Genomic DNA, 288,358 nt, shown 5'->3' on the forward strand with positions numbered 1-288,358 from the left:
ACCAGACAGACAGAGAAGTAGTTGTAGAAAGGAGGAAGCAGAGAACATAAAGAATTCAAGAGAAATACATAAAAGTCAGAAAACTCTAGCAAGTGCTTGACTCGGCTTCCAGTTTGATAAAAATACACTGACATCAGCAATGCAGGATTCAGATGAAAAAGTGCAAACACAACGAAGTTTTACAAATGGAAATGACAAAATATTTGCAGTCTAACTTTCTTTTTCAGGTTCTAGTTTCTACTCTTGCTTTTATTTTGCATTTATAATTTCTTAAAAAAGTATCAGGTTATCTGTCCCAGATCCTACACAAGGGGAAGGATAAAGAGCCTAGTGCAAAGTACTATACACACAAGGGACAAAATAATGGATCCCGCTGAAAAAAATGAATATTTTCAAGGGTATTGGCTCTTACATCAATTGCTCATTACTGTGCAGTAACTCAGTAATGTGAATATGTTTGCCAGATGAATGGCTGTGGTTGACAAATGGGAAAGAGGAAGATTACATTAGGTGTGCAATTAACAGAATTAACAGAATTGGAAGGAAGAAGTCTGAGCTAGTTCCTATAAGACTCAACATATTATTTGTGAGAAAAGAATGACTTAATTTAATTTAAACTGTGATGAAAGTCTGTTAGTTTTATCTTCACTTTCTGTAAATGTTAGACTTTTGTAATAGATCATTTCACTAAAGCTTATCCTCTCTCCCATATTTCTACTTTCTACAAAAATCTGATAATTTCATGAGCACAGGGCTGTGATGCTGGAAAGTGTTTTTTTATTTTTTATTTGAATATATAATCAGGTTAGTTTCACGTTTTCAAACAAAACCTTGCGTAGAGACTTAAAGAATCTGAAAATCTGTGCTATTTTTAGCCTTTTAAAATCTGTATTCCTTTGCAGTCAAAGTAAACATAATTTAACCTTTGTGTTAAAGAAATAATGTGCAATAGCTGTGAGACATGAGAACTAGCAACTTTATTTTTGTGTTGAAATTGGTTGGCCTTGTTACTTGATGGATTTTGATTTTATACAGTACTCTGGATTTGCCTCACTAATGCAAAAAGGAAACTTTTACCAATGAGGACTGGTACGCTGCAATAAGAGTATATCTTCTCAGTATTGAAAGACTCTTTCCCACATCCATATTTTTCTACTTAGACCAGGATTGTACTGGTCATGCTGGGTTACACACTCTGGTTCCTGCAGCTGTAGCTTTCCCCAGCTGTCTCAGTTACAGAGGACATAACAAGCCAGAGCTTCAGGAGTGTATCTGATTTTTAGCTCCCTCTCACTTGCCTTAAGGATGGCCTTAATGACTATGGAGTGTGTATACAGTTTTCTTTTCAAGTGGTCCTTCGTAAGTCTATTCCCCTTTCAGAAGGTAATATGTATCTATGGAAGTGATATGATCTATTCGCTGTTGTATGTGAGTACTCAAAGCCTCTACAGTATTTACCCTCAGGCCTCTAACTATAATATAGGGAGTTATTATTATCCCTATAATCCTTATAATAGATTAGTGCCTTTATGTGAAGTGACTTGTTTAAAATTATAAAGATTGTCTTGACAGGACATGAAACTGAACCTTGTTCTTGTACCTCCTGGCTTAGAGCTCTATCCATTGAACCATGTGCCTTCTTTAAGGTCCACTAACATTACACAGTAAATAAGTTTTGGTCCAAATTAAGTTTTAAGAATGAAGGTTATGACAGTCTTACTCTGTCTAGATTCATTCCTGAGAGGAACAAGTGGAAGGATAAAGATGGTGGAGAGCTGAGGCATTTGGTGCCACATGATGACGAGCCTCTGGTAAATTCCTGTAAGCAGGGAGTGCAACTGATGTGATTCATCCAGTGAGACATCATGGAAGTATCAATCTGTGATGCTTTTAATGTAAAACACAAAATGTAAACCAAAATTTAAAACCCCAAACTGAAAAACTGAAATTTCCCCATAGAGATCTTCAGCTTTTCAGAGATTAGCATTTTTCATTGGAAAAATTTCCAGTAGAAAATTCTCACCATATGCCACTCTAATTCCCATTCTAAATATCCAATGTCCATTCCTCTGCATGGGCGAAAATGTTCTCTTATCCATGAATCAATAATTAGGTAAACTGCAGTGTGCTTAAAAGACAGAAAATCAATCTTAACTATTTAAATTTCCATAAAGTTCAGTTAAACGTGTCAAGCTATTGTGACTAGATTTGTCAAAACCTAGGTGAAAAGCTTTGCTGTGCAGCAGCAAATGTGTTTTTTTCACCAAATGCTAGAGAGGAACAACAGGATCCTAGCGCTTATGCTGCTTCTTGCTCACTGACTTTCTAGCTGTATCTCCATCCGACCCACACATCCAGAACTGAACAGTCGCTGAAAAGGGAGAGGCTGAGAAGAAAGCCGATGCAAGTGCTTCATGACTCAGAAGAAGGAAAACAGCATGAATTTTACAAGAAAAAATAATGGCATTCACACAGCAAAACTCTAGATCTGTTGCTGATAGTGCTGTACCACTGTTTTTCTTTCATTCACTTACTTTGGAAGTGGTGCTTTGAAGAGAACACAAATATATTTCTCCTGACTTCTTGTCTGTCCTTCTGGAAAAGTGCTAAGTACTCGTACTGTGTATCCTGATATGGCTTCTTTTTGAATACCTAGTTCAGAAAACACACCCCTACTGCAGCACAGTGCAGCCTATAGCAATGAAGAGGAATAATAACAAAATCCTTAAAGACAGATCAGGCATTCTAAGTGCTATACTTGAGCCCAACTTGAATTTCAAGTGTTTCGATGTATAATCAGAAAGGTATTTTCCCCCCCAGTCTCTCAATTCGTTCTAGGTTGTTACATAACACTAATAACTAAGTGGGAGTAAACTCAAATAGCTGAATTGGTTTTGCTTCTTAAAACTTTTTGTTGTTCTGAATAAATACAGTCACGTATTTATTAACAGTCTCCTCCTGTTAAAGCTTCATTAAAACCTCATCCTGACACTGGCTGCGTGTCCACTATTAAAAGTAGGTTCTTTGCGATCATAGTGAGAAGCAGTGATAAAGAAGGATCCCTAGCAGAGTTATACACTTCACTGAGGAAAGATCTGTTCTAAATAGTTGATTCAAAACCTGGTAACATTGCCCAGTTATTTGCACACATTTTATCTTCACTCAAACTATACTTCAAACACAGACTGTCTTTTACTCTCTGTAGCAAAATATTCAAAACTATGGAGACCCTGATCAGGGAACACAAATACCTTTCTGCTACATAGAGCAGAAATATATTGCCAGCACCCTAGCAAAACAATAGGTACTTATTTGACTTTTTAGCACAGTCAAAATTAATTTTTCTTCATTCACCAGTTGGACTTACACAGAAAAGAGGAGTAAGTCAAACGTAAACATATGACTTTTATAAAATGAAGAATTCTATAGAAGCAAAAATGAATGCCGTTAAAGGGTAACAGCCTTTGACAATTACCATGCCTGACCTCTCTTTACTCTTTACCAGAGATGCATGGAAGACAGAACAAGTTCTCTCAGTACCAAATATATCTCTCTTCATCTTTTAAATAGACCCACAATGGAGCCTGCTGTTAGTCATATTGATCTCTTTCACATTGTACATTAGCTATCATTTTTTTTCCAGGGCATCTTTCTGCTGTTTAAATGACAGCTTGATTGTTGGAGCCAATTTCCACCGGGGTAAATTTGTTTATCTGGTGGTGTGGGTGAGTGGGGTTGTTAGTCCTGAAGTTCTAGTACATGGCTGCTGGCTGGAGAAAAATGATTTTAAGTTGAATGGAGTCTGTTTCAATGTCCAATATCCAGATCTTTACCTGAGAAGTGTTTCTCTAAACCTACACACAAGAACAGAAAGCTTCCTCCCCCACTTCTTCTACTGGATTCTTCTGTTTGATGCTGGGTAATTCCTTGAAGTTTTGCAAACAACTTGCCTCTGTTTTTGATTTCCAGTAGAGATTTTTCACTTCAAATGTAAGATATAAAAGGATAGTTTGTACTTCAGTGTGGATAAAAAATCCATAACTCAAGGTATTGGTAGAATGCTCAGGAGCCAATATATAGAATGAATTAAACTATCTCAATAAAAACAAAAGAAGAATAGTCAGCACTTATTAATTAACACAGTTCTCTCTCCCAGCACTAAAGGATGAAAGACTGATTAGCATATCTGAAAGGAGTCAAAGAGAAAAGTCTATATTATTTAAAGACTTCTCCATCTAACCACTGAGCCGGGTAGGAGAGTGAAGGCTCAGCCACAGTTCTCTTTCAAAATCAGACAGAAACATAGCTGAGTCATATTAATTACTAAGGACAGACATGTGTCTAACATAAGCTCTCCTCTGTCTTCTGATCTGAAAGACAAGTATCAAAAGCACTAACCTATGTTTGGGTCAGAGATACCTCCTTTGCCCCTCCTTTTCCTTAACTGACTTGCTGAGTTTATTCCATGTTTTCAAATTCCTATGGATAAAATTGGAGAACAAAAGTGCAGCTGGAGGGTTGTACAAGTAGCAGTTTGAAGAGTACCTTCATTCTCTAAACAGCTTGACTCTTCCTGCCAGGGACACATGCCTGACAAGCTATGTGTTCCTCCTTCTGCTCAAATGCGACTGAAATGAGAAAAGAGCTGGTTTTCAAGCATGTGCAGTATTTAGCAAAGTTATATTCACAACAGTAATGTTGATATTAATGCAGTAGTATCCTCATTCTTCTCCCCCTGGATGGAAGAATTCAGTAAGTTGCCCAAACTCAGGTAGTGCATTAGTGATACAGTAGGAATTAGGCTGAACTTTCCTGAGTCACAACCCCACTGTTTAGCCCCAGTACTATGTAACTGGCTCTCATGGTCTGTTAGTAACGTCATGAGCCACTCAGTGCACCATGACATCAAGAATAAATCCAGCTGGCATCAAACACAGCCTTTACATAGGTACCAGAAGAAAATCAGCCTGGGGCAAAGAGAGGACCCATCCCTACAGCCAGGCACTGTGCAAATCATCCTCTCTCTCCTCTGGGACGCGGTGGAGGGTGTCCCTTGGAGTAGTACAAATACAGCCTCCAAATTAACTGCCTGTGATGTAGGCCAGATGCAGCAAGACGTGCAGGAGGCCTCTGAATAAACTGAAAGGCAAAAGGAATTAGCCATCATCTTTTGTTGTCTCCCACAAAAAGGCGGGAAGCCTTGTGTCTGTAGCTTCAGCAGAGACAGGGAGAATACACCTACTTAATTTTCTGCCCTGTCTTGAGCCTTTGATTCAGCAAAGATACATTCTTACATCCCTGAGTCACTTCAGTTGCCTTGTCCTGCCTTTTCTTCCAAACAGTCAAACCTGGAAACTAGAACTCCAGTATCCCAGGAGGGTATTGCTGATGTAATGCAGCATGACAACATAGAACTCCTCTCTGCTTCCTGCAGTTGTACTTTCAAATGCACTATAAAGAAAATAATCTTTTCCAAAACTGTGTTGTGCTGGGGACTCACTTTATTTGTTATTCATTAGGGCCAATAACCCCTTTTTCTTTTTCTATAGCTGAGCATTACTTTATATTTCTCTTGGTTATGAATCTTTCTAAGCTGTAAAGTTACATATTTACTTATGTTAAACCTCATCTTCTGAGTAATGCAAGTAGACTTGACCCCTTATATTTTTGAATTTTCTCATGACTTCTCATCTAAATATGGAGTTGGTCCATAAAAATGGAGGAAGGTCCATTAATTAACACCACTGATAACTCAGAACTCATTTTCTGGCGCTCTCTTTTGAAAGAGAGATTTGATTCGTTTGTTTGATTCTTCTTTATACTGTGCATTTTTGTCTGCCTAGGTTTTTATGCCATGCTCGTCACTGCAGAATGTCAGATAACTAGTACCTCCTTTTTAATTCACAGAACAGATACTGTCTAGGCAGCAGTATAATTGGCCTGAAGAGCAATACTTTAGGCCTAACATGTAATCTATAGATTTGTCCAATCTAATTAGTGCCACTTGCATTGGCTTTTATGATGTAGACATATATCTACTCAGAAAATTGTTACAGCTACAAAGTCAGCTGCCAGGCAGCCATTCCATCAATTCTTGGTCACTTTTGGCTTGGAATTGACTTGGAAGATGCTCTAGAGGTGGAAGGCTCTGAAACACGTTATCATTTCCTTAAACAATGTATTTTCCTATTGCTCATTCTATCTTAGTCAATCACTCTTTTATTAGATAAGGGTCCATTTTTGCTAAGTTTATCATATTTTCTTGTGTTCAGGTAAAATAGTGTTTTTGTCAAAGTCAGTGATAAAATCTCCACAGGAAAAAATACTGAAAAAAAAGTAAATGGATATATAAGTACCTTGAGATAACAGACTGAGAGACAAATAAATTTGACTGAGACAGATAAATTAATGTGTACTGAGTGCCGTGCAGCATGGCCAGACAATTTGCTATACTAAAACTAAGTCGTTTACAATTGCCTTTAATGTTTCTAACATGTGTGGTACTCCAGTGTAGATATACTCCAGGAACAGTTCTCCATGTGCATTCATTGGGCATCTTAGATATGGTTCTGACACTTTTCCTCCAATGAATTGTTCTATTAGTCTTAAAATCATTTTCATAAAATAGAATGTACCTGCTTACATTTTTGCATCTAAAATTCCTTCCAAAACATTGAAAATTGAATATGCACTGAAAAAAACACATTTTGAAATGATCAGTTTGGCTTTGGCTGATTGGGCCTGAATCTCCTCCTGCTAACACCAGTGTAAATCACAAACCTTGCACTGAGACCCCTGAAATTACACAAAGATAGCTGTCCCAAAAAAGAAGAAGATGAGTCAGGCTGTATATTTTCATTGGAGAAAGGAATTTAGAAATGTTATTTATTTCAGCCTAAACTCATCAGGCTTCTGTTCAATCTACCCATGTCTCTACTGCAAGAGGAAAATACATGGTGTTTGCATTGTTGCCATTTACAGGTTTATGATGAGAGAGGATAATTTCAGCCTCATAGCTGTGAATCCTCCAAGCGCAAGTTTTATCCACTACCACAGACCATTGGTTGTTCCCTTTTCAAACACCACAGCCTAATTCTGGGGATTTGTTGGCCTCACACCCCCACTGAGAACAAGGATGTGCTGTGTCTCGGTGGGAATTTTCACCATCAGCTGAATTCTGTGGTGACATAAACCGACCGAGTCTGGGAATATAAAAACAAACCTATCTTTCCAATATGTTAAAACTGTCATGATTTAGAGAACTGAATAAACATGGTAGGAGGAGCAGTGGATAGCCCACAGGGAGATGTGATGATTTTATGTTGGCCAGGGTTTCCTGTGAACTTAACAAGAAACAGCCCAACCTCCTTGTGCCGTCTATGTTGCATAAGCATTCTGTACATTGGAATGGGATTTAATTTGGTGCATTTAAAGCTGCATGCATTAGCATGTGATTGTGGGTCTTTTCCATCCATCTTCTGTGCGTGTCCTTCACTGCAAATGTGTATTGGCTGCAGCTCATTTTCAAAGAGAATTGAGAAAGAGAAAACTAAAAGCTACATGTTTTAGTATTGCTCTTTAATTTAATATTAGCTTACAAGGTGAAAATTAAAATGATTTTTCTGTCACTGTTATCTCTTTTCACTTGGCAAAGATCGATTTCCTTCTCCCCTACTGCTTACTAATAAGACATCTGAAAACTAAAATGGTTTTTATGTTTACTTCCTTGTTTAAATCAGCTTTCTCAACTAAGGACAGCTTTGGCTATATACTTGCTGTTTAACTTATGATTTCTGTGTTGGCTCAGTCTCCACCAGTGACAGAACATCAAGCATGGAGAGGCTATATATTTTTAATTACACAGGGATGCCCTTGTGTATAAGAACATGCAAATTAAATAAGTAGAATTCAAAAACTGCTCATAACAGATTGCACACGTTACACAATCAGTCACATTTTGGGCATACAAATGACAGTGCACTATTTTGCTTCTCATGATGACAAGTACCGGGTATCAGACATCACTTAGTACAGCATGATGCCATTGCTATTGCTATGTCTAACACTGCTAGGCTTGGTACCACTTTCTCGGGTGGTGACAAGTAAAGGAACATTGATGGCAATGCAAGGCAAACACTGAAGGCTCGAGTGTGGGAAGGGCTGAACAACCAGTCTGCATGGAATTACACCTGCCAGGGAAGGAAATACTACATGTCCAGGAAGTGGGTTAGAAATAATATGCCATTATAATGTCTCAAAGAATTTGATATATGCACATAACCATATGCCTCCAGAATCTAGCACTCCTTTGAAATGCTTTGGAGAAACTAGTGAGTGAAGTTGCTGTCTGGAATCCAAGCTGGATTTTACGAACTTGTTATTTGTACCTCGGTAGCACTACAGCTCTTGCCAAGATGTAATTACTTCAGAAGAAAAATGTTCAGTGAAGATCTCACAGTCTAAGGCAAATCATACCAAAAGGAAAAGAAAGGAAATATGGCCATCTGCATATTGCAGATGAGGAACTGAAATACAGAAAGACTAAATGACCGTGGCGTTAGTGGCACGGGCAGCATTGTGGGTATTCCTAAATAGCTGACTGCTTCTCCTGCATGAAAAAGCTGAGTTTTTTAAAAAAGTCAGGTAATGTGTTCTCCAGCATTTCTCTTGGGATATTCTCACACCCTTCAGACATTGCCCTGTGTCAGAAATCTCCTTATTTAAAAGCATAGCATTTCTCTTTCATATTTTCTTTCCATTGATATTTCTTAAATCCTCATGTTTAGTATTAATAGCAATTTTTCCTCTAGGGTGTTTACATTTTGAATATCTATTCAGCTTTACCTTACCTTCTTCCTCTCAAACTTGATTATCTTTCCTTTATCCAGTTTATATGTATTAAAGTTCTAGTCTTCCCTTCTCTTTCTTGAAAATGTTGCTCTTCTCCTCCTCAGAGAGATGACGTCTCAAAGTTTCTTTCTTGCTTGTCTTGCTTGTGAGTCTGTGGTTTTCTTCAAATTTTTTTGCAATTTTCCGACACAGTTGTGCCAGGAGCAGAAGCCCCCTCCTGCGAAGAGGCCCCTGGCTGTGTCCCCAGCACAGATCCAAGGAGGCAGCTCCTGGCGTTGCCCCAGCATCACCGTACGCTGCACGTGTGGCCTGCGTCCCCCCACCCAGCAGCGCGGGTGCCCGTGCTGGTCACCTGCACGGGGAACCGAGGCACCCGCACCCCTGACTCCCTCCCACGCAGCCCAGGGCTGGCCTTGGGGCCCTGCTCACTTGCCCGGGAGCCAGGCGGGCAACCCAGGCACGCGGCGGGTGGCAAGCGCCCAGCCCCGCCACACGCCGCCGGCTGCGCGGGCAGATCTGGCTTCGCAGAAACCTGGGGCGAGCTGGAGGCTGCATCAGAGCTGCTGTGCGGGAGACGGGCTTTCACCCGACCCCCGCTTGCTCCCCCGGTTTTGCCCCTGGTGCCTTCGGTGCCATTCCAGGGGCCGCAGCGGCAGGCAGAGGCTCTCGGGGGGCTGTGACCCGTGCCGGTACCGAAAGCCTTTCCTTTTATTTGGGACAAGGGGGCGCGGGAGGGGGGGGGTCCTCCGCCTTTAGGAAACGGGGCGAAGCCTGCGCCGTCCTCCAGCCCCGGCGCCCGGTCTCCAATGAAAAATAAGGATGGCGGAGACGTCAGGTGCGGGCGGAGGGGGGCACGGGGAGAGGAAATCCCGTTTCCTCGCACCGGCCCTGCAATTACAAGCACAACACACACCCCGGCGCGGGGAGGGGGCAGGAGGAGGAGGGAGACGGGGGCGAGCTGCGGCGAGGGGAGGGGAAAGGTCCGCTGGGCGGCATACTGATCAGCGCCGTCCCAGTCTGCGGCGGCCCCGCTGCAGGCACCGCTCGCCCGCGGCTCCCGCTGCCCCCCGGGGGCCGCCGAGGCGGCGGCGGAGGCGCCCGCCACGTCCCGCCGCAACTTCGCGCCCCCTTCCCCTCTACCTCCCCTCCCGCCCCGCCGCCGCGGGTCGCGCCGGCGGCAGCCGCCCGTGGATGGCCGTCGTCGGAGAGCTCCGCGGGAGCACCTGCCCTCCATGGGCCGCCCCCGCGTCTAAGTTCGCCCGGGCCGCCGCCGCCGCAGCCGCCTCGGGGCGGGCTTGAAGCCGCGGCGGGGCCGCGGCGCCCATGGCCGGGCGCCCCGCGGCGCTGAGGCGTCGGTGCGCGCCGCCCCGTCCCGCCCGCCCAGGAGCAGCCGCCGCCGCCGCCGCCCGAGCGCCGCAGCGGGGGGGGGCCCGCGGCGGGCGCTGAGCGAGGCAGCCCCGCCACGCGCCGCCGCCTCCGCGCGGGCGGCCGTTGCTCGGCGGCCGTTGCCCGCCGGCCGTTGGCGGCGGCGGCGGCGGCGGGGCGGCGGCGGGATCCGCGCGCGGCTCCCGAGTAGCGCCCGCTCCTGCGGCCCGCGGGGGACATGCAGTCCCTCATCTCCCCGGTGACCAAGGCTATTCTGGTGGCTCTGTTCATCTTCGCCATCCTGCTGATCCTCTACGTGATCCTGTGGTACATCTGCCGCGATGTGGATTGCGACCACGGCATCTGAGCGGCGGCGGCGCGGGGCGAGGGTCTAGGCGCCGGCTGCGCCCCGCCGCCTCCGCCGCCGCCGCCACCGCCACCGCCACTGGAGCCGGGACCGGGACCGGGACCGCAGCCGGGGCCGGGGCCGGGCGGCAAGCAGCGCCGCGGCGACAGCAGCCGGGGAAACGGAGAGAAGGGAGAAGGGCGACGAGGGACAGGCCGAGCCGGAGAGCCCAGAGCAGCGCCGCACGAACCCCAGCTCGACCTTCAGAGACCAGGGTGACCCGGTGAGTCCCCGCCGGCCGCGCCCGGGCCGCGGCGCCGGCTCCGGCTCCGCGCCCTCCCCGCCGCCCCCGGGGCGCACGCGGGCACACGCGGCCCGGGCGGCGCGCGCGCTCGCACGCGCACACTCGCGCTCGCGCTCACGCGCGGAGGTGCCGCTCAAGGAAAGCGGGACCCGTCCTGCCCGTGAGGGTAGATTGTGCGGACACCCCGGTCCCCTCCCTTTCCTCCGCGTTCCCCCCGCGCCGCCGCCTTCACAGCTCTAGCCGGGGACACCTACAAAAGGCGAGCGCGCCCTGCGGCGCGGCCGGCCCGGGGCCGCCGCCGGCGCGTGGGGAGGGGGCGGCCAGCCGCGCCGCGCCGTGCCATGCCGCGCCGCGCCGCCCCGTGCCGTGCCGTGCCGAGCCGTGCCGCCCGTGCGGCCCCGCATTGGCGTGCAGGAGGTGGCTGCGCGGCGAGGCAGACCGTAAAGGTGAGCCCGGGGGATGGGGAAGCCGCCGCCGTACACCTGCATCCAGGGGCGGGTCGGGCAGCGGTGGCAGATTGCGTGTGCATCCCTCACGTGCGTGGTGCTCGGCGGGCACCAGGAGGCCCGCCGGGAGCCGGGGAAGGGGGTGGGAGCGGGGTGGCTGCGCCCCACCGCGGAGCCGGTCGCGGCGCGCAGGAGAACGCGCCTCGGAAGTTGTGCACGGGCAGCGGTCGCTTGCCCGCTCTCACCAACGCTGCATTTAACCGTGGCGTGTTCTTCGCGCTACTCGGTGCAAGAGGGTCAGTAGTTAAGGGTTAAACTAATGCCCAAGCAATGTCAGAAAATGTTGATTAAAAAGTATGCAGCCGATGCGCATGAACATACCGAGTGCACCGGGACCATACGGAGAATGTGTGCTCCTCTGCTGTGTTCACACCTACAGAATTGTCATTGATTATTTTTGCTATTATTGTTTCATTTAATTTAATACAATATGCTAAGGCAGACAGACATGAACACATTGCCTTTAAAGTAAAAGACCTATTGAAAGGAAGATGAGACTAAACACTCAGGCTGCAAATGTTTCTGTCCTTGGCAGAATAGCACTAAGGAAACCGAATCAAGTCTAGCTATGTGTATTTTCCCTTGCGGGGATGTATTCTGACTCTGCAGGGTGTGAGCATGTGTACACACTGGGAAATAAGAGAGCATCAGAGTTGATTTTAAAGGAGGAAAAAAGCTATAACCAAGTGTGAAGTCTAATTGTGTGATTCGAGATGATTTGACATTGAGTGTTGGTGACTGAAAGCTCACCTTTGCAACAGGGGTCTGTATTTGAAAGGAATTTGTTTGGAAAGAGGTTCTTTTCCCATTTCGGGTTGTGCTTCTGTTCAGATTGCATTTTGAAGGTCTTTTGACCTGACTAGTTGATCAAACATGACATTACCATTAACGCACCCTACTAATGTGATTATAGCAGCAGTGACATCAGTGTTTACTTGCCCTGCAACTACAGTAGCAATGAATTTGTTTACTTCTCTTATGCACACTGAAATGTCTGTTACTCAACGGTTCTGAACAGCAAAGGAAGAAAGGAGGAGGAAGGGAAAGCTCTTAAAGGCATTTAAAGATTCACAGAGCTCTATTTTCCTCATACATTTGATTATCTGGGAAGAAAATAATCCCCAAGTCCTCTTTCTTGAAATTTTTACAGTTTCACTAGTCAGTAAACTTTTTTCTACCTAAGCAGCAAAAACCTCTTCACACTTTGATGTGTCAGGTTGTATCATATGTCCCCTTCCAAACAACAGCAATATACACCTTCTGCCTGTATCCCAGCTGACAGGAAATAACATGCAATAGAATTTCAGAGGCTTTACCATTTAGTGTTAATTATTTAACAGTAAACCAGTATTTATAATTGTTGGTTACAGAACTGGATGGAATGTGGAAAATTAAATGGTTTTCAAGAAACTATAAATATTGACAGGTTTGTATGTGTGTGTGATTAAGTGTCTTAAGTGTCAGTATGACTAAATATGTTTTATAGTACCTGTCATAGCTAGCATTAATCAGCTTAATATTTGTAGAGGCTGTGAAATAGTCTATTCGATTATTGTCTGACCATTAGTGTTTCCGGATGGCTATTATTATTTTTGAGAATACAGTTTCTAGGAGACAATATATATATATAAAATATTTTTTTCCAATGGTTTTTATTCTAATTAAGGTAATTATGTGTGTGTGTGTATAATGTGTATATATATGTGTGTGTGTATATATATATATATATATATAAGTATGTGTGTATTTGTATGAACACTAATGGGTATTTTCCAGCTTAGCACAACTGAAAAATTAGTAGAGCATTAATTAAGAATATCGTATTTGATTTGTAGTTACAAGTCGCAGATTCATTGGCTATGGAAGACAATATGCGTGTTCATCGTTGCCTATTAACAAATACAAATCCTAGAAATATAAAAAGCGTCTTTCCACTACTGTGATGTCTGGTATAAGAGGACAAAATCCTGGCCTTACTGAGGACCCTCGAGAGTTTTACAGTTGGTTTCAATAGAATCAGAAAAAATATGTACAGTTTTGTACGTGGATTTGAAGCAGTAAGAAGTTACTAAAGCTAAGAGAAATATTAAAAGAGTAAACAAAGGCAAATTTGTTACAGCATAATACCTAAAGGTGTTATTTATATGTTTATTTTCTTGCTTGCTCAGAAGCATAGTGACAACTTTATTTCTGCCCCAGTCCAGCAGTACTCAGCAGATTGCTCTCTTCTAGCATATTCCTAGTATTTTCAGAGGTAATATTTGAAATTTGATTTACTACTGAGATATAGAATATGATAGAATCGGGTAGATATAGATCACCTGAAAGTGTAATTTGGCATAGTATGGTCTGTAACATCATGAGTAGTGCTTAAAAACACCTTTGTTCAAGGCAAGGACAACTTGTTATCACGTTCCCACTTGAGTCAAGAAAAAACTTTACCATATTACAAAAATGAATAATGTCGTATGCTGAAATGGCAAAAACTGCAAAAGCAGTTTAGTAGGTAATTCAAGCATCATGTAAACTTAGATATTTAAGGGCTTTGTCTTTCCCATTTTCCTTTTCGTAAAAAAACGCTGAAAAAGCTACCACTGTCTCATCTACAGAAGTGTAATTTTTTTCTGAATGTTACAGGTTAATTATTATTGTGAGGCAGTATGTTATAATACAGTCCCAGAAATCAAAATACCCTGACCATGTCATCTGAGTTAATCAACTGATATATCTTTGACCTCCCATTTAGGTCTGGGTTCAACATCTTTTACTCAATCCTTATTCAAGCAAACTCCCTCAAAGCTTATGAAATATTTTCCAGAAGAGACACATAGAGACACTGGGCAGTGAACCTCTGCTTTTGTGTATTCTCTAATTCCTGTACCATAAAAAGGGTTAATAAGGGCCAGTTTCTTCAGTATATACCTTTTTACATTGTGTACCATTTCCCTAAAAAAGGCTTAAAATGTAAGTTGAAGATTATTCCAATATAAGAGGATCTCCTTAGAGACAAAAGGTTAGGCAAGGTCCTCAGAGGGACATAAAAACATTGCATAATTGAGATTTCTGTGTGTCATAGGAGTGCTCAGTTGTTCTTTTTTTCCCTCCAGATGAGTGTAGAGTAGAGGATCCTCCAGGCTGTTGTCACACAGGAGGCCTGGATCTGCCCTACACCAGCCCCATTTACTTAAAGGCTTGATTTAGGAACAATTTTCTGAAGTGCTGCTATCTATTTTATGCAAGAGGTCAGACAAGATGATTTCATAATGGTTCCTTGTGGCCTTAAAATCTGTGAACCTTCAAATATTTGTAGCATGGCAAGCCCTTGGCGTGATTGTATGTTTATAAACTGCCTAAAGGTGGGATTGTTGGGATTAATTATGTTACAACTGCAACACTTGAAACTCTAGTGTGGTCCTTTTAAATATCAAATTTTGAGTCAGTATTAGATAATATGGTGTCGTGAGAACGAGTGTATTAAATCTGAAGTATATGAATGCTATAGCTTTCCTTCTGTCTTTGATATAGTAATGATCTTGCATCGGTAATGTTAATAAAAATTCTGATGTTGTAACAGAACTCTAAAGTACGGAAATGTTTGCCCTTCACCTAAAGATCAGATTCTGTATACTGAAATCACACATCGGTTACAGACCACCAGACACTTGTCTGGCATGCTCCCTCCCTCCTGCATGATACTGCTTCAGGGACAGAATTTGGTATGAAAATACAAGGAAAAGTTACCCTACCATTTCTCAATGGATGACTTTTTTCCCAGTTTTTCTTTGATGCATGAGTGTTTTCTGCATTTTATTCTAAGCTATAATCTTCTGAACTGTGACTATTTAGTACATAGCACAGTTTGTAGACGAACTGCACAGATTGATTTTCCTGAAGCGGGCTGACAAAATGATGAGTGTATTGGAAAGCTACACACACTTGAATATTTGTTGTTCTACATTAAACTAGCTTTTTCAAGTAAAAATCCCTTAAAGTAGCCTTTTGTATTTTAGCATGCTGCTTTTAATATGCATGCTTAATACAGTTTGTATAGTTGCACAGCAGTAACTATTGTTGTTAGAGGTGGTCCAATAGCTTTCAAAATGTTACCCAAATGAAGACATTTGAGCTACAACTTGGAGGAATTCATAATAATGGCTGCTGTGGAGAATTGCATCCTAAATGTGAATGCTTTGATGCACTGCTTTTGAATATTAAAGATTCTTAATGGTGTTTTCACAAGTTACCGTTGAACTAAATTATGTGTAAAGGGGACATGTATCGGTAAGGTGACATTCAGAGTTTCTTTGTAGAGCATTTTATGAATCTGGATCATGGTTGAGAATAAGATTTGAAAAAAAAATTGGTTGTAACTGATTAAGAAATAGGAGGGAATGGGAAAATAAAGAGGGAAGAATATTACATCAAGATGGAAGAAAAGAGACTCCAGAGTATTTGAGTTTTAAAAAGTGCAACTAATGTGCAGTAGAATGTTGAACTCATGCCACTTTGGATTGGATTAGAAATCTGCATCTCTGAAACTAGCTGAGAATCTTTACATGGATGATTTTATTCCTTTAGGGTTGAAAATTGGCTCTATTATTATCCATATACATTTACTTTAAAACAAGATAGTGTTACAGATGCTTTCTAGAGGACTTTGGGATCAAACAAATATTATACACTTAAATTTTAAATGAATCATTCTCATAAAGAAATGCATTTTCCTTTGAAAAAAATAGGTCCGGTTTTCATGTACTAGAAGAAAAATACATCGGTAGCAAACAGATTTTATGTATCTTTTTTTTCCTCAAAGAGATAAAACCTTCTCATACTAGAGAAAGAAGCTATTAGATAATTAACCTATTATAATCAAGAAATATGTATGAGAAAAGAACATCTTTGAGAAAAAATAGCAGAGTTGTAACATTTTAGCTGAAAGCAGTAATAGCCAACACCTTCAAACAAAAGTACAAAATTTTCGTGTATTACTTCCTGCATTTTGTGTCTTTATGTACAAAGGAGGAAGTACATCTCCTGAGATTATGCGTGCTAAAACTTAGACACAATTAAGCCTGATACATGATTATGATACTTCTAGGGTATGATACTTTGTAAAGTCTACCTGAGAAAATGTTTAGTTTTGAGTGGAACATGAGAATATATGTACTAAGGGCAGGGGAAAAAAAGCCTTTTTGTTGAATAGCCTCCTTCACATTTATTGCATATTGAGGTAAACCTGGACTCATGAAAAAAATGTTATTTGCTTTTTAGTGTCAATTTCAGTGGCAGGTTTTATGTGCTGTGAACCCTATTACACACATATTCAACAAACTGATTATTTTGCTACAGCAATAATGAAGCAAGGTCTTCATTAAGTGTGGTCTTCAGGGAAAAGATACGTGACAGCTAACTTACAGGACATGTTATAAAGCTGTGTGAGTCGTTCAGTTAAGGTACTTCTGAAGATAACATATTATCATCATTACCCTTGTGAGATATGTGCATATAACTAGGATTAAAACTAAGTAAGTTTGCAATCAGTCTCCATTCTAATGACTTGTTTTTATTTCATGCTATAATACCATTCTGGAAAGTCTAATAGGGACTGTAACGAAGTGGAAGGTTAATGAAATCTTGGTATCAGTGAATATAAAAGAAAGACTGTGTAAGCCTACAGAAAGACACTCATTGCTATATGTTTCTAGTGACTGACATAGCATGAATGAACTATAATATGAATTAAGAACTAAGGAATATGCTTTTATTCATTGACATGGTGATGCAGAAAGATGGCACATTTCTACAACTATCAACCCCTGCCCTCAGGCCACGGCAGCCTCTGATTAGTTTGAGGATTTTGGTAAAAAAAGACAGTAGGATTGAAAGAGGCCAGGCATTTGCAATCTGTGAAGTGAGCCAAAGTAAAATTTGTGTGAAGCAAACTTACACAGACAAATCAGTGTATTCCCTGTAAACCCCTGGGAGTTCTCTAGCCACTTCTAGGGAACAGGCATGTGACCTTAGTGAAGCAAATGCTAATAATGATGATAGCAATTGTGATACCAAGATCTGAATAGAACTTTGCTTCCATGGCCCTTAGAATACTTTCCAAAGTATTCTGGGTCTTTCACTTGCATTTTACGTATGGAGAAAGAAAGGTATGGGAGGATCCAGAGACTCTTTTAAGACCACCCAGCAATCCAATGACAGCATATAAGATAGTCTTCAACACTTTCTTTTCCTCTTTCTCTCTCAACCCATTAAGAGGCAATGGTGTGCACACTTGCCAAGTTTGCAGTGACAGCAAATTGGGGTACCCAGTCAATATACTCAAGGGCAGAGCAGCCATTCAGGGAGACATAGAAAGGCTGGGGCAACGGCCCAACAGGAATCTAATGAAACTAAGCAAGGACACATGCCAAGTCCTGTCCTAGGGAAGGAAGAGCCCCTGCAGTGATACAGGCTGGGAATGGAGGGGTTGGGGAGTAGGTCTGCGGGAAAGGGCCTAGGTTGTGGTGAGCAGTGAGCTGAAGAAGAGCCAGTGATATGGCCTGGCAGCAAAAGGGCCAGCAGCACTTGGGCTGCATGGGCAAGAGTACAGCTTGTAGATCAAGGGAAGGGATGATTCCCTTCTATGCAGCACTCGTCAGACCATATCTAGAGTACTGCACCCAGTTTAGGCTCCCAGTGCCAGAAAGACATGGACAAATTGGAGTGAGCTCAGTGGAGGGTCCTCAAGGTGATTGGGGCTAAAGCACTTGCCCCATAAGGATAGGCTGGGGGGGCTGAGCTTGCTCAGCCTGGGGAAGGGATGGCTTTGGGGCCACCAAACAGCCCCCTAGTGCCTATGAGGAGTCACTGAGGAGATGGAACTGTGCTACTTACAGCCCAGTTTCATGGTTGGAAGACGAGGTACAAATGCAGGCATAAATGAAACAAGGGATATAAGGGAAAGCTTTTCCCCATGAGGACAATCAGGGAGGAGAGTAGGTTTCCCTGTGAGATGGTGCCATTTTTGTCCTTGGAGAAGATGTTTTCAAGACCTGTACTGGACACAGCCTTGAGCAGCCTGTGTGACTCCAGAGGTGGCCCTGCTTTGGTGGGAGTGCGGACCAGAGACATCCTGAGATCCCTTCCAACTTTAATTATCCTGTGATTTTATGACTCTATGAACCATGTACTCTTTACAGTCTTCCACTGGAATGAGCTGTGGCTTGCTTGTTCTAACGTGCTGGCAGGAACTGAAGTGGTACACAGCAGTGCATCACTACAGCAGAATGACTACGGTGTTGATATATGCCTGGGGAATGAAGCCATCAGGTGCAAGAGTAGCCCGAAGGTTGAAGACTAAAGTCACAATGCAGTTATAGTCCGTTTAATTCTTACAGCTCTGTGGGGATTCTAGCATATTTCTAGGAACTGGAAATTAATTCAGTTACATTGCTCTGAGTATAACAACGTAATTGTACTGGGCATACCCGCATGCAATATGCTGTTTTCCCTATGCTTGTCTAATTTCTGTCTTGCTTAGTGTTCTTCTTCAGCTGTACAAAGCATGTTATGTTAACTGTAATGTCCATACCAATAGACTGTGCATAGGATTTTCAGGCAGTTCCTAGCTTGAATATGAACAGTTTTGAAGAGAGAAACAGTCCCATGGGAACTGTCAGCTTCAAAATCAAACCTGCCATCTCATTCCTAGGCAGTTCACAATTTATATTTAGATATACAATTGAATACGAACGGGATAGAAAGATACTTAATGCAAAAGGCTGTTATATTTTATTCCCAGAAAAACATACTGCACAGTAATCTGAGTTTTTCTGTTATAGTGCCTGATGCACTTAATCCTGTGCCGATACCAGTGAGAATAGGAAAGTTTCATAAGATATTAGGGGATGAACTTCATCCTGACATTTCTAGGTACACCAATATTTATAATAAAATTACAAGACTAATTTATTAAGAGTAATTATTTTCAATGAAAATCCAAAGTAAAGGAGAGTGTCAGTATATCTACTGTCAGCAATTAAAACGTTGATTCTTTCACATGGCATTTTCCTTATTAAACTCATGGAAAGCAATATTTGTATATCTTAATCACTTTTTTTATTTGAAGGTATTTCAAATCATGATGGAAAATATTTTGTACCTGGGAGGAAAAAAGACTGTTACATATTTGGATGCATAAACCACTATTTTGGAGATTTCTGAACTGACTTTAATTTTTCCCTCATGTGGGCTTACAAGACTAGAGAGCTTTTAAATTAAAGGTGGGAGAGAAGAGAAAACTTCCTGTTTAGGTGGGTTTATTAAAGTTCTCTATCTTCTAAAGCTAAATTATGTATGAAGTGCCAAGTGGTATGGTACTACTGTGTCTTGTATTAAATTCACAGGCCACTTCCCTTTTTCTACATTATGCAGAGCGCTAAGGTGAATGAACTAGATACAGATAGTATATCTAATGCATTTATTCAAGAACTTCTATAAGCCTACTGTTTTTAGGAATTAAATATTTAATTGTTCCTGTGCCAGGAACAAGATGTTGACATCAAATTCATTTAACATGAATATGTTGGAGCTGATATTGATTCAAAGGAAAGAATGTGAAAGTGTTATCAAATAGCATGTTACACAACCAAGGATTTTTTTTTTTTAACTTCTGACTTTACTAATGAAGTCAGCTAGAAGGTAGAACACAACAGAGAAGGTGGGAATAGGCTCAGAAGACTTTGCAAATCCTATTGTGAGTCATTCTCTTTTAATCATATAGGCAAAATCCTATGGGAATGTGGAATGATGCATAAAAGAAGGGAAATTTTTGCTTGCAGTGGAGGAGATGTTCATTCGTTATAAACAGCTGACTTCAGTGGAGCAGTGCCAATTTATATTAGCAAAGGATTTTGTTCTGAGGATATATATGCATTAATAAATGGTCAAAGTCCTTCAGGCTGCAGACAAGAACACACAAATAAGTGATGCAGCTAGGAGGACATCCAGCCACCTTTGACTCTTCTGTCTACACAGCCAATCATTTGTTTATGACTGGCTTGACAAGGACTGATGTGACACATACATCTTAAAACTAACTGTTTTTTAATAATGTATAATGTGTGTACTATATAAAATGGCACTAAATTAAAAGGCAAACTGCTACCCTATAAGAAAAAAATCTTCATAATATATGGTTGAGAAGTATAACCATGTAATGTATGACTGTGGTTCAAAGATTTCAAAAAAGAAAGGTAAGCATGAGTAAAAGAATCAGCACTCCAAAGAACCTTTGTCCATATTAAGAAGGATAAGCCTAACGTTATGCTACCTGGATAAGCCTAATGCTATGCTACTGCAATTTTTATGAATGTCAGCTAGACAAACTGAAATTATTATTTACAGTTTGGTCTTGTAGATAATTAGAGAAACAAAGTGGTACTTGTGATAACTGTAAAAATAAAAACCCTCCTGGGAAAAGTAGAGGACTAATTCTGAAAGACAATATTCTGGGTGGGGAATACTGGTAACTGTGCTTTGGTGGCTAAGAAGAGTTTCAGAGGACACCTCAGTAATAACTGGAATGAGAGATCAGTGGTAGTATAGTGTATATGTGTATATACGTCTGTACACAGTATAGTCTAACTACATTTTTATGGATTTGTTTTATAACTCAGTTTCCAGTTCTCTAAACAATGACTTAAAACTTCCCTTTTGCTAGAGTGAAACATATCGTTTGGACTTTGACTTGCTTAAGTTAAATTTGCCTCAGGAATGTGGCAAATTCAGGATACTCTCCTCTGGAAAATGTAATTCCAAATAAGTAGGTGTCTTTGGCAAATCTTTTGAGAACTTGTAAACCTCAGATACACCAGGCCTTTGGATGCATTTCCAACAAGCAGGCAGCCTGAAGGTGCAAAGAAGAGTCTACCCTGGCAGGGGTTTTCCAATGTCTGCAAAGGACAAGAAGTGTAGAGCTAGACCATGACTTCATGACATACTGTATTGTGGCAAGCACCCTTTGGTGCAGGCTTGGAAACAAACTCAAAAGCACACTAATAAATTTGTAATGATGTGCCCTGGCAATCTAAATGTTGTGTAGGCATATACCAATGTATTTAATTAATATTTTACTAGATAACATCATCTGTTTTGATTGTGACATGAATTTCCTACTTTGCCATTTTAAGGTAGCTGCTGATTGACTTAAGCCTCTAAATATCCTGTCCCTTACATTCTTCTGATATCTGTACTGGTATAATAACTTTACCTCATTTCTTTCTGAGCAACAGTTTCATATATAGAACGTAAGTTTGAATTGTGAACTCCATTTATTTTTCTTTTTTATAGCCTAATTTATGTTTTTCTTTTAAGTGTATAAATGTTGTAAAATTATGGATTTGGCTCTTACAATCAGCTGGATGGTGTTGACTGCCTGATTTCAGTTTTGGCAAAGTACCTACGTATTTCTTAATTCTAATGTACAGCACAACAGCAACCTAATAGTCTAATCCAATTCACACTGGAAACCTGTACTTGATTTCCCCTTCAACACTTGGGTAATGATTTTTGTGCCTTGCTAGGGGACAGACTGAAAAATACAAAATTATTGTAACCTTTGAGCATAATGAAACATGAGAATAAGCTCTTTCAAAGTAAAATGTATTTTTCTATCTTTTGCTGTAATAGTAGAGCTAGCATTCGTAGCTTAGAATACTTTGTCCTCTGAATAATGGTATTTGCTAAGGAAAGCTTGCTTTTGTTTTTCCTTATGAAAAAGAATTGAAATATTTTCATTCAAAAGCAGACTCAGATCTTACTCTTTACCACCACTTTGCTGTTTGTTATCAGTCATGATTTTTCAATTTGTAAGATATTTCATGTGGTATCTATTACATTATCATTTACACCAGTAGGATTTGTCACCATGAGTTTAAAAGAGATGCTACACGTATGGCCATACACACTCATACACTCACGTATTTGTTATTAATAAGCATCTAATGCTGCTTGAAATAAAAATGCTGATTTCTCATTTGGCCATTTCCTGTAAATAGACCATCATTTCCTGATTTTGTGCTTAGTTTTATTTGACAGTTTGTTACATGGGCTAGATCAATGCGCCAGAAATGAAGAGTTAGATCATTTGATTCCTAGCTCCTGGTATGCTGAAATTTATAGAGCTTTCCTTGGCATTTATGGCAGCTTTCAGCAAGGGCAGTAGTAAGAATGGCAGTAACCTTTGTCACAAACTGAAGTTGCTTCTGAGCTAACTTTGTGGATGGGCTGTTTCTGTGGCCAAGATCATGGCCTCTGCTTGTGTGTTTGTGTCATTTCCTATTCAGCACCTTTAGGCAGAAGAGGGAGTGTGAGATTTTGCTCTTTCAAGAGAATCCTCAGCGTCCACTAATGGTCTAACATCCTTTTATCAGGCTGAAGCCCAGTGATGATGTAAAGACATCACGCTGCTCTACAGTGTAATTGGAGAATTGGCCTTATATTGGGCAATTATCAGATTTGGAAAGTGTCTTGATTTTCAGCTGATCTGGACAAGGTCAGCTCCTCAGCACTTACTTTTTTTAAATATGTATATATATAGTGATTAAATTTTATTATATAAATTTTATATAATATTTTATAATATTATATAATAAAATTTTAAATTATATAAATTTTAAATTTTAATACAAAATATAAAATATATAACTATAAATTTCTGTGCAAATATGTATATATTTATGTATAAAAGGAAGCATAAATCACAAAATGAGGAAATATTGAAGAAAGGAGAAACATTTAATTACTTTTGAGTTACTTTCTAGGTATATAGCATTGTTTTGTTATTTAGTTAGGAACAAAAAGGGGGAATACAAATAAATAATAAACCAAATTTCTTCCACTGGGAAAGTTTCTATTCTCTGTTTCACAGTACTGCAAGATCTATTTTTTTTTTTTTTTTTTTTTTGTGAAAGTGGCAGTGGCTTGTTCTTTTTTACACAGAACAAGACCTAGTGGAAGAGATATAGTCAGTTTATAGAGAAAATTATCGATTTTCCCATAAGTTTAAGTGCACTGGTGTGGAAATTCTGGTCTTAAACTTCTAATGCATTTTTCAAATGTAAATAGTGGTGGGCTTTGGCCAGCTTGCATTTGTGTTTGTTCAGAACCTAGCACCCTGGAGACAGAATATTGTTATAATAGGAATAGTATCACTGTAAAAATAGAACTAAAACTGTAAAAACAGGAATACTATCTAGCCACCATCCTGTAAATATTAACACCTACGTAGCAGCATGATATCAAAGTACTTAAAAAAAATCAATATTAGCACCCCTGTTTTACAGGAGAAGTAATCAAGGCAGAGGAGGTTGAGATAACTTAGCGGAGTCCACCAGCTAACCAGGCTTAGAAACAGGTTCTGTGAATCTCAGGCCAGTGAGCTATTCTGCAAACTGCATTGGAATAACATAATGATGGTGGTGATTGCTGGTTTTGATCTGAGAATGTAGTGGTAACAAGTTACATATCAGTACACTATCATTTTATATAATTTTACAAACATTTATAAATAATTCAAACTTCAGGTTGCATGTGGCACATCAAAGGTATCTAGATGTCACATTCCCTTGTCTCCTTACATTAAAGGATCACTAGAGGCAGTGCTGACATGTTATAGCCATTAAATAAAACACAACATTTTGAAGTGAATGACATCTGAGTACTATACTTTGACTTATAATGGGAAAGCAGGAGCATTGCTAATAAATGTGGTTAGAGCATTGGCATCCTGAGGACAGTTAGAGCAGTATACTGACACTGGAAACCCTTGTTATTAACAAAAAAAAAAAAAAAAAAAAAAAAGGCAATTGTTGACAAAATGAAGAAACATTATTGGGTAGAGAGGGTAAGGCTCTTCAGTATGACCATTCCTCTTAAATAATATGTCATTATTTTAATGACATACTATCCATGTCAGCATATGCTAAAAGTGAAAGGAAACAGCATCTCAGATTCAGATTGAAAACTAAAGCAAACCTAAACTGAAAATTTTATTTGATTAAAATGTGAAACTAGAGTTATTTGAAGATATCGTTGACATTCCAGATCTTTTCTTAAATATGAGAACAACAGATGGTGTTACTGAATGTTTGAAGTTGCATGAACGAACATATTAAGGGATGGACGTAGTGCAGATAAAGTCTAGTAACATTTCAGAAGAATTCAGAAGGCCAAACAGTTCAATAAATTAAGAAAACACACAATAAAAGGAATGACTGGTCATGGCATGTTGGCAAAAACAAGACAGTTTGTTATTAGTGACACAGTAAAAAGGAAACAAAACTGTGTGAGGACAACTGATTTCCCTTTTTAAAATTGGAGAGTTGTGTTACAGACAGAAATGCCAAATCCCCTGGGCTGTGTATGAAGGAAGTGATGTAAAGGAGACTAAACAATAGTAGCCTTTTAATGACTGAAAGTGCAGTACCTTCTGCTGCTATAAGAGATCTGGAAGGTAACAAAGCAATTTGAGGAGGTCTCAATCAATCAATTAAATAGCTTGCTAGGAAAAAATCCCCTTTTAAATGAAAGCTTATCGGATATTCAGTTTAAAATGTCTGGACATTATTAATACAGCATGATGACTTTTTAATATATTGTAATCATTTTTAGAACACAGAAATGTAGATAACAGATCTGCAGGGAAATTTAGAGACTGTTCTCAACACTCCACTGCCCTCTTTTGCTGTGTACTAGGAAGAGCAGCAATAAGCAGTGAGAGGTGCCATCACAGCATTGGGTACCTCTCTCTCAAAGGACATGTACCCTTTGAAATGGCTGTCAGACCAGTTACAGCCCAGCAATTGTCCTTTGGGAATCTTCTCTTTCCTATTATAAAAGGAAAACTACCTCAAATATTAAATCTTTTACATGAGTGAGAAACAAATATTCATAGTTCACTTCTGCAGATAGCCCACCAAATTCTTAAATAATAATTAGAATTTGATCCCAGGTGGACTTGTTCAGAAAGTATTGCTAAACAATATCTAATGGATATCCATAGGAAATGGAATTAAAAACTACATGAGGAGCTGCCCTCTGCATAGATTATATTGGGAAACAACACAGCCTTGCTAATGCTACCTCTGTGAGCTGTTTTGCAAAGGATAAAATCACCTAATTATTTACTTTCTTTCCACTTTATTTATCAGGAAAAAATCATATTTTGAAAATTCTGTGCTGGTCCTTCAAAATCCTCCTGTTAGTTAACTGGACACACTTGAATAATTATATTTAGGTTTATCTTTCTATTTTTCACAGTTGCTAAAGCCCTCTAGTAGCTTGAAAATGATTTTGCTTTACCTACTATTTTGACACTGAAATTTATGTAGAAAAAGAATAGCCTTTGGCCTGCAAAGTTATCTTACTATCTTGCCAAGATATTTTTTGCTTTTGCACTAGCATCATTGACAATGAAAACACAGTGGCTTGGAACAGCTTTTATCTGTCAGGATTCCTGCAAAGTCAGTAAAGAATAATAATACATCATGAACAAATTCATTCATCTCAAATCAGAATTTCCTCCTGGGTAAACTTGGCTCTGCTTATTTCTGTGAGTAGAACTTTTGGGTTTTGTTCTTCTATTTTGTGGAGAAATTAGCTTTTTATGCAGTAATTATTTGTACAAAAGTACGCATGGAAATATATTAAAACATACAATGTAAAAATATTAGTGCTTATATATTTTATGTATCCTATTACACCATTTTATTGACAATTAATAGATTATCTGTTACAAGCTGTAGACTTGTAACAACTAGCCAAGATTCTCTTTTTCTCTTTAAAGTGAAGAGGTATTAATCTGAGGATGTTTAACTTCTGTTATTGTCAATGGCAACAGATTTGTTGACATGTAAAGTAGTTGTTTTAAAATCTTTTCAATGGTTTTGAAAATTTTCACAGACTAGTGAATAACTGCCATTGAAAGGTTTATGCAGTACTATACACATTGCTATATTAAAGTCTGGGAGCAGAACAGTTGGAAGGAAGGGGATGAGATGACTACTGGGGTGGAAAAAGAGCATTATGCAGCCTGAGGGGAGGCCGTGACAAAGTCGGAGAGATTTAGGGTGGACCAAAAGAGCATGCAGGAAATTAGGATGTAAGGCAGTTAGACTGCTCAGCCCTATTCTTAATCCATGGGCTCTGATGGGATGCACTCACAAGTTCTGAGGGAGCTGACTGATGTCACCATGAGGCTACTCTTGACTATCTGGAGGGTTGTGGCTACTGGGAAAGGTTCTTGAGGACTGGAAGAAAGCAAGTATTGTTCCTGTCTTCAAGAAGGGTAAGAAGGAAGGGTTCAGGGAATTACAGGCCGGTCAGCCCCACCTTGATCCCTGGGAATGAGGAACAACTAATCCTGGCTACCATCTCCAAGCTCATAAAGAAAAAGAAGGTGATCAGGAGGAGACAACATAGATTCAAAAAGAGGAAATCATGCCCGATAGCATTCTATGATGGAGAGGAGAGAGCAGTGGATGTTGTCTGCCTTGATTTCAGTAAGGCTTTTGATGCTATCTCCCACAACATCTTCATAGACAAATTGATGAAGTATGGGCTAGATAAGCAAACAATGAGGTGGATTGAAAATTGGCTGAACTGCTGGGCTCAGAGGGTTGTGATTCTGCTGCTTCATGAAGTCCAGCAGAAGGTAGGGCACTAGTGGTTTCCCCGGAGGTTGATAATGGAGCTAATACTATCTATTTCATTAATAACCTGGATGTTGGGACCAAGTGCACCCTCAGCAGGTTTGCTGATGATACAAAACTAGGAGGAGTGATCAATACACCAGAGGGCTGCACTGCCATTCAGAGGGACCTCGATAGGCTGGAGAAATGGGCAGAGAGGAACCTCATGAAGTTCAGTAAAGAGAAGTGTGGGCTCCTGCAGCTGAGAAGGAATAACCCTTGCATCAGTACATGCTCAGTGCCGACCAGCTGGAGACCAGCTTTGCTGAGAAGGACCTGGGCATCCTGGTGGGGAGGTTAATCATGAGCCAGCAATGTGCCCTTGTAGCAGAGAAGGCCAATGTTATCTTGGACTACATTGCCGGCAGGTTGAGGCCCTTCCCCTTTCCTTTCCTTTCCTTTTCCCCTTCCCCTTCCCTTTTCCCTTTTCCCTTTTTCCTTTTCTCTTTTCCCTTTTCCCTTTTCCCTTTTCCCTTCCCTCCCCTCCCCTCAAATCCAGGTATCCACAGATGGTAGATATTGCACAGTCCTTCTAAAAATTGAAATTCTTCAGTTCAGTTTCAAAAGTTCTATTTTTTCTGCTTTTTTTTGTCTGTTACAGAAAAAGCATAAATATTCATTCAAGTCAGAAGTCCAAAAAGTTAAATTACACTTTTAATTTACTCAGAAAAGAAAAAAAAAGGTTTATCACTTTCAAGCAACAATTTTAACCTCCTTTTAATTTGCTGAGGATGGAATGTGTGAGGAACTGGAACAGCACAAAAGAGCATCAGGCTGGAAAACCTGTTGCAGAAGGACTAAGCTGCCACTGCATGGGATAAATTGAAAGCATCTGAAATAGTGTATTATTGGCTTGGATCTGGAGTGTGCTTTTGAAATGATGCTGCTGATTGTTGCCACTTGCTGCCCTTTGGTTCATATCTCAGAGCTGTCTCAGAGAGCATGAGCTGGGTTCTTTGGGATAATCTACACCACAGGATGCAATCCAGAAGCCCTCCTAATGTACTCCAACTGTCATATACTAGTGATACTGATTATACATAGCTGCCAGAAAAATAGGGCTTGCTTTCAGAAGTTCCTTTTTTTTCTTCAAGCTCTAACTAGCTTTGAACTGACTCCAAAGTGTTGCTTAGAACTAATTCCATAAAAGTGATCTTTTCCTTTGTTCTGTACAATTTTCTGCTATATGAATGTGACAGTGTACTTCCCTCCCCCACCTCCTAGCCTGACCTTCCACTCGTAACCCTGCTGAAGTGATAACCTCCAGTGACAGCCATGATGGCTGTGTCTGGTTATGATAGCTGCATCTGACTTTAATTGGACTCTAGAGAGACAGATAACACAATAGCCAAGAGCTACCTGAGCATGTCCAACCGAAATACAGCTGATGTGCAAATATGGCTATGAGTCAATCATCTTACCCCATAAATAGGGGACTGCCCAGAGCTGGGGTCTGAGGTTTCCTGCACAGCAGTGGGCTGCATACCAGAACCTCCCTTTGAGTAGGGACACCTCTTAAGATTACTCCTCAAGGTTAAAAGGTTCCTTACTCATGATGGATACTCAGTAAGTGACTAATAGCTTGCTGAAACTTTGCAAACTTTGCTAAGTTCCATCTCGGACTGCTCATGCACATAATCCTTTAGATATAAACTATTGACCACATCTGGAATTGAGATTGGATCCATCCACCACCCAGACTCCCCTGAGAAGGAATTTGGTATCCAAGAGGGTTCACTCTGAACCTCACGGGAGGGTGTCATTGATGATTTCTTATGACCCTGTCCTCTGAGTGTACCTTGCCACAGAATCTTGTTAAATCACTGTTTTATTTACCATTGAACTTTGTTAAATCACTGTCTTATATAAATAAAACATATTGCTGCTTCTCTGTTATGAGTGGAGTGCATCGCTCTTCACTCATCTGTGACAATGAAGCAATCATTAATGATTTCCAGAAACTTTACCTTTAAACTCTGTCCCATTAAGACATGCGGTCAACATGTCTACCCAGCTGAAGGCTGTTAACTACATGTATTTTATGAAATATTTGATGCTTATTCTTTATCTTGCAGCACACTACATCTGATAACATTTTTATAATGCTAAAGGTATAACTATAGAAGTTATTATAAATAATATCTAATTAAAATTAATACTGGAAAAATTCTAAAATATTAATATTTTGTATTCTTACAATTTGGGAATTTTTATTATTATAGATATAGATATTCTACAAATTCTTTTTTTTGTGAGGCTATAGCTACGGTCTGTACAAAGCAGTTGGATGTTTGCCATCAACCCACACTGGTCCAAGATTTCAGCCTGAATTTCTCCATTGAATGTTTTTTTTATTTTATATAATATTTTTCCATTTCAATGATCAAATATTATATTTCAGTAATCAAATTTTGCAACAAGTGTAACCTAATTTTAAAGCGAAGCAGAATTTCTTTGGATTTCTGTTGTATCACTATGTTTATATCACCATATAATTTTTTTTTTTTTTTTTATATTTCTATGAACTTAAAGTATGTTGTGAGTGTAACTTTAAAAAGATGCAAAGGGCAGTAGTCATGCGTGTTCCAGTGAATGTTAAAGGAAACTGGATGCCAAACAACCTCTGGATATTTTAGATATTCCAATATTTTGGGCAGTAAAAGAATAGTGACAGGCACCAAATTATTGAGAAGTCTAATATATTTATTGAGTCTAGCAAAAAGAGCAAAGAAGTATGACTGTGGCCATCTATTAACATAATCCATTAATAACAGACTCCACATAACAATTATAATGAATTATCTATTTATAAGTTTGAAAAAATGAAAATGATTATTATGTCCAAGTAGTCTACATGTCAGAATCACAGTCTACAGGATCGAATCAGTGAACTTTGAAAAGCTGAAACTAGTGGGAAAATAGCTGAGGGGAAACATCTGTATCGATAGCTAATTAGGTAATAAAACTGTACACAGTCAAGAGAAAGGTAGGGGATGAAGGATGCAATTACGAAAAAAATTGAAGGGATCTCACCTTTACCATTCAGTAAACTGTACTTTTAACTGTTGTGCATTACTGATACAAGTAGCTAAAAGGGATGTCTTTGAATATCTAAAAGAAAGAATGATGACCATTCATAGGAATTTCTAAAGGCAAAATCATATCAGATAATGTGGTCACATTTTATGAAAAAAAAATCAAAGAAGTAGGAGTTATCAGAGATGTACTGCATACAGAGTGTAATAAAACATTTGATACTGTGACAAAGCATTATCTTGAAAAAGAAAAGATTGGTGTCAGTGCAGTAAGCGCTTGTACTGGCATTGACCAACAGCTACTGGAGGACTGTATAAAGAGGTGAGAAGTATCAGGAATTAGAGAGGAACATTTTCAATGAAATATCTAAAGAGCAATTACAGGTCATACTTTATTTAGAATCTTGTGAGTGGTCTGCCTTGAATACAAATTCCTTTGGACAGGAACATCCTTGGTCTTGTGTTTTCCTGGTCCATGATAGAGTTCCCTTGGCTACTTTGTGGTAATAATAATTGATTAAAAAAATCCAAGATATATTTTACAAATTTGACTTTGCCCATTTGCAAGGCAAGTATTGCTGTGAAAGGCTTCATCTTCAATAATATTCCAATATGTCTGTCACATGGAATTCATAAAGAATTTTTAGGAAGATCAATCTCCCTTGACTCTTCTGTTGTGAGTAGAAAGAGGACAGGCCCACACTGAGTCTCTAATTTAGTTGCTTGGATTACTGTCTAGAAAGATCTGTCACTTTTCAACAGTTTAACAGGAAGCTTGTGGATCTTGCTATTTAGGCTAAAGTTAGCGTTTGTGGTTACTGCTCTTAGTTGCCCTGACTATTCTTTGTTTCATTGCCATTATCAAGGTTTCTGAGGGGAAAATACTGGCCTTCTCCATACAAAATTTTATTCTGATTAAAGTCATAAACAAGTCCTAATCCTGATGAAGACAATTAAATCTTCTCAAATAATATCTGGATGAAGTTTGGATTGGACAGATGTTTCTAACTTGGCAGAGCCTAAGTTCTAAGAAGAAATAGTCTGATTAATGTCAGAAGAAAGAATTTACCCCTATGTCTGGAGAAATCTATACATACACTGGCATTTTTTGTTTTACTTCCATTAGCAACGCTGATATAAATTAAGTAAATTTGCACTTTGTCAGCTCCTGAAATTCAAGCAGAGTAAAGATAACTGCTTCCAGGCAATTGATAGCTCAAGCTGGTATAATAGATTGGAGTCTGAAAAGTGAAACAGATAAACAGAATGAACAGGTAGTAGTTCACTGTACATGGGGATTTATATCTAAAACAGTTGCTACTACAATGTTGAAATGGAATAGAGGAAAAATTGAATGGAGGATGAAGACTGTGAAATCTTTTTAGAGTAGAAAATTCTTGGAATTTTCATGGAAAAATCTTAAGAATGCTAGTGGGGATTCCTCTGTAAGACTAAAACCAGCCACTTAAAATGGTCCTCTAAAGTACTCAGCAAAGCAGTCAGAGAGCCAGGTTCTTCACACAGACTAGTTCAGTTATCATCCTGTGGCACCAAAAAGACCAAGATAAAAGATGCAATGCCTGGACTGTGACTCTATGCATTGCAGTTGTGTATTATCAACAGTTCCTTGGTGATTAAATAAAAGTATATGCAAAGGAAAGCATAATCAGGTAGCTGATACCCTTCGCTCAGGATATGTTGATAACGGCATTTCCCTACAGATCGTAACTGATAAGGGCACAAAAGTAACTTGGGAACAGAAAATGGTAATAGCTTAACATCACAGGGTGACTTGACAACCAAAAAAACCGCCAAGGAACCCATTAGTTCAAAAGACTTCAGTATCATCCCCACAAAAGTCGTAACCATAAACACTACTTGCTGATAAGATGATCATCTGGCACCGAAAACATAAAGATACAGAGTATCAATTCATTCAAATTGATAAAGAACATAGAATAGAAAGACAAAAGTAATTATAATAATTACAGCTGCCATGGGACTCTGACCAAGACTTCAGTGATGTGGAAATTTGAAATCAGTGTCCAGAGTCTACAAAAGGCTTTTTTTTGGAAAATATTGACAGTTCTGTGACAATATTTTCACACTTACTTAAGGATCCAGCTGTCATAAAGATTTCTAGGCCAAGTATATCCCATTAGATTTGTATATGAAATAAGAAAATCATATGAAGGATTCAACAACATTAATTTAAATGCTAAGCTTGTGTAGTCTAACTAACTGACAAGAAAATTAAAATATACTAAACAGGTCATCTGCCTTGGAGGTACAGAGAACAGTGAGGGAAAAGGGTTAATTTCAGACTGTTTCCGGCTCAGAAGATTACATAAGGCAACTGAAAAAACACTACAATATCTGTAGTACTGGGAGCCGGGTATGCATCTATGACAAATTCTTTCTCCTTGTTTCTATTGCTGAAATAAAAACAACACACAAAGAAAGAATAACTATGCTTTAACTTGGGATATATTTAATAAGCCAACAGCTGAATAATTTCTCCTTTTCTCCTATTTCTGTGGTTCTTTAACGCACAGGATACTGGCATTTCAAATTACTTTGTTCTGTTGGAATAAAGATCTGTTTGTTTGTTTTTGTTAAAAAATATCATATCTAACTAATAAGATTTGCGATTGCTGATTCTAACAACTAAGTATTCAGTAATGCTGGAAGTATTATTTATGTTTTAGATATTTTCGAGGAAAAAAAATAAGATTGGTATTTTCCTGAAAAGGGAAAAATACAAAATCACTTTTATTGAATAATTAATTCATTATCTTATTTATTATTAATTAATATTAACTAATAATAAATAAATTAGATATAAACTTCTTTGAATGCTTACTGTATAAGCATACCAGAAAATAAAGCAAAATAAAATTAAATAAATGTAGCCTCTGGTAAAAGACTTAGGAGCTGAGATATATGTTTTTAAAGCATCTTATAAACAGTAATCAAGTCTCATAATTATATGTTTTTATGTATTTTTTTTATTTCTTTCACAGATAGTAATACCCACTCTTTAAAATTCTTTACTCCCCTTTTTTCCCGTGGAAGAACAATTAAGGACATATTTTGTTTTGAGAGACATAAAGGTCCCATTGACCTTAATGAGAGCTTAATATGTACCCTGTGATGAGAAATTTTAGTCTTAAGAATTGTCCAATTAAAAATTTTTACTCAAAAAAAAAAAAAAAAATTTCCTTTTTAAAGAAGCTTTTGTGTGAGTTACCAGTAGACTGAAGTGTTTTTTTTTTTTCATCTGGTTAGTAGTTTGTTATTCCCAGAGCCCCATGATTTCACTGTACGTAATGTTCATTAAAAAGCAACATGCTATTCAGAGGACACTTTACGTAACGTTTTCCTTTTTTTTATTACAACGATAACTGACATTTTAGGAAATGTCTAGAAATTTTTCACTTTGGATCTTTTATCATGCTAAATGCCTGAGTTTTCCAGGGTTTTCATTAAAAAATCAGTTGGTAGGTTTTTGCCCTTGTGATCAGAGACACCCTATGGCAGAAGTCAGTGGATCTCTGTGTGAGCTCAGGTTCTATCTTTTCAATTTCCCTTGTATTGTCCAATTCTAAGAACAGAATAATAAAATTGTGACATCAGAGCAATGTGAGAAATCTCTGCATGTATGGATCAAATTAAAAAGCTGTATCTAGAGAGAAAATGCAACAATGGCACAAAAATATAATTAAATTTAAAATGAACTGAGAACCTAGCTTATGTGTTGCTGAAAACATATGGAAAATTTAAAAGGGAAACTGCTCTAAGTACTACCACAGTGACTGACAACTGTCATGATGTGTTTGATGAGATTCTTTTTTTAAAAAAAATCCTCAACTTTGACATTCTAATTAAATCTAATTATATCAGCTTCCCAATACTTTTAGGATAAGTGCATGTCTAATGATCAAGATTTGTAGTAAAAAGAGGTATTCTACTGTACTGAAAGCTTCACAGAGCAGTAAGCAGATAAAAAAATCAAAATGTACCCACTTAAAAAAATACCATGATTTTTAGGCTGAGCATGCTATTTTGAGACATATACCTGCTAAAATGTGCTAAAAAATCACAATTCCGAAGTCTGATATGTAAATCATGATTTGGAGTGGAATCTTCCTACATTAGACATCTAACTCATATTTGAATCTTAGATATCTAGTGAAGCCATCCCCATGAGGTACATACCTGGGTGATAGAAAGAAGTAGGTGCCTGTGAAAGCCTCCAGAGGGAGATGCTGACCAGCAAACTATGTGTCTTCTCTTAGGGAAGCATAACTGATCCCTGGAGGCCTCCAGACCCACCTGCTTTTCTCCACTCATTGTAGAGAATGAAGCACTAATGTTAGATGGATGGCTTCACTGGACTCCTAAAAGTTAGGCACAGGTCAAGTGCTGCTTTAACACATGACCTTCAATGCTTGGATTTGGCAGTCCTGATTTGTTGGCATAAATACATGGTTATTTTTTCCCCTGTATTTGTATGTTTGTTGCTTCAAATTTTGTTTACAGGGAGGTTGACAATTTAATGATGTACTTGGAATCAGAAAGGCTCTGTATTCAAGCACTTACTATTACAGAAACCTGGTTTTAGTTGGCAGTTCTTTGAAGTAGATGAACATCTGGACAAGATTCTTAAGAAAGAAAAATTAATACATGGATGCCTCTACAAAAGAGAGGTGTCCACCACCTGAGCAGAATAAAAGAGATATGCTCCATTTTACTGCCTGGTGGTGGTGTCTTTAGAAGTCCCAATATTTTATTTGTTGGGATTGCATAGTGGGGAACATTTACAATAGGGCATACATCTATTACTTTTTAATGATACCTTAAACACAAACTATTTACTGCAATTCTGCTGGGAAGTAGGAATATCACTACATACTTGGTAGTTTGGCAAAATGATGAAAATTTCAACATCAGCAATCGGCTTTTCAGTGTGAGCATGTCCCTGTTTGCTATATTCATGCAGATGAGCTTGTCAAGCTAAGGAGACTGACATTTGCTCCTGTAGACAGCTGCCTTTATGTGGAAATTTATCAGATATTAGAATGATTCATCTACTGCTTCAAGGTAGCCATTCAGTTTTAGTTCAGCTGTTTTTGGTATGAAAGACAGGGAAGATAGGCAGAGAAAGAGAAAGGACACCTTAAAATTAAAATCAGACTTTATCTTATACCTTATTTTATTAAACTAGTGAAGAAAATAGTGTTTTTTATTTCTAAATATTTAGACACTCCAAGTAATATTCAGTCATAGCAACACAGCTTTGAATTAAGCAAGAGCTAGTATTGCAGTAGGAACCTTAGCTAAGTATTTTTAAATGTTCTTAATCTTAAATGGCAACATAATCTTTAAAAAAAATTTGGTACGTGTCTTAAAAAATTGACATAGGCATAGTCATAAAGTGTTGGCTGACCTGCAAGTATAGTGTTGCCTAGCAATCCCTCACCATCAGACAAAATGCGGAAGTGGGTTAGAATGATTTACACAAGCAAAGAGATAAATGCTAATTTTCTCCAGAAGATTCTAGTTTCTGTGGTTATTAGGAAAAGTATTAATTCAGAACCCCTACTTCTTTTTTTTCTTTCTTTTTAATAGTTGAAAAGCATTTTGAAACTGAAATAATCAGTTCACAGATGATGTGTCTGTGAGAACACAAGTGCTTATGCTTCTGAAACACTAATTTAAAAAATAGTTGCTGTAACTGATATATTTGGAGGGAAAGCATAATAAAACAAAGAGAATGTTATTTTAGCACTTCCACGAAATTTTTTATCGGTTTCCAATGTCCTGGCCCTACCACAAGCTCTTTGCAGGTGGGATGCTGAACCTGCTGAAAGTCTAACTGCTTTCAAAAAAAGTGGCAGTCCAGCCTGTTCTTGCTGCATGACTGAGGACTAAGTTATGAACAGCCTAGTCATTGTGAAACTCTTGTGCCAACCTATTGCAATGGAAAAGGAAGTATTCTGAATTTGTAAACTTCGTGGCAGAGGTTGAGAATTCAATGGAGATGAGAAGCTTCTTTCTGTCTCCTCATGTTTTGGTGTATGATCCACTTTTTCTCCGTATATAGCAGATAAGGAAAAGGGAGATATTTTGATTCATCCTACTTGCCATGTCTAGACAGATCTCTCACTGGGTGCAAAGAGTAAAGTAGAAGCTTTGTTTATCACATTTTATGATTGTGCTGTAGAAAATGCAGGATGGAATGATGCCTTCTGGGGTACTACGTAGCTCAGACATCTGCCTACTGTACAAAATAGAGGTGCTATCTCTAACTTTTCCTGGAGATTTTTCTTCTCTCTTAGGAATGAGAAGAAGAGTAGTCGTGGTTCCATCTCCTCCCAGTCCCCTTATGAACATTCGTAGCTAGGTATTTGTTTGCACTTCCAGACCATTAAGGACTGCAAATGCACCAAGCCTCTTTATGTAAAATGCATTTCCTCCGACTCTTAGATCTGCACAAAGCCCAAACAAAGACTGAGCTCTCACTTCCAATGACTTCTATGTGAAATTAATACTGCTAACAATGCTAACAAGTTTAGTTTGTAGCATCCTACAAATATATCTACCCAACTAAAAGGTACAGGGTATTTGCTGACAGAATTCATCAGCTGCTCAACACAAAGATCTTGAGAACTGAAGCATAGCATAGGGTAGAATAGGTCTGTAATAGGTATATTATGTTATTAATTTCCATAGAAGATACTACCAAATATAATAGTTGCCCTTTGAAAGTAAGCACAATAGCTTTCTACTTGTTGGGTATTTTAGTGCATGGTCAAAGTGTGAAAAGAATTAATACCTCTATCACTTAATCTGGAAATCTGACATTTCTAATGCTGATGACAAATGATTTTCAAGGCACATTTCTGAATTTGTTTAAACTGAGAGGTAGCTGTTATCTTACTGAAATGTCAGACTGCTTGTCTGAAGACTACAGATATTCCTTTCCTTTAAATAGCATTAGATATTTGAAAGCAGGACACATAGGGTCAAATAAAGACCCCTTTGTGCAATAAACAACTTTCAAGTCATAAATCACCACTTTATATAAGTATCCAAAAAGTTTTAAGCACAATTTTGTCTGACCTTTTAACAAAGGCAGTAGTACTTCTGCTTGCTAGGCAACTGGGCAACTGATTTTTGCTCATCTCTTGAAAGTTAAAGTGAAATAGCAGTGATTCTTTACTGCTGCTTTAGACGACTGCAGAAAGAAAAAAATACTTGATCAGAATGCATAGCTTCAGGAAATTACCAATGGCTGTTATGAAAATGAGTGAAAATATTTCAGAATTCCCCACTGTTATAAATGGGACTGCTTGCCAGTCTTTAGCTTTACCATTTTAATGATAATTTCAAGTGGAGACAAAGCTTGACAACATGTATCATGACAGGGAAAGCAGACCTGCATTCAGAGAGAGCAATTTCATACAGGAAACAGTGGGAGAATTTCACAGTTCCTTTCAGATAAGAAATTTAAGCCAAATACAAACGTGGAAAATAAAATGCCACGTAAAGACTCCTGTCAAAAGTTAGGTATTGAAAAAAAAATCCCCCTCAAAATGTACCTAAAACTTGCTGTGGAACGTGTGTTTTCCCTTTGTCATCATTGCAGCTTCCTGTGACTTTGAAAATAAAAAAAACCAAAACCAAATAGTATTAATGATTTAGTTCCACTGAGTGTAGTGACTGCATATGTTTTATGAATATTTGCATTTTGTCTTTATCTAGACAAATTTTGCTAAGCTGCCAAAATCACTGATTTCAATAACTGGAGGAGCAGGCTTCCATTTGACACCCAAATAACAGGGAGAAAATGTTTTTCCTTACATATAAGTAATAATACAAAATTTTAATCTGAAGTTAATGCAAAATCTGCTCATGTTCCCATCTTTTAGAGACTTAGCTTTTGCAGGATACTGTACGAGCTTCACAAATGAGCTATGCAAAACTATGCATCTGAATATCTGCCTAAGAGCAAACGTTCAATAAAGAACTATGAAGATCCTGACTATTTTTGTAAGGGCATCCTGTTAACTTTCACATGTTCTATGTGCCTTCAGTGCCCGATGCACAGATAAAGTGTTTCCTATTGCTCTTTCATGGAGAGCATGTCAGGCTAGCTCAAGCTGCAGAAGCAGTCTTCTAGCTCTAGAGGTCTGCATTGCAGTCTTTGGTGTGTTAATCAAGATGGCAGCTATCACACAAGGTCATTAGCTACTTGTTTTTCCCCATCCTGGAAAAGGGCCCTGCAGAGCAGAACTTGCATTTGAACTTAGTTTTGCAGACAGGCAACAAAGTGCAGAGTGTTTCTGGATTTACCTAAAACATTTTTCTTACTCAATAAACTGCACAACCTTCATGATGTGAGAGGAACGGAGAGGAACTGTGGAACAGGAAATCTGTAATCGTTTCTCTATATTTGTCAGATTGTGGCCAAAACTAAAGTAACTCTGCTAACATGTGAAAAATCATCTGATAATAGCCTACTGCCAAAGAATCACATATCGGAGGAGGAATAATCTCAATATGTTCTTTTTCTTGGTTTTGGTTCCAGAAGATGTCTCTGTCTCATGACTGTAATAATACTCAATCATCATGTTATAATTAAGAGCTTTCCACGTAATCATCTGTGTAACTGATTACTTTGGGCTATACCCTGCTCATGCTGAGCTTTCTGGCAAAGTTCCCACTGATACCAGCAGAAGAATTGGACCTTTTCTTAGCTATTTACCAATATTGTCTGACAGCACCATGCTTATGAGACAGTTCACAGTGTATATTTATTATTTAGACCCAATTCTTGGACTATTAAAATGACGCTTTAGAAATAACATGCTCTTTTTCAGAATCCTGAGTCATTGTTGCTTCTAAAGAATACAACACAGAAACAAGTTTAAAAGACATGAAAAATATTTTATTCAAGAGGCTGAAAATGTTAGACTTTCAAAGTAGGAAAACAGGAAGGAAGATGAAAGATTTTACGTTGTGGACAATACAGCAACATTTACTTGTTTTTATTTAATGGTAAAAAGTAACAACCAATTAAACAAGCAAACCCACAAAAACTTTAAAAGGAAATATATACACAGATTTATTCATTATGTAAAGAAAAAAAAAAAGAAAAGTACTTCAACTTTTTTGGCCAAGTTTTGCCATTATCTGTGATAAGACCAGGATGCCCAGGAGATTAGCAGGATGCCAAAAAGGATTGGACATTACAGGAATAGCAAGAATAGGCACAGCATGAACTTTATAAGGAAAGTAAGCACTTGTTTTTAAAGCTTAAGAGCTTGTTTTTCAAAATAATGAACAAATAAAATTTATTTTGGCTTGAGTGGGAGTTCAGGGTATGCAGTAGGTTTAGAGAACAGACCTTAATTTCCTGTCACAAGGGCAAAGTGTCTCTATAATTGACTGTTCTTATTTTTCATAATTTGTGCTGGATGAAGTAACACTTAAGGGATAGCATTATAGGCAGTGATCCCATCTTACTAGAAATAAAAGAGGCCTTCAACTCTAAAGCCAAGACAGTAACTGGAGATGATTATTGAAAAGAGAAGTGAAGGAAAATTTTCTATAGTTCCAGTCTTTAAGCACCAAATGCAGGTGTCTGAATTTCGTGGCTGATCTGTTGAAATTCTCTGCTTCATCAACAGGCAGTCAGGCTACTTGAGGTGATGGTGCACATGCCTGAATATTGCATAAAAGGAGTTCACATCTTTCTTTCTAGGGATTAAACAGGAGCTAGACAGATTAGGCTGCTAACATAGATGGGCAGCATGAACACACTTGCTGTGGAATTGCAGCTCACACTATTGGGCAACAGGTTCATCATTGCCAAACGTTATTTCTCTCTCCTTCCTGTGGAGCTTTTGTTGCTGTTCACTGTCAAAACAATGACAGCAGCATATTCTGTGTTGTAGGCTGAGTCTACAGTGAGCCAGATGTTGGTGAGTACATTCAAGAGATCTGGTCACCTAATCATCCGTCTGGGGCATCCCCTGTGAGTGCATCACAAAACACATCCTGCCCGAGTACCTGGCTTCCAGCCATATCGAAGCAGATGAGGGGATTACACATATGTGTCAGGGAGTGCAGGAGCACTTCTTTACCTTTAAACATCAATCTCATGGTTGTACATATGGTGCATCTATATTAACCTACAATGTGTTCTGCCATAAGGCTTCTGTGTTCCTTAGCCTATTAACCAAATTTTGTATATATTGTAATTCACAAATGCCTTCAGAAAGGCCTAATCTTAACTAATAATTGCAGGAATGTTCCAAATACATGTTGGTTGCATGTGAATTTTACGGCTATGTCTACACTAGCAATAGTGTTACGCAGCAGAAGCTGTAGATAAAACAGTTGGTACTGAGGACCCCCACACATACAGGTGCTCCAGAGTGTTTTACTTTGAACTAGGCCTCATACCACGGCCTCACTACTTGCCAATGGGTGAAGCACATTGGGGGTGCTCATAGGGTATCTCCTCTGGCTTCGCACTGTCCAGGAGGAATCCTCTATGCATACACTGAGACTGCGCTGTGCTGTGAAACTGGCTGGCTATTGGGGGGGACTTCAGGTTTGCGTCGGAAAAAGCAGTTCTTCTGAGCTGAAATGCCAGTGAAAGAGCACCCTTTATCTGTAGTCTCACATATAAGTAAGCTGAAAATCTAGTTTTATGCATATATGTCTGTTTTGCTGGGCTATCTGTTATGCTTTGTTAGCTGATGCACTGAGCCATTTTTCAAGAGTCAAGGCAGTCTAAAGGACAATGTAGGACCTAGGGCTACATTGTTTCTAATTCTGGCTCTCCACTTAAATGAGTATGTCTCTTTCTTCCTCATTTTATCTGTTTACTTGCCTCACTTGGATTTTATGGAGATTAAATATTCATTCTTTGTACAGTACTTCAGAGATGTACAGCTCTCTCTATGACTAGGTGCTGTAAGAAAAATCAAAATGCTACAATAAAGCTGCTTTGTAATCATACTACTATAAAGTAAGAGAGAAGGGAAGGAAGGAAGTGAAAAGAAAAGACAAACAACTGCTTATTCAGGGTACTGTCAAAGAGAAGAAGTGATGAGAGGCTTAAAAAGTGAGCTAGTAAAACAATAACAGATGAAAAAAATTACTGTCAGCAAATAATTATTTTCAAAATGCAAACATTTCCACAATGCTGAAGATCTCACTTCCACATCCTTGTTCTACATCAAAATACTCTGCTTTGTCAATTAGTGCTTAATTTTCATATCCCTTACCCTCACTTCATGTTGACTTTTTTTATCATACTCCAATACCAAATTAAATATTACAATATGTTCCTACCGGATGTTAAGGTTACTGATATATGTTGGACAGTGTTTTGTCAGTATCTGTATTTTTATCTTAAGAATCACAATTTCTGCAGAATTTTGCTCCAAGAGGAATTTATTTTTTTTTTAATTCTGATTCCTCATGAAAACAAATGTTAATTTCAACATTTAAAGTTTCCCTGAGAGTGGAAATTCTTGCCGGCTGTAATTATAATTATCTTAAGTAATTTAGTTTCTGAAGGCAAATAGACCAATGGCAGCTATAATATGCAAACCTAAATATTGTAGTCTGCTGATATTCACAACTGATGTTTTCCATTTGAGCAGTTTTCCTTAGTTTAATTTTTATTTTCTTCTTATATATTGCATTTTCACAAGTCGTATTTACTCTAAACTAGCTTTCAGTCATTTAAATCTTTTGCTCCATTTTTTTTATCAGACATTATCTTATTGTTGCTGTCTTAGCACACAAAATGTATTTGAAATATCTCTAGCTTATAAGTTAATATTTGTTTGACGTGTTCCTTTGTTGATTAGGTTATATGAATTAAGAAAAATTGACCTTTTACATTTAAAGAAAATTATTTATGGAAACTTAAAATTTCTCTAGTAAAAATATCTTCTCAAATTCTTTCTTATATAGAAGACTTCTATTTCTTTAGTATTTGCTCTCAGTGTATGAGTATATCTAGACATATTCACATCCCTAGGTAAGAGATGACAAGATTTAAGGTGAAAAACGTGACATATGGGATTTTTTTTCAGCTTATACATTTACAAAATGGTTTAGTTGTACTTGCCAGCTCAGTAACTCAGCTTGGGTATGGAAGTTTTTTTTGTTTTGTTTTGTTTTTTGTTTGTTTTTTTTTCCCACTAACTTCTCTTTCACTATATTTAAGATTCTGCAGGCAACTGCACTGACATTTAATAGTATTGTATAGTTAAGGATATCATTTGGCCTGCAGTTATATGGAATCACTTTTATTTTGTTTTCTAGAGTCACTTTTCAGAGCAAGACCACAATTTAACTACAGAGGAACTGTAACACTTAAAGACACATAATCACTAAAGAAATTTGAGAAATTAAGGCAATGTTTCAGAAATTTACTGATAGAACAATCCCAGTCTGGAGGAGAGTATCTTCTACAGCATTTACATTTTAATTATTGCTGTTTTTATTCTTGTAAAACCTGCCTCAAAACCAGGCTGGCTATTCAGAATTGAGAGAGTGCTGAAAAGCACAAGAATTTAGAATACAGAGGATCCATTCCAAAATCACTCAGATAAAGCCTTGGAGAGAAACAAGGCCTTTTTGTTACGATAAATATACAAAAATGTTTTTGTATTAGAGTGTAATTTTGGCTGCTGTTTTGTTTTCCCTTTTTCATTTATTGATACAGATTCAAAAGGATGTGGGGTATATCCAACCCACCATTTTCCCCTAACCTCTCTTCTTGAATATTCTTCACAACTCTGCTTTTCCTTTTCATTTTGCAGTAGGTGTCTTATCCAAAGTGGATGAAGCCTATGGAGTTTTTTTAATATACTTGCTTTGAATCTTGTCCTTAATGAGTTACTTGAGAAAATTCTCAGTTTAAGCAGTTTATGTACTTTTTATAAATATATTGCTGGTTCTGAGGTAGCTTTTGACAGAAGGATTGATTGCAGCCTGACAACAGCACCTGGGCATGCATTCATGGAAATGCTTTGTGGTGATGTCTGTGAGGCGGTGCAGTCCCTCTCTCCTTCTTCCTTGATCTGGACTGTATCTGCCACTGAGGTGTTGTCACGCTGTGACATACAAAATGACAAGTGAAGCTGAAACTTCATTTTCAGCCTTTAACTTCTTGTGTCACTTGACTATAGGGGAAGTGGTTTATGATACTGGCTTTGTCCTCTTTGCTCTGCCATGAGATGGAAAAATGCCTGATAGTTGGTGTCCATCTTCATTGCCATTATTTTGATTGGAATTGGTGAATGCTAAAGATGCAGAAGATAGTCATGGTGCCTTTCAGAATAAAGAGGTGAAGAAGTGTGCTTAAGGAACTGGCAGATTCTGAAAAAAAGTCTCAGAAAAAAAAATCTCTGTCAGGAAACTAATGTCTGTTTGCTGATTCTAATTAGTGCATAGCAATTTTATCATGTAACTTTTAGTGATCTTAATGGATATATGTATTTCTAGATGCACATAAGCACTTATTTCTTAATATTTGAGTATTTTAAATGAGCTTCTGTTATAAATGAAAAGGACACTGAAAAATAGGTAAAACCTGCAATTTTGCAGATCCAGTAGATATCACAAAATTACAATGTGATGATTTGTTCTGCTCTCTAGACTAATAGTGATATTGCCAGAGCTAGCTGGTAGTTCAGTGCTCTATATTGTGATAGTTACACTCCTTCCTTCCCCATCAGCTTCTTGAAGAATACCTATATGAAAATGTAATAACAAGAGTTCAGATTTCTCTCTAGAGGTTTTCACAGGCAGAAGCCTTACACTTGGAGTGGAAATAAAAGGCAAAGAAAAAAGATAAACAAAAGCTTTGAAGAGAGTGGATTGAAGTAAGAAAACAACATAATAAATGACTAGGTGGACTAGGTCCCATGCTTTTTTATGATTTTCAAACTTTGCCTAGCAGTAAAGAGAATGTTGGTATATAAAATCAGTCAATCAGTGGAGTGATTCATAGGCAGGAGCACATCATTTTAATGTGAAAGCGCTTGTGGAGGTCTGAAGTATGCAGCAAACTGGGGAGCTAATGAAAAGAGGCTGTGTGTGCTATTACTGACTTCTCTCTCTTTTTTAAGTGAAGTAAATGTTTATACCAAGCTTACAATAATTAATGATAATTTCTGGAACCTCTGAACAGAGGTCCACACTTTAGATGCCAGTGGCTTTTAGTCACTTATACTCTGGATTAGTTTTTGATCAGTGGCTACAAGTTATCAAGAAATGTATCTTTAGGACAGTGAAACCTATTCTCTCTCTTGTAATTTTGGAATATATTTCAAGTGAAGTCAGCAGTGTTCCGCTGATGCATAACAAGCTTAATTAAAGGTAAAATTGTTTCTATTTCAGACACAATTCTAATACTGAAAGAAAAGTAAAGTTCCCCTTTGTGCAAAAGGTCTGAAGGAAGCACAAAACTACCCCTTAGTTACTCAAATTGATATACTTACTGGTTCTCCATAAATGTGTGAATGAATGTCATTCAAAAGACACAAAACAACCATGTATAAAAATGCCCAGCTGGTTGGTTTTTCTACCAGAATCACTTTAGCATGTATAAATGGAAACTAGATGATCTGGAAGGAAAAAAAAAAAAAAAAAAAAAAAACAACAAAAAAGTATATTTACCATATTTACCAAGTAGGACCATTCTCCAGTGCAATGATCAGAGGTTATTAAGGAAAATGTGGTGATTGTACCTCAGTGGGAAAATAACAAAGAACCTGTTTTTCATAGTAGATGGAAAAATATTTTTATTGTGGAAAAAAAAAAGAAATATCTACACTCAACAGGTGTATTCAAGTTGACATATGATGTATTTTAAAGATTATGTAACAATGTGTACATCAAGCAACTGCTTCAGAAAATTGTAATGATTGATATTTTGTCTTTTTAGAAAGATCAGTGTGATACATAACATGAGCATACACAGTGACTCAGCAAAAATGAGAGAGAAGTAATCAACATGATTTCCCCCCCAGCAGGAATAAATCTTTTTAACTATAAATCAAAAACAAGTTATCACAGAGCTCAGACAGCTCTGAAAGATCCAAATAGCAGTGAAAGATAATTTAAAAGGAAAGGTCTGGGCTGAGACCAAGTCTTATATTTAAAGTGTTTCAGGAACTAATTACAAAACCTTATTTTCTTTCTTTTTCCTCTTCTCTCAAGTGGCAAAAAATACTGAAACAAGAAAGTACAGAAAAAATATTACTTACAAATTATCCTTAGCAAAGTAGTAGTCTCCCTGGTGAAGATGTTGCATGGTCCCATAGTGTGGCTGGAAAATTACACAGATTCAGAACTCCCTTCTTCTAATCAGCTAGTAGATGTTATCCAACTCACTTCACAGTATTAGATAAAATACTGGTTCATTTCCATCTGGAGTACTGATCTTATTACTCTCCACACACAGAAAGATTTCAGCCTCTAAAGCCATAGCTGGATGACTGTGCTAGAGACAGCCAGGAGAGCCTGGAAGCAGAGTGTTAGGAAAACATGTAACACAATGGTAACTATATTTTTGTCTAAGCTAGCAGTTAAAAATAAGAAAGAGAGTTGCACAGTATGACTAGCCAATTCTTTGCAAGCGTTAACAAGAGCATCACTTGTCCATGGTTCAGTTAATACTAATACTTTAATCTCTCCCTAGTTTACACTTGCATTTTAGCACTGCAAATGTATGAAATATCCTATATCACGGAATCGCAGAATCACAAAATGGTTGAGATTGGAAGCGACCTCTGGAAATCATCTAGTCCAGTTCCCTCCCCCCCCCCACCCCCGCTCAAGTAGTTTCACCTAGAGCGCATTGCACAGGATCGTGTCCAGGCGAGTTTTGAATATCTCCAGAGAAGGAGACTCCACAACCTCTGTGGGCAACCTGTTTCTCTGTGCTCTGTCACTCTGACAGGAAAGAAGTTTTTCCTTATATTCAGATGGAACTTCCTGTGTTTCGGTTTATGCCTGTTGCCTCTTGTCCTATCACTTGGCATCAGTGAAAAGAGTCTGTGCCCATCCTCTAGACACCCTCCCTTAAGGTATTTGTAGACATTAATATCTCCTCTCAGTCTTCTCTTTTTCAGGCTGAACAGGCAGCCTTTCCTCACAGGGCAGATGCTCCAGCCCTCTGATCAACTCTGTAGCCCTGCTCTGAACTCTCTCCAGTAGCTCCATGTCTCTCTTGTACCGGGGAGCCCAAAACTGGACACAGTACTCGAGATGAGGCCTCCCCAGGGCAGAGTAGAGGTGGAGAATCACCTCCCTCGACTTGCTGGCAACAGTCTTCCTAACGCACCCCAGGAGACTATTGGCCTTCTTCACCACAAGGGCACATTGCTGCCTCATGGTCAACTTGTCATCCACCAGCACTCCCAGGTCCTTCTCTGCAGAGCTGCTCTCCAGCAGGTCAGACCCCCCAGCTTGTACTGCTGCATAGGATTATTCCTCCCTAGGTGCAGGACCCTGCACTTGCCTTTGTTGAACCTCAGGAGGTTCCTCTCTGCCCAGTTCTCCAGCCTGTCCAGGTCTCTCTGAATGGCAGCACAGCCCTCTGGTGTATCAGCCACTCCTCCCAGCTTGGTATCATCAGCAAACTTGCTGAGGAGGCACTCTGTCCCCTCCAAGTCATTGAGGAATATATACCTATATGGATATATGCACACATACATAGACCTATACATATATATATATACACACCTATATACATACATACATATATGTATATACCAAGACTGAATATATACCAATTGCTATTTCTGTTTGTCTGTCTCATTTATGTTAATAGACACTCTGTAGTACACTTTGAACAGGAGGTATCTAATAGAAGTTAACAGTGCATTGTATTGCAAACTCTCTCTGAAGAGACATAAGAGATCTTTTACAGTAAACAGGAAATGAAGTAAAGAGACAAAAAGTATATAAAATAATAAATGGCTTAAAGACAGATGTATGGGAAAATGTGGAAGAATGTCGAGGAGATAGGTGATGGAAGCTAGCCAGATCGTTCCATGGGAAAAGGAGCATCAACAGGGCATGTTGACCCATAGCCAGCTGGCTGAGCCTCTGCCAGTGTGGTGCTACACCTGGGCTTTAGGTTGAGATTTGCAATGAGCTTACTGCATGTGTATAGTACATAAGAACCTTATATAGTGCCTCCACCGTGGTGTTCCTAACCATGGACCAATGGTCAGCAGTGCCTGGGATTCTCCTGCGCCTTTATTGCCTCGAGCTAGTGAAGCTCCACTCAGATGCAGAGGTAATGGTCAATATCGACCATAGTGTGCCTTGTGTTTGTGTATTTGTCCCTGCGGGGGGGTCCAGGCATTACCCCTGTCTTACCCTTACAACAGAGTGGGAATTTCGTTTTCCTGACTCATAATACAGAAATAAGGGACTATGGAATGAAATGAGAATGTGGTAAATTCTAAAATATGGTAAAGAAATATTTTGTCACACAGTGTATGTGTTTAGACCATGAAACCCAGTACAACTATTAAGAGACTTAATAAAATTAGAAAAAAAATAATTGGAATAGTTATCTAGACGTCAAATATATCTAGAGAGAAAGTTAATGGTAGAAAGACAAAATGGATATTTTAGTAGATATTCAGAATTTTAGTTCAACAATCATTATTAAAAATCAATGTAATAGGTAGAGATGGTAAAGACGATGGAGATTACCAAATAGGAGATTGTCTGCTGAGAATATTTTGCACTTCCCTCCAGTGTAGCTGATACTGGTCATTTTTACAGATACATACAAGTCTGGATGTATTTTACATTTCATCTAGTATGACTATGCCATATTTGTTCCCTTCTTTGACCTATACACACATATTCATTCATATGCATCTTTGAAGTTGAGTACAATTTTATTTCCTAACTTCATGATCTAAATTAACCTTTTTATTAGAACAGGAACTGTTAATAATATTTAAATAGAGTGAAAATTAAGTTTCTCTGTAAGAAATTAGCAATTTCTTTGGGACTGAATATAAGCAATTTTATGCCTTTTTGTTTATGTAAGCTCTATTTTGATTGAACACTCAAGTTCTCTTTCTGTTCTTACTCCTCCTATTCAATCAGCAATACCAAGAGAGACAGAATCAGATCCTTGTTTATTATTGATGGCATATTGTAAACAGTTTGTTACAAAAGAATGCAAAACAAGGGCATGGCTGATGTTGTGACAAACTAAAGGAAACTCAGATGCAGAATTTAGAAAGGGAGACCAGTTTTACCTTGGTTTCTCTTTGAGAAAAATACTTAAGCACAGTCAATCAGATGTTAATAATATTATTACTAGGAAGCAACAAAAAAACCCAAACACAGTAAAAAGACAAGCTGGCCATAGCAAGTGGGCGCAAGACCCAGCAAGCAATTTGAAGGAACTCCCCTTGTTTTGCAGTTGGAAGCCCAGCTAGCAAGGTTGTGAGCATAAAGCCACTCATCCCCTGTGTAATGTGTATTTTTTGGTAACTTTCTTTTCTTTAATCTAATAGAGGCTCCTCGGTTTATACTTCTGATAGATTAAAACCTGTTTGTTATGGTTTGCAATTTGAACGTGAGACTACCATGAGAATTTGCTTTCCACCTAGAAGTTCTGTGTAACAAGTGCATGTTATTGCCAATATAACTTTTTATTCAAAGTAGTAATAATGCTGTAATAGGATTTACATAGAAAAAAAATCCTTCCTCTTTTGAGGGGAGAGGTACCAGCATAAACCAACCTCTTTAAATGTTTCCATATTAAGTTCTGGAAGTAGGGTATACCACTATCCTTTATAGCTGCTTAATGAAGTTTCAAAATGTTAATTTATCTGCCTCTACACATAAGCATGTGTATACATTTACAATATATATGTATATTCTGTTTTTTTATTATAAGAAATTGTCTAACGTGACTATAGTTTACTAATGTAGACCTCAGATAAATTTGCTTTGAAGTTACATCAGAGGATAAAAGTTTCTAGAAAAAACACCCTAGTTTGAAGAACTAGCTTAAAAGATTGTAACTCTTTACTTAAGTTAGTGGTTGGTTTGGATTAAGGCATTTTACTATGTGAAAAATACCAGTTATAAAACAGGCTTAAATTTTAGTTTTAAAAGTTTCTAATGCATACAAGCTTCCTATGTAATTTTATAATGTCATGATGGCACTTAAAAACATACTACTATGTACACACAAAATCCCCCCAAATTAAAAATATGTCTAGCATATACACAAGCAGTGATACCTGAGTCTTTTCTGTTAGCTTTATCGTCATTAAATACTGAATGTAAACGGCTGATCTACATTCTCATTTACTGATCTGAGCAGTAGCAGATTTGAAAACGATATAGAGTCTAGACGAATATAGGATCTTAAATGCACCATTTCTAACCATCACGCCTCTTGGGAAGGGACATGCCAGCTCCTGAATATTATCTATCAGATTCTAGCAATCTTAGTTCTTGAGGCAACCAGCATACTGAGAAATAACTGCTTTATTACATATTAGTTGCCAGCAAAAGATTTTTAAAAAGGCCAGTCTTTCACTCCACTCTGTCAAAGCACAATGGGGTGTGATGATGATGTTGAATTAAACTACTATCTTAATAGACTTTGAAATTAAAGTGTGATAAAGGATGTATTGTGTATAGTTTGAATAGTTAAAAACCTTAGAAAAATAATATGGCTAGTATCATATGTGTAATTTGGAATCAGACATCTCTAGAGATTTCTGAAATTGTGTTCTTAATAACTGTCCTGGTCAGCCCTTGGCTTTCTCCAGTGCTTAAAAACTTGGTGAGTTTATGAATAGAATGAATTCTTTTTGATCATTTCTAGGGCATATATTTTAGGCAGGTAATTTTCTTGAAAATTCTTGAACAATTCATTGTTCATCACAGACAAATGTTAGAAAAGGAAGTGTGAGGTCTGAGCCTTGCTGAATCTTCTGTACTATTTTTCTTAGAGTAATTTAGCACTCCAGTCACACTGTGGTTTTCCTTTATACTAACAAAAATGATGAGAACAAGTAAAGCTCAGTGTTTACAGAGACTTGGATCTCCCCAAGGCCAACAAATAGGAAGCATCTTTTCAGGTGTCTCCTCTTACCTCATCTATGGCACATGTGATTTTGTTCTCAAGGATAGCAGGAGTTCTTTATTCCCTTGTTTAGCTATGGTTTTTCATATTAAATTTTTTAATCAACAGATTTTGACTCCATTTATTTCTTGGCCATGCTGGCTTTCAACACAGTTGCTTTGTGCTTAGTGAATTAATGCAATGCTATAGAACAGCCCAAATTCAAACCATTAGCTACACAATGCAAACATAAACAAGATATATAACACTGCAATAATTCATTTATTGAAGCAAGTGGAAAATTCGAGGCATATGTAATCTTTTTGGACAACTGACAGGCAGGTGTGATCAAGAGAATGGGGAATACAGTGATTGTACTCAGATAGAGACAGGTTTGTCAAGGTGATTAGAAAGTAAAGTAAAATGGAATTAGGAAGAATAAAGAGAGTGTTGATTATGCCAGAACAAGGAGAAATAACAATGCAGAGGCAACTGGGGATTCTAGATGAACATACTACAGCAATAACAAATGTGTATCTGGGGAGATTTGGGAAGCAGAGCCCAATGGCATAGAGGAATGTAAGGCAGCTGTGCTAGAAAAGTGATAAACAGAAGAAAATGTGTAGAGTGGGTTTAAAGAACTGCTGGACCCTCCCTGATTCTCAATCCCTCCCCGATATGTTTGACATAAGCAGGGAGACAGGTAACACTAGACTTTAAGCACATCTCAGTGCTCTCTGTTCTGTGGCAGGTCATCTCATGTGAGGGCAGAGCAGATTTTTAATTTAGTCTGCCCCCTGTTACCTGCAAGAAGCAGAGAGTGAGCATGCTGTTTTGCTTTAGGCACATCCTTCCTGTTCTTGACCCATCTCCAGTGGTCCCCATAAGCACCTAGCACAGCTGTTGGGGGTGATAGGAGTCACTGGCCCCAGCACCAGCTCTTGAACAGGAAGAGTGGTTTTATTGCACTAGGTCTTCTCAGCGCTGCTGCCTTTCAGACTTCCTTGCACCACAAGAACAAATCAGCTCACATGGACATCAGTGGTAGTGAAAATTGCCCTCTTCATTCCCACTGCATGAATTCATCTGGGTTAGGAGTGAGACAGTGCATTTTTCAGCAGTCTTTTCCTACCCAAAGCCAACGAATGTCTAGCCTTTCTCACAACTCCTGTTTTCTGTCATCTACATGTATGTTTCTGTACCTTCTTTTTCTCAGTATTTGCATTGTGTCTTGGCCTGATCTTCTTCCCTCCAGCTTGTTTTACACATCTATTTACTCATTATTGTATTTCCTCTCTCTGTGCAGCAGCCTAGAGAGAGGGAGTCTAAAACATCCCAATCAGGCTTTAATGACGGCAACAACAACAAAATTACTGTTCCCATGATCAAATCTCAGAGTTCTGTGGGCAGGATCTGCCCCTAAGTAGCCCAGAAAATTTGTACAGTAAGTACAAAAGCAATATGGGCCCTAAAGACAACACATATTAGCTCCAATCCAGGAAGTCAATTGGAAAAACAGGAATACATGAGGAAAAGCACCTCACACACAGGCATTAGGCACACAGAGACAGACTAAGGCACAAACACATGTCACTTCAAGTTGTATGGAAAGTTTAAAACAGTTAAGAATTGCTTTCTTTTGGCAGCAAGTGATGTCTTCCTTTACCATCTAAAACTTCTGAAACAGCCCTGCTCATGCATATATTTCTGTATGGCACAATCCTGGACTCTTTGGCTGTTTCTACAGACCAAGGTCTCTTCTCTTGGGAGACTTGACATCTGGAGTCCATCTCCCATCTTCCTCTACCTGACCATCGAGCCGTTAACAGTGTGAGGACTCCCTGTTTGTGACTTGAGGTTGTTGGCTTATCTGTAATTTGTAGGACGTAACACCCTGGAATGCCCAGGAACCGAGGCTTCCACATAGCTGGGGTTCAGTCCCACCAGGCCTCGAGGCTGGCTGGCAGCCTGTGTAAGAGGTAAACTAAGTCTTCAGGGCAGCATCAACAGATGACATCATAGATGAGACCCATGAACTCTGTTACTGAATCTTGACTACTAATAGTAGTAATATCATAGCAGTGTTCATCTAAGGTCAGAGGCAACGTTGTGTGTGCTTGAAAGCTCGTCTGTGATATTATCACCACTAACTTTGCCTTATTTAGAGTCATAGAATCAAGGAATCAGTAAGGCTGGAAGGGATCTCTGGAGATCATCTAGTCCAACCTCCCTGCTCAAGCAGGGTCACCTAGAGCATGTTAGACAGGGTTGCATCCAGGCGGGCCTTGAAGATCTCCAGAGAAGGAGACTCCACAGCCTCTCTGGGCAACCTGTGACAGTGCTCTGACACTCTCACAGTAAAGAAATTCCCCCTCACATTCAGGCGGAACTTCCTGTGGTTCAGTTTCTGCCCATTGCCTCTTGTCCTGTCACACGAGGCAACTGAAAAGAGGTTGTCCCCGTCCCCTTGACACCCATCAAATTTAGTATTGATATATGTGGTACTCAAGTAGTTTTGCAAGCAAATGGAACAAAAATACAAGTGCAGATCAAGTGATGAAATCCAATTCATGAGGATTCTGCTTTTTTATTTTCTTCACATTAGAATGTTGCAAATCAAGCTTTTGATTGAAGCCATGTTTCTCTTACAGTATTGCTAAGAAAGAAATCATAGAAAGATGGAGGAAATTATGTCCTGGAAAACTCTTGTTTTGGACTATAATAATCTTTTGGCTTTTTGCTGAACCTTAGTAAAATCCTTGTAGACATGGGTTGGGTAGTGTTGCACACAGCGTTCCATGGGTGTTTGCAAACATTGCTATGCAAACATTGAAATAACCACTATGTAGTTATTGATACTAGACTTTTTAAAACATAACTGCAGTAACTGTCAATGAAACTATTACTTCAATGGGCATAATTAATCTTTTTTTCTACAGCATTATTTTATCAGTGTTGGAATATTGCCAATCCACTTAGTTTGTTTAAATCTATTTGAAATTCTTCTGCTGCACTCCTACCTGTACTAGTGTAAATAACACTGTGTCATTTTGCTGCAACAACGTTTCCCTTATCCCATCCAATGCATTAAGAAATGTATTAACCATCATAGGACCTAGTAGGGAAACTTGATGCCCTGTTGTTATTTTGCTCTGATTTCATGACAAAAGTTGATCATTTAGTTTTGCTCTAGTTTTAATGCTTTTGCTTCTTTTGTTTTGTAAATATGTTAGTTCTTATCCCACAGTTATTTATCATCCTTACTGTACATGTGTGCAGGATCTTGTGAAAGGGCTTCTGAAACTTCACGTGTTAATTTATTGGTATTCTTTTATCTCCTACTTATGGACATTTTGAAAAAGAAAGAAAGAAAGAAAAAAAAGGGTTGAGGAATATATGAGAACTGATTTCCCACTGCTGAAATAATGCTGGTTAATCCTTGCCATATCTAGAATTTCCAGGTATTTAGCCAATTCACCAAGTAAAGTTGCTGGATAAAATTTGCAGTCTGCTAATACCCCAAATCAATTCTCAGGATGTTTACTATTTTTAGGTGTTTTATAACAGAGATTGCTCTTTAACAACAGTTTGTATATTTCTGATAGCAGCTCAGTTGCTTTCTACTCATGTTCCTGCAGAAATTTTTTATGCAAACACATGTGTTTGGGGATTTTACTTTGTTCCAAATTATCAGCTTTTTTTCAACATGTCTTCTTCTAACTCTTCAGTCTCTAGTATTGTCTGAACTGCAGGCAAGGACAGAGGGTGAGTTTAAACCTTATCTGATGTGAAGCGGAGGTACTGAGGTGATGCAGACTCAGTCCTGAGTGCTCATTTTCAGGTTTATCAGACCAGATATATCCTGAAAGTGCAATGTATGCTGAATACTCAGAATGCACAGATACAGTAATCATAGCAGGAATGGTACTTCAAAAAAACTGTGACAGTAGTGAGTACACTGTGCTTCTTGCATAACAGCTTAGTGGTTTGAGCATTTGGTTGAAAGGGGAAGTTATGTTCCCAGACTGTATTTATAGTTATTAGTCCATATTTTTGCCCTATTGTTCTCTAGTCTAAAAAAATGTAAGCTGTTCAGGGAGTAGACTCAAACTCTGTCCCCTCTTTCCCATGGCTACAAAACTCAGATTTCTTCTATTTACTCTACTCCTGTGTTTCACTTCTTTATCACTGTAGCTACCTGACAAGGGGTAGCTTTCCCAGTGAGATTATTTTCTCAAAAAGTGAAATATTTGAAAAAGGCTGAGAAGGGTCAGAACCCTCCCCCAACCTTCATGAGCAAATGCTGTCACCCTGATGCTGTTATACAACAGATAGGTCTTACACCCATTTACTGTCTTCTCCAGTGTTACTAAAGAAAAGAAATATTTATTTCATTAGATAATTGTCCACAATAGAAGAACCTGGTCTTTGTCTCAGGGATTTCCTATTTAGTAACTTCAGACAGCTCTCCCCTTGGCAAGCAAAGTTTATTTTCTCCTCAAAGTTACCTACCCTTCCCAAGCTAATAATGAGGGTGCCAAAGAGCTAACTGTAGTGCTTTGTATGATCCTGCTGTGCTCAAAGGTCTAATATTAGGCATGATGCTACTTAATTCAGGGGTACCTAAAGTGACTGTTTTTTGAATATAGGGGGGAAAAAAAGTGTGCAATCTGTCAAAATTGTATGCAGGTGCTCAAAACCCCACATGAATTCCAGACAGCAATCCCAATTATTTCCCAGCACTGCCTAATCTTGTGGGCACCTCCCTACTGAACCTGAAAGCTCCTCAGGCATTTAACTTTATTCACCCACACATGTTAAGCAGATCCTGTTTTGGAAGATAGGCATTTATCTCTTGCCTAAAATTCTGTTGCAATCCAGCTTTAGGAAGACAGGCATTTAAATCTCTTGGAGGAGCCTGAAAAATTAGAAGCAGTCAGAATTATGTCTTACTTCTTCCAGTATGGACCATCAGCTTTGACATAATGCGCCAAATACTTAAAGCACATAGCAAATCAAGCAACCAAGTGGAATTCTGAATTTACTGTTTGAGAGGGATTGATCTTACACTGTTTACATCTTAAGAGACTGCCTTAACTATTATGCCATGACTCAGGCAAAAAGCATTAGCAGCCTCTCCTACTGCACTTGAACCACTGTGTGGAGAAGAATACTAGAAGTCATTTGACTCTAGTTCTCATCTCAAAAGGAGCAAAACTAAGGGACCAAACTAATATTCCTGGAAGATATGTGTTGTACGGGACATTGTCATGGGATAAAAAATAAAAATAGGTTAGAACCTCATTTCGCTCCCCTTACCATCTGTGTAAGAGAGCATTTGACTTGCTAGGCTAACCTTGTCCCCGCCTGTCTGCTTTTATGCAACCCATGTTATTCCTGGTTGCACAGGTCCTCAACTGCATCAGCTATCATCTATGGTACCTTACAGTGGTTGATTATGCCATTCTGCTGGGAAGTTCGAGCTAAGGGTTTAATTAGAGCCTAGAAAGAACATCACCCACTTCCTTTCTTATGGCTTAATGCATCTATCTGCAAAAGGTGGGTGGAAACACTGTGATCACATACTGCTTCATTAGTGTCAGTCCTGCAGATAGGCTGGTGCATGTGTGGATGGTGCACTACTAGCATTTCTGACAACTTTCCAAGAGGATATCTGCATTCTAACTACAGCCTGGCTTTGCCCACTGGCAGCATGAGCTCACTTCACAGTCAGTGGAAAGAAGGAAGTGTTCTAAGCACCTCAGAGGAAGCAGTCATCTTCTGCAGGTGTTCAGAAGTGCCTCTTCCAATCCGCTGACTGTATAAGAAAGTTAAGGTGTAATTAGATTACACCTTTCCTCCCTACAAGGCTCAAATGTGTAAAATTTCACTGAATGTCTCAGGGAGGTACATAAAATAGATAGACAGGATTCCATCACAAATACTCAGAGCTTTGAAGAAAAGATGAAAACTATTAAAAGTCAAGAAAAATTTTGATTAAATGTAAGACAATTTTTGAAAAGCATTAAAGACTAAGATTTTTTTTAAAAATTCCTTTCTCCTCCATTTCACCTACCATCAACTTCTAGAAAAAGCGATTAACAATGGTATTAAAAAACAATCCCCATTCTTTCTGTGAAGCTCTACTCACGATCTGAGGAGGACTGAGAATAAGTTTTAACACCTTCAGAAAAAGTAGTGGGACTAATAAGATGATATCCTTAACCAAACAGTTGTTCAGCATTTAGTCTAGTTCTTTGTATAGAACTGCCAGAAAAAGGACAGAAACATTTATTTTTATAGCTTGAATGTGCATTGATTAATTTTACTAGTAGAAAACCTGACTGAAAACATGTTTGTTTGTAACATTAAACTGATACTTGCCTACAGTGTATTTACATGATGTGAATACAAAGGGCTTTCATTAACATTACAGTTCTGAGAAAAGGATGTAAAGCAACATAAAGGAGTCAAGATTTGATTTTTCCTGAGATAAGCTGAAAAAATAATACACCTTTACTAAATGTCACTGTTTCTTCTTTCATGTCTTTTTATGTGATGCTCTTTCTTACCACTTCGTGGCTGAGAACAATATACATTTAGAATGAATCCTTCACTGATATAAGCAACTTCATCACATTGTTTATCACTTGTGTGTCTAATTTCATGTGTTACTAAAAAAGAGAAGAAATTCATCAGAGATGCATGATATTAACTCTGTATTTTTGTCCTAGAGCAACCAATATGCAATTTTATGCATATTACTGAAAGCAGACCGATCTGATCATGCAAACTATATCATTAATTAAACTATATATCTGTAATTAAATCTTTTCTAGAATGTAAGTTTATTTTTAAAGAGTGATTACACTTCAGATGGATTTCTAGAACTTTGCATGGCTGCCCATGTCACCCCTAAAAACAAAATATTACTTGCATCAAATTGAATACATAGGTAAAACTCTTCTGAAACTATTGTTCATACTTCTTGCTTTGTATCGATGTTGTTACTCATCTGCATTTATGGAACGATACGAGCTCTATGAGTAAAAAACAATGCAAGCACTGCATTTCCTGTAGCCTAAACCAGAGATCTAACAAAGCAGTTGGTAAGTAGGATTTGCTATTGTCTCACCTGCTTGACATCTCAAAATTAGACTAAAGGTTTAAAATTAAAAACAAAGTTTCAAGATAAACTGTGTGATACACAATTGCAGTAAAGCATGCATTCAGGAGGCTGGGAGAAAATTCAAGCTCCTAACGTAGCAAAACTTGGTATCTAATCTTCTAAGGCTACATTTTACTGAAACTGCGTTCAAAATAATCAGAACCTTTCTGCAACTGCCAAAGCTGCAACAACGAGAAAAGTTAAGTTTCTGCCGCCCAAGATGACGTGAGTTTTGCCTAGAGTAAGCGCTGCCGACGGGACGAAGCCGGAGCCGCTCATCAGTGCCGCAGCGAAGCAGCCCCGCGACCACCCCGCCGACGTGTTCGGTCACGGCACTGCGCGGCGGCCCCGGCCCCGGCGAGGGCCTCGCGGCTGCTCACGTGCCGACGGCGGCCCCCGGTGCGGCGCGGCACTGCACGGCACGGCGCGGCTCCCGCGCCGGGGGAGCCTCGGCCTTCTGTCTGCCGCCCCGGGGTCCGCGCCGAGAGCACCGCAACCTCCGCTGCAGCCACGCCGCAGCTCCGCGAGGCAGCCGAGGCGCCGCGCCGGCCCTGCCCGCCCAGGGCAGCCGAGCCGAGCCGAGCCGAGCCGAGCCGAGCCGGGCCCGGCCGGGCCGGCCGCCGCCGCCACCCCCAGCGCGGCGCGGCCCGTCCCCCCGCACATGCCCAGAAGGGCGGGAGCCGAGGCGCGGCGGTGACAGCGGCGGCGCTTCCCTTCCGCCGGGTGGGGGCCGCGCCGCGCCCCCGCCCCGCCCGGCCCGGCCCGGCCCGGCCGCCCTCCCGCAGGCGGCGGAGAGCCGCGCACGCACACAGACAAGCGCGCTGCCCGCCTCGGCTCGGCTCCCCCCGCGCCGCGCCGCGCCGCGCCGCGCCGCCAGGGGCGGGAGGCGGCCATGTCGCTATTGTCTCTGCGAGCGGCGGTGCCCTTGCTCCGGGTCTACTGCATCGGCCTCGGCGTCATCCTGCACCAGCTGCGCCTCCGCCTCCGCCCGCGCCGCCGCCCGCCCCCAGGTGAGCAGCGCGCCCAGCGCGGCCCGCGGCGCGGACGGGGCGGGAGGGGGCTGCCGGCCGAGAAGGGAGAAGTTGGGCGCTGCCGGCCCGGGAGCCGCGGCGCCGGGCCCCGCCGCGGCCCCGAAGGCGGCCTGTCGGGCCGCAGCCCGGCCACCCCGGGGCTGGGGGCGCCGCCGCCGCCGCCGGGAGGCCACGGGGTCGCTGCCGCCGCCGCCTCCTCCTCTTTCTCCTCCTCCCCCTGCTGCGCGGGGCAGGGGGCCGTGGGCGGCCGCCGCGGCCGGCGGTGCGGCCCCCCCCCGCCCCCGCCGCCGGCCGGGCCCCGCCTCCCGGGCCAGGCCGGGCCCCGCCGCCGCCGCTCCGTCCGGCCCCCGGGGCCGCCGCCCCGGACGCGGGGCGGAGCGGGGAGTGGGGCCCGGTACGGCCCTGCCTCACGGCCGGCCTGACTGCGGCCTCGGGAGGCGGCGAGGGGCTCCGCGGGGGCGGGTGCCCTTCCTCTGCGCTTTCCTTCCGTGCTCCCGTCTTTTCCACTTTCGCTGGCCGCTGCGCCGCGGATCCTGGCTCGGAGACGCCGAGCGAGGCGGTGTTCCCGGGCTCAGGTAGGTGCTCGGGGCGGGCGGGCTGCCGGCGCCGGGGCGCCGCCGGCCCCGCAGGGTGCTGCGGCCCGGCCCGGCCCGGCCCGGCCCGGGCGGCCCTGTGGAGCAGCGTGTGTGCTCTCACCAGCCGAGCTGTAGCGCTCCTGTCACTGGTTGCTGGTGCCTACGCTGGCAAGTTAATGACGCTTGTATTTACTCCAACGGACTTCAGATTAGTTGTTTATGTGAGAAGTTAACGCTTTCGAATTTTTCTGATTTTCATCAACAGCTGATTTGATAATGACTCAGTTTTTCCCATATAACTTTTATGAAGGAAACTTTGAGTTTCTCAGAAAACAAAAATGTAAGTTTCCTCTTTCCTGATGTCATTCTCTTAAGCTTTTAAAACATTTCTGATTTCGTAAACTTAACAGTAAACTACAAGTCCATGTGGACATGTACAGTATCATCAGGACTCGGTGCAAAACTGCATACAAGTTGGTGCTTCTGACATTCTCTGCCTAGCTGCAAGTGTGCCTTTGTGGAACTGTTGGTGGTTTTAAAAGAGCAACAGTAAAAATTTTGAGAGCGTAGTGTTTCAGTGGGTAGACGAGGTATCTGTGTATAACTTAGGTTGCAGAAATAATTGTTTTAGAGAGTAGCTGAAGCACTGAGGAGCCGAGAGAACAAATAAATTACATGATAAATGCGTATCTGCACATTTCATCAAATGTCGCTCCATTCGGTAGTGGTTCATCTAGTTTTATTCATTCCTGATAATTCTGCAACAGATTTGGTTTCTACTTTCTCATTGTCAAAATGTAATGAAGAATATTTGTAAAAAACAGAAACAAACAAAAGAATCTTAACAACAAAAAAGGCAGATGTGCGTACAGTTTTAAGTCATCTGAGCATTTTTCTAGCATTAGTTTTTCTTGGCAGAGCAAAACTGGGTATTGTGCCTAGGGTGTGTTATGTTTTCCAAATCTTTTTAGAATTAAAGAGAAATAGCATGACAGCAGTGTGACCCAAGTATTTTGTTATATTACGTTCTTAAGTACTATTTAAAAAAAATACTGAATTTAGAAATGTCAGATTAGGACAATGAACACATAACCTGGGAAATGTCAACTGGGCTGAGTAAGATGAACATAGGTTTGACAGATCTGGAAAGTTTTCTTTCAGTTCTAACTCAAGCTGGTTCCAAGGACAAGGAGCTTTCTCCTGGGATAGTTGTTTGTGCGCAACTGCCTCTTGGCAGTTACCTGCTGCCTTACTTTAACTAGATTTGTCTAGCTGTTGCTTAAAAAAAGCAAGTCAGCTTGTCAGTAAGAACATTTTTTACTTAGATTAGCCTAGTTTTCATATAATAACTTCAAAATAACAACTGTAATGTGACAAAAAGTATTTCAAAAAGTGAAAGTGTCGATTAGAATATGCTTAATTAAAACTTGGATCAATAAACTTATTGTAAGAAAATACCAGGTTACTTTTCAAGACAGTAATCTAGAAAACTTTGAAACACATAAAGATTTTTGTATATCTTTCTAAATAGATATCCTCTGACGAATATGCATGTTTTATTGCGATAATAACTGTCATAATATCATCCATGAGAGAGAACCTGAAAGGGAGAAGTGGGACTGGGTGGTGAACTGATTCATGCCTCCAATCCAGTCTCCTTGGTCTCAGCTAGACTGTCAGAGTTCCCAGGCATAATGCAGCATTGGTGCAGCTCCGTTGTGGAAGTTTTAAAATAGGGACACATCTCATACTTGAACTGTGTGCTGATGGATAAAGGCAATGCAGAGGTCGAGTGTGAATGTAGCCCTTCTGTCCTGAATTGCGCTATTAATTTTCCAAGAAAAGCTTACTTTCTCACATGTGCCGGAATGATGTTCAGGATGTTCAAAAGTAAACCAAATTAGTTCTTTCTCGTTCCCAAAACTTGGTCAACGTTGTATGCTCTTGGCACATGTGCTTTAATGCTATGTTGTCACATCCTGCTAAGGTTCATCTAGTTTTTATAGATGGGATTAAAGATAGTTTATCTGGGAAGCAGGACAGTTTGAACTCTGAAGTCTAGATTCAGTGCAAAAACTTAATAATTGTTTTGAGCTATGAACTGAAAAGACAAAATTATTCAACATGAAGGTGCAACCCTATAGTATTGCAGAGTAGGAAAGGTGGGAAGTTTGTCAGAAATTCTAATCCTGAAAAACAGGGAGACGCAATTTTAAACCAGGAAGATAAAGGGGCTGCAATCGGTGATTATATCGTTAAGTAAAATCACTGTGCAGTAGTAAAAGGGAGGAGGCTACGTATGTTAAACATTTTTTCAAGTACTAATTGTATTAACAGTGAAATTACAGATATATATTGTAAGATGCATTACTGTTCTGTGGGCTAAGTGATTAATAATTTCATTAGATGTTACAGCTTAATTTTTTTATAATGTTTAGTCTTAATTAATTTGGGAAAAAAGCCCTGCATCTGTAAGCATCCTGATATGTCAGCTTTTGAAAAACAAAAACTTAATCAGTGAATTCATAAAAGATTAATAAATATTTATTATGATATCAGAATATATACACTGGAAATCTCATTATTGGAAATCATCTTATTGATGGCAAAAATGTTCTGTGTAGTGATAATATTTCTAGTATTTTAAAAATTTTCAATGAATTAATTTAGGGTTTTTTCTCTTGTATTTATCTTCTACTGTATACTTTGTTTTATTGAAATACATTACAGAAAGACTGACTGCTGCATGTTTTGTAATTTTGATGTTTTAGTAGTTATACTTGGACATATGATGTAAAGAAAAATGGTTTTGAACAGGGTAGTAGGGTGACTGAAGTTTAGAAGAGCTTAAACCAAGCCATAATCTTAAAAGTCTTTTGTTAAATGTATATTTTTAATTTGACCCAATTTCTAACTAGTTAATCAATATTTTAATTTGTACAAAATTTCTTTATAAAGGATCATGAAGTATTAATTTGAGAACATGTACCTCTTTAATTCATATATTGAGGGCTTTTATTTTATATGACTAAAGCATAGATTTAGCACTTCCTGCTTAAAGTAGTAAGGACTCCACATTATAAAAAATCTTGTTCCAGTGGTAGCTAAAGGAATGATCAAGTAGGAAAGATTGATGTTAGGCAAAAATTAAATTGCATCTGATAATTACTACTTTTCTCCTGCGCACACACAAAAGAGAGTTATTTAGGTAGTTTCAAAAGTTAGGAAATACCAGTTTTATTGTTGTCTCTGCAGAATGAGGCAAGGGTTCTGTGAAAATGATACTGATACCGTGTAATTAGAGTCTGTGTCATATGGTATATACACAAGGGGGCAGAACTAAGGTTGCACGATGGCTGTACATCTGACATTTCCTAACATTCACATGCTTGGTTTCACAATCTAAGTTACTCTAGTACAGTTTCTGAAAACTAGTAGTATTAGTATACTAGTTGTATACAAAATAGTATTTTCTTTGTTAGTGGGGAAGTCAAATTCTGTTTGCTATCCTCTGCAATGCGTGTCATCATTGGGGTTTAAACCTTTGACGTATGCTGGAGAAACATGTTTTTATGTTACGAGAGTGAGTGTGAGCTGGGAAGTGTACAGAGTAAGGCTGTGCCTGAGAGCATAGTAGGAAGCAGCCTGACCTGGCCCTGGCCCTCCTTGCTGGGAAGGAGAGCACCCATCCTTTGCCAGAAGCAGCCAGGAGAGTGGGCAGAGGTGAGAGGCCATGTGCTTCTAGGGACCAGAAACCTGGTCTCTTCCTCCTCCACTGTCTTCTCCTGCGATTGCTGATGTCAACTACAAGGCCAGCAAAGAAGAATTCCTGCAGGGGTATTGTCAATTCAGCTTTTAAAAAGCCTCAGCCCTGGTATTTATTTGGTGGTGGTTTTGGCCAGCTGTATGAACGAGATGAAAAAAGTAGCAACTTTTCAGAATTTGCACTCCATTTAAATATGGGTGGAAATTTGAGAGAGAAAGGAAAGGCACTTTTGTAGCTGAAGGCTTCTGTCTGCTGGAAGGTTTTCAGCAGAGAAAAGTGGCACTAGTTTTTTTACAGTGGAAAGTTGTAAAAAAAACTAAAAGAGTGCTTTTGTCAGCTACCCATATAACAAGCTGCAGCACTTCCCAAAGGCCATGAAGTGCTTAATTCCCTATAGATTTCATTCTGCTAGAGGCTGATGTTTTGTTCACAGCTGATGGTGCTCTGTTTTTTGCCAAGCCTAGGTGTAGACATTTTAATTGTTTCATTAGAAGAAGAAAAATTTACCTTTCCTAGAGAAAATTGTGCAAACTTTTCTTTTTCTTTCTTCTTTTTTTTTTTTTTTTTTTTTTTTTTTTTTTTTAATAGTGCCGGTTACACTGTATGACATTTGAGGAGAGGTAGGGGTGCTTAGTAGTTTATATTAGGGCTACTGTAACAGTTGAAGTGTGGTTTACAACATTAAAATAAAGGCTAACTTATACTGACATATCCTGAACTATGGCAATGCTACTGTGTGGCACTGTTGTTAACTGCCAGATTTATCTAAAAATAATGGTAAAACTGTAATATATATGAGAAGAAAGGATAGGATGAGTCTGAAATACTCCCTTGCTCTGAAACTGATCACTGAACTATTTTGATCCAAGGAGTGTCTTATTAATTTTAAATATTAAAGACACGTCACTTTTTTTTAAGTGCTTTCCTCCTTGCTTTTAGGTACTGCCATGTAATTGCAAAGGAAACTATAAAATTTAGTGAAATGTCAGGAGCCGCTGTACTTCTTTGAGACACTGTGGCATGGATTAAAATGGAGGAATCTAGAAGCAATAATAATAAATACTGATATGATGCATCTTGTCAATACGCAATTGGATGCTATAGCAGTGTTGCTTATACTACTCTGTATTATATCACTTTCTCTTTCAAAATCTTGAGTTATTATGAGAGCACATACCATGGAGCTGTCAACAGAGGCATTTTTGACTTAAGCAGCATTACCATATTGAATCAGTATTTTATACTGACAACTAAAAAGCACTGAATGGATCATAGTTGAGGACATACTATTCCTCAGAATGTTTTTTTTTTCTCCTCCAAAAAAGATCTGCACCCAGAAGTAAATCTTTACATATAAATACTAAAAACAAGTCTAATAAAATACTTACCCTACATATCTCACTCAGATTTCTAAACCAATAGCTTTATTTAAATAAATGTATTTAATCTTGGTAAATCTGTCTGTTCTTTTTTTTCCTCCCATTCAAGAAACTCACAAAATTTTGCAAACTTTCTGTGTTAGTCCAGAGGGAAAACCTCCTCCCCACCCCCCCACCCCACCCCTCAGTGCTCCTCAACAGCAGAAAACCCTCTGGAAAAAAACTTGCACACATAAATTTCTGTGGGATATTCCCGTGCAGCAAGTTTGAAGAAGCGAGGACCTTTCTTCCTCCTCCTGTCCGCCAATGTTTAGCCCAGGGTTTTCTAACACATACGACCCCTGATGAGCAAAGCAGGGAGCAATCCCATTACTCTTAGACTGGCTGCACGAATGCTCTTTCAGTTTCTGTTCTGCTCTTCCTCTGGAGGTGTATGTAGAAGGTCACATCGATGTTTAGCTGAGGGCTTCCTTCTCATTCCTGATTCTGGCCATGCCGCTCAAGAAGGGCACATTGTGCTCGGTATGGTTAGACTGATGTCATGGAAAAAAAATGAGAAGTGTCAGCGTGCAGTTGTATTGTTCTACTGCTTGACGTTTCGGTACAGAGAAATAAACTCTGGCACGTGGTTGCATGCACCATTAGCAGAGATACTGTAGGCCTTAGATACCACTTGCATTTGAACTACTTGCACAAGAAATACTTTCCTGTACAGATGTTTAGTTACAGATTGCCAAGTTTTGCCTTATCACTGCACTCTTCTCTATAATATCATCCTGCCTACCCCCACTTCTTTAGTCTTTTGGAAAAACAGTAAATTTATTTTCTAACTGATAGCTTAATAATATTTACTAGAGGTTACCCATATGCCTTTTCCTGTAATTGTAATGCACTGTTATTCCAGGAACCAAGACTGTGAACCAGTAGCTCAGGAGGTTGCTTTGATTTCTGAAAGAGAAGGACAGGAAAAGTTTCAAATGCATATTGTTCCTCTGCATGTAGGTTCAAATTCTATTTCCTTTTCTTTCAATCAGAAAACGTCTTTAAATTTCATAGGAACAGTATTAATGCCATGATTTTTATGACAATTTTTTTTTTTAAAAAAAAAAAAAGACTAGCACAGTTACGTCAAACTAACAAACTTTCAAAATAAACAGACAATAAAACCTTTGCTCCTTCAGTATCAGATTTCATTTTAAATAAATGTTAATAGTGGAGTTCAGTAACTCTTAGGCAGGAGGGTGTAGATCTAGCCCTAACTGTAACTTAAGGGAGAGGGAAATCCTGTAGTAAATTCTGGTTTGTGTGACAATAACGTATCAGCTCCGTGGTGATTGTTACACTTTCTCTACCAAGAATTACATAATTCTAGAAACAAGATGTTCTCATATCTTCCAGCTCAGTTTCACAGCAGAATGTGGTATATTAAAAATCATTTTGATTTTTGACATTCTAATGGGCTTCTTGTAGGTCACACTTCCTGCAAATCTCATCTTTAAATTTGCAAATGTAATTAGTAAGGTAGGTTTCTTGCTATATTCACAGAAACACTGTTTTCACATAGTTAAGTGTGGTCAGACTTGTGCTTTCTCATTGTATCTTTATCTTACTGCCTTTATCAGGTACTCATTAATGAGTGAAGGATCTAAAGGTGGAACGGTGGCCAAGAAGCAATGGAGAATAAAAGTTTAGAAGGTTCCCCATCAGACCTAAAGTTAGTGGCTCATCCGAGAGCAAAGAGTAAAGTATGGAAGTACTTTGGGTTTGATACCAATGCAGAAGGATGCATATTACAGTGGAAGAAAATCTACTGCCGTATTTGCATGGCACAGATCGCCTATTCGGGAAACACTTCCAACCTTTCATACCACCTTGAGAAAAATCACCCCGATGAATTCTGCGAGTTTGTGAAAAGTAACACTGAGCAGATGAGGGAAGCCTTTGCTACAGCCTTTTCAAAAATCAAGCCAGAATCATCACAGCAAGTTGTTCAAGATAATCTCATTATGAAGACTTACCAAAATTATGAAAACAAAAAGCATCAAGAACTGACAACTGCGGTCATCAGCTTAATCTGTGAGGGCATGTATCCTGCCTCTATTGTTGATGAACCCACATTCAAGGCCCTCTTGAGAACAGCTGATCCCAGGTATGAACTTCCAAGCCGGAAGTATTTCTGTACAAAAGCTATTCCTGAAAAATACAATGCTATTAGAGAAATTGTATTAAAAGAGCTCACTGAAGTTCTGTGGTGTGGCATATCCACAGACATGTGGAGGAGTGAAAACCAGAACAGGTCGTATGTAACAGTCGCGGTTCATTTTCTCAGCAGTAGTTCTTCTAACTGCCTGGCTGTTAACTCACGGTGTTTAAAAACGTTTGAAGTACCAGAGGATAATACTGCAGAGACTATTACACGAGTTCTTTATGAAACCTTCATTGAATGGGGTATCAATACAAAAGTCTTTGGTGCTACAACAGATTATGGTAAAGACATTGTGAAAGCTTGCTCTCTCCTAGATATTCCAGTGCAGATGCCTTGTTTGGGGCACACTTTTAATGCAGGAATACAACAAGCTTTTCAGCTCCCCAAACTGTGCAGCCTTCTTGCCAGGTGCCGAAAACTGGTGGAGTATTTTCAGCAGTCTACAGTAGCAATGTATATGCTGAGCGAGAAGCAGAAGCAGCAAAATATTCTCCACTGTATGCTTGTAAGCGATCGTGTTGCCTGGTGGGGAAGCACGCTTGCTATGTTGCAGCGTCTTAAGGAGCAGCAGTTTGTCATTGCAGCGGTTCTTGTGGAGGACAGCAATAACCACCACCTCATGCTGGAAGCCTGTGAGTGGAATACAATCGAAGGCCTGGTGGAGCTGTTGCAACCTTTCAAGCAGGTTGCAGAGATGCTGTCTGCCTCCAAGTATCCAACGATAAGTATGGTGAAGCCGCTTCTTCACATGCTTCTCAACACTACCTTGAACATCAAAGAGAATGATTTGAAAGAGATCAGCATGGCAAAGGAGGTAATAGCGAAAGAGCTGTCCACCACCTACCAGCACACCCCTGAAATAGACATGTTTCTCAATGTTGCAACTTTCCTGGATCCTCGGTACAAAAAACTACCTTTTCTTTCAGCATTTGAGCGACAGCAGGTTGAAAACAGAGTAGTGGAAGAAGCAAAAAGCCTTTTGGAGAAAGTAAAAGAAAACACCTTTAGAACTGAAGAAAAGTTCTTTGCAGTTTCAGAAGAGCCCCCTGTGAAAAAAATAATAATCTCCTCAACTCCTCCTCCTACTAGTGTAATCAACAACATGCTTGCAGAGATCTTTTGTCAGACGGGAGGTGTAGAAGACCAGGAGGAATGGCATGCTCAGATTGTTGAGGAATTGAGTAACTTTAAGTCACAAAAGGTTCTTGGTTTGAATGAAGATCCACTAAAGTGGTGGTCTGATAGATTAGCACTGTTTCCGGTTTTACCAAAGGTTCTTCAGAAATACTGGTGTATTCTGGCCACAAGGGTCTTTCCCGAACGCCTTTTTGGTTCTTCTGCTAATGTTGTAAGTGCTAAGAGAAACCGGTTAGCCCCAGCTCATGTGGATGAGCAGATCTTTTTGTATGAAAACACTCGGAATGGGTCTGAGGCAGAACCAGAAGATGAAGATGAAGGGGAGTGGGGTTTGGAACAGGAACAGATATTTAATTTAAATGACTCAGTAAATGTAAACAACAATTTCTTTAACATCCGTGACAGTGGGTTTGTTTAGCAGGACTATCGCGGTACATTTAATAACAAAAAAAAAAAGATATTTGTCTTAAGTTACCAAAAATACTTCTGTTTGATGCTATGGATGCTGTAAATATTGAACAGTTGTAACAAACTTGATTTAGCTTCCATTGTCTATGTTTTTCCCACTGTCTTAAAACATGAATGACTTGTGATTAAACAGCACTGAAATGAATGAGGAAATAAATTCTACAAAGACCGTGATTTCTGACTGTGGCCCAGATTTCAGAAAGCACTTATCCATGTGCTTCATTTCCACTTACTTCAATGGGACATAAACACGTGCTTATGTGCTTTCTATAATAAAAATATTTTCCTGAATTAAGACCCTAAGTAAGGGAGTTTTTAATATTCATGCCTTCACATTTAAATCCTGTGTGGCTTAGGATGTTAGCTTTAAATTTTGGACTTTAAGACATTATTTTTAAAATCCATAGATCAGAGCAGCAAAGATTTTTAGAGTGTATCAATGCTATAGAATAGATAAAAAGATATTGAACCTAATTTTCTTTTTCACTACCTCATATCTTAGGCCTGGTCTGTGCTAGAAAAAATCAACTGGTGTAACTGTAATTTAGGGGAGTGACATATTATCATTTTAACTGATACTGTTATGCTGGCATATGCTGTAATGTGGATGCACTTATACTGAGATAATTTATTTTCTTTCCAGCATGGTGTAAATGGTATGAACATTTTAAAACTGGTATTACTGCATCCACATCAGTCAGATTTTACCATTTAACTACCAACTAAGTGGCAAAGCCTTTTTTTGTGTAGGCAAGCCCTGGTCGTAGTCTCTTATGCTTTTACAAAGTGATTATGAAGTACACTGGATCAAGGCAGTGCTGTGTTACATTCAGTTTGTACAAGTGTTACAGATAATTCCATGAGGTGGAAGGCAGCAAAGAAATCAGGCCCCTTAAGAATGGAAGAATAGAAAGAAGGCTTGGAAAACTTGTAAGAGCCAAGGCTCTATTAATGTGTATATTTTATAAAGTATTTACCTTTTAATTTAAATGGGGACTTTGCCCAGGGTAGCTAGGAAATTTTGTTAGCAAGAAAAGTAAGATAAATAGCTTTAATATTATGTAAATATATTTAAATGAGGGAGCCCCTCTATTTCCCTACATGTATTTAGTGACTCTTTAAATTTGTTTCTTATTATATTAGCACTTAAACTTCTTTTCTCCTGTCTCTCTTTGGATTCAGTTTGTAGAGTGGACTTTAGTCTGATCCAGTCAAATGTTAGAGTACTGTTTCCAATTAGTTGTTACTTACTGTAGTTGCTCCCTTTGTTTCTGTATGCTTAAATGTTTTAAGCTGTTTTGAGAACTTAGAAAAATAAAATAATAAAACAAACCTCTTACGAAGTACGGCAGGTTGTGAACAAGATTATAGTTCACGCTTGGCACAGAGTGGGATAACAGCCAGCATTTTTATATGAGGTATGGAGAGGGACTTCTCACATTGTCCAGTTATGGTCAAGGTTTTATTGTGATTTAATATTTGTTATTTGTGTCTACTCCCCTCAAAAATCTCCTATCTTGGGCTGTTTGGAGAGGGTAGTTCTCCTTGAATTAAATGCCAGCATTTCCTGTTTATAAAGGCCTACAAAAATGTAAATGAGAAAACTTTTGAAATTCTATGCCTTGTTGCAAAGAACTGACTTAAATTTACTCTCCTATGGCAGTCTCAGTTATTTTTTTTTTTTTGTTAAACACCAAGTCTTAGGTGTCCTGGTAATGGCTGGCAGCATGGAAGCCTAAGAGTGATTCTGCAGATTCACATTAAGTATCTATGATTATGTTAAGCACAACACTTTCGGAGAGAGATCTATTGGAGACTGGTCATTATTATTTTATGAGAGAAAATTTAAAGTTTATCATCATCTGGTCTCCTCAGATGTTTGGTTATAGAAAGGGCTTAGCCAGAAGGAAACTTCAAAAATAAGAATTATAATGGAATTTAATATATTACCAAACTACTTGTTTGTACTTTGCTTTAATAGTTATTACAAGTTTGAAGCCTCTTTATTTTCTTTTGACAGTGCATGTGGGAAGGAGAGGAGGGAGAGAAGGATGAATTTTAAAATAAAGGAGCAATGAAGTAAATAGTAGTGAACTACCTGGCAAGTTTAAGCCCCGGAAAAATGAATTTTAACAGCTGATGTGACACAGATTTGGCTGTCAGTAAGCTTAAATTTTCATTGTCTAGCGCTCTGAAAATTCATTTGCATTTGTATAAAGTACCTACATAGTGCGTCATTTTGAATGTTACTACTCTGTGTGCGCACTGAAGAGGTGTCTGTGATTACCCACGATGCAGAACAGAGGCCGGGCCTGAACAACAGAGGGAAGCGTAGGCTGTCTGTGAGGGTAGCACAGTCAAGCAAGGGGAGAGAGCAAGACATAGCAGGTGCCTTTTTATGCTATGTGACTTCCTGTTACACCCCTTTTTGTTTTGTATGTCCATTGAATGCCAGCTGGTGTCAGTTGTGTCTGTTTTCACCACCGCTGCCTGCTACTGCTGATGTTGGCCTTCAAGGAGCTGCACAAGTGCTAGGACAAGACATACGGATCTTCTCTTACACTAGTGTAACTTAAAATTGAAATCAAGGTAGAGAATACCAGATTCAGCAGAGTGTCAATCTCCCAATCTGAATTCAGCTCACCTATATTGACAGCATCCAAGTCCTGTTTCCATCTGCATCTTCTTAGGGCTAGAAGTACACAGTTCAGCTTATGGCTTGCCCCTTAAGCAGTTTTACTGAGACCAGGGCAGTGCACTATTCTTTTCCTTCTGGCTTCTTTTTACTTTTTGGTATCCAAAATAAAACTGTAGTTGGTTCAATTGATATGTCTCAGCATTCTTTTAAAAAAAGAAAAAAGAACAAAGCCATTGTTAGTCCTACCCATTGTCTGTGAGATTTTTATTTAATGTTCTAAGCTTGGAATATTGTTAAATAAAACAGAAAAATAAGTTAGTTACTAGATTATTTGTCTGATGTGTGTTCATATCTACAGCACTTTATGACTTTGAACTCTTCTGCAACAAGGGGAGGTTATATTCTAAGGTTTTGAAGCTATGCATTTATTTTCCTTTTGATGCTGTAAGTTATTTAAAAAAATATGCTGTACAAATCTTTTGGATTAAAAATATGAAGATGAAAAATGTCAGAAGTTTAGACAGTTTCTCTTGCTTAAAATCGTGTGAAGTTTTTCACTTGATCTAATTTTCTGTTGTCTAGCTGGGTGAAGAAACAAAGTTGCAAAGCTATTTTAAATATTGTTACAACGTGAGTAAAACTATGTTGTTATTGCCAAGGGTGGGCCCAGAATACATTTCAAATTACGCTATTAATTCAGATTGATGTCGGTGTTTCTTGACAGCTAATTTGAATCCTTGGTCTAATGTTTCCTGTTCTCTTTGGCACAGCTGAGACATCTCTTAGAGAGGCAATAGAGGGTCTTCAACTTTTGAATACTTTCATACTGGAAAAAAATGAGTTTTTAAATACTCTTTAAAAATACATATTTTGTGTCAAAAGAAGAATTACCTTTTGCTTACCAAGCTAAATATTTACAATTCAGGATTAAAACTCTATAGTAGGAACAAGAATGCAACTAAAAGGACTCTTCTCTGAAGCACCAATCTTCAAATACATTTCACCTTTCTGTGTCATCAGAAAATATTATGAAGATAAAAGGAATCCCCCAAACCAAACCAAGATGAAGTTAAGAGGATTCTTTTTCAGCAAATTGTATATAAGGCTCCTCAGTTTAAATTAAGGACAGAGATATACATCATTTTGAAGTTCTGGATTATTTGAGGAAAGGGCATAGTATTTTATGTTTCAGTTGTAGTAATGTATCAGGGATCTTACTGAAATTATAACCCGGTGTTGCCAAGTCTTCTTAACAAAAAGTTTTCTGTCCCCAAGTGAATAACTTAAATAATATTTCAAAGCAGGAGAGGTTAGGATATTCTCAAGACTTCTCCTATTTAACTTTACATTAATTTTATCACAGTAAAGAAGATCTTGGATCATTTTCAGCCCATTCCAGGAATTTGGAGCACAATAGTCTGTGAGATAGAGAGCTGGCCTTTGAGGCCAGAGCTCTGGATTATTTGATTTTTTTTGTCTGCAGCAAACTCCTGGTGGGACTCTGTAGTTTTGCCTTCTGTGAACCAGGTGAAATACTGGGGATAAATGCAGCATGAGAGGCAAACAAGCAGTCGGCCACAGGGCTGGTAGATGTATCCCAAGGAAAACACCTCTGTAAAGAGCCTGCGCACGGCATGACTCCCTGCTGCCCTGGCCTTGCCCCTTGCACCCTCAGGCCATGGAGGGGACCACAGTCTGGCCAAGTCCACCCACAGAGCTGCCTCTCCTGCCAAAGTCAGAATCAACTGTGAACCAAACTCCGACAAAAAATCACATGGGGGAGGGGAAATACCATTATCTGTACTTTTTCATATGTGGATGATTAAGATGAGCTCCAGTAGAAGTTTATTGAATGCTCTTTGCCTGCTCATGTTAGATTTGGCAGTTTCGCCTTCATTAATATCACAATGGTCCAAGTAGGTTTATGGGAACATTTGTAGGCAGACGGGAAAATTAAAGGCAGAAGAAAGTTACACTCATTGGCTAGTTGTAGTATTTTATAGGACTTCTGAAAACTTAAATGTTAGGTATCATTCTACACGGCCTTGTCCTTTCACATGATAGCTTATAAAGAAGGGGCTGATTGAGGACGTGGCTTCTGAGGGACAAAAAGCATATGAATTTTAGCGTAGAGGTAGTGTTTATATATTAGCTCAGTTGGTTAGAGCATAGTGCTGCTAATGCCAAGGTTGCGGGTTCAATCCCCATATAGGCTGCGCTGCCAGTTGGGCTAGATGATCTCCAGAGGTCCCTTCCAACCTTACCATTCCATGATTCTATGGTATTCCAAGATAACTGGTTAAAGAATATCGTAGCCTGGAAAACTTTGTGTTTTAAACTCTGCACACCTGACTCCTTTCCAGTAGTCTTGATTTTTGTATGTTCTTCTCAGAGGATCATCTCATTCTGAAGAACTGATAATCTGATTGTTTCTGTCACTGCTGTGGTCTGTAACTTCTTCTGAGTTACCAGTCTTCTGCTAAATCCAAGATGTATTTTACTTTGAGGGGATGTAGGGAAAGCACAGAATTAAAAAAATACATATATATTATTTGTGCTGTAGAGAGAACTTAAAGATACAGTGCCATTTTTTGTCTACCTTAAAAGGACATTGCTAAAGCATTCTAGGGATTTTATACTATTTGAATTGGAATTTCAGAACATCGCCATGTTTTCTGTATAATGCAGTCATTTTACAGCTTGAACAATAAAAATCAATTAAATATATTTTTACAGTTTTATTTTAGCTACAGTTCTCAGCATTCCTATGTCTGGGTTAAAATGACACAAAGGAGCTGAAGTTTACTATAAAAAGACAAAATACTGACAGCTTATATTGTGTTTTATTTTTTTTTAAGATGATCAGATTTGATTTATCTTTTTAAACATGCTAAAGCTATTGCAGAAGCCATTTTAAATGAGATTCCCTCAGACTCCGAAATGTTAATATTATGATTTTTGAACATTTATTTTGGATATTTCTATTCACAACTATTGATTTACCTTTCTGCCAAAAAAAAGATTAGTGTTCAAAAAAAGTAATATTGCTGCGATCTGTAATGTTTCAAAGTGGTAATCAGACGTATCGTTTGTAATTTTTTCAAAGAAGTTGAAAAGACTTTTATCTGGAGCCAATGTACGTGGCTTTCCACGCTTTACAATTAGTACTTATTTCTGATGTCTTTCACGTGCACTTTCACATTATCTTTTTTAAACTTCCCTATCTTAATTATAGCCGTGTAAAGGAGATACGCAGAGGCGTGCAACCAGTGAGGAACCAGCTTTCTATCCACTCTGAACGTGTGTAAAATTCTGCTTTAGGAAAGTGCTTTTATGTAGGAACTTGCTTCAGTTTGTGTAGTGCCTGTGCTTAAAATTGTCTGGGCAGGCCAGTGGTGGCAGGGACAGCAAGGAGGAGATGCCTTGCGGAGCTGTGCTGGGTGGGAAGGCGGCTGTGGTTCCTGGGGGCTCACTGGGGCATTTTGCTCGGTGAGCTTTTCCAGCCACAGCAGGAGGACGGTGATTTTAAAGCACATCATAACCTGGTTTCATATTTGTTTAGAATAGTCCACTGGGGCTATGACTTCTGTGCTTCAGAGAGACAGAGCTAGAGATTCCTCCCCATGAAATGGTGTGTCCTTGAATATGTTGCTGAATTGGACCAAAATTTACTATATGCTGTTGAAGATACTGGGGAATTGCCAGCTCAACACAGCTAGAAAAAAAATTCTTGGAGTCAAAAGCATAATCAGCATTAGGAATCCTTATTGCATATGAGAGTAAAAATGAGATCTGTGCTGTTCTATTTGTTTGGCTTTTAAGGTAAACATTTTAGAGTAAAATGACAGTAATTTGTGCTCTTGGCAGAAAAGCTGTGTCTGAGAAACTTTGTAATTGTTCAATTGCTTATGTATTTAATGCTGGCATAGAAGAAAGTCTTCTGTGGCTTTCAAATAAAGACGATACGTAGAAGTTAAGCTGCAGTTCCTATTTGACAGCTATTTAGGGGATAATATTTACAGCGATTTTACTTTTATAAATACCATAACCAGAGATAAACAGTCAGAAACAGGCCTGGGTAGTCCTCTTCTTAATTTTTAAGTATACCAGAGTCAGGGGTAGATGTTTTTAAATGAAAATAAAAAAAAAAAAACTGTTTTCTTTGTTAGCACTGATAGGTAGTTTGATTAAAATGCAGCCATAAATGTTGATGATAGTATGATAATTTATCTAGCTATATCTGAAGAGAGTGAATGATCTTGATTTATTTAGCACATTAAATTTGTCCTTAGTAGCATTCACATGATCTCATATTTAATAGCAATCTCCAGGCAATTTAGAATCAGATTTTTTTTTCTTTAATAAAAATATAATTTCTTTGACTACATAGGATTTTCTGCATGTTATTTTCCCTGAATACTTGCACTTATGAGTGAGAAATTAATCATTTATTTCTTAAGAGGGTGCTGCTCTGCTTTTCTGTTTTAGCCATTTTGTATCTCTGAGAATTTCTCAGTTTCTAGACAACAAGGTTTCATTTTTTTCCTCTATTTTTGTATGTTTTTATATTTAATCACCAATGAGGCTTACAGTGGTCAATTTTTAGAGTCACAGCAGTTCAGATGTCAGGTCATCATCAAAAAATCTTATGTCAGAAACATCCTGTTTCCATATCATAAACACAGTGCTCCAGATGAAATCTTCATTTTCTTAAATACAGGTTTTGTGTGTGTGTGTGTGGGTAAAAAAAAAGTACTTTTGCAAACAACATACAGTTCTGTTTGTGGATGATCGTCTAGTTTTATGTGAGTTTGTGTAATGAGGCATACTCAGTGGTTGGGCTGCTATTTTAAATTTTTTGAATCCACAGCAGAACTTTTGTGAACAGAAAGAATTCAATAACATTTAAAATCTTAAAAAATACATTGCTTAATTAATTAGAACAAATAGGAAGTGGGTCCATCTAGTTTCTCTGTCCAAGCTGAAGAAGTAGGAGTAGGAAAGATACTAAAAAAGTAAAGGCAGTCTGCAATTCCTTCAGTTTTTGTCATTTAGAATGGCATATATGAAATCTTTAAAGTAAAATTTGCATTTTGGTAAGCTAAAGCAGTTCTCTTTCATTGACCTACCTGTCTGACTTGTAGTGTAATTCTACATAAAACAGTAGTTATTTTTTACTACATTTTCTTACATAGAATTTTTAAGAAAACTATCTTTATTTACTCTCTTGCTGTCTATTTACACAGGTGCTCTGAAATCATGACACCAATTAAGCTTGTTAAACTACTAATCCTTTTATAATCTGATGTTTCAGAACTGTGTAAAACAAATGTTTTACACACTTCCAAGTGTTTTCATACAGCCAGTTGTGAGCTGTGTCAGCTTCAAAACACTGGTCTGTAAAATAGACACATAATGTTTTTAATTAATAAGATAGTGGCGAACAGAAGAAGAAAAATTTCTTCAAGTAATCTGTTGTTTCACATATGGATGCCCAGGCCAAAATGGCCGTTGCTGAATGATAACTTTTACACAACTTCTCTGGTTTACTGATGATGCATGTTCATGTAGGATCAAAAAACTTGCTGCTGATCATAGATTTGGGAAGTCTCAAAGGAGCACGTACTACAGTAATAAAGATTTGATCTAGTGGATGAGCAGATAACTTGTGTTGAGTGATTTGCACGCAGTGTGTATATTTTCCTATCACTAATTTTAAATCCTCCTTTACTTGCCTCTGTAGGAACCCGTGCATTAGTGCAGGTGTTTGCTTTGTTATTTGCTTTTGGCTTCTGTAAATAAAAGTACAGAAAAATATTGTCTACGTACTTTTAAGACATGGTAAAACTATCCAGAAGTTCACACATATTTTATGTGGCTTTCTAACTGTCTTCGCATGTGTTGGTGAACAGTAGGTTGAGGATGATACTCAGTTTGCTCTGTAGTGTTATGAATGCAGGAATGGCCTTGCAGTTAGGAGATTTCTGTGTGCCCAATAAGGACAGGAAAAAGGAACTCTGTTCATGTCATATCTGAAAATATGAAGCAATTTTGAAGCCATGATATTAACTCATTGTCTTGGACTCTTGCAGATAAAACGACCTCTTGCAGATAAAACAACCTCAAATTGGTGTCCTCTTCTCTCCCCCACCTCCATTCTTTTGGCTAATGTCAACAAAGGCTGTAGAGTTCTTTTTGGAAAGAAAAAATCCCCCAAAATGTTAAAAAAAACTATTTACCAATTTCTAAGAATATTACATATTTTTTTTGTGCCTTTTTTTGGCTGTATTAGAGTTGATGGAAGATAAAATTCTTTTACCCAGACACAAGATCTGTGGATGTCTAAATAGGTTGGAGTGAGCAGCAATTGGTAAATTCTTCCTTCAGTGAGCAGTACAGCCTAATTTGCCTCTCTGATCCATTGGCTACACTTCTGGCCTCTCTCTAGCCTATTTAGGAAAGTTGCTGGGCACTACAGAGGGGATATGGATTCCTCTGTAGGGTTTCCATGTGTTTGTGTCCTGCTGTAGCTGCTTTCTGGTCTGTACGTGTTTAAAGGAAGATGATGCGTAAGGGTTTTCCTGCAATTCTGTTTCTTTCTTTGGTTGGTTGATTGTTCTGAGAGAAGCACTGTGTAGATGATAATGTTATAGGGTGATAGGCTTGCAACCTCTGAGACTACAAAATGATTCTTTCATTTCTGGCCAAGATTAAACTAACACAAGTTTGGCCTAAAAAGGAGTCAGTGAGACTGCATTTCAGAAAACAAAACTCCATGATTTAGATGTCTATATATAGATTTAAGTGGTTAATATTAGCAGTTCATTTTGAGTGCCCTTCCTTAGGAAATAGGAGAATATGAAATGCAAGTAATTAGATTATTTTTACATAAAATTCTGAAAGAAAAAGCTTAAGTTAAAGCACCTCCTCTGCTGCCCTATTATTTACATCACAGCAATGTGGAACAGGTTCCATGGTATTTCAGTGAAAGAGCAACCTTCTTTTCTGTAGTCATTATTCTGCTTGCTTGATGTTTCGGTTTAGGTTATTTAGTCTTAACAAGCATAATCAGCAGTTTCAGTAGATACGAATGAGCATTTCCATGCCTTGGGCCTTTGTTCCTTGATGAACAGGAACTTATTTCTCATTAATGAACAACAGAATAAAAAAGAAAATAAGAATCTAGTATTATAGGTGGGAGCTTGGGTGTTTGCGTAATGTGTGTGCAGCTAAAGCACAGATTGATTTCAGAGGTGAGCAGTGCATCATGTTTGTGACATTACAGCATTTTGGTGCAGAGATGTCCAGAGATCTCACAGAAGACAACAAAATATTAAGTTACTGCTTTCCTCTGGTTGCTAAATTCTTTGTTTGTTGTAAATTACATACTTTCTCCCCATGTTTCCCTTCCAATTATGTATTTACTTTTTCCTCCCCCCTTTTTTTCTCATGATGTGATTTAATATTTCTTCCCTCATATTGATTGACTCTTGTTCGCTGTGATTCACACACAACTTACTAGTTTCCCCCATCTCCTTGCTTCATGTTTAAGTCTTATGATGCATTTGCTTTCAGGTCAGCACTACACCAATAAATATGATACTTCACCCTAAATATTAGCTAACTGTGCAGTTGAAAACTTCTCCAATAACTTACCATGTCTGCTTTTTGGTGTCTGTTTGGAGCAGAATTGGTTTCACGTAGGTGGCAGGACAAATTTGACTTCTGTTAGCATTAAGGATGCTACAACCCAGGAGTGTGAGCTAGAAAATGTGTTTGTTTCTTGATGTCATAAAAAGAGCTGTTTACCAAATTCCACTACCTCACCCTTGAGTTGAAGGTGCTGGAGGTTGTAGAAGTGCAGCTGAAGGACATAAAGACGTACAACCAGGACAATTATATGTGTGGAGGTCCTTATCATGGAGAACCTGATGTGACTCCAGTGTGACTCCACTTGCGTGGGACAAGTTGCACAATCTGAAGTCCTGCTTGACTAAGCTGTGAGTATTGAAGCAGCCTAGTACAGTTTTGCAAAGCCGGAAGGCAGAAGGAAACAGCCACAAACCCCAGGATCTATTCTTAGAGATCTTTCTGTAGTAGAACTGTAATATGCCGGTTTATTTAGGCCATTCAAATAGTGTCTGCTCACTTGAAAAGAAGTATTTTAGCTGGAGCTCAGTCACTTAAAGCTGCAGTAATATTGAAGTTGTATGGGCACTGACATGTTAATTCTTGATTCACATAGGTTATGACATAGCTTTGAATAAATAGAATCTTATGAAATATTTTGAGATCTTTTCACTAAGTTTATGTGATTTTGACTTACCCTGCAGGCAGATGAAGAATAAAGATTTGGGCAGTTATTCAGTAAAAATGTAATAATTATAATTATAGATGTTTGTATAAATGCATATATGTGTGTGTGTTTATATATATATATATGTAATGCATATATATGTATATATACTCCTCTGTTGGTGTTTTCAAATATCATATTTTATCAATTCCAAGCTTCCCACCCTTGCAGTTTCGAAGGTAGAGATGTAATTACAGACACTGTGATTTTTGGTTTGTGGCTTTGTCATGCTGTATAAATTACTGAATTAAAGCTACAGATTTCGTGGAGCATAGAAAGTTTTAATGGAGTTGTCACCAGCATGGAAAAAAGTATTTGATAGCTGTAATTCTTAAAACAAACAACCAAAAAAAAGCAATAATATTATGTATGACTAACATTTGCTTCAAGTCAGACTTATTTTTTTTAATGTGAGTCATAATTTTTAAAACAATTTTAATGTTTGTTTTCCTTTCACCGTATTTATGATTTAATTGACCGCACTAAGAGAGGTTTGATGCTTCACAGGAAATTCATTGGGTAAGAAAACTACATCTCCCATTTTACCTAGCATGCACTCAGAGCTGCTTAATGACGGGTTTAGAGCCTGGCTCTGATCTGCTTCTGTTTTTGCTGTGTTACTATTTTCTGGCAGAGTGTGCTTTCTGAGCCACAGCTTCTTCCCTGTCTGAGGGAATGTCACTGCTCCGTGTTTTAAATGAGCCTGAAATAAAAAAGAAAGATGGTCCTTAAAAATACACTGAAATGTCTCTGTAGGAGGATCTTGAGAGAACAGTTAGAAACTTACTTTTTATTTGTGACACATTGCTAACATGGTGATATAACTAAATACTCTCAGACGATGTGGAGAAATACCCATCTCTTATAGATTCTGCACTGAATCCTTTTTTGTGGCAGGGTTAGTTTCACTGATGTGTGAAAACTATGTCACAGCAGACTAAACCCAAGTAGCTCGGTGAGCTTCTGATCTGGGAATCAGAAGCTCAGAGCTTTCACTTCCTATACACACTTGTCACGGACTGAAGTTAATGAGAAGTTTGAGTGTTCAAAGAATTTGGGATTAAGGTTTTAATCTACTGCGATGTATCCAAGTAGAGCACCTGAGGCAGTAGTTCGATGCCAGCTCTAGCAGCCCAGGCTTGGTGTGCTACAGTGAAAGGCGAGTGATACTTTGTGGTAGGAAATTATAGTGAAACAACTGATATTAGGGCCTATATTCCAAGTGCTCTACAAATCCAGCACAGAAGATGCTCTCTGTGCTAAACAGGTTATTTTTAAAACAAAACTAGAGAGTAGTAGATAACAATTGTCAGCCTGTCCTAGCTAAGGAATTTATTACTTGGGATCAGAACATGGTCCTTGAAAGAAGTCAGGGGTGCCATTGCAAATGGCTTATAAAGGATGTGTTGCTCGGTCTACATACTGCACAGAATGAAAGCAACTTCCTAAATAAAACGTTAATGGCAACTGCAGTTTTTGCAAGCCAGGACTGATTCAGTGAAGGGATGAGTTTGTCTGTAATTCTTTTTACTGAATATATCACAGAAAACAAAATGCCTTCAGACCAGTAAATGCTAGCTTTTGGCAATTGTATGTAACTTGGGTAACTAAAAATTAAATCCTTGCACTGTAAAATTCTTCTTACAGCAGATATGCAAGTGCTTCTTGAACATATTTTTCCAGAATAGCATATTGTTAATGAATAAAGTCATCCAGTGTGAATATAGATATCATCTAATCTTCTGCTATTAGACTGCTTTCATGCTTGTGAATGTCTCCAGCTATACGGCAGTCTTACTCGCACAGTCATAACTGGATTTATTCTATTACATGGTGTGTGATTTTAGCACTAAATAGTGTGTGATTTTAGCATTAAATAGTCTGCCTAAAATTAGTAGGAAAAAAGGTCAAGAAATGTAAAATCCATCTTATCTTGATGATGTTGTACTTGCTAATCATGTGATATGGAAATTTAAAGAGCAACTAACTCAGTTCTGAAACAGATCTCGAGGGTGGAATGAATGTACTCTCATCAGTAACCTAAGATGAGTACCTTGGAGGAGGTAGCAGAGAAATGCTTTGTACTTGACTTTACATGCTTAACTATATTCTTTGTGTAGTTTCTCTTGGGTTCATTTTTGTGATTGATCTTTTATTGTTACTGTGTGTAATCCAACAGTTCGGAGAGGAAAGAAATATTTTAAAATACAGGAAAAAGTGTCTGTAGAACAACAAAATATGTGGGGAATTTTAATACAGATTTTAGTTTGACTGTGGCCGTTGGAATTATAGTACAATCACATACATTCTTACTTGTTTCTGTAGTTATTCAGTGACTTTTACTGGGATTTCTGCTATTACATGTAACATATTTTCTGTCTCTCTCCTCCACTACCATTTTAAAAATGAAGTGATTTTTAAAAATATTATTTTTTGCTCAGTATTAGCTTGTTAAAACCAAACATAAAATATTCTAGTGAGGTATACATGAAAACTGTATTTTTTCTAATGGAAATCATTTTTCTTCCTCCCCCAAAGTGTGTATCTTTATGTATATACACATGCGCATGCACACACACACATACACACACACAAATATATTGTAATTCAATAAGGTCCAGTTTATTAAGTTCAAATTTTCAACCCATTACCCTCTGCTCTAAAAGACAGGCTTAACTCTTGGGTCTGTCCTGTACTGTGGCAAATCTCCTGCTATCACTCCTCCTGGTGCAGATTTAGATCCTTTCCACAGGCGTGTTCAGTTTTTCCCAGGTGCACAGTCCCACTGGCCAGAGGGGTCTGGGTTATGCTGCGCTGAGGAGGTTGCAAATGAATCAAGGTCTATGTCAAAAACAGTTTGAAATATATTCTATGGCTTGGTCCATCATGATTTGGAAGAAAAGATACTGAGAACTCTTCTAATTTGTTTCTGGCATACGCAGCAGGAAAAGGGTTGCAAAAGGGAAATCTGGGGCTGGTAAAATGCCCTCACACTTGGAAGAAATATAATTGTCATTAAAGCAGTGCAGATGGTCTGATCCTGGTGAGTTCTTCAGGGTATCCTCCTCCGGGTGCACATCACTTTACTGTTGGCTCTGAACTGACAGTAGTTACCTCTTTTTCATCTCAGCACTGACCTTCCCTAGGTTAAATCTGCATATGGCTTGCTTTGCTGGCATAGGATAGACACCTGGGTACTCTACTGGCCAAAGCACTCTTTTGCAAAAATGCCACGTGTATTAGCAGAAAGACACTTGCAGAAGAACAGCTTATTCAGTAGAACAATATCTTTCAGCGTCCTCAGGCAAAATAGGGAATAGCACTAGCTGCAGCTAGAATACGGGCTTTTGCTGATACGACAGTGCTGGTCACACTGGTCACAAACTACACCAGGATGTAGACTTGTTAGCTGGCTATTGTGGTGTGCCTTTGGAGGGAGGTGGCACTTGGTAGAAATGAAGGTATTTTAACCCTAAAAGCTGCCAGATTTTCTGTATGGAAAATTTCAAAGCTTCAAATGCAATAAAATACAATGTTTATATACAGCTTCTAATAGCTGCTAGTATAGCTCACAGAGAAGGGAGGGCTCCTGTTGCTACGAGGATCTGCACGTCTCTTACTTTCTGTTTTACTACAGAAAGAGATTTCAGCTCATGGAGAAGCCCCTCTAAATGCAAAGTGTGAGTGGGTTGAGCGTTCTGGTAGTGTGTTACCTAGGCGATGATTAATGTAGAGTCTCTGTGAAAATTTAAGTCTGAACATCTAGAATACGAACTACGTTTTAGGGTGGCATCTTTCAAATAATGGAGAGGAACTCAGTGCACGGTGTAAGGCATGTGTTTGAAATGCAGGCATTCTGCATTCATGGAAAAAGCCCTAGAGAGAGAAATATTGGAAACAGCAGAGAGCTACTGAACAAGCCAGCGCAAGCTCTTAGTCTTTTATTCCTCAAGCTCTTTTTTCTCCCAATATGTTTAAATTACTAAATTGCTTTATGTTTCTCAAAAAAACTTCATTCAAATAATTTTAATTATTTAGCATCAAACAGAAATTAAGAATAGATGCAGCTTTCTGATGTTTAATATGAGGTTTAATACGAGTGCAGTCTGTAGGTAACTGCAGTCCCTTGGCTTTGCAAGGTTTGCCCTCTGAGAGATGTCTGCAGATATTTCAGCTGTGCAGGAACTTGATTATCAACCTGCTTGTGATGAAAATTGGGCTGTAAGTTCTCTCTTAATAAACAAAGTACATTTTCCTAAAAACCAACCAACCAAACAAAACCTACACAATCATTCCTTGAAAGACTGTGTTGCACTAAGACTTTTTTCACACTAAATGACCTATTGCAAGGCTGTTTGATTTGAGCTTGATCTACTAGTCAGTTAAAATGGAAAAGCAGAATGCAGGTATGAAACCTGTTTGTGCTAGAGCTGATGTCTGAAAAGTTCTGGTATTTGTGTTTGATGTTCTTAGGAGAGCTGATAGTGCATATCGCTGCGTGTATCAATCTCTTTGAACTACTGATTAGATGAAATGCTTTTGAGTGAGATCATAGCCTGGCTATGCAAAATGCCCTGTGGTGTCTAAGAAGTCTTAGCATTCATTTTTAGGGTAGAAAAAAAAAAAAAAAAAAAAAAAAGTTAGGAGATTTCAGTCTCCAAAATCATGCATTTCTATATCAAGTGAACTCTTACCTTTAAAATTTTGGAAAACTATTTATGGGAGGTAATTATATGCAGGAATAAAATTAGGACATTGTGTCATACTACTGGAACATTATCAATAATGACATTAATTTTGTGAACAGTTCCATTTCTTCAGAGGACTCGGTGATGCTCTCTAATTGAAATATTAATAGCAGATAATGATACTATAGAATGATGGCCTCTTCTATTGAGAAATACTTCAAGAGCTTTTAATCTGTGTGGTAATTTTGCATATTAAAAATCTTTGACAATTTGATGCATAGCAATTACAGGGCATGCACAATAGCTGCTTTTTTAGGTTAACTAATTCCCTAAGTCCCATGAATCTGCTTTAGATTAATGGCCTATAAAATTTCATTTGAAAATAAGTTTTTCACTGAGGAATAAAAATATGTATATATTTTTAATCTTTCAAAACAACTAGCTGTCTCTGCTGCACCTTTGGTGCATATTTTATGAGGAACAAGAAAGCAGGACAGAAATTGAAAATATGCCTGAATGTGAGATAACTTAAGCATGAGCTAAGGGAGGACAGGAATCTGATGACTGCTTTCGAAGAAGAGGACTATCATGAGAGAATTAGGAGATTGTATGTGGTACAAGGAGACTTTTCTGCCTTTGGACTGTACAGTCTATATTCTATTTGAAACCTCTGTCCTGATCATGTTACCGAAGAAGAGAACAATGTATAAAACTCCATCTTTGGAAAGCAAATAGTTTACATATCTTGCAGACAAATACATATATATGATATATTGAGTGATGTACTGAGTACATTCTTGCTGTTTGGACACTTTACCAGGTGTTTACTAGCCAGAGAAATAAAAATATTAGCCAGAGGCTGATTTGAAGGATGTGGAAGCAATGCTCAAAAAATTACTGCTGAGGAGGAGATGTAGGGGTGTTGAGACTTGAATTCCATCTTTTTTTCTGGAATTAGTGACACTTGACAGTTATCTTGTGTTAGTGTTGATACTGTAATGATTTCTGATCATTAGTCGCTTTTGAAGTTTTTAATAATATGGAAATGCACTTTTTAACATTTTAGATTTTAATTAATTGAAGATATCTCAGGGTAGCTTTAAATACTGATTGGTTTATATGCTATACTTCCTGTTAACTAGATTTTTCCCGATAATCACTAATCATTTTGCACCTCTCTTCCTGATTCTAATTGCCAGAGCTTTGTATATTCTAAGAAGCACTTCAGTTCAGAAGTGATTGCACAATTTTCTAAAGCAACGTACTCTAGAAACTTTCAATTACCTTTAAGTTCTGTATAGTAACATATGACTTTTGCTTGCTTATTTATGTTTTATGGAAATGCTGTCACTCTAAAGCCATGGGAAGTAAACGGGGCTGTTTAAACGGTAGCAGAGCATTTTGTTTGTTGGAAGAGACAGAGCTGAATATGACCTTCAGCTGTATGCTCTTAAGATTGATTAAAATATGGAAATGATATTCTCTTTCTCTGGAAAGAAAGAAGATGCAGTTTTAAATAATTTTCATGATCTCACTAACTTTTTTTTTTTTTTCCCCAAATTTTTTTATCTAATATAGCAAGGAAATATTTAAAGAAACTGTTTTCCTGTGTATTGGTTGTTCAGCTGTATTTCTCCATCTGTGCTCTAAGTGAGAAATGATGGAATGATTAATTCAATCTTTTAATAGCCTATGGTCAAAATAAGAGGTGTTAGAATTTACAAGTAAAACTAGAAACATATTAGGATTTGTAATACAATATACTATACTGTCTAGAACTATGATAACACTGTCAATACTGTCTTGAAAAATAAAAAGAAAATATTTGGATTATAGGCCATAGTGCAAAATATAATTTGTTTTCTGGTGTTTTTTAATTCCTGTGATGAGATGCTTAAAAGCAGATAGTTCTGTTTTGCTTTTGGTTTGATTACTAGTTTGACCACAAGTAAGTGATTCAGTTTTTACATATGAAAATGTTGATGAATATTTGAATCTCAGCATTTTCTAAGCTTTGGGTAGTGTAAATATTCTCCAGAAGTCAATGTTCATGATGAAACTTTTCTTCCAAGAAGGATATGAGAGCTGGGGCGGGGGGCAAGTTGATTTCTGATTTAATCTCAGATTAAATCAATAGTAACTTCTGTTTTTTTCAGCAGTCTCTTCCTCTTGAAGAAACCTGTTCATCATTTATAATGTTCTGAAATGTGATTTCTGTATTGCATCTACTTGTGATATTTAGTTAGTTTATAATGGAGCAATAGACACTTTAGTCTGCAGATGCACCTTTTTCTTTATCACTTCAAAGGCACTGTCATCATCCTGGTTGTTAGGTCGAAACTATAACCTAAATGATAATTTTTCACAGTTAGACATGAAATTTTAAAACATTAGGAGTTCTGTGGTACATTTCATGCAGATAACAACAGCATTTATCAAATTTTACAAGATAGCTGGGACATGATATTTCTGAACAAATGTATTTTCTGACATTATTTAAATTTTGCTTTATTTTCTATTTATTGCTTCTCACAAATTGATCTCTGGCTTTCTGAGCATGATGTGGAGAAGTATTACAACTATTGGGGACTTTTGGGGGGAGGAGGGACAAGTCTGCCTTTGAATGGCAAATGTTTGGTGAAACTGGACCTTTCTGCTGCTTGGAATGAGAGTTACACTGAGAAGGCTTGTTTATGCCTAAGATGTAACTTGTGAGGCAGACAGGCCTGACTCAGAGAAAGGACTTGAAACTGTTTCTTATCATCAGGCTATTTGTCAAGTGAATTCTGAGACAGAGCTGCATCTCTCTGTTCAGAGTTTGTATAAGCTTGAAGTCTAGAGAATCTGTCTTGAGTCCAGTCCTCTCTGCTCAGGTTCTTTTAGATATTCCACACATGGAGAGTATAATGTTTTATATCAAAATTTACTTCTCTGAAGATATTTGATGTTACCTGGAGTTTTTGATTTGGCAGAGTGATACAGCACTCTACTGAAATCACAATACAAGCGTATGTTACACTTAGCAAACTACTGCAATTGCAATACACAGTTCAATCACAAAACTGGTGTGATCCCCATTACTCATCTCTATAACATGCTCACTGTCACCACGGTGGGTCCCCCCAGTCCCCAGGAAGGGATGTGTGGGTTGAAACCAGCTCAAGCCCATTGCTCTCTTAGAAATTCTTTTGCTAGTTGTTCAACTTTTATCCTCTCTGTTGACCTGAGCCACGTATACAGTTCCTCCACTCTGGTCTGGTTGACTCAGAGACATTCACACTCTTGATGAACTCGGGGAGAAACATTTATGCCAGCTGACCCATTCAGCTGAGGTGTAGTCAGTTGATCCATTCAACTGACATAGCTGTTCATCTAAACTGCAGGCCACCCTCCAGTCCCCTCTGCATTGAGATGAAGTCAGCTTTCCCTGCAATAGCCATGGTCACTCACACCCTGTGCTACTCCTGAGCTTCGTAGGCACCTTGCCCTTGCCCGTCTCCTCTGAGCCTTCTTTCATTGTAGGAGTTTTATTGGTCAGGGACTGTTAGGTTCCTGATGCAGGATGGAAGCATTTCGGATGGCTGTAACTTTGGCAGGATGGGAAAATTCATTCTACAGGTTAACTAGACTATGCTGAGTTATTTCCATTACCTATATTTAAATCTTCTGGGATATGCGTTTCTTTTTCATCTGTTATTTCACAACAGGGGAAAATATAATTACAAGGTGACATGACTTAAAGAGCATTAAAGAGCATGTGAAGTTTTACATAAAGTGACATTGCCTAAGGTATTGCACAGTTACTTTTGCCCAGAGGGGTGGAGTATGGGAGTGAGTATCAGTAAATCTGTTTAAAAAGATAACCACATGCTTTTTCTTAAATTAAAGATACACTTGTATTTAACTTCCCTATCTTTAATGTGACTGGAGTGAAAGAGAAGAAAGCCAAAGACTGAGATTTAATAGCTAAATTTATAAAAGGAATGAAAGATAAGCAGGAGAGAGAATAAATGGCAAATAGAAATATATCTTTTCCTATTCTTGTGATAGTATTTTCTCATGTAAGAAAAGATATAGGTAAATGGATTCTTTAAATATATGCATATATAGGAAACAGTTACTTTCTTCTTGGAGTTAAGATCAAGTTTGTTCTCCCAGACTTTTTAACAAATCCATTAATCCTTAGCATTCAGGGTGTGGCTAGCCAGTACACAGTAATAATTGTCAGGATTTCTTCATACTATTGCAATGACTTTCTTGTCCTTATTTCACAAAACACTGTGTTACATTTTTGTGAAATGTTTTTTATGAGAGAAGTCAGGACTTCTCATGTCTTGATAGCTTTGGCTGAGCTGATTTAGTACCATGCCCTTCGGTTACTTCTCATGTTACCTGGGAGTGCAGTGATGGAGAGGTGTTCTTCGTGCCCCACAAGCCTTTTGTATTTGTCTATATGGCAACAAATCCCTCAGTTTTCTTCCAAGCTAAGAAGGGAGTTTTATGGTCTCATCCTAGTCCCTAGTTGGCATCTGTCCCCAAGAAAAAAATGATTGCATGGTTCAGCAAAATATGCCCCGTGTGGTGTAACATAAGTGGGCACATGTGCTGTGCCAAATATTCTTGCACAAGTTTGTCAATACATATCAGCCTGACTCTGAAATGTACTTGTTACTTGAGACTAGAGTTTCTCTGGAAATAAACTGGCTCAAGCTTGGACTAGCAGGAGTGTTTTAAGATAAGGACTAGCATGTGGTGGCAGAATTTGTTTAAAGTCTCAACTGAGCTTGCAGAAACATAACTAACATGATTTATACTTGCAGATCTAAGGCCTTTTTTCCGTGTCTTATTTCTCTCTCTCTCTCTCTCTCTCTCTACCTCTCTCTCTGTCCTTTCCTCATCTCTTCCATTTCTTCCTACAGATCTAATGTTTTTCTATTCCTACAAATTCACATATGTAGTTGGGAGCTTTCCCCCCCCCAGTAAGGATTGTGAGCAAACCTGGATTCCTGTGGAATTTCTGGCAGATTTTAATAGCATACTGTGGTATTTCCCAACTGGCTGGTTTGTATAATGGTGTGTTCAATCTATCTATCTAGTATTTATAAAAATTAGATTCAAGTTTCTTATCTATAGATCAGGCTAAAGGAACCCTAGAATGGCAAACATGGCCACAAGTGAGATTTAGGACTCGAGAACTGCACTCTGCCTTCTTTCTTAACTTTCTTTACCTTAGGGCAGCTACATATTTGTCGGGATCAAATTTTCCTAATAACTCACTGTTAAGATCAGCCTGAACTTGAATAATGAAAAAGATTGGATTGATCAGATCATTGTTCCATGTAACCTTGTATCTCGTTCTCTATGAGAAAACCAAGGAATTGCAAGCAAACTCCTCAAATTAGCCACTCTCCTTAGTTTTCTCCATTCTCAACGTCTGCCTATTCTGGGAGGCACATTTAGGCTTTTTTTTTTTTTTTTTTTTTTTTTTGTCTGTGTGATTGCCTGACTGCAGAAAATCTGTGCAGGGTTTACTGGTGCAAAAAAGTTCTTCACAGTCAGAGCCAAGAGTCAGTTTAAATTAATTCTGGAAATTACCACCTATATTATTTTTGAAAACTACGATTATCCTTTTCTCTGTGCAGCACATCTGCCAAGTACAGCAGTAGCAAAAAAGACAGATCAATATTATTGAGGGTCCTGTTTGACAAATAAACCTAAGTTACTCATGCTCCAATCAAAAAGTGTGTGAAAATGCAGCTTCCTCAGGCTGTCTTAACTAGGCAGAACATTTTCGTTTGCAAACACTCCAGTCACAAGCTTTAGAAAAAAATGGCACTGAAAATATATGTGCAGATGCAAAGAAAATAAACTTTCTGATGACTTTGGCAAGAGTTATAACATTCCTTCCTACCAGTTAGTGGCTACAGTGCCTTGATTTACACCATCTTCCACTCACCAACCCTAAGTCATTTTGTATCAGTAAGTAGCAGTTGGCCAAGCAGTCTGTACAGGTCTCTTTGCTTGACTGTTTTTGCTTTGAGGACAAAACCTCTATACAGAGCTTTGTGATTCAAGTGTGTCAAAATTGCTTGGAGAAGTTACTGTCTCTTTCAGCTAAATACCTGGAGGGAGGGCAGAAGGTAAGCAGAGGGGGAAAAAGTGTGAAGTGTTTGAAAATGACCTCTTCTCTACAAAAATGTTTTCTTTTCCCTCAGTCTTTTGAGAGGCTAATAAATATTCCTTTCTTCTCCTTCCTGCCTTCCTTCCACACACTTCTCCCTTTATCTGTATTTATACTGTCTTTCCAAGAATCACTAGAAGAATTGTGGATAGGTGTGTCATGCAAATGAAGTTTTCCAGTGCAGCACTTACCCTCTCCCATTTTTGCTAGAGAGATTTCTTATCACAAGGCTTTGATTTTTGATTGCCAAAAGCTATTGCTCTAAAAATCGGTCTCAGTTATGGTATCGTCATTTTTCTTTAGTGAAAGATATTTCTTTCTTTCTTGTAATGCTGATGTTGTAACTCTCTTCTTACTACTCTCATCAGTTTCTTTTGCATCTTCTTTTCCAATATATGAATTTCTTTTAATGTAGCTGGGTCTTGCTGTGGATATTTTGATACAGTCTTTAACAGTGTTACTGAGCTCTTATAATACTACTCACCTGTATAATACCTCACAAATCCTCCAAATGAGATGAAGAATAAGAGAGCTCTCTGCCTATTAGTCTTGTGTATATAGCTTTCCCGTGTGCTAAGTGACTTGTCCAGGGTTAAAGACCTTGAATAGATTTCAGGAAGTTCTGCCTCTGGCTTTTATGAATGGCTTGTCTTCTTGCATGCGGATATTATCACTCTCTTCCAATAAGCAAGCTGGCATGTGTGTCAAAAAGCTACACAAATGCTCTAACCTTACAACAGCATTAAATTTGTTTTTTGGCTGTTTTCATTGGTAATTTGAAAAAAAAAATCGTTTGTTTGGCTCAAGATATTACTGATTTTTGCTTCTAAACTCAAAAAGATATCACTTCTTCCTGTAATGATGAGATGGCGAAAAGATGAGGGTATGTGTAGGCTTCTTAGTCTGGTGAGCACACTGCTTTTCCAGTAGGCAAAACTGCCAGTTCTCTTGCTTTTATCTGTCATTTACTACCCTGCTACATTTTGGCCATTTGTCCCAACTTTGTGGATATCTGGTGGCCTGACTGGACTGGATTGGCAGCTCGACAAAACTGGGCTGCTGTGCTCTGGAAAGGCTGACTTCCCCGTGTGCGGGCCACACACGCCTTCCTGTTTAGGATATCCCAGACCGAAATATGGGGGATGCAGCTTTTCTGAATTCTTAACACTGGTAAATGCGAGCTCATTGACACCCAGTTATTAGGACCCTTGCGAGCCTCAAGCCACGGTTCCAGGGTCTTACGGACACCAGGAATTGTACTGTGGTTTTGAGAGAGCTTGTTAATGATCCATCTTCCCTATCAGTTACTGCGTGGGAGGCTTCTTAAATTAGATCTTCTTCTAACTGCTGAAATTTTCACAGCCATCCGACTGTTGTTATTCCATTAATAGCACTTTGAAATACTATCCATCTGTATGATAAGGGGCCCATTTCCATGTTTTGGTTCCTCCTGCTGTTCCGGTTCTTCAACACGTTTCCCATGACTAGCTCCAATGCCAGCCTATTTTGTGAACATAAAGCCAGAAAAAAAAAAGGTAGGCTTGTCATCTAGTTGATGCAAATCTCCAGTTATGTTTGGAAAGACATGCTCTTCTGGGGCAGATAAATTACTCCTGTGCAATATCTCCAAATGATTCAGGGTGTATTGGTCCTTACTGGTCGTATGCCAGTTGATCTGCATGTGTGCATGACAGTTGTTCATGAGTATTAAGTCTTGGAACGGATGAAGCCAGCAGAAAACCATTTCATAGGACTAGTCAGGCTGGTTGCCACCTATCTGGTTTGCAACCTTAAAAGCCTTAAATCTTGATACATACTGATGATCCTTAGGAAAGTGATAGGAAGTAGCATAGGGAGAAAATATTTTTGTGTGCAAATTCAGGAATACCATTTGCATTTGAAAGATAAGCTATATGAGCTTTTGACTTGTGATTTCTATTAGTGAAAGCTAAGCTTATGTCAAAAAAAGAAAAAAGAAAAAAAAAGGTTGGTTTATTTCTCAGGACCTGAATGCCTGACATGCAATGTTTTCTGTTAGTATGTGTACCTTCTCTACATCCTGTAATGATTTTTTTGAGTCTGGATGCTGTGTACTGGCTTTCTACCAAGACGGAGGTGTAAGGAGATGTTACTCTAAGGCTCAAAAAGAAGTCTATTGCTAAAGCTGTATGGATTTCCCAGTGGTCTCCTGACTGCCACCTGGAGTAGCAAATGAATTATTTTGTACCATTTGCTTTGAAATGGATGTTAATGGCTATAATCTCAGCACTATCACAACGTAAATTGGAGGAAAGAGTTGGAACATTTTAGGACAGGAGAAACTGTTCAGAAATTCTGTAGTAGATTGAAATATATGAATATTTTGAGCCAGGTAGAAAAACTTGATTGTGCTGTATCCTGTGGCATTAGATTAGAACTGACAACTACAGTTTGCCCTCTTTCTCTCACTCAGTGTTGCTATACAGGAACAGCTCAAAACTTGATACTTATTATTCTGTCATCAAACTAAATATTAATTCTGCCTTTTTCTTTTTCCTCATAGAATCATAGAATCGGTAAGCTTGGAAGGGACCTCTGGAGATCATCTAGTCCAACCTCCCCACTCAGCAGGGTCACCTAGAGCATGTTAGACAGGGTTGCATCCAGGCGGGCCTTGAAGATCTCCAGACAAGGAGACTCCACAACCTCTCTGGGCAACCTGCTCCAGTGCTCCGTCACTCTCACAGTGAAGAAATTCCCCCTCACGGGCAGGTGGAACTTCCTGTGCTTCAATTTCTGCCCATTGCCTCTTGTCCTGTCACAGGGGACAACCGAAAAGAGTTTGTCCCCATCCCCTTGACACCCTCCCTTCAGGAACTTGTACACATTGATCAGATTCCCCCCTCAGTCTTCTCTTCCCCAGGCTGAAGAGGCCCAGCTCTCGCAGCCGTTCCTCATAGGGCAGGTGCTCCAGCCCTCTGATCATCTTTGTAGCCCTGCATTGGACTCTCTCCAGTAGCTCCATGTCTCTCTTGGACTGGGGAGCCCAGAACTGCACACAGGACTCGAGATGAGGCCTTCCCAGGGCTGAGTAGAGGGGCAGGATCACCTCCCTCCACCTGCTGGCAACACTCTTCCTAAGGCAGCCCAGGAGACCATTGGCCTTCTTGGCCACAAGGGCACATTGCTGCCTCATGGTCAACCTGTCATCCACCAGCACTCCCAGGTCTTTCTCCAAAGAGCTGCTCTCCAGGAGGTTAGACCCCAGCTTGTACTGGTGCCTAGGGCTATTTTTCCCTAGGTACAGGACTCTGCACTTGCCCTTGTTGAACCTCAGGAGGTTCCCCTCCGCCCAACTCTCCAGCCTGTCCAGGTCTCTCTGAATGGCAGCACAGCCCTCAGGTGTGTCAACCACTCCTCCCAGCTTGGGATCATCAGCAAACTTGCTGAGGAGGCACTCTGTCCCCTCATCCAGGTCATTGATGAAGAAGTTGAAAAAGACTGGCCCCAGTACTGAGCCCTGGGGGACGCCACTAGCCATAGGCCTCCAACTAGATTCCACTCCACTGATGATGACCCTCTGAGCTCTGCCTTTCAGCCAGTTCTCAATCCACCTCACTGTCCACTCATCTAACCCACACTTCCTGAGCTTATCTAGGAGGATGTTATGGGAGACAGTGTCAAAGGCCTTGCTGAAGTCAAGGTACACAACATCCACTGCTCTGCTCTCACCTACCCAGCCAGTCACTCCATTTTAGAAGGCTATCAGGTTGGTTAAGTGTGATTTCCCGTTGGTGAATCCATGCTGGCTACTCCTGATCACCTTCTTTTCCTCCATATGCCTGGAGATGACATCCAGGATGAGCTGTTCCATCCCCTTTCCAGGGATGGAGGTGAGGCTGACTGGCCTGTAGTTTCTTGGGTCCTCCTTCTTGCCCTTCTTGAAGACTGGAGTGACATTGGCTTTCTTCCAGTCCTCAGGCACCTCTCCAGTTTTCCACGACCTTTCAAAGATGATGTAGAGCGGCCTGTCAATAACATCTGCCAGCTCCCTCAGTACCCGTGGGTGCATCCCATCCGGGCCCATGGATTTGTGGATGTCTAGCCTGCCCAGAAGGTCTCTAATCCTTTCCTCCTCAACCAAAGGAAAGTCTTCCCTTCTCCAGACTTTCTCTGAACTTTCTCCCTCACATCCAGGCTGCAGGATTCCTGGGATCTGCCCTTTAGCAGTGAAGACTGAAGCAAAGAAGGCATTCAGTAATTCTGCCTTCTCTGTATCCCTTGTCACAAGGGCCCCCGCCCCATTCAGTAGCAGACCCACATTTTCCCTAGTCCTCCTCCTCTTGCTGCTGATGTATCTGAAGAAGCCCTTCCTATTGTCCTTGACATCCCTTGCCAGACTCAACTCCAGCTGGGCCTTAGCCTTCCTCGCCGCATCTCCACGTACTCTGACTGCATTCTTATAATTCTCCCAAGTAGCTTGTCTCCTCTTCCACATTCTGTGTACTTTCTTCTTCTGTCTGAATTTGACCAAGAGCTCCTTGCTCACCCATGCAGGTCTCCTGCCCCCTTTGCTGCACTTCTTATTCATAGGGATGCACTGCTCTTGAGCTTGGAGGAAGTGATGTTTGAATACTAGCCAGCTCTCCTGGACCCCCCTTCCTTCTAGGGCCTTAACCCATGAGACTCTACCAATTAGGTATCTGAAGAGCCCAAAGTCCGCTCTCCTGAAGTCCAGGGTTGCAGTCCTGCTTGTTGCTTTACTTCTTTCCTGTAGGATCCTGAAGTTCACCATCTCATGGTCACTGCAGCCAAGGCTGCCCCCAACCTTCATATCTCTAACCAGTCCCTCTCTGTTGGTAAGGACAAGGTCCAGCGGGACACCCTTCCTCGTAGGCTCCTCCACCATTTGTGAGAAGAAGTTATCATCAATGCACTGCAGGAGCTTCCTGGACTGTTTGTGCCTTGCTGTGTAGTCCCTCCAGCAGATGTCAGGATGTCAGATGTCTTTTTCTTTTTCTTTTTCTTTTTCTTTTTCTTTTTCTTTTTCTTTTTCTTTTTCTTTTTCTTTTTCTTTTTCTTTTTTTTTCTTTTTCTTTTCCTTTTCCTTTTTCTTTTCCTTTTTTTTTCCTTTTTCTTTTTCTTTTTCTTTTTCTTTTTCTTTTTCTTTTTCTTTTCCTTTTTCTTTTTCTTTTTCTTTTTCTTTTTCTTTTTCTTTTTCTTTTTCTTTTTCTTTTTCTTTTTCTTTTTCTTTTTTTTCTTTTTCTTTTTCTTTTCCTTTTTCTTTTCCTTTTTCTTTTCCTTTTTCTTTTCCTTTTTCTTTTTCTTTTTCTTTTTCTTTTTCCTTTTTCTTTTTCTTTTCCTTTTTCTTTTCCTTTTTCTTTTTCTTTTTTCTTTCTCTTTCTCTTTCTCTTTCTCTTTCTCTTTCTCTTCTTTTTCTTTCTTCTTCTTCTTCTTTCTCTTTCTCTTTCTCTTTCTCTTTCTCTTTCTCTTTCTCTTTCTCTTTCTTTCTTTTTCTTCTTTCTCTCTCTTTCTCTCTCTCTCTCTTTCTCTTTCTCTTTCTCTTTCTCTTTCTCTTTCTCTTTCTCTTTCTCTTCTTTCTCTTTCTTTTTCTTCTTTCTTCTTTCTTCTTTCTTTCTCTTATTTCTCTTTCTCTTTCTCTTTCTCATTCTTTTTCTCTTTCTCTTTCTCTTTCTCTTTCTCTTTCTCTTTCTCTTTCTCTTTCTCTTTCTTTTTTTCTTTTCCATTTGTGATTCTGCCAGTTACCTTCAGGCATAGTATTTGCATGTAAATTATTCAGTTATAGGAGGAAAGAAAAAAATAACTGGAATTAGTTAGAATTTGTCTGTGGAGGTCTCTTCAGCAAAAATTCTATCAAACGCCCTGCGCTAAGTGCCCAGTTCAGTGCCTCTCAGGTGGCCTCTCTGACCAGCTTGTTGGATGTCTTCAGCAGTGTTTGTCTTTCTTGACCAATAAGGACTGGACTTATTCAGACAGTCAAAATTATGCCTTTGGCCTTTAATGTCTTAAAAAGAGGTTTTAGTGAAGATATTATATATAAAGATATTATATTTTAATGTCCACATGATTCATAATATTCAACAGTGCAGATGTGGGTTTAATAGGGTAGGAGATGAGACTTAATAAAAATTTGAAGCAATTTGATTTGTACTTCGCAATAAACTTGTAATACTTTTTTGCCTCAAACAGGCTGTGTTGTAAAGCTTGCAGAATACTAAAGCAATCAACTTTTAAGGGGAGCGTTTTCTCCAGGATTTGCATTATCTGTGTTTACATAGTACATTTCTTCAAAGAAGTCAGTTTAATGCTTCTGTTTTATTTTGACTTACCCCTGTTCATACCCCTGAAATTGAGATTTTACCAGCAGGGACTGGAAATTGATACAGAGCAGCATTCTGTTTTATTTCTCTGTGGTTTTAGCAATTGCACAGACATCTTGAGAGTTCTCTTTAAGAGCCTCTAGAAAATTGGTATTTTTATTTTGTTTAAAAAATACAGAATTTGTCTTAAATTCTTCATAGTATTAGCTGTATGTGAGGATGTGTCTATACACCTAAGTTATTTCAGATTAAGGAAAAGTATTTAAAAGCACAGTGGTTATTCTGAAATAGCTTCATTTTTGGACATATTTATTCCGGAATAAATCTGTGTTTTTCTGTTTTAGTTTAATCCATTTTCAGAGTAGATGAGCTTCTTTGTTCTGAATAATTCGAGCTGCAGGCAGAACCTTCTCCAGATAAGGTTCTATCCAACTTTGATGTGATAAATCAGTGCTTAAAGACAGCAGGCTAGTTTCTTTGAACATAAAGGGAAATGAACAGATTCTGCCTGGTCAGGGTTTTTCATTAACGCCGATATTGTGCTGTTCTAATAGCCCACAATGAAATTATTGGAGTTACACCTCTGTAATTGAGATCAGTATCTACCTCCTTTTAAGGAGCAGAAGCAGAAGCGAGCTGAAATATTTTATATTAGGTGCAAGAACTGTCAAAGAGAATCTGCTTGGTGTAGGAAACCCACTGGGACATCGCCGCCACCTGCCTCGGAGGGGACTCTCCAGTGCCGAGCAGTGTTTAGCTCAAGCTGTCACACAAAATAAAACCATATCAGCTGGAAAAGCAGCCTGAGCCCAGATCTGTTTTGGAAGTGCTGTGTTATGTTGCATTGGGAAAAAGGTGTTTTCAGCTACATGCCAGTAGAATTCTAGAGGAAACAAGACACTCATGGACTGTATTTTACTATAATTAGTTATAGCTGACTTATACAGTGTACCTGAATTTGATGTTGGCTGGCTGTGTTGAAGTAAAAACTAGCAGCATCTCATCTTCCTGGAGATTCTTTTTTACATTAAGGTATCTATCTTGATGGAAAAAATGCACATGTTTATACTGATTTTTTTTTTTTAAAAAATGGAGGGATGAGGACTTTTTTTCCAACAGATTTATTGCAGTTTTTAATGGCTCTTTGTTTCCCATTTTAGATTTAGAAACTGATATACTGAGTTGTGATATATACTGTTATATCTATTCAAAACTATGTTCTGTGAAAGTTATATATTGTACCTGTTGTAAATAAACAGATATTTACCATTTACTAGTGTGTCAACCCTCATTCCTTCCTTAAAAAAAAAAAAAATCTTGATTTTCCTGAGTGCTTTTTTAGGTTGTTGGAGGCAGGTGCTAAAAATGGCCTGTTTTAAAATAGTCTGCGATATACGATCTTGCTGAATGCATTCCTGCAGTGAAGTCTGTGTGTCTGTTTTGCTCTTATTTGAAAGTTAGTAATGTACCTGATCTGAGTGTCTGCTCTGTAGCCCTGATGGGTAAGATAGGACCAGGCATTTTCTTTCACTGTCCTCCATTAAACACCACTTCATCATAGTGGTATCTGTTATCACTTTGCTCTTCTGACTTCCCTTTTCCTGTATGTTATCTCCTCTCCTATTCCTGGCTTCCTTTTCCCCTCCTCTTTCACTCAGTTTGTTCTAAATGAAATAATTTTGCATGAAAATGTGATGTTTGGTAGACAGATATAGACAGATACAGCATGTATATACAACATAAAATTCAAATCACAGATTGATAAGGTGATGAGAAGGGAGGAAGCAGAAGGAAGCATAGGAAGATAACTGAGAAGGAAAAGAATGTACTTGGGCTTAAACAGAGCAATTCTTCTTGAAGAATCTTTTGCTGTTGTTACAATTTTTTTGTTATTGTTTATTTATTTGTTTCACAATAGCTGAAATGGAAGTGACTTCACTTTCCTCTGTTTTCCTCTGGATTATAGACCCTAATATATAGATGAGATGATTGAAAAATAAACAGAAAGGGGGAGCAAACAAACCTTGCATTTATGCAACTTGCTTCATAAACCTTTATAGCATAGTTTTCAATATACATTGTGATTAGATTAAACTTTTAAAGAAAATTACTTAGTAAACACAAAAACATGTTTTTACCTTCTAGATTTACAAATACATATGCATTTGCCACACGCAGACTGCACACACGTAACTGCCATGTCCAGGAACGGCGTTCCCTACTTTAACATCAGTGCAATGCTAATGCTCCTTATCTGAATTGAAACCTGTTTAGCCCTTTCTGAAAAGCCTTCAGGTAGGCCTTGCAGTGTGGACTCAGTTGACCTAAGGAGTATTTGCTTACCAAGAGCTCCTTTTAAAGTGTCTTGAAATTTTTGAGTTAACAAGCCTGAACTGGGATGTAAGAAACTAAAGTATTGGTGCATTAAACTTTGACTTAACTTTTTTTTCTCACTGAAGTGTTATATGTACTTCTTGGTGAAGCTAAATGTGCCAGGGAATCCAGACCTTTGAACCTCTGCCAGAGACTGCTTTGAGGAGAGACTTTTTGTTAACATACATGCTGTTTTCCTCCTCAAAATCCTATCAGTTTTGGAGGCCATTTTTGTTTCTTTTTCTTGTAGTTTTTGTCCTCGCCATTTCAGGATATGCCTTAACAGGACTGGCTGCCTTCTTGCATGTAATATTGCCCTGTTTCTGTTTAAGAGACCTGTCTCCTTTCTGCACACCTTTGGCACAAGGGAATGTGTTTTTGTCTTCAGGTAGTCTAAAATGCCACCCAAGCTGAACAGTACCTGCCTATTGGTTTCCCTTTTTAAGAACTAAAATTGTTCAGGCAGTAGTTTTCATTCAGTGACTGAAAAGATTAAGTACTGGCCAAATTTCAGATCTATCTGGTCTCTGTGGGGCCCAAGGGCTATTCACAGAGAAGTGACATCTTGTATCACACCAAAACCTTTTTTTTTTCCTCTTTAAAATCTTCATTTCTTGTCTGCATTTTCAAAACGTGCAAAACCATTTTCTTTCTTTCTTTCTTTCTTTTTCTTTTTTTTTTTTTTTTTCCTGTTTCAGTGATGGAGAACAGACCAGGAAAAACATCATCCAAAAAAGTAAAGTTCAGTAAAGTAATAAGCAATTAAAGAAGACTACATGGAATCAAAAATTTAGCCAAGTATTTAGTATCAGACCTATTTTTAATTTCCAGGCTGAATTACTACAATAATATGAACATCTCAGAGTTTGTTGTGATGTTGTGTGTTGTTTTAGTGGAAATAAGCAGGAATGCTTATATATCTAACTGAACTTTACTCTTGGTAGAGTTTTATTTACCCCAAATGATATTTTTTAGGACACATATTTTCATGGCTATCATTGAAATAAAAATTAGCTTCCAAATAATTGCAAACAATTCCCACTCTACACAGATGGAAAAAATAATGTAGTTACCCAAAGGAAATGGAATTTCAGTTTAAATCGTACTGGAGAGGACTGTGTTTTTAAGAAACGGTAAAATCCGAGTCCTTTTTGAAGTTGCTATGAGGAAAGCAATTGATAGTAGCACTAGTGCTATGCTTCATAACCATATAAAAAATAAGCTTGTGTTACACAACAAAGAGATTCCCTAAAAACCTGGAAAATGAATTAGAAAGCACTTTGACAGATAAACGTTGGCATCTTTTTACGTTTGTTATCTATAACATTGCCTACAGACACTATGGCAAAATGAAACATTCAACACATTTTTTTTTCCTGTACAAGTATCTACCAGCTTGTTTTAAAAAGCAAATAGAAATTCACCTCAGTAGTATAAAGACTACATGTGATTCACAGGAAAGATTTGCCACCTCATCAAAAATCATATTTTCTGTTTGACTTATTTCTACCCAAACAATTCAATTAAAATCCCTGCCTGGCAGCCTCCGTTCTTCTTTGGCTGGAGTACTCTGTCTTTCTTGGTAGAGCAAGAACATTTTCTACCAAGCTAGATGATGCAATCCTCATCCACACGGGAAAACTGCTTACCTTCGTAGGATCCTTTGACTGCTCGCGTGAGTAAGGCTTTCACAATCCTGTGCATCGTTTTGAAGACGATGCAAGAAAGAGCAGTTCATTGGTGATGGTAAGGGAGGCGTACATTTCATACGTAAATTCTGGACTTGTAATAACACTGAGAAGACGTAGGGAGCTGGGCATCAGGCAGGAATTCTGTGTAGCAGCTGGTCCTTCTCAGTCTTGTAACAGGTTGGACTTCAGTGCCTAAAGCCAATCTCGCAATCCACTCCTCCAGTGTTACGGTCCTGTGGGCAAATTCAGCCCCCTTTTTTGCATTCGGGGGGCCTTTTGCCTCGATGGCCCACAGGCAGGAGGAAATGCCTCATCTGGGACAGCAGCTTCCCACGCTGCTGCAGGCCACCAGCCCCCTCCCCGAGAGTTGGCTGCCTATGGACGGGCCAGCTGCCCGTGGTCGGACTGTTGTCGCCTCACCAGTGCCGGGGCAGCCACCCTTTGCCTCCTCCTGTGGGTGGAGAAGGGAAGAGGGAGATGTGGGCCAGAAGCCTAACCAGCCCCTGGGAGAGGGGGATCTCATAAGCCCCTACCTAATTTCATAAATTTGGGGAATGTGTCCTGCTCGCCAGGTCACTTATTGTCTGGGATAGGAAGCCCGTGCTGGAGTGGAGCTGGTGTGCAGCCAGCTGTGGGCATCAGAAACTAGGGCTTCTATGAGAGACTGCTCTGGGGGGCTAAACAGCCTCCTCTTTCCTGCGGGCGCTGCGGCCCCGTGATTCCCAGTAAGGAGAGTACTCAGTTACCCAGCTAAATTCAGTAAATTGGGTTCTGTCCTTTGTTTGCATGTGTTTTCTTTGACTGAAATATTTACTGTATTTCCGGTGTTACTGGAGCAGCGAAGGCAAAGCTCTCTCCTTTGTCATTCACAAAATTTTCAGGGCGGCATGCTGCTAGCTGATGTTTTCCCCTGAGAGCATGATTGATGAAATAATCTCTCGACTGATGGGTACCAGAAGATAAAATTTTTAGAGGACAGTTTATTACAGGATAACAGGATGCAGGCAAACAGAAATGAGTAACTTTCTTTTCTGGACTGGATCTATGGCTTTTATATTATCAACCTTAGTCTTTCAAGAACTGTTAATATTGGAAGATTATAATGTGGTTAATAATATCAAATGTTCTGTGCTTTTTATTGCTGTGCAGAGTTTGTTTTTCACATTGTTTACTGGCCCAGCTTAGGTTGTCTGTTAAATGTATGCCACTATAAAATAGATCTTAAATTCATAATCATTGCTACTTTGAACTAACCTTGTATTATGTCTCTTTCTTCATATAGTTTTCCCTACACAAAATGGAAAGGTTGCTATAGTGACTGGAGGTGCTAAAGGAATTGGTTACCAAACTGTGAAGCATTTGACGAGACTTGGCATGCACGTTATAATAGGTACAGTCATTATTTTTCGTTTCAGAAAGTAACATTTTACTTTTAGAGAATATATGCATTCCAATGTAACTACAGGGATGGCAGGAGAAGGAAGGAGAGGGGAGTTACATATGTTTTGCTAGCATTTAGCATAAATAAAGACTTGGTTTATACTTAGCAAGATTTTAAAGAAAAGTGGATGGGCTGTTTTATGCAAAAACTTAAAAGGCCTGAACTAGCTTATGTAAGAAGTAAATAATAAAGTAATGAAAAAGACTTTAAAATACTACAAAAAATATTTTATTATCTTGTCACTAATTTCCTTAACTGAGGAGAGAGTATGCTTGAATTTTTAAGAGGAAAACTAATGGAAGACTTGAAGGAATATTCTAGTGTGTAGTAGAGGATAATTCATGTTCCTTTGTCTGGCAGGGCAAAGGAATCTCTTCTAACTTCAGAGATATATTACACATTTGCTTCTAAAGCTTGTTACTGTAGGTGGCCTTTCTAGGCAGTGCAGAGAGATAAGTACCCTGAGAAATACTTATTCATGAATGCCAGGTAGTGACATTCATGTCATTCTAAGATGAGCCAGTCAAATCACCTTTTGGAGGTGCCTGTTTTTTTCCATCAGTTATAGAGTTTATAAGGTGACTATCTCAGATTGAGGTGTCATTTAGACGTCTGAAGTGATGATAGATTAATTTCCATAGGAACTCCAAAAATGTCCTGAACACATATTTTCTTCTCCCAGCTACAGATATTGTCAGTGAAAAGTTTTTTTTTTTCTTTCTGAGGCTTCCTATACTTTAACATATTTACTAAATCAATATAAAACATCATGAGCACTCATTCATATATTTTAAATACTACATTTTTCTCCTTTATTTTTCCTCTAACCCACTGTATTTTTACTTAAAAGAATATAGCTTTGACACCATAAAGTTACTGAAGGGTAGTATTTCATAATATATGAACGAACTGGTGATGTCATTTTTTTCAGTTTTTATACAGAATATGTTCTCTCTAAGGTTTTATATATATGTGTGTTTTGAAAAAACAATAAGAATATAGTAACTCCATATTCTCTTAGTCTAGTGTGGTCAGTAAAAGTAATGGAATTGCCCTGGAATTGTATAGGCATAATGCAGAATACCACTTACTCATACATCTTTTAATAGATAGGTCAAAATCAGGCATCTGCAACATAAAGCAAGATGCTTCTGTATAGTAGCTAATGATGTCAGTATTAATATTTCATTAAAGAAATTCCTTTTCATATTTAAGGCGGACTGCAAAAATACACTCAATGGGAAAACAAAAGGCTGATTTTTCTTCTCTTTGCATAGAATCAAAGAAGCAGAGAACATTGTTACTCTTTTGAAGACTTGTTTTATATGATTTAATGTGTAGGGGATTTAGCATAACAAAATTCAGTGCAAGAGTGTTTGGAAAGGCAAGGTGACATTTATTTACAAAATTTCTAAATAAATTGGTTCTTTTAACTCACAATTATTCTCTCATAGTTTTTATTTACTCACACTTACACTCATATTCTTACAAATACCAAAATATGTGTGCCCAGCTACTCTGGTCAGCATCACTTTGGTACAATACAGAGGACAATACACTGTGGCTATTAAGTCCTTATCATGTCTGTGGTTATTCTTGATTGCAAATGACAAGTTAGTTTGTGAACAGGTCTTTTATACCCTTTAGGGGTCATCAGCTATTACAGGGTTGTCCTTTGCCTCAGAATTTTGCTTACTTCAGCCTCCGTGAACTCTAGACCAGGTTGCTGCCCACTGTCTGTTTTAACTTGTTTGGAGGATATAGACTGTATCTATAGTCTTTTTCTGGGTGGACTAAGAGGAAAAGTAACGGTGTAGCTGATATACTGCAACCCTGTGGCCATCCTCCTGCTGTCAGAGTGCATAGACTTCTGTTGACAAGTCATCTGTGCTGTGGTCTTGACAAAAGGGACCTGTTCCTCAATTTTACTCCTAGGAATGGTGGCCTGGGAATGGTATCCTGGGAAAAGGCCCTTCATTATCAGTACAGGCCATTGTTTTAACTCTTTAGTCTGCTGCTTCTTTGGGTGGTTACACACATACACATTTCCATTCATTCTTCATTTGTGCCAATTTTAATATTTGCCTTACAAATCTCTACAAATGTAAATTAGTGCAATTAATTATAGGAGGCGTTTGATGAGTAAGATTTTCAAGTGATCTAATTCTCTCAGACAAACTCTGGCCTAAACACTGACTGGTGAGTCACAGCCATCTTCTTTCCTTATGAAATTCCTAAGAGCAAAGAAGCCCTGTCAGTAGAATTGAAGTACCAGTCTTTGTCCAAACTACAAGATTAAGAGCGGTCTCAGAAGCACATTAAATCCAATGACCTTCCAGTCTTCTTGTTAACTGTGGCCCTAAGTTTCCAAAATATGCTTAAAATACCTGCTGGTACACTGGCATGCTGTAGCACATTCAGCTTCAGGAAATACAAGCAAAGATTTAAGCCTCAAATGAGACGCCTGGAGTGTTGAAGTTTTCTACCAAAGAATCACAGAATCGCAGAATAATTGAGGTTGGAAGGGACCTCTGGAGATCATCTAGTCCAACCTCCCCACTCAGCAGAGTCACCTAGAGCATGTTAGACAGGGTTGTGTCCAGGTGGGCCGTGAATATCTCCAGAGAAGGAGATTCCACAACCTCTCTGGGCAACCTGCTCCAGTGCTCCGTCACTCACAGGAAATAAGTTCTTCCTCATGTTCAGGCAGAACTTCCTATGTCTCAGTTTGTGCCCATTGCCTCTTGTCCTGTCACTTGGCACCACTGAAAAGAGTTTGTCCCCGTTCCTCTAGACACCCTCCCTTCAGGTACTTAAACACATTGATCAGATTCCCCCCTCAGTCTTCTCTTCCCCAGGCTGAAGAGGCCCAGCTCTCGCAGCCGTTCCTCATAGGGCAGGTGCTCCAGCCCTCTGATCATCTTTGTAGCCCTGCATTGGACTCTCTCCAGTAGCTCCATGTCTCTCTTGGACTGGGGAGCCCAGAACTGCACACAGGACTCGAGATGAGGCCTTCCCAGGGCTGAGTAGAGGGGCAGGATCACCTCCCTCCACCTGCTGGCAACACTCTTCCTAAGGCAGCCCAGGAGACCATTGGCCTTCTTGGCCACAAGGGCACATTGCTGCCTCATGGTCAACCTGTCATCCACCAGCACTCCCAGGTCTTTCTCCAAAGAGCTGCTCTCCAGGAGTTCAGACCCCAGCTTGTACTGGTGCATGGAGTTATTCCTTCCTAGGTACAGGACTCTGCACTTGCCCTTGTTGAACCTCAGGAGGTTCCCCTCCGCCCAACTCTCCAGCCTGTCCAGGTCTCTCTGAATGGCAGCACAGCCCTCAGGTGTGTCAACCACTCCTCCCAGCTTGGGATCATCAGCAAACTTGCTGAGGAGGCACTCTGTCCCCTCATCCAGGTCATTGATGAAGAAGTTGAAAAAGACTGGCCCCAGTACTGAGCCCTGGGGGACGCCACTAGCCATAGGCCTCCAACTAGATTCCACTCCACTGATGATGACCCTCTGAGCTCTGCCTTTCAGCCAGTTCTCAATCCACCTCACTGTCCACTCATCTAACCCACACTTCCTGAGCTTATCTAGGAGGATGTTATGGGAGACAGTGTCAAAGGCCTTGCTGAAGTCAAGGTACACAACATCCACTGCTCTGCTCTCACCTACCCAGCCAGTCACTCCATTTTAGAAGGCTATCAGGTTGGTTAAGTGTGATTTCCCGTTGGTGAATCCATGCTGGCTACTCCTGATCACCTTCTTTTCCTCCATATGCCTGGAGATGACATCCAGGATGAGCTGTTCCATCCCCTTTCCAGGGATGGAGGTGAGGCTGACTGGCCTGTAGTTGGCCATTGACTTTCTTCCAGTCCTCAGGCACCTCTCCAGTTTTCCATGACCTTTCAAAGATGACGGAGAGTGATCTAGCAATAACATCTGCCAGCTCCCTCAGTACACGTGGGTTCACCCCATCCGGGCCCATGGATTTGTGGATGTCAAGTTTGCCTAGATCTCTAATTCTATCCTCCTCAACCAAAGGAAAAGTCTTCGTTTCTCCAGACTTTATCCCTCGTCTCCAGGCTCCAAGATTCTTGAGGGCTGCCTTTAGTAGTGAAGACTGAAGCAAAGAAGGCATTCAGTAATTCTGCCTTCTCTGTATCCTTCATCATCAGGACCCCAACCCCATTCAGCAGCAGGCCTATATTTTCCCTAACCTTCCTTTTGCTACTTACATATTTGAAGAAGCCCTTCTTGTTGTCCTTGACATCCCTTGCCAGATTTAATTCCAAATGGGCCTTAGCCTTCCTCGTCGCATCCCTGCATGCTCTGACAACATTCTTATAATCCTCCTAAGCGGCCCTCATCCACATTTCTTTCATGTTAAAAATTAAAATAGAATAGAATTTTGTGTTTTTAACAGAATGTTTTTGACATATTATTTTCATTCCTAAGGAATGTTTTCATCCTATGTTTGTCTATTAGCATGGGATTATGTGAAGAAAGTGTGGATGTTAGATTAATTTGGACTTGAGAGATGGATCAGACTCCTGTTTAGCTGACAGTCAGTCTTACCCATTCAATGAATGCTTATTTTCCATTATAGGGTCTAAGTAATTGGGAATGTAAGAAATTCTATCAGTAAACAATGATATCCCTGTGGTGGGAAAATGAGTCAAACCTAAATGTATAATGTGAAGGTGAATTACAATTTCTGAATGACTTTGACTCCATTTCACATTTCAGAGGAGCAAATATTTGAACTAAGTTAATTTCAAATCCAATCTAGCAATGGAATGAGGAAAACAAGTGGAAAAATCATTTTATTTTTTGGCGCATAAGTAGTCACAATATACAAAGGCAGTATTCTCACTCAGAGCATTTTAGCAAACTGTTATACAGTGATTTTACAGCTTCTTACTTTCCAGTCCCAGCATTAATACATGAGACTCCTGACGCCCACTCCATCTGCAGATCACTCCAGCCCTGCTCTCAGCCTCCGTCTGCAGAAGAGGGTTGGTGTGAATGCTAAAAGTAATCCTCTACAGGTCTGTAAGATTTCACTGAGGACTTTTGCTCTGGCAGTGATAGCCTTACTCTGTTAGTAGCCCTTCTACTTCAGTTATATCTCATGAAGGGCAGTTGGGACCACTTTCTGCCAGTTGTGAGTCTTCTGAATTAAGCCATGCTGGGAGTTCATGCTTCTCGTTACAGAATTATTACTTGATAAATAAGTTTACATTATCTTTTTTTTTTCTGATAGAGGAGGCAAATGACACACAGTTTGAGGTGCCTATTCATCAGTAATTGTTATTGAAGGTGGTGTTTTGTGTGGAATTACAAATAACCGTGTTCTCATCAATGGAACATTGAAAATTCCTCCTACCCATATTGTCTTCTATTTGTAGTCATTTTTATGACCCCAGCTAGGTTCAATTCTGATTCACAGTGTTTGCCACAGTTTTGTGAGTCTGAACTTAGATTTTATAAGCTCTTTGTATCTCTTTTTTCCTTCCTCATTGGGGTTTCAATTTTAAGATGATTCCGTGAATGCATGTTAAAAGTGCTGATACAAACAAGGAGATCTTCAGTTTGTTTTTTCCCCTCTGTTCTCAGTAATTTAATAAAAGAAGACTGGAAAAACTTTGTGTGACAGTATCCTTGTTTGTGAATGGTGAATGAAAGAAAAAAGAATTCCAACTTGACAATTTTATACATATGCTGCATGGCATAAAACATGATGTTCAAGACTGCAATCAGTCTTCAGTGTTTAAGTATATTAGTGTCACAATTTTCTAGGATAAATTCACATTTTGAAGGAAATAATCTCATGAAAAAATATATATACTATATACTGTATATATATACTATATATATATGTATATAGTCAAGTGACTTATTTGAGCCATCAAATTTAGGCATAAACGAATGTACTTCCACAGACAAGCTCAGCACTTCTTTGTGACCTCTGTAAGCCCAACACACCAAACAGGAGATATTTCTGCCATCTCTTTCATTCACATTAGTTTCCAATTTTCAAACTGGACTTGCTACAGCATAAATCATACGATTCTAATGTAATGTGATACCACAAAGTGACTTTAGCAGGATAATTAAACCCTGTCAAGATGGTACAATTAATCATGTACAGAGACAGGTTGATTTAATTTCAATTACCATGAATTTGTATGGAATACTGTAATAGTCTTTTCTCACTATAGATAGATGTATGGAATGCTTGAGTTACAATAATCCTAAAAAAATATTTCTCTTCCTGTTTTTTATCATGTATTGTTAGTTCAGAATAGAATTAGTGGAGTTATTCAGGAAATGTTAAAATGTTACCAACCTTTCAAAATAGTGTGATGGCTTTCTTTCTCCTGTATGAACATTGAAAAATGCACGCAGATTTTCTTGTAACTGTCATTCAGTTCAGTTTATAACATATTATTACCCTGTTATCAGGGTTATGAAAAACTCTACTTTAAGGCTGTATATTTGTACATGAAAACGTGTACATACAGGCATGCAAAGCCTTCCAAATCCATTAAGAATTTTTTTGAACATTTTAGTCTCTAATTTCTGTTTGAAGATAAATTTGAAAAAAAAATCCATTTTGTGTTTCTGTTAAAACCTAGGGTTGCATATGGATGATAAGTGTGCTTTAAACGTCCTTTTTACATTTTTAAAAATGTATTTGTGTATGTTTATTCACTTAGAACATTTTACCAGTAGAATTTATGTATTTTTATTGATAACTGATAATATTTTAAGGCTACTTTTTGTGTAGAATAAATCATTACAACATTCTTTGGGGCATTTAAAAATATTAGTAAAATAGTGTAAATATTTGAAAAGATTCTTAGAGCACAAGAATTATCTGTTGGGCAGTATTTTTAAATAGAAATTTAATTCACTCAAATATGTATTTTTATTAGATAACAAAATACTTTGGCTAGCTAAGCCTGTAAAAAGGCCTCAACAGTCAATGTACAAGAATGACTTGGGCTAACATAGTTTATTTTGATTGGATTTCCAGAAATCTTAAAGCAAGGTTCCTTAAATCTCTTAAAGACACTACATAGCCAAAGGATAAGAAGAAATATTATTACATGGATACATTATTGATTAAAACATAGGAAACAACATGAACATAAATGTTAATTTTCATGGTAGGAGAGGATGTCGCCACTGGGATTTAATAGGGATATATCCTAGAACCCATACTTTCAACATATGATTTCAGAATAATTTTAGAGGTGAGGCAAATAGTGAAGTGACAGATCTTTCAGATTATATTATTCAGGTTTCTGACTTCTGAGTTTCCTGAGTTTCAAATTATTCAAATCTGGGAGTGTTTCAGGTAGATATTCTTGTATACCTGCGCTGTTCTTACACAGCTTTGGTATCTCAGCTGACCAAATGGGTCAAGGAGTGCAATGCTCTGTTCTTCTGTTCTATAACCAATTGAGTATCTGATATATCATTATGCTTAACTCAGAGAATTAATCAGAGCTGAGAGGTCAGGAATCCTGATTTTTCCCTGTTTTAATTCATATCATGGGAAACCTGGTTCATTAATATTTGCAGAATATTTTGAAGACATCAAATAGCAGTTAGGATGTACTTTATGATACAGTTAGGAACAACTACAATCAAAGTTAAATTGTAAAATATTCTGCATACCTACAAAGAAGAGTTTTGGTGTCTGTGTAAAAGAAAATTATGGAAAGTTAGTAATTCCAAGTCAAGGCATATTGAAATAATTCCAAAGTTCTGAACAAACTGTTCTTGCATCCATCTTAGTATTTTATCAGTTAAAGTTAATATTGTTGCTGCATTAGTCTTGACTTTGGATTGTTTCATTTTGGGGAAAATTTAGTTTTAAAATTTACAACTTCAAGTCATTTCAGCTTGTGTTTGTATCTTAAATCACACTAAGAAACTGAAATGCTCTGTTTGAAGACCATATGTATCATATCTTATTGCATTGAAATTTCATAATAAACTAGAACTTAGTTTTTGACTAGTCTGTACAAATTAACTATACTGAGGGAGTAAGAGACAACTTGAATATATTAATTCCAGATCTTGCTATAACTCTTTGGAACAACTATGTTTTTGTCATGAGAAAGTGCAAGTATGTAAAAGGAGCAGCTAAAATGTTACGGTGCTTATGAGTAGTACGGAGACTATTATAAGCACAGTATAAATACAATAGCACCTATCAGGAAAGAAAGAAAAAGACTAAAACAAGCTACTGTGATTTAAAGCAAAATCTCTCAAGGGAATGAAAGTATTTAAATAAGAGCATATACCTCAAAAGTTGAAGATATGTCCGAATGATAAAGACAGCTGTATGTAGAATCTGGCTAATTTAATATAAAATCATAATAAGAGATGCTTGAAAAATATTTTTAAAGTAATCTGCTAAAGCATAAACCTTTGGTATTAAAAGGTATTAAACCTTTTCAAAGGGAACTGAATTAGGAAGTCTGCTAGAAAGTTATTAAGGCTGACAGATAACTAAAGTGTGGTGAACCAGTCATGGGTAAAAGGCCACAGAAGGAGAGATAAAGAACGGTTCAGAGAAGATTCCACGTCTGACCCTTTCCTTACAAGATTGTGACTGAAGAACTGCCTCAAGTGGCACTGTTGCAGTAGATGCTTTGTAACAAGGCAATACTATAAATTAGTTACTAGTCCTCAGGAGGAGAAACCCTTGAGTGTTCAAAGAAACCTGTGTATGAACTTTCTGGACTTTATCTTTTATGTAGGACCTTCAATCATCCTTGTAACCGAAGAAGTGTGAAGTGGGCAAATGTGATATCAGTTTTAAGAAGGACTTTGGATAATCCAGTGAATATGATTTCTGTATTAGAAAAACTTGTAAACATTATGAGAAATACAGAGTTAAATATATGATGATGAATTACAGAAGAGCCATTGAAGCTTTTCTACACATGATAATTTATTAAATGCTTTGAAGAAGTCAACAACTGTGTGAGTTAATTTAATATGAATTTTCAAAAGCTTTTGGCAAGGCTAATGCCAAAAAGAGCTTTAAAAAAGTAGCTTGTCTTAATATAAGAGAAAGATCTCTTATAGATTAGTAACCAATTAGAAGGCAGAAAACAAAATTTAGGAGTTATTTGTCGGTTTTGGGATGTAGCAAAGGGAGTCCTGATCCCGTAGGCATATGTTCAACATATTTATAAAAGATGCAGAAAAAAGGATAATACTGGGATGATGAATTTTGCACAAATGTATTTAGAATAGTCAGATTAATTTGACTAATGATGTTTATGGGACTGGAGCATCTGTCATATGAAGAGATGCTGAGAGAGCTGGAGAAGAGAAGGCTCAAGGGGATCTCAGCAGTGTGTATAACTATCCGATGAGGAGGAAGTAAAGAAGAGAGAGAGAGAGTCAGGCTCTTCTCGATGATGCCCAGTGACAGGACAAGAGACAATCAGCACAAACTGAAATACAGAAAATGTAATTTAAACATAAGCAAACACTTCTTTAGTGTGAACAGGTTGCCTGAAGGGCTTGTGAATTCTCCATCCTTGGAGATATTCAAACCCTGACCAACCCCCTGTGTCCAGTAGCTCTGAGCAACCTCCTGTAGCTGACCCTGCTCTAAGCAGGGTGAGGGGTTGGACTAGATGATCTTTAGAGGTGCCTCCCAGCCTCAGCTACACTGTGACTCTGATTTTGTGAAATCTTAACTACTGCAAAGAACTGTGAAGAATCTCACAGTATTGAATGAATAGATGATAAAGGGATGGATAAATACCAAGTGTCAGTTAATACAAATACAGTATGTGAGAAAAACAACCACAGCTATATATTTGCAAGAATAGTTTCTTAGTTAATTGTTATCACTTAAAAAAAAAATCTTGCTGATGAAAGTTCTCTGAAAATCAGCTTCAATATTCAGTACCAGTCAAAAAGGCAAATAAAATCGTATTAGTTCAGTAGGAAATAAAATAAGAACAAGACAGGAAGCATCTTTCCACTCTTATGGAAATCACTGCTTCATTCTGTTGGGAATACTTAAAAGGAGGAGTCTAGTAGAACTGGAAAAAAATACAAGAAGGGGATGATGAGGAATATGGATGGTTCTATGCAAAGCAAGACTAATTAACAAAGGCTTCTCAGTTTGCAAACAGATGACTGAGATGTGATATCATAAAGGTTTATAAAAACCTTTTTGAAAATGTGATTAGATGAAATAGCAGATGATAGGTCCATTGAGAGGGTAGGTGTAACCTTTGATTCAGGAAATCTCTTAAGGGACTTGTTACTGAAAGGGTATCAGAAAAGATCACTCTAGACTTAATGTGTCACTTATACTTCCATAAGCACCTGCTTATGGATACAGGATACTTGTCTGGATGGATCCTTGATTTGATAAACAGGATAATTCACTGGAACATCTGGGTTGGTGAAACAGGGCAAGAATGATTTTTCTTTGTAAATGAATGTAAGAATGCTCTTTTTTTGTAAATTAACATCCTCCTCCTTATTCAGTTTTGATTCTTTTCTCAAAGGAACACTTGCAATAGTATTTTTGCCTTTCATGTCAGAAGGGTTTTTGTAATTTTTTAAAATTTAATTGTGGATGTTGTATGATGAACAGAGTGACAAAAGAAGAGCAATGCCTTTTGTACCACATCACATCCTTACACCTGCCTTTACTGAATAACAGATTCATGCCTTGGAAATGTTAGGGGTGGAACTCAAGGTCTGTATTCCTCTATCTTAAATAAGATTTTTTTGTCATTGAAGACTTTATAGATTTCTTTAAAAAACATATTAAAACATTCATATCATACTGAGTTCCAATTTCTCATACTCATCTCAGCTACATCCTATCCCTTCTCTCCTCCCTTTCCTCCACTCTCATTCTTACCCTGGTTTGGTGCAGCAGACTCTTTCACCAACTTCATATACTGTTCTCCTTGGATCTACTCTTGTCCATGAATCTTATTTCACGGCTCACTGTGAAAGGAAGAGTTTTGCAGTTACTTTTTCCCAACCCTTTCCCTAATGCAAATCTCTGCAATTGCTCACCTGTTTCCTGTAGCAGCCCCCTTCCGTGGACCAAACCCACTTAGTGATTGGCCTGTCTGACACTCACTCCTGCTATCCTCGCAGGAGTATTTAGACTCAGAGCTTTTCTGGACAGGCATTCATCTCTCTGAGACACATGCCATTTGTTATGCTGTGCCATGCACGCTTGCAAATTCATGATCCTCCTAACATCAGCTGATATGATGTTGATTTTCTCTTGAGGCTTTGGGTGCCCTTGCAAGCGCTTCGGACCCACCCCTCCAATTACTCCAGCTCACTTTCAATCGTAATGAGAATTATACTACTCTAAGAAGGCACCTTAATTCGAATGTCCCGTTGAAATCTTTTATATGCCCTACTGCACTAAGACAATTAACTATTACTGTGTGGAACTTCTTAATCATATGGTATACATTTATACAGAATTTATTACCGTAATACCAAGCTATTCTTGGTAATATAAATATGCATTAGAGTTTATGGACACCACTTCTAAACTTGGATTACTTGAAGTGGTCAGTGAAGATCTTTATATTACACCTACCAAATCTGCAATTCAGACTGATGTGCTTTTCTGGTCTTCTGTCACCTGAAAGTGAATTGACTCCCCTCATCTTTCCTGAACATTTTAGCAAAAGAGGATGAGATTGATAGGGCTGCTAACCCTGAAAAGCTGTTTCGTGTTGTAGCGATTAACTGATATATAGAATTATGGCTAAAGAAGGGATTTCTTTTGGGGAGACAAGTTCCCTAGACACCATTAAATATGTGGGGTTGTACTTGTGAGCAATTGTATCACTGTTCATAACTTTTTAAAATTACTTTCTAACACTTTGCATTACATTCTTTAAAATATTAAGATTGCAAATTCCTATTTTTATTAAAAGCAAATCAGAAAAGACTTTACTTTTTTATTAGGGTCACTTTTGTACATAAATTATATGGTTAATAATTATTCTTTTGCAGAGATTTTCAGCTTCAAAGAAATTAAAAAGATTATATAAAATATATAAAAATTATATCAAGACCGCTTAAAAAGTTAAAGCATAAATGTCTTCTTAGTGCAGAAATTCATTCAGCCAGGTTTCTAAGGGCTATATTTTTGCCATCTGCATTCAGGCTGAGAGATACTCTATAATCAATTCTACTGTAATCACTGTAATGATTTTCAAATTTAGGATTTACCTAAAGTGATTAAGATGACAGTGTGTGATCTTTAGAGTAGGATCCAAAACATATTGCTGTTGATAAGAATTTTTCTGTGTACTTCTGTGGGGGCTTTAGATGGAAGTGCTTTGACTTGTGATATTTGTATAGATGAATGTTGAAGAGGAGAGTCAATTCTTGACAGCAAGTTGTGTTGAAATTTATTATTCCATCTTTTTTTGCAATGTAAACTGCAATGTTTTATTAAGAATTAGAATGTTTCATGTCATTAAAATGACATTTTATATAGCTCATCTATTCAGACTTGAATAATTAGTTTTATTTTCAGAATTGACTGAAGTTAGTGTTTTTATTGAATCAGTCTCACCTGAGTTTTTCACTATTCTGCAGGGACAAAGTAGAAGCAGAAAGTCAGATATTTTGATGATCTAAGCTCTCAAGACATCGAATCCTTTTTTCTGAAAGCTTTTCTCCAGATTCTCTCATTGCATAAAAAGTCTGATCTGCCTTCACTTTCTCCCTTCAAAGCTTTTGAATGCACAGTAGGCAGATTATGTGCTACTGATGTTACTGATCTTAAAATTCTCTTAGACAAATTCCTGCATGTTGAAAATATGAAAAATTATGGTGAATCATTGGCAGAAAGTCCAGGAAAAGGTTTCTCCTGCGCATCACAAAATTTTCAAAAATATGTTTAGAAATGTCCTACAGAGGACATAAAACAGCTGGTGGTGGTCAGAATTTGATCCTCATATTATAAAGTCTCACCCTCCTAAATTATAGTTAGCACTATACTCCTCTTTAGCATACTTGAACGAACTACTTTTTATGATCTACAGAAAGAGGTAAGAATTATTTTTGATTTTTACCAACCTAACACAAATAGTGTCAACTTGGTGACTTAAGAAGTCTTTTCTGAATTTAGAGTAATTAATGCGATAGTTAAAAGGATGTCTCTCGCACGCATGACACTCACTCTACTTAGAGGATCCCAGAGCGACATACCAGCAGAGAAGCAGGAGAGGAACGGGAATTGGGAGCGCGAGGCCAGGTGGCTGCTTTGGGGCTGGGTCCGGGGCAGTGCGTAAAGCAGGATTTGTTTTGGCTTGGGAGTGGTTTCTGAAGAGGGGTAGGTGGGAATTACCTCGTCTGTGAAAACAGCAGCCAAACACATAGAATTGACATGTTTGCTGTCATGTTTGTGGGGCTGTTAGTTCTAGGAAAAGTTCTCAAATTCAGACTGAACTCATTGTCAAAATGTGAGAGATTTTTATTTGCCTGTCTCTTGAGATGGAAGTTGGAGGCTCAGTAATAAAGGTGAGGGATATTAACACTAATCCATGTATCCAATGAGAAAAGATTTATTCCTACTTCCTTCTAGTGTATCTTCTGACCGCTATATCTGCTGCTTAAAGTCTGTTTCTATCTGGAGTTGTTTAAAAATGATAGAACTAGGTATGGGATTAAAACATGCTCAATGCATCTGAAATATTCAGATAATGAAATATATCTGCACAATATATGTAAATAAGTACTTTTTCTATAGAATATAACCAAGCCAAATCTGAACTGGTTTACATAGAGTAAAGACAAGGGGGAAAGTTTCTATTTCTCTAGCCTCTTTTCCCATTGCCAAGTTAAAGCTTATACTTCTGTCCACTGTAGTCTTACAATAACTTTAAATAAATAATAGCAGAACTGTTTTTTTACTGACCTTTCTCTTGGAAATGGCGGAAGCATTTTTGTTTGGACTTTCAACCTGAGGCAGAGATCAGCTGGGGAAGTTGTGTACTGCATAGCAGAAGTCTCTGAGTGTGGAGTTGCCATGGTTAGCAATGTCCCATTGCTCTTCCACTCGTCATCAGCAAGGGAATGCTGATGTTTGCTCCTTGAGCAAACTCAGATGTGTAGATTAGTCTCCTAATCATATTGTATCTTTTTGACATATGTGTCTATGAACTTTTTGCAGTGATTGTGGTTATGTTCACTCTCTTCATATTTTCTTACAGAATTTTCTTTGCAAGAAGTATTTCAAAAGCCTCTATCATGGTAGTGGCTTTAAGTGAGGGTTTTTCAACTTTATGATACTCATAGCTTCCAGAATTTATTTTTCTCTATTGAATCAGGGTAGAAACAGGCATCTGAAATGATTGTTTAGCAAAATAACTATTTTATCCCAGTGGTCTAGAATGAAAAAAATATGCAAATATGAATAAACTGAACTCATTTGGAGGGCACAGAGCTTTAATGAATAAACATTTATATATGAGGAAAATAATGTGAATTGAAATTTGTTGTGGAACAAAAGCTCTCTCAAAAAAATCCAAATGCAGTGAACATACTGAGAGTTAAATGAAGACGCTGGAGGCTTTAAGAAGCATGTTCTCTGCTTGAGGAATGCTGAATGAATGAGGAATCAAATGAGACCTTCACAGCATTGGTGCAGAAATGGTTTTGTTTTTAACCTAACTCTACCTGGTGCTGTAACACATTGATTTTGAAAGCATACCTCAGTAAATCACTTCAGGTGAAACAGTAAGGAAAACTGATCCCTTGCCCATAGTCCCTATGCACAGATTTCCCTAGATAAGGCAATTTTTCTTGGGGGGTTGTTTGTTGACATGGCATTAATATCCAGAAATTAGCATCAAGCTGAATGTTTCTGTTCTGTAAAACCTCCTGTATGATTTTAACGGGGGAAAACAACAGCAAGACATAAATACTGCAAATGTTTGCTTTATTCAATTTTCTTTTTTTTTCGTCATTCTGTGGAGCTGCCTGAGCAGAGTTCCAGAGTTACTGCAGTTTATAAATAACAATTAGAAGGAAGCACAAGTCTAGTTTTTTTGTGAGAAATATTTTCTCTTCAGTATCTGAAATGTTAAACATCTTGTTTTGGCTATATTTATGTAAATATTGAGTCTTCTTTCATATCATGAAAACAAAGATATATATTTCCTTTAGATATCAATGTTGAAAATCATTGTTTTTTATTGTCCAAACACAAAAGCACAGCAGAATCCCTATCTACCTCCCCAAAATGGTCAGGTTGTCCCAGAAATCTCTGTCCAGTGCTCTGAGCTAATTAGCTTCAGCTAATGCAACCAGTGGATAGCACATGATCTATCTCAGAGGATTTAATACCATTTTTGGAGCATGTTCCCTGTGAGATCAAATTAATACAGTTTAATAGTGCTATAAAGCAAGTTCTAACATCCTAATGTAAGTACAAGTATATACTAGTGTGAGCAGTAGCTTGAACCAGATGACCTCCAGAGGTCCCTTCCAACCTTAATTTAATCTAAGATGCTCTGATTCTATCTTTACCTTTGAGAGAGCTGAGTCACTGTTATTAAAAAAATAGAGAAAAAATTAAAACCCAAAATTTCTGCTAACTAGTAAATTACTGACTAGTAGATGAGAGGGCAAGAAAATTGTAGCAGGTCACAATATAAAACCTGTATAAAAACCAAGGCAGAGGTTTATATAATCAGAAAAGGAGAAGGCAACTACATGAAGTTCATTACAAAAAATCACTATTAAATATAATTTAGATAACAAACAATTAGGTATTTTGATATTTCATGCTATGGAAAATGTTTGTGGATGGATAAATGAAATGTTAAACAATTTTCAAAATTTAACATATGCTACCAAGCACTCTACCTAAGCTAAATGGTATGAAAGGCACTTATTTGATGCTTAACCATGTTTTCTGTCAGTGTTGGTAAAACCTGTCTTGAGCTTTCAGGCTAGCATAGAGGCCCTTACCACCAACCGTGAAGTTCTTTCTTACTTTGGAACAAGAGGGGAGGGTCCATCCCCTCTATTTTAGGGTTGTCTGCAAATCAGTGTGTGATGTAATTCACTTTGCTTACAGATTTGCATCTAAGTTCAGCTGTTCCAGCCAGCAGATGCTCATATCTTGTATAAATAAATGAGAAAAGCATACAGAACTTGTGTGAACAGCAATGCATTTGTACAGCCCTTCTTGAAATTCTCTGCTGTTCTGACACTAATGAATCGCTCACTTTCACTTAAACCTTGTTGCTGGTTTTACAGTGTGGTTAACCCTTGGAATGGCATGCTTATACTGCTTATACTCACTGTCCTTAAGTTGATTGCATTACTAACTTTGTATTTTCTGTGTTGTGATACAGCTGGAAACAGTGAGAGTGAGGGCCAAGAAGCGGTGAGGAAAATTAAAGAAGAAACTTTGACTGGAAAAGGTAACACACTATGCTATGTCTTTTTTAAGGAACTGTTTATTCCTGCATTTTTGATGAATATTCCTTGATAATGTTTATTGACAAACAAATGAAAAGGTACATTTGTGTATCATTAAAGTGTTTATTTTGGAAAATTAATTCTTAAAGTAAATCTGATATAGGACTAGAAATGAATAGAGTATTTTTGGTTAATTTCTTTCAGTTTAAATTGGGGTATTGACAATCGGTCATTTCAAATGAGCTGACTGCAACTTCTGCTGGTCACTGGGAGCTGCAGCACTCCATTCCGCGTGTGTGTATGCATGTGTTTGTGAGTGCAACAATTTGATAACTGGGCATAAAATCAGAATACTGGTTATTTCTACTAAGGGGAAGATGACAGCAGGTATGAATGGGTATGCTCTTTCTTTGTCATTGCTGGTCTTACCTCTCATGGTGCATGAAATCCCATAAAAAAAGGAGAATCTTTTGGGGGGAAGCTGTTTCTAAAAGAACAGAACAGTCAAACTGTCTTATTTAACACATGGCTAGAGCTTATAGTCTCTCACAATCAAACTGTGTTTTTAAAAATAAACAAGTCTTTTATACCAAAGTCAAAATTCCTATATTGTTGCAGTTCTTTGGATTTTGTTGTATTTTAATCTGATGAGTGATCATGTGGGGGTAGCATAAGGAGAGCATAGCTTGGTTTCTGAGGAAAAGCATATTGCAAACTATCTGCTGTATGATTAAAATTTGCAATTTATGATGGAAGTTAATGCATTTAATATTTTCATGTCTTGAATTCATTGGGTGTAGTTCCTAGTAGTGTATGATGATTCACTGCTACCACTTTGATGCATCATTTCTTGGCAAAGTAATAGGGGAGTGCTGCTGCTCCACCCTATTTAGGATCTTCATGGCTTCTTCTGAGATCTGATTCTGTTTTTGTGCCTGTAATAATTACTGTTTTGATGATCAATATAAGTTAATTATTGTGTTAAAAAAACCCTTTCATTAAGATTTATCTTTTGACTTAAATGTGCATCCATCATAGCCTCAGGATACATGTATGCTAGTTAAAAGCATCATAAATTAAAGCACAGTCAGAAAGATCATGAAAGGAAAAAGGTAATTATTACATCATTTAAATCTTTTGCTGGAAGTTTCTGTACAGAGACCAAAACCATTTGGCATTAATTCTATCACATGACTGTATGAAGTTGAACAAACTAAGTTCTGTCTTATTTTCTCACATGTATGTGATCACAGACTTTTCTAGCACTTCAGACTTGATTTTTCTGAAACAAGTAAGCTTTAACTTTCAATTACGAGCTTTTTCAAGAGAGAATTGACAGTCTGAGAAAGCTGGAATTGTATCAAAAGTTGACTGAAGCTGTCCATCATTACAATTGTAATGACTGAGGCTTTAGTAATTTCAGGTCTTGATAGATTTGGACCTAAAAACATTCTGGAAGAGTGTAACATTTTCAGAATCATCTACTGATTGAAGGATATTTGTGTTTGAAGCTATCTTATACTGTACAGAGGACTTATGCAAATCAGGGAGGGAGCCCTGGGTTATTACTTATAAATGAATTTGGCCTGTTACTTTGTATTACAATATATATTTAGGTACTGTGAACCGTCCTAGGATGTAGGAAATGTCAGCTTTTCAGAAGCTGAAGTTTGACATGTGTTTAGTCACTGCAAAATAACATTAAGGGTTATCTTAACAATTTTCTGCACAATGAACTTTTGAACATTTTTAGTGCATTTTTAGCAGTTTAGTGAACAAACTGCTTATAGAAACTCTTCCCATCTGGAATACTGGGTTCTTAAAGAGGAACAGCTTAAAACAGTTTTGCTGGACAGTCAAGGGAGCTGTTGTATCAAAGACCATATTGTAGCAATGTGATCAAGGATTGGGCCAATAGAGCTGTGATTCGTTTACTATGGACTAATTGTATGAATGGATGCCATCAGTTTGCTATCCAAATCTTGAATCTCCAATGACAAGGAAAATCTGCTTGCTTGTTAGCAGATTATACACAGCAAGGGAACAAGAGACATTGTCCTCTCCTTATTTCCTGGCTGAACTCTGAAGTAGCACAATATTCCACAGAGAAAGCTCTGGGAAAAGGCCAGGCTTGCTGATTATATGTGAATTACAATGTTTTTGAGGACATACCATCATTCTATGCCATAGTCCATGCTGTCTGTCTCAGGCTCTATCTGCTGTCTAAGGGTGAGCAGTTTTACTTGACATAATCTACACTCACTGCAGGGAAAGGTGGAATTAAAAACATGTTTACTGTGAAGCAGCTGATGAGCAGTAACTTCTGTTTTAGCAGCTTCAGAGGAGGACAAAGGCTAATAACAAAATGGCTTTGCACAGACATGTTCCTTTTCTTTGCAGCAGGGCAAGATATGAAGAGAAGACTGATAAAACTTTTAAATGCAGGGGGGTAGGTAATCTGGTTTCCCATACTGGAGGCATTCAAACCAGAGCCTACAGAGATGGAAGGGCAAAGGAGAAGGCAGTTGTGGTAGTTCTCCTACAAGGTGGGATCACAAAAGAATACAGAAAACCTAAGCCATATGCCACATCACCTCTTCCAACTGCACACCTCACATGGTGTTATATCATGTCAGATAGCCTCCTTGACTCCTCTTTCCTCCTCCTCCCCATCAGCTCCAGTCCTCTAGTCTGTTTAGGTACTCTCCTCAGCTGGGGTTTTCTGCATTAAGTGTAAAGAGTGAGGAAGGAGGTAGGTGACTGAGCGGAGTAAAATAAAATATTAGTCCTAGGGGGTATGGGTAAATCTATTTCATCTGACTGCCAGAACCTCCTCCATGATAAAGCAGTCAAAGCCTTCAGATATCCAGAACAGACCAAGAGAAGTGCTGTATTGTCATTAAAATTATCATATAGATGCTATTTCCAAAAGACCAAGGGTAACATACTGCTAAAATCCTAATCATAAAGCTAGGAGAAAACAGAATGATGTGGGCATTTATCCTGCTGCCGTTTGTTAAGTTGGGAAATTGTTCTGTTAATGGTAGCAATTGTACGGCTGGGGAAATTGTTGATATTGCCACAGAGATATTCTAATTGTGTAAGTTTCAAATTTGTGCATAGGATGCATCTACATTAGTGCTTTAGTTAGATCAGGAGAGCGCTTTTCAGGCAACACTCAGGTGTTCCCTACTTACTGAGCTTTCTTTCACACCAGGAAGAGCATCATAGTTCATGACCTGGATTCTCGTTGGACAAAACTAACCTGAGAGATGAACTGCAGCAATAAAAGAGCATTAGCACATGGGAGCGAATTCGAAATAGTCTCAAATAAGAATCCCAGCAATCAATATACATGTGTATGTTGAATGCCTAGCACAAACGGAGCTCTAGAGATTCACTCCTGTTGATTCAAACTGCCTGCTAATGCAGACATAACCATCACTATCAGCCATCAACATGCTATTGAGTTACAGAATTTAGATGTTTCTGTGATAAACTCAACTCTCAGTCATAAGAAAAAAGAAAATCTTTCTATGTGCATAATAAGTGTATGTCTCCTGATTCAGGTCCTCTCAGTTTACATCTATGCAAATGAAAGCTAATTTTGGACTGATGATTACAAACATACAAATTTTGGAAACTAATATATAAACATGAATGAAAGCTTTATTCATTCCAGCATGGGTTGATGAATGCCAAAGAAACCAGCAATTAGCAAAAGTTTATGCATAAATATCACTCAGCACAGTACTAAGGAAAGGCTCTCACAATTGCAGTGTAGGAGCTGGAGTTGCAACTGGACTTAAGTGGGGAAAAATTTAAAAGTTATTGAGAAAATATGGTGTAAAAGTCATATTAAGCATAGACCTCTTCAAAAGGAAAAGCCTGTGTTTAATCTCACCAACAATTTTGTGGCAATTCAAATAAAACCACAATTATAAAAAAACACACTAAATCCACAGCATTCATGAGACTTCCATTTGAAGCCAGATGAGAAAGAAAGATGAAATTTTCTCCTTCAAAGTCAGAGGAATACAGAGATTAGCACAACAGCAACCAAATTTTGTCATTTACAGTCTGACCCACATCAAGACAGCGTGGGCCAAGCAGTAGGAGGGATGATAGCTCTTCAAAAACACTATAATTCACATGTATTCAACAAGCCTGGCCTTTTTCCTGGAACTTCTCTGTGGATGCTTGTGCTACTTATGGTTCAACCAGGGAATAAGAAGAGCACAAGATCCCTTGCTCCCTTGCTGTGTATAGCCTGCTCCCAAGCAAGGAAATTTTCCTTGTTTAAGTCAGAGATCTGAGATCCAAGAGTTTACCCAAAAGCCAGTGTTTACCCAAATCCAGCCAATATGTATCAAGCGTATCTGCAGAATAACTCATGAGTTACACCACTGAGGCTTGTCTGTATGTTAAGTACATATTTTAACAAAACTGTCAACAACTTTCTGCTCTACTTCTAACTGTTTCTTGCTGACTTTTGCTGTAGACCAGGAGAAGCCATTTGGGAGACACATTGCCAGACTTTTGGATTTAATTTTGCCCAAGAGTTTATGCTGGCATAAACATGTGCCAGTGTTGTATAAGCCAGTTTACAAAAATGTCACTCTTGACTGTTTCTTTGATTTGGTAAAATCGTGTTGGTATGTAGGGGATCATCTGACTGGTCAAAAATACTATAAAATATCTATGAATGAAAAGTGTATTATCTATTCATCTGCATGTGTACATGAGTATGTGTGTGAATTTATGCTTGCCCATGTCATATTTGTTTTTCATAATGATGTGGTGAGGTGTAAAAGTGTAACACACTGAGTTTGTGTCAAAATATGAAGCGGCTACTCTATCCCCTTCTACCACATCCTGGCATTTGCATATCCTTTTTCTACCACAGTTGATCTGTAGGACTGTTTTAAAGAGGTTTCTGGTAATAGCAATACAGTTTCCATCTACATGGTGTCTTTCTTCATACTGGTGCATTATCATTAGTACTTGGCTTTGGCAAGTTGAGATCTGCCCTCAGTTACAGCTGTACAACTTAACTTCAGACTCATGAAAGCATCTTGAAAGACAGGGTGGTAATTTGTGAGAAAAGTAAAAAAGTCTCGTTCTGACAGAATGTCAGTTTGCAGGACCCTGAGTGGAACAACTGAGCTCTTCTGTTTTGTCACTTGATGATGGGTAGAAGAACCTTGCCTAAAGATAAAGGGTGTTTTTTTTTGTTTTATTTTTGTCCCCCCCCCAGGCTATTCTAAGGTTATATCAAGAATTTTCAAACTATATGAAAATATTTAAATCATGAAAAATGTTCTGTGTTAAGCTTGTATCCAAGTCTTTTAGGGTTAAGTCCTTCACATGCATGAGGGACAGAAGACCCCTTGCCAGAGTTCAAGAAACTAATATAAAGCCTAATATAGTTCCTTTGTGCTCATGCTACTTCTGCCCCTTAGCCAGGACTGTTTCAGACTTCTTACTCGATATTAAGCAGGGAAGATTTTAGTACAGAAAAAAGTATATCCAAATCCCTCTGAAAAAATAATTTAGGTTAACAAATCAATTTTTCTTCTTTTCTGTTTGTCTTACATAATGTTTTAATGCAAACATATGGTTAAATTTATCAAGTCTGCTTGCTCATGGTTTTTGTTCTCTTCTTGACTTTTAGTATAATATTTTACAGGTTTTTTCCCCTCAGTGCTTATGCACATTTAAATTAACAAAGGATCTCCTATTTTTCTGTGATTCTGATAACATCTTAGAAATTGAGATGTTGTGTTAATAGGATGGCAATTCAGACATTAAGAGCAATTTAAAAAAGGTTCATGGAGATAAAAATGAGCTGCAGATCTGGATAGCGAGAAGGAGATAAAGTCTTTCAAATATGAAATTTATTCATAATGCAGGCACAAGCTCTGCCTGTCAGTTTCCTAAATTCCCATTTCTATTGGAAATGTGAAGCATATTTCATTAACAGGCTCTGCCACTAGGAAACATGATTTTCTCTTATTTAAATTATTTCTAATTGAAACTTAGAGACAAAGAAGTGCACAGGTGTAGCTGTAGGCAGAATAATAAGGTCCTTTCAGATGTTTTGAAATGATTTTCTGACTGTAAATCACCTAAGCTTTGTGTGACTAATGGGACCAGAGCTCTGAGGTTAGAATTTTGCTGATTATGCTGCCTTACTGAAGGAAAAATCAGAGAAAAGAGATTTTAAAATGAAATTGCTTCTGCAAGGCCTGCAGATAGTCCTATTTCACCCTTTTACATGATTTTGATCCTCCTTTATGTACTTCTAGAGGTATGATGTCAAGTGGTGACCTGATAGAGGTGGTGCTGGATTTGATACCTTACATAGCATGTCATTATTTTTTCAGACTTGAGAAGTAGTTACTGGTGAGTTCTATGAGCTATTTCTAGACTCTGTCAGTTCACAAGGAAATTGCCAGAGAATACGAAAAGACAAAGCCAAGAAGAAGACAATTTGTTTTTAATCTGAAATGTTTTCATATCTGTCTTCCAAGATCTACTTTATATGGTCCTATCTTCCATGAGTTATACGTAGGATTTCATAAGTTTATTTGCTTGTAACAAGTAGAATATTTTCTGTGCAAATACCACCAGTTTCTTCATGGGGGGATCCAGCTTTTGGGTGCTGAGAACTTGCAACCTGAAGTGAGCATCAGAAGTCAGAACCTGTATTTGAAGTACTTAGAGGCTGTATACATAACCTTCTAGATATATAAAGAGACATATATATATATGTATATAAACAAAGAGACAGTGTGTAAATAATGAGCGTGCCAGTAGCAGAGAAGGGCCAGTGCTTTGTTGCCGGCTCAAAAGTCCTCCCGTCACAGTGTGGCAAAATCCTCCCATAGACTGATGTTATTTTCCTTGCAGCTTTTCACTCTGTGAGCAGCAGCGAAAGCAATCAGCTTCATCTTGCAGAAGCACTGGAGCCTCTAACTAGAAAAGAGAACCCTAAAAATAGGGAACAGTCAGGCAGAGGCTGATGGGCCTCCTTGCAACATGCCTGTTTGCCTGAGCACACACGGAGATGAACAGTCATTTTCCTCAGAAGAACGAGGCCTCTGTGCCTTGGGAGAGCCAATCTGTGCTCGTGTTTCAAGACCTGTTTTTTCAACAGCAAAGAATAGAAACTTCAGTTCCTGAACAGAGGCTGAACGCTGTGTAAGGAGTGAGTCCGGCAAAGGACCATGAAGATGATTAAGGGGCTGGAGCATCTCTCATAAGAGGAATGGCTGAGAGAGCTGAACTGCTCAGCCTGGAGAAGAGAAGGCTCGGGAGGATCTGATCAATGGTTATAAATATCTAAAGGGGGGGAGTATAAAGAGGACAAGGCCAGACTTTTCTCAGTGGTGCCCAGCAACAGGATGAGAGGCAAAGAGCACAAACCAAGATATAGGAAATTCTGATTGAACATAGGAAAACCTTTTCTTTTTTATTGAGATGGTAGTTGAACACAGGTTGCCAGGGAGGTTGTAGAGTCTCCATCCTTAGGGGTTATTCAAAACCCAAGTGGACATGGCCCTGAGCAACCTGCTGTAGCTGACTCTGCTCCGAGCAGGGGTTGACCTTACTCCCCTGCTCCTCCAGAGGTGCCTTCCAACCTCAGCGATTCTGTAACTCTATGACCCTTTGAAGTTTTAGCAACCAAAACTGCACACCACCGTGTCTGATGACTACTATGGTTTGTCTCCTCTCTCTGTGGTTTAAAGCATTGTTTGTCAAGCTCTGCCGACAAATCATATGAGATATACAGACTCCTGGACTGCAGACTCATAAGGATTTGTATCAGTGTTTATAAAGTGCCCATAATAAGGCTCTTGGGCACTGATAATGGTAATAACTGCAATAATTTTATCATATTGCAGTCTTAGGAAATGGGTATTTGAAAAGAATTTTGGAGTAGTACAAACCTTTCACACACCTCCTTCCTCCCTTCCCCCCCCCCCCCCCCGCCAACCTATGAAGATAAAATTTCTGCTCTGAGGAAACAGGGAAGAGCATTGCAACACTGGTGCCAAGAGCAATATCCTGACTGAAAAGGGCAGGAAGTATAGCTTACAGTATATATTCAGGAACAGCTTGCTCTTGTTAATTTTTCTGGAGTATAGACTAATATATTTTATTTTAAGATACAGATTTTTAAAATTTAAGTTTTAAATAAAATATGTTCAAGATTATGTGACATATGAAATCTTTGCCACACTTTGACATCCTGAGTGGAAATTAGCATACTTGTGTACGTCAAAACCCTTCTCAACCTTTTAGAAGTTTGCAGGAAATCTGTAACGGCAGAGCATTTTCTCGCAGTGTTGTCTGGTACTTCATGCTTTAAAATTTTGCTTGTAAGAAGGAAAAGAAAGCCTCCTAAGGGGATTGATAAACACTTGAATTAAGCAAAACATCTTACATGAGAACCATTAGATGCCTAATAATCATGTCTGAATTTGGATTTTTCCTTTCATCAAGGCAGCGTTTCTGGGTGGCGTGATGTGAACCATTATCAGCATCTGATTAATTTCCCCAAGATAATTGTCAGCTGTGTTTCAGTCCTTCATTTAACATTATGTCTGCCACTGTCTTCTCTTACCAAGACTGCTGTTGATTTCAGGCTGCTTGGAAGGAGTAGCTCTTCAGAACTAATGTGACTTGAAGAGACAAAATAAATCAAATTACCTTTCCAACGTGTAGTTTGATCTAGCTGAAAAATAATCCTTGTCAGTGTTTTACCTCTTAAGCATGGAAAGTATATGGGTCGATGGTAGGAAAGAAAGCTGCATGGCTCTGGGCAATATTTTCTGTTGTTCTGTGTCTCCCCTCACTCTACTCTGATCTCACTTATAATCACACACTTTTGCTTTTTGAATAATTTACAGCTACTAATCTTCCTGGAATATGGATCTCATTTAAATAGTGCAGTGTTTGTACTTCTTTCTTTTTATGAATTTAATGACATATCAGGGGAAAAAATGACATATGCATTGTGGGGGAGAAAGGAAAAATAGTATAAAGAAGAAAGCAGCTTTCCCTGTTCAAAACTTTGTCATTGCAGTTCGTGGCTTCTGAACTGAAGGTGTACAAAATGTTCATTTTCCAATCCAAAATCTTGCAAGCTTGATCCTAGATTATATAATACACTTATAAGTCAGAGATTATATATTACACTTAAAAGTCAGTAAATAATTGCAAAAATTCCATGACCCTAACTGGAAGAAGTTTTCACAAAGACAGAATATTTCCTGGAGATGTATCTGTTTTGATAAGAAAATTTATTGGGGAGAGAAAGAGAGAGAGAAAGAAAACAATTTTGGCCCTTGTATCTGCAAAATAAAGGAGAGAAAATGTCATTGACAAATAGTTAGGCGTAGACTTGAAATGCAGTAGTTTCAGGTCAAATCAATCCAGATCAAAGATTTTTCATTCTGACTCATTCTGGGTTTCTTATGTTCCAGACTACTATATTATCAAAGATAGTCTTGAATTCATAAGCTGGGGTTTGGATTGCAAATGGATGCTATAAAGCAATTCCTTTTCTTTACCTTTTCTTCAATAAAATTTTGCAAATATTTTGTTTTAAAATTGCCACAAAATGGAAATGTTGTCCTATTGATAACACTATTTGCATGTGAATTTGAACCTATTTTCCATCGGTCTGGCATTTTGTTTTTTTTTTTTTGAGATAGCGTAAAATTAACTGTCCAGTCCCAAACTAAGGAAAGGTTTCAAATGGGATTTCCTTCAAGATTTATTTCTGAATGCAGAAGGCAAAGCACATTTCAAGTGCTATGACAGCCATATGCTTTGAAACCGTAGGATATAGATAAAAAGAGAGAGATGTCAGAAAATCTGCTTGTTCAATGTAGAAACTATGTGCGCCCTGGAAAGGTAATGTAGTGAGCAGTTCTTCTGAGAGTCTTATTAAGGTTCTCTCTGAGATTAAGGTGACCTCAGATGTTTGGCTAAAGACTGTGGTATCTTACAGATACATGAAATGATTTTGTAGTCTGGAACCATAAGCCTGTAGTTGCCTTGACAACTATGGGTGATATATAACCACATTGTGTTCACCTGCCCAGATACCTTTGCAGCTGGTTTTACAGAATATAGATTTTTTTTCCCTTTAAACATATATCTGGAAACATGCTACTTGGAAAACAGCATCCTTCTCTGTGTGTCCTGTTAGGAGGATATAATACTGTGTTTGTTTTTGCTTGCAAGAGAGAACAACTTGGGCCAGCATTCACATCTTATCCAGTTATCTGCCAAATAGTGACTTTTTATATCAATCTGACATTCAGATTGGTGCATTCATGTTAACCAACATGAGGGTACATACAGATTAAGTTTGAACGCATCCTGCGTTTCAAGTAACAAAAATGACATCACTGAGGAAATAATTCTGCCTTTCCCCTCCTCAGGTGGCACGTGGGATAGAGCATACTGCTTGCATTATACAGTGCCAGAAGGAGGGCATCAGAGAATAGGAATTTGCATTCACTGTATGCTGCAGAGCAGACCTGCATGCACTTTTCTTCATCCCTATACCGTTAAAAACATCTGAGGGGGAGGTAAAGAATTTAGGGCCATGTTTGCATATTTCAAATTCCCAAATTTGGGCCCCTAAGTGAGTTAGGTAATCAGTAACCCTGCCAACTCTTACTGAATATCCTGACAGCATATGTATGTGGAGATGGGAAGGATAATGTAGCTGTAGCAGCTTTAGGAAGCCAGCTGGATCTCAGGCAAGAGGGCAATCTTCTCTTCTGAGTCCTGAAGTTTGCCTTCTCCCCTGCTCCCAAGGCTATCTGTCCAGGCTGCATGTTGAAATAAATCCTTTGGTAAATCCAGCACCACTTGTGTTCTAGCTGAAGCATAATGTTTAAATATGAGATGTGCCATTGATATATAGCAGTCAGTGGGCATCTGCGGTAGAGATTTTGTTTAATCATTTTTCCATTTATATGAAGAAGTGCTTATCAGGTCATGCAAATTGTCAGCGCTACAGTTAACTTCACAGGAATAGTACAGAAATACTCTTCTCAGTTTGACTGAAAATCTAGCACCTATATCCTGTAATTTCTTAAACACAATTTTACTTTTTTTTTAATGAAGATAATATTTTAAAATAATGCTCTGCTTTCATAATTCCAAGATGTTTGCATGTAGATGATTTTCATATGCTAGAAGCAAAAGGGTTAACCCCCTTCCTTCATGTAGAAGAGTGCTACATGCCAGCTCTGAGTTTAGGGATTTGTAAAACAGCAGGATTAGGCCAGCTATGGGGAATTAATTAATTTCCTTCAGACCACAGTAAGAAGCATGTGCCATGGGGAGTTTGGAGCAGTCTGGTGAGATGATTCATACCGGAAAGTTGTATAAGAAGTGGGTTGGAACTGAAAGAAAGAACAGCATTTGTGGATATATCTTTTTCTTTACAGCCAGGTTCACAGTCTCTCCTGTGTAGCCTGTCAATGAATGTAATTGAGCTGTTCTCATCTCAGTGACTGACTTGACTGAGTCTTTTCACAAGTGGCGTCACAACAGCATATAATTACTTGCAGCATTTAGGATATTGTTGCTTCCTTCTGCTGTTTTTAATGCAGTATTTCTTGTTATAGCAGGGGTAGGAGAAGCATCATTAAACGATAAAATATGGAAAAGTATTAAAAATGGGCAGGGGATAAATATTATCAAAAAAACCCTTTAAATGTTCTTTTCTAGTCAGTTTGATTATGGATTGACTAAGTCACTCAAATTTGCTTTAAAAATAAGATAGGAATTGTGTACTAATAAAATAAGATAGAATTGCATACTGCTAATTCTAGCAGTCAGAGAGGATAAAAATTAGTGCTATTTTTTTTCAATTTCTTTTTCACACCAGTGAGATTATGTGTAGTTGATGATATAAGGAGAATTCAGCATCAGTGGGATGGTATAGATTTATACTACCAGCAATAAATCATTCTTTTACTTTAAAAATAGCATTTTTTCTGGCCCTTAATAGTTTTAAAACAGTAGGCCAATTCCCTTGTTTTGCAGATTAATTTCAGATTATCCTTTCAGGTTTGCTATTCAGGTTAAATAAAAAACAACATTCCACTGCAATGATGCTGTAAAAACAAAGATATAACTCAAAGAACAGCTGAATGGGAAGGTAAAATGGGGTAAAATGTCAGAAAAGGAGACAGAATGACTGGAGGAAAAAAGCACAATGTAAATTCCTCATTCCATATTCCATTTTCTTTTGTTTTCAAATTTAATTTTAAATTTATTCTAGGATAAGTGGTTAAGACACTAACATGGAAGCTAGTAAGACCAAGAAAAGAGAAAGACACTAAAAAGTGAGAGGAAAGGAAGACTAGGGAGAAAAAACAGCAAGAACTGTAGAAATGATGTAGAAACATTTGGAAATTGAGTAAAGGAACCTAGAAAGAAGTTACAGTCACTTAAATTTGAAGAAGTGCAAGATTATGTTCAGAAAATATGAGTCAATGGGGTTGGTTGGTTGGTTGCTGTATGTGCTAATCAGAGTTTGAATAAATGAGTCCTTGAGAAAACAACTGGAGTCATTGCATATTTCAGGATTTAGTTGTTCATAGTTTCCTTCATCACAGTAACATGATAGAGAAACTATTACAACATCATGTCCCAGTTAACAGTGGCACAACTTTTATAGCTATATTTGCTTAAAATACAGAAGCTAGGCTAGAAAAATGCACATGAGGCTGATGCTTTGCTTATGTCTCGCTTATACCCTCAAGGTAGTATTGGCTTTGTTTTATTCCTCAGCTTACGTATTTTCCCCTATCCTTACATCAAGGAAATTTGCATATTTTTCTTTCCATTCTGTGTACTTACTTTCCTAATCTTCTCTGAAGGTCTTCCAACTCATTTAGTGTTCCTGGCATTACTGTATTTCCTTCTCTCTCTCTCTCTCTCTCTCTCTCTCTCTCTCTTTAAAAAATGTGAATCCAGCTTTCTAGCAGGCATCCTGCTGTTTTAGATTTTGTTTAAAATGGTATTGACATCCTTATATGAGTTGCTTTATATTCTCTGTTTTTGCAAGCTCCAAGCAAGTAGTAAGTTTCAATGGGAGCAGCCTGTATTTTCATTGTGCCTTTTCATTTTCAATTTAAAAAATGATCTCAAGTTAATGGTGCTTGCATAGTCAGAAAATTGGACATTCTTTTGATAAGGGAACATTATGATTTGCTGTTCTGCACATCTCATCTAATATCATAGGTTTTATTTAGTTTCTCTTTAGCTGGATTCTGAGATGGAGGCATAAATTTACTGCCCAGCCAGGAAAAACAAGCTCCTTCATTGATTTTATACGGGACTTGAAAAAAACACTCTAATGATCTAGACCTCATGATATCTTTTTTCTGGCATCTATTCTGTTAAATTAGTTTCAATGCTGTCAAATTAAAAAAAACACAAAGTAAGTGATGTGTTATGTCCAGTGGGTGTTTGTGTCCGAGGAAGAGGTATCATGCTAGCCTTGGGAAAGTCTGAAAATAACTTCATTTAGTATTTAACAGAAAATCAGAAAAAGAACTGCTGAATCATTGCACAAATTTTCTCTGAAAAGAAATAACTCTAGATGTTTTTTTTTTCTCTTCCTTTACTCCTCTTCCTGCCTACTCTGTCTCAATACCCGTCTGCCTTCTCCATTTTCACTGGACGATACTCCTGCCCCTTCCCCAAACTGATGCCCTCAAGTCCCAATTGTATGTATTTCAGATTGCTTCTGGCTTGCTTTTCTTTTTATATTTTAGAATGGCAAATTCTGAATTTGATTGCCAAAGACAAGACAGAAATATATGTCCATAGCTAGACACTGTGTTATGAGCTTAAACCCAAGTTATCCATCTACGCCTTTTCATCACTGCCGTGAAGTAGTTCCTTGGCAATGTGGATCCCTTTGTACTTTGGATCCCCTTTGCCTTTGATTTTAGAGCTCTTCGTTTATCCCTTGCTGTCCATCTGGTCCAGCACTGGTACATTCAGGGGCTAACTCCTTCTGTAGGTTAGCAGGAAGAGCAGATATGAGCGACTCTGCAAGAAAGCAGAAGCAGGAAGGCAGGCTTGACCGGAGGCCGCCCGCTTTAAGCCCCAAAGCCCTGTGCACACTGTAGAGGCTCTGTGGAGCAGAACTGAATGCATACTGCAATGTGAGAGTGTGCAACTACACTCTGATAGCTAGCGAGGAAGTGGTAAGGGGCAGAGCAGCGACTATAGCCAAATGACTAAATTAACAGTTGATGGTGAGAACCATTGCTTTAGTTAAAGAGGTCTTCTAGCTATCAGGAAACCTGAAGTATCTTAAAACAGCAGAAGACTGGTGGGCACAAGCCTTGCTTAAGAGAGAAGGGACACAGGGACCATGTCATGATATGAAGACATAGAGGTTCCCTGCACTACTCAGAGACTTGAGGCTTGCACCACCATGCACTAACAGGGAAAGATTAGGAAGTCTGCAAGAAGGTTTGTGAACCAGCTGAGAAAGGTGGATTGGCAATCTTGTGTTCTTATGAGTACCGTGGATAAGCCCAGAGCTACCAAAATCTGTGTAAGTGATATCAAGCAGTATGTCAGAACATAGATATATTCGAGTCTTTTTCTGAAAACTAAGGGGATGGGAAAGAGACAGGAAATGCTAGCCTGTATAATGAGGAACAACTTTCACTTGCTTTACCAAATCAGACTGTGCCAGATTTAATAACCAGCTTATTACCTAGAGGAATTACCCATTGAAGCCCCACTTCTCAGCCCTTTGCTCAGCTTAATGGGTTTTCAATATCAAAACTGCTAGCCCAGTAGTTCCTAATATTAGTATTAAAACTGTATTTTCTCCTAATACTAAAGCAAACAATAATGAAGCCCTACAGAAAACCAGCAGCTAAGCTTCTAAATCAAGCCTTAATGAAAAAAAAAAAAAAAAAAGAAAAAAGGAAAGAAAGAAAAAAAAAGGAAAAATTTGCATTACTCAGTTTTTCTAAGAATCAATCTATACCTTTGGAAACTTTCCTCTTCCAAACAACAACTGAAAAGCATGGGCTTTGTAAAGTCCAATCAATGTATAGTCTAAAATCAGAAGCTGAAATGGGATTACAGTGCACTTCTGAAGTTAGGAATTTCACAAAAGACCAAGCAAAAGTATGCAATAAGGCAATGCTTAACAGAGGAGTGATGGTGAATAAGTGCAACATGCTGCATGAGAGTGAGGGAAAATAAACTGTGGGAAAACAACATTCTTGATGAACAGGACTTCTTCAAATATTTCACCACTGAAGTTTTGAAGCCCTATTCCTTCTTTTTTGCCCCCTCCTCTGTGGTATATGCATTTGAAGTACTTGTATTAGCATATATTGACCTGGTTCTCAAGCACTGTTAAAATTTTAGAAGTCCTTCTAGTGGTTTTATGATCATGCTGAACATGAACAGTGAGCGGGTAGAAACCTGTGAAACCACATTGGTGCTCTAGTAAGAAAGAAATTCCTTAACATTGTAGTTTCTTTCCTGACACTATAAGTTGACCTCTATCCCTCACTGCCACAAGCCAAGCAAGTCAAAAGCACCTCTTTCTTAAAATGCAAGCATAAGGACACCTAAATATAATAACGTGGACAGGGCAGAATTTAGTATTTACTTAGCACTAGGAAGAAATGTCAGGACTCTACATCTAACATTTTGTATGATTACAGTTGATAAACATGAATCATGATGCTACTTAATTTTACATCTAAATATTTTTAACCTTTTTGAAGTATTATATCCTTATAAATAATAGGTTTTCAGGGTGTGATTCCATCTCCGTATAAAACCAATGGCAAAACTTTCATTAACTTGAAAACGACTATGATTCTACCCCCATAATTTACAGTGGTACAGTATATTTCTATTTCTTTCAGTGTACTGTCATAATCAGAGGCTTGCCCTAGACTTATCAGTGAAGCGACAATTCCAACAGTTCACCTGGGCAATTACTCAGAGCTGCCCCAGGGAGGCCAGAATTTTCATCCTCATGGGCTATCAATTTGTGCTGTGAGGCATGAAGTCTCATGACCCTTGTAATTTGAATTACAATAGACGTGCATGGAAATGCTGTCTTATCCATATACGTGTTTAATACTAAAAAAACCCACACATACAACCTCCCCTAAATTCCGCCGTATCTTCAGTCAGCAAGGACTGTAATTCAGTTATGCCTTTTAAAATGTGTACCTGTTAATATTTTTGTTTTCAATGAATTTACAGTTAATTTTAACTTTTTTTCTTAAGACCTCTAAGTCCTTATTTAGCCAATGTAGTGCTGAGTGGTGGTGTGATTTCCAGATGTGCTTGAATTCGTATATACTAATCAGCCTGACTGTTTGGAAAGCACCAAGGCCTAGCATCAGGCTCCCATTTCAGAGTGAGTGGCCTGTGAGGGTCAACCATCAGCTGACTTCAAATGCCTTTTGCCTTCATACTGCTGGAATCTCAGCCTGGCTCTCTCCAGCTCTCTGCTGGACCTAGAATCTTGCAAGAGCATAAGCCAATGAAAGCCGAGGGCTCTCAGGGCAGTGAGGCTGAGCCAAGTTTTTTGTGTTAGGGCCCAATTCAACCCAAAATGGTCTCAAAAACTGCTGTTATCTTTTATGCATGGTAGTCATGGGTAACCACTCAAAGATCTTAGATGCTTTATGTTAGGGTAGTGAAGAGGCTACCCTCTCCCAAGTGCTTGTGGAAAGCTTTCACTTCCTATACTGAAAAACCCTCTTTTTTTTCTAGCTGAATGATTTTTTTTCCTGCTTCATCATATTTTTCAGAGGAAAGTGACTCTGTGGCTTCATATTTTGCAGTAGATGCTTACATTGCACTGTAAATTCTTTTCCCCCAGTCTTGGACATTTGGCAGTCATTTCTTCTTCTTTTGAAAAAGTCACAGTTGTCCAGAACATACTTTTCTCATAGTTTATTTTTTTCTGCTTTTGTGCAACATCTTGCTCTTATATCCAGTCATTTTGAGTATCACCTAATTGTGTACTTCCGCTTGATGTTTCAGAAATTTCCTAATGATCTTCCCAAGCCTTGGTTAAGTTGAATGCTTCTGTGTTATCAGCAACTTTCACCACCTGTCTATTCAGCCTGTTTTACAGAAAATTCACATCTGACATCTACAACTTGTTTGGGTACAAAATCAATATACCACTACATTTCTCTTGAGAGCACTCAGAATTGGCAGCAGAGGCAACCACTCTGTTCCTGATGAACATTACCATTAGTCAATCTTTAGACTCAGGTGCACAGGGAGAGGTTCTCCTTGGGGCTAGAATAAATCTGCCACTGAAAGAGTAGTCATGTGCATGCAGAACAGCAAATGCTCAAATTGAACAAACAAGTATCACTTGGAAATGACCGGTGCCTTTGCCTCTAGTCAAGCCCATCTAATTATAACAGCTGTGTTGGCTGTCACGGAACTGAAGAATGCATATGGGTTACAAGAAAGAGGAGCTGAAGACACGAGGATGGTAGCACGCTAGATTGCAAGCTGCAGTTGTGTAGCATCTTTGGGCATATGGTATTTTATTCAGGAGTCAGCCTATGCATTAACTACCTCAGTATGTGCCTGTCTTAATTGCACTGAGGGGACAGAAAGGCAAATGAAGCAACAGTTAAACACAGAGCAAACAGACACCATGGTAGGACACAGAATGGGAAAACTATTTTGACTGATCAAAAATTTTGTCCAAAAAGAGCCTAATTTTAACTGAATGCAGTAAGTAAACCTGCAGAAAAAAAGGTGAATAAATTAAGATATTTTTCCCTTTCTTTGGAGTCAGGAAATATAAGCTACCAGAAGGAACATCTGAAATGCTTTATAGAGGTATTTGTGAATATTGTGGCATGAAATAGTGTGTATGTTTAAACTAGAAATATTGAACTGAAAGGAATGTAGATATTAACATGAACATAGAGTGCCAGATAAATGCAAGTTTTTTGAGTGCACATTTGTGGGATGTGATTTTATCTCATGAGGGCGAGTTTAGAGAAACAGATCCAAGCCTTGAGAAACAGTGAGGATGGAAGAGCTATGAACAACTGGAAGATGACTGGGATGCCAACTGCAGTTGGAATGCTGCCTCTCCATAATAAAGGGCCACATTAGCTTCATAGAATGGATCCTTCACCTTTGCTTAGTATGAGAAATAAACAGTGATTTCTATCTAATCTCCGTGTTCAGTCTCCTGAGTGATTTGAATTGTTACTTAAAAGGACACTCCAGTATCCCTATGCATTTTGTGGAAATCTCAGAAAACAGAGGAGAAGGGAGAATGAGAAATAGGAGTTGTTTCTAAAGATGAACAAAAGTTGGAATCAATAAGTGTGCTCTATACTCTAGACATTTTAAAATGGACATTTTAAAGAGTGCTATTTATTGTTATACAGAACATCTGAAAGCTTCATTTCACTAAATGATTTAAATAGAACCATAAATTAAGATTTATTTTTGCTAGGAATTAATCTTTTCTTATGTTAGCTGAAAATAAATATTCACAAAATAGATCATATTTTCTTTCTTCAGTATCATGTCAATAGCAGCTTGTCTTTGGGAATTTCAGCTTTTCTAAATTCAATAAGTAGTCTTAGGTATTTACTTACCTGTTTTAATTAAGAATAGGCAGAAATAAAAGAGAAAAAAAAATGACTTACTTCTAAGTTGATATGATCTTAATTGAGAGTGTCTGGCTCTCACATAGTCATTGATCATTTAGCTTTGTGATTTATATCAAGGCAAGTATAAGGAATATGTAATACTCCCCTATGGCAATATCTAGCAGAAGGAATTGAGAGAGCCCAGGTGTTTTAACATGGGGTTTTGAAAAAGCTCCAAAAGTAGTGTGTGGCTTTGAAATGCATGGAGTGGGCAGGTGAGCACTTTCTAAACATCTGGATTTCTTGATCTATCTGTAGGATATAGCTCTCCTGCCTGAGATGCTGTAGCATATTAATTGTGTTTGCAATGCTTGAACAATACCCATTTCTTCTCAGTTCTTCTTCACATAAAGGCAACAATATTTCTACACAGACCTCAAACCCCAGAAAATGTATTCCTCCCTGTCTTGTTTCCTTTAGGTTTGCAGAAAGACTTTGAAGCGTAGGAGTCTGAGGGGAATGGAAATGGAAAATAAAATGCTCTTACATGCTTTAGAGCATCTATTTCCTATATATACTCCCTGCAGTACTGCACAACTGAGGGAAATGCACAGATGCTTTACTATTTAAAAATAGTTTGATTTTTAAATAAAATGTGATTTCTAAGTATATCCTTTCAAACTGTGCAGTAGTAATATACCAGACATGAGCTATGAGACTTTAAAATATAATAACAACACAAGTAAGGATTTAGCTATATTTTTACTGCTTTCCCACTTCATCAATATCTAATGGGAAGTGATAAACCATGCCAAAATATTAAACAATGTAGAGACCAACTGGTACAACTGTGTGTGAGGGAAAAAAAAAGGCATCAGAGAAGAGTGTGAGTAAAATGCAATTGGGTTAGTGAAATAGTTACATAATGAATGCATGGTTTGAGCTGTTTCCTTTGACTCTCTCAGGCACTGTATTTATGAGCAAACTGATAGATTTTAAGGGAATTTAAGCAAATAAAATGTCATCAAATGTGCTGAAAGAATTAAATCCCATGGTGAGATGGGCAGCAGACCTTTGTAGGAAGAGAAAAGAAACCCCCAAACTATGTCTGATGCAACTTAGGAAAAGTCTGTAACATGCCTTATTAATTGGTTATTTGTTGCCACTATTAATAACTTACATGCTATTTCCATCTGCCGTTTGCCTAACTTCAATTTTTGAGTCCTGTTGTGCCTTTATCCCCTATACTAAGAGCCTTGAAGCTATGTAAAAATATTTATGCTATATTAGACACAGTTAAGGTGCCTGCTGTGTAGCATTGGCCCATGTCATGACTTTGGGTGATCTATTCACCTGATTCCTTTAAGGCAAAAAAATACAACCTATCCCATTTTTTTTGAGGGAGAACTGGGGCTATGTATAAACTCACTGATTTGAGAGGTGCTTCCAACTGCTGGTGACCGGCTCACCCTATACTGAGATGAGAGAGAGGCACACATCAAAGCTGACCATTTCCTTTGTTTTTGCAGGGAGGAAATCTGGATACTGTCTTTGGAAAGCTAAATCCTACTATGTTCTAGACAACTAGGGAAATCTACATCATGTTCCCACTGAATAACTGTGTTTGGAAGGGGTTATCAAGTCCAACCTATTAGGAGCTTTTTTAAAAAATTTATTAAATACGAAGCAGACTAGGATAAAATAATGTTAACATATGTTGCATGAAGTATTACTTAGAACTTTTTTATTCTAAATTTTTGAATTGGTTCTCAAGGGGGAAAAACATCAAATTTCAGTGTTAGGAGAGTTAGGAGATTTCTAGAGCTAGAAGGAGATAAATATTCTAGGAGTTTGTACAAGGCATCTCATTCCCCCGTTTGCATCAAAACCTCAGTGTCATCTGGTGTAAAAACTATAAATAACGTCTTTCAGATACAGCTGTTAGTTCTTCTTGTTCTCAAGACCTAGAGAGATAGACAGCATGGATCTCCTTCCCAGACTCTGCCACATTCACTTAGTGACAGATCCTTGAGCAAGGAATGAACTCAAGCATACATCATGAAATTTTTATTCCTTGAAAGAGGTGAGGGCTTTTGTTACCCAGTGTGATGTTTCCTGTCATGTTTAGCTGTCCTTCAGGATTGCTGATGCTGGGCACACTGTGGTTCAGTCCCTCTAATCTCATCATCAGAGTCTACTGCTTAAGTCTACTGCAGTCTACTGCTTGGTGACTGAGGTACCTTCAGTGCTACATTTGACTAGCTTGTGCTTTTCTCACTAAATGTCTCTGAGACACTACTGGGTTCAGCTTGGGCAGTTTGTTTCTAAACCATTGATGGCTGGAAGCTGCAAGGAAATGATGTAGAAAGGATTTATTGCCTTCAGTGACCACCTGCTATGGGCCAGAACCACAAAGGTGCTAGGCCAGGTGAGCCTTTCTTCGTCTCAGTTCCGTATAGTGACCTATAAGGAAGAAAATACCTGCTGTGTCACTGGACCTCTCACTCATTTCCAGCAGCTGCCTGTTTGATGATATTAGCCGGATCCAGCCTTTGGGGATAGGAACGCTCTTTGGCATGCCATGGAGGAATAGGAAAACAGAATTGGTGCTGCTTGCAAAAATGGGATTAGGAGCTTGAACTTGGGGCTTTCTACCTCCTGTGCTGTGCTGCCTAACACTATATAATTCATCCTGACAAATTTAGCTGTTTTAAAGTTGACTGGATACTCTTAAGTTATTCATCCAACCTCCTTCACAAGTGAAAGACGAGAGATTGACATGTCTGGAAGGCAATTTTTTCCAACTTAGACACCAATTTTAAGGAGGTTAGAATAAATGACTGGCTGGAACTAGGCACCTAATATTTAGACAGCCACAGTTAACCAAGACTGGTCTCATTCTTTCTGTTCCACTAGCGCTATGCATGATTTCTTTTTTTTTATGGTGATGACAAGTGTTTTTTTTTTTTTTTTTGGAATTAGTGAAACAATGGTTTAAAGGCTCCCAGGAAGATATAAACTGAAGCATTTCAACAAGCTGCACAGCAGTTTGTGTCTATCTGCAATAAAACGAACATTTATATTCCTTTTTTACATGAGATAAGGGAGAGAGTAATTTTACAAACAATACACCTATCTCTTCTAGATAAACTCAAGAGATGTGTATTATGGTATTTGGCCTCAGTCCAGCAAAGCCATTAGCCAAGCGTGACTATAACAAAAATCAATTTGCTTAGCTTCCCCTTCTTATGCTTTTTAAGACATTGGTCCTATGTTTTGATCCATTTTGCTCATTGTGCTGGAATGTTTGAAGATCTATCAGAAAAAAGCTAAATTCTGGTTCAAGGTTCTGTTTACAAAAACAAGCAAAACCTCTCAAAATGCCCAAACCTTCATCCTCAACAAGTTTTCCTATTCTTTATTTTCTATGTATTAAGTACCAGTCCTCAAGTGCTTCTCTTTCTTGAAGATCTGGGTGAAATTTGCAGGGACTCAGTCCTGTCAGCTAGGATTAGACCTTGAACTGAGCACAACTATCTTTCACAAGGAAAGGGATATCAGTTTTCTCTGGTGGTAACACTGATGGATCCTCCAGAGTGCAAGGATTATTTATCAAAGGCATGGAAGGGCAGGTATAACATTTGTAATGTTAAGATTTTTTCTTTTTTAATTTCTGTTTTACTTCAAGGGGAAAGAAACATTGAAAGCAACAGTAAAGGGCAGGAAATCAGTTGTGCTATTTATGGAATAAAAGGTTTAGATAAACACTCATCAGAATCTGTGTGAAGTTTTGCCGATTTTAAATCTCCCTAACAAGAAAACTTATTCATCCCATGGGACTTCTGAAATGTGCTAGTGGAGCATTTTTCCTTTTTTCTTTCCTTTGGGGTATTGAGTGAAGTAAATGTGGCAGGTCATTTCACCCTTGAGTTAGAACTGAACTGAAACTCTGAAGTTCTAGGTTTGGTGGTTGTCTCTAGCCTGGGTATGAGCAACTGATCTTTTCTCTTTTTGGTTCCTCTCTGTGTGTGTATTTTTCTTTAAGATGGACACTGTAAGCTCTTTGGTCTCCCAGACTTCCTTCTGGTTGTGTCAAATAGTTGCTATACATACTGAGGTGCTACTTTTCTCTTTAGGGCTTTGGAGATGTCCTTGTAAGTAAACTGAAGAGGAAAAGCACAAAGTCAAAGAGTTACTTCTGTGATTGATCTATTGGTCTTCCTATTACCTTTGAATATGTCTGTTCATAACATACATCAATATGTATATTGTTACATGTAGCAGGATTCTGCTTGCTTAGGAAAAAGTTCTGACTTCTGTGAACCTCTGAGATGGTAATCATGACTCTATAACTGAATTTACACTCTCAAAAAAGCTTCAGATATATACAGTCAGTATCAATGTCTCTATATTTTAGATACAGATGTCAGTTCTGGAATTTCCAGAAATATAATTGCAGGCAAGCATAACTCTGTAAAATCTCTGATACCAAGTATAAAGACCAAGTCCATCATTCACTGAAATTTAAGCTTGTTCTAGAGAGATTTGCACAGTGCTATGTATATTTATCCTTACCAGTGCAATGAAAGCATGCTTTACCTTTCTCAGTCCCTATTTTATGTGGATACTCTAAGTTTACAGCAAGGCAATTTGCCCCTTCCACAAGTGGAGGAAGCTTTTCAGAAATGTTCCTTCCTGTGTTGAGGTCACAGTCTGCCACCATCATGAACATCATCTTCAGCTGTGAATAGTTCAACTGAAACAGTCTTCAAGTCGGACAGAAAATTAAATTACTCACAATGGAAAGAGCTTTTCTGCGTGATCCAGAATGCCAGAATCTAGCCCTCTGGGACTATCTGTGCAGTGTATTCATTGTGAGTAAGAGTGACAAAATCTGGCCCAAAGTTAATTCCTCCCAAAATGTAAATATAGATACTGTCACACAAACATGCGCAAGAGCACAGAATTCTTTTTTCCCATCTATGATCTTTCCTGGCAAGGTTTCTGTCTTGGTGCGTGACTACAGCAGTTTGAAACTTCACTAGCATTATGGGGTGACTAAGGGGAAACATTGCTGATCCAGCTCTGAGAAGCAGACAATTTGCTTCTATAAAATTACGGTTAGGAAAGCTTTGGGGAGTTTGTGTCAGGCATATCTGAATCACTCATATCTGAAATGCTGCTAGTCATGAGGAGGAGAAGGGGGTCATGTGAGGATGAGAAGCTAACTAGACGAATAGAGTAGCCTTTAATGTAGTAAACAAACCATAGAAAAGGAACCTGTCAGCAACTCTGTGCCATAATCTGGAGGTACTGGCAACTTGTTTTATTGTATTTCATAAAGCCTTGCAAAACACCAATACCATAAAATGCAGGTTTGCATTCCTAAGTAGACATTGAGTATCTAGTCCCTTGATTTAGTAGGAGGTTCCATGGTTTTGTGCAAGCGGCATTTCCCTGGAAATTTGTAGTGGCGGTTTTATTTTCTGCAGCTCTACAAATGAAATACCATGTATTCTCGAGCAAAACACTGTTTTGTTTGCAGCTCTATTCATACACAGTAAACACCAGTAAGTGGGCACGAACATAAGACTGAGATTTTCTAGAGAACTATTTGGCTGGAGAACTAGATTCTTGGACAAGACATGGCATAATACTTGAGATCCACTGACTCAGCCTCAGAAATCAGGCTGAGTCCACAGCATAAATTAACCATGATAATCTTTGCAAGTGGAGCAGTCAGTAACAAAACTGCTGATCAGATATGGGCATACTGTGTTTTAACAGTACTAATGTGTTTCTTTAATAACTTTATTGCTTTATGGTCATTTGCCAGTGCTTATTTCACCTTGCATTTGTGTACCATGTCTGTTCGTTGCACAGTGGCTCCATCTTTATTTTTGCCTTGAACAAAATTTTTCTTTAGAAATAACAGGCAAGGGAGTGCTGGATTTTTTTTAGTCATCTCACATCACTCTTCAGTTCTTCTCCCCCTCTTTTTTCCTTTTCTTTTTCTTCTTTTCAGTGCCAGTTATATATTCCAGATGCCAAGTAGCAGCAGCAGCTGGCTGCATGGCAGATCCCTTAGGCTGCAGCTGGGTGAACACTCCAGGACGTATTCTAGCTGCAGATTATTTGTCTGAGCTGTCATGCTCTCCAGATGCCTCTAGCTTCTTTCTTTCCTTCTTCTATTCCTGTAATACATGGAGCCATATATACCTGAAAATGCAGCCTTGGAGAACTCTCTTGCATAATGTGAATAAGATTTTATCTAACATTAGATTAGGGACATACTCTGTCCTTGAATACCCTGTGTCTATGATAACAGAAGTCTTGTATGAAGCTGAAAGGAGAAACATTAATTCAGGAAGTCTGAACTCTCTTTAGAATGATGTACTCAGTGTCTAAACTGCTGGAATGGTGAGAAGACTGATTGAATGTGAATAGCTTCAGATCTCAAATGGAGAATACAAGTGACAAGATCAAATAAGAGTAATTTTTTAGAAGAGTACATACCCGAAATAGTGTATTATCTACAAAATAAGAGTTAAAAGCAAATTAAACTCTCATATTTGTCTCACTGGACATTTTCCTAGGAACACCTGCACTAGTGACTCTTCTTTACTGGTTCTGCTGTACATTACATTTGACCAAATCCTCTTAGAGATGTGTTCTAGCAATGTCAAAACTACTGCTAGCATTAATGAATGTATGGAAATCATAATGAATGCATGGTTTAGCTTTTAACTGTTACATATGTTTTATAAAAGCGAAATAATTTGAAAGTAAAGTATAATTTAGGTATGCTGATAAAACTGCAGTATCCTTACTCAAGATCAGTAACCTCTTGATAGCTGAATGATTCCACCTCAGATTATTGGGGCATATACTTTACCTAAAAGTTCAAGGTAATATTTCAAAATATTGCTTACTAATAATTTATCTTTCCAGTATTGTGAAGGGTATTAACAGGCTTGAATTAGTTTACTCCAGAGACAAAATTGCTTATTGACACAATCTCCTTCTTTCCCTTTTGGAAAACATTAAGAAAATAGATATCATCAAGTCAGGCAAATATACTACCTCTAAATGATCTAAAAACTCCCATGCTCTGCTTTGCCTCACTTTTGGTTTCTTAAGATGCAGCTAAAATGAAGATGATGATTGTACCAATATTTTAGTTCTATTCTCATTGCATCTTTCCAGAATTATTGATTATGCTTGCAGAAATGGTACATAGTACAGAATCCAGCTCAAAGCTTCTATAAAACGCAGAAATTTCAAACAAAAATAACTATAAGCCCATAGAATTTTCAGTGTAAATAAAGGCAATATCACTGTCACTTATTTTGAATCTAATGCTGTATACTTTCATGTGCTTTGTAGTTACTGAACTATATCTCTTTCTTACAGCTCCTGCATTATCTATGAGTGACACAGTCATATTGGATTTCACTGGTGTGGCTCTCCTTAGCTGCTTCTGAATAACTGTTACCTCATTTTGCTACTTGCTATTCTGAACTGTTGGCTTCCTAGAGCATTTCATGTTTTGAGATTTCCAAAGGACATTTTAAGGGGGGTATCAATATATGTCACTCTCACTGGCATATTAATGCTTCTCTCCCTAGTGAAAATGTACTTTTATTCTCCTTCCTAAAGGAAAATGCCATTGAATTATCAACATTGAATCTTACTCTTGATGAAACCATATGTAGTAGACTTGTTATGGTAATTTCTAACAGGAAGCTAGTCTGTGAATGCATTCTTAATTTCTCTGTCCTTCTTAGTTCAGAACAAAACCCTTCTGTTTTCCTCTTGTCTCCAAGGCAGCTTTTCGTCTCCTGTTACAATTCTGAGTGAAGGATTTGATGCAATTTTTGAGATCCTTCAATCTCAAATTTTTTATTGTTAGTAAAGTTCCTGCTAGTTTCATGTTTCCAATTGGTAAAATTCCTGATATTTAGTCTCACATGACTGGCTGATAAGAGGCAGTGACAAAACATCTTGATTGCCCTGAAATGGACTATTGGAAACCTGCAGAAACATTATCTGTTCGATGTTTCTGCATACTCTGTCCCATTTCTTTCAAAAGGAGGTTTTGTTCAAACTGCTCTGATGTATTATCTTTTTCTATTTTTTTTTATTATTTTCTTTCTGATTTGGTTGTGTCCTGCAATTATGTCCAGAATATTTACAGATATTCAAGAGGCTTCATTCAATACTTCATAACACCAAAAGGTCAGAAATATTCTGCTTAGAAATTGAATAATAAATAAAAATGCACTTGTAGTATTTTTTTCTGTTTTTTCTTTTCAGATGCTTCAGATATCAATTATTTCATCCCCAAGTCTCATGCTTTTTCTTGATTCGGACTTGTCTTAATTATTGACTATCATTGTTATCATCTTTTCCCAAGTTTCCGATCATACTCTACTTTTAACTTTTATAATAGCACTTCTTCTGTTAATTCCCTTCAGTGGATTTTTTTTCTATCTGCCTACTTGTGTTTCTCTTCAACTCTATTCAACTCTTTCTACTTCAGCTATGGTTTCTCATATCATGTTATGTTTGTTACCTTGTCTTAGTCTAGGCCAATATGCACAGCTTCCCCTGTGATTTCAACAGTCTTCATCATTACCCTTCCCTTTTCTCATTTTGTTTTTCCAAAACTTCTCACTGAAGTAAATATACATTTAATTATTGACTTCAGCACAGAGAAGATCAAGCTCCTTATGTGTCATTGCATGACTGTTATATAAGTGATACTGAAATAGTTTGTGCTTTGTAAACACTTCTAATCATTCAGGGTATTTCTCACCTGAGCTTATTCAAGGAAGTGTTTCTGTGAAACCGTGCCAGGAGGGCAGATCAGCTTAGGGGAATGAAAATTGATTAAAAAAAATTGAAAATTTATAATGTGTTTACTTTCTCTTTGCCATCATAAAGCATTGTCACATGGTTATGAAATGCTAGTGAAAACCTGAATTATATGTTATCAAAGAAATCTCAGTATGCTAGAGAAGTATGGATGTATGGAGGTTCAGATCTAATAACATTTAGATATCATAAGCTGTACTATATTAAAAGAGTTCTTCTGAAAGACATCCCCCCCACACACACACTAGTACAGATAGAAAGGAAATGTGGAGGCGATCCATCTTGGGGAACATGTAAGACAAACTTTAATATTCCAGCTTTCTTATTTTCATGAGAGGAAAGAAGCATGAAATGATTGAAAATAGATTAATGGGTTCTTTTGTCAGTCAACCTATGTTTCTTTAATAGTTCTAATATTGCTGAAATTATAAAGGAAATTGCCTCTCTGAAGAGGAAATATAAGTCAAAATACAAAAAAAAAACAAAAAAAACAAAAAAACAAATCCACCCAAGAAGTAACATTCAGTAAGAGCTTACTCTTACTTATTCATTGAGTTTACTGATGTAGACTTATCTCAGTGAGGAAAAAGCTACTTTTCCCTTCAAAACTTCTTGAAGATTGAGGCCTAAAGGAAAACATGTATGGAGTAAAACCAAGGTACCCCTATTCAAGTGATGACAATTAGTTTTAATCACTGTATTAAAATGTTTGAATTGGAAGATACTGCAGTACTATAGTATGACATATCTCTCTTTCAACAAGGAAGACTAAACCTGCATCTGTGCCATAGATAATACATAGCAGCTAGTATTTGTACCCTTGTAATTCGACCAGTGTGTACCTGAAAAGTTTTTTCATGGCCTATGGATTATGCAGAGATCATGATAAAATTCTGCTCTAACCACAAAACTACAAATAACTACAGCTCAAGATAATCTGTCTTGATTGATGAGAGGCGAAAAAATAAATAAAGTATTGAAATATTTTTGCACATGATAGAACCAGTCATTTCTATGGCCAATATTGCATTATATGTTTAATGCATATTTTGCTATTGTGATACTATGTGGGCAATAACTGACTACTCCATCATAATTCTCCATTAGGATAAAGCCACAGAGCAAAGAAAAGCTCTGAGCTAATTAAAATAAAAGATAGAAAAATGTGAGGTGTGACAGATTACTCTGAGGTGTATTCTGTGACAGAGTCTTAATGTTGTGGAAAAATGCTAATTTAATCTGTTCAGTAATGTTGGTAAGCTTTCTAATGTTATTTAATACCACATTGTATTAGCATTTTTATCCATTTGAATTTTCTTCATACATAATTGTATATTTTAAAGGTTGTTGGTCAGAGGTGACATGACCAGAGAGGGAATATGAATGACTACAGGATGCACAGTGCAAAGCAAATGATGATTTCAGATAGCCTTTTTTTAAGAATATAAACAGGAAAACCTCCAAGCCAGTTGGATTTTCTGCTTGAAATTTTGACTTGGTCCTGCATGAAGCCACAGTATTGTATAGTAATTATTTTCCTTTTTCTATATTTTACTTTTAATTTTGCAGTAAACAATGAATCTATCTACCAATTCCATTTTTAATCATTTTCATAGAGATCAAAACCCCTTGGAATATGGAGCACTATTTAGTATGTATTTTGCAATTACCTGTACTAATTTGCATATTGAATTAACTAGTTCATTTATGAATACGTTTTATATATACTCAGGTTTTCTACATATAAAAAACACAGATCCATGGCCAATGCCTGTGATGAGAACTTGTGTCTCATCACAGTAGTCAGCCTGCTGTCGGTAGTCAGCTCCAGGCAGTCATCTAGACAAATTTACCATGGTTAAGAGATTGCTAAGTGGTACCAAATCAAAATGTTAGCATTTTACACTTCAATTTCTTTTGCTCTCTGTAGTCAGAACTTCTGAGGCAAAAATACAATGAAAACCAGACCAACTGTGTCTAGATTTAATGCAGAAGAGTACCATTCATACCAAAGTGTGTGATATAACTTAAGGAGAGTGTGTTTCTCTGTTGAGAACTGTTGCCGCCAAATCTGTGCATCTGTATGTATTGTTTCTGAAACATTTATAGTAGTAATGTTTGCTGCTATCAAAACTATGATTACTGAAGAATTAAAGTAAGCAGAATTCACCACTTGCAAACCATAGCGTGGCAATTTATGCTTCAGACAAGTTAGATATATTACAGTTGTTTCCTACAATGTCAAGGAAGTGGATAAAAACTATAGCGTCTGAGATGGCACAGCATGATGATAACACATCTATTGACCAGCTTATAATGACAGCTTCTTCATGCTGTATTGAGCTGGGGAGAAAATACACGAAGGGAAGAGTTTTCGTTGTAGCCAAACAGTTGTAACTGATAGTTTCCACTGACTGAGAACATTACCTCAAATATTCTATTAGAGCCAGTATTTTTGTTTAGATCTCAGGCCTTCTGAAGTACTCAGTTATTTTCTGACCATTGTAGTGGAAAAATCTGTCTTGTCACTGGAAAAGCCCAGCTGGAGGTGAAGTCTCTATCACTATTACTCTTACTCTCCTGCAAAGGGTGATGCGCCCACTGGTGAGTGGTGCGATAACCAGGACAACTCTACTAAGTAACAAAGCAGGACTAAAACGAGTAGGCAGAGGAATAAAGAGCCCACAGCAAAATTATTTTGTAGTGGATTTGCTTCCCTGAGCACTGAGACAGCCTTGAAACTGGGACTATGCCCTGCCCTGCCTGAATAGCACAGCTGAGTCCTTCTCTTTTAGAATATGGGTGTTCTTCATTAAGGCATGTTTGCTCATCTTAATGAGCTATGTGAATCTATTAAGTAGGGAGGCTTGACTTGAACTGATTTGCTTTGTTTAAACATGCTCTAACTTTTGCTCATGTATATAGCTCATAAAAAAGAAACCTGTTTGAGTTTAGCCCAGTATGCCATGGTGATTACTTGGATGAGCTGTCACAGCCGAGAGCTTCGAGTCTAGGATTTTGTTGGCAGCACTGCAGCTGCAGTAATTAGAATGATAGGGAAAACTGAACTGCAGTTTGAAAACCAAAAGGCTGTCACAACTTTGACAGTTCAGAGATTGCTGAGTAATGTCCATTCAATATATGTAGGTGAAATTCATGATGCTTTATTATTTTGAGTAATTAATATGGATCAAAACTAGTTCAGAAACCATTCTTTAGTCTAAATATGTGGATAGGAGGTTTATTTGGGTGTTTTGTTTAACCAACCACTTATGAGACAAGTAGAAGTTTTAGTGAAATTAATTTTGCTTTATTAATATTTACAAAAGCTTTTGAAGAGATTTATTGCCATATATTTGTTAGATTTTATTCATATGGGTTGAGGTATGACATCCTTTTTGTGTCATAAACAACTTCTCTTGTGAAGAGTATCGCTGCAACTTTCTGGACTTGTCAGCATTATTTTTTTTTCCTGAGCAGAGCCTGCAAATGCAGATTTATGGCTTGGATTTTCAATAGCTCCTGCTAGAACTAGTTACTGAATCACTTTGAATGCTGTGTATCATGAATTCAGATGCTTCAAATCAACTAAAATGGTCACATAATTAATAATTAATAATAATAGCACAATGTGAATTTGGCATACACAGACTGTGGCCTTGATTCAGTGAGTAGAGATAACAAACCTTTTTGACCTGACTCTGGCAGGAACACAGTCGAGATTGTTGTATTCTGCACCTTCTCTGAAGCTGAATTCAGATTTCTTAGTTGTGATTTCTTTCAGTGAAAGAGTAGTTAATTCTTTAAATTCAAATGTTTTCATTTGAAAGATTTTATCTGCCACATTCTAAATAATTCTGAATCCTCTCATGATAACTACTTAGAGATTGAGAATAGTAACCTTTCATTGGAAAGTATATCAATAACTGTGTTAAACTTGACTATATTTCTGCAATTTATATTCCCCTTTTAATATATATTTTTGCTAAATAGTTGGTATATATGATGTTTGACTTTGAGAGAATCACAACAGCTCAGAAGAAATAAATATAATCTAAAAGTTGGCTCTTTATGCAATTGATTTTAATGAATCAACAAAAGAAAACCCACTTCCTGTGGTGAAGTATCTGTAATCTTAAGAAAGAAACAATTGTAAAGTAAAATGAAGTCTGAGAATGCATCTTTTTCTGAAAATAATATGGCTTATATGACTGGTATGTTTTTCATCAACATACATCGGTATATCTGATGTAATCGAAGAATAAGAAAAGTTGTCCTTGCTGAATAATTTCTGGTAATTAGCTTAAACAGAGACAGATTTATGGAGGTGAGTACTATTTTGAACAACCAGTGATTGTACTAGCTACACCGCACAGACAAATTTTAAGTCTTCTGTTTAGCAGCGGGTTCACCATCCTGTCTGACCAGGTTGTTTGGTAACTTTGAAGAGATGATTTTCCACTTTTGAGAGAAAAACTGTGCATGTGTTTTTATGCATTTTTTATACATTTGGGCAATCAATCAGTTTTATTACTTGGCTCTCTTCCTAGCTGCTACTTGCCTTTACTAGTTAGTTTTGTATTGAACAAGCAAATAAATATAAGGAAGTCTCTGTTTTGTAGTCATGTTTTGAATTCATAACAACACCTTAAAGTATTATAGCTATATCCAGTCCATACATCGTGGCAAGTCTTGAGAATTAATTTCTATAATGAATATGAGGAAAATGCTACTGAAACTCTGCAGTGCATCTCTGACACTCTTTAACGATATTTTCTTCTAGCGTTCATGTGATGATGATTCGATTTTCTAGAAAGTAGGGAATATCAGCCCAGCTTGTCTCTCTGTTTCCTAACGGCAGAGTGTTTCCAAGAAAAACCAGATTTGTTCAGCACTGCGCACCCCACAGCTCTTCCACAGCGTGGGTAGCTTAAAGGGCAAACCCAGCTATTGATTGGTATCAGCAGGTATTGATACATGGATTAAGGGCACGCAGGGCCCAGTCCCATGGGTAGCGCAGAGCCCAGCTGAGCAGGGCTGCTCAGGGAGGGTACGTGCATCCTGGCAGCGTCCACGTGGCTGTAGAAACCATGGCAGGAGGAAAACAATTTGTAAGTCATTTCTGTAACATCACTGGGCCAGACATGGACCTCGCTGTTGTACTGACACTTGGACACTGAAAGTTGCTGCAGCTCACTGAAGCAGCTCCCCAAAGCAGCCAAAGCTGGTTTCTGCTTTCAGTTTAATCCCTTGTCACCTCCTCTTCTTTCAGTTGTTTCATATCTTTGTCATGCTTGATCCCATGCCAAGGTAAATTGCTTGGAAAAGCTCAATAAAACTCCAGTCAACTGTTTCTGATCTGCTGAAATGATCTTGATGCAAGTGACTGGACACAATGTGGTCTCTCCCAATGTTTTAATGGAAGTGTTTAGCTTCTGGGACTGGAGGGGAGGGGAGAGGTGGCTCCCATTGGCAGGGTTAAATTTGGCCCAGAAAAGAAAGAAAAAAATTCTCATCACCCCCAAATTACACACCTGTTAAATTACTTGCTTCACATTAGGATAATTTCACTATTAATAAATTGGGATAGCCCATAGGCCCATGAAAGAAGTAGGCATGTCAAGAACTTGCCTTAACTCTTTTTCCATTGACACCTATTAATTGTCTTTTCACCAATCCTTCTACAAAAAAAAAGGTTAAAATAAAAAAAAATGACCTTAAGATTACAGAAATCAAGGACATAAGCATACCTTAGGTAGTCCACTGAAAGATCAAAAAAGAAATGGCATATTAAAACCCTTAACTCTCTGAATATATGTATCTTTTTCAAGCACATTCAGAGAATTGGACTTTATGCAACAAAAAATATATATGTGTATATGCACACACATAAGGTATTGGAAAAACTGGGAGAGGTGTAAGGGAGGATCAAGGAAATGACTGAATGGCTGGAGAAAGTGCCTTAGAGGGAAATTTAGGAGTTACCCAAGTATTTGCCAAGAGTATCTGCTTATGCACAGCTGTGCATCAAATTCCGGACTAGAGCTGGCTTGCATCCTGCCAGTTTACACCCCAGGCAGAAAATCTGTGTTCAGTTTCTGTTTGACCGTGCAGATTTTTCCTGGAATAACCCAGCTGATTGTCATAAACTTTAACAGAAAAATACAGAAGGTACTAAACCTAAAGGGCCTTTAACGGAAATGTAAAAAAGCATAACAAAAACAAATGGCAACAAGTTATAGAGACCTGAAATCTAACTGGTTTTAATAAAACATTTCTAAGGATTAAAAATGTGATTGTATGAAGTGTGGTCCCCTGTGAAGACCAGAATTAGATCTGAAAACTCAGGCAGTTATTTTCTGATCTTTGTCCCTCAGTTAAAGGCAGACCAGGTCAAATGAGAAATCACCTTTAATAACAAGGGTGATAAAACAGGGGCACAGGTTACTAGAAGTTATGGATTTTCGATCTCTTCTAGTCTTAGATCAAAATATACTACCTTTCTGAAAGAAAGGTTTCTAGTTCTGAATATAAATTAACACCCTGAGTCTTCAAGAAAACTGTTATAATATGAACAAGAAAAGATATAGATAAAGATAGATAGATACATGGGTGAGTGTGTTCTTAGGAAAAAAAAGTGAAAACAAGAGTTAGGTTAGAATAACAGGTAAAACTCACTTTTCAGTATCATAGTAGAATGACAGGTGCAAAGCATGCAGTCATTTGTGAAAAATTTTCATTATATTTGGACACCTGCTCTTACAGAAAACTAAAGTGTAGTGTCATTTGCTACTTCTCTTCAAGATTTCTCTGACAAAGGTAAAACTAGCTAAAATATTTACTTCCTCAGTATTTGTAAATTCCACATAACTGCTAGAAATTAATAACATCAACCAAAAAAGTTGGAATCCTAATTTTTTTTAATTGCTCTTGCCATTTTTGTTTATTCCAGTCATGTAGGAAAATATTTATATCTTCCCATTCCAGACACAGTCAGCGAAGGGAGGTCAACCTCCAAAGTTTCCTTTGAAAGAGACCACCTCTTTTTTTGATTGCAAGGCAGTTGAAGTGTTTCACATAAGTACTGAAGATAGATATGTGAAGTTTGGCCATGAGAATTCTCTTTGGAGAGCAGGGGTTTTTGCAGATTTCCTTGGGATACTTCTCATCCTGTCCATATCTAGGAACAAATGTCTGCTAATTTCAGTAGGAACACAGTTATGCCAACACTGAGTATACTGGAAAAATGCTTCAACTGAATTAGAGTGGCAGAGAGAATGCAGAAAGAATACCCATTTCTAAGCAGTTAAACACTAGCTTCCTACCTACTAATGAACTGATTAATTCATGTTTTTATTACACTGTAAGAAGGACTGAAAGCATTCTGTTTTGTTCTTTTTATCATTCAAACTTCTGATGATAAACTTCTTAAGTACTGTTTTCAGAGCATTACATACAAGACTTGCAGTTAATGTATAATTAACTATAATTTTCAAAAAACTTATGCTTCTTTCTTGTATGCATTTCATTAAAATGCTTTCAAACATAATGGAATTTCATTACAGGAAAAGCAGAAAACAGAAAAATGCATTTATGCAGCCTATTTACTGTTCAGCTATTTAAACATGTTGCGCATTTTCAAATCAATAAGCATTTTGTCAAGTAAAGATAAGTCCAAGAGCGACAGCGCTGGCATATATTGAATCTCTAAGAGGTCAGAATTGGACTCCCAAGCTTTGTAGGGGGAGGATTAGAGCAAGCTTATCTATCCTGACCTTTAGTCACAGATGAGATGGGATGACAATGACCTATTTAGTCTTACACTGATTGCTGTGAGATCCCCTAGATCAAAAAGGTACTAGGAAATGGACAGCAAGATGTATGTATGAAAATTAGCACAGACTATGATAAAAGAGAAAGTAATTTGACACCAGAATTAACTGGAGGAAGTAGGACATGAGCTAGCAAAAGAAGGTACAAATATAGCTGTCAGTCATGGGCAGATGGATTTCAGCTACCCATTGTGGGTAAAGTCAAGCAAGTTTGCACAGAAGACCAGAGCAGGAATTATCTAAGCATTGGAAAACACTGTTTTCAGCGGCAGTTGCAAAATATGAAGTAATTGTGCAGAGAAACTTTGAGTTGCCAACTCACTCTCCCACTGTAGCTGAGAGTATGGTAAAGAAGGATGTGATAGGAAACTAGAAAAATAAGTCAGAAGTCAAAAGAGATTTGAGGTATCAATGGAAACAGTGATATGACACAGACATCGGTAGGACTGTGTATGATAGTGTCAAAGAGGGAAGTACAAAATACTGTAGAAATAGAATGGAGGTTTCTGTTAATATGGTTTGTCAAACAAGGTTCAGTATTAAGAAAGCAAAAATAATATCAGACATAATTCCTTACAGAATTTTGCTATCAGGAAAATAAGATTTAGTCTCATGGGTAGCTAGCTGCAGGACTGGCTTTCTGTGTCAGGACTCAGCCAGACTAGAGCAGTTACAGATACTCAGTGTGCCATTTGTTACTGGGATGTTAAATCTGGAATACTTTGATTCTTCTGATTAGAATAGGTTAAAAATAGAGCTAGAGCAGCTTTTCATGCTCTATCTCAGCAGCCGTTCTATGTACTATTTGCATGTTGCAGTATGATAAGACTTGAAAGAAGTTATAAAAACCTTTATTAGTATAATTAACTCCTCCCCAAAAAAAGAAAAAAATTCCATTGCACACAAATCCAAAACAAAAAGACTATTAATCCTTATCTTTTCTATTAGCTTTTCATGGCCACTGAAGCATTTTTTGAGAAAAAGCTGTGCAAAATTCTTCTATCTAATTTAGCTTCTGCTAATTCAAGCCCAATTAACTGTTGCTGTTGTATTCTTTGTATGACCGTAGTTTTCATTCTGGAGAAAACTGTCTACGTTTTCATTTTCATTTTCATTTTCATTCCTGACATATTTTCTTTGTTTCTCCATTTTTTGAGAAGTTCAGCATCCCTTACCTAAAAACAGTGTCCTTCCCTCTGCCCTCCCATATTTCATCTTATATTCCCCCAAAGATCTATTAAAAATAGACGGGACAATGTATTAAAAAGCTGCTGTGACATGTGGAGGTGGTTGCCCATATAGGACATGTCCTGTGTAGATGACAAAGAACATGATTTAAATGTGCCTGTCATACACATGATTTAAATGTGCCATACTCTGTTGGTATGATGACACTCTAAAGAATTTTAATGGCGGATTTTCTAGCATGGCTCAGTTGAATGTTTTAATATTAACTTTTAATAATCTCGAGTGCAACTCTGTGTAGTTTAATGAAATTCAGCAGAAGTATCCTTAACTAATAAGGTGCAAACTGCTAGTGTTTAGATGATTTTTGCCTGTCTGGTATAAAAGGCCTTCTTTCAACCATAGCATAAAATAAGTTTTCACTATAAACTAGGGGCTTATCATCTAAAAATAACTGAGAAAAAGAAAGATATCAGAGTATTCGGTGATATTAGGTTGACTAATGGTGACAAATATAAGCCACCACTATAGTGGTTTATATTTTCATATATCTGTGACAAAGATAAGTAACCCTATTCTGTGGTATATATTTAAATGAACTTGGGAAATATTAGTGCCAACTTATGTTGAATTCCTTCTAAAGTATTGGGTACAATCCTGTTCTACATGTTTAAGAAAGATGAACACAAACTGAAATAGATAGAGAAGGAGTTTTTAAGGTGAACAAAGAACTTGTTTTAACCGAAAAAAAACTGCAACACCTTGACTTGTTTGCTAAATGTCAGAGAGGACTCTCGTGCTGCCTGTAAATATATCAGTGGGGCAAATACTAGAAACAGTAGAAATATACTTACAATAAAATAAAATCTTCCTACAAAAACAATGTAGTGTAAAGTAGCCATAAATACATTTAGGCTAGAACTTGCCCACCAGCTGGAGGAGTGTGGTTATAGCACGGGTTTCCATAATTGCTTGGGGGAAAAAAAGCTATTTCTAAGAGAGACACTGATGAGTTCATGAAAGGATATAAAATAATGTTTGTGGATATATTAATGGTTTATGATGTTTTTCCTGCCCACTCCATGCTTCCTGACTTTAACTACAAAGATACTGCTTGTACATAACCTTATATAGTAAAATAAAAATCAGAGTCCTCCAGCTCTTTTGCCCTCTCTTCCACAAACCTAGGCAAAACCCATAAGGATTAGATAACATCCTTTTATTGTTTATGATTGCAGTGATTTCTATAGCTCAACCAAGTCTGCTGCTATATTGTGTTAATAGAAGGTGATTAAAGAACTTGAAGTGAATAGTTTACCACTAATTAAAGTATTCCAACCATTAAATTAATTTACAAAATTGCCATTGTATTTTCACTCAACATTATGAACAAGAGTTCATAATAATTATTTGTCATAGATCAATTTTAGCATTTCAATAGAGAAAGAATTTATTACAAGTGTATATAATTATTTTGCAGCATTTATTCTTTCTAGCTAAACTCTGACAATTTTGCTTACAGAACTGTTTGAAACCTTAGGTTCAGGCAGCTCTCAAATGCTCAAATAGCACTGAATGCTTTCTCCAGTACTACCAAAAGCTAATGCTACATTTTAATGGATTGAGAACAGAGACTGCTGCAATAAATGTGATATATGGTCACAAAATAGCTCATAGGTTACAGCTACATCTTTGCATGGTCCGATGACTTTTTAATACTTTTTCAAAATTCATAATGAGTTTTCCCACTGCATTCTTTCTAGGTAGATTGGATAATGTAATATGAACTCTGAATAAGAAATTTTTCAGTTCTGTGCTTTGTTTTAAATTTGATAGTCTTACCATTTGTCGTCATCGTGGAGTAAGTATTTGTATCTGTCAGGTCATCCTTGTACACATTAGTATTCTATCTACATTGTCTTGAAAAAATGCAGAGCTGTAGACAGATAACTGAAAGACATAGCATTTGTCACACTAATGTGTTGTTATTTGACTACTTTGATTTTTGCACATGGTAGCGCCTGCTTTGCTTCAAAGAAGCATTAAACTCTAACTGCAATAAGGGCCTAAGGGAGTCTATTTATAGGAGAAATCACAACTTTTTCTATTCTTTTCTAATAGTGTGACGTTTTAACTATGTAAGTAGTGTTGCATGATAACATTTTCTGACTCATTTGGACTCTTAGGTCAGGATTTTTCATGACTCATAACATTTCTAGGATTATCTCTTATGAGGCTCTTGGTCCATGTTTTCCTTTCCAAATGTTTGAAAGGAATAAGATCTGCTTAAACGTGAAAGTGATAAGTTTTGGTCACTTGGGCAGTATTAAGGCTTTTGCTGCTGCTTCCAACAAGAAGATGAATGATGTTGAGAAGTGCACATTTTAAAAACATTTTTCTCATTTATTTGTATTCTAAGGAAATTAAGTTGATACAGCTATGTATAATCTAACCTGAGTGAAACCTGAGGTTTCACTAAACCAGATATGCTGTTTGGCCTGTATTTTAGTTTGGAGTTACAGTGGTAGAACTTTAAATTGTATTAAGACTTTGATTCTAAATCCAACTTTTCTTCTTCCATCTTGCTCATGCTTTTTCACAGCACTGCAGCTTTCAAGATTTTTACCTCTGATGTGTTATAGAATTAATATGACTTAACATCTTTACAAAGAATATTTCTAAAAAAATCTTACATTGAGTCAAACTGTTTTTAATAAGTGTCTTTATCAGATGCTGACCATAGTATAACAGAAATTCAGCTCATCTTTGAGATAACACAGATATGTTCTTGAAATTGTATAAATAGCACTCATAATATTTTTTTCTTGTGTCAAACATCACTTTTGTCCTCTCCATGCTGGTGATCTATTCTGTTTCCCCTTCTGAGGTTTAAACAAATATATATGGTTAAAAGTGACAGATTTCTGAGTCTTTGATGTTTATCCTCAGAATTAATAAATGACATAGATTTTTCTTGAAATGTGTATTTGCAACCACTAGGATTGCTTCAAATGTTTCATAAGTACTAGAAACATTCTCTTTCCCCTTCTTTCATTCTCCTTTCACTGAAAAGCTTCAAAAGATAGAATTCTATTTGAAAGAGAGAGATATAACTTGTGTTCTCCCTCTGCATTCATAGGCAGAAGCAGATTTTAAAAAGTAGCTGAAAGAATATAAATATGAAACTGTACCAGAGGGAAATGGAAGAGAAGTGACACCAAGCGGAAAAGATATTACTCCGGACTTCTGCTTCAGGCTAAGGTGTCCTGCCACTTACTATGCAAAATGCACCATAATCCTAGTCCCAGGAAAAGAACGGGAAGCATAAACCAGTCATTCCTAAGAGCAAGCTCATTTCAGTTATAAAATGTACAAGTCAGGAGTCCAAATGCCAAGGAGAATATGAACCTGCTCTCATTGTGGGCAGAACTAATTTAATAAAGCTAGAAGAGCATGGAAGGACTCTTTGCTCTAGGAATAGAGTACAAATCTCTTCCTCAAAGTCATCAGTAAAACATAACTTGCAAATTTTAGAATCCTCACAGCTTGATTGCACATTTTTTGCTTTTTAGTGTTTGCTGCTTACTCCAACTGAGATAAAGAATTTATTAGCTCGATATTTTATCTACAATTCTCAGTGATAAAGTAGGTGGAAGCACTGATAATTATCAGAATTCTTTTTAGACTGATGTGCAATTGCTTGAGAGATTTTTGCAAGCAGTTTCACATTAAAATAGTATAAAATCATAGCCGTCACAGCTTATATAGAGAAAGCGTAATTGCTTTTATGTTAAGGAAATACACCTTAAGTAACTATGATCAAAAAGGGCTGAGCAGAGCTAAAAAATGTAGTAATTTGGAAAAATGCAGTCAAGAATCTTAAAAGGTTTCTTTTCTGTTAGAAATTTAAATCTCCTAAAAAGCATTGCCACGCTGTAACAAGTCCTTTATTCCACAAAAACAAAATGATGTGGAAAATGAATGTTGTCCTCCAGCAAAATTACATTTCAGGTTGCCCAAATGTCTCAAATTGTTTTCTTTTCTCTCTTGGTCAGGCTTCCCTTTCTTCCTCATTTACTTCACTGAAGCAAAGGCAAAGAGATTTCTTAAGAGAAAAAGAGTGGAGTTGTTTCCAAAATAGGGAAAGGAAATATAGATGATCATTTTACTTTTTTCTTCATGACATCAAGAAAGGGTGTCATTTTGCTTCGCCTCTTTCTTCCTGGGGTGAATGGATGGATGTTATAAAACAGAAGTGAAGGCTGAATACTGTGGGAAGTCATCCAGACAGGCTGTTTAAATGCGTATTATGGATGCACGTGCCTATCAAAAGGCCGAAAATTACAGCTTTCTCACTATAAAGTCCTGAAAATTGTAAGATATGTTATTACACAGATACTGAACTAGCTGGGTAGAGTCAGATGAAATTGCCTGGATAATATCAGATAGGTCTATACTCAGGAAATACCAAGAAATCTGCAGCTTATCAATTTAAATATTTATCCAAGAAATTACAGAAGGAAACAGAGAAATTCTGCAGTGGTTGTCATGAATAATTCTGCACCCTCTTGTTTATCACCCAATATAACCACTGTTGTCTTAATTTCTCATTAGAGGAAAGGAAAATGCAGCCCTGGCCATACAGACTTTCTATAGCTAAAAATCTATAGATAACTTGCCATTCGGAGAAGAAGTAGCATCTTTGTTTCTTGCTAGCTTCCCTCATCTAGAAGCCCATCCAGCTGTGCTGTAGCTCATCAAGAAAGTATAGGTTCAACTCAATAATCAATAGTGGTAGCGTCATGCTTGTGTCTCATGGGAGACCAGAAAGATGTGTCATACTAGTGCTGATCTATGCAACACTCCTGCAGGATTAGGCTCTCTCTTTGCTAGAAACCACATTCTATAAATAGAGGCCATTTCAGCCATTTCTACCTTTTCTTTCAGCTTCACTATCTGTAGGCTGTATGCTTATTTATTTAGATTTTTTTAGATTTTGAGGCGACATCTGCCTGAAATATAATCATCCCTCTTTAATTCCGGGCATCATTTTGATCCCTTCTGGCCTCACTGGAGAGAGAACATTGCTTGCCAGCTCTTATGTATACCTGGTGCGTTGAGCCACTGTGCTGTACCTGCAGTGTGGCGAGAGCTGTGACCTGCAGCTGTGCAAGGGAAAGTAGAAGATGATGCTTCAGCACAAACTTCCTGAAAGAAGATTCTTTCTTGAGGTTGTGAAGAGAGGATGAGGGAATAAAAAAGGGAGGTGAAGCATATATATATGAAGGAAGATTGAATGGCAATTAATTCCTCCTTTGATGATTTTGGAGGCTGGACAAAGGAGAACATTTAGTTTCCTACACCCATTCAAGCTCTGGAGATCAGGAATAGGCAGAAGAGGAGTACAGGGTGCACAGAGTCCCTTAGAAGAGTGTCCTGATGTTTATGAGAGCTAATATTTGGACTCAGAGAGTATTTTAAATCCAAACATCATTTGTGTCTTAGAGCCCTCTCAAAGCCCAAGTGGTATCTGAACATTAGCCTGTTTACATTCCACTAGCTACCACCACTGTTACAGTGCAGATGGCAGCATGTCTGCCTTGGGGTATGACTTGTAATAGGGAGCGAAGGTCTGCAGTTGCCAGAAACTGAATTATCAACAGCGGAGAGTCTGAAAAAGTAGAAAAATTAAATAGAGATAAATCACAGCATGCCAATGGCTGCCATCCAAGTAGTTTGAAAGAGCCAAACAACAAAGCAGCCAAGCTGCTAATCCAAATATATAATTTATCCTTAAATTATTTGGTGCTCTACCTGCATGTGTTCATCCAGAGCTTTATATACAGCTTTAACCACATTTACCTCAGTTCCAGAAATAGAGACTGAAGAGATCTGTGACTCTTTTATGAACTAACGAAAGGAAATGCGCAACTCCTGTGCCTGTGAGTGAAACCAGGCCTGGACCGTTGTTCTGTTTTAATGTGGCCACCGCTTCACCGTTGGTGCTGGGGAAAGTCTGCTGCACCAGCTTTTTCCCAGGCATAAGTGACCTATTTCCCCAGGCACGGGATCAGCTGCACTGCCTGTTCTTGGGTGAGGGAGGGGAAGCTGGAAGGTGCTCATCAGCAGCTGCCTTTTGCACCCCAGCCTGCACCAGAGCTGCTCGTGCAATGCGCAGGGGGGAGTAGGAGGCTTTATTCAGTCCTCTGCAGATGTGAGTTGAGCTGAGTCCTAAACATAGACTTAAAGAGGTACTATGGTGGGTAAGAATCTGCTAAAAACAGTCAGTGTGGTTTTCATGTGTTGTAGCATGCTGCACCAAAATTTTGCATCAACACTTTTTGATCTTGCAGTTCTGCTAATCCAGAGCTCAAAGTAATTCAAAATGCAGCATTCAGATCCAGGCCTGCTGTTAAACTTAGTGTGCTAGAATACCATATTTTGATTACGTAAAAGTTATTATTTGATTTCATTCGCAATATGTGGGGTTTTATCTTCCCCAGAAGTGCAAGTTTGGCATTAAGCAGAAAACAAAAATCCTTGCTAAGTGTTTAGATCCAGTATACCACCAGTTGCAGGTCCCTACTCCCATTCTTCATAATTTCAGGGATCACAGCTACCACTGCATTAGAAATAATAATCTATGGTGAGGAGAATTTCTAGCTTCTTCATTAAACTCAGATAGTACATCAAAAAGTGTAGCAAGAATAATTTCATACATTATTAATTCCCTGCAAAGGATGTAAAATTTGAAAGAAGCCTCATCTTTCTGAGCTTATGTAAGGTAACGACTAGAAAAATCCAATTTACCTATATTTAAGTTATGCTCAGTTATAAACAGAATTTATTCTTTCTCTCTGCCCTCCCTTAAAAGCTTGTCCCTGAAGCGTGCAAACCAAGGAAAAACAGTGCTGTGGCACAGACTTTTTTTTACCTACTGCTAGTTTCCTCCCTGCTAACTAGACAGCAGATGTACACAGAAATAGATGCATTCATTTGTTACGCTTTCTACTATAGCTATTCTTCTTTGCTTTCCAGTCCAGCAAGCTTAGCTGCATTTTTCCTTACCTTGCTCCCCTTCTACAGATGAGAATTGAGGCATTGGGGAGGAGCCTTCTCCTGCAAAGCTAGGATGTTCCCTGAATTCACAGTGGAAAAGAGAGGCTCCTTGAGGGGCCAGGACAGAACATCTGATCTAGTTCATACATTATTTCTAGGGAAAGCAGGTGCTCATGCATGCAGTTGTGTTTCTCTCTCATGCAAGCTGCTTTCTTTCTTTAGTGATCTTGAAAGTGTGCAGTTTATTTGTCAAGATGCCAAATAATCCAAACAAAAATGAAATGATCAAAGCTAAAATACACCAGAGCTCTATTGAATTAATATATTTGGGTTCTAAGAGAGCTGCTTAACAGTACCTACAGTGAAAGGAGGAAAAAGGGAGGATATATTTCAGGTACTACTCAATTTTATATTTTCAGGGGGTGAATAGCTCAGGGGAAAGACAGAGGGACTCTGAAGCTTTGAGACTGACAGTTTAAATTTTTCTGAGGTCAGCAACAGTCATAACTACGAATCTTGTGTGCCTTGAACTGGTGGTCTCAAGCTTCCTGTAAGGGGGTCTTCTGTGATTAAGGCCAACTTTTTCCAAAGCTCCTAGGGGAATTAGTAGCTCAAATCCCCCTTGCAGAAGTAACCTGAAATTAGATCCATGAAGGGGAATTCAGAAAGGCTACTGTAGTGAGACCTGGGGCTTGAGCACTTTTGGGATGAGGATGCCTTATAAGCCAGATTTCTTATGTACTGTCAGCACCCCTCCAGGAAGGCAGCTAGTGCCTCAGACACCATGCTTTTAAAACATGTCTTCTGGCTGTGTATAAGAAGAAAAAGCTGGGCTACTCCTTCTGCATTCATGCATACTGGGGATGGGAGGAGGTTTTGGATCTTTTGTATTGGCCTTGAAGACTTATTTAAATCAGAGATAGGGGAAGATGCGTAAAAGAAAGGTGAGATTTCAGGCACAGCCATCTCTTTGGCATCTCCTGCTGGTCATTACCTCAAAACGTTAAGCAAGCTAATGTTAAAGTTCATGATGGCTGTTATGTACTTAATTTCTATGCACCTAAGGCACAGTATGCATTGTATTTTCTCTGTCCTGGATTTACAAATTCCCCTTTGAAGTCAGGTGCCTGTATGTGATGCATTTAGCAGGCCATTTTCCTAAACACTTTTAAAATTTTATCCCTATATCACAGATCTCACAAAAATATTTTTTTTATGGGTTTAGCTGATGTGAATGTCACAATATAGTTCAAAGATTGCATGGGAATACAAAGACTAACCTGTACAGGTAGTGCTTTCTCTAGAGCTGGAAAATAAAGGGAGGAATAAAGGGCAGTGGGAAAGACATGTCATTCACAAGCCTGATTTTTGAGCAGAAGAAACACTTAAGCTTCCATTTTTGTTCACCTAACACCTTCCCTGAGCTGTACCTTAAAAGATATTTTTTTTCAGGAAAAAAGATTTTTATATGATTAACAGTACCTGTTTCTTTCCTAAATAGTCCTCACATGAGAGTGTACCCTTTCCAGCCTGACATATCCTGCCCACAGATATTTCTTTTTTTTAACAAAAAGAAGATTTTCTGCAAAATATCTACTGAAAATTGGTAGCAGCGTGAGTTGATACTGGACAATACACAGGACTTGTGTTCTCGAGAGTGAGAATTATTCAAATGTCCGACAGTCAGTTTGGCTTCAGGCAGAAAAAGATAACAGAAACTCTGTTATTTTTCTCTGAATATTGAGATGCAGAAAAAGAACCTTCTGTGACACCTTGTTCAACCAATCTGTCTTTCACTGCATGAAATTCCATGTCAGTATTAGCAGGGAACTGTTATGAAATATAATTGCTTTGCATTCCCATCACTAAATATGGACAAGGCATTAGAGTGTAATGTTAAAAATAATGGAGAACCAGAGAGGGAGATGGGAAGACAAGAAAAGTAAGTAATAAAACAAGATGTGGAGAAAGCAAAGGTCTAAGTTTTCTTAAAGCTAAATTGATCTGAAAAGAAAGAAGCAGCTTTATTGTACACATACATTCATGAAAATAATAAGAAATATTTATCTGTATATAGAAAAGATGAGAAAAGAAGTAGAGTCTAGTGTACAGGTTGGCTTCTGGAGTAGCAGTCAAGAGTTCTATTTTTGGCATTTTATTCATCTGCACGTTTTTTTTCCTAGCACTTTTGCTAGGTGGTAAGATTTCTGCAGCAGATTAGTAGATGCAAAAGCCTTATGATTTACAGAGCAGCTGCACAACTGCCAGTTCTCACCTGGGATGCACAGCTATGCTGTAGTTATTTTAGAAATGATAATGTCTTCTTGCACAGTTTGCTTAAGCTCAGTCTCAGTTATGTGATATACACATATAACCACACAGCACAAATACCATAACTATCATTACTTTCTTTGACTATCAGGATCCCTTCATCAATTAGAGTGTGCAATGATATCTCAATTTTTATGTCAAGAAGTCACAGTTATTTCAGAGGCATTCATAATACGAAAGGAATTTAAACACCCCCTTCAAGACTCCTTATCTTTTTCCAGGATGATTTTTTTTTCTTTTTTTTTTTCTCTTTTTTTTTTTTTTTGTGTGTGTGTGTGTTACCAGCCTATCTGTGAGGCTTTGGCAAGATCGTTCTGGATGTTCTCTCTCTCTCTCTCTTTTTTTTTTTTTTTTTTTTTTCTAATCTTGAGTACTGTGAATAACATTGAGTCATCTGCAAGCATGCCCAGTTCTCTGGGTTTTCTTACTTTTTCTATTTGTTCATTATTAATTGAATCTGAAGGCTGGGATTCAAATCACCTCATTTTTCAGGTTTACAATACACAGGTTTAAATCTGAGTCAGTGTCCCGAAGCTTCCTTTGCAGTCTATGGAAAGAAATAAGCAGTTGTATGACATGATTCATCTTCCCTTAACTAGATTTGTGAAACAGGTCAGATGAATCATATGATAGAAGCCCTCGACAGTCCTAAGCCTGCTTAAGCATGAAAGAGGGGCAGCCCAGTGTCAGATCTGGACGAAAGGCAAAATCAAACCTGTATATCCTGATTCTCAAAGAAAAAGATGACAGCAATGCTGCACAAGGTGATTTATGTTCCGTTATCATAACCAAAATAATTTCTCAGGTACAGGTTGGCGTGAGCTGGCTCAAAGAGTTACACCAACATACCTGTGTGGAAGGAGTGAATAAAATATTATGAAGAAAAAGGCAACTATCAAGATTGATAGGCCTTTTTATTTTTGTCCTGGCTTCTTTCATATGCATCTCTGCGTCCTTCTGCAAAGCCTTGAAATTATACAAGTAGTTCAATTTTTCAATTTTTAGGCTTTGCAACTCAAGATGCATTGAAAACATGCAAGCTCACAGCTGAGAAATTTGAAAGGAATGATGACTCCAGTTTAAATCAGTTGAAGATCTGACATCTTTTCTAGGAACACTCTCACTCCCGGCTTGCTGTGAAATACGTTTTCATTTTGTCATGTTGCAAAAGCTTTGCTGACTTGATCTTACTTCATAATATACACTGCAGAAAATGCTTTCTTTCCATTAAAATTCTTTAAGTGGTCAAGACAATTCCATGTTTCTATGGTCTTATAGGACTTGTGGCACATTTTGGGGAGGAATACATGGGTATTTTACATGTAAAATAAAAAAATTTCCACAGCTCATTTCTTTTATATTTACAATAACCATTTCTTTTAATTTGTATATTTTGAGCTTCACATAATCATGAGGAACAAAAAATATCACTGTGAAAACATCATTTTTTCTCTTCCCTATTCCTTTTTGGGCAAATAACTCTGTATTACATCTAAAAAGTTCTTCACTTGAGTTTCATTCCTGATAGAATGTGTCAATATGAGGACACAATAAAGTGTGTTTTATGTAGGTGCCGTGTATTTTGAGGTTTAAAATGAGATATAAACCATGGCCTAGGACTAATGCACTGTAGGAAGTTAATGTCATCTGAGAAGGAAAAGCAAAATACCTGCAATTTACTAAATACAGTGATGGAAAGCATCAACATTCAGTCTAAAAATCTTTTTTTACCACAGAACAAGAGGAAAAAAAATCTGAAAATGTATCTATTAACAATGAGGGCACTCTAAATTGTCTTCTGTCTATAAATAATGAATCTTCAGATGCTCACTGTGAGCTCTATTGTCCCCATGAGGCACACGGCATTTATCTGAATTTGTTGTGTGTAGCCTCTGGTCTCATGGGGGTAGCAAACTAAGGTATGAAGCAGTGTTGCCTTCCTTAGTCTTTGAAAAGAGATTTGAGAAGAGTCTCCACTGCAATGTATTTTTGTGCCAAATAGCAGCTCCAGAGTGAGACTGATGTGGCCTCATTGTCTTCCCTCCACTTCTCCCGAGGTTCTGATGGGCCTATGAAGTTGCCAAAATTCTATTTGCTTTCAACCTTCACAAAGCACGCCAGCTGATACTAGAAAGGATGGCAGAAAAGGTCTCCAAAGCAGTCGCTCAATGGAGTGTGAGCCTTCCTACAACAGCAAGTGAGGATGTCAGAAGACTTCAGCAAGAAACCTGGGTGATGAGCATTTAAACCTATGAGGAGAGAAAGAGAGATGACATCTGGTTTCCAGCAGAAGTGAGAAAACTGTGCATATATGTAGTATATTTGCTATTCTAAAAAAAATGATGCCTCCACAGTCAATAATCTGATGGAAATTTTACCCCCTAGAAAGCGAGATAACCGCTCTTAAGAGTTAACTACGGTCTGTTGCTGCTATTTACTTAACTTACACTTTTGAGAAGTTGGTGGCAGTGTATTTCTTTATCTTTTCAAGCTCTGTCCCTCCTGAACAGAAAATAAAAAATACAGAAAAGGACAATTTACATATTGGGAAATTCCTGTGTATGCTATGTGCACAATGTAGGAATTCTGCTAAAATGATAGGATATTTAAATAACATCCCACCTTGTGGTACAAATAGATAGCAAAGTCACATTCAAGCACTTCTGGTGATTTGTATGAACTGCATCCTTTCTATACTATGGCTATGTCACAGTGCTCTGGGAAGGTACACAGTGACCAGTGAATCCATCCATGGATGCTCTTTTAATGATCTACTATTTTGGCAGCAAGGGGAGCAGCTGGTAGTGGTGGAACTGAAAACACCATTCTCACTCTGTAATTTTGCTGATTTTGATTAATCAATACCAAAGAACAACTGCAGAATTTAACAAGTTAAAAGGGCCAGTGGATGGATCACGTACTTTTCGTATGGAAGGTGAAAGTGGCTAAGCCATATTGCTTCATTTTTGAGAGAGAATTTCTTTTTTATGTTACTTGCTATATCTGAAAGAAAATCTCAAAAAATTTTACTACAAGTTGTCACTCTCCCCCCCACCCCTTTCTCTTGGTACAATAGGTTAAATAGTAGTAAGTTCTGTGATTCTGTAATTCTGTAAAGCAATAATAATAGGTTCTGTGATTCTGTAAAGCAACATGGTTAAGAAATGACGCTATTAAATGCTTTTTTCAATTGCTCTTTGAGCAGACAATATTCAAACCATCCTGAGGAAAACAAGCATGAACTTCTAATGTCTGTGAATTTCTATTTATGTATTGAACACCAATACAGCTCTTTTTTTTCACTGAATGGGCTGGAGAATGACCAGGCTATTCACAAGGGCTAACATTTGGCACCAGAAGTTAATCTGTTTAGACTGCCTTAGTGGCACTGGAATGGATGACTCAGAAGAGAAGCTGAATGTAGGTGTTCTCATTTGCCTTCTGGAAGACTGTAGAGAAACTTATTTAACTTGAATTGTGAGTGTGTCATTTAATTACCTTACCTAGACTGTATGTTCTTTAAATATGCTCACAATTTTGATCCATGATGCCGCACTTACACACTTTGCCATATGGATGTACTTTATCCCTCCTTTTCTTTTAATAGCAAATCATAGGCATCTACTTAAACAGTAAATCTATACTACAGTTATCCATGGTTTACTGTTTCTATTAGCAGTCTGTAAAAGACCAGTGTTTTGAAAAAATACCATAAAATTATTCAGACTAATAGAGGACAGAGGAGAAGACTGGGGAGTGGCTTGTAGGGTACCCAATGAAAGGAACAGCCAACATTTTTGTCCAGATAGGCACATATTTAAAATAGTTTTCAGAATTAGAGGCCAAAGTTCTGAAGACTGTTGCCATGACCACAGCTGAAATCAAGATGTCATAAGTGTCATTGCATGCACTTGGATTTTCTATGTGTTAATTTCTGTAATATTTAATTCCTGCGAATCTTGGATGCTTACTCAGAATGGGAGTGATTCTAAAGTGCATGTAGTGTACAGGCCAGAAAGGTCATCAAGTGCACAAGTTTGAGAGCAGGAGCATAGCATGAATAGAAAATGCTGTGTTTACTACATTTACAGTGAGTATCTCTCATTGTGCTCAATGTGCAGTTTGATGGTACATGCCTTATTTGCCTTTTTTTTCCTAACAATTCCTTTAAAGTAAGCATTCTGTAGTCTTTATCATCATACACATCTATGAGCAGAACACTGTATTAGCCCTGGTCTGTGCAGAAAAATTCTTTTGACAGGAGTCATGGTCTGTCAACAGGGGCTTGTGTGCTTCCACTGATACCCATTTTGTATACTGATAAACCTCAGGTTTGTGTTAGCTGAGTAGAACTACCATTGCATTTTCCACTTACAGCATTATCACGTAACTAATGCCTGGTTTCTGACTAGAGTCTTGAGCTCAGCTGGCCAGAATTTCCACCTAGCCAGAAGTTCATTCTCCTCTCTTGGCAGCCCAGTTTTGATTTAGAATAGCCTTTCTTTGGCTGGAAGGCATGTGTAAGCAAATAAGCACAGCTTGTTCAGAAAGATGAGTTGATTCTGGTACTCCTTACACTTTCGGAAGAGGAGGACCACAGTACTTTAGGGAAGAAGAAGGGAGAATACTAAGCTTATTCCTGAAGAGTGGACCAGCTAAAGCCACAGTTTATCAGTGCCAGCAAAGATAGTGCAGTGAGAAAAGGGAAGGAAGCTCCAGTCAGTGCTGCTTTATGTCTTCTCCTCCTCCTGATTCATACTTTTCCTCTCCCAACAATCTTGCACTTCTATGTCAACCTACCATGTTTCTGACAAAGCTTCTCTAGCTTTGCTCTGCAGCATCTGTTGATGGCAGTAATTAGGGAATATTTGCCTCATTAAGAGTGGTTTCTGCTAAACATCTTTTGAGCCTACCAGTGCCCAAAAGTATGACCAGTTCTTTCAAGAACAGAATAAATTCTCTCCTTGCTGCTGTGCAGGTGCCAAAGTATAACTTTGTGAGGCAGAAGAGCAGATGAGAGGCTGAATTTCTCGATGCTCCCCATGTGGATATGGCAGACAGAGAACAATGTCTGTATGGAGCTCTGGGACAGGTTTCTGAGCTTGAATATGTAACTGCTGAGCACCACTTTTGATGATCTTTTCTAGGAAGCAACTCTTGGATCTTGATGGAGAAGTAACTTCCTGCTGATATCCTCAGAAACTGGATAGAGGAGTGGCAGAGCAGAAAAGGAAAAACAGTCTCTATTATTCTATTACTCCTTTTGTAATGAACTATGAAGTCTCAGCTCCCTGGTACAGTGGGAAGAGTGCAGCTTTCTCCAGAATGTAGATTGTGCTTCTCTTTTTAGTATTAACAAAGAAAATCAAAGCATGGTTGAAAACTGCTTTGATATTTAGTAATAAAGGAAAGTTGATTTTAACTTCTGATTTCTAGTGGAGCTGTCCATAAGCTGATGGTTAGAAATAAATGCAGAAAAATTAGTAATGGCCAGGTGGCCTCCATCTTAATCTGATCTAAATCAAAATGACATAGTCTTTGTGGGAGCCCCAACACTGCATTTTTCCAGTGTTCAGCTAATCAATGAATATCTCAGAAGTTTATGGTTACTGATCATTCACTGCAATCTATGTCCATTCTTTTTGTTTCCATGTTTTCCTTCTGCAGTAGACCAAAGGGTCTGTTTCATGCTTTTTATGTCACTGTAGTACAGACACAGAAAAAATATGCAACAAGAGACAAGTATGCTGGCATGGAAAGTAAATGAAGCGAACCCTAGATGTCCAAAAAAGATGTACTAATAATGTAGAGAAGCAGTCAAATGGAAATGCAGTGTGGGAAGTTGACCCCAGTGAGGGAGCGTGGAGGAGTCTGAGAACTCAATGTCTGTCAGACTCTCATAGTGCTGGGGCTCCTGGCTCCCAAGGGTTTGTGGTATCAGAAAACTCTCCAAGAACCTGTCCATCATGTCCTCTGACTTCAGTAAACATAATTAGGTGAGGTGAGGGTGCCCAGTGTTGGAACAGGCCCTGAAGGTTACAGGGGCTTGGTAGTGTCATCTGCTGTGGGCCTCGCAGAGGACTGATTTGCTGTTATTGAGGAGCAGCCAGAAATACAGTCTACCAGCTTGCACATTGCTGCAAAAAAATGCTACAGTAGGGTAAATATATGAGTAAAAGAAAGCAACTGGGCAATGTAGTAACTGTAGTATGGTGTAGTATCAACATATACATATCTATTCATATGTATTTAACACTTAAGTAACTCTAGCCATCTTTTGGAGAATTATGTTCCGTTTACTTTTTATTAGCTAATAAATTTATGACAACTGCGTCCTCAAATTACAGTAAACTCTTTTTAAGTCTTAAAGATTTTAGCCAGCATCTGACAAAGATGTAGTTGCTTTCTTTCATTCAAATGGTTAGTGAGATAAGAACAAGAGACATATCCTCTAGAGGGAAGAAATATTGGCATGTCTGTCATTCTAGAAGTACCTGAAAGCAAGGGAAGAAATAGAAGAAGGAAGGAGAAAATAGTATAAGTTAGAAATTAGAGTATTTCCATAGCTTTAGCTGTGGATATTCTCTGTGTAGATTCTATTCCTAATTTTTATTCATAAAGACATACAGCAAAGCAAAAGAATCAGTTAGTTTTAAAAAAATTATAATATTATACTCAAAAGCAAAATGATCATTATTTTCAGTTAATAGGTACATGAATAATTTGAAGTCTAGTGGTAGACAAACAGAAGAAATAGTTTGTCTAAATATTAACCTTGTTATGTGTTCAGTTTTCATGCTGTTACTGTATATCTTTACTTTTTTTGCTCACACCTTCTCTACATAGAAAACTTATTGCTGTCATTGTTCCTGAAAAGTTGTTTGAGACACATTGCTAGTTAAAGTTCAAATTTGATCCTATATTTACACAATTAAGTGCTGGCCTTTATTAAAAAATATTAAGAAAAAATTACTTGGCTAGTAAATTTGTCCAAGCTTTAGAATATCCTGACAACTGACCATTGACTTTACCTTCTTATTCTTTGCTATGCTATAAAAAAAAAAAAAAAAATCCCTCAGACTGTGAGACAAAGAAGAAATTCAGTATCTGTTCACAGCCCTGCAACTGATTCAACACATGACTTGGAGCCATTTTTCCGTCAATCTCACTGGAATGAAATAGCATCTGAGTCAGTAAGCAGTGAAACCACCTACCTGGTGAAGCATGACACATGAATAAGCATGAATAATGACTTTAACCATTAATATTTCTGCCTCGTAAGCAAAAAGAGAAGTTTTGGTTTTGATTTGTTTGTTTTTTCTTTACAAAGCATATTCTGATCTTTTGATGAAAATGCTTTTCAAATACTGAACATGATGACAATATGACTTCCAAGCAAGTAAATAAGCTTAGTAATGATAGTATAGCCACAGTATGCCATTGGTCTAGGCACAATACAGTCATGACCAAAGACAGTGTTTGCCCTGCAAAACTACAGAATTAAGGGATGGGAGAAAGTACTGGTCAGCATTAAAAGCACTTGTCTTGCCACACTAGCTGCCTAACCATAGTCTAAATTGCTGCAGGCATTGCAGAAAAGGACAATTTTGAGGTGAGATGAGAGGAGAGATTAAAATTTAGCTTAGTGAATGTCTGCAGGGAACTGCTTTCCTTGCACTTAGTGGCATTAGCAAAATCCGGGAGAGTGAATAACGCTGCCACAGTCCTCACAGGTGCTGTAGAAGTGGCTGGATCCTGCACAGGGCCACAAAATGCTGGTGATGACAGAAGTCCCCTGTCCTTGGTACCTGGATGATTATTTTTGTATTAAGAGGGACTTATCCATTGGAGGTGTGAGTTGCTGCCTGTTAAGGAGCTGATCTTCCTTTTCTAATCTCTTTCTTGACTGATCTGCCTGAAGAAATAGAGCAACAACAGATTCAGCATAAGGATTCACAGAGATCTCTGATCCATTCGTTGTTGCATTAGTTACTAATAAGTTAGTATAACCAGGTTTTGTGTATTTGAGCAATTACAGTATCATTCATGTGATTTTTTGTGGCTGCTGGGCCACAAGAAGAATGACCTAAATACCTTTATCTTTATCAGGAGTTTTGCAATTTCTTATCACTTCCAGATGCAGTACATCAGTTAAATTAAAAAAAATTGCAGATCTCCTACAGGTCTGTACGGAGCTCAAGAAATTGTCCAGTCTTATCCATCTGTAAATGTTGTTGAAATGGTACGAGTTTACAGCCATTTAGAAACCAATGCATTGTCTTCAAACTTTTTTTTAAAAAATGGAGCCTCTTTCTTGTTTATTGAAAATGCTATGCTACTAGATAATTTATATAAATTCACTGAGACAACCTCAATGGACTAATATTGTCTGTAAGCTCTGTACTGCATACAACTGAAGGAAATGTCCTCCTATAAAGGACTGTAATAAGAGCTGAGATCGTCTTGTGCTACGGAGCTTGCTGTTGTTCAGTGCAGGCCTTGCAAAAGTCCTATTGCAAAGACCTGCTGTAAAGAGGCATTATACGTGTGGCTTGCAGGCTCGGCTGTGATGAAGTCGAATAGTTTGGTGGGCGCGCTGACAGAGAGGGGAAATCAGTAATGGAAAAGGTGTCTTAGTGTAGCCTGTTTACTAAGTAGTTTAATGCTTTTACCAGACAACTGGTGAAACAATACCATGAAAGTTAGGGAGTGAAAACCGAACAACTGAGATGAGGAAAATTTTCAAATATGATGAGTTTAAAACTCTTGAGCGTTATAAGTAATTTTTAACTTTTTAAATTAATTTTTTTTGAGTTCCGGTACGAGTCTATGACTAACTAATGCTTTGAATGATGTTTTTGTTAGACATCCATATTCTTATGAAAGAAACATATTAGTGTTAAATGTACTTTGAAATATTGAGCAGATAATCTCGAAAACACATAGGGAGGTATATCTGGCATCAGAGCAACAGGGAAACATTTTTTTGCCCAACATGGCCCCGTTTTACTTCCAGCTGCCATGTCTTGTTCATCTCAACATTGGAGAGCTGCAGCCCTTTTTCCTAAGTGGCAGTGACAGAAACAACCAGTGAGACTTGGACATATTTGCCCTTTTGATACCCATGTTCACCCCCCGACAGTAGCATTCCTCATATTTATGGTGTGAAAAAATGAATAGCTTGAAGATGAAAGGAAAGGAAAGGAAGGAAGAGAAAAAAAGAAGGAACCTTGTGAGGCCAGCCAGCCTCACCTGTAATTTTCAAAAGCACTGTTTATTTTTAAAATCTTTACTTTCTCAGTGACATTATCACAAGGCTCCTTATTGATGTATATAAGTGTATTTTTGTATCACTGTAAATGATCTAACTCTGTTTTGGTTTTGTTCATCTCCTCTTGTTTCCCAGTGGAGTTTTTATACTGTGATTTGGCTTCCATGAAGTCCATACGGCAATTTGTGCAGCGGTTTAGAGCAAAGAATTGTCCACTCCATCTCCTGGTGAATAATGGTAAGTTCTATTTTTTTATTCATATATCTGTAGGGGAAGATGTTGAAAAACTGGGCTCTTGCCTGTTACTTCACATTTAAGAGAAATTATCTGAACCAATCTATCCAACAGGATACAATATTAATACAAACAGGGAAGTCATTTTAAGAGTTAAATTGCATTTCATGAGAGATGGTGGTCAGCTGACTGGACTCAACACTTCAGTGCTACCCCTTCTCATGTTGTTACCACAAGTCTTGTTCCTTAGCTCATCAACACTAAAAATCATGTGATTAAACAAAAGTTGGAGCATACCTTAAAAAAAAAAAAAGCTGTAGAAAAGCATCCCCTTTACTTTCTCTCCCCTAATATTCTCTCTGTACAAACACAGACGTTTGCCATGGCTGTATGGTGGGCTGGATTGGGAGGTTTAGTCCAAGTGGAATGTAATCTAGCAAATTATCCAGCTGGCTCAAGGCAGTGACGGCTTAGACCATGGTGTCACTGAAAAGTTATCCATAAAGCTGTCCCCTCAATGGCTGGAGATCATATTAAAAGGACAACATTTCTCTTGCATTCATGCAATTGTCAAATGAAGCTTGTTGTTCTCAAGGGATTTAAACTTTTATTATTCATATACTTGCCGTCTAATTATGTTTTACAGCCATAATATTTTTGGAAACAAGCCTATTCGGTTACTTTCCTCCAAAAAGCCCCTCATGCTCTGCGTGCACTTTTCTAAAGGGGAATTTTCACTTGTGCATTTAAGTAAGGGAAAAACCTGCCAGCAACAGTTCAGCTTCTTTTTGACACTTTCTGCTGTCATATGCGGATGTTCTCATTTTTCCAATTATTTGCATGTATTTTTACTCAGACATCGCAAAGAAGCCTTTCTCTTTCCCTGTGCACCCTTCTATCCCAATGAAAGCAAATGTGCTGCAAATAAATGATTTTTCTACATGTATTGATGCCTTGAAGAGCTCTCAGTAACACAAGCAAATATTGCAATAAAAATTCAAGTGCTTTATTTCCTGATTGATATGAAACATTCATGAAATGTTCAATTAAATGTTCATTTTTATTTGATTAGCCAAAGTAGCCCATCATTATTATTTTATTGTGCAATAATTAAAGATAGTGGATATTTAATCCTGGATGAAAAGTCTTTCTAGCTTAACCTGTCTGCTTTTAAAGATATAAAGCTCAGCGTTTGCACAGATGGGAGCAAAACTGCATTTTGAGCAAATGGCATTTTGCGAAGCACACAGATTGGAGAGCTCGGCCCAGGGTCTCACTGCCCACGGCAGGCAGCTCCACCCTCCGCCGATCGCGTGCGTGAGCCGAGCTGGGTGCTGGGGCCCCGGGGTGAGGTGGGGGGGAGCGCTCGGGGCAGGCAGTGGTGGTGCTTCCTCCCCGGGGGCTCCCCGGGGACAGCGGCGCGGTGGGGAAGCCCTCTCGAGCGAAGGACGAGCTGCTGCCGTCGCCGCTGCCTGGGCAGGAAGGATGACAATCTCGCGTGGTGATAGTGCGTGCACTCACTTCCCAAAATACAAAGCTGAGGGCATGAACTGGGGAAAAATATGCCACCAAAAAGCCCACCCCAGGACTGAGCTCATCAACACGCTCTTGTGGGAAGAGTGTTTACACATGGCAGTGCTTGGCTTGGTATCGTGCTTGCTTTTATCTCATTAGAGAAGGAAGCACAGCACTGTTTAAAGACCCAGCTCAAAATATTGCTTTAGGAAATAGATAGCAAAGGTCAGGGTTTTAAAGCTGTTTTTTATTTTCTGATTGGCCGCATGTGGGATGCAGAGACTTGGCTATTGCAGCTAAGTACATCTTAAACAAGAAATAAAGTTATATAAGAAAAAATTCCGTTAGGTGCTTGATGTGATAAAAGACCAAAGAGCCTAGGCCCAAAGCCTCATTTGAGAAAGAAGCTTGAATCTAATATTTGCCTGTATGAGTCTACATTTTTTACCCACATGAAAAGCACTTGATTTCACTCATACGTCATTACCAAATACTTGTAACTGGCAAGATAAATCAGTTATTTGAGAAAATCCTTACAGAAACTACAATGTAATGAATGATTCAGCTTTGCTTTTTACTGAAACTGTAGCAAAATCACAGAAGTAATCATATCCAAAGCTGCTGTAGAGACTCCCTTGTAATTAGGTTAGTCTCTGACCTTTACCTGACAAGTCACCAGCCTCCACAACTAAAAGCTTTTCCCCTTTTTGTCTCTTTTTTTAAATCTGTAGTATTTAGTTTTTTGTTGCTGGTTCTTCAGTAAAAGCCAATGTGCTTTCTCAGTATAAGAAAAGAAAATAAACTTATTTGATGAAGGAGTAATGGCCTGATCCAAAAACCTTTGAACAGCTTCTACTGGCCTTACATCAGTATTGAGCGCAAACAAGATAAATGTTGATGTTTGGTAGCTAACTGGTAGGCTTCCCCCTTTCCCCCCCTCCCCCGTTTTTCCTATTGATTTGTTCACTGTTAAATGATGCACTTAGGAAAAAGATTAATTCCATTGTGGACTGCAAGGCTGTAGGGACTACTCAGTCAAAAGCCTCCTGGCACTGCCTCCACTACTCCCTCCCGCAGGTACAGGCATAGGTCCCTAGAAGAGGCCAGCACTTGCAATAGTTAAATATTTTATGGCGATGGGTTGCTGGCAGGTTATCAGTGAGTGTGTATACTCTCTGACACAAAAGTTTGTTGTCAATAGTGAAGCCTTTTGCATGACTGTTAAATGGCTTGGAGGGAAATTTCTTATCACGACCCAGTTCCTTTTCTTATGTCTCAATGTACATAGCTAGAATAATAAGTTGCTTAATATCACCTAGTACTTTGTTATTTTTTACAGGTCTTGAAACTCTAGAGTTCTTGATATGGTCAAGGTTTCTGTTTTGTTCTGTTTTGTTTTCTGGCATATGGAAAGGAGCCTGCTAGCCTATGCAAAATGCTCTTGTAGGCTTTCATATGCTTTTAAGAGTCTGACTCAAAGTCTGATAAGGCTAATGGAAAGTTTCCTTTAGGTTTTGGAAATGGGGTTTTGTGTGGCCCCCATGACTTCTGAATCAAACCATGACAATCTAGTAAGAATTTCCTCTCCACCTTCACAGGATCAGGCACTTTATTATCAAGGACTATACCTTCCTCCTACATTTAATGTGAAAATGTTATGCCAAGAACAATTGCATTGAATTTCTTTTCATGACGCAATAGTATTACTCAATTTCTTCAAATTAAAATCTTTTAAATTAGTCAATATAATCACATCTATACAAAGTGATCTGTCTACATCTTATCTTCGTGAATATGTGTACTGAATGTACGAGTTCGGTGATATTTGGTGTTCCTTGTGTGAGCCTAATAACCAGCCCAATGTTTCCATGTGAATAGCGGAAAGTTCTGACATAATATAGTGATGCAAACTGTGAAATTATCATTGAAATATTATTGAAGACAGCGGCGGATTGGGTGTGAGTTGCCAGGTTAGGTAAATAATCAAAGTCTGACCTAAGATCATTACAAATTCATCAATGTCCCAGGTCAGCTGTGTTTTTTAAAAAAATTTATTTGTTGCCCATAACTTGCCTGTTTCAGGGATCTAGTTGGAAGTTAATTTAATAAAAAAACCTATTAGTTATGAACTATTCTTCTGGAGCTAGACATACAGATTCCACAGGAAATTCAGTAAGGTTTAGGAATCTAACTACTTTGTGTACCTCGAGAAATCTGTGTGAACATTTAGGGCCTTCAAACTGGAGACAAGTACACTTTGGTCACCTCCTCTCTTTTTGTTATAGTTGATTTTAGCATTTATATTTAACTTTATAATTTGAAAGGAAATATTTGGTTGAATGCACATGATTTCAGCTGACAAGTGTAGGCCTGTTGTTTCATTGCTGTGCTTTCTGCATCTGTAATGTATACTCTTAGCTCTTGATTTTTAAAATAAACAAAACTTATTAAAGATGCAAATAGGATATTGCATAAACATTTTTGAAAAATATAATGTGTTAATGGTACAAAGGGGAAAAAAGCTTATGACACAAAAAAGTAATGTATTTCTCTGAAAAAGAAAAAAAAAGAAAAAATCTAAATAGTCTCACTATAAGCCAGAAAAAGGTAGGTGTAGTAGAAATGGATTAGAATACTTAAGTTGACAAAAGATCAGAAAAATGTGCCTTCTAGGCCAATAATTAGCTATTGGGTATCTTTTTTTTTTATTTTTACTTTTGAAAAGTATGGTATCTTTATACAATTGAAAAGAATTTAGTATATTACAGTATCTATAGTAGTGTAATTATTTAATGAATTCATAAAGATAGTATCACTGTTAAGATGTGACCTAAAAGTCTACTATCCTCTCAAGGTTGCCAAAGCGAAAGAGATCCCATGAGCTGTAGTTACTGTTTCACACTGGAGAGATTTTTTTTTTCCAATCTGAAGTCAGTCATTTTCTTTTGTATGCTAGAAATGTTTATATTTTATACATTTCTACTTACACATTTTTGCAATATTTACTGATCTTAAATCCAGCAGAGCTAATACCAAAATCACAACATCCTTAGTGATAATAAAGTATCTACAAATACCAAACATACCTCGTCTAATTCATTAAGAGTTTGAAACACCAACTACCTTCTCTGTTGCAGTTCATAGAATGATTTGTCCTTTTGGCTACAGCTTAGGAAAGGGGGGAAGAGATAACTACAATGATATTTAGTATATTCCTTGGCATGTGCGCACACAAAAAAATAACTTAGGAGATTTCAGTATATTATTAGCCTATTGTAGGTGGATTGCAGTTAATATATTTCAGATTCAAGCCTATCTAAACCATTTAAAAATCCATCATTCTAAACTGATGCCTGATTCAGAGGCATCAGAGTTCATATTCCACATTTTGTAGGTCATCTGAGATCTCAGTCTCTTGATAGAGTGAATGAGTGTCTATAAGCTTTCTTGTTTAGTTCCTATGGCATACCAGTAGTTAAGTATGTGAAGTATATATATTCCTTTGTGTTACTTACGCGTAGTTCAGCCATGGGCAGTTCAGGCATAAACTTTTGCACAGACCTGTTCAAGTAGTCCCTTGGATACTGTCATGGTTGATCGCATATTCAAAATTTTTTTGTGTGTTTGAGTATTTGTAGGCCAAATCTTACAAAGAAATGTGAGATATGATGGGTGGGAACAAGTGGATGTATCAAATACAAGCAGTTTTATGTCTGTGTACCCATTCATAGCTATTACTGCTTAGTTAGGTTAATAGTAACTTACATTATATAGTTGAATCCAGAAAAGATCTTGTCCCATTGTTTGATGTTAGAATCAGCTCCCTCCTCTATAATAGCTACAGTCTTGACAGACTATAAAATGAATAGAAAACAGGCAGACCATTAATTAATGGAAATTCATTGGAGAAGGCTTTGAGGGGAATTTAGTGGGAAGTATTGCTATTGACCTCAGTGGAACTTGAATTTCATCAAAAATGCTTTTTCTCTAGTCATAGAGGAAAGCTTTGGTGAACTCAGCAACTGATATCTCATGAACTGATTACCACATCATCTTTCCTCTTTATACTTTCTTGATGACAAATTAGAGCAATTTGTAGGCAAAGCTGAAGTGGAAGAGGTCTGGAGGGAGAGGGAGAGAGGGGAACACAGAGAAGGGCAGAGAGTCCTTAACTTGTGTGTAAGTGGGTGATAGATTATAGACATCATGGGAGAGCTGGGCCTTGGAGAGATAATAACAACTAGAAAAGGTAATTTAAGGGATTTTAAAATGGATATTTTATGAATGATGGGCAAAAGGGCACTTGCATGTAATATTCTTTTGTTCTAAAATTAAGAGATACTCTCAGAGACAGATTTTTTTAGGAAGCTCAGTACATAACTAATGTCATTTAGCAAGATTTTTCAGAAGATGTTGTCTTTCTAGGGGAGGTTACTATAAATTATGAGTAGATTGGCTCATCACATACTACTCTCTAGAAGTTTTAGGCACTTTGGGTGTAGGAAGTAGTCTGGGTAAGTTTGTCAGACAGAGTGCCACACTACATCGCTAAGATGTGCAACACTGTTCAGAGCCATTGAGTACTGAGCAATCCAAATATTTCCTTAGTGCCCAGACTTTTAGCAGTAGTCATCATCCAGGACTTTTATTATAATTGAATAGCATTGTTGTCTACCAGAATGATATATATATTCTACATAGAGAAATCAGATTTATTATAAAATAGAATAACAAAATATATTAGAAGAGCAATTTTAGGCAAGTTTGGACTGTGAAACTATAAGAATTTCATTCATGAAAATCCTTTTTTTGATACTATCTTTGGCTTTCTAATTATTTCCAAAGCTTTTTCTCTGCCTATGTTATCAAATATTTTGTGAAACAGGAAATATCTCAGGCTCCACATGCTTCAGGTTCTTGACCCATTTGCTTTTATGTCCTGAATGTGAATTTTTTATCAGTGAAAGACAGATACAAAATTCAACTATTGATGGATTAGGAAAAACAACCTGCTCTACCAAAGTGTGGGAATTTGCCACTGGCTTTTCTGAGAGGCAGAAATAAGCCACAGTTTATTCTTACCTAATCCTCTCATAGATTTTAGGTAAAAGTTTTATTCTTTTTTTTTTTTTTTTTTTTTTTTGTACACCTTGCAAAACAAGATATTTTACTTCTAACAGAACTTTCTATTGAATGAAATAGCCATGACTGACTTTTCTATTATTTGATTGTGAGTGGGATACCTCATGGTTGTGCCTAATTCAAACAACAAAATAATGACAGACGGTAATTTAGGGAAAGTATATTTTTTTTACTGGCTAGACCTAATTATGAATGCTCTGTTTTAATATACATTAAAAATAAAACCTTGATTATGGATCGTATTTTCTTCTTTTAACTAACACATTTTCCAGAGAGCTAGCCTGTGCTTTATGTACTCACTATGTAGCAGTATAACATTGAATCAGAAAGTGAGGAATACTTTTCAAAGAAGCATTGCAGCCTTTTCAGATTTGAGCTGAATCTACCCTTGAATATGCATTGTCTGCAGTTTTTTTCTTTTTTCTTTCTCTCTCTCTCTCTCTCTTTTTTTTTTTTTAACTGCTAATAAACTTAGAACTTGTCTTCACTGAGAAGGTGCATTACTTTATCTCTGTTGGCACAACTAATACCATCCATTTCTCCCTAGTAGGCGTTATAGTTCGATCCAAGACAACTAGTAATAGACACTCAATTTTCGATTCCTTACTAGTTAGCAAAACTTTTAATGTTTGGGCTAAAAATTTCCATATCGAGTATCTACCTTAGGCTTTTTATTTATTTTTTGTAATGCCAGCTAAAAGAGATTATTTGTTTCCAAGAATGATAAGAAAAACTTTTTCTTTTTAGTATGTCAAAGATGATGGTGAATTTCCTTAAAAAGGCTCTAGTGTTATCATATTTTAGAATGGACTTGAATGTTAGCAAATGTTGCCTCCGTGTCAGAAGTGGATGAACCTTTTGCCACCTGTAGAATCTTCGCATTCTGGGTCAAGTCTGAAGCTCATTAAGCACTGCATTTACAAATAATCTTTTACATTTTAATAGCTGAAGGTTTTGCCTGTACCAGGCATGTCCTAACTCGGGACTGAACAAGTCTTGCCAGTGGAATCACAACCCTCAGCTGCTGCAGGAAATAGTGTGTGCAGGGAAAGGCATTGGCACTGGTGCTGTGGCCATTCCCTTGTGCTCTCCTTGGTTGCCACTGAGTTGCGGTGGAGATGAGCATCGTGGCTCGCCTCAGGACTCTCCATCACGCACATGGGGGACTTGGCTCCTCTCCCAATTCTGTGCCAAGTTTCTGTCCCATGAAAAACAGACTATTGAGTAGGAAGAGGTGGATGGGAGGTGATATACATCTGGATTTCACCTCAGTATAGACCTATGATCTGACTATGGAGCTGAGGTGTGATTTTAGCACTCTCAGGACCTAAATGTCTCACCACATGTGGCTGGTGGCCATGTTTCACTGGAAGTCCTGGCTTTTGCATTTTTAGACATAAGGACACAAGGACGTGGTAGTGTGGAAGATGAAGAAGTCTGCTTTGAATGCAGATGAGACGAGAGCAAAACTTCCAAGAGGGGTAGACTTGTACAAGAAGTCTGTGTGGGCAGAACTGAAATAGAAATGAGGCAATTGAGGATTTGAGGATTTAGAGCACTAAATGGTAATGAGGGAGAGACAGAAGAAGATTGATTATGCTATGAATGCAGGATAAATTCTTATTCGATATCAATAAATTCATAAGATAGAGCAAGTATGGGGGAGTTGAACTGGGTAGTGGGAGTGAAGAGAGGCATTACATGTGTTTGACCATAGGAGAGGTCTCCATCAGAGTTTTTAAAAGATTAGTCCCCAAATAATGCACAAGAATGTGAATTATCTTGAGGAGTGGATTCTCTGTTGTGCACAAACTGGATCAACCTTTTCTTGCAATTAGAGAATTCTTGGCTGATCCCTTATTTGTGGGTTTACTGATGTTTAGCGGAGAGAAGAATTCTTCCCTTCAGAGGGGATGTAGTGAGGATCTCCTCTGTCTAGTCACCGATTTTGACAAAACTCATAAAAGTTGCTTGGCATCTACCCCTGCATCACAATGTTTGAAACTAAACAGGGGATCCAGAAGCAGTTTCTGGGAGTCCCAGATCTTGGCTCTGTGAGAAAATGAGTCTAAAAAGTGAGGGAAGGGTGAGATGGGTGAGTGACTGGCAGATTCCTTCGGGATACCGTGGGAGATGTCACAAGATACATACACAAAGGAGCTAGAGTGGCTGGATAAGAAAATTAGGGACAACAAACTTATTGTTTGTAGGGAGATATGGAGGCGGATGTAACTGATATGCGTGGCTGGGGCTGAACCTCTCCCCTCCTTCCCTCACACAGTTTGTTCTCTGATAAGATCAGTGTCAGGTCACCTGATTTTGGAGATAGGGAAGGGAGTGCAATGCAGTTCCAAGTTTTGACGGGGAAGAGGCATGCTGTCCTTGGCTTTGGTGGAGACATGCCTTGCACTGGTGCATGGAGTTGGGGAATTGTCAGGAAGCCAGTGTGCTGAAATGGGAGCGCGCAGTGCACAACCCACTCGACAGGAGCTAGTGGGAACTTGCTCAGCCCTGGAACGGAGATTTGGGCAGATTCATGTGGAAGAAATTTGTTCAGAGAAGACGCAGGAGAATGGGAATTTGCTGCAGACGGCTTTTCTCCACAGCCCAGGACTTGGGTCCCAGCATTCTCCTGCTTTCGACGGCAGATTATGAAACCTATTTTCACTGTGTCCTGAACCCTGCAGAAAAGGTCTACACACAGGAGACTGTCCTGCTACTGAGCCAGCCAGACTGAGAGCAGTCCTGACTATCTGTCTGAGGGGTCGAATCCACTGATGTGGATTCTAGGTGTCGTCTGGTGTTATCATTATGCCATGTGACAAAATTCCTTACTTTTCTTTTGCTTCCCCCCAGATTGCTTTAGGAAACTACATATATTCAGAGCTCCGTCAGAAATTAAGAAGTGCAAGAATTAGAACAACCTACACAAGTCCCTCCAGTGAAATAGGAAATAGGACTGTATCATTAGAGACCTATATCATGCTTAATCTGTTTTTTAACTCTTTGAATTCTTACCTTTTCAGCTTTCGTGCGTTGTTAGCTAGGTTTCTATGTGTGGTTGTGTCTACACTCAGAATGCTTTTCTGGATACAGATGTACAGTATCAGCACAGTGCTTTGGACATAGTTATACAAACATATGTGCTTCCTAGTGGTATTGTAAATTCACCCATCTGCAGCCCAGATAAGACATGCTGGATATAGGTACAGAGCTATTCGCTTCTCTGTAGCTGTCCTTATTGAGGAGAGAAATAGGCTATGCTGTTATGTGGCTGGATAGATCCACTGATAGATCTTTTTGTTGGCATATGTGTGTGCAGAGTAGAACTATTTTGGAACTGTATTAAATGAGGTGGATTGCCCTGTGTGCCTGTATTCTTGTTGGAAAAAAACACGCTAGTAAGTGTATTGGCTACACCAGTATGAAGCTCATCTCTCAAAAAGGCTTTGCCCTTTCATGTGGAATCACTCTTTCTCTATGCTTTATCCCTCAGGAACTTTTTTGGTACAATACCTATCTCTTACTTATAAATAGCAAGCATTAGGTGAATGTGATCACATAGGTTCATCCCCTTCTCTGAAGGCATTACATGTAAATGTAAGTGTATGCAACTGACCTCTTGGACTGACTGCCCAGCCTTTGGCTTGCCAGGAATAAAAAGACTCATGTCTGAAACCTGCTCCATGAGCCTGGCTGAGAAGGAAGATATTTTAGTCTACACCTAGAAGAGAGATTTAAAATCTTTCCTAGGTTGTATTTGATTTATTTAAAGTGAGTTTGAAAGGAATACCTTTAAAAACTTCCAAGTCAACTCACTATAAATAAATCTAAATGAATGAAATACTTGTATTTTTAAAGCTCCTCAAACAAATTTTATAATAGAGTTGACTGATGTCTTGTGCAGTGGGAGGTACAGGAATTATAGCAATGTTTACTGTCAGCAGCAGTAGAGGCAGGCATAATACAAATTTTTCTATACAATCCTGTAAAAATACCTTATGTATGTATACAATATTTATGCCTGTCATAAACTTTAGTTATGCTGTGTGCAACATCAGATTCATTATGCTATTAAAATGCTATACGACTAATTCATTGATGGTTCCCCATAAAAAAGTTTCATTAGAAACTTTTATAGAAAATCGTGATAAATGTCTGATTACAAGGACAATTCTGTTGAAGTGCATTCGTTCACTGAGAGAAAATTATCCTCAATGTTCTCTAGTGAGTAGCCATCATAATAAGAACGGGAAAAAAGTTTTATGTAATTAAGTTCACTTAATGAAATGTATGCAATTTGAATATACTATAATACATATATGACTGCAGCACATTGGAATGTAGTATTATATCTACGATAAGAACGGTCTTCCAGAATAGTTAGGCTGCAAAATATTTTCCTTATTCTAATTTATTTCTAGTCTTGCAAGATCACACATTTCTGTGGCATCTAGGTAGCTTTTTGCATGCATACTCTCAGTTCCTTCTCTGAATATTTCAATAACAACAGCTAATCATTTGCAAAGCAAAAGCTCATAATCAGCTTACTTATTAATTCATTTTCTAGTGCCATGCTGATATCAGTGACGGCCTTTTAAACAAAGCTTCTGGAAACAATCCAGCTAAATCAGACAGGTGAACTTATAAGAGAGTTGTATCAGAACCAAGGTATGCAACACTAATAGTCTTTATACTGCTATTTACAATTTCACATCCACTCCAAAAACACTGAAGAGACTGACTAATTATAATGAAAGTCAGACAGATATTTGTTGTATGGATTCCATACCAGAAGGTTAAGAGAAACTATTCTTAGTTATGAAGATGAAGATGAAAAAAATGCATTTTTTCATCGATGTTGCATTAGTTGGAAGAAGGAAAAGTAGAAACATTTGACAGTAGAACTGTCATTCTTTGAGTTCACACTTCAGGCCCTTGAGTAAAGCTGATGATGTTTTTGGACAAAAGAAAATCAATATCATGCCATTTTTAGTATCTACTGAATGTTATGTAGTTAATAATTTAAAAAAAGGGAGTTTGTTGCTACACTTACGAGGTTTTTCCTTTTGTCAGAAAAGCAGTTGGGTTCAGCTGCCTGTTGGATATACCTTTGCACGCTCTCTCTCTCTCAGCGAATTTAAATGGCTTCTCCTCGACAAAGAGAAAGTGCCCTCAAATTGCAGGGCAACATTTCTTGATAGCCTTGATATGAGCCACCTCAAAGATGAGAGCCTTTAAAAAAAAATCGATCTTTCAAATATGTTTTGAGTTAATGTTACTTGAACAGCTCTTGAAGACAAAAAGGGAATTGTAGTAGGAACAAATTCAAGAAGGGGCAATTGTGCTCACTCAGGGACTTTACCACAATTTATGCTCAGAGGAAGCTGTTGCAGAATGACCAAAATAATTTTGAGAAATGTGTATCTTATCAGTTGTTTGTTGCATGAGTGTGAATTTTCTCCATCTCTCAGCCTGAGATTAAATCTATTTTCTGCTTCCAAAAAATGCACAGTGCAGATGGTGGATTCTAATTGTGCTGGAGGGCAGAGCCTCTCTGCGCTCTCAAAATCCCATACCTCTCCAGAGGTCAAGGGGGCAGTCGGTGTACAGGTAGCCCTGGGGCCAACCTAAGAGGTGACAGTCTCCCGGGGTTTGCTTGCTGGTTATGATGCAAAGCAAAATGGCTGTAACAGCCACCTATCATGCTTCTGGTCTTTCCTGTCAAATTTCTCTTCCCTTCCTTCTGACTTAGGCTGCACGAGTTGGGGGGCACTACAGTGAGCCTTGCAGCAGCTTGGGCTCACATGGGACAGCCGTTGGGATTCACATCTGCTTTGCTCTGCAAGTGCTGTTTCATGTTCGCCTCCCTTTCTCAAGCTTAGATTTTATCTGCATTGCTGCAAATAAACTACTTGTGAGCTGGCAATGCTGCTTCCTCCCTTCTCTTCCAAGCCTCAGAGCTTCTGAGGGCAGGATGGGCTTCAGAGAGATGCCAGTTGTTTGCTTGTATCAACCCTAGTGCTCAAAGATGCAGTGTTGTTCCCATCTGCCCTCAACAGCTCATGCCAAGCCATGTCTCCTCTAAACCCCTACTGCAACTGACTGAGACTTCATCTAGGAGTTTAGGATGTGTTGTCCTTCCTGCCATTTCCTTCTTCCCTGTGCCCTAGAAAAAAGAGAATTCTCCGAGTTGCAGCAGAAATAGTCTCACATTTATGTCTCTTTGTAACCTTCATGCCAGTGTTTAGTCCTGTTAGACCTCTGTTGTGGATGTATTTATGTGCTGCATATATAGAAGTACAGAGGAAAAGGAAATCTTTTTCAATCATGTGAACAGTTTCAACATTCATCAGAATACGTGCTGTCGAGGGGGAGGAGAGTGCAACAGGACATCCAAACAAATACTTTCTAATTTATGCCTTTCCATTAATAAAGATTTGACATGCAGAGCAACTGAGTTCTCCTGTCATTCTGAGGCATCTAGGAAAGTGGTTGTAATGACAGAGATATACACTAAGAAGTGCTTTTCCAGAGGCCAAGCCTGTAGTATCTATTGCTTTTCTTTCATTATACCATCAGCCAGCAGAGTGGAGGAAGAATTTTGCTAATATCCAGTCTTAAGTTCTCTGTATGAGAGTATATTGTCACATGTGAACCTTTCATTTGCTCTATTCCCACTCTGGCCTTCTATCTCCTTCTCTTGTTCCTTCCCTTTATTCATTCTTCTTCTCCAGTTGTCTTCCTCTCACTTCTCCACCTTTGTTTTCTCGTCCCTCTGCTGTGTTTTGTGCTTTTTGTTTACTTCCTTTCACCATTGCTCTTATCCCACCTCTCTCATGTGTCCTCTCCCCTAACTGTCTCTACAAATAGGAAAACTGGTAAAATCCACTCCTACAAAAAGCCTATACTTCACTCTAGACTGTGCTTTCACAGAGCCTGCTATTGCCTCAATATGTGGGCCATTAAGCACTAGGTAGCCCATAGGTATAAGAGAGAATTTCTATGGATGTTGGCAAGACTGAAAAGATAATTAAAATGTATTAATGTATTAGTAACAAAGCAGAAGTGTCTGACAATTATCCCCCCCCCACCAAAAAATAGTGGTGACTCAGATGCACAACGCATAATTTAAAATGGTAATTTAATATGCCATCATCAGTCTGAAATCAGGAAATGTAATGGTAAAGGGTTTCTAATGGACATATGAAGTTGTTCTAGAGTGATACTCTTCCAGATCCATGAGGCAAAGTGGCTTTTCTAGCTTGCAACATTATCCTCCATGAACCACATACATCTGCATTTAAATTTCAAAGGTCAGGTGCAACTGCATGATAATTAAATATTAATTAAATAAGAATAATTTATAGCATTTGAGTCCACATTATAATTGAATGGGATAGCTATCCCATACAAAGCTCCAGTACAGAGTATAGTTTATACATTAGCTCAGAGCTCCCTGAAAATGCCGAAATCAACATTGTATGTTAGGGATTTGGATGCTTATTTTATACACTGAGTTTGAAAACTGTGGTTTGTAGAAACATGTGCAAAAATATTGCCAAAATAAGTATTCATAAAGTTGTTTCAATATGCAGCTGTATGTAAACCATGTTATTAATACATACTGGGTAAATTTCCTACATCTTTTTTCATCCACAGCAGTGAGAGAGAAGTTGCAGATTTTAACCAAAGACAATAGATCTTTAAACTCCAGCCAGGGCTCAGCAGAAAGCTGTCTGGAAGAGCAAATTCTGACTTAGCCTAGTCTTGCCTCCTCTGCTATAAGCTCTTTGATGCAGGGAGTGTTGGGATCCCCCAGCTCCCACCTATCCTAGATGGGTTGATTATTGCTATGGATCTGCAGTGTTGGGTTCTGGCAGGCCAATAGTGAGTTAAATCAACTTTTAATGTCTTCCAAACACTTTTCACAAATGAACTCATTTATCTTCACAGTGATGCAGGGATGGAGGGAGTCAGTCTACCTGTTTTCTGGATAAAGGAACTGAATTGGATTTTCTCAGCAGAAATCAATTAGTTTCAGCTTTAGACTTCACATGCCATCACCAATTACTCATCAGACTAAATACTGTGTTTGCACTGTGCAGCAGGAGATCTATGTTGCTTCTATTTTGTTTCTTCTCTGAAATAAATCAATAGGTTTTACCTCTACTTTTTCCTGCAGCTGGGGTGATGCTGGTCCCTGAGAGGAAGACAGAGGATGATTTTGAGGAGCACTTCGGCTTGAACTACTTGGGACACTTCCTGTTGACTAACCTCCTCTTGGATACGCTGAAGCAATCAGGAACGCACAGTCACAACGCTAGAATCATCACTGTCTCATCAGCCACCCATTATGTAGGCAAATTGCACCTGGATGACTTACAAAGCAGGTACTGGTCCATTTTTAGTATTCACTGATCTGCATTAACTCAATGAAAGTTGTTGCTGAATACTGACTCTGTGTGTGTGAGAAGGGGTGTTGGCTTTTTTTTTTTTTTTTTTTTTTTTTTTTTTAATTAGCAATGCTTTTCAAGCTGTTGCTGCTATCTTTTTTCAGGTTTGAACAAAGCTTGCAGCCTTCGGTCAAAAATACAAATAATTTATAACCTGTTTAAACTGAGTCTTTTATTATGAACCTTGTAAGCCTTGCTTCTTTCTGGTGTTTAAATTGTAGTGATGGTTGTGGTGTAGAGTCTGGACTCACTGTTGCTGAGGCGGGGAGCCTGCATAACTGGGATGCTGTAGAAAGACTTAGGTGAATGCTAATAGACTTCATCCTCAAGTAAATAGCTGCTGGGGACCGTGCACGTGGAGGCCCTGATCCTGCTCTTGGACAGGTGCACAGAGATGCTTATGGCTGCTCGCTCCCCTCCAGCATGGCACAGTGCTACTGGGACACGTCCCGGGCGCTCTGAGAACAGGCTCCAGCCCCGCTGGGAGCCCGGGACATTGCTCTGGCAGAGCCGGCTGGCTCTCAGCTGCTCCCAACCCACACGCATCTGCTGCTCCTTCCTCCCTGGCAGCGCTGCCCGCTGGCACCCAGCTCCCCTCGTGCCAGCCCGCAGCCAGCTGAGCCCCAGCCCTGCCAGCAGGCAGTTGCAGCGGCCCCTTTCAGGTGGCAGTCCTCTTGCTCCGGCGTCTCGCCCCGCTGCCTGCCTCCCCGTTGCCTCCAGCCTCTGGCATGTCTCGGGCGCTCGGTGCTTCCCTTTCCGTCACCTCCGTAGCAGCTACCGACAGCAGCTGTTCCCAGCTGGCCAGCATCCTCCCTGTCCCAGCTTGTGCCACACATCCCCGCCACCCTTGTCATCCCCGAGAGCATCCCTGCGAGCCATTGCAAATACGCGAGCCCCCGTCTGTGTCACCCTCTGAGCTCTCCTGAAGTGACAAAGAGCTGGCACTTTTCCGAGATCCAAAAAAAGCCGCTCTTCTTATTCGAAATCCATGGAACTGCATGACCACGTTCTCGCCATGTACCTTCATGTAGAAAAGCTGTCGCTGAATGCCCATGGGATTTTTTTACCATTAGGAGGATGCCAAATGATGCGGTGAATATCTCTGGTGTCACACAGGAACTGTGTAGCGTGGTTTAGTTAATTGAGGAATGAGCAGGATAACTGAGATGAATTAAAAATTTTCCACATGCAGTCACTTGTGGAAATTACTCGCTTACCAGTAAGCTCAATTACAGTCTTTCTTCAGGTCAGCTTCAAAGAATTTCTGCTCGTATAAAGGCACTCTGCATTTCACACCATTTCCGTGTAGAAATTGTGTCTCAGTCCTCAGCTTTTAACAAGGACTTCAGCAGGTATTAGAGGCACCTGGCCTGAGGTTTCATTTTGGAACACAGACCAAAATTAGAGGGCTAAGCTGTTTCCACTGTGCACATTTTACATATGAATGCTGCATTAAGCTTGTCAAACTTTCTGTTTGACTTCTGATTACATGCTGTGGCATCCGTTTTATTACAAGCACATTGTTTAAACTCTGCAGGGTAGTAGCCGTTTAATCTCTTGCTTGTAAAACAACCACAGGAAATTACCCTTACTCTTCACTTGATATATATATTCATCGTTTCTGATGTACGTGTGCTGGATGGCACCACAAGGGAACTAAGGGGAGTGTATTAGTATTTCTTTGGGGTAAAGTGCCAAATGCAAAATTAAATGTGGCTCTTCTGTGTCTCTTGATAACAATAGTTTCCTTCATTATAGCAAAGCCTTGTATTGTGCCTCTTTAGCTTAGGATCATCCTTATCTATGGTTCATTATTATTAACTCATATTTTAAAGGAACTAGAAATGTTTCCATTAGAAAAGTTATTGTTGAGTGTGAGTATGACCAATCTGATGAACCTTCTCTAAGAAAATAAAATAAAATAAAAAAGAGATTTACTTGCAGCTTTTGTACCAAATCCTGCCCTTTTGCATTTCAACTTTATTAGTGTATGAAGAGACATAAAGGAGGACAGAATCTGACTGATTTTGTACACTCCCTGCAATGTTTGGAATAGCTGGGAGCTGGTAGTGCTGCTCTACATGTATACAAGCATGTATGTGCACCAGTGGCTTCAAGAGGGCCTATGGTTTGAGCTCCAAACCTTTTCTTGGTTCATCTGGAAGAGGATGCTCCCTTTTTTTAAGCTTAACTACTGATAGGCTCCAACATGGGAGAATTGTTAGTTCTCTCTTAAATGGTGCTGCTGTTTGAATATGTGCTAGCAGCATGGGGAGGATGGCCTAGCAATGCTAGAGGACTGTTGCAAAGTACTGTACACAGTCACTGTCCACATCATGAGACCCCAGAGACGCCTTGTGATTCAGAGTAATATTTAAGAGCTTTAGTGGATGTGGTAGAGATAGCTATGGTAAATGCTATCATATAACAGTGTTCCATGAATTGCCATAGTTTTCCAGTGATGGCATCTCTCATTTTTTCAGCTCTTGTGAATGTGAAATCTTTTTTAAAATCCTGTACTGGCTTTTTCTTTATTTTGAGTTGCAGTAGTTGACCATAATTTGTTTTGTGACTTGGGCTTGTGTTCCCTGATTGGTTGGTTGCAGCAAGGCAGCAAAACAATTTCGAGTCTACTCATAGTGGAGAAAGGGAGCTGCACTCTATGCTGGAAAATTTACTGATAGCAGCAGACTGAATTGTTTGCCATGCCCTTGTTCATCATTCATAGATTTTGGTTGGGCCGGTGTCCGAACTGGAGGTGTGTAATGGTAGCAAAGGAGGGATCCATTCATCAAATATGGCAGAGAAGGAAAGGCAGAAGACTGCCCTGATAGGAAGGAGAAAGTAAACTGAGGTTGAGTACTCTGCTTTACCACATATTTTCTATGGGATCATTCTCCTGCTTGGAAGACTTTGGGTTTCTGATCACAGTTGTGGCCATAGCTCCTGAACTTATTTTGCTTATTCTTGCTGCTCGGAATTCTGATTTGAGCTCAGAAGACATCCATATCACAGAGACCACAGGGCAATGGGATAAGACATAGTTGTGGAAAGCTCTGTGCCAGTACAGGGATAGCAACAGTATTAAATACAGCTCACACTACTGTCTTCCACATTTCTTCTTTCATTTGTGTTTCTTACCATCTCACCATTCTGATTTATCCCAGATTTCTCCTTTCAGCTCTTTTTGGTGGGAGCATTAATTTACACCTTTCTTGATTTTTCTTGGCTGTTGTTAATTTTTCTTCCTTTGTTATATCTCTCTTCATGCTTACCTACTTGATTTCTATATTCATAGTTTCATCTTCACCTGTGTCTTTTCAGTGTTTTTCTTTCCCTTGCTTTTTCCCTTCCTATTTCATCCTTTTCTTCTCTTCATTTTTCTTATTTCAACTCACCAGTTCATTTCTTCCTTTTCTCTCCATTTTTCCTTCTATCTTCTCTCCGAAACCCCAGTCCTATTTTTGTCCTACAAATGCCATTTTAATCCCTTCCTGCCCGTTCTCTTCCCACACACAGCACTAAAAGAGACACAGCATGGGTACATCAAGGCAGGACAGAGCTTGTTCCAATCTGGCGGGGCATACCTTGTTTCATGTGTGTTATTAAAAATGCAAACTCACCAGAGTGATGACTGTTCTCCCGGTTCTTTTGCTGAAGTATATATGAAGAACATCAAACACTTTTGTGGTCTTTTAGATCCAGACCATTTTCAGACATGAGTCGACAAGGGGATCCTTAAGGCAAATCATTCTCCTTCATCCTTACTTCGAATACTACTGTTTTCAAGAAGGTGAAAGTTTAACAGAAACACTATCTGCAAATATTTCAGCAATGGTGATTTATGCAATTGCATGCTGACTATAATGTGTTTGCACTCTAAGAGTGGAACGTCATAACTGTCATATTCTTTATTCCTCTTTTGCCTGTCTTAAATAATACTTTTTAAAGTGTGAGCAAAAAATACGGCCTCAGCAGAATATGGCTGCCTGGTTTTAGCAAATATTTGAAGAGTATAGGGCCATCGTCTTCATCTGAGGTAGGCTTAAACAGTTCCATAGAGTTCATGGCTGGGAACCATTCTTATAAGGCAGGGATAGAGGGCTCTCCTTCAGGTACTCTGGCTACAAAAGTAAGAAGAAACTTAAGGAAAATTCAAGAAAAAAAGACCTTATTCATTTTCCAAGGCTGTAGAAGTGCTTCCTCTTGTGTCACACTCATTCAGATGTCCTCTCCCAGAGGTAAGCAGCATCTTTGTGTGTTCTGTCTAGGTTTTTCTCCATGACTAACTATTCCTTTCATCATCCTCTCTTTTTGCATGCCAAATGGGCCCTGTAATGCTGTGAATCACAGATTTATGAACTCCCCAGCCATAGTAACAGAGTTCCTTTTCTGGTCCAAGTCTCCTCTACGTTCAGGAACAGTTGCTCACACTTTCTCTGCTCTCCTTTCTCTGCTCTATTGCTGCAAAGGAAACTGATGGGGTGTTTATGTAGTTTCCCAAAATGGTACAGTCCCCAGGTAATTTCTGTGCATTTTTCCCTGTAGCTCTAGTGCATGAATCATGTCAGGGACAGCAGAGATTGAAGTGAAAGGAATTCCAGAAATCCCAGCTGACATGTACATCCCAGCTGATGTTAAATATGGCAAACAGCTCTGCCCAGGACAGGGGGATACTGGAGAGATGAGGCAGCTCAGTTAATCTCTTCTGCTAGGCAGTTCATACAACGTGTAGCAGAGGCTGTTGCACACTGCTGGGAAAATCTCCCCAGCAGAGTGTCTGGAGACCTCTTGTTCTTGGACAAATAGTCTCCTTCATCATGGCTTCCTAAGTGTATTTGATGTTTCCTGGTGAAAAGTTGCAATTAAGTCTAAGAGAAAAGTTGAAGGTTTTATCCCAGAAGAACAGATGAGATTTTGAAAATAGCATCCATGAATAGCAATGAAAAAAATAAAAGCTGTTTTTTTTTTTTTTTTTTTTTCTTGTAAAATGTTAATACATTTTTTTGGACCAAAAGCATTTATTTCAGTGATTTCAAAATGTTTAGTTTCAAATTTAGTTTGTAATAATCCTTATAAGTACACTGTGTTTCATATTTTGAAGTAAAATGTGATCATACCGAAACTCCAAAACTTTAATTTAAAATTCATCCTGTTCAAGTAAGATATTTTCACCAATTTCAAAGCACTTTTTTATTTGAACTTTTTTAAAAACCTTTTCCTTCGATGATTTGATGAGTCAGCAATTAACAAAATGACCACTTCAGGGAAACTTCCCAGATGGTTCCTCCTGTGCCTCCTCATGACTAATCTGTCACCTGTAAATTCTAAATTCTCTCCTTATGGGAGAATTCATGAGAGTCAAGTTAAAATTTCCACTAGTGTACAGTATCTTCAATACAGTCAAAAGCAAATGTGTAGTTAATGTAGCATAATATTAGCACAATACTTTTGTTTTATTTCCAAATTTATAAATAATAAAGAAAATTTATAGGATGAAGTAGGAGAAATTTTAAATAATTCCCTTTTATTTGTTAATCCATTTTAATCAATACAGAAGTCTTTCGTGGTGACATAGAGAGCTGGGTCACTGAACTAGTTTGATTACTACTACTACAGGATTAATAAAATTATATGAAAAGGATAGGAATTGTAATCATAAAAGATTTTTCTAGACAAGATACACATTATTATAGATTCTATTTCATTTGGGAGTATGGGTTTTTGTTTGTATTATATCATTTAAACAGTTGTCCTACAATAACTTTTACTGTATATAATGATTCTATTTACAAGATAAATTATACTCCCTTGACAGGACTAAATACTAAGTACTAACTGCTGCTAAATTCAGTTAAAGCATCCTTCCTGCAACATACTTCCAAGCTTTTCTATGTACAGTTGGATGATTATGTATTCACAGGTATAAATATTCAAATGCTTATAAAGATATTTTAGTCTTTCTTTGCAGAAGTTTTTTTGTATAAATGTGAGAGGATTTGTTGATTTGCAAAATGATCCCTTCCTTTTGTAGCAATTAGTGCTAATTGCAAAAATTGACTCTGCAGACCTGGAAAATTAGTGTTCTAGTTAATGCACAGATCTCAAATATTATGAATTAATTAAAAAAAAAAAAAAAGGTGGACTATTACAATATCGGAAGACCACTTCTCTCATCAGTCCAAAAAATGTGATTTAAGTTCTTATGTAGTGTGTGTCTTTTTTCTGTTGTAGGCCACAGGTGATCTCCATCCATTCCTGCAACACAAAATGAAGATATATTTCTATCAAAATATCAGCTTGGGAAATTTTGAAATTTATTAGTGCACCTTCATTCTATCTAGTCAAAATACTTTTAGGGTTCATTGCTATTCTGAAGAACAGTAAAGATGTGACACCACTATCACAAAGATAATGTCAGAATTGAATGTATTCTGGAAAATTAAATATAGCTATTTTATGGGTCACAATGTTAAATTCTTTCCTGTCTAAAAGAATTTGATGGTCTTAATAATGTATTATTAATAACAGGTAATGATTTAGTAGGACAAAGTGTTTCTGAGCAAGTTCAAAAACGCAACGTGTTTGGAGGTATTTGATATATACATGTTTCTGCTACTCAGCCTCTCCCTCCTCAGTAGGTTGAATGGGTAAAATCAACTCTCTGTAGCATAAAAGATGATGGATGTATGAACACATGCTATTTTCTGAAATGGCAAGACAATTCAATGATAATTTGAAAGTTAATGTACTGCGCTAGTCTGACAGAGAAGGCAAAAGGGACTTGCAGAGAATATGGAGCAGAGATAGATTGTCACCCTTGAGAGGTGAAGGTTAGTTTAACTTCTCCCTGTGAGCAGAAAAACTCATTAAGGCTGAGTGAACCTTAAAAGCTTGGGAGTTCAAGTTCCGGGTGCTTATTCAAAATTTTTTAGCTTGTTCTCTCAATTGCCTCAGCTTCCACCATCCTCACAATACCTTTTCAGCAGTGTTGTCCTTTGAGCTGTGGAGTGTATCTGGGGAAGGCTAGCACACTTGCCTGTAAATCCCCAGAACAGCATGTTAGGGGACACAGTCAAAATGATCAGCTTGCCTTCAGCAAATCGCCTCTGGATTCAGCAATGCTATTGCTTCTGGTTCTTTGCAACCAAACAGCCCTGATGCTGCCAAGTGCATTAAGGATGAGAAGCTGTAGTGGAAGGACTCAAAGGCAGATTTCTGTCTCGGAGATTAAAAATGGTAACTCTTAACCTCTTCTTTGCTCATCATCCTAAACCTTTCCTTACAGGAAAGTAGAACTTTGTCTATTCAAAAGACTAGAAATAGGTCTTTTGACTAAACAGAGTTTTTTGTAAAAAATGTGTTTTCTCTGAAAAAAAAAATCTAAATAAAATAAGTCATTGTTAAACAAATATTTTAGCCTGCAGTAGTTTTAGTGCTGTCAAAATGTCTTACAACAATTGTAATTTCATCTGTTCTCATTATGTAGAAGGTGCTGCAGTTGACCTGCATTTCTTATGATGAGAAACAGGGACCAGTTGTACACCACGTTATTTTACCTTCCTAAGAAGGATAGAGAGTGAGGTGCCCTGTGGATCACTGTAGCTCTCTGAGAGGTCTAAGAGCTTTTAATTGTGATGCTAGCTGTAACAAGGCACTTCAGAAATCTTCAAATTAAAATATTCTAATTTTTGCATGAAATATTTTCATTCGCAGCTCAAAATGTTTTTTCAGTATTTGAATTTCCACTGAAGGTCAATCAGTTTGCCAGTCTAGGTGGATCTTTTAATTATTTTTACAAGAGAGCTCTGTCTAACTTGCTTTTATACAATTCTGTACTGGACTGATTAAAGAGGTTTGTCCAGCTTTATACTGGAATGACAGTGAGTTAAGCTGTGCGCCTGTGTGGGAGAGACAGGGTGAGCAGGTGTGGTGGAGGCGATGGAGGAGAAGGAGGTGGGCAACGAGGTCCCAGCGCCAACCTGCGCCAGCCTAAGCTGCCAGGGAGCTGCCCTAGAAGCACAACCACTGAGCAAGCGCTGAAGAGGCAGTGAAGTTTTATGACGGTATATTGATTTTTCAGAGTTCGGTCACAAAATTTCTTGTTAGTATTTCCTGGACCACCTGTGTGAATACAGTTCTGGGGTGTTTTGTAAGGGGAAGAGATTTCAGGTGCTCTTCACTGAGATCGCAGGAGCTCTGGCCCCAAGCCTTGCCCCTCCCTAGGAAATATTTGGTTTTCCATTACTAGTAGTTCACATCCCTGTTTACTGTGTTCCAGGGTGACATAATATTGGGAAATTTAAAAAACAAGTTTAAGACTGGATGGTGGAGAAAGTGATTGCTGTTACTGTCTCTTATGGTAGTTTAAAATAACCAGTTTATAATGCTGGTTACAGACCACTGTGAGCCACAATTGGTTATTAGTTTCTTGTAGTTTGAAGAGAATTTTTCTCTGACAAATATAGTTTAAGGGCAAACCAAAATGATGGAGTGAAAAAAGGCCACAATCTAACAACCCTTAGATAAAGGAGAGCAGCATTTTACTGGATTGCTTTTACTGTTTGCTAAAGTTTGCTTGTTTAGGTTTCTAAAGTAAAATATCTGCCTTTCCAGGCTCTTATTTACATCGCATAGTGGCTGAAGGACTCTATCAACATACAGCCTCATATAAACTAAGACCTTTCCCATTGCATCTAGACAAACAGTCATTTTATGGGTGCAGAGAACTTATATATTTGAATCTTTCCTGCAGCTGTTGACATTTCAGCTATTTTTCTTCTTTAACATATCTTCCAGCAGAAGGGGAAGACTTTCCATGACTGTTTTTAGGAAACATGTTACTTGTTTATTAGCTTGTTCCTTATCTTCATTCAGTTATTGTGATATAGTAAATTTTCTGTCTGTTTGAAGCTGTGGTCTTCTTATCCTAAGTAAGGAAACATCGAAAAAGCAGAAGTTGCTAATTGCTTTAACAAATAAAAACTGATATTTAAAATTTTTTTTGAGTGTCTCAGTTGATAATCTTATCTTGCTTCTGTGGACACAAGAGTGATTACACACTCTTTCTGCACAGTATTTACAGACATCAGGGAGAAAAAAGGATTTTGTACTCTTTGTGCACATTCAAGTCGTACATTCAGCTCTTCTTCAAGTCCAAGGCAGTGCAGTAGGTTTGGCCCATCACAAAATTAAAGCTTGTACTATTTTCACATAAACCAACTAATTTCACATAGTCTACTGAAAATCCACTCGTTGCATTTGGTGACTAGGCTTGATTGGACTTGACTGGACTTGAAATGGCAGCATTTTCTTATGCATAAACAGGCTCTATAGTTATTTCCCTTTCAGTCCCAGAAAGAAAAACTCAGAATCTGAAGCTGCTTTGCAAACACTATGCCAATTTTAATATGATTTTATCAAAATGGAAATAAGATTTGGATTGTTCAAGTTATTACTGAGCCATTTTATGTCCCTGTCTATGTTCCAGTGGAAAACACCCTGTTCGTGTTTCTATGGAAGAGAAGAAGAAACTATAAAAAGACCTCTTGCTTCTTTGAACTTAAAAGCCCTATTGTAGAAGGATTAGGAAGCTTTTTGCCTTATACAAGTAAATGGAGGATGCCTCAGAGCTCTTCTTGATTTAATCCAAGAGATCATCTGAAAAGATATGTGTCAATCTTCAATTACATGAGATCCAGATTACCCAAGAGAAAAAGATTACCAAGGAAAAGATATATGGCAGTTAAGTTTCCCCCTTGACTCAAAAGGGTCATGAGGACATAGAACATAGGTCTTGGAGCCTTGATCTTGTTCTTGGCTGCAGCTATGCAAAACATTGCTTGCTTGCTTTTATTTATGTATTTATTTGTTTGACAGAGATTTTTTTAATTGAGTGAAGGGATACCATTAGGCTCAAATGCCACTTCAAATATTAAAAAGTACTTAACACTGCATGATATAAACTCACAATAGAAAAATGGTACCTCAGAAGAATCAGCTTGTATCATTCTCTGTAAAGAGATGTATTTCCTGGGAAAATGAAATTACAGTAATTACAACTTGAACTGGTCAACAATAGTTGACCACAAAAACAAAAAACATTTAAAATTAACATATACAGAAAAGTTAGACTGTTGTTTAAGCTATTGGTTCTGCTCAGATTTTGAGAAGACCAGTCTTTGCCTCCATGTTTCATACATTTGAGAATTTGCATTTAGCACACAGCAATGGAGCCACGCTTGGCAAGGTAATCAGTGGAGTGAAAGGAGCGCTCTTGACATCTCACCTACCTACATTAGGAGGAGGGATTGGCCATAGGTAAATGATGCATTAATTCCATCAGGATGGCCCATCATGACAAGCCCCTGCTGATTTTATCTTTTAGAAGTATTTTTAATAATATAGATCTTCCAGAGTCCTTCACTAGCTCCTCTAATGACAGTAAGTTCACTCTGCATTTCGTACATGCTATAAACAAGGGGCTAGTCACTGAATGCCATGCATTTATGCAGCAAAGTGCTGAAAGTTGGGAAGCAATGGCTCTTTTAGAAAAGGAGCAGCTTCTGGCTTGTGGGGCTTACTGAACTCTGAATGAAGCCCAAGCTTCATTGATTTGCTGAGAAGTGAGCTAATACTAATAGACCATCTGCAGCATTTTGCCTCATAGAAAGAGCAGCTCCTAGCTCTGAGCTTTTACCCTTATACTTATCCTTTAATTTGGGGAAAAAAATATACTGCCTTCTCACTTTTTGAAAGATTTCAGACCAAGTCCAGTTTTGGCCAAAGCTGCATGGAGTGGCCCACTGCTGAGGGAGAGGTAGATGCTCCAAGGTGTGGATAGTCTCAGGCATTACTTTGTCTGTGCGTCAGCACAAGCTACCCAGCCAGGCAGTGTGGAAAAGTGCAGTCTGTCTCTGGCTATTCAAGTAATACTGTAGTTGCCAACGCATGAAGTGCTTGCTTTTCGTCTTGTGTAGAACCACTAATTTAGTTTGTCAGTCTAGTATCCTTCCTTTCCGGTGTGCCCATCACAGGCTTATGAGGATGCTTCAGGAGTCACTACTGCCTGAGTGCTTATTGGTTCAAAATTACTGTGACTTCTGTATTCGAATTCAAATACATGGATGTATGGTAAGGCTGCCTTTACTTTTACATGTATAAATATTTATAAATATATAAACACTTTTTTTAAAAAAAGAGCTACATATGTAAATGCACAAAATATGCATGAAGAAGTAATTGTCTAGTAATTGGCCAATGGACACCCAAAATATTCATGCATGTATGTGAAATAAGTAACTATGCAGTAAGCTATAGCATTACTTGCAATGGGTAACAGAACAACTACAGTACAAAACACAGCTGTAATATAGCCTAGTAGATCTGTCAAATACTTAGATTTTGGATCTGTTTTACTAATGCATCTGCTTGTTTCTTTCAATTAGCAAGACATTATTTTTCAGTGGTAATATGCATATTCTGATTTATCCAACTTTTTTTTCTCCATCTCTGTACTTTCTTTTTTTGTATTAGTGGAAAATCACAATAGATAAGACTTAGCAAATGTATACATAGGATAAATACTTGTAGTACAGTCAGGAAATCTGCACAAGTATAATAAGCAATATTTATAATTCAGGCTTTGGTTTATTATAAGAAGAGAGGGAAAAAAAAGCTTATGAGAACCAGAAAAGATGTACCTGTATTCTGCAATATATTTCTGTAGCTACCTAAAACAATCTGCAGAATCTATCAGAAATTTTGAAAAATCTTGCATTGTATTCCCTAGAGACAGAAAATCTAAGCCTATGAAAGCTTTATGAGTGTTTAATAATAGTCTCTATATTCTTGACTAAGAAATGGTGATGATGTATTGCAAGATTAATACATATATCACTAAGACACTTAAGGTGTTTTAATACAGCAAGTCTGTGTTTTGCTTAATTCACAGATTCATCCTAAGGCATGTATTGAAATTTTGTGTGGCCTTTCATTAAAAACCCCAGCATGTCACCCACATTTTGCATCACTTCTCTTTTAATGGAGTACGTGGCAATCTAGTTGTTCTTCAGTTTGATCTTAGTGCACTCAGCCCTCCAGCTAGATTAACACACTGGAAATTGGGGAGTGTGATGATCAGTGAGGAGAAGATGATATGTTCAAGACAAGAGCGGTGTAAAAGAGGTTCATGTCAGAAAAACTCTACTGCTAGCATCAGTCAGGTTAAATATAGCTGTATATTGCTCAGCGCAGTCACGTGGTTTCTGAGCCTTTTCTTTCAAGATGTGGTGGGAAAGGGCAAGGATGGTATTATTGCGCCCTTCCTCCAGTCAGTGCATATCAGCTTCCTTCCACATGTGTGCATAAGGCAAAAAGCAGCTCTTGGTGTAAAAGAAAATATCAGAATGCAGTGTAAGAGTCTGTACGCAGTAGGTGTAGAGAAAATGGGCTGTGTAGATCAGCTATTTTGATGCCCTCATTACTCAGCAGGTCCCTTGAGCTGATTTAATGTTGTAGCCTAAGCCTGATACCATTAGACCGAGATGGGAGACCTCTACAGAATACAGACATACAGACCAACTAAAGCCAGACAAAAAAAGAAACCAGAGTGAAAAATGGTAGTTGCAGGAAATGGTAAACAAGGATCCAGTGTTCAAACTTGGGTAACATCTGAGTTCATGCTTAAACACCTAATTAGTCACTGCAGGCTCTAGTTTGAAAATTGGCTTCTCATTACTTTGTACAAATACATTGCCCCAGCATGCCAGAGAGACTGCTGCTGGAGACAGCACCATCGAGATGAGTTGTAAAATTAGCTTCTAGTGGAAGCTGCTTGGGAAAAGACAAAAAAAAGTCATCAAACCACAAGACATTCACTCCAAAATTGAATACTTAATTTTTTTCATTTTGGCAAAAATACAAAATAATCCCTTTCTCTTTACATCCCGAATTTTTGCAGTGAAAATTCAAACTTGCCAATTTAGTTGCAAAAAAAAAAAAAAAAAAAAAAAAAATCTTAACATGGAAAACAGTAATTTCTGCTAAAAGATATTTGTACTGAAAATGCATAACCTGCCTTATCTTGACCATTTTTTCCATCAAGATAGAATCAACGAAAGGTTAATTTTAAAAGAAGAAGAAAGTGTTATCTATTACTGCTTTCTTGGCCAGATTTCAAAACAACTAATTAAATTCTGTCTGCTTTAACTCCTTCTATAGTTTCCAGTTAGTGAGCAGTGAGTTGTCCTTTTTCTTCTGTACCGACAGGGCCAATGCTCTTGGCGACCATCCCCCCCAGGGAATACTCCTTTCTGTAGTAGAAAGAGTGATCGCTGTGATCCACAGAGAGACCCACTCAAATGAATGGATGGGCATGAGCTTCTCCAGTAGAACGTCAGCCTCATTGCTCTATCCCACTGGACTTCTTCCCACTAAATCCATGCTTACTGCCTCCACTGCTTCACTTTTGCCAGCTACTGACCATGCAGTGGTCTGCCAGGCTCACAACATGAGTTGTCCGACTTAGCTAGAGCTTGGTTGGCAGTATTTATTGTGATGGAACTTGGGCCGTTGATCACCTGTATCTCCTGACTTTCTGGCTGATCTGCCAGCACGTGTATATGCCAGACGTTGCAGATGCCCCTTGTACACTACTGTGCCAGTGAGGTTGACTGGCAAGCTGTGCACTGCTTGCACGCTGTACTTTGTTGAGCCTCTTTAATACACACTTATTTTAGAAGGCTTTTAGAGTCTTCAGAAAAGAAAAGAGATGTGGAGATGTGTAATGTTGCCAATGTTATTACTTTATTTAATGTACAGTTATAGTTTTGTTCAGTGCTGAAAATATATAGAAAGAGCATAGAGAGACAAGAGAAAGACTAAATCTAGATGCATAGGCTTTGAAGCAAGGTCATTCATGGAATCAGTAAGGTTGGAAGGGACCTCTGGAGATCATCTAATCCAATCCCCTGCTCAAGCAGGGTCACCTAGAGCATTCTATGTATAGGAATATAAGTATGTACGTGGGATATGCAGTTATGGTACAGGAGCATATGTGAAGGAGACAAGGCATTTTTCTAATTCATAAACTCAAGACTAGATGTAATGAAGCTAAGTGACCATTTTTTTCCCCAGTATGTAATTTAAATAGAATAAACTAGTGTTAAACAAAGCGTGAACATAATAAGACTAGGTCTCACAAATAAAACAGTGGTTCAATTAAAATACTCATCAGTTCTGTATCACAGATTATTCTAGTTTTATATAGTCCAGTGATAATAGATTCCTGAAAAGCAAAAATCGTATGCACACAAAAAGTGGAAAGAATGCAGGTGATCAGCATAGGGGTGCTGCTAAAAGCATCTGCTCTGTTTATTAAGTTTTACGTCCTTGATCTCTATAGTACACTATTGAAATCTGATTACTTACTGCCTTGGAAATCATTTCCATCTCTGCACTGTGATATAAAAGTCTTCCATACTGGTTGGATGGCTTTTAATATCTTCTAAGCACTCATGCTTTCCTGACATAGATATACATGCAAAGTACAAGGCTTTCGAGGATCTAGTCCTTGTAGTTTGTGCTTCCTTGCCACAAGATAAGTTGAAATAGCGCTCATGCAGCATGTGGGAATGGAGAGAGAGTCATGGGGAGTTTTCACCTTCCCTCTACATGGCTCCTGAGCCTTATTGAAGGCCAGACTAGACCCAGACAGAATGAGTTAGAGTAGTCCCTAACCCTGCTTCTCGGTGAGCGGCTTGCTAGACAAGATCGCTGTCATTCAATACAGTAAGTCTTGTCCCATGCCCTAGCTTACATTCTTCCCTGATGGGGAAACAGTGGCACTGGTGAAGAAATGCCAGGAAGCACCAGGCTGTTGAAGGCTGCTTCAGATAAGGACTTCCCAAGGATAGAGTTAGATCTGCCTTGCACTGCTGCACAAGGGAAGCCAGTAGCGGCTGAGGATCTGGCCCTTCCAGTTAATATGCATGACGCATACAGTGACATTTTGAGTGTTTCAGATGAGGATATGGACATTACTGAATTTAAAATATAACTGCAATTCCCTGAGTAATGCCAAGTCACTTTTATAGTCATGTAGTAATTGTTCTTTATTTTTGAAATAGCCCATTTTACCCCGAGGTGCAAGTGATATCTTTATGATGATAGAGCTATGTTATCCAGCATGTAAGAGCTCAGGCTGTTGGTTAGTATGAAGGCTTTTTATGATCTGCTGTTCTTTTTTATTCTACCTCAGATTATATAACACTTTCATTGCCTATTTGTGTTTCTCTTGAACAAGAAAAGAGCAGAAAAAAGAAGAGAGATGAACTAGAGATTTAATGCTGTTGTCTTTCACTTCCTGTAGCTGAGCTGTAAGATATACTATTGTCTCTCCAAATTTCTGAGTCCATTCAGATAATGCTAACAGTTAAATTGCTTCAGTAGCCTTATACCTCTGCAGAGAACCAGCCCGTTTGCTAGCATGCAAGGGGTTCTATGGTGAAGTGTACAGAATATTATAAATTAGATATTGAATTAAAATGAGATTATGAAATGAATTCTGAGAAATATTTGCTGTTTGGACTCTGCATCTCTGCATAATAAAACCTTGCAATAACCACAGAAAACTCAGGGCAGGCTTTTCTGCAGGACAGGAACATTCTCAGCTTTGACATTTGCTGCACTAAGAATGAAGCTATAGTCTGCTGCTGTCACAGTGTCAGGACAGCAAATAAAGAGAAGGCAACAGCAGCTGGGAAAGAGAGATCAGCCCCCAGGTGGGTGCTCCTCTATCTTGCTCCACCAGCAGTAGCTGCTGCCCTGAGGGCTCTAACCCCAGTCTCCGTTTCATCAGCAGCAAGCAGCACATCTCCCCAGACTCCGGCCTAGGCAAAAGAGGATAAGGACCATCGCTGTTTTGCTGCTTCCAGAAATCTCTTGCTCCAGGCCTGCTCCTGCCTGCTTTGCCTATGAGTTGCCTGTAGTGCTAGGAATTACTTCTGGTTCTTCTAAGCACAAAAAAAGTTAAATGAAAGGCCTATAGTAACAACAAGAGTGAATTGGCCTGGAATAGGAATTTGTGAAAGTGATGCTGAGGCTTACATCTGGATGAGCATTTTATGTGATATACCTGCTAATTTGTCCAGAACTAGCCTGCTTATTTGAAAAAAAATAGTGCTGCCGGCATGTGGTTGATTGCAGCTAATCAGCAGTTCCTAAAATGTTTGACTCCAAAAAAAAGGCAGATTCAGCACCCAGGTTGAGAGAGGTGCATGGGAGTCTCAAGAGGCAACAGTTTGCCCTGACTCTCAGCATTTGTGCATTTATGCATCAGCACTGTACCATCTGTTTGGCACAGGCCTAGCTCAGCCAGCTTTCTCTGTTCTAAGAGTTGTACATGATATAACTGTGGTTACACTTGCACCGTATGCAGCCACTCTCCTTGCCTCACCTTTTAATCCCTCTCCTTAGCTGTGTGTAATCTGATGTGTCGTTGGGGCAGGTGCAGTGATTGCCTTGCTCGTCTATAGTGTGTCCAACACAAAGGAGCTGTAATCAGAAACTAGTAGGTTCTGCTGTGATACAAATAGTAATAACCAGGAGTAGTATGATTAGGGACAGATTTACAGGGTGGGAGGGGGATTATGTATGTTTGAGAAGAATGTTGTTAGGAAGGGGAGACTGTTTTGGGGAGATGATATCACCTAGGAGATGGTATTCTGGAGCTTGGTGCTTCAGTGTAGCCAGTTAAAATATTTTTACATAGATATTCTGTTAGATGCCATGTAATTTTATTTTTTATTTTTTGTGTAAATGGGGCATTGTATCCGATGGAATAATCACCAGAACTACAGCAAACAACACACCCGCTGGTGATAAGCTGCTTCTTGTGACTGAATCTGTGTGTTTGCTGGATATCGCAGAAAATGCTGTACGTTTGATGTTTGTACAATGATGTTTTTCTTCTGATTATTTTTATGTTCATGTCCTTCTCTCTTTCTTTTTCTTATACAGATGTTCGTATTCACCCCATGGAGCCTATGCCCAAAGCAAACTTGCCCTTGTGTTATTTACCTATCGATTACAGCATCTTCTGACTGCAAATGGAAGCCATGTGACTGCTAATGTAGTAGATCCTGGAGTAGTGAATACCGAGCTCTACAAGCATGTCTTTTGGGTAGTAAAAATGGTCAAATGGATGACAGCCTGGCTACTTTTCAAGGTATGCATTTTTTTTTAACTATTTTGTTGCCATGTTACTACATTGTAAAAGCTGTAATCAGCACAGAGATGAAGGTGTATCAGAGTTTATCATAAGGTATTGTATTTATTACATTTTTCTGGACTGATGAAACATAAAAAAATGATAAAGACAGCCCTCACCCAGAACATTTATTTTAAGTGGACTCACGTTAAGAGGAGAGAATTCCTCTCACTTTATCTGTGGTTGAAAAAGTAAATGCCCATGCATTAATATCTACCTAAACTATTTACGTTTGCTTGTGTGTACGTGCTGGTAGAATTGCATTCTAACAAGGAGCCAGCACATGCAAAGTGTTCCTAGGAAATGTCTTGTACATCCTGCTAATGAGAAGTAGACATGACCTGACACTGTCTACATGTATGCAACACGTTGAAGAGAAGAGGGTGAAGGAAAGAAGAGAGCAAATGAAAAAAATGTTGATGGGACATAGCGCAAGCTCCAAATTGTGCAGATCTAAATACACATGCTCTGGAATGTGGACCAATCTTCATTTAAGTCTTTCATCTGAACACATACTTGTAATAGCACATTATCTTTTATTATCTGTGTCTGGTCTACATAAGAAAATTTTAACCTCTATAATAAAACTAATCTAAAACTGGGGCAAACCTAGTTAACTTTAACTTCAATAACATTTTGCAGTAGTGCAAGTAGATCAATCTGAAATCAGTTTAGCAGCACAGGTGCAATGTTCTAACGTGAACAAGCCTTAGAAGGATTAGTTCTGAGAAAATACACTGATTATAACTCTTTCAGAAAGGAGTTTTGGATTAAGTGAATGGAATCTGATTCCATTAGAGAAAATTAAATTCCCTAATTAAAATGAAGTATTTTAGATCAAGGGGCATATCCTACAAAGCAAATTAAACTTTGATATGGAAATATCACTAGCTTTAATTTTAGAAATGAATCTGGGGGCTGGAATAGTGTTTGTAAAATAAGATGCAAATAAATAAACCCATATTTTTTTAAAAATAGTATCTTCTAAGTACACCCTGAATATTGCAATAAAATTGTAATAGGAATGCTCATAAGGTGAAATGCATCCTTAAAGAGAGTGCATACAGCTTTGCCAGGTGTATATGTGAGACTTGTTTTGCCTCTTGAGACTGCCATTTTAAGTGCCAGTCTGTGATGGTGGTGTTTTCTAATTGGACTCGCTTTGCTAACATAACAATTTCGTACAGCTACTTAGGTAGCACTAAGTATTTCCAGCATAGCCACAAAATTCTACCACAGATTCTGTGTCTGATAGTAAAAATTGATTCTGTTGTTTTTTATAGCACGCAATCCCATTCAGTTTTACTGGTGCACCAAGGGAAACGTTTCTGTATTATACTGACCATGTTTAGAAAGTAAATGGGATGTCACTGAAAACACATAAAATGAGTTTGGATTTATCACAAGAGAAAGTCAAGTATCTATAGTTGTAATAGTAATGCTGCCTATAGTCCCTGATCATTTCTTAGTCTTTGTGTGAGATACCAGTCTGAAGGAATATTGCCTTTCAGTGGCTGAAGGATGCTGACTTGCATGGAAATGCTATGTGTATGCTGCCTTCAAAGCAAAAGTATCAACGAGGTGTTTGCTTTTTGAGGCTGAATATACTCACAACACTTCAGTTACTGAGGTTGAGATTTTCCCATTTTTATATAACACTTGCTGTGTTTTTTCTGTAAGCTAGAGAAGAGGGAGGGAGAAAACCTTACCAGTCTTCCCACCCTCTTGGAGGCTTCTGAGTTACATCACAGAGATCTACTCTTTTCTTAAGGCTTAATATGCTTGGTATCTTTACATATTTGGGGCTGATTTTGCCTTCTTTTCTCACATTCAGGAGCACTTTATCATATATATCTGTCCTTTCCAGTTCAGTAGAACTGCATTACAATGTGCTATTTATTTCTATGACATGATCATGTTAAAAACCTATCTGGTAATTTAGATCGTTCTGTATCTAGTACTACAATATCCAGTATTTTAGCCTTAGCAAAAGGCATTCAATGGTCTTGTGGTGATCTCATGCACTAGGATAGATTTCCCCTGAGAAAAGTAGGAAAGCAAGGGTAGAAAAATTCAATTCTCAGATAATATTGGCCAATAGCTGATATTATGGATTTCTTCTCCCTTGGAATTTCATTCCTGCATACACATGTATGAATCTTCCTTCTAGGATTATAGCAATAACACAATGAGAATGAGGCAATTGTACTCTAATCATATTTACTCAACTAACTGTTATCATCCTGAAGTATTCCAAAGCGGTTTGTAAAGGCATACAGGAAATTGCTTCTCCCACTGCAGCCTGGCACTCATGACAGTAAAGATAGCCCAGATACCACCAGTGAGAAAGTGTAGCATGGATTTATCACATCATATTCTCTCAAGAGAGTCAACATTTTGTTTGATTTAATTCCAAATTATTGTGACACTGCCTCCACTACCTTTAAATCCATTTCTGTCAACACTTTGGTGACTACTACATTCAAGTCAAATACTTTTAAGGGACACAGTGTGGCCCCAGCTCTCACTGAGTTGTTCGTACTTGAGGTTGCTGAGTGTGTCACACTCAGCCACAAGACTGTGGGCATAGCAAAGTCTGCCTCAGAGCTACCTCAGGGTATTTGGCTTAATGGAGGCTTAATGCTTAAGCAAACAAAGAAGCCTACAGTTTTGTAAATAGGCTACGATATGCACATATAATTTACTCAAAGTATTAACAGTTTGAGTTTCTTAGAATGGTGGAACATTTTGTTCTACTTTTTGTAAACAGCTCAAAAATCTCTGCTCATTCAGTTATTTTTTTTTTCCAACAAATGGCAGTGAGAGATACCACTGTATCAATGTGATAAGCCAAGCTAAACGATCTGGTGACAGCCATAAAAACTGCTAAATTAGTGTCCTCCTATAGAAATGGTGTTCCATTCTTTCTCAGGAAAGTTATTGTCTGCTGTGAAACTCATTCTTTAAATTTGAATTTTGTAAACATTTTCTCTACTTTTTTAGCAAGTGGGGATAGCACCTCTCACAGCCAAGAGAGAAATTATGTTTATTCTTCAAAAATAAATTGATTTCTACCCCTCTGACTTCTCAGTAAATAAGAGCTGCTGAGCTGTCACAATTCTCTCTAGGGTGCAGTGAGATAAATTTTCCCTTAAGATTTTTTAACATGAAATGGTCATCTTTTTGAAGAAATACACTCCAATCCAGCAAACAATAATTAATTAATAAGATAATAATAGCCTAAAAAGACATTTACCAAGCACCAAATTGAAATTAAACTAACTGTGCAGCACGCCAATTTTAGTGATAGGTACTGTCCAAAATGAAAGCTGGAAAGGTACTCTTTCCTTCTCCAATATTTCTGCTTCTGCTACAAATACTGGATATTCATTCTTAAACCAGAGGACCTACACTTGTCATACAAATAAAATGCCTTAGAGGAAAGAAATACTGACTCCTCCATAATATCCAATAGCAGGAACTGTTCTGCTACTTATGACTTCATGATGCAATGGAAGGAGAAACACCTTCCTTGTTTCCCACAGAGAAAGGTTTTAAATTTCCAGAAAAACTTCTATATGACACACTTGGCAAATATATCATTGTAAAGTAGAGTGTATTCGGTCCTTTCAGCCACCTCAGATCAGCTGTATTTAGGAAGGCATTGTAGAAGGAAGCTGAGGAAGACTGTCCATCAGATCTTGTCTCAGCTGTCATTTACAAAGACATAATGCCATATGAGGAAATTATTGACTGACAAGTTGAAAATGAGCAGAAGGATTAATAATCCCACTAGCCTGTAAAAATGAAGGGAAAGGCAGAATTGGGAACACAGCCTAGAAATCAGCCAGTATGAACCAGCTCAGTTCTTTCATTTGTCAAAATAAGCCTAACTTTAGTGAAATTTTCCTAAAATATTTTTAAATAAATACTTTAAATCTGTAAGTGCTGCTGGAAAACAATATTTAAAAGACCTGGATTCATCATTCATACCAGAAGACATAGTCATACAGGTCTTATTGCAGCATTTCTTATTCAAATTGTCCCCTTGGCACTCCGAATGTAGAAAATTCATTTAGTCCTCCTCCCTGAGGTGTCAGAAGACAAACACATCACCACACAATAACACCAGCTGTATGGAACTAAAATAATTAAATTCTACAGCTGAAAGTAACAATTCATCAGCATCAACATCTACAGTCCATGTGAGTGTATGGTCCTCACATAAAGCTAGTCTGGAATTTTCTAATGGAATAGAAACTTCTTGCAGAAACATGTCATTTGTAGTTAAAAGCTTTTCAGATCAAAAAGGGGATTCTAGTCAAAGTCGATGAGAAAAAACAGCTCCAATATCTCTCCTCTTTAAACTGGCCCCTTTTTTGCACATGTTAGTACAGAGAATTAAGCTTCAGGCTTTTACATCCCAGATTCTAATCAGAGCCATAGGGCTTGTTTTTTTTTCTCTTTTTTCACCTAATAAATATTAGATTATTTCTACAACTGTAGCACAGTTCTAATGGGAAAGATGGAGGGATCCATCTGAGAAAGGTAATGAGCAACATACCTTTGAATTCTCAAATCCTAGTGATCTGGGGACTTTTCTTAGATGTGGATCCCTGTATTTGACTAGGTATTCAGTTATTGTTGTTATGGGATATGCAGCTGCAGTTTGACAGCTTTATTTCTTCTGATTGCTAAACAAGAGGGTTTAGGAGCATGGAATGAATTGTGTCTGCCCTAATCAGGATTAAACCTTTCTAAAGTAGACTGACTCCAAGTGCACACCTATATAGCAGTTAGCCCTGGTCTCCACCACAACTGTGGTTTCCTGATGGTCCCGAGACATTGCTATTTTTGTGTGTGTTTTCTCAGGTCAAAATAACTGAAATATTTATTAAAAGGGCCATGTTTCAGGTGTCTGAAGGGTGTTTTGAAGGCAGGAAAGTGAAGGATTTGTTTTGCATGCCTGAATGGATGGGATGGGATGGGATGGGATAGGATGGGATGTTGTACGAAGGTGTGCAGAGCTGGTGAGATTGTGTTGGAGACCTTCAGAGGGAGTCAAGGCTGTTGTAGTGTTTTTATAACACTTATTTGGAGCAGCTGCTGGAGTGATCTATCCTAAATCACACCCAGGCTTCAGCTTGGAGAAAGCTAGTTGGAACAGGCCAAAACAGAGCCATGGAGCAAGCTAGAAATCATGCAATGTGCACAGTCAGAAATCAACCTCATGCCCTATCCCAAAGTTCTAGTGATTCTGTTAGAAAATGAAGAAGATCCTTTTTTTCCTAACAGTGGGGAATGGGAAGACTGTTGCATCTTTAGAAAACATTCAAAGGGCAGGAACTTTCCATGTCTTACTCTTCCTACAGTATTGCCTCTTTTTAACCTGGAAAGTGGACTAAAGAAACACAAGATATCCTACAACTTTGCACTATGTGAAAGTTTTTGGAGTGAAAATTTTGGACTGGTACATGATTTAAATTTTGTGATAGAATTTCACCAGCAGGTTAGAAGCGTACTGAAGAAAGGTATTTGTGTTGTGTACAAAGGTGTTTATATCTACGCTTCTGTGTCAAAATGAATTGTTCATTTTATTTCATAACTTAGGCAGATTCTTTTATCCTATCTGAAAAAAATCCTTTTGTATCCGAAGGAATGAAAAAAAAATGTTCTCTGTATTGCTATAACGGGAGATAGTAAGTGAACAGTTAATAAACTGAAAACGTGTGACTAGTGTTAGCACATCAGCAAATGTCATCTTGTAATTTGTAACTATTTTCATATTCAGAACCCACAGACTTAGTTAAGAAAGATATGTTCCATCAACCAAGTTATTCCTTGCTAATTCTTCTTCATTGTGTTTTCGTATGTACTTAGTTAATGTGTTTGTATGTTAATCTATTCTCAGTCATACATTTAGTTGAATATGGAACAAGTATAAAAAGAAAAAATAATTTATTATGTACCAAGTACATGTCAAGGACTTCATACTGATTCCTATCAGTTAAAAAGAAGCAAACCACAATGCCTGCAATGTAGAGATCTCAAAAAAGAGACTGAAAGGTTGGAAAATTAGAGATAATGTTAGAATTTCAGCTAGACTAAGTTAGCGTTTCACTTTTCAATCCATAATCTTTATAGTTTGCAGCTGTTGACCCCATAAATCTCAATGTACACACACTCAGTGCTACTGAAATTCTTCCTTACATGCCTAAGAAGTTTTACCTCAATCACAATGTAATTAAAATTCCACTTTCTTTCCATCAGGTAATACAGTGGTGTTTGAAAGTTGAATCCATTGGCAGTAGAATACAAGGTAGCTGCTAATCTTTCTCATCAGAGTATCTTTTAAATATCTCCTTAAGAGAGAGAGAGAAAGGGAGAAAGAAAGAGAGGACCACCCCAGCCTCCACTGAAATGAAACATTCAGCAATGGTAGGAAAAGTAGCAGGGTAATTACAGGCAGTTTCTCTCTTCCAGATGGAAGAGCTGTAACACTGAATTAAGCAGAAGGTCTGCTGGCTTCTCATGGAAATCCTGCTACTGATATTGAAGGCGAGGAGAAATTTGGAATTAGATCACTGAAGTAGAGAGATGCAGAGGAGGAGGCAGTGCAAATGTATATTCATACACACACGAAGAGTTTACCACCAGGTGTGGTATGCATTATGGATAAGTTAATATTTGACTGGAGATGACCTCCCTAAATTCCTTATTGTTTTGTTACTTGTGAGTAATGCATTCATAACAAAACAATGCTGATAAAATTTATATTTCAGAGCCCTGTCTTTAAACCCTTACTTAATACAACAGACTATTTTTCAGGATGTTTGGAGGTTTACAGGGGCTCCATTCCCCTTTATGTCCATGAAAGTGACACTTAAGTATTTGCCAGTAATCTGAGGGCACTATAAAACTTTTCAATGTCATGCAAGGAAATATGAATAAAATTGACATAATTTTTAATATTTATTCTGAGATTTCAAAGATTGACAGAAAATGTCAAGTTCTTTCCCCCCCCCCAAAAAAAAAAAAATCCCCTTTTCCAGGAATCCAAGGCATCTATCCCTGGAAACCACATCTTGCACCATGGAGTTGATAAATATGTGCATTATAAACACCCACATCAGAGTTGTTCACTCAGTGATCTCAGTACAGCCAATAAAGGGTCACTTCTAGTACTGAATCTATCTCATCCTAAACTACATATCTACAATTGTCCAGATGAATCAAATCCTTCAAGTGCCTACTTACCCCCATGAACTGGAAAGGGGGCCTCTGATGATTGGCTAAGATGCAGACTTCTGTGCTGTGGAGTTATGTAAAGTTAGTTAAGATGAATGCTATTCCAAGATAATAGGCACTGAAATTGTGTTATTTAAAAAACAGAGGTACTAGCCCAGAACTGAAGATATTCTGGTTCGGCCTTTTCACAGGAGAGAGTGGGAACTGGAAAGGAGTGTTCATTTAGCTGGAGAAAAAATAATATGGTATGAAGTTGATTTTTTTCAGATAGCCACTCTTAGAACACACTCTTAGGTGTTCAGAATATCAGACATTTTCCAATATCAGCAGGAAATGTATTCATGGGCAGATTCAGGTGAGGTAAGCCAAGCTGCTTATGAAATGTATTTCCCATATATGTTTATAACCCATTGTGTGCCTCCATTATTTATCACATAGATATTACCGTGCATTTAAATTGATATTTATATATACTCCCTGTATGTATTTACGATAGTGTAATATATGTGATGAGGGAGAGGTAAGAACCATGGAAAAGAAAATACCATAAACTGTTTAAGAAAAAAATAGAAATAGCAAATGTATTTGGTGCTGAATGATCCTATTATTTTACAATCTACAACTTTTGAAAATTTTAATCCAGAAGAAGTATTTGAATAATTCCAGCTTTAGTAAAGATTATAAAAATTACATCAAATGCAATGGATCCATTGCCTACCTGGCACATTCATGTTCGCTTTTTAGAGGGGATACTAAGATACCGTAAGAGATAGTTCACATAATTAGTTTTATTACAAATACTGTGGGAAAAATATGTTCTCATTACTTTCTCAGTTTAACACAGGGGATTTTGTAGATTTTAATGGGTATGCCTGAGAAGAGAATTTGGAATACTGGCTTTAGTCACCTTTCTAAAAGGAACTTCATCTAGATGTCATTAGAAGTCATTAATACAAGTCTGTCCAGAGTTAGAAGTTTATATACATTGTAGCATATTTAAAAATTCTCTTTAAAATGGTATCATGTCTGTGAGTCTCTTCAGGGAAAATAATTACATTTGGCTGTCCCCGTCCCAGTGTTGGAAAGTGGAAGTAAACACGTGAATTACATGATCATGTACCAGGCATTCTTCAGGGAATCTAGAACGCATGCAGGAAAGGATTGCATGAAAACTGAGCAGCTGCAACAAAACAGGAATGAACTCGGACAGTTTATCAGGGCTGGCACTTGTACTTAGAGTTGTTTGGCCCTGCCATGCTGACCTAGTTTTCTGTCACTAAAAGAAAAAGAAGGCGCTGCTACTGGTCCTAGCCTCAAATATAGCTTGAAAAAATAAGAACTACCCCCACTAACTTACAGGCTTCTCTTCATCTTATTAATAATTTATTCAAGTTAGTACATATAGGTCCTTTTTGAGTGAATTGCAGGAGCCAAATCTGGTGAGTGGGGCAGTCTTGGCCAGGCTTGTGTCTGGCAAACCCATGTTTCCACGACTCTGCTGTGAGTTGCATTATGCAGTGACTCTCTAGCTGCTGTGGAGCTGACAATAGTATTCTGAGCTTGAATGTGTCTCAGAAAGAAAGAACATTATTGTTTGATTTATTCAATACTTTTGCCTACCAAGCTTTTGAGGTGCAAAATACAGTCTTCCAATATGTCTGTGATACCACCTGCGGCATAGTATTCTAAGATAATTAAAAATGGAGAGAGTGAAAAGCTGTCCTGTTGTTTTTGGAGCTCAAAGTGTTGAAAATAAAATTACATGCTATGAATATGTTTTGACAAGCAGTTCTGTTCTAAAAAAGAATGTAAAAGTGGTACTATGGGGTGCCATGTTTATTTTCTCTTTCAGACTTGTATGCTACCAATGCACAAAGGTTATTTTTCTGACTGCCTCACCTGTGAACTCAGCTTGTTCATTCCTCAGAGAGAAGGTTGCTCTTCACCTTTATCATGCTTCATGAGCAGTGATAGTACCTTAGATTCCCATTTTTCAACTCTTTTGCCTATAAATGATGACCTCCATGGTGGTTGTGCTACTTCATTGGTGGCTTTGCACAAATGTAGCTGATCAGAACCAGAATTATGCCCAAAGCTGAAAGAATCCAGGTCTCACTGCATATTCTTGTAATGGGGATTATCTGATCTGCCTTTGCATACTCTACGTGGAGTATTATCCTTTTTGTAAAGAATTTTATGCATCTGTTCCTGCTCCTTAAAGTTTCTCCTTGATCTTGGGATAGCCTTTAATGTTATTTGACTGGGATAGTTTTGTGGCACGTGTCCTCCTTTACCTTTTACCTGGAGAAGTAGAGTAAAGCTTGCACAGATGTACTGAACTCTAATCCCTTTAAAGGACTTGACAGTCTCCAGAGGTAGTAAGCACTTTAAGTGTTTGTATTACTAGAATCTTTTTTTTTTTTTTTTTTTTTTGATTGCTTTTGCTTTATACTCATTCAGAAAGTAGATCTTGAAGCTAGGAAGCAGGAGGTTTTACATAGTCTTCTTTCTGAATATAAATGTATTGTATCATACATTCAGCTCAACAGGAGCATTAGTACATGTGATGGATAATCTACCCCCAGCTCTCTCAGTTAAGAAGAAAGCACTTGCAGCATTAGAGTCATTAGGCTGTAGAGATGCAGAGCAGGATGGTACCAGTGCTGTCATTATTAACCTAAAGTAAAAGGATCTTTTGCATGTTGCTTTCAATTTTACTCTGTAAAAGCTGTAGGCAGCTTATTTTTTTTTTCTGTTTATTATCAGGTTATATCATGATATCTAGCAATAGCCTCAAATCAAACAGGAGTGAGTTTACTTTTAAGGAAACAATTTGGTCAAAAGAATGAATCAAAACAAGCTCACTAGAAATATAATTACTTTACAAACTTGTTTCTAATCAGTAGAGATGAGAAAGAAGTAAGAAAAAAGATATAAGAATCTTCTTTCTAATCGTTGGTGTCAGTTCCTGGGAAAACCTTCTACAGAGAGCAGTGACAGTAAGAAAACTGTTCCTTTTAAGATGGGGTTTGGATAGGTTTATGGAAAGGATCACCTTTGGTATGAGGAGTGTCCCAGGCAATCCCTGCAGCCTCCCTGTTCCTTCTGTCTTCCTTTTGTGTTTGGAATCCAATTTTTTTTCTGACTTTCTTTGTTCCCACAATGAGAAGAAAAAGGGGACTCAGTCTAAGGGTCCAAAGCAAAGATCTCTCAAAAAATACTCATCATGACTACAAACGTAGTGAGTTCCCGCCAGATCCTTCTTTAGCAAACTTTTGCTGAAAGAGTGCTCCTTCTTGGATTCCCCTCTCGCTGCTCATCTATGTTATCTTGGATGTCCTCTGCTGGAAGACAATAGTCTTTCCATTATTGACTGTGTTATTTCCAACAGTGCTGCCTTGTGATTACAGGAGAAAGGTGAATATGGGCCTATGGATTGGACTGTATATCCTTCAATGAAATAAAGGTCTTTCATTGTTCGAGTCAAGAAAGCTGTGCATGCTATTAAAAATAAATTAGCCAAGATAAATTGAACATGGAGCTTTAGAGATAGTTGGTTTAGTTACTTTTTAATCTCTAATTTAGGTTAATACAACGTTCTCCTAGAAATTGGTCAGTACTCAGGAGACCCCTTTCAATCTCTAGGTGTCAGAGAGGCCAAACAGCAGGGGAGCAGCAGCAGGTAACACATGACGCTTCTAAATGATACTTGGCTGTTTCGGAGAGCAGTTCAAGGTGATCATCTTGTGCTTTCATGAGTATCTGGTTTTCATCTAAAATATCTTTGAGATGACTACCTTCAGGATGGCTTCTAGCCCTGCTGGGAGTCAGTGGAGGAGCTCCAAATAACAGTCACCAGAGTAGAGTAGCTGGAGTAAAGTAGTAGAGTGCTACTGGTAGAGGAGCACCAGAGTAGAGTAGATGTTTGCACACAGAGGGTTTGCAGCGCTAGACCTAGCTTCCCTCACTGGTTTAAATAAGTCTGTGTTCCTATAACACTGAGAACAGAGAGCTTGGTTCAGTATTTTGCCTGAGAGGATGACAGAGGCATTCTTTTATTCCTAGTTTATGATGGCAAATCTGCTTCATTTGAATTGATGTTTGCGCTGTTACCTGCTATATGTTTTTATGGAGACATTATACTGCATGTTTTAAAATTTGAAAAATAAATGTACTTTCTCTTTAGATTTTGTGGGCTTTTTAAAAAAACAGGATGTGGTATGTTAGTGGTGACAAAGCTGAAATCATAGGCCTAGGGGGGTCCTTTGAATCGTAGCAATGGACCTGCTACAAACTGCTGATCATGGATCCATTATGACAGCTAAGACGTGTTAAGGCTGCAAATTACTAAGTTAAATCTTTGCCTTGTGATGTGAATCCATGCCTAGATTTAAAAATAAATCCTTTGGATTATGCTGAAAATTTGAACTGTCAAGAAATAAATGGTGTGGTGAACTGAAACATGGGTCTCTTAAGCTGCCCTAAATTTAGATGTATTTCAGTAATCTTTCTTTCACTTTTCATTGCTGTCAGCAGCCTGTAGGGTTTCTTTCATATTTATGATGGAAATGTCTATCTATGAATCATGCTACTGAGATGTATGGTTTTTTTGCCACTTTAAGGAATTAGTAAACAGCACATAGTTTCTCTGCTAAATAACACTGCATTGCAGAATCATTTGTATCAACAGGTATTTCTTTATTAAACTGCTCTCCTGCATAAAAATTTCTAATTTTCAAGTGTGATAGGTGAAAGGTATTTTTGTTAAAAAATGCATTCAACTTCATTTCTTTGTTTTCCGTATTCTTGCTATTGGCATATATTTCTTCAAAACTTTTGTTGACAGCAGATATTTATTAACAGGGTTTCAAGCATTTTATTGTTACAGTTAAATTGCACCGTTATCATAGAAAAATAGATTAATCTGAAATATAGGAACCTGGGGTACTCTACATGTTTTAGAGTCTTTCTGTTGAAACCTACGAAGTCTAGATACTTTTCATGTTAAAATATCAGTTACTTTCTAATACAGAACTTTTCCATATACTTAATTATATTAATAAAACATAATGTGCCTTTTAATCATATATTAAACAAAAGTGTAACCTACTGTACATGTATGTAAGTTATATATGTGTTATTGTACAATTGTAAATAATATTCATTTACTTCTAATTTAAGGCATCTCCTGAAGAACTTTTAAGTACAAGGAGATTTATTGTTATAATGAAATACAAAGCCCTTAGTATTTTGGAAGAGAGCAAAATCCTTTGCCTTTCATCTGCTATTTGTTTCTGTCAGTGTAGATTATGGCTGGGAAGACCTGCAATTAACTTCTGCTTAATATACTTTTAAATTGGAAGAAGGAACAGAGTTATGATGCAGTTGGCAAGCAGTCAGCTAACCTTCATTGCGAGTGTTGGAAAAACCTCTTTGATGGGGCTTCTTAATGATAAAATACATAGTGCTTGGTTTCCTGACAACGCTTGGAACATGATAGATGACAGTAACCTTTTCTTTAAATTAAACTGGAAGCCTAGGAGCAGGCCATGCAGTGTGCTCAGGCTCACATGCTTTGTGATAGCAGCTTCCAGTGCTGCTCCTCACATCATAAATACAATTTAACATTTATTTTTAAATAATATCAGTATCTTCTGAGTTATATTCCCAAGTCCATTTCTTTGTACCTGCATCACTCTATGTAGTTCTGAAATAGCTAGATCAGTGCATATTTCATGCAGAAGCAGTCACAGGACATCAGAAAACCTTCTAGATTTTATTTCCTTTCCTGCACAAAAGTGCACTCTACTTGCATGAGCACCTCTGTATAACTTTTAAATGAGATTTATACTGAAAAAATCAGACTTCTTTTATAATTTCTAATATTTGCCTAAGTAAAAGAAACAACTGTCAGTGAGCTTTCTGAAATGTTTATTTTTTCAGAGTAGCATGTAATGGGCATATTTAGTTCCTGAGTCTATTTGCTGCTTAGGGAAACATTTACTTTATCTTCACCTTAGTGCTGTTTCTCTTTCAGATTTGTCTTTATGGTTATGTTTTTGTGCTGTGGTCATCTACAGATAATTGTAAATTCTTAATAATATTAATTTAGACTACAATAGGAATCGACCTCATTTTTAAAGAGCCAAACAGCTTTTCTCCTTTATGTTATATGAATGATTAAAAACACTTGTGTTTTTTTTCTGCAGAAGCCCCACATTTGATGATATCTAGTCATAGTTGGGTTTTTATTTCTTTGAAACTCACAGAATCACAGGATTGGTGAGGTTGAAGGGCATCTCTGAAGGTTGTCTGATCTGAGCCCCTGCTCAAGCAGGGTCAACTAAAGCACCTGGCCTCGTACCCCATCCAGATGGCTTTTGAATATCTCCAAGACTCCACAGCCTCCCTGAACAACCTTTTCCAGTGGTCAGCTTCTTCACTGCTTTGTAAATCCTCATATTCATTAACACATGTGACCAATGGGAAATTCTGTCCCTTTGATTAATAGGGGAGAATTCTGATTTGTACCTTGAATTATTCTATATTTTCCCCCTGCTTTGTACTGAGGTGGCAGTAAAAAACAGGATGAAGGGTTGTATATAGAGAATTATGCCAATGGGAATTCACTAGTTCATTTTAGGAGCTAGAGACAAATCTATCTCCCAGTGAGACTTCAGCAGGCATTGAGACACATTACCTACTGCCCTGGCCATTTCATGTACTTCTAGTTATTCTGAGCAGTAAACTGTCACTTACTAAAGAAGAAACCGGAGAGACTTTAAAAACTTGAAGTCCTGCCATGGTATACAAGGCCCATGAAATGAGAGGTCTTGATCATTTTGTGGTTGTCAAGTACCACTTTTAAGAAAGAGCTTAGCACAGAGTTCCATGGTTACTGCATGCCCCTCACAGTTGTGGCATTGCTGGCTTTTAGTCTTATCCACTAGAAGTCTAGCTTTTGCATTTTATACTAGTCTTTAGAGTCTTGAATATATTCACAATATTGCAGGAAAAATTTCTCCGTGTCCAAGGGTCGAAGGCAAATATTAGAGTAGAAATTTTAAATAACATGCAGATTTCTTGTGTGCATTGATTAATTTTCTTCATAGTGTCAATAATTGTTTATGAATTACAGCCAAGTTTGTTCTCAGAATGGAGTGTTATTCATGAAATAGTCATTACCCATTGATTAGCTCTAAAGTTATTTTCATGCATCAGTGGTTCCTATAAAAAAAAAAGTAACGCTTATGTTGTGCCAGCGTGTAAGAGCTGTATATTGTTCATTAATAACTGCAAGAAGTCTTTTGAATATTTTTCAGTTGCAGAGACCATACTGACATTTTCAGTAGTAGCCATAAATCCCAGGATAAATGGAAAAGTCTTTGCTTTATTTATTTTATTTTTTTGTATACATTCCTGTATCTCAGGACAGAGCTACAATAAGATAGTCACATTTGTCACAGTTTAGTGTTAATGTAATTTTCTGTTTTTTCCTAGTGTATCATTCTTCTTTTAATCCCAATTGTACTGATTTCTGTGTAATAGATAATGTGTTAATTTTTGATTAACTGATGAGACCAGAGATTCAGCAAGGAGAAAATAATTAAAACTGTTTGTTTCACAGCCTGTCAGAGGCTATTAGGGGTCAGACAAAAATAAATCAAAGCTTTTTTTCTCACAGCTGAGTTATAAGCTTTGCAAAGTTTACAAACAATTGTAATCCTCTTTTACTGAACACAGATTTTAAAGTAAAGGTCAGTTATGATTTCTTCAGTAAGGAGTTTATATAATTAGTAAAATCCAAATGTTTATACTGTTTTTATATAAAAAGAATGCTGTCTGGGAAACTCTTGATTCTGAATTGTAGCTCCTTTTTAAAGCTCAGGAACTGCAAACTGCTCGTATCCACCCATAGGAAACTCACAGGCTTTGTAGCTCATCCCTGGAGCTGCAGCAGCGGCTCGTACCCTGGGAAGGACTGGAGCTAGCGAGACCCAGGCCAGTCGCACCCGTCCCGGCAGCCCATGCATCCAGGACTGCCTGGACACGTTGTCACTCCACGGTTTCTGTCCTGCTTGCGATTTTGCTTTTCCTAACCAGAGCCATGTTTTCTGCCATGTGCTTGGCACTGCCTGAAGTACCATTTTTTTCCCCCTATCTTTTCAGAGCTGGCTGGGTCAAGGTATTGACAAGCTTTCGGCTAATATTTTCTTCTCCTTTCTTTACCCTCAAAAGGCTTGCTGCTGCCGTTTGCTCCAGAGACAGTAAAAGCAATCTGCCAGAATAGCTCATCCTTTGAAGGCTCCTATTTAGCTGAAAGGGCCGTAGTAATACAAATGGGTGATCTGAGAAGGGAAACGTTGAGGAGACGGTAGGTTATATGGTGTGTGGACAACAAAGAGGGATGCAACAGAAAGGGGACAACTGCTTGGCACACTGAGATTGGATTGAGTGAGGGCTGGCATGAGGCATGAATATAGGGGGAGGAAAATGGAATGAAGGGAAAGCTGGAGCTATCTGTGAGCCTGTCATGGGGTACGATGAAAGAGCAAGCAGCGAAATGTGTGAGAGTTTAGACTGCAAACGTGTTTTGCATGCCACCTAGAGAAATGGAGTCCTAATTTTGATTGGAACAATTCAATTCTGCTATGAAGTACATATTAAAAAATAATAGATGGCTGCAAAATTGTGCAGACTTGCAGGTGAAGAGCTGAATTTTAAGCAAGCTGCAGAGAGCTCCCCAGTGGTGCTGGTGGGGAGTGCTGGAAGAAGGCTGCCTGATTCACACGGTCTGCACTGTCCTTCAAGCCCCAACTCAAATCTCAGCCTTTATTTTTATGATCTAAAAGCAGTTACTAAACCACAGCACAGTTCTGCATTAATTCAGCTGGAAATTTTCCCAGAAAACAACAGTTTAATAATCTGGACCATCACTGTTTGCAGTGTATTACAGAGAGGGAAGAGGGATGGTTCATTGATTGAAATCTCAAGGAAAATGTGGGTTTGTAGCAGAATGGAATTACTAAAGAGCATAGTTCAATACAAGTGCCCTAAACAAAGCAAATTATCTCAGCACCAGATGAGTCCACAGCATGTATTTATCGAACCACAAAACCTCAGAGTATTTGTTTCCCATTCTGAGCAACTACTCTAACCTTTTAGTCAAAAAGCCCTATAAATACAAGCACAACAGAAATTCTTCTGAGGCATTTAATAAAATGAAAAGGTTAATACTCATTGCTTTTATTTTGACTATTGGTAATTCTGCAAGTGTGAGGTTCTGGGTTATTCTGTACCGGATTCCAGGGCATGATGCTGGAAGCTATCTATGCCCTCAATCGGTCCAGTATACAAGATTCAAGTCAGAAGCTTTGTGCAGAGACAGAAGCTACCTGAGAGTAAAATGAAAGGAATATGAAAATTTTAAGGGAGTTTATTAAGATTTGTAAGATTACTGTTCCACTACTTTTTTTTAATAGCAAGTTGATGATAGACTTCAGATATAAAAGAGATTAAATGCTTTTCTCCTTTCATTTCTTTCACTGTCCTTCTTCAACTCATGAGACTGTTGGTGATGATCTCATTTTGGTACTTGAACAAGTTCTTCTTGGGACATGAGCCAGAACAGTCAGTTCTGTTAAACTAGGTTTAGTCATTCACACAGGATTGCAGCTATCGACACAATACTTCTGCTGTGACTTTCTTCATCAGTTAAAGAAACAGAATCCTGAGAAGGACTATTTGTGTCAGCAAATCCAGTTGTTGCCTTTGCAGGGCAGTCATTTTTCACAAATTAATGGCTCCATCTGCTATAAAATGAAGACTTACAAAACAGCTTAAAAATTATTCTGCATGTTAAAACTAACAACTTCAGTGGACAGTAAAAATTTGTGTCTTAATACTTATTAGGAACAGTTTTCAGTACATCCCACTTCCCTGCTTTCCATTTTCTGTTCCCAAGGCAAGGACTGCCTTCTTTTGTTTTCTTTCTCTACCCCTTCGGAAATTAATAACTTTATCACTTCTCCCTACGCTAGTATCCCCCTCTGTATTACAAGTACCAACCCTTCATTCTTTCAGATTGTTGGTGATTAAATGTGATTAAACTCAGGAGTAATCATTTTCTAGATGGGAGTTTATTGCTTGGATTTCAGATCTTAGGAAGTGTTTGTGTGGCTGAGAGGTTGTGTTTCCTCTGTCTATAACAAGCTGGTATAGTAAAAGACATTATACCTCAGATCTTGACCGACATGGTTTTAGAAACATGACTATCTCATTGAAATAAATGACACTATTTGCCTGTCAAAAGTTATGTATGTTCTTTTTGATTCTTCTGAATTTAAACCATTGTTGCTCCCTGGAGTGCAGTTAAGAGCCCGGGCTTGATTCATCTGAGCAGAGATTTAAGTTACAGAACTTATACTCACTTTCAGTCAATAAGCAAAAAGCTTTATCTGAATAATCAAACTCACTCCTACTTTGAATTTGCTTTTTTAGTTATTTTGTTAAAAACAGGTTGATTCTGATGGGTTAGTAAGCATTAAGATATGTTGACTTGCAACTGAATATAGCCTTTTCCTTTACATTTATTGTTTCTCTTTAATAACTGAGGAGATAGCTCCATAATTGTAAGGCATTAGAATATATCTGTGATTTTATGACTTTTGCTTTCTGTTATGAAAGAAAATGGGAAATGATAGTTTTATTTACTAGATGACTAATTTTTTTATTTACAGTTTTTACAAGCTGTTTCGGATGAAATATGAGTAGAATTAAAATGAAACAAACTTTTTTTTAGGTATTTTATTACATAAACAGAAATACTTTGAACTTACTGGACACATTATTTTTATCATGAGAACAGGGGACGTATAATGTATAATTAATGAATTGAATCAATTGATTCTGCTTACTGCACCTGTTGGAAAGGTAGGATTAGCAAACCTGAGCCTCTCTTACCTATTTCAGTTCTTTTACCAAAATAACTATAAAAGATAAGTCCATTTTTCTTATTTTCATTCTTTAGGAGAATGTCACTCAGGATAGACCTAAATTAACCTCTGTGCTTGTTCATTTCTGTGGCTCCAGACTAAATACTGAAATTACCAGCAAGTGTATTTATAATAAATATACATTTGCACATATGCCTCCATCCCTCCCTGCCACTTTTATCTGTCTTCCAGTTTGGGCTTTCTCTTTTTCTTTTCCCCTCCATGTAGCTCAGTAAATATTGCAAATAAAAGCAATAATTTAAACACACTATGTCAATAACAGAAACCCAGATCAGCTGGGACATGGACAGTACTGAATCATGCTTTAAGAACTGTATGAAACATCTTAATCCACGCAGAGTCAGTGGAAGAGACAAAGAGCCCAGGAAGGAGCCACGGGGAAAGGAGAAGTACTCTAGATGATTGCTCTTCTTCTGTGTAGGAGCTCTGTGCTGGTGATGGGCTGCTCTGTGGCCCTAAATGCATGGCTGCGCAGGGGGCTTGCTTGCCCACCATGGGACCTGCTGCTGAGTTGGCCAGTTGGCCTGCTGAGGGGAAGGGAAAATGAAAGGGAACCACTGCAATGCAGGCAGGAGAATTTGAGGGGACAGTGTATTTTTGATTTCATTTATCTCATCTTCCCCAGAGTTTTTGCTTTTTCATGCTATTAAGAGGTGCTTAATGGAGAGACGCAGCACCCTGTAGTTATTTGGGGTTAGTCTGTACGCTTTGCTAATCACTCGGCCAGTGTGTTTCTGGTCTTTCCCTTAAGTGGCTCAAGCAAGAGGTCTGATTCATTTCTGGGAAAACTCTGCTGTTGAGGCCCCCAGGAGCAGGATTTACCTGGTTTCAGGATGGGATTCACACCTTCTGCCCTGCAGAGAGTCTAGGTAAGCACCCACTGGTGGGCAGGCGAGCACAGCTAGGCTGGGAGCCTATCTCCTCCTTGGGGCTTGCGCAAACTCCTACTGCCGTTTGCTGAGCGGGGAGGAGAGCCTACGAAGTCCAGAAACTTCACTGCTGGCAGGTTTTGTATCAACCTAAAATAGAATTGCTTGTGAAATAGCCACTGGCTAATTTTGTATTATTCAAATTTGTCTATACTACAGTCCTTGACTTACGCTTTTTGATATAGTTACAGCTCCTAAACTTTTTTTACATTGTACCATTTACCTTTTAAATATTTAGGAGTTCAGAGAGCTGTAAAAACTTCAAAAAGTGAACAGACCACATAGCAAGCTTGTGAAGTTGGTAATAAAATTATCAGTTCCCATTTTCTTAGAAGGGGAAACAAGATATATGGGCAAAGTGACTTGTCAAATGTTGAACAGTAAGTAAAAGGGTAAAGGCAGCATTAGGGAATTACAAGCCAGAAGTAACCATATATCTTATGCTTAAAAACTTTGTTTCCAACAAAAGCCAGCAGAGATACTTTACATTGCATATGTTTGTGGGTAAGAAAATAAATTCTTCAGAAGTATACACACTCAGGAGCATCATCATCAGAAATTAGAACCTCTCTAGGTCTCCTGCTGACTGGGACTGTCCAGCTACCATTATAGATGTAAACACTTTAGTTTGCTTTTCTATGTTGTTTCATTTTGGTTGCCAGTAACTGGCATCATTTGAAAGAATTCAGCAAACTAAAGATGAGCCATACATCAGTATAAGATAATTCATTAGAAAACTGAAGCTCTAAAGCATTCATTGCTGTTTGTTTTAAGTCTTCTTTTAAGTTTGATCCATTCATATTTTGATTCATATTTAAATTGTGCTTTCAACTAAAAGAAATCCATATACATTATTAAATGAGGCAGATGTTTCAACCACTACCTATCAAAGAGATTGCTTCTCTAAGAGCTTTGTTGGAGGGGGAAGCAGTCTAATGCTCTTATTTATATTTGTCAGATAGTAATGATAGTACAAAACTTAATAGAATTAAAGCCTTGCATAGTTAATATAAATAACAGGATGATTCCTTAGCATATTTCTAGCATGAACAGTAAACTGTAATTAAGTATTCTTACTTAATGACAGATCAGCCTACATTGAGGAATGAAGAAAATTATATTTAATTGCTCACATGACATTGTAATTAGGGCCATAGAACTGATGGTAAATAAATAAATTGCTTATTTTGTTTTATAGACACAGAAAAGCGTAGCAGCCTAGCGCATAAGGCACTAGGATTTGAATTTAGGAGGCCAGCATTCTTTCCTCATCTCATCTCCTGACCTACTCATTTGCTTCAGTAAATCACTTTGCCTGTCTGTGAATAGAGCTGTTGCAGAAAATACAAGATTATATAAAGATACCCAGGACAATTCTGAGGTGATTTAACTCACGTTCCTTAAGCAATAGGTAGATCTTTGACACAATAGAATATTATGCTTTTTAGAGGGCTAGTTAACCAGAGTGCTATATTCCCAGAACTGGCTTGAGCATTTTGTGAAATCTGTGTACTCTCTCTGCCTTTTACATCCTGTTATTGCCTGCCTTCTTTCCCAGAGACTGAATGTTCTCCTGGCAAGTGACTGTCTCTGACTAGATGTTTATACAATGTCTAGGGCAACAGGGTCCTATTTGTCAAAATTTTCCTATTATTATTGAGCTGAGTAAAGTAACAAGTGCAATGTAATTTAGTAGCTGCAGTGATATCACAGTTCTCAATTTGAACATATCACAGTCTGCTGCAAAGAGAGCTTAGGAATCAAATGCAGGCAAAATAATCTTTCTCAATACATTTGACAAAATGAACAAAGGATTCAGTTATGATTAATGACTTTGACCCTAAGTTTCAATTCCCACTCAAATGAAGCAGTCCTGTAAAGTTGGGTTATTGTTTCTGTTTTGAAAGTTACTGAAAGTTAAACATTGTTCTTCTAATCCTTCATTTCAGAAAATGAAAGGTATGGATCTGAAAGCTTCCCCATTCAAATAATTGGGGTTAAATGTCTAGTACTTCTAAGGGAGTGAGATTCAGTTTGAAATTAAGACACCTAAATTTATTTTTCTGCATTTAGGTAAAGGCAAGTGAGCCTAATATTTAAGCTAACGGTAACCTCTCTAGTGGGGCTAAGAAAGCATTTCAACTTAACAGGCAAAAGGGCTTGATTCAGCTGCCTAATAAATGCAAGCATCTGATACTATTTGAGATGACTCACAATATCCTGCTTAGCCCAAAGTGGCTGCTTGAGAAGAGGTGGGTTCAGAGTTGTGGCCACAGATGTCCTCAATAAACCTTTGCTCGTGTTCTGAGTCTAACAGAAGAGCCATTAGAGGGCTTCAGAGTAAAGCTGCTTGGCAAATTTCCAATAAAACAGATTTCTCAGAAAGCATTGCTTTGACACAAAATGAAGTGAAACCTTCCACAGTTGACTCCATCAAAAGATTGATTAGAAATCTGGCATTCAAGCCTGCCCACTGGCTCTGTGTGCTCTGTGAATGAAAGGCAGAGCTCACAGTCTTTTGGGGATGCTTCTTTTGTTCCAGAAGGCTAGTGTCTCCAGGTTCTCAAACCATCTACCACAGTGCCTGATATGAAGAAGAGATAGGGCCTCCTAGGCTCTTTGGGTCTCTCTGGCTCCCTTGTCCCTCAGGGGACACCTGGCAGGGCTCAGTGATTGGTGTGCCAGGCTGTCCACACAACCTGCTTTCCAATTGAGCCAGCTTCTGGCAGCTTCAGGAACCACCATCAGGGAACCTACTTGCTCACAGCCCACTACATGGGACACTGGCAATTTTAAGAGACTAAAAATAGGGTTTAGTTGCTTTGGAAACCTTTTCCCAAGAACTTTGGTTTCAAGATGGAGGGTAGTAGAGATTCAGGATTTGATACTCTTCATGGTTACAAACTGCCGTTTGCCAGCACTCTCTGTTCCAGCTACCTCTACTTCTCATCTCTACATCTCATTCTAGGATGTTCAGGGAAAAGCTTCTCTCTTTTGCCTAGAATAGGTATAAACTATTCATATTAAAAACTCCCCTTCCTTCAACATTTTGATACTTTTGTAGTTTGAAGATTGCCTTGTGTTCTTAATTCACTAGCGTTGCTTTTTTATTGGATATTAGTCTCTGATTCCAAAATGATTTCTCTGCAGCCATAAGATTGTTAGGAAAAAGGCTTCACATCTTAGTGCAGCCATTTCTATTTCAATGTCTCCTTTAAAGATGAAATCTAAAGAAAGAATTTTATTTTGAAATGGATTTGTTAAAGAATTAATTTTCTCTGAGTTAGCAGTTAAGAGAAATTAATTTGACGGTGCTGACATGTCTCTAGGAAGAACTGTATGTTCAGTAAAACACCTTCATGTCTTTTTGGTCTGGATTGGGGCAAAAATTAGAAAAAGAATAATAGTAAACTACATAAAGAAGAATAGGAAGACAGAGAGAACACAGATGGAAACCGAGGGTGGGAGTGTGTGTGTGGGGGGGCTGTTAGTGAAAGCAGAGATCTCTGAAAAGCTTGCTGCAGACCTCTTGGTCAACTTTGATTTTCTAGGGATCTGATAATTGGTACTGGCCACAGATATTATCTGGACTTATAAACAGCTATTATAGCATTATTTATCAAAGGTTGCTGGACACGTTCTGACATCTACAGTTTCCATTCTAAATATTGTTTTTAAGACTCAGTATTTCATCTGACTGCTTTTTTTTGGTTGAGATTTTCAAAGCAATGATCACTTTAGACACTGCTGAAGATGTAAAACAAATGTTGGGAATATTTAGCCCATGTCTTCACTGGAAGGCTTGTGACATTAGAGCAGCAGCTTGTTGTTTCACATTATAGTGTCTTGCACGCAAAAGTGGCCTGGTTTTGATATGATTTGGTAGTTCACAGATCATAGTAATCAGTGCTCTGTGGAACACGAGTAATTTGCTTATCACAAGTTTGCTTGCTTTAATATTCATGGGAACACAACCCCAGTTACTCCATTTCTGAGAGTTTCAAACTGTTCCATGTTTGTCTTTATTCTTGAGTGTCAAACGATGCATTAAGGGTGACTAGGTGTCACCTTTCCATTAACTGCTAATAAGTAGATAAAAGACTTTTCTATATCAAGTAACAGTAATTTCATGTTCTCATTTTATTGCTAAGCCCTGCTGTGCATATGTATAGTACTGTTCAGAGATCCCAGATGATATTTGTCCTTTCTAAAGAGCTGTATATTCAGAATTATTCAATCCAGAAGCAAGTCAGAAGAATACAATAATTTGCAAAACAATGTTAGAATAAGTGAAATCAGTTATGAAGCTGGCATGAAGGTGGCCCCAGCATGTAGAAAGTAAAGGGATTCTCGCAAAAGTACCTGATATACTTGCCCAAAAGATGACCTATTATAGTGCTTGTTATATCTCTCTAACTGGAACCTGGAAAACCTGTGGCCAGGAAGTGATATGTCTCATTGTTCCTAGACCCAGGAATGGTATGATGGAAGCTCATCCATTTAAAAAACAGAGGTCACACAACAACCACTCCAAATCTCCCCAAAACTGAAGACTCCTTTGACTCATAAAACCAGGAGTAGATTTCCTAGAGTAACTGGTAACGTCATGACTTAATGGATGTGACAGATCATGATACTCTAATAGTAAAAAACTCCATTATAAAACTAGTGCAGATGAATGTCCCCTAGCCAGTCAATTTTATATTGCTGCTGAGGGGCATTCCACCAATTCTTAATATATTCTGCATTGCAAACTGAATGGATATTTCTTTTTTCTTTTCTTTTCTTTCCTTTTTTTTTTTCTTTTCCTCAGCATTAAGCCATTTGCCAGCATGCCCAGCAATTCTGGATGCACATCTGCCTCTTTGGCTCTTTACTCCCTCCCCTCAAAAAACGATTGCAATGTGGGTCATTCACTTTGTCAGATGCTCCCTGCTCTCTCTCCTCTTTGCCCAGCCCTCTCTTCCAGCACCTCTTAAGATGGCAGCATCATAAATACAAACACAGTGCCTGAGAGGCAGGATTACTGCTCTGCTAGATACCAAAAGAGAGAGAGGGAAAAAAAAAAGTACAGTGATTGATATTTTAATGAAAGTAGCTGCTTTTATTAGTAATGTGTTTTTTTTATAAGATAAATGGCTCAATCTGGCTCCAGAAATATCTTAAAATGGTATTTTTCAAGGCCTTGCAGTGCCTCTGCATTTAGAGCAACTTCTGCACTCACATTTTCCTACCTACTTCATGCAAACCTGTGGCACTACCACAGAAGAACCTAAGACGGATATTTTGTTTTGGTCATGGTCTGTGCCATCTCTCCATGCCAGGTCCTGTACCTCAGGAGGGCAGCTACCAGTATCTGGAGTCTTCATGCTCATGCCACTTTTAGCTCATATATTGCACAGTATTATCCCACCAGTCTTTGCTGACTGACTGGGCCTGGGAACCATGGGTAAAGCTATTTCCAGAGTAATCATTCCTGTTTTTCTGATTCCACTGGTTGTATCACTACCTATTTTTTAATCATATGGCCAACTCCATCAATGGACCTGAAGTCCATTCACACCGATTCATATCACCATGTTTAAGATACACAGCAACGTTCTCAGAGTTTGCTGATAGCCCCTTAATGTGGTACTAGGTAAATTAATGAATTTCAGAAAAGGAATCATTGGACCTTAATAGTTTTATTTCTATTCTGATTTCTTGTACTTTCCAACAGACATGCCATATGGCCTGAAGCTCTCTGATGGTACCACCTGCTCATAACTTTGAGCTAGTAATTCAGATGGAGGCAGAAGGTCATGTATATGGTGATTAACAAGAGAAGCATCTCAAAATCATCACATGTAAGGGATGCAGGCACACTTTGTTTCCAAAGAGTTAAGCTACTGAGCCTATAGTGGACAAATTAAGTGACTGTGATGTTCCGTGGTGATATGGCTGTACGGAAGGGACATTATCAGCTAACACATTTTGTGAGCATTAGCACCTAGTATTGACAAGATTATATGGCAATTAAAAATGCATTAATCAAACTGTGTTAACAGACTTTAAAAACCCTAAAAACACAAAGCCCTTTTAGTATCTGTCCCAGTTTTGCATAGAATAGAATATTTGTTGACCCTGAACCAATCTGATAGCCTTCTATGATGGAATGACTGGCTGGGTAGATGAGGGCAGAGCAGCAGAAGTGTTGTCTACCCTGACTTCAGCAAGGCTTTTGACGCTGTCTCCCATAACAGCCTCAGGAAATGCAGGCTAGATGAGCAAAGTGAGGTGGATTGAGAACTGGCTGAAACAAATTGACCATGAGCCAGTAATGTGCTCTTGTGGCCAAGAAGGCCAATGGTATCCTGGGGTGCCTTAGGAAGAGTGTTGCCTGCAGGTCGAAGGAGGTGATCCTGCCCCTCTCCTCAGCCCTGGGGAGGCCTCATCTGAAGTACTGTCTCCAGTTCTGGACTCCCGAGTCCAAGAGAGACATGGAGCTACTGGAGAGAGTCCAGCGTGTAGGGCTACAGAGATGATCACCTGCCCTCTGAGGAATGGCTGTGAGAGCTGGGCCTGTTTAGCCTGGGGAAGAGAAGACTGAGGGGGGGATCTGATCAGTGTGTACAAATACCTTAAAGGAGGGTGTCAAGGGGATGGAGGTCAGACTCTTTCAGTTGTCCCATGCAACAGGACAAGAGGAAATGGGCACAAACTGAAACACAGGAAGTTCCATCTGAATACAAGGAAGAACTTTTCTGTGAGAGTGACAGAGCACTGGACCAGGTTGCCCAGAGAGGTTGTGGAATCTCCTTCTCTGGAGATATTCAAAACCTGCCTGGATGTGATCCTGTCTAACATGCTCTAGGTGACCCTGCTTGAGTGGGGGGTTGGACTAGATGATCTCCAGAGGTCCCTTCCAATCTCAAGCATTGTGTGATTCTGTGATTTTCTTGTCCAAGGAAATTTATGGTTCTTCCTCACCATTTCATGGCCACAAATTCAGCCACAAAATAGAAAGAAGAGCTACGGGCTCCCAGGGAAGACAGCAACCAGGAGTGGGGCTGCCACCACCAGAACAATTAATCCTGCTCCCTGCCCGAGATATCTGTGATCAGATGGTGTTGTTCTGCCGGTGGTTGCAAACTGTTTCAAGCTTCTTCCTTCCCAAGAGCACCACAGGCTCCAGTAGACTGCAGGATGCAGGCAGGACGTGCGTGTTTGTGTGTGCATACATTTGTGTGCTGTAGTTGATCTATGTGCCCGTAATGGATCTAACACTTCAGGAAAGAGTCTGACTAATTGTGCATGGACAAGTGGATGTAGCATGTTTTCGCAGTAGGTACGCGCATAGTCCAGAGGAAGAGCTACAGCATGTGCACCTCTTTCTTCCAGCCTCTGAAAATGGGTAGGTGCCTCCAGATGGCTGGGGCTGGCATATGGTTTCCTTTTTCCTTTCATTTCGAACACATAAAATGTGCCAAAACAATGAAGAGATCCTCAAGCAAGGAAACATTAAAACTTTTGGCATTAATTAGGCACTCAGAAAATGAGATAAGACAATTCATTAATTATACATATGCAGCTCTGCCCCTTTGCACAGGAAAAAATTATTTTGCTTTAAATTTGTATATACTAATTATTTAATGTATTATAGTATTATTTTCCCCCTATAGGTTTAGGTTATCACTTTTAGCAACGGGTGGTAGAACATTCCTGGCACAGTACATGAGAATCAAGTGTATGGGAAGTATGCATTGAACCTTGTACTTAGCATGTTAGATATGGTGAACAGGATGAAAAACAAAGATCTTGTGAAAATTTACACAAGTTGTCTTTAATCGATACTGACTCTTTCACTACATTTATAAGGCTTATCACAGGTTGGTCACCTAAACACCTTGATTATTGTCTGAGTGTATCTATATTTTCTTTATATTGAAGAATGAGAAACAATGTGCTGTACGAATAGTAAAGACCTGCTGGAGCAACATGAATAATACCAATAACTGACTTTCAACTCGTATAGTTTTATTTAAAATAATTGATATTATTTTGAGTAGATTCCTTTCTGGTGTAGAACTTGAAAGATCAAAAAATAGAAATCCTGATAAGATCTGAAAATCTTCGGAGATTCTCTTATCAAGTTAGCAACTGCACATGATGTTTCTGATAGCATAGGAAGATCTGTATGGACTAGTCTCTGAGGTTGTAAAGGGCCTTGCTAATAAGGACAAAGACTACAACCACACATAGTCTACCTGCAGACCTTCACAAATTTTTTTAAAGCATTTTAATTATAGATTATTGTCATTACGATATGGGAGACATTGACATGTTTCATTTATACTTGTATATGCCAGAGAGCTGTTGAACTTAGAAATATAATGTGCAGTGAAACATCACATGAAATAATTCAAATATATCATTATATTTTTAATTAAAGTAAAGCAGTACCTTAAAAACTATTGCCTTCTTTCAGTCAGCCAGAATATATTGTATAAAATAGGAATGCTTCATATTGCTCATTGCTCTTCTACTTTACAGTATTATGATATTTTATATTGCATCATAACTGATAATGATAAGGCCACTATAAGAACATGTGTAGTTGAGAAAGAAGTCACTTTATTTGGAGTCATCCTGATCCTGCAAAGCACATAGCTTTATGTTGCTTAAATATGATAGTGGATATGAATAACACTATTTTTCATAAAATAAAGTAGGGTAAAGTAATGGTAGTAAAATAGTAAAGTAAGGTAAAGAAGTACTTGTTTAAACATTAAACATTCTGCTTTTTCAGATAGTTTCTTGCAGTATAATTATCTTCTTAAAAATAATTAAAAAAAATCCCAAAATTACTTGGGCTTTTTTTTTTTTTTTTTTTTTTTTTTTTTTTTTTTTGTTCTAACAGACTGGCTGATATTTTGATATTTTTAGTATCATATTTCTATAGATAGTGTTTGGAATAGGAAAGACACTCTTTGTGCAGTAACCTGCAATAAAAACTAGTTATTCTAAGGCCATTGCAGGAATGGTGGTATTACCTTGCTTTGTAGCATATTGGCATAGGTAGTTTTTCCTTCAGCTTAAATACATTTGGACAGGGACTTAATATGTAACCAGCAGAGCATTTATATTAGAACATAGTGAAACTCTGCACATGGAAGTACTTCATTGGGGCAAGTTGCTTCTTCAGTAATTCACATTTTGAGGAATGGACCTTGAATACAGAGGTTTTTATATTGTAGAAAACAAAGCTTTTCATGGTAAATTGGTAAATCATTTGCATTTTTTTTTCCTTCCTGGTGATTTTTGCAACTTTTACAATTGAATTGAAGGTTATATATTTGCATAAATGTTTGCTAGTAACCTTTTCCCTTTTAATTACCAGAGGCGGTGGTGGTGAAGGGTGATCTGCAGGGATTTGCAGATTTGTCTTGGGGATGTGGGTCCTCCGGCTCCACACCAGACCCAGCTTTTCCCGCAGTGCCTTGCGGGTGCTCTATTTGGCTCCTGGTGCCTTATCTTGTGATTTGACATGGCTCTGATTTATATGTAGGAAGGAGAGATTTACCAAGTGCCAGATGCATCAAATAAATTAATGATTACTAAAATATTGTGTTGTACAGTGTACTTTATTGTACAGTGGTAAAATATTGTGTTGTACAGTGTACTTTATTGTACAGTGGTAAAACAGAAGACTTAGTTGTTTCTTTTTAAAATTCAGTCAATCTTGTCACAAAAAGCTTTAAATGACTTTTTTTTTTTTTTTTTTTTTTTAATTAGGCACTGAGTAACCTATTCGATACTGTCTCATTCATCAAATGAGTTCTTTGGGAAAAGACATCCTGTCAGGTGCAGCAGACAAAGCTGCAAACAGCATTTTACTGTCAGTGACTCATAGAACGATATTGCAAAGACTGTAAAATGACATATTATCTAGTAGACATTGATCACAATTATATCACTGATAAAGACAAAATATGTCAGATGTTGATTTGCAAATATGTCCTTCAATGAAAGAAAAAAAAATGCCATTGGCATAATTTCAAAGGTAGCTGTGTGGTGTTTCTAAATGCAAAAGAGAAATGTTTTGGATATCCTCAGGATGAAAGGAGTTATGACTCTGAGCTATTCATTTATTCATTTTCATTTAATATTCATGTTATATCATACATTATAAAACTTGGACCATTTTGCTTTAAGATACTGCAGAACCCTGCATATATGCGTATAATTATGCTCTGCGTAAAATGCAGTTCCCTGGTTTACCTGCCTGCTTGGATTGAACTGCAGAATCTTAATTTGCTGTCATGGATTTCATGGTCCTTTGCTCATATCATACTGTTACAATGAGCACATTACACATACAGCCTAAACTTTCATCTTCTTCAGGCAGAGTACAGAGCCTTTCATCCTTGCAAAATGAATAATTACACTGGGATATTAATTTTTGTGTTTGCTTTTGAGTTTATTAGCTCTAACTGTGAAAAATAAATCAATTAGTTTGTATGGTCTATCTGACTAGCTCTTGAGAAAGTGAAACAGAGCTTTCCATATACCAGTTCTGTGGATTTCAGATATCTCAAAATCGTCCATTTTCTAAAAACGGACTGTACTCAGGCAGTTGGATAGGTGGCATTTTTATCATTGCCATCTTGAAGTTTGCATAGGGAGCACAAGTGTGATGCAAAACTAGGGAAACTGATTGTCATTGCTAAGGTCCTACAGTGAAATGTAATTGTTGTATTATACCTGTCTCACCTGGATTTATTTTTGGTTTTTGCAGACTCCAGAGGAAGGAGCCTCTACAACCATCTATGCAGCAGTATCACCCGAGATGGAAGGAGTTGGTGGCTGCTACCTTTACAATGAGGAAAGGACACAATCAGCTGATGTGACATATGATGAGGAGCTGCAGAGAAGGCTCTGGACAGAAAGCTGCAAGATGGTTGGGATTTCTGATGAATCCAGCAGAGTTCCCTAGAACAAGCCACTTTCTGCTGGATAAATGAAATATAGTGACAAGCACTATAGGTGAATTCTTGCAGCATCAGTCATCATCCTCAAAATCACTATTCAGTTCCAAAGGCAAACATGAACAACTCTGTTCTTCACTTGAACCCCTAATCTGCTAGGGTGTCGGGGGAATATTCCCACAGAAAGATGTTTGTGGTTGGTTTTAAATCTAACCATCAGTTTTGTAAATCATTATGTTTCAGTCTGTGATTAAAATACAATCTTTAACCTTGTGCAGAGTTAAGTTGTCAATTTTTTGTTCAACAAAAGCGGACTTTACCTGGTGAATGTGTTGGTGAATGCTGGATTTAAGCCACCTTTGTACATATAGCCAAACTTACTCTTTTTTAATCAATTCAAAAAGTTACATCCTCTTTCCATAAGCTTCATTAATCTTTGAGACACTTTATAAGGAATGTCAGCTTATTCTAATTCAGACATTTGGCTTTCATGATAATTATGCTGTTTTTATCATGACATTAGGTTTATATGTCAAATTTTATCCAAAGATTTTAAATGAAGATAAGAACCATCCCCCTCCCCCCTTTCCCCCCTCCCCTCCCCCCCAAAAAAAGAAGTAAATAATTAGGGAGGTTTGTAGACAGGGTGGTAAATTCAAATGTTTCCAGTTAGAGAGGGTTTAAAGGAGAACCGTAAGTAAGAGGAAGGGGCCAAACATAAGAATGGCTACACTGGTTTTGGCAGAGGGTGTAGTTAGCCCATGTAGACACACTGAGAAGCATAAGGATCAGGCAAGCATATATAATGCTTTTGTCTTATGGTTTCTCACTCTTCAGATGATTTTGTCTGTGATATTTCCTGCGCCTGATGTAGTTTGTCCATTGTAGTTTGTTCGATTTAGTGAGCCCAACAAATCTTACTTCTAACTTACCCCTTTTCTCCTGAACTCATGCAAACTTACATCCACAACTCCTTTGAAAAGGAGATTCACTTTTCTGCTGCCTATTGCATGAAGAATCATCTCTTTTTCTTGGTTTTTGAACCCATTTTATGTGAGTTTCAAAGCTAGCTTTCCTAGTTTGGAAGCGACAGCAAACAATTAATGCCTAACCACTTATCACACTGCCAAAGATTTTGGAGACTTTCAGTGTGTCCCACTTAAATCGTCCCCTTTCTACATGAAGAGTAATCCCTGCCTACTCATCTGACTTACACAGCAGCAGCAGGAAGCAACAGGATATTTCTGTCTGGTTGTGTATTTCTTTCATAATAATTTCCAGCAGCTGGATTGCTTTTTTGACTGTTAGTGTAGAGCTGATATTTTTTTTTAGGAAGCTATTTTTGATAAACCCCAAGATTTCTCTTCTGATTGGGTCAGTGTTCAGATACTGATAGTTTTGAACATGGTTCAGTGTGTGTAGTTCAGGGAACTCTACCTATATGTGCCAAAAAGAAGCTTCAAGAATGATGATTATGTTCACAAAATAAAGAACAAACAGAAATGCAGCAATGTGAAGATGGTTTAAGTTTCCATAAGCTCAAATAACTAAAAGACAAAACTAGATTCAAGATAGTCACAACACTCTAACAGTGAAGGTGTTGATAAACTATTGGAATAATAGATAAGTCAAGATTAGAAGCTATCCAGAAACATCTCTCCTCAGTGAGAGAACCTTTCCAGACATGGACTGTGTGACTAGACAGCCTGAACTCTGGTTTTTAATGGAGTAAGTGCTACCATACTCTCATGTCATTATTTGTATGTATTGTCTGAAAAAGCACTTTAATCCTGTAGGAGTCATTTCATTCTCTTTTTTAAGGTATAGAGGATGGGAGAGACAAATAGGTGGACATATAGCTTGCACTGACTTTGGGGGATTGGAAATCACTACACAGCCAACTCAGAGTGTAAACAAAGTCTTGTGGCCCCATTTTCAGCAGACTAGAAGAAATATGAATCTGTTACTACACCCTGAACCCTGGTCTAATATCCCTTTTGAGCTTTTTGGCTCAGATCTGCTACTTCACTAACTGTATCTCTGGCCTTTGGTTAAAGAGATCACATCTAACTGAAAAAAGACCATATTAACATTGCTATAGAAAAGTAAAGAGATATAGAAAAACAAAAAGTAGTATGAACAAAGAGAAGTAGATAAGAAGAAAAATAATAAAAAATGAAGCATATTTTCTCTCTTAATTAAGCATGAATGATTTATTTCTAGCTTCTTAGATTTAGTATATACAACGGTTAGCAGCAGGAAATTTATCACTCAGTCACTATAGCACTTTCTCTGTATGATTGGATCTTTTCTTCTTCTTCTTCATCTTCTTTTTTTTTTTCTTTTTTTTTTCCGCTATGTGAATGTAGTGGTTGTGAAATGTGCCAGACTGACACTGTGGGAACTAAATTCCTCTGTTTATTCATGGATCATGCACAGGATGCAGTAAGTCTGCTAGACAGCCAACATTTTGACGTTGCCATAGTATTCCTACAGAACATCATTGCTGCTAGAAGTATGTCCAGAATTACTCAAACTAGATGGAACCAAATTACCTCCAGGTTTAACTCCATCAAAGCTATGAAGTGTTTGCATGACCAGTTTCAAGTGGCACAGGGGTTGGTAAAATAGTAAACAACAAAGAGAGCTAGTCACTCTAATAGTGTCATCTGAACCACTTAGTTAATGATGGTCTCAGTCCAGTGAAATCTGTTTTAACAACACTGAAAACATGATGTGTGAGAACGAAGATCACAGAGTGTGCCTGCACGAGAGAAAAATGGATTTCTAAAATGTTGCAATGCTGTGAAGATATATTTGAGCTAATTTCAAAAGAGCTCTCTCAGGAACAAAAAGAAGTAAACTGTGTCAACAACACATGAGTTCGTCTTTAACAAAACTGAGTGTAGTTATAAAGTGTTGAATCTCATTATGAGTGTGCATTTGTAACGTTGTTGTAAAAATCCAACATAATCCTAGGGATATGTTTTTAGGAAAATAATTTATATAGCATGTAGAAATAGGGAAATGATTCCAGCTTTGCACACAACAATGGTAAGAACTGATTTATTTTCACATTTCAAGGACATCAAATTTCTGAAGATTTGAGAAGATCTTTTTTTTTCAGTTCACTAAAGACATGGCTAACACATGGCTTGAGTATTTGCAGTAGGTGCACATATATATATATATATATATATATGCCAGAGAACTTTTTAACCTTGAAAAGAAAATCAAAAGGTTGTAAATTAAAGTTAGAAAAATTAACCTTCCAACAAGGAAAGAGATCCTCTAGCTGTGAGAGTAATTACGTATTGGAACAGGCAGATCTGATATCTGAAGATATCCATCTATTTTCATTAACTATAAAGGGCAAGTAGGCCAGGTTGGCTCAAAAACAAAGTACATCATTCGCATGGAAGTCATGCTTAGATTGTCCCTCAGGTCCAAAATGATATTACTCAGGTCCAAATGCCCATTGCTCACCACACCCAGACTAATGCTTAATTAAAAAAAATTAGGTGACTTTTTACCTAGACACATCACCAACTGGCACTCAAAACTAATAGCCCCATTCAAATCTGTGATCAACAGAAGCATTAACAAACGGTGGTCTGATCCTATTGCCCTTGAAAGGAGCGGGAAGACATTTCAAACCATTATGTTACTCACTTTTTAAAAAGGATTCTTTTTATTTTTCAGTTTCTGCCAAAATTAAATCTTTAATCTTAAAAAAGCCAGAAAGAAAAGACATGTTTTAGAAGATAGTTCAAAGTAATCTTATGTATAGTATTGCAATGAGTGTAGCTATCTAGGAATGAGGGATGAGACAGTGTTATTTAAACAGTGAGCTTGCACAGGAAATAAATAATTTGCTGACACAGGAACCTAAGTTTCTTAGGAGAAATCTTAGCTCTTAACATTAGTTAGTTAGTTCATTTGTAAACAATGAGAATGGAGTATGTATTGAAAGAATTAAGTACTGTAATTTACATGTGAATACACTGTGTTATTCACTATAACAAGTCAGTTGAATCCTTACTTTAAGTACAAAATTGATTTAACTGTAGAACCTCTAGCCACACTTCCATAAAGATGTTTAATAAATAATTAAGCTTTCAACTGTTCATTAAAGAGAGCAGGTTGTAGTTCTGCAATACATAGAAAAGTTCATTTCCTTTACCATTCAATTTTTGTACAACTATCAAATATTTTAGTACACAATGAGAAGTAGGTATATCATAGAGGACCTTATGCCTGATGTCAGACTTGTTGCTGCCTCTTCCTATGCACATTGTTTAGTTGGCCCTAAACAATGATTCTTGGCAGATGGTAAAATCCTCTTCTGGAATAAGCTGTCTTCACACAAGCTTTGGCTCTTGTACAGCTCCGGCCTTAGACTGTCCTCACTTGTTACATGACATTGATTATGCTCGAGCTGCCACAACAGAGAGACAAAATCATACGCCAGTAACATTAACATGAAATCGCTGTCTCAGATTGGTTAAAAATGTATATCTTAGATGCCTGAGACGATTTTGGGAAGACAAAGGCTGAGGGCTGATCTGCAGTAGCTGAAGAGGTCAATGCAGAACATGGAGTCCATTGCACAGCACTAGCTTGGGGAGCCAGATAAGCTATTTTACAAACAATCTTTTGAAGTTAATTTTATTCTTTCTTTTTATTAAATAAAGCCACTCTGTTTCAGCAAGGCACTGCAGGAACTGCAGACCAGCCAGGGGCATCTGGGACATGCAAAAGATCAAGTATTTAGAAATAAACTCCCTAGGGTCTAAAAAATAAGCAGAAGTTCCAATCTATGTTTTGTGTAGTATCCTTGGAGCATCTATTTGAGGGCTACAATGGACAGTGTTTCATGTCACTTTTAAGTGACATTGTCTTTTAAGTACAGTTCACAGAAGAGTAAATATTAGATGCCGGGCAGAGAAATGAAACAACCTCAAGAGGGTGAGTATACAGAACATAAATGCACAGTCACTGTTGTTTTTAAAGTGTCCATGAAAAAGTCAGTGTGAAAGTCACAAAAAGTAGAATCCTCTGCCTATTGACCAAGTAGAGCAAGATTGGGATTTTACAAATTTCTTTTGGCTTATCTGCAAAGATGCCCTCAGCATTGTCAAGAAAAAGCTGCATCAGTGGCAAGTGCTGTTTCCAGATTCATGTAGCACTTAGCTTTCTTACTGCATTCATCAACTCTAGTTAGCATCTATCCTTTTTGGAAATGGATGAAATCCAAGAACTTCTTTCACATAGGTAATCAAGAGTCACAAAAGAGTGAGAAAATAGAAGTTACCATCATTTATTTAGACAAACACTGTCTAGATTGAAACCAATGACCTTAAGATGAAGGATTGCTTAACAAAAAATAAAACACCTCCTTCACCCTCCAAAAGGCTATTGCACTTCTTACAGAGCTATGTAATTAAATGTCCTTTAAACTAAAAGTCCCTAACTGGTCACCTCTTCACAGGCAAATACGAGCAAAGTTAGGATGGTAAGCAGGCTTAAGTCCTTTGCTAAGGTTATAGACTAACAAACAGCATTTCCCTCTATCTTTGCACTGTTTCAGTTTTGAGAAAAGCCTTGAGTAACATTATTGTTAAAGGTCACAATAAAGCAGATGCATTCTATCTATTACTTATCTTACTTTCTCTGAAACTTGTACCAGGATTTGTCCCTGCTTATCCAGATTATAGATCTCCATACTGCAGTTCGTACTGGTCTGCATGTTTTCAAGATCTGAGATGTAGCTAAGCATTATTTAGTAATTCTGAAGGGAAAAAAAAAAACAACAACAAATGTTCCTTGTAAGAATTACTGCATAGCTAAGCTAAATAATCCTATATTCTTTTCTTAGAAAAAAAACTTCCATTGAAGACAATCTCAACTGTTTAAAGAAAAGTAAGACTTGATTCAAGAAAGTTAATGTAAAATATTTACACAGGAGATTTTCCTTAACTACATTGTACAGCTCTACTGAAGTTAATGAGACATCCCATGGTTGCAGTAGAGAGGTGTGTAACTTACTTAATAGTAGAAGAGGCAATAAAAATCTTCTGTCATTTAAATTTGATAATGCCTCAGAACATTATCTCTGGAGTTAAAGCTCCTTTATGCTTCTATTTTACTTCTATATACTAAGGTCCTTTCTTTGTCTCAAAGAACGTGCACAGTCTAAAGAGAGATTGCACTCTAAAAAAATGTGCAGTTTAACAATTCCACTGACATGGGATATTGAGAGAAGACACTACCATTCATCTCATTTAAACTAAGATAGCAAGATGGATAGTCTAAACCTATCAATTAGGCTCCTGTAGTCAAGAGAGTGAAACACTTATGTGGGACAATTTCTCCTACCTATTTTAGTGTGAACTGCGTCACCTGCTGGAGATGCTCTCTCCTTGATCGGTCAGTGCAGGAAAACAGACAAATAGTCTAAGATAAACACCCAGTGTCTATATAGTGTCAAGCTTTTGTTGGCTTAGTCAGCTTTCAGGGGAGGGAGAGAGTTCCTAGTTTCCTAGCTCAGAAGGTATCAGAGCAATCATACAGTTTATCTTCGGCAGAACAAAGTTAAGTTAATTCCTATTTGAACGAGATCATCTCTTCTACACTCGTGAGTCCTGGTTTAAAATTTTCCAGGATATGTTTCTCCAGTCATAAACTGACCCCTTTTTAAATGTCTGAACTTCATTTCACATCTGAATTGGAGTAGCTTTCCATCTCCCAACTATTTGATCTTGCTACACTTTCATCTACTAAGCTAAAGAAACTATGCTTCTGATCCATGTGGAGATGACCAGAAGATGACAGAAAAGAAGTCATCTCTTGACATTTTTGGATAATGTAGTTTGATTAAACTCTTTGAAGCTTTCATTGGAACTTATGCTTTATAACTTTAAATCATTTTCTTGTCTCTTCATGAATCTGATCTAATTTTTCAACATCCTTCCACTTTCTGGACCCTGTATCTTGGCACATCTTTCTGCAGATTTTGGCATAAATAGGTCATATAGCCTCATTAGTTGGTTATTTTTTTCTCTATTCCTACACCCCAAGTACACAAGAGCCCTCTTGCCTGAGGGGAGATCATAGGAGATCATAGGGAAGTTCAGCTTCAGAGACTCTATAGGTCTTTTGCAGGCTCCTAAAATCTCTTATCACATAAATACAGCCCACTTCATTTGTTTCAAGATATATGATCTAATAGATCTCTGAACACTTCTACTGTACTTTATTTACACAGCTGGAGCCCTAAAGAGTGTTTGTGGAGAGTGTTTGAGAGGATTTGGGAGCTGTTGAGTCAAGAGATACAACAAGCGCTGACATCACGAAAACATGCATAGGTCAGTAATTAAAGCCACAGAGAAATTAATAAACAGTGATCTGCCTTGTTTGGAACACAACTAATTTTCACCAAATCAGTCACTTCATTCACTTTTAAAATTACTTCTATTTATCACTCTGACAGAAGCTCCCAGAAGATATTTCTTTCTCATCCCAGACAGGATGAGTTGTATAAATGTCTATTTCTCTGCACCTGTGAGGTGAAGCAATCCTGGGCAGTTACACAGTGCATCAGTACAGTACTGAAGGTTCACTTAACTCCAACTTAACTCCAGACCTTGGCTCTAGTAGTGATCCTAATCTGCAGAAAAGCAGATTAGGAGTTTGGAGATTTTTTTTTATCTAATACTATTTTTTAATCTTCATTTTTAACCTCTCTATCCCTCTCTTTTCTCCTCATATATAACTTGCCTATGTCTGTGTGCAGTTGAAAGATTTCTTCCAAAGCTGACGGAAACAAGGTTTCTTGCCATACATCAGCTTGGCATGGCAATGCCGATCATGACACCATAACTCCCTTTTGCCCTGCTGGATTTTATTCCTGGACACTGAATTCAGGCTGCAATTTTGCAGCTTTTCTACTTGTTAAGAGGAGAATGATTATCAGCTCTTTTGTGGGACTCTAAACCCCATTTCATATCATATTTACTTAATGTAGAATCCTTGTTACCAAATTTATCACTATTCTTCTAAAGTAGAAAGCATTTTTCTACCAACTTATTCTCTGCAAAATACTGAAAGTACAGCTGTCAAACTGCAGCTGAACAAAAAGCCAAATTGCAGATATTTCTTGCAGAACAGAAGTTTTCAAGTATTTCTTTTGGAAAACCAAAATGGTCTAATTGAAAGATTTAATTTACATAACTGTAAAAAGATGATAGAAACATTAACTACTAAAAATTTAAAATATCTAATTTTCCAGAATGTGAAAAATAACAAGTCTTATTTTTTAAAATACTGAGGAAATATTTTATGATATTTGAAGTGATCAGGATCACTATGGCTGTGATTCCCCACACTGTCTCACTTTAGATGATGCAGCATTTTTTTAATGAAATGCTTAATATAAGCTCAAAGATGAGAACTTAATGGGAGACATGTCCTTCATTCTGTTCTGAAAGTAGAAATCTACATCTTTAGAAACTGTATTTTGAAGGATTTTTTTGTTTTGACAAAGATGACTTGGAGATTTGAACTGTGGGAGAGTATTCATTGCATGGAAATCTTCCTGGTCCATGACGATCCAGCAAGGATGAGGCAGCACACATACATGATTTTTCTTTCTCTTCTCCCTCCACTTTTTCACCTTTGAAGGCTGCATAAAAAGAAAACAAGAGTCAGCAGCTACTGCAGAGAGAAAGTGTGCTTGAAAAAAAACAGAAAAAATGAAAGAGCTGTTAACCAAAGCTTAACCAGGTCAAGCACTTCATATCCGATACGTATTTATATCTCAATTTCGAATAGGCCCTTCACAAGTATCTCTCAAACTCACAGCACATGGAAAATTCAGGCCTAGCTGCTAGGGGGTGCACCCTTAAAGACTCTTAATTTCCATATTTGTCCAACTTTAATTTCATAACAGATGGTAACATAATGTGGTTTCTGTCTTCGCTAGAGATGAAAATGTCACATTCTGGATGCCACTCTTTTTGAAACATCATCCTTTTAATTCATTTGAAAATTCATGAAAAATTATTTTGATTTTATTTCAGTAGCTCTGAGGTCAGACAGGATGACCACGAACATCTGAACAATAACTTTCAAATTCAAAAACTTGCGAGTAGTTTTACAGATGTTTTGATTCTCAAAATATGTCTATATTATTCTAAAGCAAATAACAGGTCTTGGTAATAAGTTACACTAAATTTGTAGTTTTTTCCTTTCACTGAAATGCTGTAAATCTGCATGACCTAATTCTCCAAAGAGCAGATGTTTTGGGACATTACAGTTAGACTATTCATCAGGTCAGTTCAACAAAATAAACAAAAGGATGTGCTTGAGCATATTATAATCAGTAAATTGCTTTTAAGCATGTGCTCAAGTTTCAGCTTGTGCTTTATTGACTCAGAGCTAAAGTCTGCTGTGCTGCAAACATGGGACAAGTGACATAAGGATAATGAAATCACACCCAGGTGGGTACAATCCACAGCACAAGTCAAAAGGTTAATATTTATTTGTAATAAAGATCAAGAGGAACTATTTACATATCTGAAAAAGGCTGCCATAAACCCAAAGCAGAACTAACCTAAATGAATTTTTAAACTTTAAGTCATGCTGTTCAGTACCTTTTGATTGTGTCTGCATAATCTACAGAGGAAAGTATTAGGGACATCATTAAAATGTATTTTTAAAATATAAAACCAAACTATTCCCATATTTCTCAATGAATAATCATTCATTGATTATTCATCGTAATATGATCACAAGTTCAAATCATAAATCAAAGTTCTCTAAGGAGAGAGGTAAAGAGTTTTATGAGAAGACCAGGGAGAATGATCCCCTCGAAAATAAGTGCGGGGGACTGGACCTATTATTTTCAGGTACCTGATTATATACAGTGTTATGAGACAACTGAAAGTTGTGCTCTTCTATGCAGGAATATAACTGTATATCAGTATAAAATTGTTTATTTTCATGAATGGAAAATAAATAAATTCAGAACCACTTAGATGTTCAAAAGGAGCTGATTTGCTGAATACAGATGAACACATGTATTTCTTCCTATTTTTCTTGTGTTCTCTTTCATTTTTAATAAATCTTTTGTTAGTCAGATGTGATGAAAAGCTTTAGATCTAACCTCTTGAGGTAAAATCCAAAGCTGTGAGGAAAAATTATGAAAGATGGATTTGTTTAGCTTCTAAAAACATAATCGCTTTGCCAAGAGCCTCCAGCTGGCAGGATAGAAAAATGTATCTCCCAATTGCAAATGCCAATTCTAAAATGGCACAGCAGTAGCTTTCGATACTGATTACCTGCAGCTGGTCTGCCTTTCAACTCTCATTTTCTAGTCAAAACAATAGTTTCCTGTTGCCATATTTTCCTTACACCTTTTCCAAAATGCACACAAACTTACTAAACACAGTTGACAGTTAGTTGTGTATTGTAGATGAATCTGTACTGAAGCTGTCAGTGGTTTGAGAATATGAGTGAGACAAAGTCTGCATCATTCACTGGACCAGCTGGTATAGCTGTGAGAAAAAACAGAAAAGCTTGCACCTCATAAGCCCTTCTGCAGGTCTAAAAAATACAAGTAGTGATCTTGAGAATAATTGCTCTCAGTTTAACTTCGTTTTATTAATCAACTGCATAGCTGGAGAAAAAGGTTGACTGATATTTCTGGGCCTGAGGGAGGATGTTGGCTTAAGAAGGTAAGATCTTCAAATCCCATAGGATAGAGATAATTGGACAGAGGAAACTGAGGGGCTGAGTGTGTTTTCGTGGGGCTTAAGTGGCCTGAATGTTGCTCAAGATGAAACAAAATTTAAAAAGCTGCTTTGTAGATGTTCTGGAAACATGGCAAAGCTGATCTGGCAAGATGTGGGTAATGTAGCATACAAGTGCTCTTAGTACCAAAGAAAGTAAGCATGTGTTTAAATTAAACATGTGCTGAAATGATGTACTAGATTGGGCTAGGCAGTAGGGCTGGCACCTCTCTTTTGCAGGTAAGTGCACCGCTCACAAGACTTCAGAGACTCGAGATTTCTGGTTCACTTTTCTCCTGGATCTGCTTTTCTTTGCAGGCTGGCAGAGCTTCAGTGCTGGCTGGCAAGGAGGAGATTGTCCTCCCAGAGCAGCTGATCCCTCGTGGGTTGTGCTACGTTCCTGGAAAGAGGGAGAAGAGTTAAGGGGAGAACCTGGCTCACTCGCCTAGCATTCAAAGAGGCAAGAACTGGGTATTTTACAAATAAAATAGTCACAACGCGTGTTGTGGGGTGCCTAGTCCTACAAGTGGGTGTTGGAGGAATGCCAAATATTGCCAGTGATTTAGGACGTGAGAAGATTTAAGCATGGCACTGCCTAGTTACCGGGTAGGTGAGACCATACAGGAGCAAAGCATCAAGTGACAGGATGAGGAAGGTACCAGTCATTTGCAGTAGCAGATTTCTGTGCACCTGAGGAAAACATTGATGAGAAAGGGAGGCTTTGGGTGAGTTTTAGTGCTGCCAAGGTTAGGCAAGCACTGAGCAGAAGTTTTTACAGTGGCATATTTTGTTATTAGGGTGTCTATCTCTGTCCTATTTTAGACACATTTTTTTTTTCTGATGATTCTTGCTATTTCATATTCATTATGGAGAAGACCAGAGAATGCTGCTGGAGCACAACTGGGTGAAGAACAATTTAAGCTAAAAGACAGTGGTGTAAAGAGGCATAATTCATCAGTGAAAGACTTAGGCTGAACTTCAGGAGAAAAATTCTTACCGTCTGGGGCTATAGCTCAGGAATAGCTTTAACAGGATTAGCAGGATTAAAGAAATTGAAGTATTTTTAAAACAGGAGCCGCACTAGAACAGGAACAGCGTATACAGCAGGGGAGAGCTGAGTATAACGACCCAAATGGCTTCCTGCAGACCTAAATTCCCTGGATGCCTTTGACATCGTACATATCTAGAGAATGCACTTCGCATTCTAGTTAATGCCTGTTAGTTACAAAGACTGCTGAAGGCCTTTTAAGAGTGACAGCTCTGGGTAAATTTGCCTCTAGTGAAAATTTCTTGCTCTGACAAGAACTGCAACAGAAAGGAGGAAAGATACTGAACTCTGTGATACGTGTCATTCAGGAAGTAACTAAGACCCTAGTTTTGTACAACAGTGCAGGCTTGTGCTCAGCATCCAAATACATGAGGGAACAGAGGGGTACCCTACTGCTTCAGGGATCTCTCTCATACCAAAGCGAACTTAATTTCTGGCTTGCTAAAAATCTGTTCTGAAATGGACAGTCCAGTACTTCTCTATCTGTGGAGTGATACAGATTTCTCATACCCGTACACAGCCAGCAAATAGTTAAGTGTTTGGATTAATCTCCTCTGCAATGTACCCAGCAGCAGGGGCAGCTCTTCTCGTTTCACACGCGTACACACACACACACACACACACACACAGGTAGAGGCTGGTAAAAACTATGAACTCTTGAGTCCACTGCATGTCTCTGAGTGCTTTGAATTCATGTCCACAAAACAGAGCTTATTGCACATTTGGCCTGATCAGGCCACAGATGACTCTTTCAGGGCTAGCAGCTCCCCAGCTGCCATATGTGATACTGTGCAGGACTCATTGTCTCTCTTCCAAGAACGGGGGAAACCTCCCACGGTTAATAAACTGTGTCAGCTTTCCTACCTACTTCAGTCAAGCAGTTCTGAGGGGTTTTGGCTAAATTTATATAAAAATTCATTTTCCCTTCCCACGCTTCCTTATATGTGGCAGATTACTTTCTTAATATTGTTTTCAGAAATTACTGATGAGGTGCAGATAACAGTGAGCAAGTTGTGCTGCCAGCAGGCACTCCAGGAAGCTTGTGCTGGCCGTGAGCTCCTGGTGCCCCTGTTCACCTTCAGCAGGTTTGTGTGCAAGAATAAGGATAGTGAGTGATCAGCTGCTGCTTATTAGCATGGGTCATGTGAGTTCATACGAGAGAAGACTTTTGGGGAGATAGCCTTTGCCACTTTAACTTTTGCTGTAAGTCGACACTGGAAAGGAAAATAGATGTCTGTAGATATAAAAGTAGGGACTGGCAGCTCAAAAAAGACCTTGGAAATGGACATGGGAGTTTGGGTTATTCTTGGCAAAATAGATGACATTTGGGACAGGGAAAAAATGATATTTGTTCACATAAAGGTTTGGCTTCTACAACTGACTTTTACATGAACTCAGGATGATTAGGAGATGCACTTACTGAAGTGAACTGAAGAACATTACTGAATCCAAATTAACCTTCAGATGCCCAGAGAGTGCTCTTCAGGGAGTGTAGCACAGAGTGTAAAGACTCTGTCCTCCTGCAGTGTCCTGATGTTTCTAAAGGACACAGCTCAAGCTCCGAAACAGAACTAAACTAGAAGGTATTACATGTAGGTGTGAGCATATTCAAATTTGTCCGTCTTCGAGAGGGGGCTTTGCTGTCTGCACAGGCACAGCCTTGCAAGGGAGGGAAGGACAGTTAGAGAAAAAGATATGGAGAAAGCCATAGAGGTTGGTTGGAAAAGAATAAATAGATTAATCATTATGAAAAGCTGTAAGAGAAGAAACATTTGATCTCACTCATTCTATCATATTTACTTCTAAATTTTTGAGTTCTAGTGAAACAGTTCTCTTTTAACTTAAATATCTCCATTGCTCACTATACAATTAGTGGAGAGAGGTGCTCTTACAGCTTTCCAGAGGGAGGTCTTGTCTGGCTGTGTATAGTTCTACAGTTAGGTAGACAGGAGCTCACCAAGGGTGAAAATGCAGAGCAGAAAAGAAAGGTAGAAATGAAATAAGCTGGGTAAAGAATGTAACAAGAGAGAGGACAGAGCAGTTCCGAATGGAGAGATGTTTGTATGTGGAATAACGAATGATGCAAGATACATGTGAGAAAGGAAATCTTCAGTGAGAAGAGTGGCCACAGAGAAGGTAGCTGCAGGAAAAGGGAATAGAACAAAATACATACTTGAAGAAAATGGAATAAACAAGAATTGGAAATCTATTTATTTTGGAAGGCTACTTTAGACATTGCTGCCTGGAGAGTGATATCTTTTGTTTATCAGTATTTTAATGCAAGAGGATTAGAGGCTCTGATTATTCCTGAACTTTTGTTTGTCTTGGAAGTAAATTCCTCATACGTTTTGTTTGCTTGATGTATTTGTAAATGGCTGTCTTGATTTTAGCATAATCCTTAAAAGAGAGAACTGAAGTGAACATGCTCTTTGTAACTATATCCAGAGACTGGGAGAAAACACAGGGCTTTGGTGACTGAAAGTTTTATCAAACACAGTAAACCAAACTAGAGCTGAACACTGGATCAGTTGGGTTGTTTTTCAAATTTCAATTTTAGTTTAAAAATGTGATACCTTGTCTGTGTCCAGTGTGATCTCTCATCAGTTCGTGCCCAGCAGTAGGATGATAGGAAGTTCTGTCTGAACATGAGGAAAAACTTCTTTATTGTGAGGGTGACTGATCACTGGGCCAGTTTGCCCAGAGAAGTTGTGGGGTCTCCATCCTTGGAGATACTCAAAATCTGTCTGGACACAATCCAGTGACATGTGCTCTAAGCAACCCTGCTTGAATAAAGGGATAAGACTAGATGATTTCCAGAGGTCCCTTCCAACCTCAACCATCCTGTGATACTTGGAGAGGAGAGGAGAGGACAGAACAGAACAGGACAGGGCAGGAGAGGAAAGAAGCTTGCATCTGGAGATCATCTAGTCCAACCTCCCTGCTTAAGCAGGGTCACTTAGAGCATGCTAGACACGGTTGCATCCAGGTGGACCTTGAATATCTCCAGAGAAGGAGACTCCACAGCCTCTCTGGGCAACTTGTTCCAGTGCTGGGCAACCTGTTCCAGGTCATGGCTTGGAATCTACTTTGAGCACTCATCTGAGAAGGAAAAATCCTAGATTCTAGCCTTGCTACAACTATTTCCGAACTGTGTCTTCTATTGGTCATTAACTTTGAAGCAAGGAGAGGAGAAGTATGCTATGAACAGTCAAAGTCCAACCCAAAGTTCTTTGTTGTGTTATACGGTACAACAGCAGATCTGTCCTGCCTCACTTTTTGTCTTGGTAAGACACTCTAGCATCAAGGCTCTAAAGACTGCAACATCATAAAAAAGTGATTGGCACTGGACTGCACCTACTGCTTAAAAGAAATATAGCAGTGTGTCCTTCTTGGTCTTTTGAAATAAAGGCTAAAGACATTCATCCTTCAGGAAAGCCCTCTAATATGTTCGGTGTGGACAGAGATGTTTCAATGAACAGCTGAATAAAGTACCTGAGAGATTAGGCTCAAGACTTTTTTCACACAAACAGCTCATGACTCAAATGAACTGGCCACTTTGGATCCCTTTACAAGGTACCTAGTGCTCTCTGTGATGGAGGCTTACTCAGGCTTCTGGAGTCTGGAGGACCAAAGGCCTAAAATTGTCTATGAGGCACCCAGGTCTTTGATCAGATCTGCACCTGGGAGCCCAGCTTCACATTCTTCATCTAGAAACAGAGACCAACCTCAGAGGTTTCTGTCAATCCTGTCCTCAAGGAAGCTGCCTCAATGCCAATTGCTCCTTTTTCTTTATATATGACTTTTCTGAGCTCCTGAAGTCCAACCTCTAGGGAGTCTAAACCTAAACAGGTTCATGTTTGACTCTCATAATACGCTATAGAAAACAATTGTAAGAGAAAGGAGAATAAAGTAATCACATACAGTCTTATAAATTTTAGGAGCACAAGCAAATTATTACTTTTGCGCATCAAGGGAAAAATCCAGATTTCTTCAGAAAGAATCTTTGATGAGTAAAGGGATGTTGCAGTAAAGCCACAGAGGCTTATTATGAATTCTCTGTGTTGTGCTTCTCACTGATCTATCAGATAGTTAGCTGGCATCACGCAAAGACTGTAGCATCCTAGATCAGGAAGCAAGGAAGGAAAAGGCTTGAGTCTGTCCTGTCTTACCAATGTATAAACAGTGAGTCATGCCGTGGAAGTGGCTGGAGCTATAATCTATATAGTCTATGCTACTGAGATATTATTTTCTGTTTGTATTGTATATACAAACCATAGAACATGCTTCCCAGAGGACATAAAACATTCATTAATTCTTAAATAACCAAGGTCCATGAGTGTCATACACGGCTTCTGCATATCTGCAACCTTATCTTTTTCTTCCTTCTTAGAGCCATGAGAAATGCTTTTATATATATATATATATATATATATATATATATATATATATATATGTATGAAATAAAGCAGCTCAGGTATCTTTGCCACAGACATACTGATTTTGCATTAAGGTATCTACAGAATATCTGCTATTTGTGATGTTCTGAGCTATATGTTAATCTTCCTTGAAAGGCAGCTGGTCTTTCTCCCTGACCAATAGGTTTGATCATCAGAAAGTTTTGATGTTTTAATCTGTTACAACCATGGGTGACAGTAGGGTTTTCAAATCCGAAACTCTAAAAAGGCATATTGCTATATCGCATCTCATTTATGAATTCACAGCAGAGATGTAAGGACAGAGACTGGATGAAATACTTCTCCACAACGGGAGCACTCTTGCATAGCAACAACGAGCTTGCGAAAGAGCTGAGCTGCCTTAAAGGTCCCCCCTCAGGAGAACAGCAATCCTCAGCCTCGGAGCAATGGTGATGCCTTCAGGGCTTCTCCTCCAAACCCGCTGCCCCTTTCAGGCGTGCTCACAAACTGCCGCTTCCGCCTCAGAAGCGAAGCGGGCCGGGAGCACGCAGCGTGCTTTCCTCGTTGGGCAGAAAGCCAAACTACCTCTCGCCGCACGGACGCCGAGCAGCAAGGACGGGGCCGCCTCTGTATTCCGGTCATGTTCCCGCACCGTCTGTGCCGCTCTGCCCATCACCAGAGCCCGGGAAACTGCTTAAAGGGATGTAATTCTGTTTAAAAGTCTGTCACTGTGAATTACCGAGGGGAAAAGGCAAATCACAGGGTAGCATAGCAGTACTCTGGTGGCAAAAAAAATCCCAGATCTTTTCAGTGACAGGAAATAATTTGCAGTGAATATCCAAGTGCCCCTCTATCATTTCCTTGAGGCTAGAAACATGCTAATGTCTTGTACACACAAAAACACACACTGCGCATTAAAGGCATATTCAGAAGGAGAAGCTGGCACTTCCAATTTCTGTCACTGCCAAATTTTAGTCCTCAGACCCTATGTATGAACAATTGCCTCGCATCTGCAATGATCAGGTCTGCCTAATTTGTATAAGATTTCCTCTGGTAGCTGTTTTTGCAGTATTTTTGCCTCAATATTTTTTTTTTTCCGTCCTGGCTCAAAAAAGAAAATGCACAACTACATTGTCTTCAAGAAGCAGGATATTTACAAAATAAAGGAAAATGAGCCTGGGGAGATTTGGGAGACTCTTGGTCACATTTAAAATAACTTGCATGGAAAATTATTCAGCAAAAACTAGCAGCCTGAAGTGAGCCATTGCTTCAGATGCTCTCTAGTGAAATTATGCGGCCTAGAAGAATTTCTATTACTGCTCTATTTTAGAATTGTCATTGATCCTTGAAATGAAACCATTCCTGCTTGCTTTTTAAAACGCTTTATTTGGGAGGGTTGTCCTCAAGGAAAAGATCAGCAGAAGGCTGATGCATCAACGGAATTGCACACTAATCCTCAGAACGGGGCAGCGGTGGGATGGAAGCCAAGAACACAAAGCAAGGCCTATACCTTGTGGTGGCTCTCTGCACGGCCGCAAAATTCATTTCTACGGAAGTCCTAGAAAGGAAAAAGACCCAAACAACAAGTCCTCTCCTTCATTAACTGAGTAATGGTTAGAATTAAAAGTTAGCTCAAGCCAGTCTAGAGATTGCCAAGAAAATGCAAATGCCAACTGTCTGTGCAGACAGACAAACTTGCTAAGACCCACAAATTCTTCATCATCCTGGATTCTTGCTAGCCATTACAGTCCCTACAACATTTGAAATACGAGCTGCAAACTTAGAATGGGAAAAAAAATCTCTTTTTTTAGACAAGGTTAGATATCGTGGCAGAACCACCACACATTTGTAAGAGTCATAGTACCACTTAAAAACAGAATCTCTTATTTCAAGTAAGCTTGTGCTGCACGATGTGAATGAATTTTTAGAAACAGACAGAATAGAGACTATCATTTTACCTCATATTTTTAAGTGTCAATGTTTAGTTTAGTGGAAGTTTTTTGTCTCTGTGTAATAAAAGTGACTGCTGCCTCCTAATACTCAGTGACACCTAAATTGAATTGATGTTGAATGATTAAATTAGCCAGTGAACAAGTTGCCCTTGAATTGTCTGCTGAGATTCTGTCTATAGATTTGTGTTTTCCCCTTGTCATGTCCTTTTTGTCCAGTCTAAAAGAAACCCCAAACCCTTATTTTACTGTCAAATTTACGAATTAAACAATTTTGCCACAATGCATGCAGTGCCTGGCTGAATAGGGCTCTGATTAACTGGCTGAATCTGGGCTCACCACTACAGACAAAGAAGAAAAGATAATAATAAATCTACTTCTCATGCTATTTGAACAAGGGGAAAAAATCAAGGGAAAAATGAGTTTTCCCAAAATTATTTTAAAGGGCATTAAAGTGAACATTTTTCACTCTCTTACATTTTTTTCTGAACAGTTTATTTTTTTTTTCCATCAAAATAATTGAAACTTTTTTTTGTCTGCAAACTCAAAGATCGAATATTGGAAAATAAGGTTGAGATTTAGTGTGTTTTTTAATGCTTCTTTTCTTAATTTCTCTTCCTATGTTTTTAAACTTCTGTCTTTGAATTACACTTTCTTGAAAGAAGTAAAGAGTGAATGCAGAAAGGGGCAAAAAGCTCAAAAACAAATATTTTTTAAAATGTGAGGTTTTTAAAAAACAGGACCAGAAAGAGGAGACATATTTAAAAAGCCAGTTCTATTTAAAACTCCCTCATCTTTACAAATGCCCTGACAGAAGTGAATATGAGGGCTTTGGGGAGCCCTCTGAGGTAATATTTATTATACTTGAAACTCTCTGAGAGTGTTCTTTTGTTTTTTTTTCAGTTGCCTACAGAAATCACTTTGCTTAATTCCATAATTGTGAATTTTCCTTCAAATTTCAATTTTCTTTTTAATTACTTAAAAGCCTTTGTACCACTTTCTAACTCGGTATAAATTATGAACTTTGTTGTTTCCAGTGAAATCTATACTAATCCACAGCAGCGAAGTGTCTATTGCTTTTCTTTGAGGGGCACTTTTAATTGCGTTTAATGTTTTAAAATGTTTTAAGCAATACCTGAAATGCTTTGTCAGGGCTGGTTATAGCTAGAAGCTTTATAAATAACTTTATATTAATGTTGCAAGGACTTGAAAAATATTAGGCCCAAGAAAGGGTGAAAGAGAAAATAATTTTGATTTGTGTCTTGAAAAATAATTTTAGGCCTCTGGAAGCAGAATTATTCTGCATCTCAGAGACAAGCTGCAGTATTTGGAGAAAAGCATTGCAGTCTAATTATAAAGGACTGGGATTGTACATTTGTTATAATCAAAATCATTAAACTAAATTAATTTAGCATTGTGCCATTTCGTCTTGTTAAAATGTATGTCAAGAGAATAAACAAGAGAATGAATTAATTTGCTGCTGTACCTTATGAAAATGTTGCTACACTACTGCACGTGATGCAGAAGTGTCTGGCTCATGGGCGGCAGACTGCAGTGTTCTGCATGATTGTAAAATGTTGTTGTAGTCTTGGCTTACAGAGCCCATTAACATCTGGGATCTAGTCTCCTGGACACAGATGTGTTTATGCTCTATTAAGTCCTTGACAGCTAGATCATAGAGTCTGAAAACTGAAGTATACCCCACCTAGATGTGCAAGGCAGAACAGTATGTATGATTTTGTAAGTTCAGTTTTCAAATGAACTAGCTGCTAGATATTCCTCCTCAGCCTGGCACTGTGCTTTCAGCAAAATACCAAGAGTACGCTATAAAGGCTATTTTCTGCCAGGGAAGATGTCATTGTGCCCTCTCAGTGTAACAAAAAAGTGAATTGAAATGTCTAATGGAAACATCAGGGGATAAACAGGCAATGAAGAGGATGACGAAAACACGAGGCAATGGAATATTTTATGTCTGTGCCTTTCTGCCCTCTCTTTGTGGCTCAGACACCTTACGTTCTCCGCTGCACAATGTGTAGCCTCCCAAAGACGCAGGAAAGGTGCCTTCAGCCTGCCCAGGCATCCTCCTCAGCGAAGGGCCAGAGCCCAGGCCTTGCGATGCCTGGTCAAACACTATCATCTGTAGGCTGTCACACAAAGGGGGAGCACGCTTTTTATTCACACCTGCCCTTTGCTGGAGTCAGCCAGGTGTCTGCTCTTCTCCTGCCCCACTCCTCCCCTGAAGCCTCAATAAGCAAGGAGAAGCCTGAGAAGGAGAGGGCTTGGGCTCTGATGTGCAGGTGCCCATAGATGCCCACCATCTGCAGGGAAACTACCTAAATCCAGGAAACGAACCCTTCTGTCTACCTCGAGTGCCTTTTGCTATAAATTCTGTCCTTAAGTGCCCGTCTGGAGCTATGACTTTGTCTCAGGAAGGTAGTGGCCATTTGTTACTTATTTCCATGTAGGACACTGAAAAGTTAAAGTACCTTTTCTATCTAAACATTCCTGCTGGCCACATCAGACTGATTTGTGTTTGTCTGTACAACCAACTATGAATTCTCAATTTTAGAACCGCAGAGGAGAATGGTAGCTCTGGAATTTTTACAAGGTTAAATATTTTTACAAAGACAGTCTCTTAAACTATGGGCATTTTATATTTAATTATCATGTTTGAATATCTTTATGCAACCCATTTGCACAGGTTTTCATTACATTTTCAATGGGCTAATGGCTGTTCTGAACCTGTGCCCCTCTTGTGCATATTTTGCCAACTAAAATGCCAACTGGCACTATTCGGTCATTTCCAGATACAAAGGCGGATGTCTGCTCTTAGAGGCAATATGGCTAGGAGCTTACTTTTTTTTTTTTTTTTTTTTTTTTTTTTGCTTTTTTGGTACATAACAATCCTTTTTCACTTTTTCTGAAATTAAATTTGGCTTCTCTGTTCTTATGAGTTCTCCTTCATAAGAAAATGAAAGATGCCGCCTACATAACTATTTTGAGATTTCATTTTCCCTTTTTGTTTTGTCCTGTGTGAATATTTTTGTTCATTCTCCTATCACCAAAGAAGTTTGCAGTGGTGGGAGGTTTCTGGAGGAGGGGGATGCTTTTAGGGTTATCGGTGAGGAGTGCTGTTTATGTGACTTCACTGTTATGGTATTATTTAATTGATGTTTGATTGGTAGTCATAGCATATATTTATTCCTTAGGTCTGAAATAATTTTGATAGTTACCCCATGAGACCCTTTGCTGTAAAACTCCTCAGCAGGTCTGAGTTCACCAGTTTGCCCCATTTGCCCTTACCATGATGGCAGCATTCAACAGCTCTCCACCTTCAAGGAGTGTGAGGAAATCAAGTCCCTTCCTTATGGCACTGGAAAGTGGGGTCATTAGCAAGGAAGCCACACATGTGCTAATACCGTCTGTAAATCATCCTTAATCTACACAGGCTGACAGCTAAAATTAAATGAGGGATGGGACTGCCCCTTTCCTCCCTTCTTTGCTGGCCCATGCAACATGTCCATGGTTGCCTGTTTTAGCTGGAGCAAGTTGTTTTGCGCACTATAAACTGTGCCAATACTCTGGCTCATCACTACACATCTGCTCCAGCCATTGGGAAGAAAGAGGAGAGAGACAGGGAGGTTAAGGCAAGTGTTGTCTCAAGGGGTCTCTGCTCTCCTTGCACCATCTGGATTGTGGTCCCCACCTCCTCCTTCCCTTCAGCTGTCTTTCTGCCCTGTGACCCCAGCTTTGTGAACTTCGTTGCTGTTCTCATCTGTTCCTTCTCCTCCTCTTCTCCATTAACTTTTGCTTCCTTTCCATTAGCTCTTCTTTCCCTAGTTTCACTGCTACTTCTTCACACTCTTCTTTTACTGCTGAATCCTTTACCCACAAACAAAGCCAATAGAGGTATCATCTAAACAGAGCTTTAGTTAACATTGTGACTAATATTTCATTCTTAAATATTTAGTACATAAAGAAGTGTATGTATTTATCATATTATTTTGACATATGCAAAATAAAGTAAAAGGCCTGCAGGAAACTTTTTATATAGCTGTTATTCTTCCATTTTCCTTATATCTCTCTCATCCATCATATGCAAACATGAATTATAAGCACTTTGGGACAAAGAATGCTTCATTTTATCTGCCTACTGGCAACAACCAGCTTCTGGGTGAGGAGTGAATAAATAATAATTACATTTTTTTTAATTTATGTGTGAGGAATGGAAGTTACTTTTTATCTTCAAAAACAAACAAACGGGGGGAAAAAACAGCTTTGCTTCCAGTAATGCCTGTGCAGGGTTCCTCCAGGACTAATCTCAATTTGTGGAAACCTCTAATAGAGGGTGTTTCTCTTTACTACTTCAAGAAAAAGAAAGATCATTGTCATAAAGGGATCACTGTTCTGCAATTAGAAAAACATATTTTGAAGAGTAAACATATATTTTAAAAAAATCCTGTTGTAAGTGGGATAGAAGATAAGTTAATCATCTTCTATCTCGGTCTTTCCTGCCGTGTTCTAAGAACTTCATCTCCCTCTAGATTAATAACAAGACAAGAGTTAGACATGAGATAATTTACCACATCATTTATTTATACATTTTAATGAAGGAAAGATCATAGAGGCAGAACAGAGCTGAATTTTGTTGTCATTTGGGTTGACAAATGTATATAAATTCCAGGAACAACTTAGTCAGTACCGTCACTATTTTAATTTTAAATGGAAATTATGCAGCTAACAAGTCATATCCTGTCTTCTCACCACTTTTGATTTGCAAAGCAAGAATCCTAGGGGGCATAATGGGAGATCTCACAAAAAATACTTCTGAGAAATAAAAGCTGAAGTGTGATTCTCCAGCTTTAGTTTTAACAGCACTGTTACAGTAGCATAAAAAAATTGGAATCCATTTTAAAATGCCTTGGAGATTTCATTTCCTTATTGGCAATCAAAGACATAGACTATTATCTTGATTGATATCAAGTCATCACCATTTCGTTGGAAATATATCATTATTCATGTACTTGACACACCTGACATCAATAGGATTAGTTCAGGGTAATGTCATGCTCACAGAGAAGAAGAGGCTGGAAGCAGACATCAATACACAGACTAGATGAGGGATGCAGAGTAGAACCTGGGAATGTTTCTGACTCTCTGGCCACAAAGCAGTAAAACAACGAAATGTGGATATCCTGTCCCCTGTTTCCAGCATTGTTTCTATGTTTTAAAATAAATAGTCACTGTATTGCAGGGCTTAGATTAGACAGTAAGCAGGCAAATGCCCCAACTGGTAGGCTGGGACCCATTGCTCCAAGGCATTTTGTAAGACCTCTGTGTTACAACACAGAACAGGTGGGGCATGAGTCACCCTTTCTCCCTTTGTGTTAAAAGGTAGACATCCTTGTAGCTGTAGTGCACAGACCCTCTGTGGCAGACACATTTTGGGGACGCCTGTAGGACCAGCCTCTCCAGATGTAAGGGACGGAGGAACACCTGTTTTCTGGGCTGCAATTACACTTAGGCAAGAATGTGATATTGAGATTCCCAGTCCTGTCAAAACTGCAGCATTTCTGGGCACGTAATAAGGCATAACTCTAAAATTCACAAGGTGCCTACAGGGTTATCTGGTGTTTTTCAAGAGTACAGGTTTGGATGGCACTGTGAGTACCTGCATTCCTGCGTTCAGGGAGTGTGGTGGAGCCAGCCAAGATGTCTGTACCTAAGTGTAGACATGCCCTTGTGTACCTGGTGAATAAAAAAGCTTATCACTAGGCAGCACCTGAAAAGGCTTCTGAGAATTTAAAACTAGGTGGTTTAATGCCTATGCACTCCTATGCATAGTCTCAAACATCATGTGAAGTGTTTACTGAGGATGATATTTTTCTAGAGAGTCAGGTATGAAGGAGCTCCTTTTTAAGCTTTTTCCCTCTCCCTGTGATCCCCTGTGGATCTTGCTCTGTGGCAAGTTACTGCTAATGGCAAGATAGGATGTAAATGCAACCTATTTACTATGCTAGATTTATAAGTCCAATAACAGATAACACTATCTTAGAAGTCCAATAATAGATAATACTATCTATTTCTGTTTCCCCTACAAGGATGTAAAGATTGATTCATCTTCTTAGTCATTTCCTTAATTAACATGTCTATTTTTTTTTTTACTGGAAAACAAATCTCAATTCTAAATTCTAACTTTTATCGTTCTTTTTTTTTTTGGAAGGGGGTCATTTCGGAAAGGGAGACATGAAAAACATTTGTTTTGGTCAGTTATTTCAGATAAGATCATCAGCTGATATAAAGTCAGCAGTGATCATGAGACTTAGTGTGTTCATTTTTTCAATGTAAAAGTTCAGGTTGAAAAAGAGCAAGTGGAGGTCTTCTGTTATACTTGTGATTTATCAGTTCTGATTTCCCCTGAAGTCATCTATCTGAAGTTTCACAATTATACCAAAAATTACTTTCCATGGCGTGCATTTACTTTCCCACGTTCATCATCTTCATTTCATGCTGTCTTTTCCTTGTTAAATCTCCTGAAAATCTTATCCTTTATCCTGAAAGCCTTGTCTCATTTATCACATCATAATTAGACATGGAAGCCCAAACCACATGTGATTTTAAACCTTTGTTATCCATTATGTTAAAGTTTTTTCCAAAACCAAAATGACACCACTCGAAACTGTATATGGGGAAGTGAGTTGAATGCTTTTTCCTTCTCGTTGCTCCTTATATATGGCAGAAAACTCTTTTCGCAAAGCTACTTCATTGTCCATGTGCAAGTTCCCCCTCAAAACTTGTCTCTATTGCAATGCCAAAAGTCTGGTAGTCAGACAGCTGGTATGTTGTTACTGCTGCTTTTCATTACTGACTAGGCTGCCTCTTATGTGTTTTCTCCACCTGTTGCTTGTAAATACCTTTGGTCCTCTGCTATTGATCATGAGACAAGCACTGTCAATTTGCACATAAAATTCATGATAGGGCTTTGTCAGTGCTCAGCAGTATCTTATTGTGATAGAAAGATTTGAACCAAATTAAAAGTGAACTGCAACAGGGTAACAGAGATGAGTGAAGCCCTTAAATCAGGGATATTGTTTCTTATTTTTTCATTATTTCAGATATGGAAGTCTCTTTTCATTCTTATTTTTTCTGCTCCATAGGTGAACATCACCTTCATTAGCAGAGTACCATTTGACAAAGTTATCCCTAATTTGTTCTTAGCCCAAAGCAAGCAAATCAGTGTTAATACAGAAGGAGAAGTTGCAATTCTATGGCTGCAGAAGTAATGTAGATTATTAAGACAAGATAGCTTTAAAAAGCCTGAGAGTGGTGTGATTATGAAGCACATGGAAATATACCCTGAAAGCTCAGTCAGAGCCAGGGGGCTTTGAAGGGTGGCTGTTGCAAGTATACTTGTGTATGAAAACCAGTTACCACTAATGGTCAGAAATTAGGCTAGTGAATCAATAGGTGTTTATCATTCCAGTTACTCAATTTCTGAAAGGTATGTTAGATCATACAGGATAAATCTGATGTATAACAAAAAATGTTTTAATCTGTTTTCCATGAGAATTATGCAAATTTTAGGGAAGAAATAATGGTAATAGAAGCTGATGAGGAAAGTAACCCCACCATTTGGATTCAGTATTTTGAGTGGAAACAGAAATTCCTTAATAGCATACAATAGTACCCATGCATGTAAAATTCCCCATACTTCAGCCCAGTAACAGTCTCATTACCCTAATTCTCTTCTAATGCTGGCACCTCCCTGGGGTATCTTCCAGCTTTGTCTTCACAAGAGCTCTTATCAGAGAGCTGGCCTTGAGCACAGCCAGCTAAACCCCTGACAAGGTAGTTATTTGGCCAAGATCACTTTATTATCTTTCCCTTTCAGTCCAACTGTTTCTAAAGAAACAATAAGTTTAGATGACAGACCCCTGGGCAAAGAGGCCTGTCGGTCCCTTGACACATGCTCCTGTTCTTCACTGTCTTTACATGTGCCCTTCCCTGTCTCCCCTCAAGCCCCTGACACCATCTCAGCCTACTGACGGTAGGAAGGTTCAGCTGCTCCTTTGCAAGGATTCACTGTGCCCACAGCCTGCGTTGAGGTAAAGGTTTAACTGGGGATGAGCAAAGCATTCTTTTTAGTCACCTCTAAAAGTGCTTCTAATAGATTTGGTAATTAGAGATAGCTGATAAAGTTTTGAAGACAAGCAATGGAAATGCTGACTTGTTCAAGTTTCTAGTGGGAACATACGGTTGTAGTTAAGTGTTTTCAGAAGGGTTTATTGGGGAAGGATGGACTTCTGGTAAAAGACTCTGAACCTTCACAAAAGATAAGTGGCTACAGTACCTACCTGAGTTAAGGAAATTGAGGTTTCAAGCCCCAGTTCTGCTTTACTGGGGTGGGACCTAGAACTGCTGCCTGTCAGACAAATACCTAGTCTGATTTGATCATTGTATACTAGTAAATTCTTCCTGCTATTAGATAATGTAGAGGAAGGTGAGGAGCTCTCTACCACAGAAAACCTCAAAAAATCTCAAAGGGAATCTTTACAATGTTATGATAGTATATGTAGGTCAGCTGAATTGCTCTCTGTCAAAGTTTACTAATGCGTCAATGAGTTCTGTAGTTTATTGGCAAGAGATGAGCTGTTCTTTAGAGCTATATCTTTCTGTGGCATTTTGTCAATATTTTTATACTGTTAGAAATTATTTTGCATTTTCTCTTTCCTAATTTCTCAGAAGGGACTTTTTTAATCGCAGTTTTCATTGTTCTAATACCTTGTGTAGAGTAGCTGTTATTTAAAAAGTTTGAAATGTTCTTTATTATATAATTGTTCCTATTATTTCCAATATCATCTTCTTCATTACTTACGCTCAATAAACTCCATCAAACCAAAAGGCAAAAGATCAGACTTAAATATTTGACTCCTAAGTGGTTTCTTCCCTATTTCAATTCCACCTTATTTCAATGCCAGTTTCTGTCCGAGTTTAAATACTGTAATGCGAATATTTGCAGGAAGGTGGAAGGAAGCAGGAACTAGCATCAGGCAGAGATGACTAGGAATGATAACTAATCATTCAAAAAATCTATCCTCACATCAACATACTAATATCAATAAATAGGAATAACTTAATGACATGATCAAGGTCCCTTCTCCACATCACTTGTGACTCTGATTTATATGCAAAACTCATTATGCTAAATTTAATCATCACCAAAGGGAAACAGAACCCAGCAGGTAGTGGAACAGCAGTCTCCAGCAGTTGTGTGAAGCTGCCGTTTTCTGCACTCTAATGTGAACACGCGTGTTTGAAGGATCTTGTGTACTTCTTTTCTGTCTTCCAGGACATCCACCGCTGGTATAGCCAGAATGGATAATTTTATCAGAAACAAAAACAAATTAATTCTACAAACTCAGGAAGAAGTGTCAAGAAGTTACAAAATGCCATGGTGCTATGGAATGTCCCAATCTTTCATTTGCTAAGATCACTTTACTGCACACTCCTTTTACCCTGTTGAACAAGGACTTTTGAGGTCTCAGAGAAATGCAGTCCTACTTTAAAACTATATTTTACTTGGCCCAGTAGCAGTGTTTTCAAAGTCCTAGTCTATCAGAGCCCTTTGATGTTCAGTGCCATGCTGAAATAAATATTCTATATCTATGCCTTGAGCTATTGTGTCTAATAGGCTTTCTGGTGGCTTTTGAAAAACCTGAAATATATGTAAGGTTTAAGAAGATTCACAGGCAAAAAACCCAGTATGCACATCCATCCTCTTCCAAGCTCAGCAAGAGAGCATGGGATAACTTCAAAGCTTCCAAACACAAAATTTAAAAGGCTCAAAAAACCTTTGCCCGGAAACAAACTTCTAATCAATAGCTTTCCCCAAATCTCCTGAAGTAGGATGATACCTACAAGAGAGCAAAATCATCACAATAACCCTCCATCAGGTTTATCTGGAATGTGTTTTTTCCTATGACTTTATGTACATAACAGCTTCTTTGTACTTGAAAGTTAAACCACATTCAGACAAATTATGAATTCAAAGCAGTTACTACTTCTGAATCACACCATAAGTGGATACTATTATTCCAGAATGACCGAATTGTTTCTGTCCTGTTGGAAACTGGATTAAGCCCAGCTAGAGTAAGGCACTTGAAGAAGATATGAATTTTTTTTGAATATTACCACAGCTCCTACTTTCTGTATAGGGATAGGCTTGAATGTATACAGTTGTGATATTTCTTTCCAAAATCAACTAAATGGTGTCGGCTTTTTCTTTTTCTTTTAGCTATGCTGTGGAAAAATAGCAAAGGAGATGGAATTCTGTCTCCATAGTTTATGTCCCTAATTTAGGCACTGCCTTACTTACATTTTTGACACTGGAGTGCAGTGAGGGTATGTGACATGATCCTATCTGGCTGTATTAACATTGTTAATGAAGAAAGGAATACACTTCTGTATACTCTGGAGACAACTTCAACCTGTCTCATTTAGGGTTTCTCTAGACTGTTGGGAGAATTCAGGCACCTTGGGAGAGTGATCTTGTCTGTTTGACTCCAGTGTCTTCCACAGAAAGTATACAAGACCCACTGAACAATACTGGGTATCTACCTAGCATTCATTCTGCCTAGCCCTACTCTTAAATGGAGGGGAAAGGGGGATGAAAAACAAGGGGATGAAAAACAAGAAAGATTTTTTTTTTTTTTTTTTTTTTTTTTTTTTTTTTGCAATAGCCTAGGGGTTTTAGGTCAAGTGAGGCAATCAGAAACAGTAGGCCACAACTGCACTGCTAGGACACAGGGAGATTTATTGCTCAGGTCCTTCCTCCCAGAATTACTAGCTGCCAATTTTTGATGGTCCTAACACACACATGCTCAGAGATGTTGAGTCTGGAAGCACAGCTTATGTCCAGCCTTATCCTCTCAGCCAGGACCTCCTCTTTATTTTTAGCCCTGGAACTCTTTAATCCCTGACTGCAGGGTGGACTGGCTTCTACTGAGAGTCTGAAAAATATGCCCCATGGCTTACTGATTGAGTGTGCTGGAGAAGCTGCTTCAGTACCTTTCAGATTGAGTAAAATCTTGAATTTCCACCACACAGTGAAGATGGTCTGCGATGTTACAAACCACTAAAATTGCTAGTACTCCTGATGGCATTGAGCATTTTGGACTCATGCCTTTATGTGAAATTCAGATATCTGTTGATCTAAATGAAAATTACAGCCAAACTTCTAACAAGAAACAAATGGACACACCTCCAGAATAGGCATCAAAGTTTCACCATAAAAGTTAACATCCAAGAAACATTCAGTATAAAAAGAGAATCAGGTTCTTGTAGCACTGGGCATCCTGGAAAGGTTGTATAGCTATTTGAAACTTATCCAGGGACACAGAGGCCTAAACCCTACAAAGGTGGTATGGAGGTGGAGAGGATCCCACCAGAGCTACTTCAATATACTTTCAGAAATCATCTGTCAAAAGTCAAGAGGTGCAATGAAGATTAGCTTTCCCTCATTATTTTTCTACCATAAATAAAATTTCTTGCTTTCTTTATAATTTCTTCTGATTATGACAGACAGCAACTGATCAAAACAGAGCTATTGTGGTTCCCAGGCTTTATGTCTAGATCTTGTAAATTACAGAGTATAGAAACTGGGAATAGTTTTTCCTCTCTAGATGGCAAAGTACAGGGCTTTGGATGGAAGTCACATAAAAACTGATTTTGAGTGATTTTATCCTTATAGCATTTTTGTGCAAGTTGGGTCTAGTTTCTTTTCTGTTATGTTAATTACAGTCAAACCCAGAAAGATGCAAAATCCAGCTAAAAAAAAATGTTTGCAAATCTGTAAAAATCTGAAATCAGGAGGAAAATATTTGTAACTAGCAGTTGAGCATTTCTATTTACACTTCTGTGCATTCCTCAAACTACTTCTGCTGAGTAGCCAAGACCATCACAATGGTATTGATCTCTAACTTTTAAAATGCAGCCATTGTTTCCCTCAATGTTTCTTTCTCTCTCTCTCCCGTTTCTCATCTAACATTTTGCTTTCTTCCAATGTTACTGAGGTTAAACATTGAAGTACCTGAGCCTCATGTTTGAGATGATTAGACATTTTCTCAAAGAAAACTTGTTTGTGGAAGAGACTGACTTGTCAAAACAAATACACTTGTAAAAGTGTATTGGTTCTGATGAGCTTTGAGTGGAGCAGAGGCAGCAGGCGATGGACAGGCTTCGTTTGCCGTCTGCTGTTTGTTGCAAAAGGCCAGGCTTTTGGCTGCGGCATCGGGCTGGGGCTGCTCATGACCCCAGGGAAGCCTTGCCGAGAAGACAGGCTGTTTGTTACGGCATGGGAAGGAGACAGTTCATGGCATGCTGGCTGTGGTTGGAGCTCAGCACTCGATATAGGGAATTTGGAAATCTCCAATACAAAGGTCTGAGGCTCCCATTCCGTCTTTAGAAAGCTCCTACCTTAGCCAGGGGTCAACCCACCCACTCTGGTCAGCTTGAAAGAATGTATGGTTTGGGAGTTAGTGTGTGTTTCCATGATCAAGTGTTTTGTTTAGAAAAATTCTATTTCAAACCAGTATGTTTTCCAATTCTTCCCTCTGCTGAAAGGCCGGAAACATTAAATTTTCCTTCTAAAGTGGAAAAACATTTTTTTCCTCTCAGAATTTTGGAATTTCTTCCAAAATAAAACTTCAGCACTTAAATCAGCTCCTCTTCAAACACCCCAATCACTTTTCCATCTGCCATTTGTGTCTGAGTGTTCCCAGGGTAAAGTGATACCCTGTTCATTGATGAAGCTAGAAAAAAGAATTGAGAAATGCTGACTGATGATAAGTTTCCTTGAGGTCAGATGGAGAAGCAATTTCTTGTGGAATAAGCAAATGACATTTACACATAGAAATAATGCAATAACATTTAAGTGTTCCTAGGAAAAAGCATTAAAAAAAGAATATAATGTACATTATTCTACTGACTCATAAATTCTGAAAGAAAATGACAAGTCCTACTAAGATTTAGAAAAAATCCACTGATAATTTACTTTAGAATTAACAAGAAATTAGAATTTCTTTCATCTTAAATAGAAAACCTACTCCTGAGATAATATGCACTAGAGCAAGATAAAATTGAAAAATAAACAGTAGAAATATTTCAAACTTTTTTTTTTCTTTTTTTTTTTTTTTTTTTTGCATAAGGCAGTGCGTAACTGCATCCCGTCTACACTTTTCTTTCATGTGTATTCCAAAGTACCACTTACTCATAGGAAATATCTGTTAGTTTGTATTAATATCATGGTCTTGTACTTTTTCCAAAATGTCTCTTGAGTGAAATGAATGTGGCAAAGCAACAAAATAAATGAGTAAAACATATCCGAAACAGAGATTTATCAAATCTGAACTCAATGCATTAGTTATATATTTTTTAATATTAATAAACATGATGTTAATCCTATTTTTAGTCCAGAATTTCTGTTGCTACACCTTAAAAGGAAACATAGTATTTATTTTTTGAGGCTCTTTGTTTTAGGAAAAAAACAAACACAGCAGTATTGTTTGGCTTCCAGGACCACAGGCAGTATTACTTTAACTGTGAAGGAAACCCTGGCATTAGATAGGTTTCTTTTTTTTTTTTTTTCTTTTTCATAATTTTCTACTATGAGGAACCAAACAATCCAGTGCATCCTTTCATTTCAAGCATTTGCAGGAAGCTGGACTCCATGCAGGTGTCTTCTCAAGCTGATTCTCTGCAATAGCCCTTCTACTTCTTCTACACTAACCCGTGCACATCCACAGGTAATTCAGAACTCTGGCGCAAGCCATCGCTGGGTGAGAGAGGACTACCCAGATCCTCTGTGGTGCCTGAAAGTCCATTCCCAATCCTTCCTAAACTCCCGGCCTTCTCACTGTTTCACTTATTAAAGCTTTTTGCACAGCTATGCAGTATAGAAGATGGACCACTGTGTAGAGCATATCAGGACTTGGACCCCAGAGAGGACAAAGCTGTCACTCAATCCCATCCTGCAGTTAAAAATAACCTGTTGATGGCAAAAGTTGAGCTTCCCTGCTGCACTGCTTGCTGCTCCACAGGCAGGGCTGTAGAACAAACTGCTGTCAGCTAGTAAAAAATAAAAGCTGCCCACAGAAAAAACAAAGCGTCAGGTTCACTCAGCGTCATCTGATAAACCCCTGAAACAGGTGATCAATATTCATCAGCATCACAGTTCCCTTGCCAGTGATGGTTAATGGGCTGATAATGCCATCCTCCTTGTAGCCAAATCCCATCAGAGACCAGATAGTTGGAGCAAAAGGAGAAAACTTATCAGATCTGGCAGTAGACAGTTTAGGAGGCTAAAATTAACCTTGGACCATTCACAGAAAGAACTAATTGTTTGTGACTGCTAGATTCGTGCCAGTGGCAAAGGTTTACTGCTGCACAGATCTTATCCTGATACTAGTTTTTATGCAGAAGGAAAGAAAAAAGAAAATGAACAGGAAAAAAAGATCAGGTTTTCTTTTAACCCCTCCCCCACAAAGAAATACTAATTAGTGTATATATGATGAAAAATAAAGCTGAGCTATAACTTTATATATCTGTGATATTGATTCATGTTGCTTCAGGTCTCCAGAACATATAGTGAATATATGAGTTTGACAGAGCCTTAATTAAAAAAAAAAAAAAAAAAAAGGAAAGGCCTGTCAGAAAAGCCCAAATCTGCTGAAATACTTTTACTTTATGAAAAGCTTCAGTGACATAATTTCCTCCTCTCTTTCCTGTAGGCAGTAAGCTGGAAGCTGTTTATGGCTGAAGAGTCATCAGCTAGAACTCATGAAAACTCATGCAGTTACGAGTATCTTGTCTTTCAGGCATACTAATGTGCTGTGGATATACTGCATAACAGTATTGGAGAGAAAGCTGTAGTACAAGAAAGTGAACCTGGAAACATGTGGCCATGCAGCAAGGGCAGAGAAATATAGGCTGCTGCAAGAGAATTAAGAGCTGGAGAGCAAGTTTCCTTCAGAAAATAAGAAAAAAAGTGGTGGAAGCAGAAGATGCATTGGCAAATAAGAGGAAGCCACAGCTAGTGCAACAAAAAGAGAGAGGACCAGACAACCAAGGAGCCCATGCTAGCTAGTATAGAGAAAAACAGAATCATAGATTTGCACCAGTACCAGGAAGAGGCCTAATTTTATAATTCTTATTAAGAAAAAAAGAAAAAGAAAATATCACCACAGGAGCTGATTCCAAGAATCCAAGAAACTCAGACCTGGAACTAACAGGATCTTGAAAATGGCAAAGAGGAATCTAGTGAGTGTTCTGGGCAGCAGAACAAGTGTGTGTGCACTATATTTACACTGGAATGGATAAAAGTTGTCTACATGTACCTAGGATACTCAAATAAGAGAAGAAACCTTCTCTCTGGAATGATCTCTCTGGAATTCCTCCCACTCCTAAGGGAGAAACACAAAAGCATAGCAAGAAAAATTAAAAACAAACAGCTCAAGGTCTGGTTATAATAAGGAAGATTTGAGGACTTCCAGTCTGTAGGCAATTAGATAAAACCACCTTTTCTTGAAGGATGGACAACATATGAGTGTTTAGGAGGCATGGTACAGTTGTTTCAAAAATTATGAGATGGGAAAGCAGAGAAGTGAAGAGACCTGGAAACACTTCTGAATCACCATGTATAATGTTAAAATGCTGCAGAGTAAATGAGGATTCAGTAGATGACTAAGGGGTATCAGAGAGTCTGTAGGAAAGAATGCTGAGTTATTGAGACAATTCTGAGAACCCCTCAGGGTAAGACATCTATATGGAGCCAGGATCTCTGTAATGTGACTGTAGAGATATACAACTATTGAAAGTTATGCCTTTGTGAAAGATTTAAATTTCTAAATGCACATTATAAAAAAGTGGAACCTGAGGTTGAGAAATGTGAAAACTACCAAAATCAAGTTGAATTACACATCTCAAAAGATAGTAATACAAGTAGAAAAAGGTCTTCATCCATAAGAAACAAGGAAGAAGAAGGAAATTAGTGGTATTTGTTTGGTCCTAGAAGGGTGCGTAAGAGTATTTTAAAGAAAGCAAGTAAACTGTTAAGTGCACTCATTTGTCCAGGGAGCATGTCTGATAGCTGATTTTTTTTCATGTTTCTCCCAGGAGATCTTTGTTAGCTAGAAAAAGAATAAAATGATGACAAAGTCACCTAGCAATACAAAGTTCATTGTTAAGTTAAACCATTTGCAACAGTGGCATTATCTCCACATCAGAAGAAACTTGGGTAGACATGCAGCAAGGCAAGTCTGCAAACAAATGCCTAGATTTGCGTATGAAAGGCAGAGGCTCTGTAAAGCAGGTTTATTTCCTTATCTCCCATGTCACCGACAACATATTAAAAAGAAATGGAAGAGCAGAATAAATATGCATTTGAGACCATTTATTTGCCAGCAGAAATACCTCAATTGATGTTTACTGAAAGGCTTTTGAGTGGAATAATTTTTTATATGGCCAGTTATCACATTGACATAGGATTAAGAAGTGGAGAAAGAAAACTAGTCTAAAACATCATAGAAGAATATTGAGAGTGCAGACAGGGAACATAGAAGGAAGACATAAAAACTGATTAGACTTGGATGAGAAATGAGAATAGCTACAAGAGTAAATTAAAAAAAAAAAAAAAAAAAAAGCTATGAGAACCCATATTTTCACTTGTCTTCTACCTGAAGAAATGACAATCAAATAACCACTCCTCCCCCCAATACATCATTTTATACAAGGTCATAGGAGGTCATACAAATACAAGGTTCTTTGGATATACTTTTGTCTAAATAAAAAAACTGCAAGTTCATTTAATTCTTATGGATAAAAGTCCATTAATAGGTTTGAAGTATTATGAGAAAAAATATAATGTATTTCAGACCCCAATATTTTCCCCATTGAAAAGAAAAAAACTCTAAAAAACATTATAATAAAAGAGCGAAACCACTCTAGAGGTGGCCAGCAAGGTAACTATCTATCCCTCAGCTATATTTTCTATGCTTATGAACCTGTAAGAAAGCTAAGAACTAAACTTTCAATATGTCTGGTAAAAAGTAAGATTTAGATGTTAGTCAGCAAAGCCTGTTTCTTAAAACAAGTAGCTCTTCTTTCTTGGTGAGATTGTAAATAATTTGTTTCTTATTGTTAAGAATACTTCGTATTCATGATTATGGTTATGACAATGATTGAGTTTTTCATTAATTCTCAAACACAGAATTTTTTTCTATATTGTTCTCAAATGATTTTTTCAAAATGGAATTTTGATCAGCAAAATTTTTAACAAAGGATGTTTTTGATAATAATGAAGAACTAGTTTTATACTAGATATCTAAATGAACACCATGTATGATAGTACATATTCTCTTCTGCTGAGACTTTCTCATTTTTCATTAAATGTTTAACAGCAAATGGAACAAGAACTGAAACACAAATCTCTCACCACCCAGGCAAGTGCTACTACATCTCAGGCAGGCATCTCAGTTATTTCTCTGGCCAATAAGTATTTGCCATTTCTTACTCCTTCTGTTTTGCCTCCAAATTTTTCTGTCCAGCTTTTAAAAATTTCTGGAGATGTTGCCTGGAAAAAATAACCGAGTGGTTTCTTTCGACATTTCTGATACATCATTTCGTTTGGTCAGAACTATTTGGAAAATCTGACTAGAATTTTAAAATAGCTTTGAATCAACTGAAACAGTACTTTCAGGGCAAATAATTATAAAATCGCACAGTTCTGATCATGACAACTCACTTTTACTGCTTGTATTATTTTCAATAGAATGTCCAAAATTTCACAGCTGTACTTGAAAGAGAATAGAACAAAAATAACGCTGAGAAGTTCATTTTGAAGTGCTCCTCCCACAAGTCTATATTAATCGAGTATAGACTATTTAAATATAGTCTAATATATTAGTCAAATATAGACTATTCAAATATAGACTATTCAAAATAGACTATTTAATTACACAACAGTGTTAGGGAAAAAAGACTATGAAACCGGTCTAGCGCAGACTCTTTCAAATCATGTAATACATTGTACATTAAATCAACTTTTTTCATTTTTACTGTCTGCTAATTTTTGCTGGCTGTGCTAAACCTTTGCTGATTGACAAACTTAATGGCAAGCAACTTAAGACACTCAAAGGGCAAAGTGCTAAGAACTGGTTGTCTTCATTTTCTTTATCATTCAAGTATCTGCTTGTAATATTTAAATGGGTCACCCAAGTTGTAACATTCACTGCAGAAACTCATTAGTGCTCACTATCTGATGACTGCTACCCTGCCAGACAGGGCAAGCTTCATGTGCAAGGTACCAAGGAGGATGGGTTTAATGAGGGAGACAGCAAAAAAGAGGAAGAAGCTCTTTAACAGTCAAAGAAAATTGCTCCTCCAACCCTACCAGTGACTTCCTTGCTGCCCATGCATCCTTTGCAACTACAATCATCTAATGCCAGGACATAAATGCTAAAATAATTTGAGGAGTTTCTCTGTTTTAGGTGTCCTGAGCTGGCAAAACAGAAGGCTTCCAGGCATGCTGCAGTTTGTTGGGAGCAGACTGCGGCAGCAGCAGTGTATGGAGACGTGCTTTTATCGATACCTGTCCATCACTGAGCACTGTGATGTTCATTTGTGACATTTGTTCAGGTTTTCAGTCCTATTCCTTCTAAGCTCTATGAAGACAAAAAAACCCCAAGCAGCTCAGCAACAGCTGAACAGAATATCGCCTTGGTGGCATTTGCTTTTCTTTTACAGGATGCGTCATTTCTCCCGTCAGTGAATATAGTTACTGAGAACATATTGACAGTTCAGACTTTCACTGCACTAGCCAAATGTGTTGTGAGATTTTTAAGCATTTAACAAACTTTCTGCTCTTTGCCTCCCACCCCTCACTGTTTTCATTAAAATGCTTCCAGGTGCTATCCAGCATGTAGCTCAGTTACAGCTCCACACTGAACTAATGATACTTACCTCATGGCACCAGGGACCCTCCCTTTAGCCCCTAATTTTATTTTGGCACTTAAACTTGCTAACATTGATTGGTGAAACATTTTCTGATAATTATGTGGGAACATTTAGGTATTCACTCCTTAAAGTTCTTACTGACAATATTTTGTAGCTCATTTGGCCATCCTTTCATCTCAGCACTTAAAGGCTTCACCTTTGAGTGAAGAAGTTCACCTTCCAGGGAAGACTCCATAAACTGACTATTGCTAGCCATTCACACAGTTATGTAATGTTCTGCATTTAGCTTGTTTTGATCTGGCAAATAAGATGATTTAAGGGTCTAAAAAGAAAACTGGATGCTTAAATACATAGGTGTATATCACTGAGCTTATATGTAGGCATAAAAAAACAGAGCGGGTTATGGTAGAAAGAGTAGGAGGTGATAGTAAAATATATTAAAAAATAGTACTTCACTTTGACTTAGAATCACACTTGTCTTTGTGTTATTTTTATCACCTAGGATAACTTCATACAAAAAAAATTACACCATGCTGGAGAGATTAATGTATTTTAGTACAAAGTATCTGTTACATTTATAGGCTTTCATTCATATTGGTTCAGAATCCTTCTGAGATGTTCTGAATCCCACCAGAACATACTGCAGAATTAACAATACTTCTTTGGTATTTATACTGTGAGATCAGCAAGACACTACAACAATAAGGAAGGATCTAGTGTTCTGGGAACTCTAACAAGAGTCCAAATCACAAAAAGGTTAATCCTCTGTGTTTCATCATATCCTAATGCCTTAAGGACAACACCCACTGAAAACGTTCATGTACCTCCTTCTGCAATTTTTAAAAGACACACTGTGTATGGCAAAAAGTTTCCTTAATTCAAATGACAGAAAAACAAACTTTCATTTATTTGAGTAAAAATAAAAAGAATCCTCCAGGGCAAAATATTTCCCCCTTTTTTTTTTGGAATGGAATTCCCTAGAAAAAAAGCAAAGTACAATACCTCAAGCTGCTGAGGATGCCCAAGGTTAAAGAATGGTTTGAAGCTGTTTATGCTAAAATGATCTAAGCAAAGAGTAGCAAATAGAGGGTTTTAATGCTATATTAAAGTATGAGGGCTCTCATATAGATACTTTATTCCAGCACTTTTATAGCATGTCTTCACTTTCTTTGTTCTATTTTATGTTAACAATAAAAAGACTTTTTTGTGACACAGTAAGGTAATGAGAGTCAGGAAAACATTTCTTGTGTTGCATGTTACTCAAATAAGAAATACGAATTTTCTTTGCAATTTTGCTTTAGGTGGGATGACATAGCAAAATATTGAAATATATTAAGCATTAATAAACACTTACAGCAAATTTCTTGAATGTTGAGATCCAAACTTACAGCTGGGTAATAGTTGCTAGAAACTAATGTTCACTGAATAACTGTGGAAGCCAAAAAGATCTTTTCTCTTCACTTTTTGTATCTAGAAAGGGTACTTAGACCTGGATTTTAACGTGTAGGCCACTCTCTTTTCTTAACAACAGAAAAAATTTGTAGGAAAATTCAGACTACCAAACTGTGATATTTGCTTTTAATGACAGTTTTGAAGGAGCCTTTTTTTTCTCATTGGCTAGAATGGGAAACTGAACCTAATACTGGCTGTTCACAGTCTGATGTTTAACTTATTGACAGTGCATCCGTCACTAAATTAGTGCAATTTTTAGTGCTTCTAAATGCATAGTCTCAGTGATAATATCTAGGGGATGCATTCTCATATTGTTGGGTCTGCCTCCTGACAAAACTGCCAAGGAGATCAGGAGAGGAGTCAGTGGGCCATGTCCGCCTTCCCTGCGCACAAACTGCCGAACCTCATCCTCAGAGGCCTCCTGCTGCTGCGGTTCCACCTGGGAGTTCTGCTGAGTTCCTTCGTCCTGGTCCTTTCCAGTCGGTTCACTGCACAATAACAAAGCAGCCACCCAAATTGACCTTACTTAATAAAGGTACTCACACATTTCCTTCCTGTGTAAAAGACAGAGGAATTTTTCCACCAGCTGTGCCCGCACAAGTGCTAAACAGTGCTTAGAAAATCTCTTACCAAAGAGTATTTTATTGGTCTTTAAACGTCTAGCATTGGGTATGTGCAGAAAGCTTCTTGTGTATCTATTGAAACTGTATGGAGTCATTTAGATGAATGTTCAGATTCTTTTCTGTAAATTGAGCATGAAGCAATCTGAAAAGACTCATCATAATGGAGTATTTTTTTCATTATTTATACAAACATCATCCTTTGAATCCTCAGCAAAGTAGAACTGAATCTTTCTTTGAAGTAAATATGTCTCCTCAAGAAAAATAAAGTGCTGTGGAGCACTGCAAAACTATTCCCCTCATTCTCTACAAATCAAAGAATATTTTCACATTTGGAAATGAGGCATGCCATTATTAGAAATATTTCAATTAGTTCCAAAGGGAGCTGACAAGTAGGAAAATAGATCTTAATGATATTTTCATCAGATTTTTTTTTCTTTTCAGCAGAATTGAAAAAAAAAAGAAAAATCTGTTCTAGTGGCAAAAGAAATAAGAAAGGAAGAAAGATGAAATCATCTGGCTTTTGTACTTCTAACAGCAACAACTTGATGTTTTGTTTCAGATATTGAAAGCCCAGCTCTCCCTCAGAAGCACCTAAGATCCTGCTTGCTGTTGGGCCCTAGATCCCAGCTAGGCTAGACTCAGGTCAGTGAGATCTTTCTTTTCTGTCACTGATATACTGACTTTGGTCTGGTAAGATAAATGACTTCAATATGACTTGCAATGTTGCAGACTAGTGCAGCTGTGAATGTGAAAATGAGCCATCTAGCTCAGCTTTAGTTATTGCCTGCAGTCTAATAACACCCAGTCTCCTACAGGGTCAGACCCTACCTGCTCTGAAGGTGCTTTCAGCTAGTAGTAGAAGGAGCCTGTCTGACCATTTTGGAGGAGATGCTAAACTTTTTGAGGAATGTAGATTGGTAGAAATAAATACTGTCCTGAAACAATTGCCATGAAAGTATGAAGGTACAGAGATTGAGCTGAGATATGAATAACAAGAGAGAAGATGACAAATTTGGATGTATTGCCTGTGTCTGACCAGTAATCTTGTGGTCAATTTTATTTTACCAGGTATTGCTCTTAGTGCATGGGAAAGAGGAGAAATATCCGCTGATTCACATGATTTTCAAGTGCAGAATGACGCAGAGATCATTAGACCAGGATCCTTACAGTTATTATGGTAGACCTCCTCTAGTGATTTTGAGCATTGGACAAATCCAAAGATCTGTGAGGAGTAAGCAACTCACACTTGACACTCTCACCACCCTCATGATACCAGTTGTTTCTGGAGTCTGTTCCTATCCTTGAAACCAAAAGCAGTTACACTTTCAGCTCCTGTGAAAGAAACTTCAAGATAATAAAAATCAATTAAAGGGTCTGCTGGAGGGCATTTATCTTTGATGTTTGCCGATTTTTCAGGACAGAAACCAAACCCTAGTTCTAGAATGTATTTCTCTGCTGAGTATCCCTTGAGCTCAGCCTGCCCAGCAGAATGGCTATGGCAGGGCACCATGTATGCAACATTTTTTTTTCTTTTTCCCCCCATTCTGTACAAAGGAGCTACTGAAACCTTTTGAGTTGCAGAAGTACCTTAGCTAGTTTTAATCTAGTGTATTACATCCTTCACAAATACCTGCTTTGAGATCCCAGTGAGTCCTGTAGCCTATTCTTAGCCTTATCCTATTTTGGCTTCACTCTTGTCAAGACCCAAGCTGGCTAATTTAAAGCTGTCTCCATGAGCCACAATTAATCTTTTAAGTTCTGACATAGACATCACCTTAAAGATAAAACCCAATCCTTAACCTCTTTAGAGGCTCAATTTCTAGCTGGTGCAGTCCTGGGTTATGTGAGGTGCCTGCCAACTGGAAGAGAAGACAGATCATGAAATGTAAGATTCCTTCATTAAAGAAATTCATACAGCACTGCAACACTATCAGTGCACAAGAAAATCAAATCTTGGTAAACAACAAGAAGCCTAGGAGCTTTGCTAATCAATATGAGTGGAGGCGATCAAACGCTAAAATTGCAGTTACTCTGCAAACTGCAGTCTTTATACTAAGTTTATTTGTCTTCAGAGCATGCAAAAGGGTAGCAGTGGATGAAAACCTAAAGAAATCTGAATGAATCTAAAGAAAGCTCAAATGTTGAGCTTTATGTTGACTGTTTAAATGCTATGTATTTACTAGATGAACAAGCTAAAAACACTCAAATATTCAATCTAAAAAATAAGCTGAGCTGAGGCAACACTTCTGGAGAGCAATCAGATGGAAGCTGCAGATCAAGGATCCTCATATCATGTGCTATAAGAAGTTTCACAAACAACGGAAAAAATACATTTTTCACATGAACATTTCCCTTGCAGCAAGCTTTATGTACCATAACTTTCATTTCCAGTCTAAAGGTGTACTTAAGCCTCTTCCAAATTTTTACAGAAGGTTTTTGTAACCCAAAATCTAACATGTGGCCACATTGGCAAACAACATTTATATAGTATAGCTCATATTACAGACTTTCACCTGCAAGGATTGCTAATTACTATATGCAACGTGACTTAAGTATTAATTTATACATGGGAATTCCTTGTTTCAAAGAAGTAAAGAATAAGAGACAAAATCCAGTATTTTTAACTGTCAAAGATATTCTGCTCATTATAGAATCATTTGTTTAAAATTCTGAGTTTAAATGGCAAACAGATTTAAAAATAAAGCGTTTTTGGCCCTTCCCTAAACAAAAATGATATAATTATGCAGCCATAGTGGAATACCACTAATCAATATTACCTTAAAAGAGGATTTTATGAGAGGGTATATATCACATGAAGACCATGTGTATGCATCAACTTTATCCACAGATTCAGTATATGTTCAGTAGAGTATCACAGCAATAATGAACTCAAACCACTCATTTTAACACTTTTGGCTCTCCCAGCATTTTCCAAGATGGACATCTTTTCATATAGATCCCTTCACTTCACTTAGACAGAGTTAATGATACTAAAATGTCCTCAAGACCTCCAGTTAGAGACAGAGAGCAAGGGCAGCAGCAAACCCTGTTCAGAGTATTTCTCTTCCTGTTATTCCATGAGATGAAAAATTATTGCAGGAATGAAAAACAATGAACTAAATGAACCCTTCTCCAAAATTCCTGCTTTTTTTCATCTTTCATTCACTCGTTAAACTTCTCTCCTTCTCACAGCTTTCACAAGAAAAGGATTGACCTCAGTATAGTCTGATAAGTACTCAAGTACTTGTGGATTTGTTCCCATCTGAGTGAGGATAGCCTGTAATAAAAAGGTCTAAAAATATAAAATATATTGTACCTCCTTCAAAACTGTACAACCTGAAGAAGATAAAAATTCATAGAACTAAAAAACAATGTAAATCAAAGACTTCATGCTTTTAAATTTTGGTATTAGTTGATCTGCAGTATAATGAAAAAAATGTAGATATTTATTTTTATTTTATCCAAACCAAATGAGCATCCCTAATTTATACCAAGGAGGATGAAGCTGATCGTGAAAGGCCAGCTGGGTTGATTACTTTGCTTCATTCATAATGCAGTTTTCTCCCTCTCCCTACGTGTGAAATATCTCAGTTATTTCATGTTCTTTTTCCATTCCTCTAAAGGTACAAATGAAAATATCTTCCTCCTGGATGAGCAGACAGCTAATTTTAAACTAAGCAGATGTGTCCAGGCACAGTGCATATACATCACTGTTGCATAGCAAATGACTTTTAACTGGAATACTAATTTGGGGTTTTGACCTCCAAATTGTTAAGTAAAATGTATCTTAGTGAGTAGTGTGAGTTTGAAACCCCCAGTGATAATGTGCAAAGCAGTTTGGCAGTTTGAGTCCAGGTCTCGATGCACAAGGATGGCTGTGCTCACCACTGCGCAAACAAAATAGGAGTCTTTTTGGAAGTTACAATAGGGCAGAGAGGTTGGGAGGTGTGAAGTAGTTGAGCATGTGCTTTACTTTCACGGTGGATAACAAACCTTTTGGGATGCAAGGGTCATTAGTTTCTTGGATCAGTAATTGCAGACAAACATTTAAAAAAATGAAACTTATAAAGTTATTTAGTAAGTCAGGCATGAAAGGAATTTGAATATAGGATCCCATGCTGTGCTAAAACAGCAGTATAAATTGGTAGCTGTGATCTACATCATGCAGGCAGGTAACTGAGACTGAAACCTTGAGCTCTGAGGGAAGCAGCTTCCTGAAGCACTTCAATTTCCTAGATGTAATGGAGAAAGAAGCACCTCTGAGAGTCTACAGAGTGAAAGCCTCACCTGCCAAGCTGAGGCATGTAAGTCAGGCACCTCTTAAGATACCTCGATACATGCAGGACTCAAAGAGATTCCTTTAGCATTATAAATGTTAGGGTCCAGCTAGACCCCAGAGTTGGGCAGGCTGTTTCCTGGGCTGTTTTTACTTCCTACAAGCCTGTCCTATTCCTTCATATGCCTGACAAACTTATCTTGTTCACACTGATAAATTACTACGGCTGAGTTCTTCACCTCCTCTGCTTAGTTCTGCTCTCTTTGTAGAATAGCAGTACACTGATGTGAAAATGGCACTTGTGAAAAGACAAAGTACTCATTCTCACATAATTAAATCATTAAACATTAAAATACCATTCATGATCATTTCACGTATCCAGACTATATTGCATGCAATCGTTTTCTGTAACATGCCCAAGAAACCAACGAATCAAGTATGTCATCCACCTTTCCTGGTGCTGGAAAGTAGTTTCACAGTGACTGATCACTAAATACTACTTAATTCAGCCATGTAGAACTGCAAATCACAGGAACAATGAATCATCGCTTATTTAAACCGCAAAATCTAGCCCTGTGCTAAGAATAATTCAATCTGTCTATACAAAGGATTGTCCACAAATAACTTCTGCCGTCTATAGTGTTTCTACCTGGCTGCAGATCTCTAAGGACTGATTCTTCCCTTCAGTCTTTTGAAAGTTCAATGAGAGAAAGGTGAAAAGAGCTAGCAGTAGTCTAAATGATGAGGACTTTGCTGTCCTTTAAAAATAAAAATAGTCAAAACATTGCATTTCTCTGAAAGAAGTTTTGGGAACAAGAATATGCATTTGCTTACTCCCTGACCTCATTTCTGTATTTTCAAAGGTTAGGGAGTTAAATAAAATTAGATTACAGCTAAATTATACCAATTTCAAGAAGAAGCATATTCTTATTAAAAAAAAAAAAAAAAAAAGTATGGCAAATGCCTTTACTTTCAAACCTGTTTTCTCATTAATTGTCAAATCAGTTAGGAAAGGGTTAGGCTGAAAAATGTAGGATAAGTAAAATTTTTAGAGTACATTTTTGAAACCACTTTTGGATTTTATTAATGCCTTAAATCTAGTCTCTAGTATTTGACAAATGTTATATTTACCTTTAGGGTGTGCCCTGCCCTCCATCCCTCCTTTCTTCCCTCCCTTCCTTCCTTTGCTCTGTCTTACTTACTCTCTTGTTTCAGATATTTGCACACACTGACAAGATTCCCCAGAGCTTTCTTTTCTCCACGCTCAACAGTTCCAGCTCTCTTAGCCTCTACTCATAGGAAAGATGCTCCAGTCCCTTAACCCCCTCCCCCCCCCCCAAGCCCTCTACTGAACTCACTCTTGTGCTGGAGAGCCCAGTGCTGGGCACGGCTCTCCTGATGTGGCCTCACCAGTGCTCAGCAAAGAGGAAATGCTCTGCGTAATGCAGCCCAGGAGGCTGTTGGCCTTTGCCACCAGGGCACATTGCTGGCTCACATCCAACTTGTCCACCATGATTTCTATATTCTTCTCTTTAAAGCTACTTTCAAGCTGGTTGGCCTCGTGTATGTACTGGTACAAAGGGGTTGTTCTTCTCCAGGTGTAGGAGTCTTGCATTTTCCTTTAGTGAATTTCATGGGATACCTGTTGGGCCATTTCTCCAGTCCATAGGGGTCCCTCTCAAGATGATCTCAGGTCTATAGTTTACTTTTGGGCCAATTCAGTATATAATGAAGCAAGCTCAGATTATAAAACCAAGTCCTACCATGCTCATTGCAAAGACGAAAACTTAGCTCTTGTTAGAACCAGAGCATCTCTTTTAGAAAAATATTCAGTCATAATCACTGTTTTCTGTATAAGATGAAAACAAACAAAACTCCTTCCTTCATCCCAGGCCATAACTTTTGACATCTTCTTCTCTCTGTTAAAATTCTCATTTCATTTTTCGCTAAGAACATATCCATCTTTGATCTTCAGTTAGATGAATTTCATCTTTTAGATTGAAAAACTATATATTTTCAGACTTCTGTTCCTCGTATGGAAACTCTAGCCTGTAGTCATTTATCTTTCTCTTTGGGATTCCTAAAAATTTGGCGAGCTACATGTGCCTATCACAATAGACATATCTCCTCTCTCATTTCATTATTCTCAGGGTTCTCTGAGCCCTCTTTACCCTCTCTCAAGCTTTTGAAACCAAAACATAACATTTTTTTTTACTTGTTGCCCCTGTACTAATGCAGAGGTAATTAGAATACATAGAATTTGGTTGTCTAAGTGTAGGTGCCTAGCAACAATTTGGATGCACTAGGGTGTGTTGCCCGGTCCTCAGCTGCCACTCCAGAAGGGTCTTCATCTCTGATAGGTTCTTTGTCATATCTGCCAAGCCTGCCAGGATGTTTGAGGTATTGTACAGCACCTCATATGGCACTAAATACCTGTGTTTGAGCAACTGAGCCTTACTCACTATGTCCCTACACACAGTTCATCACTTCGTATATCCATTGACTTTATCATGTTAATGTCTTCATCATAGCATTGCATGAGACATGATATTCATCCACATATTTACCTCTCTTTTTTCTCCAGAGTCATGTCTTTCTAGACGAGCAGCTGTTATCCTGCTTGTCCTGCAGTCTTATTCTTTTTCTTGGCTTTGGTTGTATACTTCAGTTGGTGCTGAAATTTCCAGTTTACTGAGCAAATTAGAATACCCCCAAACCATGTTCTCATTATGGTCTCCAATTCTCTCAGTCTTTGAATATCAGAAAGCTGTATAATAGTAAAAGAAAATTGTTTGCATGTTGTCTTCCAAGGGCTAGAGGGATCTCATTAAAAAAATATTCCTTGAAAGTGATTTACCCTTTATGATTATAGGTGGAGACATAGCAATCAACCTTCTAATGAAAGCCATGTTTCTTTCATATCATTCAGTCTCCTAAATGATTTAGTGCTGTATAACATTTCAAATGCCTTACAGAAATCTAAATATATCAACACCTCATGTAATCTCAGTCTGTTTCATTTCTGTTCTGTATTTAGAGGAATTACAGAGTTCCCTGTTTGCTGTACATTTTGTCCTCTGTCTTTGATTTTGAATGTGTTTAAAGAAAGGTACGTCAGCATTAAGATTGTCAGCGTGATGCAATCATACAAATGCAAGAGATTTATTTAAACGAAGGGAAAAGAGGATGTTATCCTTGCTGATGCTAATGGGGCAGTACATCTTTATGAATCATAAAAGAACAAAGTGCCTTAGTCTATACAGACATTTAGCTAAAGTCTAGTAGCATAGCAACATAGCACCCCAAGGGTATCTTGAGGGCAAGGAGAAAACCGTGACTGAAGAAGAAAAAGTAAGCAAGTGTGGTTCTAGTTGCACTGTCCAGTTGCTTAGTATCTGAGACCTGGAACTTTAGATAACAATTCAGAGATCGTATGAAACTCTAGAAAACACATCCAGTTTTAAGATCAAGACTGAGTTCAGTCTTAAGAAAACAGGAGAAGGAGTGTCATTTTTGGTTAGGGCTAATTTCTGACTCTGGTAGGGCCAATAGGAGGTACAGAATAGTTCTGAACTGAGAAAATATTTGTTGCTGTTCCTAGAGTGCTCGTCAGCAGGATAGGGGAGACAGAATAGTAGAAGGAAATTTGGAAATGTTGTCAAATAGGAGTTTGAGTTCCACTCCTATGAGAAATGACTCATCACTGTCTATTTTCCTCCCTCCAAATATTTCTTTTCTACCTAAAATTTAGCATTAAACTCTTAAATCTTTTTCAATATTGTTTCTTCATGATCAATACTCTTCAAAAGTGTTATCTAGGTAGTTACTAGGGTAGTGCATGAATTCCTGAACTGCTAAAAAGAAACAACAAAAAGAGCCCCCCTCTTTATGGAGAAGTAATATTTGCTTTATATAAAAACATTTGAATTTGCACTGCAGGCCTCATTTTCAAAAGTGATGTAAAGTGCTCATTTTTTTTGAATCACCCAAAATAATGTTATCTGGATGCCCTGAAACAGTCATCTAAAATTGAAGAGAAACAAAAAACATTCTGTTATCAGTATAAGCATATCTATGTGACAATTAATTCTATGCTAAATTTTATAGTGAAAATTTCATAGTAAAATAAATTGTGAATGCAATTTTACATACAAATATGGATTAATTTTTATATGCTTATCCATTTAAATGTATGTATTTATATATATCTAAGGTGGTAAGTTTTACTAGGTATCTCCCATTAATTTATGTTGTTCGCAAATGAAACAATAGTGCCCTGTTATCAGAGTATACATATCTGGTGGGACTGGGGAAGGATCCAGACAACTTAAGCCACACTAGCGGATGAGAGAGGCATGAAAAAGACTCTGTATTTGGAACTGTGGCTTGAGCGCTTGGGGACAGACACACCACATCTCCAACAGCAAGCTGTTTCTCTTTCACTCAGTGTTAAAATTTTGATAGTCCTGCCAGCCAGGCTATTACTTTAGAGCTGTTTCCAAAATATCTTATTCAGCTAAGCAGGTGTTTTTCTTTAGTCCGACTATACAATCAACCTGCATGAGTAACTGTCTAAGAATGTTTACAGGACATTTAATCAGCAGGAGATACTTACATTTATGAAGGTAATAGGAAATCCCCTGTGGCTTTGTACCTAATTTAGTCATCTTTAAAGCTTTGTATATTTGCTCTTGCAGCTGGGGACTGGTACTGTCAAAAGATTCTTAGCAGAGAAAAAAAATTCAGCACCTCATCTGCCTGAAGTGAAATTCTTTGAGGTTTAGAAAGGTCTAGCTTCTCTGTTAGATCAGAAAATTATTTTCCTTGTGCTCTCAAAACTGTAAATAGAAATTCATCCATCAAAAAAGACCCTAGAAAACTTGAAAATGTTTTTTTGTTTATGACTGGAGAGTAGCAAAAAGTTTGAACCTTAAGACTTAATTATTAAACAGGATATGTTTTCAACACACACAAAAAATGACATTACACCAAAACTTAAAAAAAAAAAAACACAAAAATTAAAAAGAAGGCTGAAAAGATTAAAAGATTCCCTTGCTATAACCTTCAAATAATTCTAGATGAGAGACAAGATGGGGATAAAATTCTGCCACCCATCAGTACCATGTACTTTGTTCAGTTCCAGAATTTTTTATATCATATGTTGAAAGCCAATTTGTTCCACCTTCTTGTAGATGAGAAGCACGTACTTGAAAGCATTAATCATTTTGAACAATCCTCTGAGATTTGCCAGAATATTTGGCTTACTTATTTTCTTACAATTCATGGTGGAAGTACCTGAAGGGAGAGTATCAAGGAGAGAGGGACATACTCTTTTCAGTTGTCCCATGTATCAGGACAAGAGGCAATGGGCAAAAATTGAACCACAAGAAGTTCTGCCTGACCATGAGGGGGAATTTCTTCGCTGTGAGAGTGACAGAGCACTGGACCAGGTTGCCCAGAGAGGTTGTGGAGTCTCCTTCTCTGGAGATATTCAAAGCCCACCTGGATGCAATCCTGTCTAACATGCTCTAGGTGACCCTGCTTGATCAGGGGCACCGGTCTAGATGATCTCCAGAGGTTCCTTCTAACCTTACCCATTCTGTGACTCTGTGAATTAAGTCTTTCTAGGAGAAAATGATATTTAAACTGATTTTCTCAAATTTTTAATCAAATGTGAAATATCATATTAGGGTTTATGTGGAATTAAGTAAGGTGCTTTGGCATTACTTAATGTCATAGGGACTGATACTATGCAACAAAGCACAATCTCAGCTATACTATTCCTGACATTTAAGCACTGTTTTGCTTTGTTTTATTTTCTTTTAATTTTTGCAGTACAGAGCCTAGATGATCTGGACTGAATATTTCGCTTGATGCTCTGGGGCAGTGAGGTAGCTTTCACTGCAACTTTTGCTTGCAGGCAGATTCCATTTGTATGATACACCATATTTTGTTTGACAGAGTGAAGAAGAGACCAGATCGCAGGGAAAACTAAGAAATGGAGAAAATAGGATTTGTAGTACCTACGTTATCATCCTAAGAAAAACCCAAAACAAAACAAAACAAAACAAACAAAAAAAAAAAAACAGTAGAGTACTTAAGCATACGTTTAAGGACTATTGGAGTTACGGAAAACTTAGTGTTAATCACATAATTTAGGGTGCCATTGGGTAAGATCTCATTCACAATTAATAGTATCCAAAGGGGAAAAAGATACAAGCAGATAAGGAAACAACACAGTGAAGCACATGACCTAAAGCACACATTGCAGAATCATCAGGAGGAGGGCATGTCATATTTTCCATTTATAAAGTCAATTCACATCATTAAAAGTAGATATATCTGCATAGTCCTCCTGCCTTGATATTCTACCTGAGAAAAGAAGCATTCAAGACTAAGAATCTTTTCCTCTCCAAAAAGAGGACATAGGCCTCTATTCCTGAATGTAGCTTAGCTAAGTTTCAGTTCATCACACAGAAAACAAATGGCAAGCAAAAACTTTAAAAAAATCAGCCAACCAAACAACTTATCAGATAGCCAGTAGTGACATATGGCATCTTCATTTCCAAAAAGCAACAGAAAGCTACCTGTTCTGAATTAACTCCCTCACAGACGTCTTATGGGGAACAACTATAATGATCATGATGGTTAAAATGATTGACTCATTTTGCAAGCTCCTGGCTTCTGGATCTAAGCCTTGTTTCATATGCCCTGGCCCTAAGGTTGGTTCCTATGCAATTTCTAGCCAGAATTCAGAGCATCTTAATGGCTGGTCTAAATGATACCAGTGCAGAGGGAAAGACTACTCCACACAACTTTATATATCCACAGTGTAGAAAATATCCTTGTAAATTAGTTATGCTCTACATATCCTGAGATCCAAATAACTTATCTATTGCACATTAATTGCAATGTTGCATGAACTTGCTTTTTTCATAAAATCTTACATTTCATGGTTGTAGTCCTAACCTGCAGACACTGTATTATAAAAGTGCTACAGTGGGCTGAATATGGTGTTCCCTCCTTGTGACTGGTTTCTACATAGAGATACAGCTGCACGCCACTGTGGTTACTCTGTTTCTGCTACCAGATTTTGCATCAGCTTGGGCAGGAGAAGTTCAAATTTCTCTGCAAAATATCCTGCACACATACTCCCTTACTCTAGAAAGGCCACCTTGAACTGAGCAAATTGTAGCAGATAATCAAGGATACTCCATACTGACACAGGGGAAGCAAATAGTGGATGGGATCGTTGCTTCCCCTTCCTTGTAAAGCATACACCATCCTGCTTTTTGTGATACACAGAGAGAGTGAAGCAGAGCATGTACAGGAACACCAAAAGTCCCTCTACAGCCAGATTTTCATTATGCAATACTGCGGTGCTTGTGCAGTAAGGGTGACTGAGAAATCTTCTAGACAAAAATCATCTGTGAAGAACAAAATGCCTGCATGATCTTCTGTTGGTTGGTTTTCAGTGTTCCCTCTGTTCATATTTCTGCTCTTCCAAATATTCTCTACTTAATCAGTTTAATTACTGGGCTTATTGTTAGAGGTGAACATGAGGCCACAGAGACAGGGAAGAATTTAACTGCTGTGCAGATCCTACATTTGGTTGCAGGTTTCCTAGCCCAGGGTTTTCTTGCACAAATTTAACTGATATGATAAGACAGATCTGCAGCCCTTTAAAAGGTGGCTGACTTTGTGTACCACTCAGCAAAGGCAGCATTTCAGAGACTGATGAGCTCTGAGAAATGAAATTCTTTCAAGGTTTCCAAATGTGCATGCAAAAAGACTGAAGTAACTATTTGAAACATTCTGGAATTAAAAATAAATAATATCAGAGTAAAGTTTTAATCATGGTATGGTTACTACTTAGACTTGCTTACCCCTGAATCATTATTTTCCTCTTACCCAAGAAGTTCTCTGACCTCCTTACTTCAGCTTGTACTATATTATCCTGCCTGAATGCAGAGACCCATACTGTGAAGACTCTCATGATATAAAATAGCATCAGAAACAAGATTCCCAAGGGAAACAGCTTACAAATATTTGTTATAACTATAGTTGAAACTAAGTGGATTGCTCTTACCTAGAACCACGAAAATTAGAATAGTTAACTTTTTCTAGGGTTAAGACTCTAGTCTTAACTCTGCTCAGCCCTGGGGAGGCCTCATCTGAAGTACTGTGTCCAGTTCTGGGCTCCCCAGCATAAGAGAGACATGGAGCTACTGGAGAGAGTCCAGTGCAGGGCTACAAAGATGATCAGAGGACTAGAGCACCTGTCCTGTGAGGAACGGCTGCGAGAGCTGGGCCTCTTCAGCCTGGGGAAGAGAAGACTGAGGGGGGATCTGATCAATGTGTACAAGTACCTGAAGGGAGGGTGTCAAGGGGACGGGGACAAACTCTTTTCAGTTGTCCCATGTGACAGGACAAGAGGCAATGGGCAGAAACTGAAGCACAGGAAGTTCCGCCTGACCGTGAGGGGGAATTTCTTCCCTGTGAGAGTGACAGAGCCCTGGCACAGGTTGCCCAGAGGGGTTGTGAAGTCTCCTTCTCTGGAGATCTTCAAGGCCCGCCTGAATGCAACCCTGTC

At 38.3% G+C, this 288,358-nt stretch overlaps 2 protein-coding genes across 4 annotated transcripts; both read left to right on the forward strand.

The window, feature by feature from the left end:
- Positions 1-10,691: 10,691 nt before the first annotated feature.
- Positions 10,692-71,137, forward strand: ZBED1 (zinc finger BED-type containing 1). 3 transcript variants are annotated; one of them, XM_062601465.1, is made up of 2 exons: positions 10,692-10,844; positions 65,846-71,137. In XM_062601465.1, the coding sequence occupies exon 2, from the start codon at positions 65,897-65,899 to the stop codon at positions 67,982-67,984; it is 2,088 nt and encodes a 695-aa protein (XP_062457449.1). In that variant the 5' UTR covers positions 10,692-10,844; positions 65,846-65,896; the 3' UTR covers positions 67,985-71,137. The 3 variants fall into 3 exon arrangements, with proteins under 3 accessions (XP_062457449.1, XP_062457440.1, XP_062457445.1); XM_062601456.1 differs by lacking the exon at positions 10,692-10,844 and adding an exon at positions 58,410-58,482; XM_062601461.1 differs by lacking the exon at positions 10,692-10,844 and adding an exon at positions 59,029-59,078.
- Positions 58,282-236,477, forward strand: DHRSX (dehydrogenase/reductase X-linked). The gene is made up of 7 exons (XM_062601473.1): positions 58,282-58,482; positions 101,564-101,671; positions 118,128-118,196; positions 173,565-173,666; positions 188,506-188,713; positions 205,796-206,003; positions 236,015-236,477. Exons 1-7 carry the CDS (start codon positions 58,365-58,367, stop codon positions 236,210-236,212), a joined length of 1,011 nt encoding a protein of 336 aa, XP_062457457.1. The 5' UTR covers positions 58,282-58,364; the 3' UTR covers positions 236,213-236,477.
- Positions 236,478-288,358: the final 51,881 nt, after the last annotated feature.

The sequence above is a fragment of the Rhea pennata genome, chromosome 1 (assembly GCF_028389875.1).
Source record: "Rhea pennata isolate bPtePen1 chromosome 1, bPtePen1.pri, whole genome shotgun sequence".
In the NCBI taxonomy this organism is placed as follows: domain Eukaryota; kingdom Metazoa; phylum Chordata; class Aves; order Rheiformes; family Rheidae; genus Rhea; species Rhea pennata.

Bases quoted from the DNA above. Each gene is read 5' to 3' on its own strand.
- DHRSX (XM_062601473.1), top strand. From the start codon at position 58,365: ATGTCGCTATTGTCTCTGCGAGCGGCGGTGCCCTTGCTCCGGGTCTAC. The intron at 58,483-101,563 runs GTGAGCAGCGCG...TTCTTCATATAG, and splicing joins GCGCCGCCGCCCGCCCCCAG to TTTTCCCTACACAAAATGGA. The intron at 118,197-173,564 runs GTAACACACTAT...CTTGTTTCCCAG, and splicing joins AGAAACTTTGACTGGAAAAG to TGGAGTTTTTATACTGTGAT.
- ZBED1 (XM_062601465.1), top strand. From the start codon at position 65,897: ATGGAGAATAAAAGTTTAGAAGGTTCCCCATCAGACCTAAAGTTAGTG.